Genomic DNA, 239,249 nt, shown 5'->3' with positions numbered 1-239,249 from the left:
CAAGTTGTGCCACAAACTTCTCTTCTCCCCAATCCTATTCAATACCTCCTCATTAGTTACATGATCTACCCACCTTATCTTCAGCATTCTTCTGTAGCACCACATTTCGAAAGCTTCTATTCTCTTCTTGTCCAAACTAGTTATCGTCCATGTCTCACTTCCATATATGGCTACACTCCATACAAATACTTTCAGAAACGACTTCCTGACACCTAAATCTATATTCGATGTTAACAAATTTCTCTTCTTGAGAAACGCTTTCCTTGCCATTGCCAGTCTACATTTTATATCCTCTCTACTTCGACCATCATCAGTTATTTTACTCCCTAAATAGCAAAACTCCTTTACTACTTTAAGTGTCTCATTTCCTAATCTAATTCCCTCAGCATCACCCGACTTAATTCCACTACATTCCATTATCCTCGTTTTGCTTTTGTTGATGTTCATCTTATATCCTCCTTTCAAGACACTGTCCATTCCGTTCAACTGCTCTTCCAAGTCCTTTGCTGTCTCTGACAGAATTACAATGTCATCGGCGAACCTCAACGTTTTTATTTCTTCTCCATGGATTTTAATACCTACTCCGAATTTTTCTTTTGTTTCCTTTACTGCTTGCTCAATATACAGATTGAATAACATCGGGGAGAGGCTACAACCCTGTCTTACTCCCTTCCCAACCACTGCTTCCCTTTCATGTCCCTCAACTCTTATAACTGCCATCTGGTTTCTGTACAAATTGTAAATAGCCTTTCGCTCCCTGTATTTTACCCCTGCCACCTTCAGAATTTGAAAGAGAGTATTCCAGTCAACATTGTCAAAAGCTTTCTCTAAGTCTACAAATGCTAGAAACGTAGGTTTGCCTTTTCTTAATCTTTCTTCCAAGATAAGTCGTAAGGTCAGTATCGCCTCCCGTGTTCCAACATTTCTACGGAATCCAAACTGATCTTCCCCGAGGTCGGCTTCTACCAGTTTTTCCATTCGTCTGTAAAGAATTCGCGTTAGTATTTTGCAGCTGTGACTTATTAAACTGATAGTTCGGTAACTTTCACATCTGTCAACACCTGCTTTCTTTGTGATTGGAATTATTATATTCTTCTTAAAGTCTGAGGGTATTTCGCCTGTCTCATACATCGTGCTCACCAGATGGTAGAGTTTTGTCATGACTGGCTCTCCTGAGGCCATCAGTAGTTCTAATGGAATGTTGTCTACTCCCGGGGCCTTGTTTTGACTCAGGTCTTTCAGTGCTCTGTCAAACTCTTCACGCAGTATCTTATCTCCCATTTCATCTTCATCTACATCCTCTTCCATTCCCATAATATTGTCCTCAAGTACATCGCCCTTGTATAAACCCTCTATATACTCCTTCCACCTTTCTGCTTTCCCTTCTTTGCTTAGAACTGGGTTGCCATCTGAGCTCTTGATATTCATACAAGTGGTTCTCTTCTCTCCAAAGGTCTCTTTAATTTTCCTGTAGGCAGTATCTATCTTACCCCTAGTGAGACAAGCCTCTACATCCTTACATTTGTCCTCTAGCCATCCCTGCTTAGCCATTTTGCACTTCCTGTCGATTTCATTTTTGAGACGTTTATATTCCTTTTTGCCTGCTTCATTTACTGCATTTTTATATTTTCTCCTTTCATCAATTAAATTCAATATTTCTTCTGTTACCCAAGGATTTCTATTAGCCCGCGTCTTTTTACCTACTGGATCGTCTGCTGCCTTCACCACTTCATCCCTCAGAGCTACCCATTCTTCTTCTACTGTATTTCTTTCCCCCATTCCTGTCAATTGTTCCCTAATGCTCTTCCTGAAACTCTCTACAACCTGTGGTTCTTTCAGTTTATCCAGGTCCCATCTTAAATTCCCACCTTTTTGCAGTTTCTTCAGTTTCAATCTGCAGTTCATAACCAATAGATTGTGGTCAGAATCTGCATCTGCCCCAGGAAATGTCTTACAATTTAATACCTGGTTCCTAAATCTCTGTCTTACCATTATATAATCTATCTGAAACCTGTCAGTATCTCCAGGCTTCTTCCATGTATACAGCCTCCTTTCATGATTCTTGACTAAAGACCTTTATATGGATGTATAGATTGCTATATTAGTCTTGCCAGTCTTATAGTTTGAAAATTAGTAATTGTTATTCAAGGGCTGTTCAGAAAGTAACTTAAGTTTTTCTGCTGTTCAATGAGAGAAGGTGCTAGTGTCCCCATCTTAGTTTCGGGGCATCTACTGAATCATTATGCATCATGTGATTGTTTGTGGTGCATGTTGCCTCTGCTTTGTTCACTGTAAATGTTTAAAATGTGTGCTGCAGTAGAAAATCCTGCAAGTTATGAAGTGCGATCAGTGATTAGTTTTTTATTTGCCAAAAAAAAAAAAGGATTGGAATTTATCAGGAACTTTGTACGATGTATGGAAATGATGTAATTAGTGAAGCCAGAGTGAGACAGTGGTGCATCATGTTTAACAGTGGCACACTAGTGTTTTCAGGGAAGCACGAAGTGATGAGCCAAGCATTGTCAAGGCTGAACTGGTGGAGAAAATCAGTGTAAAGATATGGAAAAAAATTGTGAAACATTAAAAAAATGGAGGAGAGTGATACAAAACAAGCATTGAGGAAAATTGCATTACAAGGTTTTTCTTTCCATCTGTGACAATGAATAACTATACACAACCATTTGGACTCAACAGATCTTGGATGGTTTTGTTATGGGAGCATGATGGTCATTCACAGTTCAGTTTGGACCTTCATCTGAGTGATTTTCACTTGTTTCCACACATGAGTACCTGGCTCGCAACACGGCATTTCAGCAATGATGAGAAACTGCATGCAACTGTGCATGCATGGTTGAACCCTCGGTAGGCAAGATTCTATGATGGAATTAACAACAAAGTGAATCGTTGTGATGTCTTACTGTATATGGAGATTACGTTGAAAAATAGCTGAATAGTTTGACTTTCAAATGTATATTATAATGTGTGTTTCATTTGATTTTTTTATTCTGAAAAGTAAGTTACTTTCTGAATAGCCTTCACATAATGTATGGACACATTACAAAAAGCTATTACATATTTTCTGATTTAAAATATTCCATTGAAGTGCGCAAAGATTATAACTTACTCAGCAGTAATATGGGCACCAAGCAGCAGAAGGATAAGCTGAATTGAGGTTGTAAGAGACAGAAATAAAATTATGAGGAAGGAAAGCCTACAAAGTGAACAGTCAGTATTAGAAAACAATGTAATTATGATTCTTGATTATTTCCGGTTTACTTGTGTCCACAGTCCTTTCAGTATCTTAGAAATTGTCAAAATGTTACACCTTGTTCTCATACAGTAATAAATATGAGTGCAGTATTGATGTGAATTTGATAGGAGTTATTATATTGAGTGCTATGCCCTTTTATATAGATGATTAGAAATCTTGTTTCCATTCATATGAAACGAAGGATGTAAGTATGATTGAGATGAGGATGATGCCCTCTTAGCAGGAATCAACAATCATTGACACACTCCATAGTGGACTGGTACTGGAGGAGGGCACAATAGCTAAAATCACAATCTCGCGCAGAAAATGTCATTTCTAAAACATTATGATTTTTCGGGCTTTCACTGCTCTAGTCATATTCTCATCACGTGCTGTAGTCTATGTCTTCAGATATTTGTCATTTCTGATAAAGAAAATTTGAGTGGTGTGTACAAATGAAGTATTCTGCCCAGAGCAAAATAATCGGTGTATTCTCCCCATGTTTTAGTGTTCCTACATAATACGCCTCAGCTCACTTCTCCCAGCAGATAGCAACAGGGTGGTGTGCTCTATATTGGGAACTCAGTATTTGATTCTGACTCTTTGTTGAATAATTAATATATCTGGAAACTTAGAAGTTCTCACTTGTTTGTTCAATGGCAAAATGATGCCACTGGCTGACATGTCACGTGGTACACTTAATGCTACTACTGAATACTTTTCCTTCCAGCAGGTTTTGTGTATTGCCATCACTGAAGGGTAGCTACTGAAATATTTGCATAAAAAATAGAATTGACAACATGACTGGATATCCATCTTGGGTAAGTGACACAATAAAGAAAGAGGTGAAATGCATAGTTAAAATATGGAAGTGGGAAACAGTTGATTGATAGAAGGGGATATGAATAATTACAATTTATCATAAATTGCTGGTGAAAAATAAGATAATCGGAAGCAGCAGTTGTAAAATTATGTGCTCACTATAAATGGGTAGTAATATATAGGTGTTTCCACACAAACCGATCTGTGTCCAGTATGGCGCAGGATCCGATACCAGGGAGGCAAGCTCTGATTGATACAACGTGTTCTTGCACATTCCTTATAGTTTGGTAGGTGGCATATCAGCTTTAGTTGAACTAGTTGAGTTAGGGGTGGCCTTGGGAAGTCCACCAATGAGATGGTAGCATATTGCACTACAGACCGCTCTGTCAGTAGCATCTGTTCACAGAGCCATGCACAAACTAGCTGAAATGTTACAGAGTAATGGTAATGCATTAACTGGCCAGTTCAAATATTGTTACTCATCATCCTGAAATGATGCCCCCCTCCCCTTTTTTTAAGCATGTCTGTATTTATCGGGGTAGAGGAACTCGCAGAACAATTGACACTGGAATTGTGGAAATCCTCATCAATTACATGAAAAGTCACTGCATGACAAAAATCGGAACTGATGCATCATTTTCCGCCAGACGACAACTTCTAATAGGCATGTGAGTAATATAGAGTAACCCTTTATCATAACATTAACCACTATCGAAGAAACTAGTTATTTTGTGTGGGACAATGCAAGAACACGCACTGCTAACACATCTATGACAGTATTATGATGTGTTTTTTGATGGTAGAAACTAGCTTACAACTTCAGTTCTGACATCAAGAAACTGCATTGACTGACCAATTCAAATACTCTGAGATTACTTTGCAAGATATCATTAGAGTTTTTGCACAGCTTTGTGAAAAGATGTTCCGAACGTACCAGGCTGAAGTGCTAAATAGTGCAGACTTCTTTCTGAGATACCTCTAGGAGAAAATAGATATGCCACCTGCCAAAGACCAAGGATCAAGTCATAGATTGTGTGTCAATCAGAGCATACCTTTCTAGTATCAGTTCTCAAGCAGTGCCAGACACAGTGTTTTGTGTCATACATGGAACACCCAGTAGTTCAGTTGCTTGCTATAAAACATGACTACAGTGCAAAACTGCAGTTTGTTTTTCTAATAAGAATCTGTTACATAAATACCGTACATAATGAAGATAAGGACTTTATGGCCATATAATGTTGACATTCTGCGACCCTTCGTGTGTAAGAGAGATCAGTTTGTAAAGTTTATGTGGAACAAATTTCATTAAACATTAATATTCATTATTATTGAGTATTTAATACAGCTATATTTTATTTATTTGTTTCTGGCAGAAATCAATCTTTCAACAATGCAATTATTGGGAAGAGAATGGTAAAAAAGAAATCTACTAAAGAAGCCTCTTGAAATCCTCAATACATTGTGCAGAACTGGTGTCATAAGTGGAAGCAGTATTTTTATTTCTGATACTGGCTTTGTGATCATTCATGACTTCTTGTTCGAAGGGAGTTCTTTGAATTTTGCGTCACGTTTCCTAAACTAACTCCATGTTTAACTAACAGAGAAGGCACTTTGGTAAATTAAAGTTTGACATTCGTCACCTTCAACTACATTCTTCTCAACCTTGTAGCAGTTACACTTTTCTTTCACCCATATTGTTCTCATTTCATTATTACCTCTGCATAAAGAAACCTCAGGTTCCAAAAGCCCATTGTTAATAACATGCAACTGTTTTAGTTTAGCAGCATTTTGTCTATCATAGTTGGCCTTATTTTTAGTGCCATCTATAAATTCATCATCCAAAGGTTGCATTGTCTTGATATGACACAAACTACATGATATTGCCACATTGAATTCATAACAGAGTACCATTTAAGGGAGTTGGGTCCAAGGAACTAACAGTCCGTACTACAAGCACATTTACTGAGTAAACACAAGAGTATAAATGAAGCTGAACAGCCTGCCTCAGCAGTGTGTGTTCCTTTTTATCCATATATAAAATGTTCAAGCATATTACAATAGTCATTAAGAAGTAAGCCCCAGGCACAACAATAGCCAGAAATTGTAATCATTACATCATGGTGAATGATTTGTAGCATGTAGGATTGCTACCCTGCTTCACAAAATATTGACCTGCTGTTAGGCAGTGGACTGCAAATGCAAATGCTGTTCACTGTCCTTTGTAAAGGGGGGGGGGGGGGGGGTTCTAGTGTATCATCACATTCTGGTGATGATGTCATATCCTCATGGTCACTGCGATCATTCAAATGGAGTTGCTTCCGTTGTTGCATCAGGAACTTCAGACAGGCAGTTTTATCATGTTTATTTGAATTCCAAATAGCTGTAAGCTGCAGTGACAGAAATCAGTCTGCTCAAAATTGGAGAACTCACCAGTTTACTGCAAGTCTGCTTAATCTCTCCTAAAACTGATTTTGAATTGCTCATACTCAAAAGCACTATTAAGTGTTCAACATTGTATAACTGAATTGAGTGGCAAATGTTTTGGTAAAATATTCTATGTTTGAAACTAGCTGCCTTATCACCAGTCGTGCCACTGTATATCACTTACCACCACAGAGATCCAGCTGTTGTCATTATGCTGTTCTCTCATAGGCTAAAGTGTTCCCCCAATACTAGGGTAATTGTTTAAATAATAAATTTGCAATGAGCAAAGTGCACTTAAAATATGGGGGCAGGGAAAATAATATCACAGCACATGACTCCAAAACTATCCTCCACATGCTGTTGCTTGCTTGTATGATGATATACAGATTGCATACCATAGCTGTTTATACTAAATAAGTCTAATCTTTGGCATGTGGAATCTGTGTGAATGTATTTTGTAACCACTACATAGGGTAGACATTATTCAGGCTTTTCTAATATTGTATCACTTCAAAGAGCTATAAGAGCATATGACATTGTTACCTGATTTCATAGATGAATTAAAATATGAACACATTTTTTTATTATTAAAAAAGGATTGTATCATATGAGCAGGTCCATGTGACACAACCACAGAACTAAATAGTACATGCTGTGTTGGACTGTGGGTAGTGAGATTTAAATTGCAATTCAGGTGAAGAACAGATTATTATTGTTATTATTATCTGGTTACATAGAGGACTTAAAATAGGAACACTTTTTTTAGAAGAGGGTAAATCATATGAGCAAGTCCATGAAGATCAGATAAGTGGAATCACGTAACACATATTATATAAGCTCAGGACTTATTACTTGCCTTAATAAATGTCACAAGTAGATGCAAATATGGATTCTTGTAGTGAAACATACATAAGTATGCACCTGTGTCATACCCTCTACTTGTATACTACACGGAATGTTATAAAGACAGTTGAAGGACCGTAAACTAAGTACAGCAGAGTCCCGGTAATCTGAACGTCGGGTTAATTCGAATGTGAAAAATTTTAGTCTAAGTATGGAAAACTGTGCAGTAAACTGCTGTACATCCACACTATTTTAATTTACACAGTACAGTAAACGTGTATTAGAAAGATTGGCAAGAAAACATTAGATTTAAACAATGCGTAACAATGCAAAAAAGCTGTCAAACTACTAAAATACAGCAGACATTTTATCCGGACTTTTTAGATGACAAAAACTCAATCATTGTTTTTTGGTGTAATGAAGACAGTCTGTTATATGACTCACAGTTGCGCCATCATCTCATAAACATCAAATCAACGCATGTAGCAGTGGGCTGTTGCTCCAAATAATATAGCGCGATGTCAAGTGCTTCTGCTGCACCACTGTGTGGCACCAGCTCTCCTTTGTCACCTTCAGGCTTCACAGCAGTCTACTTCTTCTTGGTCTTGAGTTACAGCAGCAACTAAATCAAGGTTCTCCACACATACCCCATCTGCTGCCATCCACTCATTTACAGTTCCTTCACTACCTTCTTCACATCCAGGGAGTGTGTGTATCATTTGTAATAGATTTTCCTCTTCATTTTCAACTACGTTGTCCTGAAATTCAAGAGATGTCCACAGTTTTCTCCACAATTTTCTCAGAGTATTTTCCAAAATATTCTGCCATGCCTCAGCGGCTCAATAAACAACATCCTTCACATTGGTCTTTTTCATTTTGTCCATTAAAGGAAAGCTACATCTTGGATCAGCATTCTTAAAACTTGTTTTCTGTAAATCAGTTTTAATGTTTGCAGTACACACTGGTCCATCGGCTGTAGAAGTGGTGTAACATTTGGTGGCAAAAACTTTGCCACAATTTCTCCACCACATAATTCCTCAGTGCTGGGCTGAGATGGTGCGTTATCAATCAAAAGGATTGCACAGGGAGACAAATGATTTTTCTTAGAAGACCGTCGAAGAGAGGGAACAAATGGACCATGAAACCATTCTTTGTACAGCTGCGATAATACACAGGCAGGGACTTAATGTTGCAGTTTTTAAAAGCTCTGGTCCTAGCAGATTTGAGAATCAGCATTAAAGGCAGCTTGTGATTACCAGCAGCATTGCTGCACACTAATAAAGTCACAAAATCTTTGCAAATTTTAAAACCAGGAGCATGGTCTTCTGCTTTTGATGCCAGGCTTTTTGTTGGGAATGCCCAAAAATTAAGGCCAGTCTTGTCAGCATTATAAATTTGTTGGGGAGAATACTTTCCCTCTCTTATCATTTTTTCAAACTCACTCAAGTATTCCTTCGCTGCATCACGGTCAGAAGAAAGGATCTCTCCAGTAATTGTTAGCTGACAGATTCCATGTTGTTCTTTGAATCTGTCCAACCAACCCGTACTCGCACTAAAAGATTCATCACCATTCATTAACTTGTTCAGGTAAAAGCCTTCTCCTGAACCAGTGCTCCACTAAAAGGAGTTCCCCTTTCTCTTTCCTGTGTAAACCAAAGGAAAAGAGCTTCATCCACTTTATCATATTTGGGACTGTTTCAAAGTTTGCTGAATTTCGAGTGTTTTTCCCAAAGACGTTGCACTGGTCTGCTCAAGCTTCACTCAGTTCTTCTTCCAATCACAAATGGTTGTTTTACAAACACTCAGTTCCGTTGCCAGTTCAGATACATTCTCACCAATGTCCATCCGCTTCAAAGCATTCACTTTTTCTTTGAGAGTTAACATTGTATGTTTCCGTTTACTCATGATGAAAATATGTACACCACTACACCTGAACGCATACAATACAACTGTTATGTGTGCCAGCGATCGATAACTAACATAACCCAGCGCTTTGCAAGCCAACTGGCAGTGCACTGACCTTGGACACTACAAAGGTCACAACAACATGGGCAGGGAATGAGAGTGAGCCATTGTTCCCACTCTTGTTCCCATTTGTTACAATGGTGTACCTATTTATCTGCTTGGTATACTTCATTCTAGAAACTCTTCACCGTAATTCCAGCTAATCCGAACAAGGTCCGGTCCCAGTTAGTTAGGATTAACAGGACTCTACTGTATATCATCATGAGTGATGGAATATTACCAAAAATTTCTTCTCTCATATTCTGTTCTAGTTACCATATGTAAAAGCATGAAAAATATGTGGATCCACTGTATCACTGATAGTGTAGGAGGATGAGGCAAGAAAGTAAGGATCATACTGCATTTGTTAACAGATTACATTGGAGAACAAAATAAGAGTAAAGTTTAAAGAAGTGGGGAAACCACATGAAAAGATCCACATGATGTAACCATAAGTGTAAAAGACATACTGTGGTAGAATGTGGACAAAACTCAAGTTACCATACAAATGAAGATCACATACATTGGAACCCTGCACCACGTCATAAGTACAAGAGATACTACTCTGGACATATATATGCTGTACCGTGCCTCTGTGGATGTAGCATTGTAACTGTGACATTAGATACATTTTACTAAAAATTATGTGGGAATAAACTTAAGTCATACTCTGTTTGTATATCCTGTGGAATATGTCAGAAATGAAAAGTGCCATAAACATATTATTTCATAAGAACTGGCACATTTCTAGAAATTCACATGTCACCGTCTGTTCAGGATGTCATGTATGAACAGAAATATCTAAAAATAATGTATGTATACACTGTATCACCAGTGGTGTAACAGTATGTGAGAAAAAGTATAAGCATACTTTTTAATTACAAAATATTCAGAGTTCTTATTATACGGTGATGTAAAATACAGTAGTTAATATTCATTCTCAAATAATAATCATGTAGATTGGTCCATATGAAGTAAAAATAAAAATGTGCTCTGAGTGCCAAATATATGTATTCAGTGATACACTGAAGAGCCAAAGAAACAGGTACACCTGCCTAATATCATGTAGGGCTCCCGAGAGCATGCATGCACACGTGCTGCAACACGACGGGCATGGACTTAACTAATGTCTGAATTGGTGCTGGAGGGCACGGACACCAGGAATCCTGCAGGGCTGCCCAGAAACTGTAAGAGAATGACAGGGTGGAGATCTCTTCTGAACAGCACATTGCAAGGCATCCCAGATATGCTCAATAACGTTCGTGTCTGGGGAGTTTGGTGGCCAGCAGAAGTGTTTAAACTCAAAAGAGTGTTCCTGGAGCCACTCTGTAGCAATTCTGGATCTGTGGGGTGTCGTATTATCTTGTTGGAACTGCCCAAGTCTGTTGGAATGCACAGTGGACGTGAATGGATGCAGGTGATCCGGTAAGATGCTTACGTACATGTCGCCTGTCAGTCATATCTAGATGTATCAGGGGTCCTGTATCACTCCAACTGCACATGCCCCACACCATTACAAATCCTCCATCAGCTTGAACAGTCCCCTGCTGACATATGAGGTCTATGATTCGTGAGATTGTCTCTACACCCAAACACATCCAACCTCTCGATACAATCTGAAATGAGACTTGTCTGACAAGGCAACATGTTTCCAGTCATCAACAGTCTAATGTCAATGTTGACGGGCCCAGGCGAGACGTAAAGCTTTGTGTCGTGCAGTCATCAAAGGTACACGAGCGGGCCTTCAGCCCCAAAACCCATATCGATGACGTTCCATTGAATGGTTTGCATGCTGACACTTGTTGATGGCCCAGCATTGAAATCTGCAGTAATTTGTGGAAGGGTTGCACCTCTGTCACGTTGAATGGGGGGAGAAAAAAAATTAAGTTGAAGTCAGCAGATTTGTCACCTGTGGCTGTTTTATTGAATTTTGTTCGACAAATGTTCCATACTGCTGTATGTTTCCTTCAATATAGTGACAAACTATGGCAACATGAGGATATACATTGCTATGGTGAAGGAGTACCGCTTTGAAGCTAGTTTTGGGGCCATCAATGAATAATCGCCATTCTGATGAGACATGTTTCATTCTCATAGCATTAAACAGACCATTCACATCACTGTAGTAATAGTGTGAGTCTTCCATGTCAAAGAATGGTGTGAAGGCAGCCCGATGATATTGAAAGAAAGAGATCCTAACATCTTTATCTTGTAAATTCCACTGTTTCAGACATGAACCCAAATGTTCAGCTTGTGCCTTAGAAAGATTCAGGTCCCTAACAAGGTCATTCAAATCATTTCGTGTCGGTAGAGGTGGCCTCATTTCTTTGTAATCAAAATCAGAGCTTGCATTCTCCACATCTGTACTAGATCCAACAAGGGATTCAACTTCCAATGACCATATGTCTGGAGGAATGGGTACAGGTAAAGAAGAACTGTGCAGTACAGGTTGAATAGCTGACTTGATGGTGGAATACTTGATCATCTTCCTATCCTTGCACTTCATCCCTCTTATTTTAACCAAACAGAAATAGGAATCATCTATGTGATTGGTCGGGTCCTGCCATATCATTGGAAGAGCAAAAGGCATTGCAACCTTATCTTTTTTCTTCACTGAACCATTAAGACGAGACAAACAGTTCACACAGACAATGTGTGGTGTCCATTTTAGATTCTGATAACCTAACTTGCACTCGAAATAAAGATCATACAATTTTTTCACTAAGGGTGTCACCTGTTGTCTGCACAATTTAATAGTGTACTCCCCACATGGGTAGCAAAGGTTATTTGAGTGATTTAAACATACCTCTGACATTGTACAAACACTAACACAAATGAAACTTCCTGGCAGATTAAAACTGTGTGCTGGACCGAGACTCTAACTCGGAACCTTTGCCTTTCATGGGCAAGTGCTCTACCATCTGAGCTACCCAAGCACGACTCACGCCCCGTCCTAACAGCTTTACTTCTACCAGTACCTCTTTTCCTACCTTCCAAACTTTACAGAAGCTCTCCAGTAAACCTTGCAGAACTGGCACTCCTGAAAGAAAGGATATTGCGGAGACTTGGCTTAGCCACAGCCTGGGGGATGTTTCCAGAATGAGATTTTCACTCAGCAGCGGAGTGTGCGCTGATATGAAACTTCCTGGCAGTTTAAAACTGTGTGCCAGACCGAGACTCGAACTTGGGACCTTTGCCTGTCGCGGGGCGTGAGTCATGCTTGGGTAGCTCAGATGGTAGAGCACTTGCCCACGAAAGGCAAAGGTCCCGAGTTCGAGTCTCGGTCCGGCACACAGTTTTAATCTGCCAGGAAGTTTCATATCAGCGCACACTCCACTGCAGAGTGAAAATCTCATTCTACTAACACAAATGCACGACTAAAAGAAAATGAGCACTCAGCGCAAGATTTATTTAGATTGCACTACTCACACTTGTGAATTCACAGCCAAAAAAAGGAAGCATTTCCTCAAGACTGAGAACAACATGGTGCTCAGGAGCAACAGACAATGAGAAAGATTACTTATAAGAAAACTATCCTGTAATCATGTCATGAGGATGGCCTTAATATGTCGCATTTCTATCTGTTTCCTTTTTTTTGGTACCATTCTTATGTAATGAAGTATTTTTAAAACTGAGGATGGTAAAAAAAAATTCACTGTTGACCAGTATTAATTATCTTTACATCAGTTCCACTCAGTCGCACTACGTATTTCAAGCGAGAAGGTTCCAAGATGTGCTTAACTCGTCATGTAAATGTAGACATTGGCATAAATGAGCACTTTTATTATATAATGTGAATTTTAACAACTGAAAAGCATCAAAGGAATGCTACATATGTGGACATACCAAATTCAACAATATGCATTTTAGCTGTATGTATTATTACTTGTGACAAACCTGTGTGGAATGTGCAACAGACTCTTCCCTAAAATGTTAACATGGCATGAGTAATGAATGCATCATGGAACATAATGTACAACCAAAAAGTTTTTAAATGTATAATTGCCATTTCCTCACTTGTGATGTATAACAAAGTAATAATAGTAGATGAAGTAAATGTAAATGCATAATGTTGCAGATCTGAAGATGGCAGTCTTGTACGTGTCAAAACCAGTCAATATAAACAGTTTTGAATGCTATGTTTGCTATAAAAATTTCTTCAAAATTATATCGTTGCCAAGAAACCTGGCAATTTCCAGAGCTTCGGCATGTGCTTCCTTCTTGGTGATAGTATTGTGTGTAGTGTAGTCAGTGCATGCTATAACCTATTTATGTGCTTTTAAACCCTCCCCAAGAAGTCAATTTCAGTATAGCAACATTGATCAACTGCAGGAGGTATTGTTATCAAATAGTCTGGGGGCAATCAAGCATATGCTACTATCATTGGCGTTCTCTACAATTGCCTACATAATGTTTGAAAGATCTGTAGAGACTTGTCCAATGATACCTGCTTCTCATACAATCAAGGGTCTTTGCGAATCCCAGATGATCTCATGTCACTGGGTCATGAAAATATTTCAGTATGGCCAGCTGTTAATGAGATTTATGCTAAGCAACCATTTCTGTCCAGTTGGCTCTTAATTCCTTATATACAACATTCAATCTAGTAATATGAACTCTCCTCTGATGGCTTCTACAGTCTTCCATAATGCAGAATTATCTTGTTCATCTGGGATGTTATTGCTGCTGTGTTTCTCTAAAGATTCCGCAAAATTCTTCCAGCATCCATGTGTTTGTGTCCATTTTGAATACTACTGTGAAGTTTTATTCCTTCAGGTGACTGCGACAGCATCGATATATTTGAAGAAATGCATGGTAAACACTGTGCTGTCTTACAATATATTTATTCACAACTGGTTTCGACCATTGATCATCTTCACAGTTGAAAAATATGACAGCTTCACATCTTATACATGCTGTTTACCCAGAAAAATTGCCATAGTTGACTTTCAAACATCAGAAAAAGATACTTCACCTCAAAATACCAGCTTAAGCAAATGGAAAACATTGAAAAATGAAGCCATATGTCAGCAGTAAGTGCACTGTGAAGGTGAACAATGATTGAAATCAGTTGTGAATAAATATATTGTAAGACAGCACAGTGTTTACCCTGTATTCCGGAAGCTACAGTGTTTAGCCTGCCAACTGTACTGATGGATTCTTCAGGCTTGCCAGGCAATATAAAATTGGAGGATGCAACAGTGAATAGGTTGCCATAGAAATAGGGTCAGGAATTACTCTTGTCCAAACATCTGCAAGGTACTTCCTATCTTCTTGGACTTTGAGAGTACTCTGAAGGTGTAAGGTATCACACTGGCAGTGCCTTCTTCTATTTGCACTGAAACAGCACCTAACCTGTAACCACCACCAGTGTGTAGTTCCATCTCTGCTTTCTCATTAAAAATGGCAGAACTGACAAAGGTGTAAATGCCTCCTTAAGGATATTGAAAGGCTTTTCTTTCTCCATACTAAAAAAGGCATCTTCCTGCAGTATTTATTGTATTGGCTGTCTCTTGCAACTGAAATCATTTATGAGGCTTCTGCAGTAGGAACACATTTTGAGGTACAAAACACATTACAGATGTGCCAAAAAGTTTTAATATGGTTCTTACTTTTTATGGATCAGAAAAGACTGTTTCTATTAATGAGGTGCCCCATGATTTTTATATTCAGTTGACAAAGAGGAACTGTATAAAATTTAGGTGAAGAATTGTCTCTTGGCATACTTCAGTGCAGCTGTCAGGCACCTTACATGATCTTCCAACTCCTTGAAAACATGAAGTCATCCAGGTAATAAAGACATGGTGTCAATTTAAATTATGGAAGCAGCTTGCCCATCATAGACAAAGGTGGCTTGAGGACTGCAGAGACCAATCTCAGAGGCCATCAAGTGTAACAAAAGCAATCTTTTCCCAGTGAATGCCAGTATCTGGCCTACAGATCCATATAGGAGAAATACTTTGTTTCCATCCTACAGTCCAAGCTGTCACCTATTTGTGACAATGAGTGTACATCTTGTTTGGTGATCTTGTTTAGTTGCCTGTAATAGATGCAGAAATGCCATCTTTCTTCTTTGTGAGGACCACAGGTGAGATACAAGAACTCTTATGCTGAATGGTCTCTCTCAGCTTCCTTCTGAAATGTGTGTGGTTCAGCTGGAGCTATCATATGAGCAGTGACAGAAGGAAGATGATCTCCAGTGTAAAAACTGACACAAAATGACCAACACAAAATGAGGTTCCTTGATCAAGTCAGGACCTTTTGGCAGCTTGGTTATATATTCCTCTGGTGGGTAATCAACGATGGTAGTGTAGCACTGATTCTCCATTGATGGCATTGAGCTCACCTCCCTAGATGGGTTTGACTGACCCTGTGTGCCTCACCTCAGGGATGAGTTGTGGCTGTTCACAGGAACTGGTGACCCACAGGTTATGACTGTCATTGGCATGTAGATTTCTATTGAGAGTCTGAGTACCTTTCTGCACTCAACTAGAGTTTCACAGTTTAACTGAGCACACAAACTGTTGACATAAACTTGTCTCGTTGATCACAGTGGGATAAGTGTGTCTTGAGTGGTACACAATCACCCAGAGCCACTGTTGCATGAACACAGAGTAACTTCATCAATGGGTAGGCACAGTCTACGAGTGTTTGTGATGCCTGCAAGAATTCCCATCTAAAAATTTAATTATGGCTGCATTCTGGTAAAACTAAAATTTCTGAGGGCTGTTTTCTATCATTGATAGTTATTTTTACAACAAAAGATCTTATTAGCTGGATGAATTTTCCATTTGCAACCTTCAGTAGAATGGTCTTTCAATCTATAAACATAACCTTCTTCAGCTGGTGACAAGCACCTGATTTCACAGAAAATGACACCCCAGAATAGACCAGCAGCTGGACAGGTTGACGGTTGTTGATGCCAACAGTGTGACATATGTATCATTCATGGTGGATTTTTATCTTTGGTGGCCTCACTCATTTAGTTTTCCTGATTTCTGCAGCTGGAGATCTGGCTGAAAGCTCTTTATGGCAAATGAAAACCATTGCGCCCAGTTAAAGAGTGACCGCAAATATCATTAGGGCACAGTGATGGGCTTTGAGGTCACCTATTGTGATCTACATTTATTTGGCATGGATAATATTGGCCTGTTTGATGTCTTGTAGCATAATACTCATTGAACACACTTATTCTTTCTTGATTCTAGCATATGATGTGTGATCCACAACTGGAATTTACCAGCATCACAGCAAACATGCAATGAGGTGACAAAAGTAATGGGATAGCACTTAAAATCATTGGACCTCCCCTTGCCTGGCTTAGGGCAGCAGCTCGATATGGCATGGACTCAACAAGGTGTTGGAAGTACCATGCAGAAATATAGAGCCATGCTGCCTCTATAGCCATCCATAGTTGCGAAAGTGTTGCTGGTGCATGATTTTGTGCACAAACTGACCTCTCAATTATGTCCCATAAATGTTTGACAGGATTCATATCGGGCAATCCAGATGGCCAAACCATTTGCTTGAACTGTCCAGAATGTTCTTCAAACCAATCTCAAATGAATGTGGCCTGGTGACATGGCACCCTGTCATCCATAAAAATTCCATCACAATTTGGGAACATGATGTCCCTGAGTGACAGCAAACAGTCTCCATAGAGCCAAAAATCCAGAGGACCTTGTCCATTACACATAAACACAGCCCACGCCATTGTGGACTCACCACCAGTTTGCACAGTGCCTTGTTGTTGACTTGCGTCCCATGCTGTGGTTTTCTTATTGTCTAGAGTCCAACCAATATGGCCCGGGAGAGGCGCTGCAGGTGATGTGCTGTTAGCAAAGGCCCTCGCATTGGTCGTCTGCTGCCGTAGACTATTAATGCCGAATTTCACAGCACTGTTCTAATGAATATGTTTGTTGCATGTCCCACATTTATTTCTGCAGCTATTTCACACAGTGTTGCTTGTTTGATAGCACTGACAACTCTATGCAAACTCCGCTGCTCTAGGTTGTTAAGTGAAGGCCGACGGCCACTGTGTTGTATAATGAGATATGCCTGAAATGTGGTATTCTCTGTACGTTCTTGACTTTGTGGATTGCGGAATATTGGATTCCTTAACAATTTCTGAAATGTAATGTCCCATGTGTAACTCCAGCTACCAATCCAAGTTGAAAGTCTGTTTATTCCCACAGTGTGGCCATAATCATATCAGAAACTTTTTCACATGAATCACCTGCATACAAATGACAGCTCCACCAATGTACTGTCCTTTTATAGCTCGTGTACGTGACACTACTGCCATATGTTTATGTAATTGTAAGACCGTCAGTGGACAAAGCAAGGAAGATTATTATCAGCATTTTTTAAAAATTTATCTTTATATTCTTTCTGTGCAGTAGAAATAAGACATAAAATTCAAATGGACGTACTGAACAAGAAATAATAGTTCTTGTGGCCCTTTTGGATAAGAAGTGCTAAATGAAAGTTCTCCAGCTCCTATCTTGTTAGAGGCAGCCTCAAATGCTGCAGATGTACAAAAAAGATCTCAGTGAAAGTTGTCCTAAAAACTGAGTGGGACTTAAGTTATTTGAATGGATACGTTTGTCAGTACATCAGCAGCTGTTATGTAAAGCTTCTAACACGGGTCCTAAATAGCATGCCAGCCATTGCCAACCTGTTCTTCAAAAGACTGAGGATCTGACATACTAGAGGCATTCTCTATGGCTTCACCTTGGAATGTATGATAAATTGTTGCCTAGTCTGGATCCTAGAGACCAGAAAGCTTCTTAGCTGATTTCAGTGCGAATTTGAGGATGTATTGATATGTCACCTTGCTGGAGTTGGCTACACAATGTACTTTCTTATGTAGACAGCATCTAAAAGGCAAATTTTTGGCATACAAAAAGAGTACAATAGTGTTTAGAGGCACAATATTCTTAGACAGCTCCATCTTACATGGAAACCTGCCTGTACTCATATGGTCCTTCACATCTCAGTTTTTGTTCAATACAGAGTTAACAACATAGACACTAAAATACAGCTAATAAAATCAATTACCTGACTACTACATACATCCTTCTGGCAGCTGAGGTGAGATTAAGTCATCATCCTTCAACTAAAATTAGGGCTCAATCTGATGACACATAGCTTCCTGCTCCAGTAAGATGACCTTATGAGATTTAGTGCTTATGGCTAAATTACCCTCTGATCTGTTTTAACCGATGGTGGGATGAATGTGACATGACCTAAGATTTTGTCAAGTATATATCTTTCTGCGTAAATTATTAGGAACGTTGCTTTAATGTGTTATCTGGGCAAGTGGCTCTTTCTGGGTTTTCTATAAGTAATCAGCCAGCCACACTACAGACCAACCAGGATTTTAACTGCACATTTTAACATTGGCAATATTGCAATTTTACATTCTGCATTGTTAAGTATGTGTGTAGCTAAATGCAAGTGAAAATGAGGGGAGGGGGGGGGGGGAGGTGTAACTTTAAGTGAATTTTTATTTTATGTTCTTTTGTTTTTCACCTATTTTAACAACATGTACGGATGATAAGGGTAGACCTCACTATGGGTAGTTTCCTTTCATTGTGAGGTTTGAGTAACCTGAACCCTCTCATCCTAGAGAAATGAACTTGTATTTCAAACAGCTAGGACAGTATCATCACTCCTATGTTTGTCTACTGGCGATACTAATGATGTTGCTTCCTGAAGTTACATACTGGTCACTAATTCCATCTCTGAGCTAACAATATTTCTGTTCAAATCTCAAGGTAGTCACAACCAGAAAACATATGAACTTGGGTTTCAACAGACTCTTCCTTGATCTGTGATTATCATATGGACAATCTCAAATGTTTTGGCTATTGCAGTAACAGGTCTTTATCAGGATGATATTACATACTACTGATTTGCTAACAGTACAGCAATATTTTGTTCATTCAGTTACTGGCGAAGGTGATTTTCATACTATTAGTGATTTTAATTCTCCATTTTCTTGTGTGTTTTCTGTTCATTTTCATGATATACAGTCATTTAGATTGGTGAGGTTTCTTACAGGATTAGGACAGAGTACATGAGCATATTTTGGAAGGGCAACACTAATTCAATTAAAGAGAGGAGAGCACTTGTAAAAATTACAGATGTTTATATAAATTTTACACAAAGACTAGTTTGTGGCTATATACAAAATATGATACTCGCTTGTAGACAGTGTACTACTACAATTGCTCAAAATTGTCAACAGAACAAAATGATTATACAATATTCACAAAATATTTAGCACCAAATGTTTCAAAGAATTCAGAAATGTTATAGGTGTCTAAATACAGTTTGCATTTGTAACATGTGTGTACGTAGACTTAAAACCACTGGAATCTGTACACTCCAACGCCACATATGGTTTCCTGAAAAAAATGAAAACGGTAGTGTAATAGTCTTTGAACACTATCATCATACCCCTACAACTACAAATATTATCACAAAGACTGAACATCCACATAAGTTTTGAAACTGAATGCAACAGCAGTGCTAATAGCATACAAAATGTTTTTTGTTTTCAATGTATACACAGATCATCATCATCATCATCATCATCATCATCATCATCAATGGGTGTACTAGGAAATCTCTGGTAAATCTCAATTACTTGACTGCCTTTATGAATGCAGCCAGATAGTATATGTTATGAAAAGGATAGCTTGCTACTCACCATATGGTGGAGATGCTAAGTCACAGACAGGCACAACAAAAATACTGCTAAACAAGCAAGCTTTCGGCCAAAAGGCCTGCGCTTGCACGTGTAATTCAGAAGAAGACCTTTTGGCCGAAAGCTTACATGTTTAGCAGTGTTTGTCGTACCTATCTGTGACTCAGCATCTCCACTATATGGAGAGTACAACAGCTTGGTGGCACTTTGACCATACATAGAAAAAACTGTTGCAGTACTGAAGGTAGCTGAAAGAAATACACAATGTGATGAACAGAAATGACACTTCAAAGACAACAATTACATTGAAATCACCATGATTTATTATGGTCCCCTGGACTTATCAAAAGCTGATATATGGTTCTGTACTATGGTGTATGATCACAACTGACAGCAGTGTGTTCTCTGCAACATACTCCCATGCTCTCCACAAGGTTGGTAAGAAGTTCTTGTGGTGGGACATTCCCTTCCACCACCAGTGTGGTTGACAACTGCTGGATGGTCGTTGGTGCATGTGGATCTGCTGCAATAAGCCTCCCCAACACATCCCACACGTGATCAATGAGATTTAAGTGTGGGGAATGGGAGGCCAGTCCATTTGCTGAACATCCTCTCATTTCAAGAGCTCCTCCACTTGCACAGTTAGATGAGGTTGTGCATTGCCATCCATATAAAAGAAGCCACATCCAAGTGCACTCCTGGAAAGATGCACATGGGGAAGTGTCACCATGTTTCAAACAATTGGAGGTCAGTATGCCCGTGCACAATTATGCCTCCCCAAACCATAATACCTAGACCATCAAAATGATCATGTTTAACAATGTTCCCATGGGTGCAACATGTACCATCATATGGTGACAGGTGGGAAGAAGTAATGCACCCAGAAATATTGTTGAACATGATCATTTTGATGGCCCAGATGTTACGGTATGGGGACACACACATTACTTGGGTGTACTGACCTTCAAATCTTTGAATATGGTACACTTACTGGTCAACGTTATTGTAACAGTGTACTCCTTCCCCAGGGCTGTCTTTGTAGGGTTAGATTTGTACTCTACTTCATTTTTATGGATGATAATGTGCAACCGCATCAAACAGTGAATGGACTGGACAAGGACATAGTCCTGAATGTTGTTCCAAAAAACAGGGTTAAAAAACCACCGGACAGACAGATGAGATGCCAGGCATAAGAGTAACTGAGCCAGACAATGCTTTGTCGAGTCATTTTTAGTCACTACGTGTGGGATAGAGAGCCAGAAGTTGTTTGTGTATAAGCATGGCAAGAGGCCTAGCAGTGAAACAAGTTTCATAATATTTCAGATAACGAGCAGGGCAAGGGACCCTTCAAAGATGATGTCAGATTAAGCTAGACAAGGAGAGATTCACATGTGAAAATAGCTGTCTTAAGTGCATGAGGAATATACAGATTAAATGTCAGAGGAAAACAAATTTGTAGAGCTTAATGAAGATGGGAGGCAGCCATAAAATTTAATGTAGTAAATGTATAGTGTTAAATATGCCAGTCTGGTATCATCTTGAGAGGGTGGAAGTGATCACAGTGGAGAACTGGTCCTGAGTAAGACCCAAGGGGCTGGGTCTTTCTCGTGGAATGGGGCAGTAGTGTCACTACCTAGTTTTTCATGGAACTTTTAAGAATTTGTAAGGAAGCCACTGCAAAGTGTTGCAGTAGCAACCACAGGCTGGTAATCATAGTGTGGCAACATAGGTCAGAATAACACATACACGGAAGGGTTGCGACATGGGCCAGCTGTGCTTGGAAAAACCTGCACAGCCCAGTGATAATAGCCAGAGCAGATAGGATGATGTCACCACACTAGGGACCCACATTGTGAACTACATGACTGGGGAGGAGGGGGGGGGGGGTGGCTGTGTAACAGTGCAACAAAAGTACCTCACGGCCATGTAAATAGGAGTGAATTTGAGGCAGATTCATTCGGAGTTCAGCACTATGGCCACACCACCAGTTCCATGCTAGACGATGAGATGAGCACCGCCAGCTGCAGTCATGGGTTCGAGACCGTGTCGCGCCCCCCCCCCTCCCCCCTCCCTTCGCACCAAGTCCCCTCATGGAGCTTTGTGCCACATTGGCGCTGCTCTGCCATCTGCACCTGCCATTACCAGAATCCTACCAGGTTGGTCTTGTCCGGTGCACAGCGTTCTTCAGCTGACTCCACAGTGGATGCAAGCAGGGCCCCGAGTTTCTGGGTGCAGCCATTCTGCAGTAGAATGCATTTGCTGCAAGAAATGTGGTGCTGACGATGGGGCCATGGCCCATGGACACACTGCCCGGCACTGCCCAGTCTGAAGTCAGCAACGTAGGGCACCTACATGTGCAACTCCTCGACAGGTTGGAAGCCAGCCAGGTGCGAGCCAATGCCAGCCAAATTTGCTGGAGTTGTGTGTATGCCATCAATTACTAATGACACAATGTGTATTTGAAGTCTAATAAAATACTTCTCTCGAACACCCGTGTGTCACTGGCCCCTCTGTCCCATAACACTGCCACTCACCCTACCAAGTGCTGTCAACACTCTGTCGTATGAAATGGAGAAAGTGTGTGGTTATTAGAGCACATACTAGTTAGGGCAGGGGACAGAACATCCTGAATGATGCAAGTATTCTGTAATATTCAACTGAAATTATTTAGGGACACTGCGGAGAATCAAAATCAAGACAGCGCAAGAGATGTTTGAAATTCATTTTACTAAAATGCTTTTTATTACCTCTGGCAACAACATATCCTGTCAACAAAATCACTGAGGGATGATAATGTTGTTGATAATGACTCATTTTGAATTGCTGAAACAGCTTCATCTCTTCCAGAAGAAACAAATATCTGAAGGTCATTTTTTGGAAATCCTGTCTTGTAGTACAGCTGAAATAAAATAAAACTGTTTTATTGTATTATGAAAGAAACATAACAATGCAGTTTTCCAAACTAATATTACACAAAAATCTTTCTATGTGCAATGCCTCAGAATAAAAGGTTGAAAGTTGCTATTTTCAACTTCTCTATTGTATCAGAAGTAATGCTAATCAATCAATTACTAATACTGTTCTTGTTGGGGATGTTCTGGTTACAATAAGAAACTGCAATGACTCCCTCTAATGTCTGTGGTAACAAAAACTATAATGTCCCAAATTTGGTACTTATGGGATGGAGGTAGAAAAGGGAAATTTACAATATACTATGAAAAATGAGCTCATGAGAGTGAGCATAAATGCACATTGGACAACAATGATTATCAGCCAATGCAATCCCAGCATTGTCATTTAGTGATTTAGAGGCAGGTGGAATATCTAAACCAGAATGGCCAGACCTCGATTTGAACCTCCTATTCCAGAATAAAAGTCCAGTGCTTTGACTAGCATGTCACTTTGTATAGTAATAAGAAAGGACTTCATTTTTTTATGAGACTGAAAGAAACAGGAAAGGAAAGCTGGTATGAAGGAAAGTAACATAAAAAGAACATGATCAGTATAAGGAAAAGTATGAAGTTAGAGTAACGCAAATATTGTAAGTAACATCACTTAATCACATAATACACATATAATGACCAAAGCATTACAGGTTTAACATTGTCAGTGCCACATATGCAGAACTTTTCTACCCCGTGCCTTTAGTTGCATGCAAAATCACATTGCAATTTATTATAATTAAGGTCCAAAATTTTAATTATAGTAATCCTAATATTTATATACTGAGTACCCACAAAGCTGAGAATAATCTATAATGTTGTGAAACTTTCATACACACACTGCGTACATTCGAATTAGTACCAAATGATGAGTTAATTTTACTGTCCTTACTATCCTGAAAACTAGAAGCTGTAGTAAATCAACTCACTCGACTTTTTGAACGGCACAGCAATGAGCCTAATTAAATATGCTGTTTAGGTGTTATTAATTAACTGGAACATAGGTCCAATGTAATTATTCATGGACACAGAACAAACTGTCAATGATTAGTACCTCATAAACTTTGAGATTTCCCCAAGATACTGCCATGCTTGACCGAGGAACTTTATATGAGAAAACAGCACTGCAATCTGAGTTAAGATTCCCTTCATGAATAGCTGGCTGAATTTACACACATGCAACAAACTTCAACAGATGGTGTAATTAATATTCCAGCAGTTCAGCCTGTTGCTTAAAGATAGTTTGGTGAACTAGACAAACCAGAAATTTCACAATAATAAGGAGGTTCCTTCCAACAGGTCGCTTATAAAAGAATTTTATGTAAAAGCATAATGTATGTGGGACACCATACTGTAATAATCCTGATGAAGATAAATGTGTTATATCTGAAGTTGTCGAAATGCAACATTAAAAATGAACAGTACTTACCTTTATTGTTTCATATGCATCCATTATTACTGATATGAAGAGGCTGAGAATAACATATATATACAGGCTAATGAAGCCATATAGATAAATTCGGCTGTACCACCATAACATTGGTGATTTTAAAGACATTATGGAGAAAGTTGCAAACATGTCATCACCATTAATCAGGGCAAACAAACACTCAGATGTGCTTGCTAGGGATCGGAACTGCAACAAGAAGGAAATCTATTAAAATTTTTAACTGTTTGTATCACCAACAAAAATTTAACTGAATTTTCATAATCATATGTAATAAGAATAGATAATAAAAGATAATTAAAGATAGCTAAGAGGCAAGAAGACTGGCTAAAGATGGGTTGTATGTGATGCCACAACATGATACCAGCTTCATGTTTCATCATTTTCTACGAAAGTAGTTTGCAGCCAGAGGTTGGAATGCACCACGAAATTACACACTCAACAACAAACTGTTTACATTAAGAATAATGATGTAATGGGACATAACTTCAATTGTGAAAAGGAGGCTGTTGATTGAATGTGAACAGGAACAGTCTTCAGGTAGTCAAGGAAGAGTCTGTAAAGGAACTTACTTACAATGACACATAGCTGTTGGAGAGCAAAGCAGAAATGCATTATTTAAATAATAAAACACTGTACCAGTTAGGTATTTTTTCATGCATAGAACAATGTGTTTTGATAGTTTATTTTCATTATCTAGTAAAGTGAGTACATCATCAAAATGCACCATGCTATGCATGAAAAAATACATAACTGGTCAGTGAATGACTCAGTTGCAGACTTTCTAAAAACAACATCGATTATGATGAATGAAATTAGTAAATACATTAGCTGGAGGACAGAACCAACAATGATAAAATTGCCAGAATATTGAAGTTTGTATATCTTAGGGATGGGAATAAAAGGTAAGAATATACAATTTGTTGGTGTGAAGGGGTAAACATATCCAGAAGTTACCCTTTAAATGCCTTCTTAAACTGACCTGAACAACAAGTCCAGAGTTATGAGAACAGATTTGTGTTGTCAACAAGAGTTAAGGCCACCTGTTAACAGGGAAAAATAATCATAATGAGTAGCTGTGACAATAAATTGAAAATGATTTTGTATATGGTGAAATTCGAAGGTATTTGTGAAGATGTGAGAAATAATGCAAAGTCAGGCAGGAGAGAACGATGTCATAAAAGACTGTTCAGGGACAGTTATGCAGAAGTTACACTGTATTTTAGGTGAAGGAAAGAAAATTTTCCTATTGAGGCGGTGCTGGATTCTGCATGGATGAAAGGGACAACGTTTCTGTACAGGATCATTAATGGGTTGTTTGCTACTAGGAGGCAAAATAATACATGTGGTAATCTTCAGCTGAAGTACATGAGAACCTTTACAAGACTTATCTGATTAAACATAGGGGTACAGTTGAAGTGGGAACATGTGGGTATCGCTGCTTATACGTCAGTCATACAGTGAGCCAACTTTCCCGACACACCCGTGCACTTTGTTTAGGACCTACCAAATGAGTGAGTGAACAGGTGACAAAAATGAAATTGGATCACAGTTTCCATTAACCGGTGATCACAACAATAATTGCATTTGCATAACAGTTCCACTCTAACACCGATCCCAGAGGGCATACACTACTCGGTGACGAGTGTGTTGTACGATCATGTGATTGCGGGAGAACAGTGGACGCATGTCTGGAATGAAACAAACCTTTTTCTCATGACTGCGTGGCACCATGTATTTCACGGAAGTGATGAAGTGAAGATGAATATAAATGCAAAGCACCAAACAAACTTCCGTATGTGTCTGTGGGGAGTTCGCATTAAGCTTGACCCCAGTGGTTTGCAGATTGAAGTTACAGACTCTCGAAAAATGCATGTACTGTACAGCAGCTCAGTTCACACTGCCACTGCTTTTTCTGCTGATCTGCATCCATGTGCACCACACATTGCCACACTTTTGTCTATCGGCAGGTATGCACGCCGACAGATATCTGATGCATCCAAGTTGGGTCGGCTGTGAGCAGCTCTGGTCTGTTCCTGCATTTTTGTGGTGCGGCTGCCACAGAGTTAAAGGCGAGACTAACATGGAGACCTAACAGCAAGGCAGTCTTTGAGATAAAGCCAATAACTTTATTGGAATTGTCATTCAGTTTCTCGTGTTCTTAGGTTTCATGTTGCAGTGAATTGAGGAGGTTGGCTAGGTTGTTTCTACACAAGGACTGAAGTTTACTAAGAGGACTGTACAGAGTATATATACAAAATGAGCTCTATATACTTGCTTTTAACTTGCCAGCATGTCCTATCAAGTTATCTCCGAACTTGTTGTCTCCGTATGTGCGGGCACTCTGCTGATCAGTCTCCACTGTTACCCATTTAAATGGAAACTCACCACATTAATCAGTTGAGGTACAAGTGGACTTTACCAGTACAAAACAGAAAGGAAGTAAACGAATTTTGGCTTCAAAGACTGCTGTTAGCGATTCTGTGATGACAGTACAATAAAACAGGGCATGGCAAATTGCATCCTCTAGTTTTTGATGAGTTATTAAAATAAATCTAAAACAATCTTCAAAAAAGTTACACAAGTGAATGATAAGCTACACAACTTGCTATTCGGCTACAAACCCAAGTGGCTATGACTAAAAGAATACATGAATTGTGCGCATTATGTTCACAGGGACAACCAGTGATGTTTGTCTATATCCTGTTTTCACATGATAGAGCACGTTTTCTCATGGCGGGTGTGGAATAAAAAAGAATACAACGATTTTGTTTGATTTGGATGAACTTTGTTTGTTTCTCGTCTGAAGGGTGGACTACGGCATCAAATTTTTTCAGACTCCACTAACTGCAATGTAGCACATTAGCAATTTTATACATTGCATCGCTTAATTTTTCTCTTGTGCCCTCCACAGTCTCAAAATCACAGCCTTGTTAGAGGCCACCTGATCCCAACAACCTGTCATTTTGGTCATGTTAGAGCTACTTAACAACAGCAAGATTGTACAGCCAACTTCCACATTGTGACAACTAGCTTCACATTCCTGCATGCTTCAATAAGAAGGAACAAGTTGACAAGTAGGAAGCAGCCACAGCACCACCATTCTCAGTGTCTTGATACTCACTGAACACTAGTGGGAAGGATGGAATCCATATAGCACTGGTTTAAAAGTGGCACCTTGATTTCTAATGTAAGAAACTGTCAACATTAGACAGCTCCTTTTCTTATCTCTAGACAGACGGATCAGGGCAATAATCAGACATGTATTTGCTGATGTGATGTTTGTTTTGTCAAGCTTGCTATTAGCTTCAAGAGCAATACTGTGTAGTGTCATTGGTAAATTGAAAAACAATTAAGACTACTCATAATGACCAAGACACCAGGCTGGGGCAGAATTCTTATTATAATTGCACTGATTCTACATCTACATCTACATCCATACTCCGCAAGCCACCTGACGGTGTGTGGCGGAGGGTACCTTCAGTACCTCTATCGGTTCTCCCTTCTATTCCAGTCTCGTATTGTTCGTGGAAAGAAGGATTGTCGGTATGCCTCTGTGTGGGCTCTAATCTCTCTGATTTTATCCTCATGGTCTCTTCGCGAGATATACGTAGGAGGGAGCAATATACTGCTTGACTCTTCGGTGAAGGTATGTTCTCGAAACTTTGACAAAAGCCCGTACCGAGCTACTGAGCGTCTCTCCTGCAGAGTCTTCCACTGGAGTTTATCTATCATCTCCGTAACGCTTTCGCGATTACTAAATGATCCTGTAACGAAGCGCGCTGCTCTCCGTTGGATCTTCTCTATGTCTTGTATCAAACCTATCTGGTACGGATCCCACACTGCTGAGCAGTATTCAAGCAGTGGGCGAACAAGCGTACTGTAACCTACTTCCTTTGTTTTCAGATTGCATTTCCTTAGGATTCTTCCAATGAATCTCAGTCTGGCATCTGCTTTACCGACGATCAACATTATATGATCATTCCATTTTAAATCACTCCTAATGTGTACTCCCAGATAATTTATGGTATTAACTGCTTCCAGTTGCTGACCTGCTATTTTGTAGCTAAATGATAAAGGATCTATCTTTCTGTGTATTCGCAGCACATTACACTTGTCTACATTGAGATTCAGTTGCCATTCCCTGCACCATGCATCAATTCGCTGCAGATCCTCCTGCATTTCAGTACAATTTTCCATTGTTACAACCTCTCGATACACCACAGCATCATCTGCAAAAAGCCTCAGTGAACTTCCGATGTCATCCACCAGGTCATTTATGTATATTGTGAATAGCAACGGTCCTATGACACTCCCCTGCGGCACACCTGAAATTACTCTTACTTCGGAAGACTTCTCTCCATTGAGAATAACATGCTGCGTTTTGTTATCTAGGAACTCCTCAATCCAATCACACAACTGGTCTGATAGTCCATATGCTCTTACTTTGTTCAATAAACGACTGTGGGGAACTGTATCTAACGCCTTGCGGAAGTCAAGAAACACGGCATCTACCTGTGAACCCGTGTCTATGGCCCTCTGAGTCTCGTGGACGAATAGCGCGAGCTGGGTTGTTTCACATGACCGTCTTTTTCGAAACCCATGCTGATTCCTACGGAGTAGATTTCTAGTCTCCAGAAAAGTCATTATACTCGAACACAATACGTGTTCCAAAATTCTACAACTGATCGACGTTAGAGATATAGGTCTATAGTTCTGCACATCTGTTCGACGTCCCTTCTTGAAAACGGGGATGACCTGTGCCCTTTTCCAATCCTTTGGAACGCTACGCTCTTCTAGAGACCTACGGTACACCGCTGCAAGAAGGGGGGCAAGTTCCTTCGCGTACTCTGTGTAAAATTGAACTGGTATCCAATCAGGTCCAGAGGCCTTTCCTCTTTTGAGCGATTTTAATTGTTTCTCTATCCCTCTGTCGTCTATTTCGATATCTACCATTTTGTCATCTGTGCGACAATCTAGAGAAGGAACTACAGTGCAATCTTCCTCTGTGAAAGCAGCAGAATTATCCTGTTCTGTAACTCATATTTATTGAGAATCTTTTTAGCAGCAGACAGCTTCACATAAAGTGTGAGCCCCTCCTGTTTCTAAAAAGAATAATAAAAATGCATAAACTTACAAATCAATATCCCTAATCACTCTGTCCAAACAGGCCTTGGAAGGCCCAATGGTACCGACTGGCCGTCATGTCATCCTCAGTCCACAGCCATCACTGGACGTGGATATGGAGGGGCATGTGGTCAGCACACTGCTCTCCTGGCCGTATGTCAGTTTACAAGACCAGAGTGGGTACTTCTCAGTCCGGTAGCTCCTCAGTTTGCCTCACACAAGTGCTGAGTGCACCCTGCTTGCCAAGAGCACTCAGCAGACCAATCCAAGTGGTATCCCAACCTGACAGCACTTAACTTCGGTGGCCTGATGGGGCAAGGCTGTTGGCAAACAATACCCCTAATGCCCACCTATTATGGGATCCCAGGGCACTTTCTAACCTGCATCAACATGATATTCTGGATGAAATGCAACTTCTTTTGAAGAACCAGCACAGGTTCAGCAAAAACTATTTATCAGAAAAATGGCTCTTTTTCTGACATAGTACATTTGCAAATAGTAGACATATACGTGGCTGGGTAAATGTCACTCTTCCAAAATTTTTAGATGGTATTTTACATTGTACCACAATGACTACCAATAATACTCTGCCTATAGCTTCTGGTTGAAAGGTTATAGCAATCTCCTGGGAGCTATTACATTCTGTAAATATCTAAGAATAATACTAAGAAGCAAACAAGCATTTGTAATCAGTGGTAGAGAACACAAGCATTTGTTCCAGTGTTTACTGTCCTTATCAAGTAAACCTGATGGACAATGTATGGATTCAGAGATGCAATGCTAATATCATAACTGGTTGGTACGGCTCCTAATAAAGGGGAATGGAGATTCTCAGACTACCAGAATGGAAATGTTTGGATTGAAAGAAATACTGCTTTTTGGGAAAACCTACTGGGTAAATTTAGGGAACTGGTATTTGTGGTAGACTTTCTAATAATTCTGCTGCTTTCACTGTACCTCTTACTTAGGGACCATGAGAATGAGTTAAGAGAAACTAGGAATATACAAAAGGCATTCAATCATTTCCCCCCCTCACCACATGTGTGAATGGAATAGAACAGTAAGTGGTTAACTGGCAACAAGTAGCCACTGTCAAGCACTATGGAACAGTTTGCAGGGCATATACATGGATGTAGAATTGATGACCAGAGGGCATAGATGGGGGATAACTCAGAAAACTTTGCATAAAAATTGCAAACGTGTCAAAGACACAAAGGAAAAGAAAGTAGCACACATTTTAAAAAATCAGTTTGTGTCATTAAATTTAAAGTTTCCATTTTAGTACCTTGTTGTTTCTGGTACTCTGATTTTCTTTTGACCAAGTCTGTGCTTTTGATAAAAGCAGTTAATAGTTTTTTTTGTTTACTAGTAACTCCATACACAGTTGTGAAATTTTAGCCTTGTGAACTATTTTTATCCCTGAAGGGCATCCATTATTGCCATGTTCCACATTTTTTCTAAATCTTAAAATTATATTGTTGTGGAGTGTTTGTTAGCAGTAAGGTAAGACAGTGTTGGGCTGCAGATAACCAAAAATTCAGTAAAAGAAACTATGTCTGTTTAAACCTTCAGTTTTATAATTATTCAGCATAATATAATGCACCTTTCCATTCATTTTTGAAGCCACCATCACTGTCAGTCACGCATGACATTAGACCAGTAGTCAACACACCTTAACTTCTCTCAGATAAAGGCTATCCAGAATACTAATTTCTGAAGTACATTTTGAAGATTTTATTTTTTAGCTGTTGAACCCTATTACCACAGGGTGACAATATTATGTGAATAAATTAATAATTTGGCTGCTCTTGTTTTGCTCTGTGTATTTAGTCACTGCTTTGTAGCTGTATGTGTTATTTGTGGACAAACTTATTGCTGTTTGGTTATTCATTTACTAATTTTTCGCCAACTGAACTGCATGTCTCTGTCTCATAAACCTGCAATTAATAGTAGATAAGCTGAGTGTAAAGTGGGTGAAACAATACAGTTAACAACATAATACTTTTCAGTGTACAAATAAGCTATAATGATAAAAATAGTTACAGAAATAACAGTCACCTTCATGTGATATGGTCCCAAGATGAGCCATCCACAAAATGTAAAGCCTGCATAGATAAGAAGTGCACATAAAAGAAATCTCAAAACATGGGGTGTTGCTTTCTTGAGTGTAAGAATAACCACCTGAAAGAGAGAGAGGTTTCACTTTTAATGTAATTTAAAAATCATGATTCGAACAGTTTTGGTTCAAAACATGCACACAATAATAATCTCAACAGATGACTGATCCAATTAGGAGATCATGATGACTTGGTGATAGGATGCTCAGTGATAAGTTTATCACTGCTCTTCCTACAATAAACAGAAAGATGTGTTATAAATGGGATAAATTCATATACTAACATTTCAAAAACCTTGTCTGAATCTCACTGGTCTTGCCCATTTGCACTCAAATTCAAATGTATTCACAGGTATTCTTAAAATACTAACCCATACTGCCTGTTTAAAATATACTGTTAAAATGCTTGGGGATAACAGTTGGTGAATCCATTTAGTCTCCAGTGGCATGCCTCCTTTTTGTTATTGAAATGAGATGTAGTTTCAGCCAACCTAAGTACAGGAAATAGCTATTTGAAACATGGGTGGATACGTTAACACACAGTTTTTACAAAAAGGTGTATTATATAATGATGAACTTCTTGTCCCTCAGCCCAATACTCTCTTTCTCCAACTGAAAATTTTTAAAAATACAGTTTCAAGTAAACAAAATCATGTATCAAATCAATCACGAAATATGTTGGGCCTCTGATGTTTCTGAGGCAACAGTTTATTCTATCCACAGATTATTACTTACACACTCAAAATGGAATGAAAGAAGATTAAGGTTTAATACCCTGTATAGGATGTCATTCAAGATGCATTGCTCACACTTTGATTCAAGAATGGTGAAGAGGAAATTAGACAGGTCAATTTTTATATAACCATCCTGGCATTTGCCTACACATCTTACGGAAACTGCAATTGATGTAAATCAGGATGACCAGTAAAGTTTCATGGATTTCACAGAAGCACATCCACATGTTTGTGCTTTTATTAATAAAGATTCAAAAAGGCTTTGAAACAGCCATCATTTGGATGTTCTAGCTCTTCTTACCTTCTGTCATTGCAAAGAAAAATCAGATAATTTCCATCTTCAAGACAAAGATTGTTTATTTTTGTTTTTCCAGTAGAGATTTCTACACTTCGTGCTACCTTCAGTAGGTTTTGATTTATCATTCTGACATGCATAACAGTATCATTTATTTTGTGCTGCTATAGTCTATGTACCATACTTTATGCAGTTTATGATTTTTCTGGTGCCGCTGTGCAGAAACGTTTTGTTTTAGTAATAAAATAAATCATGTGTGTAATTGTTAAAACAGTGATAGTGAACAAAATAAGTTATTCAAACAATTAACATAATGATAAAAAGACACTAGCACTAGAAGCCATAAGAAGCTGTATGGGACATTTAACACTAGCAACGAAAAAAGCTGATAGCATTATGCGAGACAGAATAATAAACAACAACAAAGACACAAAGAGTTAAAATGTGTTCGAGTGAAACAAAAACAAACACTGTGTCCTGCAGAAGGTAGAAATTATCTCCAATTTTTGAGAAGTATTGATTGCATATGCTTGAGTTTTAAACATATGCTCAAAGTTTGGATTGCCAGCCACACTAAATACCTGTGATTGTGGCAGTTCTAGTACTCTGAGGACTGCTTTCACCGTAATGAGGTGCCCATCATATTTGGAGTGATGCTTCATTACCCTCTTCACATAGACCCAGAATCTGGGTGGTTGGTGAAAAACAACCAGTGTCTTGAAATATCAAGCAATGATGATCCATAAATAGCAATGCCACAACCAATTCATGACCGTCTGGATGTTTCACAAAACAGTGCCCTATGTTTGTCTGTCAAGGCATTTAAGATGTTAGTGATTTTATGCATTTTATTCTAGGTCTTTAAGGTATGGTAACCAGGTTACTTTTTTGTCTAAGATTAGAGTAGAAATCATACACATTCGTTAAATGTTAAACAAGTGTCTCCATTTTGTGTTACGTTTGGTTAAGCATGTGATATGAATAGTTTAAAATTTACACAAATAGTTTTCTGAGTGGAAAACTTTAAAGCAGTCGTTTCTGTCCATTAAGTCAACTCTGTAATGGTCAGAAAATTATCCACGAATATTGAACACTTAACAGGACTCCTTAATGGGATTAGAATGGACCTAGTAAGACTGTTGTATCTTCCATGTTAAGAAACATACCAAACAAATGGTTTCAACATAAAGAAGTTTTTTGTGTGGTTACATTCAGGTGAAGTGCAGCCATCTTAATCTACCCTGGAAGCAGCTCAGTATGTTTTGTTGTCAAATGTTTGCTGTGAATGGGTGTGTTGGGAGGGCCACCAAAAGTTGTGTACCAAATGTGTCAAAGATACTTTAAGTACTTTCCTCTCCTGTGGACACTGTCTCTCCTGTAGGAGATACATATCCATCATCACATGTCCACATGACTGTGGGTGGCATGTCAATGGCGTGTTTAGGTGTCCTGTAAAGGGTAAATAGGGACCAGGGAGGATTCAGTGTTATGCTAATTCCTCTGACAAACAAGTTCAAGGTGCCATCTTTCACTGAAACTGAAACTGTGTCTGTGGGATTCACTTCTCCTGTTCTGGGGAAAATTACTTCGTCCTGTGTCAAGAGGAGGCAAACACAAAATGGTAGGGGTCTATTAGTCATTAGCAGCTCAAATGTATGGTGAATAATGGTACCCTTTAGGGAAATGGCAGCAAGGAATGGGAAGGTACACCAGGTATATTCAGTGTGTGAGACTGGAGGCTTCATTCAGCATGTTGAAGAGGCTATTCTGGCAGCCACTGAGGAAGCAAGGTGCAACCAACTACATACTGTAGCGCACATTGGAACAAATGATGCCAGTCGCCTAAGCTCCGAAGTCATACTTTGATCATTCCAGCGACTAGCAGAGAGGGTTGAGAATGCCAGCCTTAACCATGGAGTTTCAATGAAGCTCACAATCTGTAGCATTGTCCCCAAATCAGATAGTGGCCTATGGTTCTTAGCTGAGTAGAAGGCTTGAATCAAAGACTGAGGGTTCTGTGACAAGCTAAGCTGTGACTTTTTAGACTTGCACCAGAGGGTCGAGAGTTTTAGGGTCTCCTAAATGGGTCTGGTATGAACTTCACATCAGAAGCAGCTACCGAAGATGATGATTGTGTGTTCACCCCACACAAAGGTGTTTTTTTAGATTAGGTGAACCTCCATCCAATACACACAAAATACCTGTGAAAAGCTCAGACGTACCAGTGTAAGATCTAAAGCAATGCCTCCCACAGATTGGAGTGCCAAAATCGTAGTAGTAAACTGCCAAAGCATTTGCAATGAAGTGCTCCTAAAAAGCACTGAAGCTCACGTAAGATTAGGCACAGAAAGCTGGTGAAAACCTGAAGTCTACAGTAGTGACACACACACACGCGCGCACGCGCACCCGACCCGCTTGCACACACACCCGACCCGCCTGCACACGCCAGAGGGAGGACTCTAACCTCCCATGGGCGGGGGAGGGGGGGGGCGAACAATGGGAGATATCTGTCAACATATACAGTCACTGTGAAGAAATATCTAAAGAAAAAGAAATTACCATACAATAGGTATAAAACAAAGCACCGAGAGAGAGAGAGAGAGAGAGAGAGAGAGAGAGAGAGAGAGAGAGAGAGAGAGAGATACTGAGTGAAACACATTTAGCAGTCAAGAGAGCAGTGTGCGAAGCCTTCAATGACTGTCATAGAATACTGTCAATGACCATAATAAAAATTCTGGTCATGTGTAAAAGCTATTAGTGTCACCCAAGTGAAGTGTCCAGTCACACATGGATGAGACTGGAACTGGAATTGAGAGTAGCAAAGCAAAAGCAGAAATGCTTAACTCTGTTATCAAATATTCCTTTACAAAGGAAAACCAAGAACTATTGCCCCCTCTAATTCTCGTACCACTGAAAAGATGAGTGAGATAGGTATTGGTGTCAGTGGCGTTGGTAAACAGCTAAAATTGAAGAAAGCCCCAGGGCCTGATGGAATCCCCATCAGATTCTATACAGAATTTGCGGATGAGTAAGCCCCTTAGTTAATTATAATCTACTGTGGATCCATTGAGCAAAAAAGTGTGCTCAGTAGTTGGAAGAAAAAGATCACACCTGTCTACAAGAAGCAGAGCAGAAATGATTCACAACACTACTGTCCAAATCCTTTATAGCTTTCTGTTGTAGAATCTTGGAACATATTCTGAGATCAAACAGAATGAGGCACCTCCAACAGAACAACCTCCTCCATGCCAACCAACATGGATTTCTAATACAAAGATCATGTAAAAATTAACTCACTTTTCTCACAACATCCTGAAAGCCGTGGATCAAGAAAGGCAGGTAGGTGCAGTATTTCTCAATTTCTGAAAAGCATTTGAGTCAGGACCACACCTATGCTTATTATCAAAAGTATGATCATATTGGGTATCAGATGAAATATAAGACTGTACTCAGTACGCAACATGTTATCTTCATTGGAGAGTCCTGAACAGATGTAGAAGCAACTTTGGGTATACCCTGGGAAGAGTGTTGGATCCCTTGCTATTTATGTTGTATATTAATGATCTTGTAGACAACATTAATAGTAATCTCACATTTTTTGCAGATGATGCAGTTTTCTACAATGAAGTAGTCTGAAAAAAGGATACATTTCAGTAAGCTGCCAATTATTACACCACTTTGAAATCTTATCAAGTTGTGCCTGAATAATTGTACACCAATGAATATAATATCAGTGAGTCACAGTTGGAATCTGCAAACTCATGCAAATACTTGAGTGTAACACTTAGTAGGGAGATGAAGTGGAACAAACCCACAGGCTCAGTCGTGGGTAAAGCAGGTAGCAGACTTTGATTTACTGGTAGAATACTGTGGAAATGCAATCAGTCTTCAAAGGAAATTGGTTACAAATCACATGGGTGACCAATCCTTAAACATTGCTTAAGTATGTGGGACATGTACCAAATAGGCCTAGCATGAGATATTGAACATATACAGGGAAGGGCAGCACAAATGGTCACAGGTTTGTTTGACTTGCCGGAGAGTCACTGAGATGTTGAAAGAACTGAACTGGCAGCCTCTAAGATAGACAGAAACCAGCCCAAGAAAGTCTACTGACAAAGTTTAAAGAACTGGCATTAAAATGATGACAAAGTATATTAGACAACACCCTACAACATATCACTTCCATAGGGATCTTGAAGATATGACTGTATTAATTACACCACTCAAAGTGGCATTTGAATGCTCATTTTTCCCACACTCCATAGGTGTATGGAACAAGAGAAAGCTCTAATAACTGGGACAGTGGGTTGTAACCTCTGCCATGCTCTTAACAGAGATTCATAGAGTATAAATGTAGATGGTTCTGCAGATGATCTGGAACACGGGAGTTTGTCCTTCAGAAGCAGTGACATTTTTTCTTCAAAAAAACAAACTGTGGCTCTGTCAGCACCTAAGTTCTACTTAGCTATGCTCACTAAGATGCCATTTGTCAATATGGTTGTAAGGAATGGTGTACTGCCATTTCCCAAAATGTCCTTCTTTGACTCTCAAAGTTGTGCAGTTGCTGTGGAATGGTTAATTGAATTCGTGGATTTTTTCCTGCAAGACCTTCCCCCCTCTATATGAAACATTGAGCTTTTGCTCTTCCAGTTCGAAAGGCAGCAATATTTTCTAATGAAGGGCTACATTTAAACTTATGCAGATTCACACTGCCCCCAATTGCTGAGTGGCTTTTCCCACTCCCCACAGGATAGAGAAAGTTTCAGAGTTTATGTCTATTACTGTTATACAATGGCATATTTAAAGACCACTGACATTTTAAGTGACACACATTCTGATAAACTGCTTGTAATTCAGTGTGCAGTTTGAGCTGGCTGTAACCACTTAGCATAGGTATATGTCAGTATTTCTTAAATGAATCTCATGGAAGCACAAGCATAGGAGTCTTTCCTGTGAAAGAACTTCAAATCCTTTGCAAATGTCCTGAGTCCATTTCCATTTCACTGAATAATGGGAGCAATACTATTTGAACAGTTTAGCTTATCCTTCTATCTTGGTAATGAGTACAAGAAATTGAAACATTGACCTTCATTTGGAGAACTTTACATCTGTTGCAACAGGTATCTCATCATGTTTTGTGTGTTGTTCTTGTCTGCGTCGATAACTGAGTGGTCAGCACGATGGAATGCCATGCAACGGGACCTGGGTTCGATTTTCAGCTGGGTCAGAGATTTTCTCCACTTAGGGACTGGGTGTTGTGTTATCTTCACCACCACCACCACCACCACCACCACCACCACCACCAATACACACAAGTCGCCAAAGTGGCGTCACTTAAAGAGACTTGCACCAGGAGACCAGTCTACCCGACAGGAGACCCTAGCCACACGACATTTCATTTCATTTGTGTTCTTTCTCAGTGCTTGTTTTACACTGCCTTCAATCTTTTCTTTTATTGGAGAAGCTATAGGTGTCATCACAATTCTGGCATCTGTAACCGCCTAAAATGTTATGTCCATTGATGCTGAAATTTAGTCTGACAGCAAAGTTATCTAGTTGTGAGCAACTAGCCTAGGTGATCTCAAATTAATCACTAGAAGTTTTTACAGTCCACCAAAGACCACTGTAACAGGTGTAGAATCACTCAAAGAGTCTTCACTCAGTACTGCTGAAGGACCCTGATCATGCAAAGAAAATATTTTTTTTGCTTTGTAGTTGCAAACAGGCCTGACCCTACCGAGTGTGTCAGTATAAGGGCAGGGATTAGAGGTCATTATGATGTAGCCACACTGCTTACTGAAGTTAATAAATATATCACGAAGGCAAGGGGAGATATCTGGGAAGAGCAGATAAGCAGTTGTTAGGATGCTACTTAGACAATGAATAGACATCATTTAGTAGAAACGTGATGGGCATAGAGGAATTGTAGGCAAAGTTTAAACTGACTTTATCTCTAAAGAAATATGTGAAAAATGGACTAAGGATGGAAAAGGCCCACTATTGTTTAATAACAAAAACTGGAAAGTGCTGAGAAAACAAATTGTTGCCCCCTCAGTTCAAAAAAGAACACGAAAATATATACAGGCCAAAATTGGTAAAAGTTTGTGAGAGTGTAAAAAGATCAATGCCCAAAGCATACAACTTCCGACATCATATGTTAGTGATAAATCTTGCTGAGAATCCTAGAAAATTCTGGTCATTACATAAAATCACTAGTTTCTATTCAGTCATGTGCAGACCAGTCTGGAGAAGTAATACAAGACACCATGCAGAAAGTTAAAGTTTTAAATTTTGCACACACACACACACACACACACAGATTATATATATATATCGCACACAAGAGGATTGTATGGATATAGCATTGAGTGCTGCACAAATTCCTGAATGGACGACATAGAAATGGGCATCTCTAGTGTTAAGAAGAAGCTGAAATAGTTGAAAACAAATAAGTTACCAGGTCATGAAGGAATCCTGATTCTGTTTAACAGTGAGTATTCCTTGGCATTGACCACATAATCAACACTTGTTTATCACAAACCTTTTTCTCAGTGATACGCCCTAAGTAGAAAGAAAAAAAAAAAAAAAAAAAAAAAAAAAAAAAAAAAAAAAAAAAAAAAGCACAAAGTGACTTGTATACAAGAAGGTAAAAGAATGGCACCACAAAATCATAGACCAATATCCTTAGCATCGATCTGCTACAGAATACTTGAGCACACACTGAGTTCGAATATAAAAAATTTCCTTCAGAGGAGAAAAGCTTCTATGCACAAATAAACAAACAAGTAGAAAGTATTGTTCATTCTAAACCTTTCTCACATGCGAACCATGAACAGGAAGGTTCCATATTTACAGATTTCCAAAAAAACATTTGACACATTGCCACACTGCAAACACTTCACTAATGTCTAAGCATACACTATACAGGGTGATTCAAAAAGAATACCACAACTTTAGGAATTTAAAACTCTGCAACGACAAAAGGCAGAGCTAAGCACTATCTGTCGGCGAATTAAGGGAGCTATAAAGTTTCATTTAGTTGTACATTTGTTCACTTGAGGCGCTGTTGACTAGGCGTCAGCATCAGTTGATGCTAAGATGGCGACCGCTCAACAGAAAGCTTTTTGTGTTATTGAGTACGGCAGAAGTGAATCGACGACAGTTGTTCAGCGTGCATTTCGAACGAAGTATGGTGTTAAACCTCCTGATAGGTGGTGTATTAAACGTTGGTATAAACAGTTTACAGAGAATGGGTGTTTGTGCAAAGGGAAAATTTCTGGACGGCCGAGAACGAGTGATGAAAATGTAGCACGCATCCAGCAAGCATTTGTTCGCAGCCCAGGAAAATTGACTCGCAGAGCTAGCAAAGAGCTGCAAATTCCACAATCAACTGTATGGAGAGTCCTACGAAAAAGGTTAGTTATGAAACCTGAACGTCAACTACCCGAGGCGATGGATCGGCCGCCAGGCGGCACGTGACAGAGCACTTCATCACTGGCCTCCAAGAAGCCCTGATCTTACCCCCTGCGATTTTTTCTTATGGGGGTATGTTAAGGATATGGTGTTTCGGCCACCTCTCCCAGCCACCATTGATGATTTGAAATGAGAAATAACAGCAGCTATCCAAACTGTTACGCCTGATATGCCACAGAGAGTGTGGAACGAGTTGGAGTATCGGGTTGATATTGCTCGATTGTCTGGAGGGGGCCATATTGAACATCTCTGAACTTGTTTTTGAGTGAAAAAAAAAAACCTTTTTAAATACTCTTTGTAATTATGTATAACAGAAGGTTATATTATGTTTCTTTCATTAAATACACATTTTTAAAGTTGTGGTATTCTTTTTGAATCACCCTGTATATTAAGAGGTATGAGAATGGCTAAAGTCTAAGTACGATGACATGCTGAAAAGTAATGCCTACAGATTTTTTTTACATGAAAATTATTAAAACTTTTTAAATAAAGCGAATGTCATTAACATTCTACATCTTTAGTCTTCACGTTTACATATTTTATATAAGTTTGACTTTGTTGATGGGACCACCACCACAGCACTGCTTGCAATACTACTACTACTACTACTACTACTACTACTACTACTACTACTACTACACTCTCAAACTGAAGTCTTCTAAGGTGTTATTTAAGATTTGGAAACAGATCAAAAAATGGATGTGGCCAAGTCAGGACTGTACGGATGATGATCGAAGACAGTGGACCCAAGGTGTTCAATTGTTGCAGCACCCTATGGTCTAGCACTGTTATACTGAAGGAGAGAGAGTACCTCATGTGTGGACAAACTCATCAAATTCGAAACTTGATTACAGCATGCTGTTTCTCATGTACCGACACAGTTACATTACACATCACCGTGTTACACACACAACTGATAGCCCCACAGTCGCCTGGGGCTTCACATACAGAGACGTGGAAAATAAAGATATAAAGTGCTAATAATGTTTGTTTCATTTAAAAAACTTCAAGAGTTCTCATTTTTTAGTGTGTCCTCATTATAAAACCAAATACATTGCACTGGATGGTGAGTGTTCTTTAGAGGCAAATGGTCCATCAGGAGTGCCACGGGAAGTGTGACACGACTGTACATAAATGATTCTGCCTAATGGGTAACCAGCAATCAGCAACTATTTGCTGATGACACTGTAGTTTATGGAGAAGTTTCACCTTTGAATGACTAGGATGAAACAGGATAACTTGGATAGAATTTCTATTTGGTGTAATGAGTGGCAGCCTGACCTACATCTGAGAAAATTTAAATGAATGAAGATAAGTATGAAAAGCAATCATGTAATCTTCAAATGGAGTATTGGTGGTGTGCTGACTGAAACAGTTGTGTCGATTAAATATCTACATGTAACATTGGAAAGTAACATGAAATGGAATGAGCAAAAATATTGGAAGTAGGGAATGCGAATAGTGGACTTTAGTTTATTCGGATAATACTAGAAAATGTAGCTAATCTACAAAGGAGACAATGTACAGGTGACTAGTGCAACCCATTCTTGAGCACAGTTTGGGTGTTTAGGATCCCACAAACTGAGATTAAAGAAAGACACTGAAGCAACTCGGAGGCAGGCTGCTAGATTTGTTACCAGTAGGTCTGAAAAATGAGTGAGTATTACAGGAATGTTCTATGAACTCAAATAGAAATCCCTGGAAGGAAAAAGGCATTCCTTTTGCAAAACACTATTGAGAAGTTTTAGAGAACCAGCATATGATCATGTTGTGTAAGTACCGAAAAGACAAGATGTGACATCAAGGCTTGTATGGAAGCATATCAACAATCTTTTTTTCCTCGCTCCATTTGTGAGTAGAATAGGAAAGAGAATGACTTTCTACCATCCACTGTATGGTGATTTGCAGAATATGTACATAAATGTAGATTTAATGGATGCTCCACGCACAACGCTATTTCACTTTATGCTGCCATTTTCTGCTTCTTCATCCCTCACAAATGGTGGTGTCAGATACTCCTATCCTTTGTGCCTTTCTTAATTTAGTGCAAGATATTTGTTTGGGGACCTTCAGTTAAATTTTTCTCCACAGCAAATGCAGAACAGTGTGTGTTCATACAGTATGATCATTACAGAAACTGAAGCAATATAGAAGCAAGGTATATGCTGTTCCCAGCTCATATGCATCTGATCGACAGTATCTACAGGTTGTTTTGCCTTAACATATACTCATTGTGTCTTCACACTTTTAAAAACTGGAGCAGCACACATCACAGTGGGTCAAATTTAATATACTTATTCAATGTTTGACTGCCAAACCTAAGAACAGAAGCCACTGTTTTTGCAACACAAATGATTTCATGATGCTCATAGTCTGACATTGCTACTTGTTCCCATATCTTCTTTAGTTTTGATGTTGAGATGTGCACAAAACTTTTGCATGTTGCTACACCTTTGGGAAAACTGAGGGCACTGTGCAGTTCTATTTTAATGGGATATGTCCTTTTAAGAGAGGATGGTAACCTGTTGAGGCATAGTTGTTTCAACTAAAAGTAGTTCAATTTCATAGTCTCTTCAATGACTTAAAAATTCCAAGAGAGATCTTCTAGACCTTTCTGGATGTAAAATGAAGAAGTGCCCAAGTTGCCACCCATGTGGCATACATAGCTTATGGAGTGCTGAGAAGAAAATGAGCCTACAATATAGAGCTAAATAAACAGGCTCAGTTTATTGCAAAGAATATTTTCTATTTAATAAGTTCATGAAAAATGAAGTAATGTTTATAGAAGGATATGTAAAACAGTGGTGCTACTTGCTCCATATACTGTTACATTGTGACTGAGCCAGATGACTAGGCAAATTGATTATGACCTTATCCAATGAACTGTACTTGAAATCACCTATAGTGATTTTCCTAAATCATAAAAACCTACATCAGAATGACTTTATGGGATCTGAACCCTGTTGCAGCAGAACAGCAGCAAGTTTATGATCACTGTTCAACAAGAAATTTATACTTAATATGAAAAAAGTTAAGGAATGTGAACAAATAATAGAACTAGTTTTCGGAAAAAAATAATGAATAGTGAATACTCACATTGTAAGTCTTAAAAAATCCCAAATACCTCAGTACTCCAAACCACACTAGGAGATTTCCAGTCCCCAAAAGTACACTGCAAATGTTCCACTGATCTCCAGCAACTTGCTGCAATAACAAAAATGCGAAATTTAAAACACAAGTAGCTGTTATAACCAAAAAAAGTTTAAATATGCCTTTAAGGGGTTTCTTTAAGATCTTACATTCAGTAGTGCAAACTGATCTGTGGGTGAAGGATAAAGATGTAGTATCTATAACTATATCATACACCGCAAGCCACCTAATGGTGTGTGGCGGAGGGTACTTTTAGTACCACTATCTCATCCCCCCAACCCTGTTCCACTCGCGAATAGTGCGTGGGAAGAATGATTGTCAGTAAGCCTCTGATTTGGCTCTAAATTAGCAAATTTTCTCCTCATGGTCAATACGCTAGATGTATTTGTGGGGAAGTAATATGTTATCTGACTCCTCCTGAAAAGTGCTGTCCCGAAACTTCAATTGTAAATCTCTTCATGACGCACAACACCTCTCTTGTAACATCTGCCACTGGACTTTATTTGGCATCTCCATAATGTTCCCTCACCAGTTAAACGACCTCGTGTCGAAATGCGCTGCTTTTCATTGGATCTTCTCTATCTCCTCTATCAGTCCTACCTGATAGAGATCCCAGATAAATGAACAATGCTCAAGAACCGGGTGAACAAGTGCCTTGTAAGTTTCTTTTGTGGATGAGTTACATTTCCTTAAGGTTCTTATAATGAATCTGAGTCTGGTGTATGCTTTTCCCACTATCTGTTTTATATGGTAATTCCACATAAGGTCACTCTGGATAGTTACACCTAGATATTTTACAGCAGATGCTGTCTCCAGCTTTTTGTCATCAATAGTGTAGCTGTACAATAGTGGACTTATTTTCCTATGTACGCACAATATGTTACATTTATTTACATTCAGGGTCAACTGCAAGAGTCTACATCATTCATTAATTCTCTGCAGGTCGTTTTGCAAATTCTTACTATCTTCTGGCGTTGCTACTTTGGTGTAAACAATTGCATCATCTGTGAATAGCCTTAAAGAGCATCTGACACTTTCTACTATATCATTTATATACAGGGTGGTCCATTGATAGCGACCGGGCCAAATCTCTCACGAAATAACCATCAAACGAAAAAACTACAAAGAACGAAACTTGTCTAGCTTGAAGGGGGAAACCAGATGATGCTATGGTTGGCCTGCTAGATGGCACTGTCATGGGTCAAACGGAAATCAACTGTGTTTTTTTAAAAATAGGAACCCCCATTTTTTATTACATATTTGTGTAGTACGTAAGGAAATATGAATGTTTTAGTTGGACCACTTTTCGCTTTGCGATAGATGGTGCTCTAATAGTCACAAATGTATAAGTACGTGGTATCTCACAACATTCCGCCAGTGCGGTCGATATTTGCTTCATGATACATTACCCGTGTTAAAAATGGACCGTTTACCAATTGCGGTAAATGTCGATATTGTGTTTATGTATGGCTATGATCAAAATGCCCAATGGGTGTGTGCTATGTATGCTGCTTGGTATCCTGGACATCATCATCCAAGTGTCTGGACCGTTCGTCGGATAGTTACGTTATTTACAGAAACAGGAAGTGTTCAGCTCCATGTGAAACATCAACCACAGCCTGCAACAAATGATGACACCCAAGTAGGTGTTTTAGCTGCTGTCGTGGCTAATCTGCAGATAAGTAGCAGACAAATTGCACAAGAATCGGGAATCTCAAAAATGTTGGTGTTGAGAATGCTACATCAACTTCGACTGCACCCGTACCATATTTCTATGCACCAGGAATTGCATGGCGACGACTTTGAACGTAGTGTACAGTTGTGCCACTGGGCACAAGAGAAATTACGGGACGATGACAGATTTTCTGCATGCGTTCTATTTAGCGATGAAGTGTCATTCACTGACAGCGGAACATAAACTGGCATAATATGTACTATTGGGCAACGGAAAATCCACGATGGCTGTGACAAGTGGAACATCAGCGACCTTGACTGGTTAATGTATGGTGCGGCATTATGGCAGGAAGGATAATTGGCCCTCAGTTTATCGATGACAATCTAAATGGTACAATGTATGCTGATTTCCTACATAATGTTCTACCGATGTTACTACAAGATATTTCACTGCATGACAGAATGGCGATGTGCTTCCAACATGATGGATGTTCAGCACATAGCTCACGTGCAGTTAAAGCGGTATTGAATAGCCTATTTCATGACAGGTGGACTGGTCATCTAAGCACGTTCACTGGATCTGAGGGCCCCAGATTTCTTTCTGTGGGGAAAGTTTAAGGATATTTGCTATCATGATCCACTGACAACACCTGACAACATGCATCAGAGCATTGTCAATGTATGTGCGAACATTACGGAAGGCAAACTACTCGCTATTTAAAGGAATATCTTTACACGTATTGCCAAATGCATTGAGGTTGACTGACATCATTTTGAGCATTTATTGCATTAATGTGGTACTTACAGGTAATCACGCTGTAACAGCATGCGTTCTCAGAAATGATAAGTTCAGATAGGTACATGTATCACATTGGAGCAACCAAAATAAAATGTTCAAACATACCTCCGTTCTGTATTTTAATTTTAAAAAACTACCTGTTACCAACTGTTTGTCTAAAATTGTGAGCCATATGTTTGTGACTACTACAGCACCATCCATCACAAAGCGAAAACATAGTCCAACTAAAACATTAATATTTCTTTATTTACTACACGAATATGTAATAAAAAATGGGGTTTCCTATTTTAAAAAATGCAGTTGATATCTGTTTGACCTATGGCAACGCCATCTAGCGGGCCAACTCTAGCACCGTCTGGTTTCCCCCTTCAAGCTAGCCAAGTTTTTTCATTTGACGCTTATTTTGTGAGATATTTGGCCCAGTCACAATCAACTGACCACCCTGTATATTGTAAATAGCTACGGTCCTACCACAATTCCCTGTGGTACTCCAGATATTACCTTTACATCCGTCAATTTGGTTGTGTAAAAAGTGACATGTTGAGTTCTATCTGCAAGAAAGTCTTGAATCCAATTGCAAGTCTGCTCTGATACTCCATAAGCTCATATTTTTTTCATTAAATGGCAATGTGGTACAGTGTCGAATGTCTTCCTGAAATCAAGGAACATGGCATCAACCTGAGCACTGTTGTCCACTGTGCTGTGGATGTCATGCAGGAACAGAGCGAGTTGAGTTTTGCAGGATCTCTGTTTATGAAATCCATGTCGATTTTTGTAGAGGAGATGTTCATTTTCCAAGAACATCATAATTCTTGACCATAAAACGTGTTCCATAATTCTACAACAGATTTACCTCAAGGATACAGGTCTATACTTGTGTGGATCTGTCTTATGGCCTTCCTTAAAAACGGGAATGACCTGCACTTTTTTCCAGTCATTAGGTACCTTTCATCGCTCAAGAGATCTATGATGAATTACTACTAGAAGGGGAGCAAGTTCTTTCACATAATCTTTATAGAATCTTATAGGTATCTCATCTTGTCCTGAAGCCTTTCCACTACTAAGCGATTGTAGGTGCTTTTCAATTCCGCGATTGGTTATCTCAGTTTCTGCCGTTTTGACGTTTGCATGATGATTGAAAGGACGGACAGTGTTATGATCTGCAGTGACACAACTTCTGAAGACCAAATTCAGTATTTCGGCCTTCTCTCTGTTATCTTCCGTCTCAGTGCCAGTGTGGTTGCTGAGAGAATGAATAGATGATTTTGACCCACTTACTGATTTTACACATGACCAAAATCTCTTAGGGTTTTTACTCAGGTCAGTTAATGTCTTACTTTCAAAATCATGTTAACAACATTATTTTATTTTTAAAGCTTTAAGAGTTTTCACATAAAAAATTTGGAGGCATATTTTTTCAGTACACCCTCATTTCGCTGTGCTTGATTATGTCGATACTATTGTAAGTCACTAAAATACAGGGTAATTATAGCTAAAGTTCCAGATTCAAAGCACTTTAAAAAACAAATCACTTCACAGAATGACATCAAATTTAACGGAATATTATAGAATATGGGGGAAATGTTATGGATACCAAAAATTTGGCAACTAGATGGTGCTGTAACGAGTATAATATACAAAATAAAAGACGCAGGGTACGCTGCTATTCTTCAGCTTGTACCCGAGATACTCAGCAAGACTGTCTCAATGCAGAGCCATGTGATGCTGGTAAATCTTTTTTATAAGAACCCTAGCTCTGCAGAAGTTCCAGACACGTAAGTGTATGAGAATAGGTGTTGGTTTGTCTGCAAGGGTCTAGACAAAATAGTTATGAAATTCAAAAAGACAGGTTCTTTTGATGTGCAATGTGGCATAAGGAGGAAACAATTGATTCAATGTCAGTAGAAATGGCCATGGGAATGCAAGAGTAGAGTGGTTATGAGCAAACATGCAGAGCACAGGGAACGGCCTGAACTTTGGACATGCCTGTGAGCATGAGGCACAAAAATTCTATGAAACACCTAGCACTGCTATCCATGCAAAATTATCGACAATCAGGAATTGCTTCATGCTGACCTGCCAGTATGACAAACATCTGCTCTAGAATTTCTTGCTTTCATTGAAGTGGACAATGAATGGCCATGGGACATTTTGTAGACAGATGAAGCCCATTTCCATCTCCAAGGATACGTCAATACACAGAATTGCAGAATATCGGCAACAGAAAATCTGCTCGCACATCAGCTGGTACTGCTTCATCTTGCAAAGGTAACTGTGTGGTGTGGGTTGGTGGCGTCAATTGTCATAGGGCCATATTTTTTGTGCAAGAGATGGGTCCTGTGGGTCCCAATACATGTACCATCACTGGTTAACCTCTATGAGAGTCTTTTGTGCATACAAGATGGTGCTCCTCCACACATTGCATAAGCAGTGAGGTAATGCTACAGAGGCATTTTGGAAATTCTAGAATTATCAGCCATCATTTTCCTACAGCCTGGCCATACAGATCACCTAAATAAAGATAAATATGGAACCTGTACACCAATAAATGTGTTATAATATCTTTTTCTATATTAATAAAGAAAGATTAAATAATATAATAAATATATTATGAAGAATTATCTAATCTATTATAATATGTTATTAATCTAAGATTAATCATTTGAGGTAGAGAGCCAGATAAAAGCAGAGGGAAGGACAGAGAACACCAAAAAGTAAGGAACTGCAATGAGGTAGAAGTATGCTGGTCTGAGACAAATGAGAGATTTCCCAGGTCTAGTCCATGGTAGGAGATCAACTTTCACACCTAGCTGACAAATGACTCTCTCCTCCTCCTCCTCCTCCTCCTCCTCCTCCCCCTCCCCTTAATCTGTGTGACTTCTGATTGTGGGCTTATCTGTAAGATGCTGTGTTCAGTGCCCTGACTACAAATGTAGCTGAACTGAAGGCATGCATTACGCAATGAATTCTGAACACAACTCCTCAGGCATCCCAATCTGTTGTGGAACATGCTGTTTATCGATTTCAACCTGTGAGAGAAAACAGTAGACAGCATATTGAACAGGGCTTGGACTAGTCTTGTGACAGTTAAAAACTGATTCTTCCCATCTGATGTGGTATGCCCTTGCCATAGTGGACAGATTTACCTAACAGTGTCACAACTACTGAACTCCAAACTTGGGTGGTCACACACATTGCATAGTACGGTTGGTTCAATGTGCAACTTGTGCCACAACCATCATATTACAATTCACCTGCCATTTGTAGCTGAAACCATTTATGTTATGATGCTTACAGCATAACCTAGTGAGAAAATTTGATAAATTTTTCCACCCTATAGCATTCTTCTTCCCCCCATCCGCCCCCCCCCCCCCCCCTTATGTAACTGCATTTTGAAACTGGAACTTTAATTATAATAACCCTATACATCTGTACATAAGGAAGTATGACAGCTGTTCAAGTACAGAAAATTCAGGTTCGTTTTCCTGATTACGCCATCCCAACTTTGAGAAACCAAAGTTGTCAGAAATCATTCCAGCCAAAAATCACTATTAATACGCGATGTCATACACCTTTCCATTCCCATGCCTGTTAAGATTTGTAATATTAAGTAAATTACTATACATCAGGTTCCATTATAATACAATTACTATTTTCAGTATTTTTCCATCATCTTACAATTGTAGTTCCATGTTTTATCATTATTTTTGTTTTCTTTTATTAACCTTTGTGTATGTTATCACATAATAGATGGCATTGTGACGTGTCATTATAAATTTTCAAAGCCAGGCTGAAATTATGTACAACAATAATACCATCAGAAAGACCCACACAAAGTGAGATAATCAGTTAAGAATGATGAAATATGTCATAAAAGCAATTGAAATGTAAGAAGTACAGTTGAAGACTGCCTGATTAATCTTACACACAGAACATGTTTCAAGTAACCACAGAAGCATGAGAGTCCTGTCATGTGCCCAATGGCTATTCTCTATGTTTTTCTGTGGCAATTTCTACTACTTTTTGAAGGGTGCTGTGTGTAAAATGTTAATCACACTGATACAAAATTATACCATTAGTTCCACATATGGAGAAATCTAATTGGCAAAAATCCTTGGTACCATGCAGTAGACATGGGTATGATTAATGAAGAGGAAAATCAGTCAAGTCTGTTGATAATACATTTCATTAGCAAACCACTGATAATGAATAACTACATTTTACACATTCAAATTAGTTGAAAATATTACCTGTTTTTCTATCTGCTCTTTAATAGCTGACCCCAAAATGATAAGCACATCATTTACAATAATCATCAAATACCACAGGTTTAAGAACTCTAGACGGCCATCAACACTTAGGGTCTTTCCATAAGCTGCTTTAAAGAAGTTAATGGTCTCCTGTAACAAAAGACATACAATAAAAACTTCTACCTCAGAGTCTTTCACAAATGTCACTTGTATCATAAAATCTGTGAGAATGAAAGAGGCCAGTGGATGATGAGGGGAGTTATTTAACTCACATTTCTGGAAAGTAGCGTAAAGTTTAAGTAGTTGTTTCAGAAACTTTACGCTGTTGTTTTTGTTTACACACAGTCGCGTGTAGGTCAAATTTGTGGAACCATATTTTCATGTTTATCTGTAATTTAACTGACTTATTCTTAATAAAGTATTACATTTATAATGAGTGAAAAGTGCTAGACTTGCCGTAGAATTGTTAGGTCGGTGCTTTGGTGTGATGGGTGCTGCAGTTTTTTTCCATGTGGGTGACTGTAGTGGCATGGGAATAGGGGAAGTAAATGAAACTCATCAGTGGTTTTGTAGGATATGTAGTAGAGATAGGAAGATACTAGAACTGGAGGGGAAAATTGCCACCCTTCAGGCTGAGTCAGACAAGGCCAGGGGAAATCTTGACAGGTTAAGGAGGGAGAAGGGTAAAGAGAGGTGGGAAGTGGCAACAGGCCTAGAACTCTGTCTGACAGCTTTGTGGTGAATGTAGAAAATAGATTTGACTTGCTGCTTCAGTTAGAAGCTGGTGAGCCTCAAGCACTTGCAGGTGTAGACAGGGCACAACAAACTTTCAGCAGCAAGTTGAAAAGTAAGGATATAGGGAAATCGGTAAAGAGAAAGAAAGTGTTGTTGTTAGGTAGTTCCCATGGAAGAGGTGTTGGCCAACTTTTGCAGGATGAACTAGGATCAGAATACCAGGTCACCAATTTTTTTAAACCTAGTGCTGGTCTGGAGCAGGTGACAGAGGATTTAGGATCACTTTGCAAAGATTTCACTAAGGAAGACACCGTGGTTATAGTGGGTGGGGCAGATAATAGTATTGACAGACATCCTGGGTACAGTATAGAGTGTGATCTTGCAAAGATTGCATCAGCATCGAAGCATACTAGTGTTGAGTTTGTATCTGTTCTTGGGTGCCATGACCGACCTCATTTGAAGTCTTCTGTCAAGAGAATTTATGTCAGGTGCAGGGTCACACATTTCTGTGGTTCCTGTTGATTCTCTCAATAGGTGGGATTATACTAGGCATGGCCATCACTTCAACAGGAAAGGGAAGGGTAAACTGGCTGGGAAAATAACAGGAAAGGGAAGGGTAAACTGGCTGGGAAAATAACAGGAAAGTCAAAGGGTGGAGGCACTGTCATGAGCGATAAAATATCAGTGGTTAAAGGGTTGAGAAAAGACCATTTTTTAGGGTAGTGAGGACTGAAAGAAACCAAATTTTAAGAGAGGTTATAACCGAGACAAAAGTTCAGTTTGAGAAAGAAACCAAAAAGCATAATTCTAGCTTATTATATCAGCATAAACAGCTATTGGTTAAGAATTTTCAATAGTCAGCAGATATTTCAACTCTACCCAATTTCAACTCAGTCAATGTGAAATGTCAGATATCTTTATTGCATCAAAATATTCGAGGACAGAGAAATAAAATTAATGACTTAATTATCTTCAAACCCAGCTGACATAATCTGCCTCTCTGAACATCATGTGACCAATGGTATAGAACTTTTAAGTGTTACAGGGTTTAGGTTAGCATCTCACTTTTGTAGATCAGAAATGGAGAAAGGAGGAGTTGCCACATTCATCAGGAACTGTCATAAATTTAAGAACATAGACATTCATAAATTTTGCCTAGAACAGCATATGGAAGCATGTGCAACATAAGTAGAATTTCACAAAAAATCCTTCATGATATTAAGTGTATATCTAGCACCTGCAGGCAAATTTAATCTGTTCATAAACCACCTTGAAGCTGTACTGGCCCATTTAACAACCAAAAACAAAGAAATAGTGGTTGCTGGTGATTTCAATGTAGATTTCTTTAAAGACTCTCCCAATAAGGACTTATTTGAGTTACTAACACTATCATTCAACTTAATTCCCACTGTAAAGTTCCCCACTAGGGTAGCCAATTGCTCAGAAACAGCCATTGATAATATATGTATAGAAAAGTCCAATGAACAAAATTATATTACAAATAATAGTCAATGGCCTCTCAGACAATGACATGCAGTTCCTTCTGTTAAATGTTAATACTGAACAGGATATAAAATTTGTTACATCTCAGCTGAAGAGTGTAATCAATAAGACAAAAATTGATTATTTTAGGACACTCCTCAGAGATATTCACTGTAATGATGTGTACAGTTGTCATGGCATGAATGAAAAATATAACACTTTTGCTAATAAAGTGCTTACCTTATTTGAACACTGTTTTCCCTCAAAACTAACCAAGGTTAGAGCAAAGTCTACAAAGAAGTTGTGGATTACTCAAGGAATAGGGGTATCTTGTAGAAGAAAAAGAAAACTGTATCTCAGTCCTAAACAGTTCTAATGATGGTGCTATAGCACATTACAAGAAATACTGCAAAATATTTAAGACTGTAATACAGACATCAAAGCAAATATATTACAAGGAAAAGATAGTCATATCAGATAACAAAATGAAGACAATATGAGATATAGTGAAGGAGGAGACTGGTTGTACCAGACATGAAGAGGGACAAATAGCATTAAGAGTAAATGATACATTGGTGACATATGTATAGTGTTGCATAACTTTTTAACAAACATTTTATAACTGTTACTGAAAAGATGGCGTTGTCAGGTTCTGTAGATGCTGCTATGGAATACTTCAGACCAGACATTTCATTTCAAGTAACTTCCATAACATGAATTTGACCCTCACCACCCTAGCGGAAATAATTTCCATCATAAAATCTTTAAAATCAAAAACATCTAGTTGGTATGATGAAATATCAACAAAGTTAGTTAAAGAATGTGATTCTGAGTTAAGTAACATATTAAGCTATCTGTGTAACCAGTCATTTATCAGTGGAATATTTCCCAAATGGTTTAAATATGCTGAAGTTAAGCCACTGTTTAAGAAGGGAGACAAAGAAATAGCATCAAATTTCCATGCAATTTCACTTTTGCCAGCATTCTCAAAAGTTTTATAAAAAGCAATGTACAATCGGCTTTATAACCATCTAAGCTCAAATAACATACTGTCAAAGTTGCAGTTCGGATTTCTAAGGGGTTCTGATATTGAGAAGGCTCTCTACACTTACAGTGAAAATGTGCTTAATTCATTAGACAAAAAATTGCAGGCAACTGGTACATTTTGTGATCTGTCAAAGGCATTTGACTGTGTAAATCACAATATCCTTTTAAGTAAATTAAAATATTATGGTGCAACAGGAAATGCTGCAAAATGGTTCAAATCTTATATCTCTGGCAGGAAACAAAGGGTGTTATTAGGAAAGAGACATGTATTAAGCTATCGGGCATCATCCAACTGGGAATTAATTACATGTGTGGTCCCACAAGGTTCCATTTTAGGGCCCTTACTTTTTCTTGTGTAGATCAATGACCTTTCATCAGTAACATTACCAGATGCCAAGTTCGTTTTGTTTACCGATGATACAAACATTGCAATAAATAGAAAATCAAGTGTAGTCTTAGAAAGATCAGCCAATAAAATATTTGTGGACATTAATCACTGGTTCCTAGCCAATTCTTTGTCACTAAACTTTGAAAAAACACTCTGCATGCAGTTCAGAACTTGTATATGCCTAACATACAATGACAAGCAGATAGAAGAAGTGGACAGTGTTAAATTCTTGGGATTACAGCTTGATGATAAATTCAACAGGGAGGAGCACACGACAGAACTTTGGAAGCATCTTAACAAATCTCTATTTGCAATGCGAATTGTGTCAGACGTAGGGGATATAAAAATGAAAAAGCTGGCATACTGTGCTTACTTTCATTCCATAATGTCACACAGGATTATTTTTTGGGGTAGTTCACCAAGCCAAGCTAAAGTTTTCCAGGCACAAAAACGTGCAGTAAGAGTTATATGTTGTGTGAACTGAAGAACATCCTGCAGAAGCCTGTTTAGGGAACTAGGGATACTATCTACTGCTTCCCAATATATTTATTCCTTAATGAAATTTGTCATTAAAAATATATTACTTTTTCAGACCAACAGCTCACTTCATGGAATCAGTACTAGAAATAAGAATAATCTTCACAAGGATTTAAAATCACTTACTCTTGTACAAAAAGGTGTGCATTATTCAGGAACACACATTTTCAATAACTTGCCAGCAGCCATCAAAAGCTTAACAATCAATGAAATTCAGTTTAAGAGAAGCCTAAAAGATATTTTGTGTGTGTGTGTGTGTGTGTGTGTGTGTGTGTGTGTGTGTGTGTGTGTGTGTTTGTGCGCGTGCGTGCGCGAGCACAATCTAACTTCTGCACCATTTCAGTGCAGTAATGTGTTCATTGTAAATGAGTATTGCAATTAAAAAAAAACCTACTTTGTTTTATTTGAAATTCAGCGCATTAATGTTTGTAAAATGATTCTTTCATATAGTGTTCATTAAAAAATGTGATGATCATTCCACCTGTGGAAGGTACATTAGCTTATTTGCTTCAGTTGTAAATATTTGTCATGTATTATTGTTTTTCTGACATGTTCTACATCCTGGAGGACCTCCTCACTTTGGATCAATTGGAATGAAAGTAAATCTAATCTACATGAAGTACACATGGTTACTGTGGGACTGGGTTACATCATTAGATCAAAATGAACAATTTTTTAGGGAGGTTGAAAGGGACTAAACTTCAAGGTCATTAGTTCCTCTTTTCTTTAATAACTGAAGCATAAAGGTTTCCAGGAGAAGAAAATGATGTCACTTTACAAAATGGTAAAAAATATGGATGTAAGACCACACTGACAATCTTTAAATGAGTGTACACAAACCACTACCTCGAATAAAACTAGATCCACTGCTTGGCCATTGTCATCTAACAGCAGAGAAATAGTTGTAGAGTTACACTACGTACTACAAATCTGTGCAGTTAGGGCACAAGAAAATGGACTACCAGCAGAGGGGTATCACAACTGTTGCGGTTGACAAGAGAGCCAATACCGTGTTACTAGAGGAAGCCAAAGGGCACGCGTTTTAGCTCACGCAAGCTGGCGTGAGGTCTGGAACAGGACAAGGAAATTAGAATTTAGAAAAAACGGACGTAGCTGGTGGAATACTTAACTTTAATCCATTAATGGTGACCATCGCTCTTGACGTTACATGATTCACAGTATCAATAGTAACTTGTAATGGCGCCTTGCTAGGTCGTAGCAAATGACGTACCTGAAGGCTATGCTAACTATCGTCTCGGCAAATGAGAGCGTATTTTGTCAGTGAACCATCGCTACAAAGTCGGTTGTACAACTGGGGCGAGTGCTAGAAAGTGTCTCTAGACCTGCCGTGTGGCGGCGCTCAGTCTGCAATCACTGATAGTGGCGACACGTGGGTCCGACGTATACTAACGGACCGCGGCCGATTTAAATGCTACCACCAAGCAAGTGTGGTGTCTGGCGGTGACACCACAACAACAACGTGGTGGATCCTCTTACCTGCGGATGTGATCATGATACAACCAGATATGGCCAATATGTAGTCAGCAAGAATACTAGATTCTCTTGAGAAGGGCAAAGGGAAATGGACCACTTTATGGTATATAGATCACTTGTAGAGGTCACGGTGAGACATTCCTTATTTAAAGCCTCCAAATGCTGAAGACAGTGTTGACCACTTATTGGATACTGGCTTTCTCATTTTCAACGTTTCCAGCTCACTAGCTTCCTTTGCTAACCAGTCTGGAAGATCATCTCACATAATCCCTATGTGACTTGGAGGGTCCTGAGCAATACAATGAAACTCCCAGAGTAGTGCACGTGAGGAAGATTGTGTATGGTCAAAGCCAACGCGTTTTGAGGATGGCTTTGGCTTATGGCCCGCAGGCTGCTTAAAGAACCACTAGAGACTAGGAAATTTTCAAGATAACATTTATGGAATAATCCACCAGCACTAGGAGGAACACAGAGATATTAAAACTGAAACACACAGTATTAAAGTTCCACAATATTTATTTTATATTTAATTATTAACTGGCTTTCATCTACAAGCCATCATCAGATAACTTAAAACTAAACAGAATCTGCACAACACTAGATCCAGGTTCAATCTGTACAAAGGTCGTTAGTTCCGAAGATACATTACCATTTTATGACTATATATGAAAAACACAAATTACAATGTTTCAATTTTAAATATGTGGAAAACAAGAAATATTCTGTATTGATGTGTGGAATGTTTTAAACTCTACAGATATGAGTTTAAATCCTCAAATCTACCAGTTAAGTGACAAATATATTGTACTAAACATGTTATACAGATACAGGTCAATGTCTCTCAGTTATATACAGCTTATAAAATGTCATTAAGCATATTGAAATAGACACAAAGAAGGTATGAAGAAATAAGCCTTATATTACATTCAAAGATTAGAAGTAGGCCTATATGGGCATATTAATGTGAACCTGCACAGTGTATAGCAGCAGCAGCGACTGCAGACAAGCACAGGATGTTGTCACTGTAACAATTCAACAAGGTCAATGGAGTGTTGCGAGGCAGGTTAGTTTTCTAAAACAGTTAGCATAGTAGTACTGCATAGACTAGTGCAGCAAGAGGCAAGGCAGATCTGCACACTGACAGTGGCAGTGGTGTTTTAGGATACGCGATTGGTAGTGTTGCATATGGACAACAGGTGCACTGCTGCAGACTATAAGTATAGGTCATTTTTGTAACAGATTTATTCAGAGTCTCAGAGCCCAACCAGGATGATGTGGCCTTGTCAGACCAGGATGCCACACAGATCTTGCCAGCAGAAGTCACCAGTTTGAGGGCACAACAGGGGCAAAAGCTCTATAAACTAAACCCCTCCCTGGACTTAGGCGTCACAGTATAATAGGGAAACATCAGGTCATCTCCAGCAGAACAGTTGACCCCTACCCAAGGGGAAACAGGTTGTTCTCTGTGCATTACCAGCTGCTGTATCTTATTGCAAGATGGCATCTCTACATGGTGGGTGTTCCCTGTCGTCACACAGCTGGGTGTTAATAGGGATCACTCTGCCGGCATGAAAACCAAACAGCTGGCTTATGTAAATAGGCTGCCAGTGCAGTGAAGTAGTGTGTCAGCATCACAGAGCATGTAGGCAAGTACACCAGTAGAATTTGGTGGCCAGCCAGCCAATGACCCAGAGTATTGAGCAGTGCAGATGCTTCGATTTACATTGTTACATTTGCAGCAGCTTTTCTCTGGAGCCTCCTGGGTTCCCAACTCACCCCCACCAACCGCTCCACCTTCTTGGCTCATAGCCACACCCCCCTGCACCAGGGGGCACTGTAATTAGGTTAAAACAGCACACCAAGAGAGTACTGGCACAGACTTATGTTATATAGAGAAAATTACTTGTGGAAGTGACGAACAGGCAAAACGTGGAATGGCAAGAGCGAGGAAGGAGTCGATGCATTGTGAGGAATGGGAAAGAGTTTTACTACACTGCATGAAGGGGAGAAAAAAAAGCACACAAAAAGGAAGAAACGAAATGAAACTTCACAGGTTGAGAAAGCATGTGATTTTATTTCGGTAACTACAAAGCAGAGTCAAAATCGCAAAGAACTTGGCTGTATGATCCCACTTATCAGTTCGATGTTACATCCACTCTTTCCTTGACACAGGAACTGATACAATTGGGCAGGGTGTCATAAGACCACTGTATTCTCTCCTGAGGCAAGCTGATCCACAAATGTTGTACTGGTAATTGATTTCTCTGTTGGTGGCACTGGGATAGAGTTGACACCCAAATTGGTCCCACATATGGACTATCAGGAACAGATCTTAGAAACTTACTGGTCACAAGTGCATTTCAACATCATGCAGACAGTTCAGAGATACATGTGCCATGGGTTAACGAGCATTGTCCTGTTGAAAAGTAGCACCACGATACTGTCATGTCAGAGGTAACACATGAGAAGGCAAAAGATGTCTGTGGCATACTGTCATGCAGACAGAGTTCCCTCTATCACTTCCAGCTGTGACGTGAAATCATATCGATGGCTCTCCACAGAATGACACCACTGTCCCTCTCCAAAATATTAGATGAATGGAACCCCTCCCCAAGTTTGGTTTCTTTTTATTTTTTAGGGCGCAAAAGCAACTAGGGTCATATGCGCCCATGTAAGAACTGTAGAACACAAAGACAAAAAAGGAGTTAAAAACAACTACACATCAATTCCAATTGATGCTAGAGAAGACAGCCAAAAACAGGGATGTGGAGTAAGGTCTATAAAATAGGTCCTGAACTAAATATTAAATATCCTTCGCCATATCACTATGACAGGTAAAAAGTGAAACATGGTCAACAGCCCGTGTGTCGTTTGCCAAAAAGGCCAATAACTCAGACAGCAAACACAAACAAAAACTTAAGTGGTTAAAAAGAAAAAGGCATTCCGCCAGGAAATGGCGGACTGTCTAAGGTTGAGGGCAATGAGCACAAAGTGGTGGGGGGGCCACCACTTAACCAAAGGCAATGGCTAAAAAGACAGTGCTCAGTACACAACCTAGCTAAAATGATCTACTCACAGCAAGAGGGCTGAGAGGAGGTCGTCCAAGCCACTGGGAGACCTTAATATCCAGGACCTCATTCCCATGAAGGGAGGACCAGTGGTGATGCCAAAGTGACAGCACCTGCTGACAGACGGCAACACAGACCTCATCGGAGGGAATGTACAAACTAGCGAGTTGAGGTACAAGAACTGCAGCCTTGGCAGCAGTGTCAGTGGCCTCGTTTCCTGTCAGACTGATGTGACCAGGAACCCGCACGAACATAACAGTGGCTCCATCAAGAGTGAGCAAGTGACAGCTTTCCTGGACTCCTTGCACTAAGGGATGGACAGTGTACCACACACAGAGACTTTGAAGGGCACAGAAAGTCAGAGCAGATGATGCAATTGAAAAGCCCGTGTTGCCGGACGTATTGCATGGCCTGATACAGGGCTCACAGCTCTGTGGTAAATACTGAGCAGTGTTTCGGATGCCGATACTGAAACACATTGGTGCCAATGACGAAGGCACACCCCGGTACCACGATCAGACCGAGAGCCATCAGTATACACAAAGGTACTATCGCGAAGTTCCGTGTGAAGTTTGTGAAACTGAAGGCGATACAGAGAGGCTGGAGTAGTGCCCTTCGGGAAAGTGGCAGGTAGAGTGAAGTTAAGCAGTTGGAGCAAGAGCTGAAAGTGAACTCCAGGAGGTAACAGATAAGAGGGATACGCCCCATACTAGCTATCAAAGGAGTCATCAAATAAGTAGGCATAGGATGGGTGGTCATGCATGGAAGACAAACAGCCCGCATATCTGCTGAGGAGAAAGTCACGGCGGTTGGGCAGTGGTATTTTGGCAGCTTCTGCACACAGACTCTCAACTGGGCTAGTGTAAAAGGTGCCAGGGGCCGAATGGTTGGTTGGTTTGTAGGCAGGAGAAGGGACCAAACTACGAGGTCATCTGTCCCTTGTTCCTAATAAAACAATGCCACAAGTGTGAGAATAAAAAGGACGAAACATATAACACAAATGGAACAAAAGGAAAAGGCACAAGAACAATCGGAAGGCAACGAACACTAAAAGGAACAAAAGAGGACAAGAAAACAACAGATGTGGCTAAAAGTGGGCAGTCCAGCAAGTGGTGGACAACTGTCATTTGGGAGCCACAGAGAGACTGAGGAGGGTCCTCGCGACAGAGTAGGTAACCATTCATTAGCCCTGTATGGCCAATGTGGAGCCAGCAGAGGGCAACGGATTCCCTGCAAGAGGCCTGCATGGAAGACTTCCACACATTCATAGTCTCCTTAATGACACACAGTTTGTTGTGTGTGCTGTTATGCGATTCCATCTCCCAAAGCCAGAAAACCCTGCTGTGCAAGACAGAACGCAGGTCAGCTTCGGATATGCTTATCTCCAGAAGTGGTTTCCATGTTGCCTGTTTGGCCAGCCTGTCTGCAAGTTCATTGGCAGGGATTCCGATGTGTTCTGGGGTCCACACAAACACCACAGAATCGCAGGACTGTTACAGGGCATCCTGAATGGATGCTACCAGAGGGTGGCGAGGGTAACACTGGTCAATAGCTTGTAGGCTGCTCAATGAGTCAGTACACAGGAGAAATGACTTGCCAGGGTATGAGCGGATGTACTCAAGAGCACGAAATATGGCCACCAGCTCTGCAGTGAAAACACTGCAGCCAACTGGCAAGGAGTCCTGCTCAATATGTCCTCCATGAACATATGTGAAGCCTACGTGACCATCAGCCATTGAGCTGTCGGCGTAAACCACTTTAGAGTGCCGGAACACGTCAAGAATCAAGAGGAAGTGACAGCAGAGAGAGGCGGGGTTGACGGAGTCCTTAGGGCCATGCAAAAGGTCCAGACGAAGCTGCAGCCGAGGCTTACACCAAGGAGGTGTACATGAATGTACCACAAGTAGAGGTGGTAAAGGGAAGGACTCCAGTTCGGAGAGAACAGGACCGCATGCGAACCGCAATCGTTAGCCCCGATCTGGGACGCCGATGCATGAGGTGGACTCCCACGGGCGGGAAAAGGAGACAGTAATTCGGATGCTCAAGGGAACTATGAATGTGCGCTGCATAACTGGAGAGCAGTTGCGCACGTCTGAGCTGCAGTGGAGGGACATCAGCTTCCACCAGTACGCTGGTCACTGGACTCGTCCTAAAAGCTCCTGCTGCTAATTGAAGCCCATAGTGGTGCACAGGGTCGAGTAAATGCAATGCTGAAGGCGTTGCTGAACCATAAACCACACTCCCATAATCAGTTCTGGATTGGACAAGGGCTCTGTAGAGCTGCAGCAGCGTACAGCGATCTGCACCCCAATTGGTGTTGTTCAGGCAATGGAGGGTATTGAGGTGCTGCCAGCACTTCTGCTTAAGCTGACGAAGATGAGGAAGCCAAGTCAACTGAGTGTTGAAAACCAGTCCTAGGAATTGATATGTCTCCACTACAGTGAGTGGATCGTCATTAAGGTAAAGTGCAGGTTCCGTATGAACGGTACGACGCTGACACAAGTGCATGACACACGACTTTGCAGCTGACAACTGGAAGCCGTGGGCTAGAGCCCGTGACTGCACCTTGTGGATGGCTCCCTGGAGGTGCAATTCAGCAACAACAGTACTGGAGCAGCAGTACGAAAATGCAGAAGTCGTCTGCATACAGAGAAGGTGAGACGGAGGGGCCGACAGCTGCTGCTAAACAGTGAATGGCCACTAAAAATAGACACACACACAGTACAGAGCCCTGCAGGACTCCATTCTCCTGGATATGGATGGAACTATTGGAGTCACCAACTTGGACATGGAAAGTATGGAGCGACAGGAAGTTTTGGATAAAAATTGGGAGTGGTCCCCAGAGACCTCACTCATACAATGTGGCAAGGATATGATGTCGCCAAGTCATGTTGTATGCTTCAAGTAAGTCAAAAAAGACAGCAATCAGGTGTTGCCATCTGGCAAAGGCTGTTCGGATGGCAGACTCGATAGACAAAAGATTATCTGTGGTAGAGTCACCCTAGCGGAAGCCACCCTGACATGGAACCAGCAAGCACCGTGACTCCAGGACCCAACCAAACCACCAACATACCATATGTTCCAGCAGCTTACAAAGAACATTGGTGAGGCTGATGGGCCGATAGCTATCCACATCAAGCAGGATTTTACTGGGTTTGATCTCCGGAATGATGGTGCTCTCCCGCCATTGCAATGGAAAGACGCCATCGCACTAGAGCTGGTTGAAGATGACGAGAAGACGTCACTTGTAGTCAGATGAGAGATGTTTAATCATCTGGCTGTGGATGCGATCAGGCCCAGGAGCTGTGTCTGAGCAATGTGTAAGGGCACTAAGGAGCTCCCACTACGTAAATGGGGCGTTATAGGATTCACTGCCACGGTTTGAGTGCGCGAAAGGCTGGGGGTAATTCTCTGATGCAGAGGCTCATGCTAAGTGCCCAGCAAAGTGCTTGGCAATCGCATCTGCGTCAGTACATAACTTGCCATTTATGTAACACCAGGGAGAGCTGTTTGGGTCTGGTACCCAAAAAGATGTTTCATCTTTGCCCAGTCTTGGGAAGGTGACGTGTGGCACCCAATGGTCGAGATGCATCTCTCCCAACACACCTTCTTCCGTTGTTTGATAAGGTAACGAACACGGCTACGGAGCCGTTTAAAGGCTATGAGGTGCTCCAGGGAAGGGTGCTGCTTATGCTGCTGTAGAGTTCACCAACACTCCTTAATTGCTTCAGCAGCTTCTGGCGACCACCGGACTGCTTTATGCCTCGGGCACCCTAAAGAGCGAGGGATCTAGTTTTCTGCCGCAGAAACAATTGTGCTAGTCACCTGCTCAACCATCACATCAATGTTACCGTGTGGGGGAGATTCAGCGGTGACAGCAGCAGTTGAAGTTCCCCAGTCTGCCTTGTTCAAAGCCCATCTGGGCAGGTGTCCATGTGCCTGACACTGGGGACAGTGACAGGAAGATGGGGAAGTGGTCACTACCACACACGTCGTCATGTGCTCACTAGTGGATAGATGGGAGAAGTCCTAGGCTGCAAATTGATAAATCAATGGCCGAGTAACTACCATGAGCTACACTGAAATGTGTGGTGGCCCCAATATTTAAGAGGCAGAGGTCGAATAGCGACAGTAAAGGTTCGACACCTCTGCCTCGGCCAGTAAGCATGGTACCACACCACATAGGTTTATGGGCATTAAAATCTCCCAGAAGTAGGAAAGGTTTAGGGAGTTGATCAATCAGTGCAGCTAATACATTCAGGGATACTGCACCATCTGGAGGAAGATATACATTGCGTCGTCGTCATTCTGACAGCCATAGCTTCAAGAGGGGTTTAAAGGGGCACTTGTTCACTACAGACCAAGTTTAGGACATAAACGCAAACTCCACCTGACACTATTATAGTCACTATGGTTCCTGGAATATCCCTTATAGCCATGGAGAGCAGGGTCCACATTGACAGGAACCAGGTTTTCTGGAGGGCAATGCAGATAGCAGGTGTAAAGGTTAAGTTGCCGTAGCTCAGCCAGGCGGTGGAAAAAACCACCGCAATTCCACTGGAGGATGACATCGTGAGACTGGGAAGGCATGGAACATTCAATGAGGCAGTTTACGCCTCAGAGTCACCTGCTGCCACCAATTTATTGCCAGCGCAGTCTATATCCATTCTGTCCGAGGGTCTGGAAAGATCTAGGTCCTCAGCAGACACCAAAATCTCCACCCTATCCTCAGCTAGAGCTTGTAGGTAGCAGTGGTGTGGGTGCCAACACAATTTCCTTTGTTTTAGAGGGTTTTCTTTTTGGATATCTCTTGCTGCTCCTTTTGTTTCCCTGGCTGGGAGGACTTCACTGGCTCAGTCTTCGGGACTGAGGATGAGCATGAAGCCCTCCAACCAGCTGCTTTTGGGCTCTTCAGACACTGGTGGGTGTCGTCTTTCCCACTAGAGGAAACCTGGGAAGGGAGTGATTCAAAGGACCCCTTCCTAGCGAGAGAAGCTGAAGAAGACTTATGCTTCTCTGGCTTAGAAGTGGGGACAGATGTCACTGATGGTTGGAGGGTGTTGCTCCTGAAGCACGTGGTGCAGGAGCAACAGGGAGGGTAATGCCCCCCACCATCAGGGGGGCAGGTGTAGTCTTCCGGTTCTGAGGGGTGACCTCGGTTGGCGGAGCTGATGGTGCCAGAACTGTTGTAGCAGCGGTGTAAAACAATGTCATACACACAGGATGCTGGTGTTCAAATTTTCTCTTAGCCTCAGTGTAGGTCAGTTGGTCCTGGGTCTTGTACTCCACGATTTTCCTTTCTTTATAGAGAATCCTGCAGTCAGGTGAGCAAGGTGAATGATTCTCTCCACAGTTGACACAGATGGGAGGCGGGGCACATGGAGTATTGGGATGTGATCGGCACCTGCAATCTTGGCATGTGATGCTGGAAGTACTGTGGGAAGACATATTGCTGAACTTCCAGCACTTAAAGCACTGCATTGGGGGAGGGATATAGGGCTTTACATCACACTGGTAGACCATCATCTTGACCTAATCAGGCAATGTATCACCTTCAAAGGCCAAGACGAAGGCACCGGTGGCAACCTGATTATCCTTTGGACCCCGGTGGACATGCCAGATGAAATGTACACCTCGCTGCTCTGAATTGGCGCGCAGCTCATCGTCAGACTGCAAAAGAAGGTCTCTGAAATATGATACCCTGGACCATATTTAAGCTCTTATGGGCTGTGATGGTTACAGAAACATCCCCCAGCTTGTCACAAGCTAGTAACTCCCATGACTGGGCAGAGGATGCTGTTTTGATCATGACTGACCCAGATCTAATTTTGGACAAGTCCTCCACCTCCCCGAACTTGTCCTCTAAATGCTCAACAAAAAACTGAGGCTTCATCGTCAGGAAAGATTCCCCATCAGCTCTCTAACACAAAAGGTACCAGGGCGAATAAGATCCGCTGCCATCCTTGGCGTGACGTTCCTCCCATGGTGTGACCAGGGAGGGGAACGATTTGGAGTCGTACTTCTGTGCGTTGAACTGCACTCGTGATCACTTAGAGACTGCTGGTGTTTCACCACCAGCAAGAGATGATGGATTACGCTTCATCCACCCTGATGCCACCCACTCCAACCAGGAGCCCTCCCCACGGGCGCCACCCAGTGGCAGCAAACGCCACCTGGCAGGATGGCCATTGCCAGGAGTCCCGATGCCCCAGGGGGATAGGCATCTACCCCTTGGCATACGTGGGGAGTTAACAGTGCAGTCATCAGCAGAGCGATCCCTGTGTGGTCAGGGGGCTACAACCAACAGGGTACATGGTGGCCCCACCACCAAGGACTGACTACTGTGCTGGATATCAGGTGCAAAGAAGTCCATGGTCATCATCGACGCAGAAATTGACACTGCATAGTGCATGGTGGAAAACCCACCCAGGAAGGTGTCTTCGCCCAAGAGATGGAGAATGGGCAGGACTGCAATGCGACGATGAGAAAGTGGGCAAAAGATCTCAATGCACGATGGACATGATGCACCTTGTAAGGTGCCCTTCCCCAATTGGCTTGCTCTTCGGGAAAATTTTGAAGAATGGAGGTCAAACCCTACAAGGGACTATCACCTAAAGGCCGAAATGTGTGAAACTCCTTTTAGTTGTCTCCTACAACAGGCAGGAATACCTTAGGCCTATCCTAACCCCCAGACCCACATGGGGGGGGGGGGGGGGGGGAGGAGGAGAATGGATGCCACGATGGTGGACAGTATCGAGACAGTGTAAGAGGGACAGCCGTGCAGGTGCATAAACTATACACCCATAGTTTCAAACAGACAAGGGACTGGTACAAACAGAAGAGGGTGGTTTGATCTCCTCCCCAGGAAGTACCACAGGTGACATGTAGGTCATTGAGGCATTGCATAGAGCAAGCAGCCGTCACTTGCGATGAGTTACCATTTCTGTTATAAACAGTGTAGCAGTTTCCCATTTCCCATATCCATTGAATCATATCTCCCTTATGCCCCTCCTCCTTTTGCCTCCTCTTCACTTTCACCAATAATTTTGTCCATATAACATAGCAGTCCATTCCAGTACTCACTTGGCATACTGTTTTAAACTAACCTTCTTGTATGCCTTCTTTTCATCTTTGAATATCAAATTAGCATTTACTTGTTCATACCTTCATTGTGTGTATTTCAATATATGGAACAACAGTTTATCAGTTTATGTACAGTTAAGAGACCTTAACCAATACCTGTGCATCTTTTTTAGTACAATATGTTTATGTCAATAAGTGCGTTTACAATTTATAATCCTGTATTTAGAGTTCAAAACATTCAATATGTCATTACAGAATATTTCTTGTTTTGCACCCATATAAAAAATGGGGCATTGTAAAGAGTGTTTTTCATATGCATCGACATAAAATGGTCACTTATCTTTGGAAATAACCATCTTTGTACAGATAGAAGCTGTTTCTGATGTGTGGACACACTATCCAGTCTTAAATTGTCTGATGGTGGCCTAAAAAGCTGGAAGCCAGTTCACAATGAAATATAAAATACAATGGAGGACTTCAATAATGACAACTAATTCTGCTATAAAAACTCCATACCCAGATAGGAGTGAGTTTTGATCATTGCCCCCAGAATCTGAAGGCATAGCTGATGTAGCATCTGCCTTCAAGTTATCAGCATATATAAGTGTCGAAATTTGCCACGAACTGAGAAAAACAAATACCAAAATGCAAATGGGCCTATATTTCCTTTGGGCCAATGGAAAGATGCAGCCAGATCTATCTATGAGGTAGGCACTTGGGGGAGGGAGGGGGATGCAAAGATAACCTAATGGGAAGTGGGAGGGTTTTAATTGAGCAAAGGGACTCCAGATGAACTGCTATTGGAAGGCACCAGACCTAGATCGCTCTTGTGGGAGTTGCATTCCCCCATCAGGGAAGAGGATATAGTGAGTTGGGTGTTCAGGGTAATTGTGAAAACACAGTGCATAATTCAGTGGTAATTACTGATGTCTGATCTGTAGAGGAGGAAGTCCTGCCTCTGCCAGGAGTCCATTCACAGGGCTCAACCAAAAAGTGCAAGTCACAGTCAGATCCTGCGGTGGTAAACTGGGACTAGTAGCTGGAATGCCAAAGAGGTCTGCTTACCCATAAGCCGGACATCAACAATCTAGCCAGAATGGGATTAGTGCTTTGTACACAGGTAAATGAATGGAGCAGTCTGTACACCAGGATGTGTGACTGAGGTAGTGGTAGTGGAGTGTGTTGAGTTTCACATGGAGCTTTTTTTTTAAGCTCGCAAATTTATGATGGCTATGTCCACTGAGAATAAAAAATAAATAAATAAAAAATAATTTTAAAAATCCCGAAAACACCTTATGACCATGCCACATTGAGCAGGTCATTATAAACAAAGTTCTGGATGTGGATGAATGGTTCTACAACAGCAAAAGTGTATAACACATGTCTTTGCAGCGAAAAACTAGAAACCATGGGTGAGAGCCTAGGACTGTGCTTTCCTGGTGATGCCTTGGAGCTGGTGTTCAGTAACATTCATGGTTGAAGACCTGTAATAAATACAAAAGTTGTCCACATACAGGGACAGTGAGACTATAGTCTAGAACAAGATCACTCTCAGCACAGACCTCTGTGTTCCTCCTTTCTCCTGCATATGGAGGGTACTGTAGGATGATCCAACTCAGACACGAAAGAGCTGGAGAAATAGAAAATTCTGCATAATAATCTGGAGAGGGGAGAGGGGGGGGGGGCTTCTATAACCCCACTCGTACTGTATGGTATGGATGTGGTAATTTCGTGAGGTGTCCTGACCTTCCAGATGTCAAAGCACACAGCAGTGAGGTGTACATAATAGGGAAATATGGTGTTATAGCAAACTCCAGTCACATTGAGGAGTCAGTAACAGGTCGGCCTTCCCTAGATCCACATTGTCTGTTGGACCAAAAGCCCATCGTCTCTGGAGTCCATCATAGCCACTGGTTTACCATTCATTTAAACAACATACACAAAACATCTGACAGCTTGACTGGTCTATAACTTTCCATTTCATGTGTGGTTTTACCCAGTTTCAAAACTGGAAGTATAGTGTTTTCCCTCCACTGGGTTGGAAACATACCAGATACGATTAAAGCATGGCAATATGTAGTTTCTTAATCCACAGTTAAATCAATTTAACATTAGACTGGGATTCCATCGGGTTCAGACACCGTGTCATGGCCAAGGAGCAGAGTGCTGAGAAGTTCCCCTTCCCTAAAAGGAACATTACATAGTCCCCGATGCTGTAGCGGGGGACCGAGGGTAAAGTATAGTGTTCCTGCACCCCTCCCCCCCTCCCCCCATATCCACATCCATCAACATACAGATGAATTGGGGTAGCAATCAAGCGGTTGACATTAAGGGAAAGAAAGATGCCTTCATCCTTGTTATAGATGGGGCTTAGTTAATGTGTTTGCAAAACTTGTGATCATTTGAACTAGATGTAGGTGTTGACATATTTAATTTGCCTCAGAACACAAAAGGCAGTTGAAGGTTTTGTATTCCTGTAGCTTTTTTTCCTATTTTTGGTAGACAAAGAGCAGAGTCCTCAAGTTGCTACAAGAATATCATGGGGTAGGTAAAGATGCCTAACCACATTTCGGTTCTACATAATCTTTCAACAGCGACATTCCTTCTACATGAAAGCTGAATACAGATATTAATAAAACAGGAATTAAATCTGGATTAAATAAAAGAATGAAATTTTATTGAAATGACCACAATGTTAAAATAGTTACACATTTTTCTCCTTGCTTTTTGTTTTGGAAACATATTAGCTACATCACCATAATCAGTAATTGAAGCAAACTTTATATATACAAAAACAATTGTCAAGTTGGAGCTTACGGTGGGCTCACCGTTAAGAAAAGAAGTGAAGCTGCTGGAGGATGGTGACTGCTTCATAAAATAATTTCTCTGGGGGTTTCTAGCCTTTTACATGTTGGGATTCCGTATTTCCTTCAACCAGTTTTTGTTTGAAGTTACAGCAAGTTATAGTTTAGTCATTTTCATGCCCAGTATTTATTTATTTATTTATTTATTTTAAGTTGGCACATCAAATATTAGTGATTATTCCAACTACAGCAAAGATTTACAGTTTTATCAACAATTCTTTAAGCTATAATATCTGAAAGCACCTGTAAATTCCTTTTTTGCTGCTGTCTGACAATTTGTGCCATGCTGTGTCAGTGTGCAATAACCCTAAGTACACCAGATATCATCATCACAGGAACATACTTTGACCTATTGTCACTGGAATGTAGTACAAGTAGATTTTAATCACAACAATGCATTGTGACTCAAATCACACTCTGTTTACACTGGTCATTTTTTATTTTAAGCATGACACTGAAAGAAGGTTGGTTAAATAGTACTTTTCATTGACAAGTACTTTGTGCATAACACATGTCTTTGCAGTGAAAAACTAGAAAACATGGGAGATAGCCTAGGACTGTGCTTTTCTGATGATACCTCGAAGATGTTTTTCTATTATCATCATCATCATCATCATCATCATCTTTCCTTTCTCAGACCTTAGGTCTGGTTAAAAATGGAAAGTGACGCGGACCTTGATCAAGCGCGACTTCCTTTTAACTGCACGGTATATGTTATATTGCATTTAGGAACTTTCGGGTGATTGAACATGTATCAATAATTATGGATTTCTGTAGTTGTATATACAGGGTTATTACAAATGATTGAAGCGATTTCACACCTCTACAATAACTTTATTATCTGAGATATTTTCACAATGCTTTGCACACACATACAAAAACTCAAAAAGTTTTTTTAGGCATTCACAAACGTTCGATATGTGCCCCTTTAGTGATTCGGCAGACATCAAGCCGACAATCAAGTTCCTCCCACACTCGGCGCAACATGTCCTCATCAATGAGTTCGAAAGCATCGTTGATGCGAGCTCGCAATTCTGGCACGTTTCTTGATAGAGCAGGTTTAAACACTGACTCTTTCACAAACCCCACAGAAAGAAATCGCATGGGGTTAAGTCGGGAGAGTGTGGAGGCCATGACATGAATTGCTGATCATGATCTCCACCACGACCGATCCATCGGTTTTCCAATCTCCTGATTAAGAAATGACGAACATCATGATGGAAGTGCGGTGGAGCACCATCCTGTGGTACATTTAGCTCCCTGCTTGCTTTATTCGTCGACTTCCGCGGGCTACGCATGAAACTTGGCCGCACGCGTTCAACCGTTTCTTTGCTCACTGCAGGCCGACCCGTTGAGTTCCCCTTACAGAGGCATCCAGAAGCTTTAAACTGCGCATACCATCGCCGAATGGAGTTAGCAGTTGGTGGATCTTTGTTGAACTTTGTCCTGAAGTGTCGTTGCACTGTTATGACTGACTGATGTGAGTGCATTTCAAGCACGACATACGCTTTCTCGGCTCCTGTCGCCATTTTGTCTCACTGCGCTCTCTAGCCCTCTGGCGGCAGAAACCTGAAGTGCGGCTTCAGCCAAACAAAACTTTATGAGTTTTTCTACGTATCTGTAGTGTGTCGTGACCATATGTCAATGAATGGAGCTACAGTGAATTTATGAAATCGCTTCAATCATTTGTAATAGCCCTGTATAAGTTTGGATGTAGCTGTATTGCATTGATGTACTGGTGGATATTGTGTGGTATGACTCCTGTTGTTGATAGTATAATTGGTATAATGTCAACTTTATCCTGATGCCACATGTCTGACTTCCTCAGCCAGTTGGATGTATTTTTCAATTTTTTCTCCTGTTTTATTTCGTATATTTGTTGTATTGGGTATGGATATTTCGATTAGTTGTGTTAATTTCTTCTTTTTATTGGTGAGTATGATGTCAGGTTTGTTATGTGGTGGTGTTTTATCTGTTATAATCGTTCTGTTCCAGTATAATTTGTATTCATCATTCTCCAGTACATTTTGTGGTGCATACTTGTATGTGGGAACGTGTTGTTTTATAAGTTTATGTTGTAAGGCAAGCTGTTGACGTATTATTTTTGCTACATTGTCATGTCTTCTGGGGTATTCTATATTTGCTAGTATTGCACATCCGCTTGTTATGTGATCTACTGTTTCTATTTGTTGTTTGCAAAGTCTGCATTTATCTATTGTGGTATTGGGATCTTTAATAATATGCTTGCTGTAATATCTGGTGTTTATTGTTTGATCCTGTATTGCAATCATGAATCCTTCCGTCTCACTGTATATATTGCCTTTTCTTAGCCATGTGTTGGATGCGTCTTGATCGATGTGTGGCTGTGTTAGATGATACGGGTGCTTGCCATGTAGTGTTTTCTTTTTTCCAATTTACTTTCTTCGTATCTGTTGATGTTATGTGATCTAAAGGGTTGAAGTGGTTATGAAATTGCAGTGGTGTAGCTGATGTATTTATATGAGTGATTGCTTTGTGTATTTTGCTAGTTTCTGCTTGTTCTATAAAGAATTTTCTTAAATTGTCTACCTGTCCATAATGTAGGTTTTTTATGTCGATAAATCCCCTTCCTCCTTCCTTTCTGCTTAATGTGAATCTTTCTGTTGCTGAATGTATGCGATGTATTCTATATTTGTGGCATTGTGATCGTGTAAGTGTATTGAGTGCTTCTAGGTCTGTGTTACTCCATTTCACTACTCCAAATGAGTAGGTCAATATTGGTATAGCATAAGTATTTATAGCTTTTGTCTTGTTTCTTGCTGTCAATTCTGTTTTCAGTATTTTTGTTAGTCTTTGTCTATATTTTTCTTTTAGTTCTTCTTTAATATTTGTATTATCTATTCCTATTTTTGTCTGTATCCTAGATATTTATAGGCATCTGTTTTTTCCATCGCTTCTATGCAGTCACTGTCGTTATCCAGTATGTAATCTTCCCGTTTAGCGTGTTTTCCCTTGACTATGCTATTTTTCTTACATTTGTCTGTTCCAAAAGCCATATTTATATCATTGCTGAATACTTCTGTTATCTTTAGTAATTGGTTGAGTTGTCGATTTGTTGCTGCCAGTAGTTTTAGATCATCCATGTATAGCAAATGTGTGATTTTGTGTGGGTATGTTCTAGTAATATTGTATCCATAATTTGTATTATTTAGCATGTTCGATAGTGGGTTCAGAACAAGGCAGAACCAGAAAGGACTTAATGAGTCTCCTTGGTATATTCCACGATTAATCTGTATTGGCTGTGATGTGATATTTGAATTTGTTAGGATATTAAGTGTGGTTTTCCAGTTTTTCACTGCTATGTTTAGGAAATGTATCAATTTAGGATCTACTTTGTATATTTCCAATATTTGTAGTAACCATGAGTGGGGTACACTATCAAAAGCTTTTTGGTAATCAATGTATGCGTAGTGTAGCGACCTTTGTTTAGTTTTAGCTTAATATGTCACCTCTGCATCTACACTCCTGGAAATTGAAATAAGAACACCGTGAATTCATTGTCCCAGGAAGTGGAAACTTTATTGACACATTCCTGGGGTCAGATACATCACATGATCACACTGACAGAACCACAGGCACATAGACACAGGCAACAGAGCATGCACAATGTCGGCACTAGTACAGTGTATATCCACCTTTCGCAGCAATGCAGGCTGCTATTCTCCCATGGAGACGATCGTAGAGATGCTGGATGTAGTCCTGTGGAACGGCTTGCCATGCCATTTCCACCTGGCGCCTCAGTTGGACCAGTGTTCGTGCTGGACGTGCAGACCGCGTGAGACGACGCTTCATCCAGTCCCAAACATGCTCAATGGGGGACAGATCCGGAGATCTTGCTGGCCAGGGTAGTTGACTTACACCTTCTAGAGCACGTTGGGTGGCACGGGATACATGCGGACGTGCATTGTCCTGTTGGAACAGCAAGTTCCCTTGCCGGTCTAGGAATGGTAGAACGATGGGTTCGATGACGGTTTGGATGTACCGTGCACTATTCAGTGTCCCCTCGACGATCACCAGTGGTGTACGGCCAGTGTAGGAGATCGCTCCCCACACCACGATGCCGGATGTTGGCCCTGTGTGCCTCAGTCGTATGCAGTCCTGATTGTGGCGCTCACCTGCACGGCGCCAAACACGCATACGACCATCATTGGCACCAAGGCAGAAGCGACTCTCATCGCTGAAGACGACACGTCTCCATTCGTCCCTCCATTCACGCCTGTCGCGACGCCACTGGAGGCGGGCTGCACGATGTTGGGGCATGAGCGGAAGACGGCCTAACGGTGTGCGGGACCGTAGCCCAGCTTCATGGAGACGGTTGCGAATGGTCCTCGCCGATACCCCAGGAGCAACAGTGTCCCTAATTTGCTGGGAAGTGGCGGTGCGGTCCCCTACGGCACTGCGTAGGATCCTACGGTCTTGGCGTGCATCCGTGCGTCGCTGCGGTCCGGTCCCAGGTCGACGGGCACGTGCACCTTCCGCCGACCACTGGCGACAACATCGATGTACTGTGGAGACCTCACGCCCCACGTGTTGAGCAATTCGGCGGTACGTCCACCCGGCCTCCCGCATGCCCACTATACGCCCTCGCTCAAAGTCCGTCAACTGCACATACGGTTCACGTCCACGCTGTCGCGGCATGCTACCAGTGTTAAAGACTGCGATGGAGCTCCGTATGCCACGGCAAACTGGCTGACACTGACGGCGGCGGTGCACAAATGCTGCGCAGCTAGCGCCATTCGACGGCCAACACCGCGGTTCCTGGTGTGTCCGCTGTGCCGTGCGTGTGATCATTGCTTGTACAGCCCTCTCGCAGTGTCCGGAGCAAGTATGGTGGGTCTGACACACCGGTGTCAATGTGTTCTTTTTTCCATTTCCAGGAGTGTATTATCAGTTGCTCTTTACATCCTTGTGCTCCTTTGCAACAGCCTTTTTGTTCTTCATTTATAATTTTGTTCTGTGTTGTATGTGTCATTAATTTCTGTGTAATGACTGAAGTTAATATTTTGTATATTGTTGGTAGGCATGTTATGGGGCGATATTTAGCTGGATTTGCTGTGTCTGCTTGATCTTTAGGTTTCAGGTAAGTTATTCCATGTGTAAGTGTATCAGGGAATGTGTATGGGTCTGCAATGTAACTGTTAAATAATTTAGTTAGATGTGAATGTGTTGAGTGAACTTCTTTAGCCAGAAATTTGCTATTTTATCTTTTCCAGGGGCTTTCCAACTGTGAGTAGAATTAATTGCTTGGGTGACTTCATGTTGCAAAATTATCACTTCAGGTATTTGTGGTATCATCTTGTATGTGTGTTTCTGCTTGTATCCACCGTGCATGCCTGTTATGTTGTACCAGGTTTGACCGTATGTTGCTCCGGAAGTGTTCCATGTCTGTTATGTTTGGTGGATTGTCTATTTTAATGTGTGTGTTATCTATTGTCTGGTAAAATTTCTTTTGGTTTGTGTTGAATGTTTGGTTTTGTTTCCTTCTATTTTCACTTTTTTTGTATCTTCTAAGTCGTTTGGCCAATGCTTGTAATTTCTGCTTCTTTTCATCTAATTGCTCTAACACTTCTTGTTGTGAGATTTTACCTAACCTTTTTCGTTTTTTTTCTGACATTTCATTTCTTATAAATTGTGTTAGCTGTCCAATGTCTTTTCTCAGTTTTTCTATTCTGATCTGTAGCCTGTGTTGCCATGCTGGTTTTGTGGGTTTCTTCTGTGTGTTGGTTGGTTCTGATCTCTGCCTAGTGTGTATATTTAGTGTAGTGAGTGCTCCTACATAAACCAGTAATTGTAACTCTTCCATAGTTATGTTTTCATTTATTTTGTTGTGTATGATTGTGTTGATAGTTTTTATTGTTGTTTCGACTTGTGGGTTATTTGGCAGTCTATGCAAGAATGGTCTAATGTCTGTATTTGTGTCTTTGTATTCTATATATGTCAACTGAAATTTCTCTTCTATATCTAACATGTGTGTCACTTCGTGTTCTATTTGTGCTTGTTCTGGTGGCTGTCTTAAGATTTCATTTTCCTTTGATTGTTTAATTGATGCGTGTTGGTCTTTGTTTGCTCTGGGATGTTTGAGTCCATTACTGTATTTTCTTCTTCTTCTTCTGATTGCACATTATTTTGTTCCAGTATTTGTTGTACTTGTTGTTTGATGTCTTCTAATTCTGACTGGGGTATCCTGTTATTTTTGATTATTACACGGATCTGATCAGCTAGTCGTCGTTCCATTAAAAATTTTAATTCTTGGTATCTGGTAATAAATGTTGTGTATACTTGTGATCTGTATCCAGTTATGTTGGTTCCTAGGTTTGTTGCTTGGTAATAACAGAACATGAGGTGTCGATTAACTTCATCTGACCATCTCATCCTCTGTCTGTTTTTCTTCTAGGGTGGTTGCAGGAAGCATATCCTGCGAAACACCTCTATTTGGATTTAAATCATTTTCCAGTTGGCTAGCAGTGTCATTACCATTGTGGGCGGGCATAGGGTTTAAGCGTCGTCCCCGAGGCTTCTTTAGTTCTGTCCTGAACCAAGTAATCACACTAAAGGGGGGGGGGGGGGGGGTAGCCCTATTAGTGGTTTGTTCTTTTCGTCGCCTTTTACGACTGGCAGAACATACCAGAGGCCTATTCTTTTCCCGGGCCTCCATGGGGCTTATTATTATTATTATTGACTTTTTTTCTCAGACTTAAGTCTGGATAAAAATGGAACGTGACGCGGACCACGGTCAAGCGTGACTTCCTTGTAACTGTATGGTATATGTTATATTGCATTTAGGAACTTTCGGGTAATTGAACATGTATCAATAATTACAGATTTTTGTAGTTGTATATATATGTTTGGATGTAGCTGTATTGCATTGATGTACTGGTGAATATTGTGAGGTATGACTCCTGTAGTTGATAGTATAATTGGGATAATGTCGACTTTATCCTGATGCCACATGTCCTTGACTTCCTCAGCCAGTTGGATGTATTTTTCAATTTTTTCTCCTGTTTTCTTCTGTATATTTGTTGTGTTGGGTATGGATATTTCAATTAGTTGTGTTAATTTCTTCTTTTTATTGGTGAGTATGATGTCAGGTTTGTTATGTGGTGGTGTTTTATCTGTTATAATCTTTCTGTTCCAGTATAATTTGTATTCATCATTCTCCAGTACATTTTGTGGTGCATACTTGTATGTGGGAACGTGTTGTTTTATTAGTTTATGTTTTATGGCAAGTTGTTGATGTATTATTTTTGCTACATTGTCATGTCTTCTGGGGTATTCTGTATTTGCTAGTATTGTACATCCGCTTGTTATGTGATCTACTGTTTCTATTTGTTGTTTGCAAAGTCTGCATTTATCTGTTGTGGTATTGGGATCTTTAATAATATGCTTGCTGTAATATCTGGTGTTTATTGTTTGATCCTGTATTGCGATCATGAATCCTTCCGTCTCACTGTATATATTGTCGTTTCTTAGCCATGTGTTGGATGCGTCTTGATCTATGTGTGGCTGTGTTAGATGATACGGGTGCTTGCCGTGTAGTGTTTTCTTTTTCCAATTTACTTTCTTTGTATCTGTTGATGTTATGTGATCTAAAGGGTTGTAGAAGTGGTTATGAAATTGCAATGGTGTAGCTGATGTATTTATATGAGTGATTGCTTTGTGTATTTTGCTAGTTTCTGCTCGTTCTAGAAAGAATTTTCTTAAATTGTCTACCTGTCCATAATGTAGGTTTTTTATATCTATAAATCCCCTTCCACCTTCCTTTCTGCTTAATGTGAATCTTTCTGTTGCTGAATGTATGTGATGTATTCTATATTTGTGGCATTGTGATCGTGTAAGTGTATTGAGTGCTTCTAGGTCTGTGTCACTCCATTTCACTACTCCAAATGAGTAGGTCAATACTGGTATAGCATAAGTATTTATAGCTTTTGTCTTGTTTCTTGCTGTCAATTCTGTTTTCAGTATTTTTGTTAGTCTTTGTCTATATTTTTCTTTTAGTTCTTCTTTAATATTTGTATTACCTATTCTGTTTAGTGTGTTTGCCCTTGACTATGCTATTTTTCTTACATTTGTCTGTTCCAAAAGCCATATTTATATCATTGCTGATTACTTCTGTTATCTTTAGTAATTGGTTGAGTTGTTGATTTGTTGCTGCCAGTAGTTTTAGATCATCCATGTATAGCAAATGTGTGATTTTGTGTGGGTATGTTCCAGTAATATTGTATCCATAATTTGTATTATTTAGTATGTTGGATAGTGGGTTCAGAGCAAGACAGAACCAGAAAGGACTTAATGAGTCTCCTTGGTATATTCCACGCTTAATCTGTATTGGCTGTGATGTGATGTTATCTGAATTTGTTTGGATATTAAGTGTGGTTTTCCAATTTTTCATTACTGTGTTTAGAAACTGTATCAATTTAGGATCTACTTTGTATATTTCCAAAATCTGTAGTAACCATGAGTGGGGTACACTATCAAAGGCTTTTTGGTAATCAATGTATGCGTAGTGTAGGGACCTTTGTTTAGTTTTAGCTTGATATGTCACCTCTGTATCTATTATCAGTTGCTCTTTACATCCTCGTGCTCCTTTGCAGCAGCCTTTTTGTTCTTCATTTATAATTTTGTTCTGTGTTGTATGTGTCATTAATTTCTGTGTGATGACTGAAGTTAATATTTTGTATATTGTTGGTAGGCATGTTATGGGGCGATATTTAGCTGGGTTTGCTGTGTCTGCTTGATCTTTAGGTTTCAGATAGGTTATTCCATGTGCAAGTGTATCAGGGAATGTGTATGGGTCTGCAATGTAACTGTTAAATAATTTAGTTAGATGTGAATGCGTTGAGGTGAACTTCTTTAGCCAGTAATTTGCTATTTTATCATTTCCAGGGGCTTTCCAATTGTGTGAAGAATTAATTGCTCGGGTGACTTCATGTTGCAAAATTATCACTTCAGGCATTTGTGGTATCATCTTGTATGTGTCTGTTTCTGCTTGTATCCACCGTGCATGCCTGTTATGTTGTACCGGGTTTGACCATATGCTGCTCCAGAAGTGTTCCATGTCTGTTATGTTTGGTGGATTGTCTATTTTAATGTGTGTGTTATCCATTGTTTGGTAAAATCTCTTTTGGTTTGTGTTGAATGTTTGGTTTTGTTTCCTTCTATTTTCACTTTTTTTGTATCTTCTGAGTCGTTTGGCCAATGCTTGCAATTTCTGCTTTTTTTCATCTAATTGCTCTATTGCTTCTTGTTGTGAGATTTTACCTAACCTTTTTCGTTTTTTGTCTGATATTTCATTTCTTATAAATTGTGTTAACTGTCCGATGTCTTTTCTCAGTTTTTCTATTCTGATCTGTAACCTGTGTTGCCATGCTGGTTTTGTGGGTTTCTTCTGTGTGTTGGTTTGTTCTGATCTCTGCCTGGTGTGTATATTTAGTGTAGTGAGTGCTCCTATATAAACCAGTAGTTGTAACTCTTCCATAGTTGTGTTTTCATTTATTTTGTTGTGTATGATTGTGTTGATAGTTTTTATTGTTGTTTCGACTTGTGGGTTATTTGGCGGTCTATGCAAGAATGGTCTAATGTCTGTATTTGTGTCTTTGTATTCTATATATGTCAGCTGAAATTTCTCTTCTATATCTAACACGTGTCTCTCTTCGTGTTCTATTTGTGCTTGTTCTGGTGGCTGTCTTAAGATTTCGTTTTCCTCTGATTGTTTAATTGATGCGTGTTGGTCTTTGTTTGTTTGCTCTGGGATGTTTGAGTCCATTACTGTATTTTCTTCTTCCTCTTCTGATTGCACATTATTTTGTTCCAGTATTTGTTGTACTTGTTGTTTGATGTTTTCTAATTCTGACTGGGGTATCCTGTTATTTTTGATTATTACACGGATCTGATCAGCTAGTCGTTGTTCTGTTAAAAATTTTAATTCTGGGTATCTGGTAATAAATGTTGTGTATACTTGTGATCTGTACCCAGTTGTGTTGGTTCCTAGGTTTGTTGCTTGGTAATAACAGAACATGAGGTGTCGATTAACTTCATCTGACCATCTCATCCTCTGTCTTTGTTTTCCTTCTAGGGTGGTTGCAGGAAGCATATCCCGCAAAACACCTCTATTCGGATTTAAATCCTTTTCCAGTTGGCTAGCAGTGTCGTTACCATTGTGGGCGGGCATAGGGTTCAAGCGTTGTCCCCGACCATGACGACACTTGTCCGAGGCTTCTTTAGTTCTGTCCTGAACCAAGTAATCACACTAAAAGGGGGGTTAGCCCATTATTATTATTATTATTATTATTATTATTATTATTATTATTATTATTATTATTATTATTATTATTATTTCTATTTTTCTCAGACCCGTGAAAAATAGAAATAATAATAATAAGCCCCGTGGAGGCCCGGGAAAAGAATAGGCCTCCGGTATGTTCTGCCAGTCGTAAAAGGCGACGAAAAGAACAAACCACTAAAAGGGCTAACCCCCCCCCCTTTTAGTGTGATTACTTGGTTCAGGACAGAACTAAAGAAGCCTCGGACAAGCGCCGTCATGGTCGGGGATGACGCTTGAACCCTATGCCCGCCCACAATGGTAACGACACTGCTAGCCGACTGGAAAATGATTTAAATCCAAATAGAGGTATTATTATTATTATTATTATTATTATTATTATTATTATTATTATTATTAATTATTATCATCATTATTATGGTGTGATGCCTTTCATCTACCCTCACATGACTCCATAAATATCAACACCTATGGAATGGCTGCCAGTACTAGGCCACATTCCACCCCCTCAACTTCGACACCTTATGAACAAATAACAAAAGATCGTGGACAACAAAAATCTACTTATACATCAAGACATCGATGATGCAAACCATAACTGACTCCACTCTGGATGACCACCAACGGTAACAGTTGGGCTGCTGTGGAAGAAGAGTTCCGACTTATTAATGCATGGACTCAAGAATGGACTGGACAACAAAATAATAAAATGCCATGTATTACCAAAAAACTTCTGGGATTTGGCCTGCCACAGAAAACATGGTCAATGATAAAGAGAATTAGTATCCCAACATGGTAGGTATTTTTACACAAATGAGGTAAGCAACCATCCTCACTTTGTGACTATCAAGAACCACAGACCATCACGCACATCACAGAAGGATGCCCCACAATACAATAGCAGACTGGAAGACTTACAGCTGGCAACGTCAAAGTTGACTGAGTATATAAATGCTATAGATATAGCAATTCCTTCATGAAGAGTACATGAGGCTCTGCAAAACTTAGAGGTAAATTGAGATACTGCTCTGTGTAGTTGTTACAGAGTAGAAAACCTTCATCGTTATGAGGCCAGATACTTTCAGTATTCATGAAATTGCCGTCAAACCAGAGGAGTTGCGCATTTTGAACAGTTAACAAGCATCTGTTGTTTGTAAGTCTATAGTCAGATACCTACCTTTCCAAACCTGGATAATAACACACAAAACTTGGACACTTGCCTCTTTATGATGTCATATTTAAATTAGCATTTAGAATAGATTACTGAACTTGAGTAAATTCATCTATTTTGCTACAGTGGAGGAAGCTCAAAACCAACGGTACCAACCTATGCAACAACCTTCGAGATAAACTTCTTTCTTCAAAAAGATTGTGTAAAGATGATCTTTTACTTTTTGATAGTGACTGTGTTCCTATTTATGTATCTTTCTTTTTTTCTTTCAAAATAAGTCATCCTTTTTGTCTAGGTCCACTTATCCTTTCCAACACACTATACGTACATACACATTAGGATACAGTATCCTGTTGACAGCATTTACAAATCTACGTTATACCTCGAGGTAGCCTACTCTTGCCATAGCTGTTATTCATACCTGGTTTTTAATTTGTTTTATGAACTGTATTTATTTTACTTCTCTGTACATAATCACTCACAACAGAATGTAAATTTATCTGAAGCATGTTTCATATGAAACACATTTTTTGATCATGTTTGTTTTGTAGATACCTTTTTCTTTTTCATCTGCAGGGTCTATTAAGAAAACAGCCTTGGATGTGGAATGCCTATAATTTTGTATGGACCTTCATGATAATGGGAAAACTTGCTTGCTTCTGTCTTTAATTGTGAACTGGGTGAAAACCTTTTACAGGCATCATGTCACTCAGTTTAAAAATGGAGACACTTTGTTTCAAATTCTGTTCTTGCACTCAACATAGTGTATGTAATTTAAAATTCGTTTCTACCTTTTCTTGTAAATTGCTAGTTATTAGCTCTTCTATTTCAAGCCAAGAAAAATTTTAACAATGATTCTTCTATGAAATTATTATTCAGCACTACTTTTGGTGAAAGTTCAGTTGAAAAGTGACATAATTGACCAAGGATAACATGAGACTTCAGGACCAGCTGTATCCAGGTCGTGTGTTTCATAGAACAAAAGAAATGACAATCTTCCTATATCATTTATAGTTCTTTAAAGGGATTGGATTGTGGGTGGTATTTTGAAATGAGTACATGTTTTACACCCTACCACTCTAAAAATTCCTTGAAAGTATTGCTTATAAATTCAGTTCCATCATCAGTAAGTGATTTGGTTTACCTACATCCATACCCAATGCTTTGTCTACGGTCTGTATGAAAACCACTACCTGAATTTAAACCAGTGGGAAGTACGCTAAAAGATAAGGCTTTCAATTGAACAAAAATGCAGTGCAGGGTCTAGAATCCTTATATAGGGGAACTTGCCAGTATCCATCTGTCAAACTGGGGAGGGGGGGAACTTGTTTGTTCAAACTTAGATAGCAATTCTTCCACACTAACATGTCTGTCTCTTTCAGTTTCAGTATGCTTATTCAAAGTCCTACCATCTAATACCAATCAAACACATCCATTTCATTTTCTCACAACTAATAAGTGATTAATATATGTACTCAGACTATGTTCTATAATACCATTTTCAATCATTTTCTGTATTTCTTATTGTATTGCTATGTGAACACTCATATGTATAGCACATGATCCGCAAAAAAGGCAAGCTTATCTTTTATGTTAAACATGTAATCAACAGTCACTCCAGGGTTATCCAAACATACAGCTCAATACTTAAATAATATTTCCTGTACTTCATTTTTCTGTTTCTGGTTTAGTATGTTTGATTCCCCTGACTTAACAGAAAAGTAAATCTAGGGATACAGTTCAATTTTGATCGGCTTTGAATATGTTTTAGTATAGGGCAAACTAAGAGATGCAATTTTTTTTTATACACGCTCATATGGCTGTTAAGGGGTTAAACACTACCTTGGGGGGGGGGGGGGGGGGGGGAATAAAACAACAATAACAATAACAATAGTAATAGTAAAATAATAATAATAAAATGTAATATTTCTGAATGAATACCACTTGACAGTAACATATCAAAACTTCCAATGAAAGTTCTACGGTTTTCAATGTACAGTACAGCAGAGTAACCTGATCAGTTGAAATAGTCCTCCCCCATTATTTTGTTTTCCATTTCAAAACTTTAATAGCAAAACATATAGCATCATTAACACAAAATTCAATCATACACTACTGGCCATTAAAATTGCTACACCAAGAAGAAAAGCAGATGATAAACAGGTATTCATTGGACAAATATATTATACTAGAATTGACATGTGATTACATTTTCACGCAATTTTGGTACATAGATCCTGAGAAATCAGTACCCAGAACAACCACCTCTGGTAATAATAACAGACTTGATACATCTGGGCATTGAGTCAAACAGAGCTTGGATGGAGTGTACAGGTACAGCTGGCCACGCAGCTTCAACACGATACCACAGTTCATCAAGAGTAGTGACTGGCGTATTGTGATTAGCCAGTTGTTCAGCTACCACTGACCAGACGTTTTCAATTGGTGAGAAATCTGGAGAATGTGCTGCCCAGAGCAGCAGTCTAACATTTTCTGTATCCAGAAAGGCTCTTACAGGATCTGCAACATGCAGTCGTGCATTATCCTGGTGAAATGTAGGGTTTCACAGGGATCGAATGAAGGGTAGAGCCATGGGTCGTAACACATCTGTAATGTAACGTCCACTGGTCAAAGTGCCGTCTGTGCGAACAAGAAGTGACCGAGACGTGTAACGAATGGCACCCCGTACCATCACGCCGGGTGATATGCCCGTATGGCGATGATGAATACACGCTTCCAATGTGTGTTCACCACGATGTCGCCAAACATGGATGCGACCATCATGATGCTATAACAGAACCTGGATTCATCCAGAAAAATGTCGTTTTGCCATTAGAGCACCCAGGTTCAATGTTGAGTATACCATCACAGACGCTCCTGACTGCGATGCAGTGTCAAGGGTAACCGCAGCCATGGTCTCTGAACTGATAGTCCATGCTGCTGCAAACGTCGTCGAACTGTTCGTGCAGATGATTGCCGTCTTGCAAACGTCCCCATCTGTTGACTCAGGGATCGAGACGTGGCTGCACGATCTGTTACAGCCATGCAGGTAAGATGCCTGCCATCTCAACTGCTAGTGATACCAGGCCATTGGGATCCAGCATGGCATTCCGTATTACCTTCCTGAACCCACCGATTCCATATTCTGCTAACAGTCATTGGATCTCTACCAACGCGAGCAGCAATGTCGCAGTACGATAAACCGCAATCGCTATAGGCTACAATCCGACCTTTATCAAAGTCGGAAACATGATGGTACGCATTTCTCCTCCTTACACGAGGCATGACAACAACGTTTCACCACGCAACGCCGGTCACGTGCTGTTTGAGTATGAGAAATCAGTTGGAAACGTTCCTCATGTCAGCACGTTTTAGGTGTGGCCACTGGCGCCAACCTTGTGTGAATGCTCTGAAAAGCTGATCATTTGCATATCATAGCATATTCTTCCTGTCGGTTAAATTTCGCGTCTGTAGCACGTGATCTTCGTGGTGTAGCAATTTTAATTGCCAGTAGTGTATATGATTAAGTGGTATTCCAAAGACACATTTGTTGGATATAAGCTATAACTAACTTTGTATTACTGTAGATACGCCCAATGGGTGTGTGCGTGTCCCAAGGCCAATTGGGCTATACATTTTGATATTAGTCAAATGTTGAAATGTAAACAAGGGGTGTGTGTGTGTGTGTGTGTGTGTGTGTGTGTGTGTGTGTGTGTGTGTGTGTGTGTCTTATGGGTGCACAACATCAAGGTAATCAGCACCATTACACTTATCTACACAAATGAATGTGGAGAAACTCAAATTGTTTCACACTCGTGCACTGAAAATGACCACAAAGTTACCGTATTAACTCTAATCTAAGCCACACTTTTTTCCGGTTTTTGTAAGACCGCCTGCAGCTTAGAATTGAGTGCAAAGTAAGCAGAAGTTCTGAAAAATGTTGGTAGGTGCTGCCGCAACTAACTTCTGCCGTCGAATATATGTAGCGCTACACACGTATGCTTTGCATGCACAAAGATAAATACTGGTGCCAAAACCTCTGCATCAGTAAATAAATTAAAAGAAAAGGTAGAAGAATGTAAACATTATGCCATGTATTCTTTCGTGTTTGCTACTATCTCATTTAAATCCTGTCTGCCTAATAAACAACAAAACTAGAGTGACAACAGCAAACGCAGAAGAATATACATATCATGTCATGTTTATATTCGTATTATTCTTATGCTGAATAGTGATACAATCGGAAATGAAGCACTGCAACTGACTAGATTTTTAAATCTAAGATGACTAATTTCTGTGCAGAATGTAATGTACTAAAGAGGCGTCTGCAAAGATTTTCAAACTGAGAAAAATGTTTGCTCAACTCTCGTTCAGAACATCATCTATCTTACGCAGTCTATTATTTGGTTCTTGTTTATCATTATCAAAGAAAGCAGCAGTGTAAGTAACAACAAATAGCAGTATCTTGCCATTGTTTCGCTTATGAGACAATTCCTCTCTTTTTTTATTGTAAGCCGCGGTAGCACGCACAAAAGCAAGCCATGCTGTGAGCGGCAACAGGTCGTAAACACTCATTATCAGAATGCGACAAACAATGTATTACACAGTACAATAATGCATTTTCAGCTTAGAGTGACAAACACCTATAACAAAGAGAACGACACTTATCGGATCAAAGCAAAATAAGCAATCGATTCAAACCAGACGAAGCACGTGAAAAAGGAAAGGTACCCGTATAAATACGGGCGGAGCACCTGACACACAGCAATGGCTACTTGGTAAAGCTTAACTGTTAAGCTTACGACTCAAACCAAACTACTGTAGCTGTATCTTCATCTATTCGACCTCAATTGTATTTCACTTTACAATGGACCAACTTTGTTTCGATTTGGACAGGCGGTTTAAAACTTTTCTCTCGCCTTGAATTTCGAGTCTCAAATTTCAGGAGTGGCTTAGATTCGAGAAAATTTTTTTTTCCTTGATTTCGAATTTCATTTTTCAGGTGCGGCTTAGATTCAAGTGAGGCTTAGATTCGAGCGAATACGGTAATATCTCATGTGCACTACGCAAAATGAGAAAAAGAGGGAAAGTAGCTAGGCATTAAATTAAAACACAGAGAAAACAAAACACAGAAGAACTAAAAGGAAAGGAAGGGAAATGTGACTAGCTAATCAATTCAAAAATTTCGGTAAGATAGTCACCTTGGTTTTTGTTTTAATGTTTTAAAATCTTGTTAAAAATGTTGGATAATTCACAAAACTTAAAAACTCTAACCATATTTGCTTGAACATTACCTAAAATAGTGGGCAGATCCTTCGGCAAATCCGTCACAGCCCACTGGTTGGAAATTATAATGTAGTCCAATAAGATGTGGTGCACAGTTACATGTACACCACAAGCACCACACATTGGAGCGTCCTCTTGCTGGAGTAAGAAGCTATGCGTCATAAGGATGTAAGCTATGCAAAGACGAGTAAGGACCACCTCATTACTTCTACGTGACCGGAAGGAAGAATGCCACAGCCAAGTTGTGTGCTTTACTACACAGAGCTTATTGTCAGTTACTTCCAGCCACTTGTCTTCCCATTAATGCACGACACTGTACTTCTACAGTGAGGTAACAGCATGCAGGGGGATAGCACACTGGAAGAACTGAGAATCTTAACATCTCCTTGGCTGCTAGATGCACCCTTTCATTACCCGCAATATGTATGTGCCCTGGCCTATGCAGCAGAAGAAAGGTACCCCAAGATTGCATATAATTCTGCATCAAAGCCAGTAAATTCTTGAGGCATTCTGATCTTGAGGACACGATCTGGGAAAATGACAGAGTGAACAACAGTGTCCCCCTGCTTATGCCCATTCATAAAGACAGTTACATAGTTGTGGTTCTCAGATAAAATGTCAAAAAGTGTCACATTAAATACAGCGACAGATGTACAATCCCTTCTGTACTGCATTAAATCAAAAATTACTCTGAACCTCTGCAGCAGCCAGGGTGGCAGATGGTTAAAACCTGGATTTGGGGTGTTCTTGCTCCACATGTTGAAGCATGCAGTACCAGATTTGGTTGTGATCGGGTGCAGTATCACGAGTCTCAGACAGAGCAGAGTCAAGATCGGACAAGAAGAAAGGGTAGCTGTAAGTCTCAGAAATGTTGGATCTGAAGTCAAATTGTCCCCTTTCTACAGTTGTACAGTAGCGGCAAAATGTTGGATCCTGGCTGGCATTGGCAAGAGTTCGTGCAAAATTCTCTGCCAGTGTCTCAGTGATATCTCTGGGCACTGCTTGGAGACATTGCTATTTCATCTGCTACTATTGGTAGATGACTGTTTACTGGAAATCCTCCTGATGGCTTCTCATACTTTTGTAGAACAAGTGGAATGATTTATGGAGTCCAGGAAGGCTTGCCATGATGTTTTCTTGCTCTCCTGAATTACATGTCGAGCCTTGGCTCTTGCGACACTAAATGCTGTGAGGTTCCCTGCTGTCAGACGGTACTTGAACTGCTGAAGTGCTGCATGCCTGGCCTGGATTGCTAAGTGGCAATCACCGGTCCACCAACGTACAGGTTGTCTCCAAAGATGACCTGAGGACTTCGGGCTGGGTAAGTCAGTGACATGATGGATCACATGTGAAATGTGGTCCACCCATTCCTGGACACGGTTGTCGTGTTCAAACACAGTAAACTGTGTAAACAGTGTTCAGTTAGCCCTGTTAACCATCCAGTGTGGTGGCTGCTTGTCATGTAATTCTCCATTCAGTAGGTGAATACAGAGTTGGAAGTGGTCATTTGAATGAAGGTTGTCAATGACTTCTCACTGAACAGAGTCTACAAGGGCATGAGAGGACGAGGAGAGGTCAATGGCGGTGAATGACCCGGTGGATGTACCTATGTTGAGGATGCACAACTCGTGGGATGTCATTAGGCCCTCCAAATCCCGATCGTGAAGGAAAGTAGAGATCAAGCCCCCAAAAAACATGATGGCCATTGAAGTCACCCAGTAGGAGAAATCATCGGTGCAATTGGTCTATGAGATCTGTGAGAGCCTCAGAGTCTACTGCATTTTGCGGAGGCAGATAAAGGGCGCAAACAATGATCCTCTGACGCGCGCGAATTTCAATGGAAATGGCTTGCAGGTCAGTAGCCAGTTGGAGAACAGCCCTTTCCTCAGTCATGTCATCCTTGCAATAGAGCATATAGCCACAGAGTAAAGGGGCATCAGATGTTTTAAAATATGTTTCCAGCAAACATGCATTGCTGTGCTAGGAATTTCAGTTCCTCCATGTGTGTCCAGAACCCATTAATGTTCCATTGTATAATGGGAGCCACCTATCTTGGGTTAATACTTTGAGCTTGGCTTTCTGCCAGGAAGGAGAGACCACAATGGGTGGAGGCTCAGTCTTGAGGTAAGATGATTGCCGCAGTCCGACATCAAGTTCCATCGCTTCTGAAGGACATTGAAGAGACACGTCAGATAGGATGATGTCAATATTATTGGACTGCATACCTCCTGTCACCTTCAGTGGGCGTTTACTCGCCTTAGAGTGGTTTTTTGGGTTAAGGTTGTAGCAGCACGGGGTGGTGCAAAAGACTTTACCTGTGGAACGGCAGGAAGTTCCATCATGGGGGGGTTTCACGACATTTCACAAAAGTGGCTTCTCAATTACAACCAAGAGTAGTGTACCCAAAGTTCTGGCATTCAAAACACCACATTGGATTTGGGAAATAAGGCCATACACTTAGGCGTAGGGAACCTGCCATGACACACACTGGTAGTTTTTTGCAGTTAAAAGTAAGGATAAAAAGAGTGATTTCACAAGATCGTCATCCAACCATTTCATAGCATTTTGCATGCCTTCCTGGGACCACTTAGCTTTCAGTTCTTCTTGGGGAATGCCAACTAGATCCCTGCAAGCCACAACACCATTGCTGTAGTTCGAGATGTTGTGCAATTCAGTATCTATCACATACTCCCCGAAGCACTGAGCTTTCCGAGGGTTCTTTACTTGTGAGCTAGATGTTTCAACCAACTGAGCCCCATTGCACAAGTGCTTAACAGATTTTAAGGTGCCAGCAATGCTTTCTAAGCCTTTCTGTATGAAAATCAAGAAACTTTCTCAAAACTATCCTTTTTGCTTTTAACTATAAGAAACACATTCTGCAAAACAACATGCAGTCTGTTACTATGGACTGAATCAGGATGACTCGCTACACAAGCCCTGTTGTTAGCTTGTGTGGTGGTACCTCCCTGCAGTCCACCCTTTCTGCTGGGAGGAGGAAAAGAAATATTTCAGAGGATCCATTACAGTCCCATGAGCAGCTATGGAAGTAAAGGTTCACTCTGACAGAGTCCCATGTGCCCGAGTAAGCCTTATACAACTGAGGTGCGGCAGGCTCCCCTGAGGTTGCCCGCTAATGAATATTCCAACTCAACAGCCATGCATCTCATCAATGTGTAGCACACCTTGAAATTGAAAGGTTTTTTATAGATGTTCATTGCATCCTCGTGATCCGAGCTGTCAATCCCTGAGACACACAATGTTCCACCACTGTGCCACATGGTGGTCACTGAAGCATGCCCAGAGATTACCAATACAGAGGACTGGTGGCGATTACCAGCCCCCAGTTCAGGAATCCTGAGGTCGCCAAGCCTGTACTCAGCAAACGAATGCTGAGCCCTGAGGGCAAAATGTAAACAAAGTAGAGGGGGGAGAGTACCGGATTTTGAAAAAAATGGCTTTTTTGACAAACCTGGGTGTACCGTTGTAACAAACATTAGACACCATAGAACATTTATTAGACATTCATTTTTTTTATATCTATTACCATTTCAACAGTATTCACTGATAAATATTACTTAATTGTTTTCAAGGGTGTGTTTCACCCCCTTAAAGGTTATATAGGCATATGTAAGAAATGTATCTTTTTGCTCTACACTACAACATATAGGACAAGATGTTTTCTATTATGGCCACCTCTGTTGTGAGAGGTCTAGCCATTGTTATTGTACTGGCCGTAGCTATCAAGTTGTGACAGTACAGAGAAAATGTTGCACTGTAAATTAAATACGATGACACTCATTGTCTTCATTGTGGATGATAAATTTAGCTCCGGCAGATGTCAGGCGGAGTCAGCCAACGGTTGGATAGATGACGTTACAGTTACATGTAGTCTGCTTAAACCAATAGTTGGCCACTGATGCACCATATATATGGATCTTTATAACCCCTTCAGCATCAACTAACGCCTGAAGATGGTAGCTGCACAATAAATGATGACAAATATGTCTGTAGGTCTTCCATTTCCTTGCAATAATTTTCTGTTTTGTGATATCTTTACACACACTTATCTTTAAATTTGAATGATAGAAATTATAAATGTGTGTGTGTGTGTGTGTGTGTGTGTGTGTGTGTGTGTGTGTGTGTGACTTGGGTTCAGTAGTGTGCGACATCACAGGTGTCAGATGCATGGTCTATAAGGTGAGCACTGATCTATTCTCACATAAATATTTGTTTCTTCACGTTATTAAGACTACTTGGACATGATGAAAGCTAGACTAAAAACAATCAACTATTTATTATATTAGAGTCAATATTTACCCACTTCAGTTCTTGAGCTCGATAAATTGCTCTGCTGCACAGAACCAAGGATGCACTGCATATGATGATCACGAATGAATTTAGTATGGTCCTGAGAATCGAATCAAGCTTATTATCCGCTGTGAAGAAAAAGGAAACAGCCCATCATAATGTGCACAGTAATTTTTTACAGTATATACATGTAACTCTACAAACCCCCCCCCCCCTCTCTCACACACACACACACACACACACACACACACACACACACACACACACACACACACACACCGAACCCATGTGCGTCTTCTCAAACTTTCACGGTACAAAATTAAGAAATTAAGTGACAACAGATGAAAAAATGATGTTTCAATCTTGAGCATCTGTACTCAGTCAGTTGGGATGAACAATAAATATTTGGGATGTTTCAGTGAGAACAATTTGTTGGTGTGTCCAGTTTTAATAGATCATGTTGAATCTCTAACACCAAAAGAATGCTTTACGAAGCTGAAAAGAAAACAACTTTTGGCAGACGTTTTGATTAAGAAAACTTTTCCTTTTTTCAAAATTGTCACTTCCTGCTTTATAGTTTTCATAGTATTCTTTGCAATAACACCCTCATTCTTTTGGGGTATGTTGGTATCTGTTTGCGAGGGTAGTAATGCCCAAAACAGGAGATGTGCACAAGTAGATCTATTTCTCTCTCAAATTCTAACTTGTAATTTACATTTTATAAATTCCATCCACATTATCTTCTTCCACTTACATCAACTGAACTAATAGTGTGGGCCTCGGTGACCAATGAACTTCACTGTCAAAAGCTCATCTGTGGTTGAGATAATGCTGGCTTTTACTGGATCATTACCTCAAGGCTAGTGTGTGCACAGTATTTGTCACATAGAAAGACCATTCAGATTATCAGCATCTCACAATAGGAGGGGTAGGTCAATTTCCACAATTCCTTTAGGACAGTTTGAAACAAACAACAACAACAACAACAACAACAACAACGATCACCACCACCACCACCACCACCACCACCACCACCACCACCACCACCACCCCCCCCCCACAGTACGATAAAATCACAATGTTTAAAGATATTAGTAAAAAGGGAGAATATTAAAAATGAAGTAGTGGACTGAAATTAGTCCAATTTATTTGTAAGTGCTTGTGGTCTGCACACCACTTCTGCAAAAATAGGAAACAGCCAGGTTATCCGATGCCGGTTAAAATACATCTCCTAATATTTTAGAAATTAGTCTTATTGCCTCACAAAACAAACTCCTTGCTACACTTGTCAAATATCTCAAATAGAGAGCAGCTCCATAGGCAGTTGAAGGCCTGCTTCCTTGTCAGCAAATAAAATACTATCAACTAAAATGTGTTCTACTGTTAGTGGTATACTACTGAGTCCATTTGCTGTAGGAGAAAGTCCTGTGTCAGGGTAATTTGTCCAACACACTTCTTTCTGCCTCATGGGGGCTCCAGGTCATGTACCTAATGTCGTCCTCCTCCCCCCCCCCCCCCCACCCCCTCTTCCCATCTACTTCCTCTTGTCCCAAGTCACCAAAATACGAATCTGCAGGAAAGTCTATTATATTAGAAAAATTCAAATAATGTGCTGTTTCATTTTCTATTGAAAGCACCACCAAACCACGTAACTGTTATTGACTCATAATGAAAAATCAAGCCTTTTTAAAAATGATTTTCAGTCCAGAAAAAGAAGCTCAGCTTTTTCAAGGGTCACAGATACTGATAGATGCTTCAGAATTGCTGTAAAAATATTAGGGTAACAATACCAATTACCTACATTTCACTAATAACATACTTGCTGTCTTTTACACCAATGAGTATCAAAATTTGCACTTTAAATGATGTTTTTATCAAAATAAGGTATGCTGGCAGGAGAGAAGAAATGCCATTAGAAAATATCCTTGTATACTTAAATGCTTCATTTGTAAGATTTTTGTTTCAGATGGTTGATATGAACAAGAGTTTTATTACTCTGTATGTGTACCTTCCTTTATTCCTTGATATAATTTATGTAACTGAGAATAAAGGGTGTTAATCTTTGGGTAAAAAATAAATAAATAAATAAATAAATAAATCACTGCAAATATAATTACTGTATGATAAGATATATATGGATGAGCGACTGACAGTTTTTTTATTTGTTTGTCAAGGAACTTACACTACATGCTGCATCTTTCACAAATCACAAATGTTGAGAGCTTTGTCACACAAGTTATGTGACAATCCTTTGTTGCTGTTTCTGACGATGCAGTTACTAAGGGGTCATATTCAGCTTGTTTCTATACTCTTTGACTGCAAGGCCTTTGATGGAATGCCAATTTTTCTTAGTCTTATACAATGAATAACAAAAAGTGTAACAATGAATAACAAAAAGTGTAACAAAGCTTTAAGACTGAATTTCCTATTTAAGAATTATTGTTACAACTTGTTCATTACATTTCTTTGCCATAAGAATTATGTTGGTCAAAGTGTTAAAAAACAAACAAATCTTTCTTTTGCAAGTTTATATATGGCAATGTATTTTGCAACACAATGCATAGCATTTAATGACTTTAGCTTTACCTTTGAAGTACTCATGGAATAAGTTTTTACATCCTGCCACCATTGCATACTGTGTCCAAACATTTGCAGATGTCAATTCTTTTAAAAATGGGGACCATTTCTTGATTAGCCTCTGCAGCATTGTTAAGGTACAGCATGTGAGTTTTTGTGTTCTCATAAAGGTAAGTTATTTAGATTGGAATCTCTCTCCAGGTGGCACCTCTTTCTCTAAGCATTGGCCATGCGGGCAGAGGCGCTTGTATATTTGCGTAAAGCCGAGGACTATGCTGGCTGTAGGGCAGCTACTGGTAGGGTCTCCCATTCTAGACAGGCCTCAGTGGGTGAACCAGACAGTGTCTCAAAATGCCTCACCTTTCCCATATCCATTCCCAAAGTTCACCTTTCCCATATTCACTCCCAAAGTCCTTCCTTAAATGCTCAGATACCCAGTCCAAGGAGTGACATGATCTGTGTTGAGGGGTGTGTGACATTAATGAAGCCTCACAGATACAAGCAATCTTCCTGAGTAATTAGCCTTGGACCACATGGTGCTGTGTAGTGTCAACCAAATAAATTCCTAATTCTTGTGAGAACAAAATGGAGAACACAGAACAAAATAAAACAAAAACTGAGGAACTTGGTGAGACCTCAAACACCCACAAATTGGGGCTGGAAGTGATGGGAGCTGTTTCCACAGCTATATCGAGTGATGAACCAGTCCTATATGTGGAAATTGTCACAGAGAAGTTGGAACGGGTCAAGATTAAACCCTTTTCTAATGCTCAAAAGTGAAAACTACTTCTAGAACAAAATGGAAAGGATGGAAAGACTGGGTACCTAAACATAAATGGATGGAATAAAAAGGTCTTGAGCCTAAGACTTTAAAAAAAAACTTTCAGAGTGAAGGGGGTAAACAGACCCCTTCTTCCCCTGAGACACAGAACAAGAGAACACAGTAGGAGTCTAATTCTCCCACTTCTCAGGATAATTGGATCCAGAAAAAAAAGCAAGGCAAGAAAAAGGGAAACAGACATATGGTACTACAGTCTCAGTTTTCAGAAGGGCAGTTACCCAATATGGATATCCACTGGCCAGCATAACCAAGCAGCAGGTGGAGCTGCTTCTCTTTGAGAAGATTGGGGAGACTAAGTCCACATACCAAACTCAGGAGGGTCTGTCTGGACAAACATGGTTTTATCTTTATTTGTGATAAGATGGAAACAGTGGATTGGTTTTGAGCTCTTCAGGCCCGCAAAGGTATCAATATGGATACCAAAACTGCTTAAGGGTACTCCTCTATAGACTGTTTGAGAAAGTATGTGTACAGAACTAGGTCATGACAGAGGACCAGAGGGTAATTAAGAGTAATAAAGATTGTATCTGACGGCCAAACACTTGTGGTGGAAGTTGGTGAAAACTCCCTGAGGGCAATGCAAAAACAGGACCTGGAACTATACTAAGGGTTCTCACACATTACAGTCGTGATAATTAAAGACGTCTGAAACAACCATGGTGGCAAGTTGGAGGCTGCAAGTGTTGCACATAAAAGTACAACAAAGTAAAGCGGCAACTGACACCCTGAGTCATCATCAGATAAGACATGAGGTGGACATGGCCGTGATCTAGGAACCATATCTATACAGTGTGTTTAAAAAGGAATAGACATATTAAAAAGTATTGTGCTGTCAAAATACTGATCAGCGTGCTGCAGCTTTGTTACTGGGGGAATGGATACACTGTCTGGTTTACATGCATTGACAATAGATGTCAGTTGTCTTCTCTTTGCTTGGTTGTCATCCTATGTTGGCAAATAGCAACTCCGTAGCAGAAATCGTTTCGCATTCTCGAGTTTTTGAAGTGTAATTGTGTGATTACAATGCAAAGACATTTCTGATTGAGGTACCAAATTGATCCTCCAAACAGATGGAACATTCACAGATGGTATCAACAGTTTGTAGGCACAGGACGTAAAGGACAGAGTCCTGACCACCCTGATGTTGCTGCCAAAAATGTCGCATGAATTCAAACTGCTTTCCAACATATTTCTACAGAATTAATTCCTCAAGCCATTTGGGATTTAAAACTGCCTATAACAACAATTTGGTATGTCCTGAGGTCTCAATTGGTTCTGAGGCTATACAAGTAAGAACTATTACAGGCTCTATGTCACAACGACAAATGCAAACATGTGACATTATCTGACAACCTTCAGAATGCTATTGACAATGATAACAATTTTGCCTAATGCATTGTGTTCAGTGATGAAGCAACTTCCCACATTACTGGGAAAGTAAACAAACACAATATTTGGATTTGGGGCCTATAGAACCAACATTCCGACACTGAACATGTATAAGATTCACCATCAAAAGTCAATGTGTTTTGTGTGATATCCCACTCATCTGTTTAGGCTCATTCTCCTTTTATGGAAATGCAGTTAATCATCAGCAGTATCTTGCTATGTTACTAAACTGGTTGTTTCTGATGTTGAATAAGGACAACTTCCTTTTTCAACAAGATCTGACACCCCCTCACTGGTGTCACCAAGTGTGTGAATATCTGAATGAAACTTTACTGAGCCATTGGCTTGGTCTTCAAATTGCCAGCAATTTACAACTTCTCAGCTGCCCTCAGTGGTAGCTGGATATGATGCCCTGTGACAACTTATAGCATGGTTTGATTAATGACAATGTTTATGCACCAACACTATCCCAAAGCTAGAAGATTTGAAGAACGAGATCCGTACTGCCCTAACATCAGTGACAATGGACACACATTAGTATGGAAGGAATTGAGTATCGACATGATATTGGTCATGTCCCTGATGGAGGACATAATGAACTTGAGAGATTTGTAAATGTGTGCCATGAAACTTTTACGGCTTACAGTTTAATAAATGTGTGTGTTCAAAATACGTTTATTCTTTTTGAAACACCGTGTATAAAGGAAATGCTTCAGGATTCTGGGGAAATGGAGAAGTTGATTTCTATGTTGAAATCTAAATAAATCCAGAACATGCATTTATGTAAAGAATGGAACGTCATTCAAACCAAAGGTGTACTTTTGTTCCAGGGACTTAGTGTTCATTGGGATGAAAGAGGGTGATGAAGGAAGCACGGGGGGAAATTTTATTGGCCTCAGCTTACCTTCCTTACAAGGATAGTACTCCCCTTTCCCAGAAAGTGGGGAGATTGGCTGACAACTGCTCACGGCAGAATGAATAACTGTTGGTTGGTTGTGATGCCAATGCCCACAACTTGATGTGAGGAAGCAACACCTTACCTCCAGGAGAACATTTGTAGGTGCTCAAGGATCATAGTATCCACATTCATTCCTGAAAACACATCTAAGATCACTACAGAATGCTACAATGCCCTTGTGAGACTAGGGAAGAAACAGCATAAGCCTGTTGTGCATCTCTGGTCATTCAGGAATTTGGCAATGAACAAGCTGATAGGCTGGCCAGGACAGGAGAGAGAAATCCATTAACTGGACTGGAATCTGTCATAACCATCACCAAGGCAATGGTAAAACCAAAACTACATGCTGGATCAGGAGGGACCATGTAGAATATTGCACTAGGACCCAAAACAAAAATCATGTCAAGCTAACAATGTCAGAGCCATGTTCTTAGACAAGTTCTGTAATCCTGGACTTGAACAGGAGGGATTAAACTCATGGTAAGACTAATGGCTGTCCATGGGATCATTAAGAAACACCTAAACATGATGGGTATAGAGAAGGTAAGGGGGGGGGGGGGATGAAACTAAATCACAGCTAATATTCCAATGCAAAGCATTGGAGGTCAGACAACACAGTATATCCAGGTCATTAAGTCCTTCAGAAATTGTGTATACTAAGGAACTAGTTAAGTGTACTTGTTGGCTTAACTAGAATCGTATGGAGTGAAATGCACGATGAACTCAGATTTGGTGCAGGCAATAATGGGTTAAGACCACTTGTTTTTGTCTCCCTGTGCAAATGAAATCAGACTGTAATAACAGTGTAGGAAAAGACAGATTGCTACTTACCATAAAGAAGACACATCAAGTTGCAGACAGGCACAATTAAGAGACACTCACATATAGCTATCAGCCACAGCCTTTTGTCACACACACACACACACACACACACACACACACACACACACACACACACACACACACACACGCACACACACATACCGCTTCACCACCCGAAAGACAGAAAGAAACCAAATTTTGAGAGAGATTAGGATTGCAACAACCCTCCAGTTCGAGAAAGAAACCAAACAACAAAATGTTGGCCTATCGCATCAGCACAAAACACTGTTGCTTAAAATGTTTCAGCAATCAGCAGAAATTTATTTCCACCCAGTTTTATCTCAGTCAAAGTGAATGAAATTAAGTTTATTGCAAGAAAATATTAAAGCACTACGAAGTAAAATTAATGAAGTACTTACTTGCATTGATGAGCTTCGTAATTACTCAGTTGACATAATCTGCCTCTGTCTCTATATGTGTTAAGGGGTACAGGATTTAGGTTAGCATCTCACCTTCGTAGAGTAAAAATTGCGAAAGAAGAAGTTGCCACATTCATCAGGAATCATCATGGACACTCCCTAAATTTTGTTTAGTGCAGCACATAGAAGAATGTATGACAGAAGCAGAATTTCTTAATACATCCTTCATAATAGCAAGTGTATACCATGCATCTCTAGGTAACTTTAACCTGTTCATAAATCACCTTGAAGCTCCACTGGCCCATTTAACAGCCGAAAACAAAGAAATATTTGGTACTGGTGATTGTAATGCAGATTTTCTTAAAAACTCTTCCAATAAGAATTTATTAGTCAGTTATACTACCATTCACTGTAGCTCCTACAGTAAATTTCCGAACTAGGGTTGCTAGTCCCTCACAAACAGCTCCTGATTAAGATCTTTTTTGAAATGCCCAATGAACAAAATTTACTGCAAAACTAATAGTCAGTGGCCTCGGACAGAAACACGCAGTTCCTTTTTTTAAATCTTAATAATGAGCAGGACACAAAATCTACTACATATGAATTAGACAGTAGTCAGTAACCCAAAAATTTATTATTTTAGGACACTCCTCAGAAACATGAACTGGTGTGAAATATACAGTGTTCACAATATGAATGAAATGTGTGACGCTTATATTAACAAAGTCCTTACATTATTTGAACACTGTTTTGCCCCAACACTAACCCAGATTAGACCAATGTATATAAGGAAGTCCTGTATTACTCAAGGAACACACATATTGTGTCAAACACAAAGGAAACTATCTGTTATTCAAACGGCTCTGATGTTAATGCTACAACTTATTACCAGACTTACTGCAAAATATTAAAAATATTATTAGGGACATCAAAGCAAATGCATTACGAGAAAAAGATAATCACGTTAGATAACAAAATAAAGGTAATATGGGATATAGTGAAGGAGGATACTGATAGAACCAGACACGAAGAGGTGCAGACAGCATTAAGAGTAAAGATACATTGGTAACAGATGTGTGCAGTGTTGCAAAACTTTTTAAGAAGAATCACCCACAAAATTGTTTGAAGTCCAATGAAAAGTACATAATTAAACTCTTGAGGCTGATCAGTTGTGCATCACTTGCTCTTGACTCGCCAACAATGACCAACCAATGCACAAAAACCACCAACAAAAGACCACGTGCACTCTGACACTCACCCTTAATAATACTCTGTGATGTCACACACTACTGAACCCAAGTCCATAATGACCACCACTCAAATTTAAAGCTAATTGCACATACATATAAGATACCGGAAAACAGAAAAATATTGCAGTCATTTTGCGACTTCTTGTTAAAATAAGAACACATTATACACATTATTCACATTCATGGCTGCTATCTACTGTTCACTTGTGTCAACAGTTCTGGTTGCCATAAAATGCTGTATCTTTTCTCTCAATACCTGAAATACGAGAGGAGCAATGTCACGATCATAGTGGTCTTCCACAACTGCCATACAAACCATATTCAGGAGTCATTCATACTTGTTTCTTCCAATGTTTTCTGTTGCATTTTCCCACAATGCTGGCACCGTCTGATGATTAACTTTATGACGATGACATCCTTTACCAGAAGATATTAGTACATGTCTTCTGTGATTCCTTTCGTCAGGGGTGATATTTTGTCAGCTTCTGTCATATTCGGATTAGAGAAAACTGTGGCAAGGGCTAAAACATTCTGTATGCACGACTGTGTCATTAACCCATTATGTTCAGTGCAGTTCTTCAACTGTTGCTCTGGTAAGCAGATTTTCTGCTGGTTTTTGGCAAATGTTTTCTTCAGTTCAGCCTGGGATTTATCTCAGTTACTGGGCTTTTCTTCATTGTTCTCTAATCATTGATGGGCTATGCCATCTAAGCACACATTTGCCACACACATCATGTCACCCCATTTGTTGTATTTGATGACTTGGCTGAATCCATTACATCATTTCACATGCTCCTGGCCAGTATCTTTGGAAAACACTAATGGATGCCTAATGTGCAGCTGACTTACTGCTCTTTTGGAATCCATCTTTCTCTTGAATATGTGTATCTTAGGAATGATGTACTGCTTGCATTCTAGTTCTTGTCAGTGTAGGTGACAGCTTTTATGCTGTCCAATTCGAGCCATGATGATGTAGGTGTTTCAAATTGCCCTTCATCTCCACAAACTGTAACAGCCGAACCACCATCAAGTCCAAATCTGAAAGTCAGGTCATCCATGAAGTACAACTCTTCAGGCAGTTTATTATGAACCAACAGAACAGGACTGACCTCCTGGATAGAGTCTACAGCTATTTATACAGAGTATAGAAATGCTGGTGAACCCGGAAATGCTTTGCAACAGCTAAATATGTATTGGAATTGGCTATACCTCCTAATCACCTCCTAATCTCCTCCTCCTCCACCTCCCCCTTCTCTCTCCCTCACCCCTCCCTCTGTCCATCTCCTATCTCGTCCCCTCTATCCCCCCTCCCTCTACATCCATGAGCCTTGTTTACTGTTACTGCAAGGAAAACATTGAATGGGAATTCACGTCACTTAATGTGAGTGGGGTAAATCAGTTGGGATCACTGGTATGTGAGGTATGAGAGAGCCCTTTTCCAGTTGCTCGAGCTGCAAGAATAGAAGCTTCAATGACAGTATTTCATCATGTTTTAATCTGTGAACAGGTAGGATTATGCAGTCATGAGTGATTCAGGTTCTGCAGTATTGTTTTAATTATAAGTCAGTAAATACAACTTTCCTGCTTTCTGGTAAAACAGACTGCAAGGAAGAAGAAGAAACAGCATAGTGTCGCATACACAGTTTTTGTTTAAAATTATATACAAGGGTAAAGAATATAATTATAGGGAAGAAAAAAATTTGTCTAATGGTTTAAATGTCCTACGACTGTAGTTAAAACTGATGGTGATAAAGAAAACTTAACTACATATTTTCACAACACAGTACAGCATTTTCTTTCTCACACTTGGTTTTAACAGAAAACCTGTAAATTATTTAAAAGAATATACAGTCTATGTCTGTCTAAATATTTCTCAGAGTACTGTGTAAAAAATTTGAAGTAAATTGTTCAAGAACTTTGGGATTTTTGGTAATAGGTTAAATGTCGTCTTGTCTTTATATAGTAGTAGAGGTTACCAACATAAGAATTTTTGAGAAACTTCCAGAACTGATAAATACTAAATAAAAAATACGTCAGGGTGGTAAAATTTGAGCCAGTGACCTGCAGCACAGAAAAAACAGTAAATATTTGCAATACTGTAAGTAGGGATGTGATCTTGGCACATTTACCTTAATCACCAAAAGCAAGCTGTACAGTTTTCCATTAGTATCACCTAGGTTATCCCATCACTAAATAAAACTCAAAGAACCATAATGGAATTAAGATGATGTAACCTGCACTTATATTAAAGTGTATCCCACTGAGATTATTATCTGTACCATTCCACTGGCTGTCCAGCAATAGTGCTGAACCTACATGCTGCTTCATGTCTGGAAGCCATCAAATGAAGATGTGCTGAAAAGTAATGCATCTGACTTTATTATGTGAAAACTGTTAAAACTTCTTAAATAAACCAAAAATTTTTAACATTCTACATCTTTATTCTTTATGTCTACATATTTTCAGCCATCTTCCACTAGATGGCACCAAATCGTATTGTGTAACAGGGTGATTGTAATGCAAGTACGCCAGGGCACGAGAATCAGTGTGCTGTAATCAAGTTTCGAATGCAAAGAGTTTGTAGAGACATAGAGCACCCTTTCCTTCAGCACAACAATGCCGGACCATGCACAAGTGCTGCGACATCTGTAACACTGTTAGTTTCTTTGTTTTGTTTTAGGGCGCAAAAACAGCTAGGGTCATATGCGCTCATTTCAAAGACAAAGAGAGGAGTTAAAAACAATTATATGTCAATCCCAATCGATGGAAGAGAAGACAACTAAAAACAGGGATGTGGAGAAAAGTCCATAAAATATGCAGTAGAGAAACGGAGGTCCAGAACTAAAAAATTAATCACCTTCGCCATATTGCTATGATAGATAAAAAGTAAAATGCGGTCAACAGACTGCGCGTCATTCTTTAAAATGGCCAGTAAGCCAGAAGGAAAAAACAAACGAGAACTTAAGTGGTTAAAAAGAAGGGCATTTTGTCAGGAAATGGCGGACAGTCACAAGTTGAGAGTAATGTGCACAAAGTGATGGGGGAGCACCACATAATACATGGTGATGGCTAAAAAGGCAGTGCCCAGTATACAACCAAGTTAAAATTATCTCCTCACAGTGAGAGGGCCAAGAGGAGGTCATCCAAGCTGCTGGGAGATGTTTAATAGCCCAGAGCTTATTCCCATGAAGGGAGGACCAGTGGTGATGACAAAGTGACACCACCTGCTGACACACAGCAATACAGAGATCATCGGAGGGAATTTAAGAACTAGTGGGTTGAGGTACGAGGACTGCAGCCATGGCAGCAACATCAGCAGCCTCTTTCCCTGTCAGAGCAACATGACCAGGAACCCACATAAACATCAGTGGCTCCATCAAGAGAGAAAAGTGACAGCTTTCCTGGACCTGTTGCACTAAGGGATGGGTGGTGTACAGCACACAGAGGCTTTGAAGGGCACTAAGAGAGTTGAGTAGATGATGCAATTGAAAAGCCTGTGTCACTGGATGTACCGCATGGCATGATAAGGGGCTCAGAGCTCTGCTGTAAATACTGAGCAGTGTTGTGGAAGTCAACATCGAAAAACATCAGTGCCAACGATGAAGGCACACCTGCCGCCACGGTCAGTCCGAGAGCCGCCAATGTACACAAAGGTACTGTAGCAAAGTTCCACGCGAATGTCGTGAAACTGAAGGCGATAGAGCGAGGCTGGAGTAGTGTTCTTAGGAAGCGAATGAAGGTCAAGCCGAACACAGGCCGCCAAACGAAGCGAAGGTGGTGATGGGTTCACACCGATCGGGAAAGTTGCAGGTTGCTTGAAGTTAAGCAGCTGGAGCAAGAGCTGAAAGCGAACTCCAGAAGGTAACAGAAGAAGAACACGCCCTGTACTAGCGATCAAAGGAGTCATTGAAGGAGGCAGCATAAGATGGGCACCCACGCATGACAAACGGCATCTTCTGAGGAGAAAGTCACAGTGGTAGGATAGCGGTAGTTCGGCAGCTTCTGTGAACGGACTCTCAATTGGGCTAGTGTAAAAGGAACCAATGGCCAAATGGATGCCATGATGGTGGATAATATTGAGACAGCATAAGAGGGACAGATGTGTGAACGAAACAACCAGTCTAGTTTTGAATGGACAAGGGACAGATACAAAAAGAGGAGGGTGGTCCTATCCGCTCCCCGGGAAGAATCACTGAGGACACTGTATAGCAGGCAGCCACATAAGACACATGGGAGGACCAAGAAAGCTTCCTATCAAGCATGAACCCCAGGAAATTCATAGCTTTAAGGAATTGAAGAGCAACAGGCCCAAATGTAAACACGGTGCAAGAGACTAATTGCACTGCCAGAAATTCATACAAACGGTTTTTTCACTGAAAAAACAAAAGCCATTGTCAATGCACCATGAGTAAAGATGATCGAGACATCGCCGAAGATGCCGCTCAAGGAGACAAGTCCATGGAATCGTCAACGAAAAGGCAGCCGGATATGCCAGGCAGGAGATAGGCCATTATAAGGTTAATGACGATACCAAAGAGGATGACGCTCAGGACGCAACCATGAGGCACACCGCTTTCCTAGAGAAAAGTGTCTGACAAGGCAGAACCCACATGTAACTTGAAAACTTGGTCTTTTAAAAATTCCTGAAGAAAATGGGGCAGGCGGCCATGGAAGCCACACACAGAGTGTACGGAGGATACCAGTCCTCCAGCAGGTGTCATAGGCTTTCTCCAAATTGAGAAAAACAGCTACAGTCTGGGATTTCCACAGAAAATCATTCATGACACGGGTGGACAAAGTGATGAGATGGTTAACTGCAAAATGGGGTGCTTGAAATCCTCACTGTGCTGTGGTCAGTAAATTACAAGGCTTGAGCCACCGTACCAGCCAGGCACGAATCATACATTCCATCACCTTGCAAACACAGCTGGTGAGAAATGGGGCAATAGCTAAAAAGGTTTTTGTCCTTACCTGGCTTACGTATGAGTATAACAGTGGCCTAAATCTGGGAAATAAGCCCTCTGCCCAAATGCGGTTGTAGATATTTAGCAAAACATGCTTGCCTGCAATGTGCTGCAACATCTGAATATGAACAGTGGCTGGCCCTGGGGCAGAGGATCGGAATGAAGTGAGAGCATGGTCTAGCTCCCTCATAGTGTAGATGGCCTTGTCACACTCATTATTCTGAGAAGATAAATGTATCACCAGAGCCTCCTGCACTCACTTCCGATGGAGGAAGGCAGGGCGATAGTGGGAGGAGCTCAAAATCTCCGCAAAATGGCAGCCCAAGGTGTTGGAGATAGCAATAGGGTCCACAATGACATCATACGCTACTGTCAGGCAGGAAATTGGGGAATGGATCTTCATACCAGAGAGCTGTCGCAAGTTGGCCCACACAACGGAAGAAGGAGTGGAACTGTTAAAAGAACTAGTGAATAAAATACAGCTAGCTTCTTTGCTATCCCAAAGAATGCGATGAGACTGCGTACGCAACTGTTTATGATGAATGCAGTTTGCCATTGAAGGATGACAGGTAAGAAAGTGGAGAGTGTGTCTCCGCGTGCAAATTGCACCATGGCAAAACCTCAGTTGACTATGGGACCGGGGCATGGCGTGGTAAAGGAGTAGTGTGACGAATGAAACATTCTCTGGTGGTAATGATACAGTTCGTAAGATATTCTACCTGGTCATCACAACTAGAGAAATGATGTTCATCGAAGGATGCCAGAGAGGAGTAAAGCCTCTGGCAGTCGGCCTTAGAAAGCTGCCATTTGAGTATGCACGTATGTGGAGTAGGAGTCAGAAAATGGAGAGCACATGGGAAATGGTCACTTGGGTATGTGTCAGAGAGACTGGACCACTTGATGCTATGGGCAACCTAGGCAGTGTAGAAGGATAGGTTCAAATGGGGAAAGGCGTGAGTGCAGTCTGAAAAGAATGTGGGAGCTCCCATGTTAAGGCAGATGAGGTCAAGGTGAATGTGGTCAAGGTGATTGAGGTCAGCCAGACAGGTTCTGGGAGAACCCCAAAGGGGATGGTGAGCATTAAAGTCACCAAGTAGTAGAAAGGCGTGAGGTAGCTGCCCAATAACTTGGAGGAAGTCTGCCCTGCTTACACTGAATGACAGAGGGATGTAAAGACTACAAAGGGAAAAGGTCAAGTGAGGAAGGAAAAGGAAAATTGCAACAGCTTGAAGGTGGGTAGTCAGGGAGGTGGGTTGAGCATGAACATCATCCCGTATGAGCAGATGGAATTCCATCCTCGAGGGGGAGGATCTCAAAATGAACCGGGAAGAGATGCAAGAGCTCAAAGCAGTCATAAGGAAACTATTTTGTTTCCTGAAGGCAGAGAACAAGTGGATGCTGCAATTGTAAGAGCAGCTGTAAATCCTCTTTGTTGGATCAATGGCTGCAAACATTCCATTGGAGGAGAGTCATGATGAGGAAAAAATGATGGGCTGTCACCTTGGCAGCTGCCAAGTGCCAGCCTTTGAAGACTCGCTGCTAGAGGGCACAGAGGCAGGAGGATCCTGCTCCGTGAGGTCTACAGAAGCGTCGGCATTCATCAGCTATTGGCCTGCAAAGTCCAGGCTGAAAAGCAGTTGGTGGTGTGCACCGGTGACACAAAGGTCGGACAGGTGAGGGTATCATGTGGCGACAGCATCAAAAAGGATCTCCAAGTTGGAAAAGGGGATGACCATTTGCCTTCATTTGACTTCTTCAAGCCTTTTTGGTTCACATAGGAAGACTCTGATGTTGGTTGGCTGGAGGGACATACTATCTTTTCCCGCCTGCCAATTGTGTAGCTGGTGATATTGCCCCTTAAGGCGAAAGTCTGGTGGCTTGTTGCACAGCTGGAGGAGGAGACGGTGATGCTACCATGACACTGGGCAATTTCACAACTGCAGTGCTGGATTTGGGGTCGCATGTCTGCGTGGTCCTGTCCTTCATGGAGTGAGATGTAGCAAGAACAGTACTGTATGTGCCAAATGGTAGAATGTACAGCTTCCGACTGGCAAACAACTTGCGAGTGACAGGGTAAGGCACTTTTTCTTTCACCCGGATCTCCTGGACAACCTCATGATTGAGACACATGGGACAATTGTGGGAGGAGGTGGCATGGTCACCATTGCAGTTGATTCAGCACAGAGAAGGAGGCGGACTACTGCCCTTGTGAGCATCCCTACCACAGGGTTACACATTTGGCTGGGTGTCGACAGGACTCGACAGTGTGGTTGTAACAATGACACTGGTAGCAGTGCATTGGGATGGAATATATGGTTGGACTGTGATAACTTCATAACCTACTTTAATCTTTGATGGAAGAACCACTCTATCACAAGTGAGAAAGAGAGACTGTGTGGTTGCTAAGGAGCCATCTACACTACTGGCCATTACAATTGCTACACCAAGAAGAAATGCAGATGATACACCGGTATTCATTGGACAAATATATTATACTAGAACTGACAAGTGATTACATTTTCCACAATTTGGGTGCATAGATCCTGAGAAATCAGTACCCAGAACAACCACCTCTGGCCGTAATAACGGCCTTGATATGCCTGGGCATTGAGTCAAACAGAGCTTGGATGGCGAGTACAGGTACAGCTGCCCATGCAGCTTCAACACGATACCACAGTTCCTCAAGAGTAGTGACTGGCGTATTGTGACAAGCCAGTTGCTCGGTCACCATTGACCAGACGTTTTCAATTGGTGAGAGATCTGGAGGATGTGCTGGCCAGGGCAGCAGTCGAACATTTTCTGTATCCAGAAAGGCCCATTCAGGACCTGCAACATGCAGTCGTGCATTATCCTGCTGAAATGTAGGGTTTCACAGGGATCTAATGAAGGGTAGAGTGACGGGTCATAACACATCTGAAATGTAACATCCACTGTTCAAAGTGCTGCCAACGCGAACAAGAGGTGGCCGAGACGTGTAACCAATGGCACCCCATACCATCACGCCGGGTGATATGCCAGTATGGCGATGACGAATACACGCTTCCAATGTGCATTCACCGTGATGTCGCCAAACACGGACGCGACCATCATGGTGCTATAAACAGAACCTGGATTCATGCGAAAAAATAATGTTTTGCCATTCGTGCACCCAGGTTCATCGTTGAGTACACCATCGCAGGCGCTCCTGTCTGATGCAGCGTCAAGGGTAACCGCATCCATGGTCTCCGAGCTGATAGTCCATGCTGCTGCAAACGTCGTTGAACTGTTCGTGCAGATGGTTGTTGTCTTGCAAACGTCCCCATCTGTTGACTCAGGGATCGAGACGTAGCTGCACGATCCGTTACAGCCATGCGGATAAGATGCCTGTCATCTCGATTGCTAGTGATACGAGGCTGTTAGGATCCAGCACGGCGTTCCGTATTACCCTCCTGAACCCACCGATTCCATATTCTGCTAACAGTCATTGGAATCTGACCAACGCAAGCAGCTATGTCGCGATCCGATAAACCGCAATTGCAATAGGCTACAATCCGACCTTTATCAATTTCACCAGGCAACGCCAGTCAGCTGCTGTTTGTGTATGAGAAATAAGTTGGAAACTTTCCTCATGTCAGCACGTTGTAGGTGTTGCCACTGGCGCCAACCTTGTGTGAATGCTGTGGAAAGCTAATCATTTGCATATCACAGTATCTTCTTCCTGTCAGTTAAATTTCACATCTGCAGCATGTCATCTTTGTGGTGTAGCAATTTTAATGGCCAGTAGTGTACTTTTTCTTCACCCGATGGATGGCAATGACACCCTGATCAGAGAGGTATGTTTGGATTTCTGCCTCAGTCAGACCATCAAGCAGCCTACTGTAAATGAAACCACAGGAAGAATTCAGCATTCGAAGGGCCTTGACACGAATAGGACAGCCACGGAGGAGTGAACCTGCAAACAGTTGTGCTTGAGAATCAGAAGTAATCTCCAAAAGCACAGTGCCATTGCATGAAAGAAAGCAGGATTTCACAGAGCCAGCAATTGCATCAACACCTTTCTGAATAATAAACGGATTTACCATAGCATAGGACTGACTGTCTTCAGTACTTGAAACCACGAGGAACCTTGGTGCAGCAGCAAGGGTCTTTGAAATGTTAGCCTCATTCCATTTATGTTTCATAGCTACTGACTGTGAAGATGACTGGCACATTGTGAGAAAATCCCTCACGATTGTCAGCGTCTCTGACGGTGCACTCCTAACTGGGGTCCCCCTTCAGAAAGGGGCTCACTTGCTTTAGGTGATTGTTCACACATCAGGTCACAACTCCCAAACACATGACAGAGGTACCAATTAGCAATTTGGGAAGGTAGCAGCTCAGGTAATCACTCCTCCCTGGGCCTCGCCTGTACCAGGGGGTGCGTGTGAACACCACCTGTTGACATGGGGCTGGGAACTATGTGATACCCCATCACCTGTTATGCATCACATGTATGGGCCGACCTTCAGGAGTGCACAGGGAGGAAGAAGAGAAAGAGGATGCCAAAGTGGAGGAAGGATAGGAGAAGGTGAATAAGAAATAAAGAAGGAATGAAAAACAGTAGAAAGTATTCTGATACTGACTACCGGAAATGCAGAATACATTTACAAAAATTGTCCAAACATTTTCCCCAAGGGAGGGGAGGAAGAACTGCAAGAGGATAGACATGCAGCATGGAAGGGAAAAGATGCTGCAATGGCTGGGGCCCCGTGGTAGCCAAGCACAAGTCTGCTGAAGAGCGGTGAGCCCCCCTGGGGGTAATACTGTTGTATTCACTATTATTCATCACCCTTCATACAGTCTTGACTTGGCCCATCCTATTTTCAGCTGTTTCCAAAACTTAAATAACACTTCACTTTCAATAGTGATGGAGCAGTGCAATTAGAGGTGAGGTTGTGACTCCACCAACATAGACAAACATTCAACAGTAATGGTATCAACTAAGTGGTTTCTCACTGGGAGAAATGTATACATCTCCAGCGTGACTGTATTGAGAAATAAATATGTAGGCGTTTAAAATAAAGATGCGGAATGTTGGTAATGTTCGTTTTATTTAAAAATCTAAGTTTTTACATACATAATTTGGATGGATTACTTTTCAGCATGCCCTCATATAATCAAAATATTACGTAGCAATCTCACTTTATAATGAATTAGTGTATTTACACTACTATGCCCCCCCCCCCCTTCTCCCCCAAAATAAACTTTATTTCTTGAAGTTTGTAAGATGGGTGGTTACGACTTGACATCAATTGCTATGTGCTCTGTATGCTCTTGACATAACGATTTTCTTTATCATTGAATTTACTATTTTATAAGGTGCTCACATAGTGCCTGGCTCCTATATTCTATACCAGGACTAAGCGAGCTCAGAGCTATATGATTTCTTTCTGGTTCTCTGATTTTTTCTTGTCATTGATGTGATCATTATTGTACACTTAACCTATACTAAATACAGTCACATGACACTTTTTCCAGAAAGTAAATCAGATGGACGCACAATCCAAATTCTTCCATAATCATCCCTTTATGTCTGCCTTCTTGTCCTTACCATACAACTACAGGATGTTACCATAAAAACATAGCTGTTCATTTTTACCACAGCCACTGCCCTTCTACCATCCTATGCAAGAAACCAGGGTTTGATTTCATGAGCAGAAATCAAGTGTACAAACTTCATACCTGTTTCAAACTTAATTGAAGGTTTTCTAATACATCAGGGATAAACAAAAGTCATTTTCTAACATGTAACATTTCCGCTTCTACCACATTTCTCCAAATGTTCTGTTGTCAGTCTCTACAGAGGCTGTAATTTCTTAGATCAAACAATATTCTTTTCCTTGTTTGTAAAAGATAAATGCACAATAATTTAGACAAAATGTCAGTAAGGATCACATTCAAGGCTGCAGTAGAACATAATATTCTTCTTCGTTGTTTTCTGTTTACTACAGAATGTGAATTTATCTACATGCAGCCTGTGCCTTTTGAAATGCTCACAAACACCATCTTGACAGTACACATACGTAATAAGTTTGGGTAACAATTATTGTTGGACATGTCAATACCTTCCAAACAATCACCAGATTTGTCTTAAGAATTTTCTTGTGAATAAAGTTATTAATTCTTTGCTTTTCTTAATTCTAAGGTTAATAAAACAGGCACACTGTTATCCAAAAGCATAGTAACAATAGGAGCTTACTGGAAAGTGAAGTAACGCATGAAGTGTAAAAACCGAAATAATCAAAGGTGTGATGAAGTAATGGAGACTCTTCTGCTCTCTCAAACCTATCATTGTTAAGAGGGGAAAAAAAAAAAGGCACTGCGTACTTTCAAAACTATGAATTATGGAAGTTTAAATCTTGACTCACCTATATATTCCACATCGCCCTTGCATGATAATCTGACAGCATCAGCATCCAGTGACAAAAGCATTTGACCATCATGATCTCGATTATCGAAGTCTATCTACAACATCAAGAAAAAGCAGAAAACAAACTCTGAAGGAGAACTATATTGTGAGAAAAAACCATGATACTTCATAACATGTATTATGCACAAACTTTTTCAGTGGAGGAAACAGTTTCTTAAAAGAACATTAAACTATAATTTAAATGACAATCACTTTCACCAGCAACTGTACTAGACAATATACTTCCCACAATTGCAATTTTGACTTTTAATTCATTTTAAAATAGTTAAGTTATACCCAATAACAAAACACTGAAGTTAAACATTTCACAAAAAGCTTACGCCATTTCATAACACTTCCATGAAATAATCTGGATTCATAAAAAATTTGTAAATTTATGGTAAGATCTTATGGGACCAAACTGCTTAGGTCATCGGTCCCTAGACTTACATACTACTTAAACTAACTTACACTGTGGACAAAACACACACGCACATGGCCAAGGAAGGACTTGAACCTCCGATGGCGTGAGCCGTGTGGACCGTGACAAGACACCTCAGACCGCGTGGCTGCCCTGCGCAGTCTGGATTGACAACTGAGAAAAAATACTGACATACTGAAAACACAGCAGTCGTTCACCTGTATAAAGCATCAGCATACAATACCTCATTACAAGAACATACCATAAAACAAATAGAAAAATAAAGCATTCCCACTTTCCCAGTTATCCAGTTCTACAAGATTTACTTTCCTACTAATGTTTACATCAGCTATGGGCACATAAGCAATATTGTCAATTATCACTACAGATTGTTTCATAGAAGTGGTGTAAAATGTGTGTGCTTTTTACATATGGAATGATTAATTTTACTGTTTAAAATCGGTTGCATTTTAATCACGTGCAAACGACTTAAAAGTTGAAATTGCAATTGTGAAAATTATAACCAATAATACACAATGGTGAATGCGTCATTTAAAAAATTCAACAAGACTAATCCTGAAACAATAAATTTGTTATTAAATAACAAATCATGTAAATGGACACAACAGAAAAATTTACATTTCAACCATTAAAATCTAATTAAATAAAAAAATAACCACCGCTTAACTTACAGATAAGTCAGGTTATAATGACACATCATCAATAATTTCCAAATACAGTGTACTACTTAACATGAGTTTTACATATACTTTTGATGTTTAATGAATCTTACCTAAAGGTGTCAATTTTATTAAAATGTTCATCAGTAACTCTTGGAACTGGCCATCATCATAAACCCAGTTCCGTCACCTTTCAGGAAATGAATGAATACTTTAACAATACTTTAACAATAATTCATATGTTGAAGACTTTCTGCTTTTATTTTAAACTCTACTATAACTTACCATGATATTTTCCTCATTTGAATGGTTAATCAACACCATCTCTCAGTGATGATGCAGCAAGATAATGATGGAAAGGATTAGCTACAGCTTGTTCAAGAGATAGTTCTGTTATTTGCATGAATCAATTAAGAACTATATGTGATTGTGGACTTTCTGGTATATTCAAATGATAAAATCTTCTCAGGCCATCAGCCAAGTGTTGGTGTCATCTTGTTACAATGCTGTAGTGAGTTTCTAATCTCATTATCTTCAGGCGACATGTTGGATGGAATGTTCTGCATATCTACACAGCTGCTGGACCACTGATCTCTTCCAAGGGTGGGTCCATCACATCTCCTGAAGCAAAGGCCATGGCAATGGTGATGGTGAGGGAATGCAGCACCACATAATATGTAGAACACAGCATCCCAACACTTCGCCTGAAGCTGGGGGGCACAAAAATCATTGAAATATTTGGACAATACAACGTTACCACTTGGCTGATCAGCTGCAAAGATTTTATGATTAAGAATTACATTGGAAAACTACAAGAGCTGCATTTAAAGCTAGTTTTTGCTGACACAAACTTCATTCTGCCATAAATAATATGCTCAAAGACACTGGTGGTAAAACTAGTTTTTGAAGTTACATCTACATTTATACTCCGCAAGCCCACCAAACGGTTTGTGGCGGAGGGCACTTTACATGCCACTGTCATTACCTCTTTTCTGTTCCAGTCGCGTATGGTTCGCGGAAAGAACGACAGCCAACTTGCCAGGGCATGAGCAGATGCGCTCAAGATCACAAGATACGGCCACCAGCTCTGCAGTGAAAACATTGCACCAATCTGACACGGAGTGGTGTTCAATATGTCCTCCATGGACATATGCAAATCCTACGTGACTATCAGCCATCAAGCGGTGGTGTGAACCACTTCATGGGCCCAGTACATGTCAAGAATCAAAAGGGAGTGATAGCGGAGAGCAGCACTGTTAACGGAGTCCTCAGGGCCATGTGAATGGTCCAAAAGAATCTGCGGCCTAGGTGTACACCCATGGACGTGTACGTGGTTAGTTGGTTGATTGATTTAAAACGGAGGGGGGGGGGGGGGGGGGGCAACTGAGAGGATATAGGTCCCTTGTTCGCAGTAAAACAATTACACAAGGCACAAGGGAAGAAGGAAAGAAAAGGAGATGCACAGCCCTGACTTGGGCTGCCGAAGCAGAAGATGAACCGCTGTGGGTGGCAAAAGGAGACTATGATTCGGATGCACAGGAGAACTAAGAACATGTGCAACGTAACTGGCCAGCACTTTTACACGCCTAACCTGCAATGGAGGGACTCCGGTCGCAACAAGGACACTGGTCACCGGACTAGTCCTAAAAGCCCCTGTTGCTAGGAAAATGCCACAGTGGTGCACTGGGTCAAGTAAATGCAACACTGTGGTATCACTGAATCATAAGCCAGACTCCCAGAGTCGAGACAGGATTGAACAAGGGCTCTGTAGAGCTGCAGCAGTGTAGAGCAATCTGCACCCCAGTTGGTGTTACTCAGGTAGTGGAGGGGCATTGAGGTGCTGCCAGTACTTCTGCTTAAGTTGACGAAGGCGAGGAAGCCAAGTCGATCGAGCCTCGAAAACCAATTCCCAAGAATCGAAATGTCTCCACTACAGTGAGTGGATCATCATTAAGGTACAGCTCTGGTTCTGTATGAATGGTGTGATGCTGACAGAAATGCATGACACCTGGAAGCCGTGGGATAGAGCCCATGACTGCACCTTGTGAATGGCTGCCTCTAGGCACTGCCTAACAACACCAGTACTGGAGTAGCAACAGAAAATGGCAGAATATCGGGGGGGGGGGGGGGGGGGGGGGCAGCGGTGAGTGGGAGGGTGGGGTGGCAGGGGTGAGTGGGGTGGCAGGGGTGAGTGGGGGGTGGGCAGGGGTGAGTGTGGGGGGGGGGGGGGGGGGGGAATCTATGGGGAGGCACAGACTTGGACACAGAAAGTACGGAGCGACAGGAAGTTTTGGATAAAAATTGAGAGCGGGTCCAGAGACCCCACTCATACAAATGTGGCAAGGCTATGATGTTACCAAGTCTAGTCGTATTTTTTTTACTTAAGTCAAAGACGACGGCAACCAGATGTTGGTGTCTGGAAAAGGCTATTTGGATGGCAGAATCGAGTAACACAAGATTATCAGTGGTAAAGCGACCCTGGTGGAAGCCACCCTGACATCGAGCCAGTAGGCCATGTGACTCCAGGACCCAACCCAACCGCCAACACACCATACGTTTCAGCAGCTTACAAAGGAAGTTTGTGAGGCTGATGGGCCGGTAACTATACACATCAAGCCTGTTTTGACCAGGTTTGAGCACCGGAATGATGGTGCTCTCCCGCCATTGTGATGGAAAGACGCCATCGCACCATTAAAACAAGATAGAAGCTATCCTTTCACTTCAGAGCACAAGTAACAGGACATGGCATAATGAATCTCATCAGGTGCTGGAGCAGTGTGTCTAGCCACAGAGCTTATTCCCCATACCACATGAGAATGGAAGGTTGTACACTTCCTCACCTTGTCTGGATGACTCAGTGACACCAAAAAACTGTTCAGCTAAAATCTGAGCCATGTCTTTAGGCGCATCCACCAAGACCCCATTTCTTGACAAGGCCATATGGGGACATGTACTGCTCTAGCTTGAAATACATGGTACTGATTCCTGAACTTGAGCAGTGGAAGTGGATTTATTAATGGAAGCCGTGAATTTCTACCAGGAAGCCCTCTCCCATTCTTTTATCACTCGCCTCTTATGTGCGCTCGCAGTTCTGAAGACATGAAGGTTTTTCTGTAGTTGGATGGTGTTTGAAGTTCCACAGAGTGGTTCGCCTGGCTCTGATTACCAAGCAACAGTTGCCATTCCATCTAGGTACAGGTCGTTGTTTGAGGTGGTTGGTAGACCGGTGTATGGCAGCCTGTTGGATCTCAAGTGATACAGGCCTCCACTTCCTGTGCACAATCCTTTTGCTCAAAAATAGCCTGTGAACTGTACAGCAACAAATTTGCCCTTTGAATCACCCAACTTCATGATCTGCTATTGACCACGGTCTGAGTTGGCAGATAGATCGAAGCAGGTAACCGTGCCTTTACAGATATTAATGGTGTTATGCAACTCAGCCTCGACTGGATAATCACCTCAGTCTTTATATCCCAGAAGCTTAGATACTTGGTCTGAATTAGAAGTGTTTCATTACAAAGTCGTTGAACAGTTTTTAAGGATCCAGCAATACCCTCCAATGCATTGTGAATATAGCACGGGGAGACCTTCTCGAAGGTTCCTCCCATTCTCTTAATTACAATGAAAGTGTTATGGCACATTTGTGTCCTGTTACTATTATTCTGAGATTACTGCTCAGGAAGACTGACCGATCGACCTCTCTTTGATGAGTAGGTGTAGACACTACCTGACGATAGAATTGTCCCGTCACGAGTAGTTGTTTGACGAGACCTTCTACAGGGATCCCACGAGATGCTAGAGAAACAAACGTCGAACCAGGCAGAGCTCTGGATGCCTAAGCAAGCCTTATACAACTGGGGAGGGGGGCAGGTGCCCCAGAGGTTGCCCACTAGAGACTGTTTTACCTCAACAGCCATTCACCTCATCAGCCCGTAGCACATTTTGAGGTTGAGGGGCTTTTTGTAGAGGTGTGTACCTTCCTCGCAATACAGGTGGTGAAGCCAAGGACCCCGTTCTCCGAAACTAAAGATACACCACTGCAGGACAGCATGGTGGTTGCTGAAGCATGCCTGGAGCTTACAGTAACAGAGGACTGGCAGTGCTTACCAGTCCCCAGCTCAGGAACCTGGGGTCGTCAAGCCTGTACACAGGAAATAAATACTGAGCCCCTAGATTCTTCACACAACCCGTACCATCTGGATGCTTCCCCCCAGCACCAGTTTTTTCTGTACCACACAAATGGGAGTTATCTTGCAATACAACCTTCATTACCAGAATTGTCACGGCCTCAGTCTCTGCTAACACACTGCTTCTACAGCCATTAGTGAACAATCCACCCCCCCCCCCCCCCTCCTGTCACCACCACCCAATGAACATCTTCACATCATCGTCATTGTGATCACATAACTCACCAGCTCCAGTGCCTGTGTGACATTCCTACATTCCCATCCCATACACGTGCTGCCTCCCCATCCTGCATTCCTATCCCACACATCAGCTGCCTCCCACACCACCAGCTACCCTTTCCATACCCCTCTTCCTGCTTCCCACCTATCACATAACACCACCACCACCACCACCACCACCACCACCACCACCACCACCACCACCACCACCCCTCTACCCACCCTACCCAACACCACCTCAGCCAAACCTACTTGCCCAACTGCAATCCCAGCATTGTGTATTCAGCCAGTACAATGTAGCTATCTGAATGCTAACAAGTTTTCATTCTTTTTGATGTGGCTGTCAATGACTCAATACTTCTATTATACAATGAGGTCTCCTTTACTCCATAATACTCTCCATTTTTCTGTTAAGATGACTGTTAGCACAGTGTTGATACTCCTAATGACATGTTTCCATTAGGAGTTTGAAATTAAACAATGAAAAACATTTTGTTGCTACAAGGAACTACCGAAATAAACGTCCACCCAGACAGAGCCCTTCTTGGCTGGTAATCCTCATACAACTGGAGCCAGCAGATACCACCGAGGTTGCCCAGTAGCCATCCACACTACAGCATGTAGCACACCTTCATGTGCAGACTTTTTTCAAGTTGAGGTTTGAACAATTCTCATAGTTCAGACAACTGAGCCAGTACCCTTACTCTCCATAACACACAATCTCCCACTGTCAACCCCAACAGTGGTCACTGAAGTATGTTCAGAGTTTACAATAACTGAGGACCAGTGGCACTGTAATTGGTGCAACTGGAAAAAATAAGACCAAATGAAAATAGTTGTCAGGTTATTAATTCATGTGCAAAAACCCAGGACTTCATTACTCAACACCAGGAAGTTAAATACTTTAATTAATTCCTTTCTCTGATGCTATTCAATTGGTTTTTTTTAAATTTTGCTTTAGGTTGTAAAAACAACTAGGGTCATACGCACCCTTGTCAGAACTGTAGAACACTACGGAAAAAAGTTAAAAACGACTACATGTTAAGCCCAATCAGTGGAAGGAAAGACAGCTAAAACGGGGACTTGGAGAAAGGTCCATAAAATACACCATCAAGAAACAGGTCTTGAACTAAAGATTAAATGTTATTCACCATATTGCTATGACAGATAAAACATAAAATGCGGTTGACAGCCCGCACATCATTTGCTAAAACGGCCAATAACTCTGATGGCAAATGTAATTGAGAAAGTAAGTGGTTAAAAAAGGGCATTCCATTAGGAAATGGTGAACCGTCAGAGGTTGAGGGCAATGAGCACATAATGGAGGGGGAGCACAACTTACCAAATGGCAATGGCTAAAAAGACAGTGCCCAAATGCAACCTAGTTAAAATGATCTCCTCATGGTGAGTGGGCCGAGAGGAGGTCGTCCATGCCAATGGGAGAGGCTTAATTCCCTGGAGCTTGTTCTCATGAAGGCAGGACCAGTGGTGATGCCAAAGTGACACCACCTGCAGACAGACGGCAACACAGAGATAATCAGAGGGAATGTAAGAACTAGCTTGCCAAGGTACGAGGACTGCAGCCTTAGCAGCAGTGTCAGCAATCACATTTCCTGTCAGACCGGTGTGACCAGAAACCCACAAACATCACAGTGGCTCCATCAAGAGTGAGCAAGTGACCGCTCTACTGGACCTATTGCACTATGGTATGGAAGATGTACAGCACACTGAGTCGCTGAAGAGCACTTTGAGAGTCAGAGCAGATGACGCAATTGAAAAGCCTGTGTTGTTGGATGTAGTGCGTCTGATACAGGATTCAGAGCTCTGCTATAAATACTGAGCAGCGGTCTGGAAGCAGATACCGAAAAACGTCAGTGCCAATAACAAAGGCACACCCGACACCACGGTCAGTCAGAGCCATCAGTGCACATGAAGGTACTATCGCGAAGCTCCATGTGAAGGTTGTTAAACTTAAAGTGATGAGTGAGGCTGGAGTAGGGACTTTACGAAGCGAATGAAGGTCAAGGTGAGTGTGGGCCACTGCACGAAGCCAAGGTGGTGAAGGGTTCACACCAATTGGGAAAGTGGCAGGTAGCATGAAGTTAAGCTCCAGCAGGTAACAGAGAAGAGGGACATGCCCCATATTGGCAGTCAGAGGAGTCATCAAAGCAGAAGGCATAGGATGGGTGGCCAGGCAAGGCAGACAAACAGCATGCATATCTGCCGAACAGAAAGTCACAGTGGTATGACAGCAGTAGTTCGGCAGCTTCGGCATGCAGACTCATAACAGGCTAGAGTAAAAGGTGCCGGTGGCCAAACGAATGCCAAAATTCTGGATAATATTGAGACACCGCAAGAGGGATTATTGTGCAGATGCATAAACAAAACACCTGTAGTCTAGTTTTGAATGGACAAGGGACAGATACAGACAGAGGAGGGTGGTCTTATCCACTCCCCCGGAAGTATCGCTGAGGTCACATAGGACATTGGCGGACAGCAGACAGCATACAGCGAGCAGCCAGGTAGTACATTTTGGTGGACCAAGGAAGTTTTCTACCAAGCCTGAGCCCCAATAATTTTGTAGTTTCAATGAACGGAAGAGCAACAGGCCCAAGATGTAAAGACAGTGGAAAAACCCAATTGTGCCACCAGAAATTAATACAAACAGTTTTGTCAGTGGAAAAGCAAAAGCCATTGTCGATGCTCCATAATTAAAGACGGTCAAGACATCGCTCAAGGAGGCAAGTCTGCGATACTATTTGATGAAAATGTGTCTCTGAGACATTCAGCAGCTTGCTGTTCCCATTAAATCGTCTGCAAATCAAGAACTTAATTTTTGATATTTCAGCTAATAATTATTGTTACTTAGAACAATAGGTGTTAGAACATGCAGCACTAAATGGAATGTAGCACTGCAAAGGTTTGGGGGCTAATGTTCAACTATCATGTACTTACAGAGGAATTGAGTATTGTCTGGGAAGACACTCATTATTATGCCAAAAACTGATGTGCCAATTTAACAGAGAGATACAGAAAGTTGATCACACAAACTACTGGATCATACTGAAAAATGCAGGAAACAGATTGCCATGATTCAGAAGTTATATAAAATGTACAACAGCCATTTCAATGGGAATGTATGAGACTGGAATCATGGTTAAGTGCCTCACACAAACCTTTTGAACTGTAAATTTATAATGTTGTCACTATTATTAATAATAGTTACTGACAAACTACACTGTAAAGAAATAGAACACTGTCACAAACCTCAATGTCAAATTTGTAGCAGTCAGGAGGAGTAATTGGTCCAGCAGCTTTGAAGTTTATCGTCTTCACAGAAAATTTCAATGTTGCCTTCACCAAAGCAGAAAAATTGATATTTACTTTTTTCTCTCTAAGATATTCCTCACTTGAATAAGGTTTTGTTGTATTTTTCATGTTTATACACACTGCAAGTAAGCAAAAATATATATACATATACACATATGGGATTCAAGTTTGAACATAATTCCTTTTAAATTATCAAAACATGAATAGAAGCATCAAAAATCTTCAATTGAGCAGTTCAGATACCAGTAAAATAATGAGATGATAGTATTACAATCATAAATTTAAATTTAAAATATGTCAGTGTCACCTACAGCTATTTCCTGCTTTTGAAAATACTTTGCCTATGGGACAGTAGTCTGAACAAGCAAAAAGTTGAATGAACATGACTGATAAAATCAAATATTTGCTTGAGATGGTTCCAATATGATTAATTTCTATTCTGTGCGAATAATTACGACACAGTGCCTAGGAAACTATACTACACGGAAGAATTAAAGAGTCACTTCTTAGGAACTCCATTATTTTCCCTCATTGTGACGCAGAGGTTTCAAATTTGGCACATAAGTACCTACAGCCTTCCTCTATGATGTTACAAAAGCATGGTGCACTGGGACATCATCATCGGGCACAGTGATGCTTCAAACAATTTGTTGAGGAGCGTTAATGATGTCATATTGACACCAAATTTCACAAAAATTCTGCCAAACTCCGTGTGGACGTGTCGTATGATGGGAAGGTCATCATACTCTCCCTCCTTACACACAACTCACCATTTCTGTTGACACCTCTGCGATAGAAGCCAGAACCATGATGCCTAATGCTGAATCACATGGTTTTCTTACAGGTGGCCGAGGGAAACATTTCAGACATACCGTCACTCAGAATTGACATGAAAGGCCTCAAGAGGTGGTAGAAATAGCATCAATAAAACCACCCCTTCCCTTGGGGCATTCATTTACATATACACTCCTGGAAATGGAAAAAAGAACACATTGACACCGGTGTGTCAGACCCACCATACTTGCTCCGGACACTGCGAGACGGCTGTACAAGCAATGATCACACGCACGGCACAGCGGACACACCAGGAACCGCGGTGTTGGCCGTCGAATGGCGCTAGCTGCGCAGCATTTGTGCACCGTCGCCGTCAGTGTCAGCCAGTTTGCCGTGGCATACGGAGCTCCATCGCAGTCTTTAACACTGGTAGCACGCCGCGACAGCGTGGACGTGAACCGTATGTGCAGTTGACGGACTTTGAGCGAGGGCGTATAGTGGGCATGCGGGAGGCCAGGTGGACGTACTGCCGAATTGCTCAACACGTGGGGCGTGAGGTCTCCACAGTACATCGATGTTGTCGCCAGTGGTCGGCGGAAGGTGCACGTGACCGTCGACCTGGGACCGGACCGCAGCGACGCACGGATGCACGCCAAGACCGTAGGATTCTACACAGTGCCGTAGGGGACCGCACTGCCACTTCCCAGCAAATTAGGGACACTGTTGCTCCTGGGGTATCGGCGAGGACCACTCGCAACCGTCTCCATGAAGCTGGGCTACGGTCCCGCACACCGTTAGGCCGTCTTCCGCTCACGCCCCAACATCGTGCAGCCCGCCTCCAGTGGTGTCGCGACAGGCGTGAATGGAGGGACGAATGGAGACGTGTCGTCTTCAGCGATGAGAGTCGCTTCTGCCTTGGTGCCAATGATGGTCGTATGCGTGTTTGGCGCCGTGCAGGTGAGCGCCACAATCAGGACTGCATACGACCGAGGCACACAGGGCCAATACCCGGCATCATGGTGTGGGGAGCGATCTCCTACACTGGCCGTACACCACTGGTGATCGTCAAGGGGACACTGAATAGTGCACAGTACATCCAAACCGTCATCGAACCCATCGTTCTACCATTCCTAGACCGGCAAGGGAACTTGTTGTTCCAACAGGACAATGCACGTCCGCATGTATCCCGTGCCACCCAACGTGCTCTAGAAGGTGTAAGTCAACTACCTTGGCCAGCAAGATCTCCGGATCTGTCCCCCATTGAGCATGTTTGGGACTGGATGAAGCGTCGTCTCACGCGGTCTGCACGTCCAGCACGAACGCTGGTCCAACTGAGGCGCCAGGTGGAAATGGCATGGAAAGCCGTTCCTCAGGACTACATCCAGCATCTCTACGATCGTCTCCATGGGAGAATAGCAGCCTGCATTGCTGCGAAAGGTGGATATACACTGTACTAGTGCCAACATTGTGCATGCTCTGTTGCCTGTGTCTATGTACCTGTGGTTCTGTCAGTGTGATAATGTGATGTATCTGACCCCAGGAATGTGTCAATAAAGTTTCCTCTTCCTGGGACAATGAATTCACGGTGTTCTTATTTCAATTTCCAGGAGTGTGTTACACAGTGAAAATGGTATTTTACAGGGTGACGTGCAACAGAATGATTTTCTCAAAACCTTTAATGCTGCTGACACACACACACACACACACACACACACACACAATCCAACCATTCTCTAAGGACATTGTGGGGCTTTAGCCCATTCATGGAGGGATGGATGTGTTAATATGGTTAAAGGGACCAAACTACAAGGTCACTGGTCCTTTAATCCTTAGTGTGTCATGATGGGATAATCCCCAGGGAGTAAACACACAAAAGACAAATTCCAATGGACTTGACTGTATCAGAGAACCAAGAAAACCAAGAAATAGAAGCCAGTAGAAATGAAAGAGGGTAGGAGAGGGATGGTGGGAGAGTTGCCCTTTCCAGAAAGCAGCTGGATGACCCAGACACATTATGTGACTGGAGACATACTATCTGCATTTGTCTGGTGCTTCCATATCCTCCATTACTGCAAGAAAACTAGCTACATCAACAAGATAAAATTTCAGGACAGAGAACAACGACTACGAGTCTGTCAAGCAATGGTAGATAGAAAAGAATTAAGAGAATTAAAAAGGTTGCATGGGCCGCAGCCAGGCCAGACCACTGAGCAAGTGCAACCGTGCCCTTTTTGGGAGTGATCATCACATCCACAAGAAAACCTAAATCGGGCAAGGTAGAAGAATCTTTTTACCCATTCGCCCAGTGTAAAAGTTAGGTGGTTTGACAACATATTCCTGTCATGTGACGCATATGCTGTCACCGGTGTCGTATAGAATATATCAGACGTGTTTTCCTGTGGAGGAATCGGTTGACCTATGACCTCGCGATGAAATGTTTTCTGTTCCCATTGGAGAGGCACGTCCTTTCGTCTACTAATCGCACAGTTTTTCGGTCCGGTCGCAAAACACAGACACTAAACTTATTACAGTGAACAGAGACATCAATGAACGAACGGACTGATCATAACTTTGCGAAAATAAAGAAAACTTTTCACTCGAGGGAAGACTTGAACCAAGGACCTCCCGTACTGCAGCTGCTCACACTAACCACGGGACCACGGCGCTCCTGAGTTCATATTTTCCTTGATGTTGCCTACCTTGCGCATGGACTACTCAGTTTGTATATTTTGCTTATTTTTTTCATAGTTCCACACAACTTCTTCCTGTTTTCTCGATTGATGTGTGTTTAATTTTTCAAGGCCTATCCACTGAGCCAACTTATAACTAAATCTGAGGGGGGTGCGATGGGGAGGTTCCCTTGTGAGGATGGGATACACACCATGAGGGAGCACGTCATTTCTCCCCAAAAAGAGGCGGCAGTGGGAAAATATGGATTTCACAGCACAGACTCTGTATCTGAACTGTGATTGTGAGTTCTAACCTTGGCCTCTGTTGTGGGACGCGGATCTCCCTACCAGGAAAAAGGGGACAGTAGTTTGGCTATCAGGGTAGTAGCAAATGTGTATTGCACAGCTAAGCAGCAGTTATTGGTACCTGGTATGTAGGGGAGGGATGCCAGCCTCTGTGAGTAGGCTGTTAACAAGGCTGATCTCAAAGGCACCTGTTGCAAGACAGACCCCATTATGGTGTATCAGATACAGGATCTGCAATGCTGAAGGTGGTGCTGAGCCATACTCCAGGCTGCCACAGTCAACACATGACAGGATCAGAGCTTTTGGCACAACCACAAAAGTGTAGAGCGGTCTGCACCCCAGATGGTATTACTGAGACAACGAAGAGAATTAAGGTGTGATCAGCATGATTGCTTAAGCTGGCAAAGATGGGGAAGACACATTAAGCAGGCATTGAAGATCAATCCCAAAAAATGGTACGACTCCACTACACTGTGCATTCAATCATCGAGGTAGAGTTCAGGTTGAAGATGGACAGTATGATGGTGACAGAAGTGCATGACATGTCTTGGTGGCAGAAAACCTGATGCCACAGGTGAGAGACCAGGACTGTGCCTTTTGTATGTCAACCTGCAGTCAGCAACACCCACAGCTGAGGAGCAATAGTGATGCAAAAGTCACCAGCATACATGGAGGCTAACACCGTAGACCCCACAGCTGCAGCTGGACTGTTGATAGCTACCAGAGAAAGAAGCAAATGCAATACAGAGCTCTGTGGGGCCCCATTCTCTTCTATATGAGGAATACTGAGGGAAGCACCAAACTGAACCTGGAAAGCTTGGCAAGACAAGAAGTTCCAGACAAAATTCAGGAGTTGGCCCCAGAGAGCCCACACATGGGGGATAATGAGGATGTGGTGTCATAAACCCTATGCAAGTAGAAGACAGGGCAGCCCGTTGTACATTATCTGATCCCTTTTGAGTGTAACGATTACAATTTTTGCTCTGGTATACAGGGTGGAATCACTTGGGACCATACAAAACCATTTACTGAAATATGAACATGATCTGAAGCAGCAAAGGGTGTTTATACTTTTTCAACCTTTCCGTTTCTTGCTGTCCTGTGACATGATAATCTAAGAGGGAGTGCAACACTTGCACATGCATGAATGAAATTGCAAACGGTCCCTTCAAGACCCCTTCCCTTCCCCCATAGTTTGGCAATATTATCAGTGACATCCAGGCAACTTTGTTGAGCACACCACCTCTATATCCTTCAGTTGTGTGGTGCTAATCTGCTGCAATGGTACATTCTTGCGGACATGCAGAACCTGAGGGTTGTTGAAAGAAGCCATCAAGGGTTGCCTCTGTACAGGTACATTTTTAAAGTGTTCAACAAAGGCACGCAGGTAGGACTGAGGATGTTGCCAAACTGGGGTCTTAGAGGGAGCCTTCGCTGTAATTCACACACGTGTCAGTGTCGCAACCCCCTGTGATTAACCTCACTGGGCAGTCGGAAACACTAGGACTGAAGAAGCATGGACACTGTTTGCTCCTTAAGATCATGTTCAAATGTCATAGAATAGCTTTGTACAGTCCACAGTGCTCCTGCACTGTATACAACAACAAGAATTGTGGTCGCACTACACTCCAAAGGGAAAGGAGTAGGATCATATTCAATGGGGTTGCAGCCCAACAATATCCTTAGAGAAGGGTTGAATCATCCGGGGTTGTCAAAGGTTGTTATGGCAATTATTCTGTTGCACATTCAAACCGTCTTTTTCAAAATGTCTAAATGAATGCCCCAATGGAACATGTGGTTTCACTGATGCCCTTTACGCCACCTGCTGTGACCTTTTCATGTCAATTATGAACAGTGGTGTGTCTCAAGTGTTTTCCCCAACCATAATAAAACCACATGATTTCAACACTGGGCATCACAGTTCTGACCTATATCAGTAAGACATCGAGAGAAAGGGTGAGACGTGGGTAAGTTAGACCGTCAGCAGGAACAAACTGCTAGTTCCTGCTACTAATAAGGCGAGTACACTGTTCCCTTGTTACATATTTTTATGAGCTTCAAACAGGAGAGACTGCAGTAATGGATAGGAACTGTGATTGTTGTGTACAGATGCGAGATGAGTTGGCAAACCTTTGCTCACAGCATCAGGCTGCATTGGCTTCCATCACACAGCTTGAGACTTCTGCCAAGGGGCGTCACTGTGGAGGATCGAACGCGGGGATGTGGGGACGTTGAACAAGTCCCACGTGTCCTCCGATTGGTCCACTGCTGTGACCTACCTGGGTACTACCTGCACTGAGGCTGACCCCTCACCCATGGTCGAGTGGGAGATCATTCCAAAGTTTTGCACGCGGTGAAAAACTTTCTAAGGGGCCGATCGTAGGACCTCCCTGGTTTGTTTGACGAACAGGTTTCGGGCGTTATCTGTGGCTCACAATGTCTCTCAGCCAGATGGAGTCGTCCACCCTGTTCCAGAGGAAGCTTATTGGCCCGCAAGGTCTGGGCATTCACAGAGGGTGGGTCTGCTGGTAGTTGGGAGCTCCAACATTAGGCGCGTAATGAGGCCCCTTAGGAACTTGGCTGCCAATGAGGGGAAGGAAGCCAGTGTGCACTACGTGTGCATTCCGGGGGAGTCATTCCAGATGTGGAAAGGATGCTTCCGGATGCCATGAAGAGTACAGGTTGCAGCCAACTGCAGGTGGTGGCTTATGTCAGTACCAGTGACATGTGTCGCTTTGGATCGAAGCAGATTCTGTCTGGTTTCGGGAGGCTTGCGGAAATGGTAAAGACTGACAGTCTTGCTTACAAGATTAAGGCGGAGCTCACTATCTGCAGCATCGTCGATAGAACTGACTGTGGTCCTTTGGTACATAGCCGAATGGAGGGTCTGAATCAGAGGCTCAGGCTGTTCTGTGACTGTGTAGACTGCAGATTCCTTGACTTGGGCCATCCGGTGGTGGGTTTCTGAGTTTCGCTTAATAGTCCACTACACACAGGAGGTTGCTACATGGGTAGCGGGTGCTGTGTGGAAGGGACTGGGCAGTTTTTTAGGATAGAGGGTCTCAGGGAACCACAGAAAGGCCATCCGTCTAAAAAGTGGGCAGGTGCAACAGAGCAAGGTAGTTGTAGAAACAATTGGTATTGTAGTTGTAAATTGTCATAGCTGTGTTGGGAAAGAACCAGAGCTCCAGGCCCTAATAGAAAACACTGAAGCTCAAATAGTTGTAGGTACAGAGAGCTGGCTAAAGCCGGAAATAAGTTCAATGAAATTTTTTCAAACGATCTAACAGTGTTCAGAATGGATAGATTAAATACAGTTGGTGGTGGAGTATTTATTGCTGTCAGAGGTAGTTTGCCTTTTAGCGAAATTGAAGTAGATAGTTCATGTGAAATAGTATGGGTAGAGGTTATACCTGACAATCTGACTAAACTATTAACTGGATCGTTTTACCGAGCCCCGACTCAGAAGACATAGTTGCTGAACAGTTCAAAGAAAAGTTGAGCCTCATTTCAAATAAGTACCCTGCTCATACAATTATAGTTGGTGGTGACTTCAATCTACCCTCGATATGCTGGAAAAATTATATGTTTAAAGCCGGCGGAGGCATAAAACATCATCCGAAACTTTATTGAATGGTTTCTCAGAAAATTATTTAGAACAATTAGTTCATGAGCCCACTCAAAGCGTAAATGGTTGCAAATGCAAAACTGACCTTTTAGCAACAAATAATCCTGGACAAATAGTGAGTGTTGTGATGAATACAGGGATTAGCGACCACAAGGCAGTTGCTGCTAGGCTGAATACCGCAACACCTACGACCATAAAAAAGAAATGCAAAGTATATCTATTTAAAAAAGCTGATATAAATGCTCTTAAAGCCTTTTTAAGAGACAGTCTTCATTCCTTCCGATCTGATCATGTAAGTGTAGAAAAGTTGTTGAATGTTTTCAAAGAGATAGTATCAACAGCAATTGAGAGGTATATACCACATAAATTAATAAGTGATGGTACTGATCCCCCATGGTACACAAAATGGATCAGATCGTTGTTGCAGAAGCAATGAAAAAAGCATGCCAAATTTAAAAGAATGCAAAATCCCCAAGATTAGCAAAGTTTTACAGAAGTTCAAAATATAGTGCGTACTTCAATGCGAGATGCTTATAATAATTTCCACAATGAAATTCTGCCTCGAAATCTGGCAGAAAACCCAAAGAGATTCTGGTCATACATAAAGCACACCAGTGGCAAGACGCAATGAATACCCTCACTGTGATGACAACGGTGAAGCCACTGATGACAGTGCCACTAAAGCAGAGTTATTAAACACGGTTTTCCGAAACTCCTTCACCAAAGAAGATGGAGTAAATATTCCTGCATTCCAATCACGAACAACTGCCAAGATGAGAAACATAGAAATAGATATCCTCGGTGTAAAAGCAGCATAAATCACTTAATAAAGGCAAGGCCTCCGGTCCAGATTGTATACCAGTCAAGTTCCTTTTAGAGTAAGCTGATAGAATAGCTCCATATTTAGCAATTATATACAACCACTTGCTCACAGAAATATACGTACCTAAAGACTGGAAAATTGCTCAAGTCACACCAATACCCAAAAAGGGAAGTAGGAGTAACCCGCAGAGTTACAGGCCTATATCGCTAACATCAATTTGCAGTAGGGTTTTAGAACATATACTGTATTCGAACATTATGAATTATGTTCAAAGCTTTCCCGGCGTACTGATTGTTCCATAAAAACACGGGAGAACTGCCGGATATCAGTAACTTCCTGCCACGATATTTCGGCGCAGAGTCTTCTGGCCATCTTCAGGTGAATGCCACTGTAGTACTACTACAGTGGCATTCACCTGAAGATGGCCAGAAGACTCTGCGCCGAAATATCGTGGCAGGAAGTTACTGATATCCGGCAGTTCTCCCGTGTTTTTATGGAACATTATGAATTACCTTGAAGAAAACAATTTATTGACATATAGTCAGCACGGATTCAGAAAATATTGTTCTTGTGAAACACAACTAGCTCTTTATACTCATGAAGTAGTAAGTGCTATCGACAGGGAACGTCAAATTGATTCCTTATTTTTAGATTTCCAGAAGGCTTTCGATACAGTTACTCACAAGCATCTTCTAACCAAACTGCGTGCCTATGGAGTATCACCTCAGTTGTGCGACTGGATTAGTGATTTCCCGTCAGAAAGGTCACAGTTCATAGTAATAGACGGAAAATCATCAAGTAAAACAGAAGTAATATCCGGCATTCCCCAAGGAAGCGTTATAAGCCCTCTATTGTTCCTGATCTGTATTAACAACATAGGAGACAATCTGAGTAGCCATCTTAAATTGTTTGCAGATGATGCTGTCATTTACCATCTTGAAAAGTAATCAGATGTTCAAAATGACTTGCAAAATTATTTAGATAAGGCATCTGTATGGTACGAAAAGTGGCAATTGACCCTGAATAAAGAAAAGTGTGAAGTTATTCACATGAGTACTAAAAGAAATCAGCTGAATTTCGATTACGAGATAAGTCACACAAATCGGAGGGCTGTAAATTCAACTAAATACTTAGTGATTACAATTACAAATAACCTAAATTGGAACGATCACATAGATAATATTGTGGGTAGAGCAAACCAAAGACTGCGATTCATTGGCAGGACACTTAGAAGGTGCAACAGGTCTACCAAAGAGACTCCTTACATTACGCTCGTCCGCCCTATTCTGGAGTATTGCTGCGAGGTGTGGGATCCGCATCAGATGGGACTGACGGAACACATAGAAAAAGTACAAAGAAGGCCAGCTCGTTTTGTATTATTGTGAAATAGGGGAGATAGTGTCACAGACATGATACGTGAATTGGAGTGGCAATCATTAAAACAAAGGCGTTTTTCGTTGCGATGGGATCTTCTCATGAAATTTCAATCACCAGTTTTCTCCTCAGATTGTGAAAACATTCTGTTGCCACCTACCTACATAGGGAGAAATGTTCATCACAATAAAATAAGAGAAATCAGGGCTCGTACAGAAAAATTTAAGTTCTTGTTTTTCCCGCGTGTCGTTCGAGAGTGGAACGGAGAGAGAGCATGAAGGTGGTTCATTGAACCCTCTGCCAGGCACTTTATTGTGACTAGCAGAGTAATCATGTAGATGTAGATAAGGGAGGGGATGTGACAAAGTTTCCATCTGTGATATGTTCACTGTGGTGTTATGCAGAATTGTAGAATTTGCTGTCAATTTGACACCATTAACCCACCTTACACATCACCTTGAGCTGTTACCTTTCTGTCTGAAGCATCCCCAGGCCACAGAATGATGTCACAGGGCACTGTGCTGTAGCACCATTAAGGAAGTATGTTGTGGGCAACTGTGCTGTATTTCAAACTTCTGTATTGCAATGGGGAAAAATGATAGGTTTTCAATAAAGTGACCTGTTAATTGTTTCTGCAGTGTATTTGACATGAGTACTGAATAGAATTAAGATCAGACAACACTTACTCACCTTCTTCAATTTCAGAGTTAAAAACATAGCTCTCATTGAAACCAAATATTGTGCCTTCTTTATAATGACAGATGCATAACACTGGTGGTGGCATGGAATTATCCTCCTCTGTGTAAGAATAAGGTCCAATAGCATTTGAGAGATTTGTGTACTGTAAAAAGAAACATAGTAACAATAATGATATAAAGCTGAATAAATTGACGATGCCAGAAGTCATCATTAGAGGACTTGGGCACTGTAGACGCAGAGAGAGAGAGAGAGAGAGAGAGAGAGAGAGAGAGAGAGAGAGAGAGAGAGAGAGAGAGAGCGCCATAGATGTGGAAAGGAAGGGGGTGGGGTGGGTGGAGTGTGCAGTTAGTGAGAGGGAAGGGGTGTCAGAGGGTTGCCAAGAACGTCGTTCTGTTGCACATCACACTGCAAAAAAATTGTTTGCAAATGCAAAATGTTTGTAAATGAATGTTCCAAGGGAAGGGGTGGTGTCATTGATATCCTTTACACCATCTCACAATGCCTTCATATTAGGCATATGTATTAGAAGGGTAAAAGAACTAATCCAAAAAAATTACAGAGCAATATCCTTAACATTGGCTGGTTGCAGAATTCTTGAACATATTCTCAGTTCGAATATAATATATTTCCTCGAGATACAGAAACTTCTGTTCACAAATCAGTATGGATTCAGAAAGCATCCCTCAAGCAAAACTCAGCTTGCCCTCTTTTCACATGATATCCTGTGAATAACAATGAAATTCCTAGATTTCCAGAGAGTGTTGTACACAGTGCCCCACTACTGATTTAAGAAAGGTCTGAGAATATGGAACAAGTTCCCAGATGTCAGTAGTGTCCTAGGAAAGTGTGAAAGGACTGAAGTTATTTCGAACAGTAGTGTGTAAAAGTAGGATGAAGTAAACAGCTTGGTGGAATGACACAGTCAAGGCAGCCTGTAAAAGGAAAAAGAAGGCGTATCAAAAATGGCTACATACTAGAACTCAGGTAGACAGAGAAAGTTATGTTGAAGAAAGAAACAAAGCCAAACAGATAATTGCAGCATCCAAGAAGAAATCTTGGGAAGACTTTGGAAACAGGTTGGAGACTATGGGCCAAGCTACTGGAAAACCATTCTGGAGTGTAATTAGCAGTCTTCGAAAGGGAGGTAAGAAGGAAATGACAAGTATTTTGGACAGGTCAGGAAAACTGCTGGTGAATCCTGTGGATGCCTTGGGCAAATGGAGGGAATATTTTGAAGAGTTGCTCAATGTAGGTGAAAATACGATCAGTAATGTTTCAGATTTCGAGGTAGAATGGGATAGGAACGATGATGGAAGTAGGATCACATTTGAGAAGTGGAGAAAATGGTCAATAGATTGCAGTGCAATAAAGCAGCTGGGGTAGATGAAATTAAGTCAGAACTCATCAAATACAGTGGAATGTCAGGTCTTAAATGGCTACACAGGATAATTGAAATTGCCTGGGAGTCGGGACAGGTTCCATCAGACTGGACAAAATCAGTAATCACACCAATCTTTAAACATGGAAACAGAAAAGATTGTAACTACAGAGGTATCTCTTTAATCAGCGTTGTGAGTAAAATCTTGTCAGGTATTGTTGAAAGGAAAGTGCGAGTATTAGTTGAGGACCAATTGGATGAAAATCAGTGTGGGTTTAGGGCTATTAGAGGTTGTCAGGACCAGATCTTTAGCTTACGGCAAATTGTATCTATGCTTTATAGGTCTAGAAAAGGCATATGAATGGGTTCCTAGGAGGAAGTTATTGTCTGCTCTACGAGATTATGGAATAGGAGGCAAACTTTTGCAAGCAATTAAAGGCCTTTACATGGATAGTCAGGCAGCAGTTAGAGTTGACGGTAAATTGAGTTCATGGTTCAGAGTAGTTTCAGAAGGCTGCAACCTGTCTCCACTGTTGTTCATATTATTTATGGATCATATGTTGAAAACAATACACTGGCTGAGTGAGATAAAGATATGTGAACACAAAATAAGCAGTCTTGCATATGCGGATGACTTAGTTGTGATGGCAGATTCGATTGAAAGTTTGCAAAGTAATATTTCAGAGCTAGATCAGAAATGTAAGGACTATGGTATGAAGATTAGCATCTCCAAAACGAAAGTAATGTCAGTGGGAAAGAAATATAAATGGATTGAGTGCCAAATAGGAGGAACAAAGTTAGAACAGGTGGACGGTTTCAAGTGCTTAGGATGCATATTCTCACAGGATGGCAACATAGTGAAAGAACTGGAAGCGAGGTGTAGCAAAGCTAATTCAGTGAGCGCTCAGCTACGATCTACTCTCTTCTGCAAGAAGGAAGTCAGTACCAAGACTAAGTTATCTGTGCACCGTGCAATCTTTCGACCAACTTTGTTGTATGGGAGCGAAAGCTGGGTGGATTCAGGCTACCTTATCAACAAGGTTGAGGTTACGGATACGAAAGTAGCTAGGATGATTGCAGGTACTAGTAGATGGGAACAATGGCAGGAGGGTGTCCACAATGAGGAAATCAAAGAAAAACTGTGAATGAACTCTATAGATGTAGCAGTCAGGGCGAACAGGCTTAGATGGTGGGGTCATGTTACACGCATGGGAGAAGCAAGGTTACCCAAGAGACTCATGGGTTCAGCAGTAGAGGGTAGGAGGAGTCTGGGCAGACCAAGGAGAAGGTACCTGGATTCGGTTAAGAATGATTTTGAAGTAATATGTTTAACATCAGAAGAGGCACCAATGTTAGCACTGAATAGGGGATCATGGAGGAATTTTATAAGGGGGCTATGCTCCAGACTGAACACTGAAAGGCATAATCAGTCTTAAATGATGATGATGATAATATATGATCTGACGGACCCTGTGAGCAGCAATCCGCAACTGTTTGGTAATGATGCAGTGGTGTATGCTAAGGTGGCGGTGTTCAGTCACTGCAGGATGATACAAAATGACTTGGACAAAATTTGTAGTTCGTGTGAAGAATGGCAGCTAGCTATGAACACCGAAAAATGTAAATTAATGCAGATGAGTAGAACACACATAGAACACTAGAGGGACCCATTCTCGAGTACTGCTCAAGTGTTTGGGATCCCCACCAGGTTGGATTACAGAAAGAAATGAAGCAATTCATAAGGGGGCTGCTAGATTTGTTACTAGTATGTCCGATCAATACAGAAGTATTATGAAGATGCCTCAAGCACTCAAATAGGAATCCCTGGAGGGAAGCAGACATTTCTTTTGAGGAATGCTATTGGGAAAATTTGGTGAACTGGCATCTGAAGCTGACTGCACAATGATAATATTTCCAACAATGTACATTTTGTGTAAGGACCACAAAGATACGAGAAATGAGGGCTCATATGGAGGCATATAGCCAGTCATATTTCTCTTGTTCTATTTGCGAGTGGAACAAAAGGGGAAATGACTAGTAGTGGTACAATGTACCCTCCACCTTACAGTGGCTTGTGGAGTAGATATGTAGGTGTAGATATGGATGGGCCACTAAATGAGGGCACTACTCTGTAGGAAAAGGAGAGAGGGGGAGGGGGGGTGGCAATAAGTTAAATTAGAGAAGAGAAATTGATTTTACATGTGTGTTGGGGGAAAATGTTATTTATTATTATTATTATTATTATTATTATTATCATCTTTTTGACTTTTTTCCCTCAGACTTAAGTCTGGTTAAAAATGGAACGTGACGCGGACCTCGGTCAAGCGTGACTTCCTTGTAACTGTATGGTATATGTTATATTGCATTTAGGAACTTTCGGGTAATTGAACATGTATCAATAATTACAGATTTTTGTAGTTGTATATATATGTTTGGATGTAGCTGTATTGCATTGATGTACTGGTGAATATTGTGAGGTATGACTCCTGTAGTTGATAGTATAATTGGTATAATGTCAACTTTATCCTGATGCCACATGTCCTTGACTTCCTCAGCCAGTTGGATGTATTTTTCAATTTTTTCTCCTGTTTTCTTTTGTATATTTGTTGTATTGGGTATGGATATTTCAATTAGTTGTGTTAATTTCTTCTTTTTATTGGTGAGTATGATGTCAGGTTTGTTATGTGGCGCTGTTTTATCTGTTATAATCGTTCTGTTCCAGTATAATTTGTATTCATCATTCTCCAGTACATTTTGTGGTGCATACTTGTATGTGGGAACGTGTTGTTTTATTAGTTTATGTTTTATGGCAAGTTGTTGATGTATTATTTTTGCTACATTGTCATGTCTTCTGGGGTATTCTGTATTTGCTAGTATTGTACATCCGCTTGTTATGTGATCTACTGTTTCTATTTGTTGTTTGCAAAGTCTGCATTTATCTGTTGTGGTATTGGGATCTTTAATAATATGCTTGCTGTAATATCTGGTGTTTATTGTTTGATCCTGTATTGCAATCATGAATCCTTCCGTCTCACTGTATATATTGCCGTTTCTTAGCCATGTGTTGGATGCGTCTTGATCTATGTGTGGCTGTGTTAGATGATACGGGTGCTTGCCGTGTAGTGTTTTCTTTTTCCAATTTACTTTCTTTGTATCTGTTGATGTTATGTGATCTAAAGGGTTGTAGAAGTGGTTATGAAATTGCAATGGTGTAGCTGATGTATTTATATGAGTGATTGCTTTGTGTATTTTGCTAGTTTCTGCTCGTTCTAGAAAGAATTTTCTTAAATTGTCTACCTGTCCATAATGTAGGTTTTTTATATCTATAAATCCCCTTCCACCTTCCTTTCTGCTTAATGTGAATCTTTCTGTTGCTGAATGTATGTGATGTATTCTATATTTGTGGCATTGTGATCGTGTAAGTGTATTGAGTGCTTCTAGGTCTGTGTCACTCCATTTCACTACTCCAAATGAGTAGGTCAATACTGGTATAGCATAAGTATTTATAGCTTTTGTCTTGTTTCTTGCTGTCAATTCTGTTTTCAGTATTTTTGTTAGTCTTTGTCTATATTTTTCTTTTGGTTCTTCTTTAATATTTGTATTATCTATTCCTATTTTTTGTCTGTATCCTAGGTATTTATAGGCATCTGTTTTTTCCATCGCTTCTATGCAGTCGCTGTGGTTATCCAATATGTAATCTTCTTGTTTAGTGTGTTTGCCCTTGACTATGCTATTTTTCTTACATTTGTCTGTTCCAAAAGCCATATTTATATCATTGCTGAATACTTCTGTTATCTTATTATTATTATTATTATTATTATACAAATTTGGCCGTTAAAGACCGTGAAAACAGTTATTTCTTGCGCTTCTGGGAAGTCTTCTTTCTCTCAGTCCACACTTCTTTCATTCTTGCGCTGAAGGCGGCTTTTCTCTCTTCAGACCATTTAGTTCCACAAGTCGTCTTAATTTTCGCACCGAAACCCGTGAATGAATTCAGTTTTTTTCTACAAAGGTTTCTGTTAAATATTGTTTCCTGATCTATGGCCATTTCTTTTAGATCTCTTTCTGTGTTGATAAACCATAAATTTTTATTTTTTTAGATTTGCGATGTACGAAAATATTTGTTTTGTAAGCCTATTCAGGTTCATCCTCATGATGTGAGCATAAAAGGAGCATCTTCTTTTTCTAATTTCGTCTGTAATTTTGCCGCACTTCGTATACACTTCTTTGTTGCTTTTTAGTCTGTATACAGGCTTGCCTTGATAATCTGTTATTTTCCTGTGTCCAAGAATTGTCCTGACAATTCTTATTTCACGATTTTCTATCTGTTCTGCGTATGTAAAATTTGCCAGTGTTTCTGATGCATATAGTATCTGCGGTCTAATGACAGTCTGGTAGTGTCTGAGTTTAATGTTTTTGGATATACATTTTTTTGAATACATCTGTCTGCAGTAGTGAGTTGCTGTCTCTAGTTTTTGTATTCTAGCCCTGCAGGCTGGATGACCTTTTGCCACAGGCTGAATTAGTTCACCAAGATATTTAGAATGTTTAGATACCTGTATTTTCCCGTATTTTGTAGTTATTTTCTTTGGTGGATTTTTTGATATTTGTAATGATTTCTGTCTTTTCAAATGAAATTTGCAAGCCTGCTTTTTCAGCAGTTTCTTTAAGTAATTCTATTTGTTTTATTGTGTCTTTTTGTGTGTAAGCTAAACAGGCGAGATCGTCAGCGAAGGCAAAACAGTTGGTTTCAATGGCTTTGTAGCACTTCCCTCCAATTTGGACTTTCTCAACTCCATGTTTTTGCGCGAGTTTTCTCCATTCCGCTATGACTTTATCCAGAACACAGTTGAAGAGTTCCGGGGACAGCGCATCTCCTTGTCTGACGCCGGTTTTGACCTCGAAATGCCGTGAAATTTCTCCTTGGAATTTCACTTTTGATGTTGTATTTGTTAATGTTTCTTTGATTATGGTGATTGTTGTTTCATCTATTTCATATTCTCGAAGTGTTTTGATGAGTGTGTCCCTATCGATTGAGTCATAAGTTTTTTTGAAATCAATGAATGTTATGAAATATTTCTTGCTCCTTGTAGATAAATAGTTCATTGTTGTTTTGAGGTTAAAAATTTGTTCGGCGCAGGATCTTCCTGGTCTGAAGCCAGCTTGATATTCTCCAAGTTTTCCCTCTATAATTGGTGATACACGATTGAGCAGGGCTTTTGATAGAATTTTGTACGGGACTGGGAGAAGCGATATTCCACGATAGTTGTTAACATCCCTTTTGTCACCTTTTTTAAACAAAGGGTGAATTAGGGCAGGTTTCCAGCGACTTGGGATTTTCTTGGTTTCCCATACTTGTTCAAGTTCTTTGTGTAGTGCTTCTGCTGATGTTTCTCTCCCAAGCTTGAGCATTTCTGCTGTAATTGTGTCTTCTCCACATGCTTTCCTGTTTTTGAGATTTTTGATTATGTTTGTGATTTCCTCTCGTGTCGGAGGTGTTGAATGTGTTGGTAATGTTTCTGGTTGCGTAAAACAGAGTCTGAATGGGTGTTTGGCAGTTTAGGAGTGTCTCAAAATATTCAGCCAGGATTTCACAGTTTTCAGTATTGTTGGTGGCGAGAGTTATTATTTCTCATAAGGTTTAGGCAAGGGGACTGTTTCTGGTTGAATGTTTTGTACCAAGCTGCCGTGTTGCATTTCTTGAAATTCTCTTCGATTGAGTCCAGTTGTTGTTTTTCATATTGTCTCTTGGTGTTGCGAATAGTTTTCGAGGCATTCTTTCTGGCTTGCTTAAATTCATCAAGGTTGTTTTCAGTTTTATGTGAGTTCCACTTTTTCCAGGCTTTAAGTCTTTCATGCAGAACTTCATTACAGTTGCTGTCCCACCACGGGTGTCTCAGTTTGCTCTTTTTTGGAAAGGTTGTTTCTGTTGCCTCAATCAAGTTGTTCTGAAATTCTTGGAGGTTTTGTGAAGGGGAGAATGTCTTTAGTTTTTTCTGAAAATCCTTGAGGTTAGAGTTGGACTTAAGGTTGTAATTTCTCAGGGTTGTAAGATCAAAATTTATTTTATTTCTGTTTTTATATTCACCATTTCTCCTTTTCTGTTTGTTTTGTGGGATCAGTTTAGTTTTTATTTTCATGAGATAGTGATCGGAGTCGAGGTTTAGAGATTTTCGGACACGTGTGTTCAATATTTCTTTTTCACATTTGGAGGAGATGGCAACGTGATCTATTTGAAATTCTCCGATACTCTTTATCGGAGATACCCAGGTTTTTTGTTTTCTGGGAAGATGTTTAAAACGTGTTGACATTAGCTTGAGTTTAAACTGCTTACAGAGCATAATCAACCTTTCTCCATTTTTGTTGGTTCGCTTGTGTGCGGGAAAGTTGCCGACAATATCGCGGAATTTCTTTTCTTTTCCAATCTGAGCGTTAAAATCTCCTAGAAGTATTTTTGCATTGTTTTCTGGGATTTCTGATATATGATCCTTAAGGTTTATTATATATATATCCTTTCCACATATGTTTCTCCTAAAATTATCACTGTTGCAAAAATTAAAAATTGTTGAATTGTTTGTATAAAAAACATTACAAATTAGAAGTAATAGAAGAAAGGAAGACTTATGTACTTACCCCTGCAATGGCATAATCTATTGTTAAGTAAAATTCAAAAATCTGGTATACTGCTAATGGACCGACTCCTGGAGGATATGCATTAACCTCCCTTGTGGAATCCCAGCCCTTCAAGAACAGATGAGAAAATGCAATGCGATTATCCCACGTGTAATTAATATGATTATACCGACTGTGAGCAAATAAACAGAGCTGGAAAAGAAGTTTGGTGACATTAATTCTACGTTGCAATTAACTGTGACAAGAAGAGAGACTTCTATTGTTGTATTTTCTTTGTAACCTACACTACAAAAAGTACAAATTATGATCATTATACCTGCAGGGTTACTAAAATTATTTTGATAACTTGCACAATAAATTTGTATGGAAATCTCCTTTTAGCTTGCCACTTTTCTATAGGATTCATAAAGAAAAATTGCAGTTTCTGCCTCATCTTTTCTTCAGAATGTCGATAAGAGGAGGATCTCAGAACAAATGCATTAGGACGGCAGTTACTTTGTGTGGCATTTCTCTCCATGCTTCCATCTGGAACAAGTGCACACAATCAAAAAAGTGTTTAGCAACATGAATACTCAGAATTCTTTATCAGTATTTAGTCAGTACTTCTGCTTTAATGAATTCATTAGCAAATAAGGTTCAATAATGTTATTGCAATTTGAGCTTAAAGATATCACTATAGCATATTAATTGCTGCTTTGCAGAACATTTAAATTATTTTGTAGTGTTATAAGGTGTACTGTGATTTGTATGGTGCTGGGTGATTGGTTGGAACTTTGTTAGAGCCAAGTTATTTCCAGCAGCAGATACTTCTTCACGAAAAGATTGTAGAAGCCTTCTGGAAGGCTATAAAAGAATTAATACACACAATGAGAAAGCAGTATATCACAGTTATTCGTCAGTTGCAGTAGGAGTGCAATGGATTATTAAGTTATATGCTAATTTGTTGAACATTGACATAGTGAAACTGTGTGTGAAAATACAGGTTAATTCTTGCAATAAAGAACAGCAACCAACCACTGTTAATAATGCTGCTTCTTTAGAAGAAATAGTGCCATTACCTGTTTCGAACTGACAGGTTCGTCAGATGCCTGTTAATCATGAGCTATATGGAATTTTAAACGTGAAGAGCAGTCTACTGATGAACCTCTTGGTTCAAAACTGCCAACAGCGCCTTCTTTTCTAAACTGACAGCATTATTAAAACTGGCTGGTTGCTGTTTTTATTTTATTGAAAGGATTAACCTGTATACAAGTTATTAATAAAACACAGACATGACCAAGACAGGGCGAGATGAACACATGTAGGGGAAAGACGACCACCAAGACATACAAATGGAAAGAAAGTGCGACAGAGTTAAAATGGAGGGAGGGTGGCAACCTCAGAGAGAAGGCTAAATGCCCACCCTTAGATGGTATGGATACCTACCCCTCCACCCCCCCCCCCCACCCCCACAAATAAAACATAAAACTAAATCTGCTGTTGAGGTATTGTCACCCAACATTGAAGGTAGGGTGCTGGGAAGGTTAAAAGCCCGCAACAGAGCGACTAAAAGTGGGCAGTCCAGCAAGATGTGGACGACAGTCATATGTGAGCCACAGTGACACTGAGGTGGGTCCTCGCGACAGAGGAGGTAGCCATGTACGGCCAATGCAGAGCCAGCAGAGAACCAAAGACTCCCTGCAAGGCACCCATATGGGGGTCTTCCACACATTCTTAGTCTCCTTAAGGGCACGCAGTTTGTTGTGAGTACTGAGATTATGCCATTCCGTCTCTCAAAGCTGAAAAACCTTTGAGTGTAATAATGATTGCAGGTCAGTTACAGGGATGTCGATCTTCAGAAGTGGTTTCCATGTAGCCTGTTTGGCCAGCCTGTTGGCAAGTTCATTTCCTAGGATTCCGACATGGCCTGGGGTCCACACAAACACCACGGAATGACTGGACCGTTCCAGGGCATAGTTGGTTGGTTTGGGGGATGAAAGGGACCAGACTGCTACGGTCATCGGTCCCTTTTTCCAAATACAAAGAACACCCACAGAGAATAAAAACGAGGAACAGAATAGATCACAGACGATACAGAACAAGAGAAACGGAGACAAGGACAAGACAAAACGAACTAAAACCACACAGAGTGTGACAGTGGTTGGCCGACCATAGAAATAAAAAAGGAAAAGCCAACCACTTAGAAACACATTAAAAGATCAGTTTAAAATCATAGGCCAAAGGCCAGAATCAACACAAAAAATAAAATAAAACAGAAACACTCAGATGAAAGAATAAAAACTCCCTGCCCTAATAAAACGTAAAACTAAGGCAGCCATAACAGGGTCATCAGATAAAACGGCAGGGAGCGTATCAGGCAGCGCAAATGTCTGCCTGACCACAGCTAAAAGGGGGCAGGCCAACAGAATGTGGGCCACCGTCAAAGCCGCCCCGCAGCAACATACAGGAGGGTCCTCCCGGCGCAGTAAATAACTGTTAGCCGGGAGTGGCCAATGCGGAGCCGACAAAGGACGACTGAGTCCCTGCGGTTGGCTCGCATGGAGGACCGCCACACGGTCGTCGTCTCCTTAATGGCACGGAGTTTATTGGGTGTAATCCGATCGCGCCATTCAGCGTCCCAAAGCGCAAAAACTTTTCGGCGGAGGACTGCCTGCAAATCAGCCTCTGGGAGGCCAACATCCAGAGATGGTTTACTCGTGGCCTCTTTCGCCAGGCGGTCAACATGTTCATTGCCTGGAATTCCGACATGACCAGGGGTCCACACAAAGACCACAGAGCGGCCGCAACGCGTAAGAGTATGCAGGGACTCATGGATAGCCATCACCAGACGAGAACGAGGAAAACACTGGTCGAGAGCTCGTAAACCGCTCAGGGAATCGCTACAGATAACGAAGGACTCACCTGAGCAGTAGCGGATATACTCTAGGGCTCGAAAGATGGCGACTAGCTCAGCAGTGTAAACGCTGCAGCCAGCCGCCAAGGACCGTTGTTCGGAATGGTCCCCTAGAGTTAGCGCATACCCGACACGACCAGCAACCATCGAACCGTCGGTGTAAACAATTCCAGAGCCCTGATACGTGGCCAGGATGGAATAAAAGCGGCGGCGGAAGGCCTCTGGAGGGACCGAGTCCTTCGAGCCCTGTGCCAAGTCGAACCGAAGGCAAGGGCGAGGAACACACCACGGGGGTGTACGCAGAGGCGCCCGGAAAGGAGGTGGAACTGGTAAAAACCCAAGCCCGCAAAGAAGCTCCTTGATGCGTACGGCGATCGGACAACCCGACCGGGGCCGACGGTCTGGCAGATGGACGACTGACTGCGGGAACAGGACACGATAATTTGGATGCCCGGGCAAGCTTAGAACATGGGCAGCATAAGCGGCCAGCAAACGTTGGCGCCGGAACCGCAGTGGAGGTACACCTGCCTCCAATAGTACGCTGTCCACAGGGCTGGTGCGGAAAGCACCAGTGGCAAGGCATATCCCGCTGTGGAGAATTGGGTCCAGCACCCGTAACGCAGATGGGGATGCTGAGCCATAAGCCAGGCTCCCATAATCCAGACGGGACTGGATTAACGCCTGGTAGAGCCGCAACAGGGTAGAGCGGTCGGCGCCCCAGCGGGTGTGGCTCAAGCATCTCAGAGCGTTTAGATGCCGCCAACACGTCTGTTTAAGCTGCTGGATATGAGGCAGCCAAGTCAACCGGGCATCGAAAACCACCCCCAAAAACCTGTGGGTCTCCACCACAGCAAGGAGTTCGTCGGCAAGATAAAGCCGCGGCTCAGGATGGACTGTTCGGCGCCGGCAGAAATGCATAACGCGGGTCTTGGCTGCCGAAAACTGAAACCCATGCGCTACAGCCCAAGACTGCGCCTTATGGATAGCGCCCTGTAGCTGACGTTCAACAGCTGCAATGCCAGTAGAGCTGTAATAAAGGCAGAAGTCGTCAGCATACAGGGAAGCAGAGACAGAATTTCCCACGGCCGCAGCGAGCCCGTTAATGGCTATTAAAAACAGGCAGACACTTAAAACAGAACCCTGTGGCACACCATTCTCCTGGACTTGGGTGGACCTATAGGAGGCTGCGACTTGCACGCGGAAGGTACGATACGACAGGAAATTGCGGATAAAGATCGGCAAAGGGCCCCGAAGACCCCATCCATGAAGCGTAGAAAGGATGTGATGACGCCATGTCGTATCGTACGCCTTCCGCATGTCGAAAAAGACAGCGACCAGGTGCTGACGGCGGGCAAAGGCAGTACGGATGGCCGACACCAGGCTCACCAGATTGTCGGCGGCGGAGCGGCCTTTCCGGAACCCACCCTGAGACGGAGCCAGAAGGCCCCGAGACTCCAGTACCCAATTTAAGCGCCTGCTCACCATCCGTTCGAGAAGCTTACAAAGAACGTTGGTGAGGCTAATGGGGCGGTAGCTGTCCACCTCCAGAGGGGTCTTTCCAGGTTTCAAAACGGGGATGACAACGCCTTCCCGCCATTGCGACGGAAACACCCCCTCGACCCAAAGACGGTTGTAAAGATCGAGAAGGCGCCGCTGGCAGTCCACTGAAAGGTGTTTCAGCATCTGACAGTGGATGCCATCTGGCCCAGGAGCGGTATCAGGGCAAGCAGCTAGGGCACTGCGAAATTCCCACTCACTGAATGGAGCATTGTAAGATTCTGGGTGGTTGGTGTGAAACGAAAGGCTCCGACGTTCCATCCGCTCTTTAATGGAGCGGAAGGCCTGGGGGTAATTTGCAGAAGCGGAACTCATAGCAAAATGCTCTGCTAAGCAATTGGCAATGACGTCGGAGTCAGTACAAACTGCTCCATTCAGTGAGAGCGCAGGGACGCTGGCAGGGGTCCGATACCCGTAGACGCGTCGAATCTTGGCCCAGACCTGCGAAGGAGTGACATGGAGGCCAATGGTGGACACATACCGCTCCCAGCACTCCTTCTTGCCTTGGCGGATAAGGAGGCGGGCCCGCGCACGCAGCAGTTTGAAGGCGATAAGGTGGTCTAAGGAGGGATGTCGCTTGTGACGCTGGAGCGCCCGCCGGCGATCTTTAATCGCTTCAGCGATCTCAGGCGACCACCAAGGCACAGCCTTCCGCCGAGGGGACCCAGAAGAACGGGGAATGGCAGATTCGGCGGCAGTAACGATGCCGGTGGTGACCGATTGAACCACCCCATCAATGTCGTCATTAGAGAGAGACTCAAGAGCGGCAGTGGAGGAGAACAAGTCCCAGTCAGCCTTATTCATAGCCCATCTGCTAGGGCGCCCAGAAGAGTGACGCTGTGGTAGTGACAGAAAGATCGGAAAGTGGTCACTACCACACAGGTCGTCATGCACACTCCATTGGACAGACGGTAAGAGGCTAGGGCTACATATTGAAAGGTCAATGGTGGAGTATGTGCCATGCGCCACACTGAAGTGTGTGAAGGCACCATCATTTAAAATCGAGAGATCGAGCTGCGACAATAAATGCTCAACGATGGCGCCTCGACCTGTTGTCACTGACCCACCCCACAGAGGGTTATGGGCGTTGAAGTTGCCCAATAGCAAGAAAGGTGGCGGCAATTGGGCTATCAGCGCAGCCAGGACATGCTGCGAGACATCACCATCCAGTGGAAGGTAAAGACTGCAGACGGTAACAGCCTGTGGCGTCCACACCCGAACAGCGACAGCCTCTAAAGGTGTGTGGAGAGGGACAGACTCGCTGTGCAGAGTGTGAAGGACATAGAGGCAGACGCCACCCGACACCCTTTCATATGCTGCCCGGTTCTTATAATAACCCCGATAGCCACGGAGGGCGGGGGTTCGCATTGCCGGAAACCAAGTTTCCTGAAGAGCAATGCAGAAGAAAGGGTGAAGGCTGATAAGTTGTTGGAGCTCAGCTAGATGGTGGAAAAAACCGCCGCAGTTCCACTGGAGGATGATATTGTCCATGGCTGAGAAAGGCGTGAAAGGACTGGGAAGGCAATTTACGCCGCTTGTTCACGCACTGCCACCGATTCAGTACCCGTACGAGAGGCATCCATGGCGTCTGAGGGACCAGCGAGATCAAGGTCCTCAGCGGACGCTAGAATCTCGACTGCATCCTCAGACGCAGAGCGCGAAAGGTGCGGTGGGGTTGGTGCCACCGCAAGTTCTTTGGCCTTAGAGGTCTTTCTCTTGGACTTCTCTCGCTGAACCTTGGGTTGCACCGGCTGGGAAGGCTTCACCGATTCAGTCTCCGGGACAGAGGAGGATCGTGAAGCCCTACGCCCGGCCGCTGGTGAGGACTTATGCCACTGGCGGCCGTCATCCTTCCTGCTGGTGGAACCCAGGGAAGGGAGGGTCCCAAGGGAACTCTTACGGGCGAGAGTAGCCGAAGAAGTTAGACGCTTCTCCGGCTGAGAAGCGGGGATGGACGTCCCCGACGGGTGGGAGGAGGTTGCTCCTGAGGTAGGTGGTGCAGGAGCAACCGGTTGGGTAGAGCCCCCCCACAGGCAAGGGGGCAGGAGGAGTCTTACTGCTTATCGAGCTGGCTGGAAGTCTCGAAACTGATAGGGCTAGCACAGTTGTCGTAGCAGCTGCATAAGAAGATGTCATTCTCACAGGATGGAATCTGTCATATTTCCTTTTGGCCTCAGTATAGGTCAGCCGGTCCAGGGTCTTATATTCCATGATTTTGCGCTCTTTCTGAAAGACTTTGCAGTCAGGCGAGCAAGGTGAATGGTGCTCCCCGCAGTTGACACAGATGGGAGGCGGGGCACATGGAGTATCGGGATGAGACGGGCATCCGCAATCTCGACATGTGAGGCTGGAAGTGCAGCGGGAAGACATATGGCCGAACTTCCAGCACTTCAAGCACCGCATCGGGGGAGGAATATAGGGCCCGACGTCACATCGGTAGACCATCACCTTGACCTTTTCCGGTAACGTATCACCCTCGAAGGCCAAGATGAAGGCACCGGTAGCTATCTGATTTTCCTTCGGACCCCGATGAACGCGCCGGACGAAATGTACAACCCTGAGCTCTAAGTTGGCGCGCAGCTCGTCATCAGACTGCAAAAGAAGGTCCTTATGGTAAATAACTCCCTGAACCATATTTAAACTCTTATGCGGCGTGATCGTAACAGCAACATCCCCCAACTTGTCACAAGCAAGCAACCGTCGTGACTGGGCAGAGGATGCCGTTTGGATCAGGACCGATCCAGAGCGCATTTTTGACAAGCCCTCCACCTCCCCAAACTTGTCCTCTAAATGCTCGACGAAGAACTGAGGCTTTGTGGAGAGAAAAGACTCCCATCAGCTCTCGTACAAACTAAGAATCGGGACGAATAACTATTACCTCCATCCTGAGACTTACGCTCTTCCCACGGCGTGGCCAGAGAGGGGAATGTTTTCGGATTGTACTTTTCAGCATTAAATTGAGCCCGAGAACGCTTAGAGACTGCTGGCGGCTGGCCGCCAGCGAGAGATGATGTACCACGCTTCATTGAGGGTCATCTGCCCTGATGCCACCTACTCCGACCAAGGGCCCTCCCCACGGGCGCCACCCAGCCACAGCAATAGCCACCTGGCAGGATGGCCATTGCCGGGAGTCCTGATGCCCCAGGGAGACGGGCATCTACTCCTTGGCATACGTGGGGAGTTAACGGCGCAGGCATCAGTAGAGCGATCCCTGTGTTGTCAGGGGGCTACAACCAAGAGGGTACATGGCGGCCCCACCACAACGGACTGGCTACCGTGCTGGATCTTAGGTGCAAAACTGTCCAAGGTCGTCGTCGCAGTTAAAAGAAACACTGCAGAGTGCAGCGTGGGAATCGCACCCAGGGACGTATCCTCGCCCAAGAGATGGAAAACGAGCGGGACATCATTGCAACGACGAAAAAACCGGCTAAAGGTCTCAATGCATGACGGATACAGTGCACCACGTAAGGCGCCCTTCCCCAATTGGCTCGCTCTTCGGAATAATTTAGAAAGATGGAGGTCAAACCCGAGAGAGGACCATCACATAAGGCCGAAACATGCGAGACTCCTTTTAGTCGCCTCTTACGACAGGCAGGAATACCGCGGGCCTATTCTAACCCCCGAACCCGCAGGGGGAGTTCCAGGGCATAGATGGACTCCTTGATTGTCACTACCAAAGGATGGTGGGGGTAGCAGTGCTCAATAGCTTGAAAGCTGTTCAAGGAGTCAGTACAGAGAAGAAACGATTTGCCAGGGCATGAGCGGATGCACTCAAGAGCACGAGAAATGGCTGCCAGCTCTGCAGTGAAAACATTGCAGCCATCTGGCAAGGAGTGCTGTTCAATAAGTCCTCCATGAACATACATGAAACCAATGTGATCATCAGCCATCAAACCATAAGTGTAAAGCACTTCATGGTTCCGGTACACGTTAAGAATCAAGAGGAAGTGACAGCAGAGAGTTGCAGGGTTAACTGAGTCCTTAGGACCATGTGAAAGGTCCAGGCGAAGCTCTGGCGTACATGTACACCATGGAGGTGTATATGAATGGCCCTTGAGTATAGGTGGTAGAGGCAAGGACTCCACTTCAGACAGAACAGATCGGACGCGAACTGCAATCTTAAGCCCTGACCTGTGCCTCCGATGCTGGAGATGAACCGCCGTGGATGGGAAAAGGAGACAGTAATTCGGATCCTCAGGAGAACTATGAATGTGTGCAACATAACTAGCGAGCAGTTTTCCACATCTAACCTTCAATGGAGGGACTCCAGCCTCCACCAGGACGCTGGTCACCGGACTCATCCTAAAAGCTCTTGTTGCCAGTCCAATGCCACAGTGGTGCACTGGGTCGAGTAAATGCAAAGTTGAGGGCACCACCGAACCATAACCCAGACAACCATAGTCAAGGCGGGATTGAAAAAGGGCTCTGTAGAGCTGCAGCAGCATAGAGCAATCTGCACCTCATTTGGTGTTGTTCAGGCAGCAGAGGGCATTGAGGTGCTGCCAGCACTTCCACTTCAGCTGACGAAGATGAGGAAATCACAACAATCAGGTGTCGAAAACCAGTCCTAAGAACCAGTATGTCTCCACTACAGCGAGTGGATCGTCACTAAGGTAAAGTTCAGGTTCCGCATGAAGAGTACGACGCCGACAGAAGTGCATGACACATGACTTCATGGCTGAAAACTGGAAGTCGTAGGCTAGAGCCCGTGACTGCGCCTTGTGGATGGCAGCGCCAGTACTGGTGGAGCAGTACAAAATGCGGAAGTCATCTGCATACAGAGAAGGTGAGACCAATAGCCTGACAACTGCTGCTGAACCATTAATGGCCACTTAAAATAGAGATACACTAAATACAGAGCCCTGCAGGACCCCATCCACCTGCATAAGGGGGCAACTATGGGAGGCACCAACTTGGATACGGAAAGGACGGAGTGACAGGAATGAACAAGGGATCGTGTTTTCCACTGCAGGAATTATCGTTCTAGTGACCTGCTCAACTACCAAATCAATGTTACCATGTGGGGTAGATTCAACGGTGACAGCAGAGGTGAGAGCTTCCCAGTCTGCCTTGTTTAAAGCCCATCTTGGTAGATGTCCAGGGGAATGGTGCTGGGGAAGTAACAGGAAGATGAGAAATCTGTCACTACCACACAAGTCATCATGGGCTCTCCAGTGGACAGATGGGAGAAGTCCTGGGCTGGAGAGGGATAAATCAATGGCTGAGTAAGTGCCATCAGGCATGCTGAAATGTGTGGGGGGCCCAGTATTTAAGATGCAGAGGTCGAGTTGAGACAGGAAAATTTCGACATCTCTACCTCGACCAGTAAGCACAGTCCCACCCCACAAGGGTTGATGGGCGTTAAAATCTCCCGAAAGAAGGAAAGGTTTAGGGAATTGATGAATCAGTGCAGCCAATGCGTTCAGGGGTACTGCAGTATCTGGAGGAAGATATACACTGTAGGCAGCATTTCCAGCGTCATCCTTATCCTGACAGCAACAGCTACAAGAGAGATCTGAAGGGGCACAGGTTCACTGCCTACTGAGCTCAGGACAGACACGAACTCTACCTGACACACTATTATGGTCTCTATAGTTCTTTTAATATCCCCTATAGCCGTGGATGGCAGGGGCCCGCATTGCCGGGAACCAGGTTTCCTGGAGGGCAATGCAGAAAGCAGGTGTAAAGCTTAACAGTAGCCGTAGCTCTGCAAGGCGGTGGAAAAAACTGCTGCAATTCTACTGGAGGATGATGTTATCGTGAGGCTGGGAAGGCATGAAGCATGCAAGGAGGCAGGTTTCGCCTCAGGGCCACCTGCTGCCACCAATTGAGTATTTGTATCCATTCCTATTGTGGACAAGGCATCAGTGAGATCTAGGTTCTCAGAAGACACTGAGATCTCCACCTCATCCACAGGTGCAGAATTGGTATGGAGTGGTGGTGTTGGGGCCACCTGAGGGTCCTTTTTCTTAGCAGACTTCTTTGTCTGCTTGCCCTCTCACTTCCCTTTAGGGGCTTGCTGGGATGACTTCTCTGAATTAGCTTCAGGCAAGGAAGAAGGGAAGAAGACCGTGAAACTCTTTGTCCAGCACCTTTTGGCTCCTTTAGCCACTGGCGAGTGTCCTCTGTGGCATTAGTGGAGACTATGGGAGTGAGGGTCCCAAGGGAACCCTTCCACACAAGAGGAGCTGGAGGAGGCTGTTGCTTCTCTGGTTGGGTGGGTGGGTGGAGCAGGGGAGGGGGGGGGGGGAGGGACTGATGTGCCCTGGTTTGGGAGGGGCCTTGCTGCCGAAGTAGGTACTTTGGGAGCAATGGAAGGAGATTTTCCCCCTACCACCAAGGGGGCAGATATATTCTGGAGGTCTGGAGGGCCTACTGTTTGTGGCACGGAGTGTGGTATGACTGGTGATGGTACTGTAGCTCCATGTATGCAGCATATGTGCACGCCAACCCAACGGGTTGTAATCGTTCAAATTTACGTTTAGCCTCTTGGTAAGTCAATTGGTCCAAGGTCTTGTAACCCATGATTTTCTGCTCCTTTTGGAGTACTGTGAAGTCTGGCAAGCAGGGTGAGTGCTGCTCTCCGCAGCTGATACAAGTGGGAGGAGGTGCACAGGGAGTGTCTGGATGCAGTGGATGTCCACAGTCCTGGCATGTGGTGTTGGAAGTGGAGCGGGAAGACATGTGCCTGAATTTCCAGCACTTAAAGCACTGCATAGGGGGGAGCGATGTACGGTTTAACAGCTCAGCAGTAAACAATCACCTTTAACTTTTCAGACAATGAATCACCTTAAAATGCCAAGATGAAGATATCAGTAGGAACCCTGTTGTCTTTGGGTCCCCTGTAACCACACTGGATGAACTGAACACCCCACTAGTCATCAGATTGCAAGAGGTGGTCATGATGGAAAATAATCCCCTGGACCATGTTGAGGCTTTTATGGGGAGTGATGTAAATGGGGTATCACCCAACCGGTTACAAGCGAGTGACGCTCGGGACTGGGCTGGGGATGCTGTCTGAATCAAGACTGCACTGCTTCTCATCTTGGACAGCGCTGTCACTTCCCCAAACTTATCCTCAAGATGTTCAACTAAAAATTGAGGCTTCATAGGTAGAAACGCATCCCCATCCATTCTGCTACAGACTAAATACTGAGGCGAATGTGGCTCTCTTCTTTCTGTAGCCCTACGTTCCTCCCATGGGGGAGTGAAGGAGGGAAACTATTTAGGGTATTATCTGTCAGCATTGTACTTGATCTTGTCCTTCTTAGAGACTGCTTGCACTGTACGGTCACCAGTAGGAGATCACTTAGTCTGCTTCACTGCGGGTCATCTGCCCTGATGCCAACCACTCCATTCAGGGACTCTCCCCATGGGCGCCACCCAGCCACAGCTAAGGTCACCTGGCATGATGGCTGTTGCCCGGAGTCCTGATGCCCCAGGAAGACAGGCATCTACTCCTTGGCGTATGTGGGGAGTTCACAGCTCAGGCATCAGCAGTGTGATCCCTGTGTTGCCACGGGGCTACCACCAAATGGGTACATGACAGTCCCACCACAACAGACTGGCTTCTGTGCTGGATATTGGGCGCAGAGAATGTGTTATGTACATAAGAGCCTTACTAGAAAACCTGGAATTATAGAAATCATACCACGTGCAGCTACAGTCACAACCAAATTAATACTCCTTCAGAAACATTTTGACACGATTGCTGACAGAGAATGTTTATACTGCAGCCTTGCTGTGTTGACATCACTGCTCACTAGAAGCCTTATTACATTTATGCACCAGCCTCACTGCCTGCACTTCACTGGCCATGCAGGACTATTGCTTCCTGCTGGAAGCCTTTATGCAGCACATTTTCATGTCACTAGTTGACTGGATTACTAGCAGTGTGTGCAGGGTAAATAATATTCTCCAGACCATCAGATGATGACTAGTGCTTTGTTCATGTTAAACACGTTATCAACCAGGAGAAAGAAGAAGTAGGGATGCACCCTTTGAATGTATACTGTCCACATTGCAAATACTTTCACCAGTTCCAACAGCAACTCAAAAGTTATCCAGTACACTTTTTCAGACAGTTACGAATGTCACAATGTATTTCCAAGTTTGTTTTAGATATTTTTAACTTCGAATTGTTAAAGATATGAGGGTTTTATTCAACATTCTCCACATAATTTCTGTCTATGAGCAATTCATAAGCCTACTCACTATGTGGTAATATTTTGTCAGCCTTTACCCACATTTACTTCACACACTATATCTGCCACATAAATTTTCATCTTGATATTCCATGTAAGAAGGGAAAATGATAAATTACATGAAACTGAGAAACTAATTTCAAAACTTACACCTAATATTATTCATCATGATGTAGTTGTGAAGATCTGTATGCCTCTAATCCCCATACAGCTTTGTGTACACAAATGGCACAAATAAACGCCTATTTAAAACCATCACTTGGAGTTTTTACTCTTTAAATTCTCATAAGCTCTTGACAAACATTGCTGCTTGCATATTGTAGTTTCACTGGTAGGATACTGGGCGGAGGCAGCCAGTCTACAAAGGAGATTTCTTACAAAACTCCTCTGTGACCTGTCCTAGAATATTGCTTAAGTGTGTGGGGTCCTATTGGCAGATGCTGAATGTATAAAAAGAAGAGCAGCATGCAATGGTCACATGTATGTTTGATCCATGGGAATACATCACAGAAATACAGAAAAACCAGAGCTGGTTGGTACTTGAAGACAGAAGCAAAATATCTTGCAAAGGACTTCATACAAGTTTTTTTTCTTGTATTTGTATGGGGTCTACAGCCTTCAGATGCTTCATAAATGTATACATGGTCCATAGTAGGCTGTAATGTGATTTTTATTTACTCTAGTGATTAGCCAATTTCAACTACTTGTCATTGTCAAGCACGTGTAAAGCCAACATGGAAAAGCACTACATTGTCTGCATACATCGCCGTGTATAAATAACACTTAACAACTGATGTGATACTACATATTAAGTTATGACGGCAGTCGCACTTGAAACACTACCTTGAAGGACACCATTCTCCTGCTCAAAGTGATCAAAGAGGACATCACCAAGTTTGTATCTAAAATAGTGTGGTGAGAGAGAAGGTGGGAAGACATGCTCAAAGGTCCCATTCATGGAAATGTCCAAGGATAATATGCCCCAAGTAGTATCACATACTTTCTCAATGTCAAAAAATATTCCAATTAAGTGATGCCAGTGCAGGAAAGCATATTGTGTAGCCATTTCCAGGAGGACCAGGTTATAATAGGTGGCATGATGTCTTATGAAACCACACTGAAAGTTACTAATGAGCTGCCTGGATTCTAAGATCCAGACAAAGCAGCAGTTGACTATCTGCTCCAAGGTCTTTCCCAAGCAGCTAGTGAGGGCAACATAATGATAACTACTCAGCTATGTGAGACTCTTCACAGATTTTAAAAGTGGAATTAAAACTGCCTCTCACCATCAGTTGGGGAAGTGTCCTCACTCTCAAAAAAAAAAAAAGGGGCAAGGAGGATTTATTTGCTCTGTCCTGTGAGATGCTGTAACATACTGTAATGGACCCCACTGAGAGCAGGTGACATGTCAAAAATGGTAGACAAGGCAGAATCTAGCCTCCACATGTAAGGGCAGTTGTATTCTTCTTCTGTGACAGAATGCTAACCCTCTTGACAACCACTACTTAGTGTCGATAAGTCGAATCTCAACTGATAGTAGCAATAACAGTGGCAAAATAGACTGCTGTTGTCTATGCATTGTCTCATGGGTTGGTCTGGAGATTTCCATTTCCCATTAGAGCAACCACTGGGCACATCCCTCCTCTCCTACAAATCCTCCTGTTAGTCTACCATACGACTGTACTTTTAGTGGTGCAGATTATGGTGGTGAGAAACTGTTGTCACAATCTCTCTTTGCTGTCTGATAATTCAACAACATTTTACTCTGGCTACCCAAAAGGCTGCACAGTTCTCTGTGGTTGGCTGGCACTTGGACCTACACAGAGCCGCCCACCTGGTCTTTATTTCAGCAAGCAATGTGGAGGTTCCCTGCTGTTTAGGGGTGTCAGTAAGTGGGACCGACATACGCCGCTGGTGGTCACGGAAGGCGGCATAACTGCTGTACAATATGTGAATGCCATCCTCCTACCAATAGTGCAACCATATTAGCAGGATACTGGCGAGGCATTCGTTTTCATGGACGACAATTCGCAGCCCCATGGTGCACATCTTGTGAATGACTTCTTTCAGGATAACAACATCGCATGACTAGAGTGGCCAGCATGTTCTCCAGACATTAACCCTATTGAACATGCCTGGGATGGATTGAAAAGGACTGTTTATGGACGACTTGAACCACCAACCACTCGGGGATCTACACCGAATCGCCATTGAGGAGTGGGACAATCTGGACCAACAGCACCTTGATGAACTTGTGGATAGTATGCCATGACAAATACAGGCTTGCATCAATGCAAGAGGACGTGCTACTGGCTATTAGAGGTACTGGGTGTACAGCAATCTGGACCACCACCTCTGAATGTCTCACTGTATGGTGGTACAACATGCAATATGTGGTTTTCATGAGCAATAAAAAGGGCCAAAATGATGTTTAATTTGATCTCTATTCCAATTTTCTGTACAGGTTCCGGAACTCTCGGAACTGAGGTGACGCAAAACTTTTTTTTATGTGTGTAGAAGGAACATGTTGTCAACCTATGATGCACACGCACAGATACAACAACTGCTTGTAAGCTGGTTGTGAGGGAGAAGTGAGGAGCAGTAGATGTTGCTAATGAAAACAGTCCGCAGTTCGTGGTCTATTGCCTAGTGTTGCTGCCTCTGGATCACGGGGTACTGGGTTCGATTCCCGACCGGGTTGGGGGTTTTCTCTGCCTGGGGACTGGGTGCTTGTGTTGGTCTCATTATTTCGTTATCATCATTAGTGACGGGGGCTACATTGGACAGTGTAAGAACTGGGACTTTGTACGGTACTGATGACCACGTAATTGAGTGCCCTACAAACCAAACACCACCATCACTAACAAAAACAGTAACTTCTCCATTAGCTTTCTCTGCAGTAAGGTTGTTCTTTTTGTGCAGAATGTAGGCACATAGCACAGTGATGTCAGATAACTTAAAATGAGTCACCTGAAGACATATACACATTAGTCTACTCTCAGCTAATAGACAGTTCCACCATGTGTGTCCTGAATCCACTGAAGTTCCACTGGAGCATAGAAATCATTTTAACAAAGAGGCTTTCTTCTGTCTTTCCTCCCATTGTTCCTCCTTGGTAGGAAGATTGCGGTGGGCTAGTATGGTCATAGCCTGATCCATCAGACACGACTGAGGTCACATGGTCTGAATCCTTTGAACCAGATCGTTTGGGCCTACTAGGTTTCATCCCTAGCTTGGATTTTGGGGACAGTGGTAAGGTCAGTTTAACAGAAAAATGGTTTTGATTTTCTTTTCTGTCTACTGTGAGGGTCTGTTATTCTTTCAGATATAAGATTCTGCTGCCAGGTGTCAACATCTGGGTACCACCACTAGTTTTCTGTACAAGTTGCTAGACCTTAACCATTATCTTCATGTTAGATGTGTTGTGTCACTTTGATCTCTTAGTTTTATTCTCCCCTGCAAGTACAGAACATTCTTTGCTTCAGATTGAACAGGTTTGGGAACAATTAACACACATGGGTGGGGCAGTACATTAATTTGTAGGCAGTGGAGCCACATCTTCCACACATAGAATGACTGTGGTATAATGAAACCAATGACACCTGTAGCAACCCACTGGATTACAGATGTAGTGCCTAACTTGAAAGTGGAGAAAGCCTGCACAATATATTCACTTAAGTTTGGTAAATTGAACAAGATAAAAGATGCCGACTTCTGCAGTTCATCATTCCTTTCACAAAAATCTGAACTTCAGTGACCCTTTCACTTTCCCATTCTACAGCTATGTACGAGGGTAATCCCAAAAGTAAGGTCTCTTATTTTGTTTATAAGTACGTAGACCTGTTTATTTCTACAATGGTTTACATCAGTTTAAAGCTTGAACATTTAGCTATTTTTCGACATAATAACTTTGTTGATGCATTTTTGTAGACACTGTGGCAGTCTTTTTACGTCATACCAGCTCGCCATCATGCTGTTCAGAAAGTTATGAACCTCTTCTTTCACCTCGTCATCTAAGCTGAATCACTGGGACCACAATTAACGCCTACAGGTACTGTGAGACTCTGAAAAAACTCAAACGGGCAATTCAGAACCAGAGAAGAGGAATGGTGAGCAAGGGCGTACACATTCTCCATGACAATGCTCGCCCACACATCGCTCGGTAAACCATTGCTCTGCTCCAGCAGTTTCAGTGGAACATAATCACCTACACACCCTATAGTCCTGACTTGGCACACAGTGACTATTACCTGTTCCCTAGGTTAAAAGAACATTTGACTGGAAAGTGATTCAGCTCTGACGATGAGGTGAAAAAGAGGTTCATAACTTTCTGAACAGCATGGCGGCAAGCTGATATGACATGGGTATACAAAAACTGCCACAGCATCTACAGAAATGCATCAACAGAAATGGTGATTATGTTGAAAAATAGCTAAATGTTCAAGCTGTGAACTGATGTAAACCATTATAGAAATAAACAGGTCTATGTACTTATAAAAAAATAGGAGACTTTACTTTTGGGATTACCCTCATAGATACTCTGCAAGCCATGATTCATGGACATAAGCATCTCAGTCTCAAGAAAGTTTATTATATTCGAACTGAGAGCATGTTCAAGGATTCTGCAGCAAACAGACGTTAGGTATATTGTTCTGTAATTATGCAGATCTGTTCTTTTACCCTTCTTATGTACTGGTGTCACCTGCACTTTTTTCCAGTCTCTTGGGGCTTTGTACTGGGCGAGATATTCACAATAAATACACACTAGGTAAGGGGCCAATGCCATGGAGTACTCTCTGTAGAATCAAACTGGGATTCCATTGGAACCTAGTGATGTATCTGCTTTCAAATCCTTCAGTTGTTTCTCTGCATCAGGTATGCTTATTACTGTCGTCCATATGGGAGTTGGTACAATGGTCAAGTGATAGTATTTCTGTGTGATTCACCTGTATGAACGATTTCTTGAATGTGAAATTTAAAACTTCGGCTTTCATTTCGCTATCTTCAACTACTACACGAGACTGGTCAATGAGGGATTGAATGGAAGCCTTAGACCCACTTAGCAATTTTACATAAGACCACAATTTTCACGGGTTGTCTGCCAGATATTTTGCTAAGGTGCGAGGATGGTAGTAGTTGTATTCTTTGTGCGAAGATCTTTCCACAGATGCACGAATCTCTACTAACCTACACTTGTCATCATTTGTGCATTCCCTTTCGAACCAATAGTGCAACGGCTTCTGCTTCCTCAGCATCTGCCGAATTTCGCTATTAAACCATGGCAGGTCTTTTCTGTCCTTTATCCACTTACTACGCACATAACTCTCCAGACAACAATTTACACACTGCTTAAACTTCATCCATAATTCCTCTACATCCATATTACTGGAAATAAGTGATGCCAATTCACGGTCTAAGTGCGGTGCGAATAACTGCTTGTGTGTTCCATCTAGCAGAAACACTCTCCTAGCCTTCTTGACTGATTTATTAACTTTTATAATCATAGTTGTTATAATGACATCATGAGTGCCAATCCCCATTTCTATACTGACATTGTTGATAAGGTCCAGCCAATAGGCTACAAAAGCTAAGATCGACTTTCTTTGAATGACTCTATAACTGTCTACGTCTACATCTATATCTATACTCCGCAAGCCACCTGACGGTTTATGGCGGAGGGTACCCTGAGTACCTCTATTGGTTCTCCCTTCTATTCCAGTCTCCTATTGTTCATGGAAAGAAAGACTGTCAGTGTGCCTCTGTGTCGGCCCTAATCTCTCTGATTTTATCCTCATGGTCTCTTCGTGAGATATACGTAGGAGGGAGCAATATATTGCTTGACTCCTCGGTGGAGGTATGTTCTCGAAACTTCAACAAAAGCCCGTACCGAGCTACTGAGCGTCTCTCTTGCAGAGTCTTCCACTGGAGTTTATCTATCATCTCCGTAACGCTTTCGTGATTACTAAATGATCCTGTAACAAAGCGTGCTGCTCTCCGTTGGATCTTCTCTATCTCTTCTATCAACCCTATCTGGTACGGACCCCACACCGGTGAGCAGTATTCAAGCAGTGGGCAAACAAGTGTACTGTAACCGCCTTCCTTTGTTTTCGGACTGCATTTCCTTTGGATTCTTCCAGTGAATCTCAGTATGGCATCTGAATTACCGACGATTAATTTTATATGGTCATTCCATTTTAGATCACTCCTAATGCCTACTCCCAGATAATTTATGGAATTAACTGCCTCCAGTTGCTAACCTGCTATATTGTAGGTAAATGATAAAGAATCTTTCTTTCTATGTATTCGCAGCAAATTACACTTGTCTGCATTGAGATTCAATTGCCATTCCCTGCACCATGCGTCCATTTGCTGCAGATCCTCCTGCATTTCAGTACAATTTTCCATTGTTACAACCTCTCGGTATACTACAGCGTAATCCGCAAAAAGCCTCGTGAACTTCTGATGTTATCCACAAGGTCATTCATATATATTGTGAATAGCAACAGTCCTACGACACTCCCCTGCAGCACACCTGCAGTCACTCTTACTTCAGAAGACTTCTCTCCATTGAGAATGATGTGCTGCATTCTGTCATCTAGGAACTCTTCAATCCAATCACACAATTGGTTTGATAGTCCATATGCCTTTACTTTGTTCATTAAATGACTGTGGGGAACTGTATCAAATGCTCTGCGGAAGTCAAGAAACATGGCATCTACCTGGGAACCTGTATCTATGGCCCTCCGAGTCTCGTTGACTAATAGCGCAAGCTGGGTTTCACACGATCGTCTTTTTCGAAACCCATGCTGATTCCTACAGAGTAGATTTCTAGTCTCCAGAAAAGTCATTAGGCTATACTCAAACATAATACGTGTTCCAAAATTCTACAATTGATCAATGTTAGAGATATACATCTATAGTTCTGCACATCTGTTCAACGTACCTTATTGAAAATGGGGATGACGTGTGCCCTTTTCCAATCCTTTGGAACGCTACACTCTTCTAGAGACCTACAGTACACTGCTGCAAGAAGGGGGGCAAGTTCCTTTGCGTACTCTGTGTAAAACCGAACTGGTATCCCATCAGGTCCAGCGGCCTTTCCTCTTTTGAGCAGTTTTAATTGTTTCTCTGTCCCTCTGTCATCTATTTCGATACCTACCATTTTGTCATCTGTGCAAAAATCTAGAGAAGGAACTACCATGCAGTCTTCCTCTGGGAAACAGCTTTGGAAAAAGACATTTAGTATTTTGGCCTTTAGTCTGTCACCCTCTGTTTCAGTACCATTTTGGTCACAGAGTGTCTGGACATTTTGTTTTGATCCACCTACCGCTTTGACATAAGACCAAGATTTCTTAGGATTTTCTGCTGACTCAGTACATAGAACATTACTTTCGAATTCATTGAATGCCTCTTGTATAGCCCTCCTCACACTACATTTCGCTTCATGTAATTTTTGTTTGTCTGCAAGGCTTTGGCTATGTTTATGTTTGCTGTGAAGTTCCCTTTGCTTCCACAGTAGTTTCCTAACTCTGTTGTTGTACCATGGTGGCTCTTTTCCATCTCTTACAATCTTGCTTGGCACATACTCATCTAATGCATATGTACAATGGTTTTGAGCTTTGTCCACTGATCCTCAACACTATCTGTACTTGAGATGAAACTTTTGTGTTGAGCCATCAAGTACTCTGAAATCTGCTTTTTGTCACTTTTGCTAAACAGTGAAATCTTCCTACGTTTTTTTATATTTCTATTCACGGTTGAAATCATCGATGCTGTATCCGCTTTATGATCACTGATTCCCTCTTCTGCGTTAACTGTTTCAAATAGTTCGGGTCTGTTTGTCACCAGAAGGTCTAATATGTTATCACATCGAGTCGGTTCTCTGTTTAACTGCTCAAGATAGTTTACAGATAACACACTTAAAAAAATTGCACTGGATTCTTTGTCCCTGCCACCCATTATGAACGTTTGAGTCTCCCAGTCTATATGAAGCAAATTAAAATCTCCACCCAGAACTATAACATGGTCGGGAAACCTACTCTAAATATTTTCCAAATTTTCCTTCAAGTGTTCTGCCACAACAGCTACTGAGCCAGGGGGCCTATAGACACACCCAACTACCATGTTTGAGCCTGCTTTAACCATGACCTTCACCCAAATTATTTCACATTTCGGATCTCCATCAATTTCCTTCGATACTATTGCACTTATTATCACTATAAACACGCCTCCCCCTTCACTGTCCAGCCTGTCTCTGCAGTATACATTCCAATCCGAGTTTAGAATTTCATTACTGTTTACATCTGGTTTCAGCCAACTTTACATCCCTAGTACTATGTGGGCATTGTGAACATTTATTAATGAGAGCAGTTCTGGGACCTCACTATAGACGCTCCTGCAGTTTACTATTACCACATTAATATTGTTATTCCTTGTTGCACTATGCTTACTGCTTGTCGCGTCTCAGGAGGTGTTTTGTCGGGCCTAGGGAGGGAATTCTCTAACCTAAAAAACCCACATGTGCACTCCACACGTACCCTGCTATCCTTGTAGCCACTTCCTGCATCTAGTGCTCGCCTGACCTATTCAAGGAGACCCTACATTTCTCCACCCGATAACGGAGGTAGAGAAATTTGCACCCCAGATCTCCACAGAATCATCTGAGCCTCTGGTTTAAGCCTTACACTCAGCTCCAAACCAGAGGACTGCAATCAGTTCTTGGAATGACACTACAAATAGTTAGCTCAGATTCCACCCTGCGAGCGAGGCTTTCTGCCTTCACCAACTCCGTCAACCACCTGTATGAACTGAGGATGACCTCTGAACCCAGATGGCAGGAGTCATTGGTGCCGACATGAGCAACAATTTGCAGTCGGGTGCACCCAGCACTCTCTATCGCCGCCGGCAGGGCCTCCTCCACATCTCAGATGAGACCCCCAGCAAGCAGACAGAGTGAACACTAGCGTTCTTCCCCGACCTTTCCGCTATTTCCCTAAGGGGCTCCATCACCCGCCTAACATTGGAGCTCCTAATCACTAATGAACCCCTCCCCCCATGTGCCTACTCGGACCTTGCTGGAGGAGCGGCCACATGTCCACTCACAGGCAGAGCGGGCGATGCCACATGACCAGCCCCCACATTGACCCTCCGCCTCGTGCAGTGCGAAAGCCGTTGAACCCTCCACTCCCCTTGGGGAGAGAGTGGCCCAACCGCACCCAGTACCCGCGAAGATGTCTCGACAGCAGAGACCGTGGGTGAAGCATGTAACACCTGGGGTGTACCATGTGACGCACCAGATTCCCAACTGCCCCTACACTCTGAGGCAGTAGCCTGAAGACAGCTGACCGCGGCCATCAGCATGTTCAGCTGTTCGCGAACAGTGGCCAGCTCCTCCTGCGTCCATACACAGCAGTCGCACATCCTATCCATCCTAAGAAATCAACAATTTACCATAGAGAGTTAAGTAATCAACTTAACTAAACTGCTAATTTACTAAAGGCGACTGATAGCTGACTAAACTGTGGTTACTGGACACCTCTTGTTGGAAACAATGAAAAGAAGCACTACCTGTCTCTGGGCTGTATTCAAAACAAACACGACATCTACAGAATACTATTAGTAGTACTCAAAAATTAAAGCTTCCTAAAAGCAAAAACACAGAAAAAGAAGTGACAAGTAAGAAAAACACAGTTAATACTTAAATTTACGTAGCTTTCTGCACAGCAGATGTGAAGCAGACGGCAGTTACGACAACACTAGCACTGCCACAGCAGAATCTGGTGGCTGGTTAAAAACACCCAATAATTAACTTTGTTTCACCTATGCCTGTTACATTTGACCAGATGACTTCAGTGTCACACTTAACTTCGATCTCAATGGAGATATTTTTGTCAACTGCAATGATCACTCCCCCACCTATGGCCTCTAATCTCTTCCTCCAATATACACAATGTGATCAAAAGTATCCAGACACCTGGCTGAAAATGATGTACAAGTTTGTAGTGCCCTCCATCAGTAATGCTGGAATTCAATATGTTGTTGGTCCACCCTTAGCCTTTGTGACAGCTTCCACTCTCACAGGTATACATTCAATCAGGTGCTGGAAGGTTTCTTGGGGAATGGAAGCCCATTCTTCAGGGGCGCTGCACTGAGGAGAGGTATCAATGTTGGTCGGTGAGGCCTGGCATGAAGTCGACATTCCAAAACATCCCAAAGGTATTCAATAGGATTCAGGTCAGGACTCTGTGCAGGCCAGACCATTACAGGGATGTTATTGCAGTGCAACCACTCTGCCACAGGCCATGCATTATGAACAGGTACTCAATCGTGTTGGAAGATGCAATAGCCATCCCCGAATTGCTCTTCAACAGTGGGAAGCAACAAGGAGCTTAAAACAACAATGTAGGCCTGTGCTGTGATAGTGCCATGCAAAACAACAAGGGGTGCAAGTCCTCTCCATGAAAAAACATGACCACACCATAACACAACCACCTCCGAATCTTACTGTTGGCACTACAAATGCTGGCAGATAATGTTCACAGGGCATTCGCCATACCAACACCCTGCCATCGGATCGCCACATTGTGTACCATGATTCATCACTCCACACAACGTTTTTCCACTGTTCAATCATCCAATATTTGTGCTCCTTACACCAAGCAAGGCGTCGTTTGGCATTTAGCGGCATGATGTGTGGCTTATAAGCAGCTACTCGACCATGAAATCCAAGCTTTCTCACCTCCCTCCTAACTGTCATAGTCCTTGCAGTGGATCCTGATATAGTCTGTAATTCCTGGGTGATGGTATGGCTAGATGTCTGTCTATTATACATTATGACCCTCTTCAACTGTTGGCGGTATCTCTCAGTCAACAAACGAGGTCGGCTTGTATGCTTTTGTGCTGTCTGTGTCCCTTCATGTTTCCACTTTACTATCACATCAGAAATGGTGGACCAAGGGATGTTTAGGAGTGCGGAAATCTCGTGTACAGACATATGAGACAAGTGACTCCCAATCACTTGACCATGTTCGAAGTCCGAGTTCCACGGAGTGACCCAGTCTGCTCTTTCAAGGTGTCTACCTGGCAGTAGGTGGCAGCAAAATGCACCCAATATGAAAAACATATGTTTTTGGGGCTTTCCGGATACTTTTGTCCACATAGTATATGTTCCATGACTTGCTACATATCTCAGAGCTTTCCACTTCAGGTTACAGCCACCTCTTCGTCCCAAGAACAATGTGTGCATGAAAACTTTCCTGGAGAGCAGTAAATTCAGGAACTTTACTACGAATACTTTGACAGTTTACTGATGAACTGTGACAGTCTTTATTTCAAATGTCATTTGACTTCCCTTGCTGCCTATCAACTGGTGAGTGTTCAGCAGCCTAGCTAAAAAAAAACTCGTGCTCTCCAAAAGTACTCTGCCACCCGAGTAGCTGCTTCCTTTGTGTAGTGTATCCCTGAACTATCAAAAGGAGAGTCCTAAAAATCCCCACATGATAATGCAGGTCTAGAAATTTCCAGTCAAGACAGTCAGAGTTGACGAAGCCTTTGGTTGAGACCCTCCACTTGGCTCCAAACCAAAGAACCCCGATCAACTCTCAGAACGATGCTGCAAATTGTGACCTCTGCTTGTATCCCGCACGTGACACCAGCAGTTTTCACCACCTCCACCAGCCTCCTGTATGAACTCAGAATCATCTCACAACCCATTGGACAGGCATCATCAGTGCTGATGTGAGCCACAACATGCAGATGACTGCACCCTGCATGCTCGATAGCCACAGGCAAGGCCACCTCCACATATCAAATGAGGCCCCCCAGCAGACATACCGACTGCACATTGGCTTTCTTTCCAGTCCTGAACTTCACCCGTCTAAGGAACTCCATAACATGCCTAACATTGGAGCTCCTAGTAACTAGTAAACCCCTCCTCCCATGTGCCTGCTTGGACCCTACTGAAGGAGCAGCCATCTGTCCACTGTGAATGAGTAAGGTCAAGCAGCCAGTCTCCACATTTTTCCTCAGTCTAGAGTGATGTGAACTTGTTACCACCCACCTCTCACACTGCTGTGAGGACGGATCCACCAAGTCAAGTGCACTAAGAGGTGCCTCAGAAGCAGAGTCCATTGGCAAAACAAGCAACACATGAGGTGTCCCATGTGACGTGCCAGATTCTTCGCCACCCATACATCCCGAGGCAGCAGCCCGAAGATGACTGACCGTAGCCAAAAGCACATTCAGCTGTTCACAAATTGCGGCCAGCACTTCCTGCATCCATCCTAGCTATCCTAGCAAGACTAAATGAAAAGGGGAACAGCACACAACTCTAGATATGCAACTTGCTACCCTCCTAATGCATCACCAATGGATGCTGATGCGTTAATGAGCTATGTAGCTGGATGTACAGTGATCAACTATTGTGCTACAGACTGAATGAATTTACACTTACAAATATGTGAGATGAAACGCATTAAACAGAGAAACATGCATGAAGTTCAATAAACATACTATGAGGAAAACAGAGAAAAAGAAACACTTAACTTGCCACTCTGTAGATGTACTCATATCAGCTGAGAGCTGGAGCCTGGCTGGCTTACTAAACTCTAGGTATGCTTATTACTATGTCAATCCATACAGGAGTCTGTCCCATGGTCAAGTGATGGTATGCATGTACAATTCTCCTGTATGATTGATTTATTGAATGTCAAATTCAAAACTTTGTCTTGTTTTTTTATTTTTTATTTATTTATTTATTTATTGTACCGTGGGACCAAATTAAGGAGAAGTCTCCATGGTCATGGAACGAGTCAATACATGAAATTATAACACAATATTAGAAACAGATAAAATGAAATATAAAAAAAAACATATTCAAGTGACAAGTCGTAAATTTAAATAAAGAAAATCAACAATGTAACACTGGAATTTGCTTAATTTTTTAGCTCTTCCAGGAGCTCCTCAACAGAATAGAAGGAGTGAGCCATGAGGAAACTCTTCAGTTTAGACTTAAAAGAGTTTGGGCTACTGCTAAGATTTTTGAGTTCTTGTGGTAGCTTATTGAAAATGGATGCAGCAGAATACTGCACTCCTTTCTGCACAAGAGTCAAGGAAGTGCATTCCACATGCAGATTGGATTTCTGCCTAGTATTAACTGAGTGAAAGCTGCTAACTCTTTGGAATAGGCTAATATTGCTAACAGCAAACGACATTAAAGAAAATATATACTGTGAGGGCAATGTCAGAATTCCCAGACTATTGAATAGCGGTCGACAAGAGGTTCTCGAACTTACACCACATATAGCTCGAACAGCCCGTTTTTGAGCCAAAAATACCCTTTTTGAATCAGAAGAATTACCCCAAAAAATAATACCATACGACATAAGCGTATGGAAATATGCGAAGTAGACTACTTTTCGTGTTGAAGTGTCACTTATTTCAGATACTGTTCTAATGGTAAATAAAGCAGCATTTAGTTTCTGAACAAGATCCTGAACATGGGCTTTCCACAACAGCTTACTATCTATCCGAACGCCTAGGAACTTGAACTGTTCCGTCTCACTTATAATATGCCCATTCTGTCTGATCAAAATATAGGTTCTTGTTGAATTATGAGTTAGAAACTGTAAAAACTGAGTCTTACTGTGATTTAGCATCAAATTATTTTCCACAAGCCACGAACTTATTTCATGAACTACGTTATTTGATACTGTTTCAATATTACACACAAGATTCTTCACTATCAAGCTGGTGTCATCAGCAAACAAATATTTTTGAATCACCTGTAATATTAGAAGGCATATCATTTATATAAATAAGAAACAGCAGTGGCCCCAGCACCGACCCTTGGGGATCGCCCCACTTAACAGTGCCCCATTGGGACTGAACATCACTACCACTCTCAATATTGCGGAGTCTTACCTTCTGCTTTCTATTCTTAAGGTAAGAGGCGAACCAATTGTAAGCGACTCCCCTTACTCCATAATGGTCCAACTTCTGCAGTAATATTTTGTGGTCAACACAGTTAAAAGCCTTCGTTAAATCAAAGAAAACACCTAGCGTTCGCAACCTTTTATTTAATCCATCCAAAACCTCACAGAGAAAAGAGAATATAGCATTTTCAGTTGTTAAAACATTTCTAAAACCAAACTGAAAATTTGACAGCAAATTATGTGAATTTAAATGCTCCAGTAACCTTGCATATACAACCTTCTCGATAACTTTAGCAAACACCGATGGCATAGAAATAGGTCTATAATTGTCAACATTATCCCTGTCTCCCTTTTTATAAAGTGGCTTCACTACCGAGTACTTTAATTGGTCAGGAAACCGACCACTCCTAAAGGAAAAGTTACATATATGGCTAAGTACTGGGCTAACATACATAGAACAATACTTCAGTATTCTGCTAGATACCCCGTCATATCCATGAGAGTTCTTGGTCTTTAGTGATTTAATTATTAACTCAATTTCCCTCTTGTCAGTATCATGGAGGAGCATTTCAGGTAACAGTCTCGGAACACTTTTTTCTAAGAGCGCTATATGATTCCCTGTTGGGACTAGGTTTCTATTTAGTTCACCTGCTATATTCAGAAAGTGATTATTAAATACTGTACATATATGCAACTTATCAGTAACACGGACATTCCCACTACGCACTGATTCTATATCCTCGACCTGTCTCTGCAGACCAGCAACTTCCTTTACGACTTACCATATGGTTTTAATTTTATCCTGAGACTTAGCTATTCTATCTGCATACCACATACTTGTTTTGCTATCTTCAACTGCCACACCAGACTGGTCAACAAGGGACGGAATGGAAGCCTTCACTCTCAAAACAAAACAGATGAGCAACTACTGCCTACAGATAGATGCTGAAGGTCTTTGGTACCCTTATCCATGATGTCCAAGCACATTATAACTCCTCCAACAATGTAACCCAGCATGCAGTCCACTGCCGATAGCATTGTCACGAAATAGTTTGGCATTTAACAACTTTGTTAGCTTTCCGAGTCTAAATCAGGGGTGTACCATTTTACACACCCTTGATACATTTAAATTACTATGCAAGTTCCTCTAGAGCTCTATCGATGTAGAGAGGTGACAATTTTTCAGACAAACCTTCTATATGTTCATCAACAATAAACATATTATTTACCACAGGAGGTGGTCCATTACTATTACTGCTTTCACCCATATTCAGACGTGTCTCACGCAGACTAACCCCACATGGTTGCTTTGGGTTTTCTGTGTCCAACAGACCACTCAAATCGCTGGGAGTGTAAGAAGGTGATTTAAGTTTATTGAAAGTCCCATAGGCAGCTAAGAAGGGAAGTGTCTACCAGGACACAGCCCCACTTGCCTAGGAAAGCTCAATACAATTGAAGTGCACCAGGTTTCCCAGAGATTTCCCACTAATGACTGTCCCACCTCAAGAGCCATGCGTCTCATTGGCATGCAGCACATCTTGAGATTGATTCACTTTTTTTACAGAGCTCTTCATCATCCTTGTGACACTGGCAATTGAGCCAAGAAACCTGTTCCCTGTGACATACAGTTGGTTAGTTTAAAAGAGGGGGAGGGGAGGGGGGGACCAAACTGCTAGGTCATCAGTCCCTTGTTCCGATTAAAATAATTCCACAAAGGTGGGAGTAAAATAATCGAGACATACAAGACACAGCTGGAAGAAAGAAGAAAACCACAAGAATGACAGATGAGCAACAAACACTACAATAGACAAATTTGGATAACGAAACCACAGAGAGACGCAAGAAACATGTTGAAGAGATCAAAACAAGAGAGCAGATTACCATGGATGGCTGACCATGAGAATAATAAGGAGAAGCCAGCCACTCTGCAACACATTAAAACCTCCACCCTAAATGCACTAGGGTGGAGGACACAGAGGGACGAATGACATGGCCTAACACTTAGATCAAATGATAAAACCCACCCTCACAAATAAAACGTGAAACTAAATCAGCCGATGAGGCGTTGTCAGATAAAATTAGTGGCAACGAGTCCAGTAACCACAAGATTTCGTCGCAGGGCAGTCAAAGTGGGACAGTGCACCAGAATATAGGCCACTGTCGACTGGGTGCCACACCAACACTGAGGCGGGTCTTCACAGCACAAGATAGCTGTGGGTCGCTCAAGTGTGGCTAATGCAGAGCTGGCAGAGAACCACAGAGTCCCTGTGAGAGGCCGTGTGGAGGACTTCCACACATTTGTAGCCTCCTTAATGACACACAGTTTGTTGTGCGTACTGTTAGCCATTCCATCTCCTACAGCCGAAATACCCTGTGGTGTAAGACAGATCGCAGCTCAGTTTCCGAGATGCCCATCTCTGGAAGCGGTTTACATGTAGCCCGTTTGGTCAGCCTGTCAGCAAGTTCATTGCCTGGGATTCCTGTGTTCCTGGGGTCCACACAAACACCACTAAATGACTGGAGCGCTCCAGGACATAGATGGACTCCTGAATGGACGCTACCGAAGGATGGCACTGGTCAATAGCTAGTAGGCTGCTCAATGAGTCTTACACAGAGGAAATGACTCGCCAGGCCATGAGCGGATGTGCTCAAGAGCATGAGATAAGGTCACCAGCTCTGCAGTTTGTTTTGTTTTAGGGTGCAAAAAACAACTGAGGTCATATGCACCCAAATCAAAACTATAGAACACAAACACAGAGACGAGGGAAAGGACTATATGTCAGTCCCAATGGACAGAATAGGAGACAGCTAAAAAAGGCACATGGAAAAAGGGCTATAGAACACCATACAAAAATGGAGGTCCAAAACTAAAAATTAAATGGCATTCGCCATATTGCTTCGGCAGATAAAAAGTAGAATGCTGTCGACAGCCCGCACGTCATTCGCTAAAATGTCTGATAAATCAGATGGTAAACCCAAGCTCGAACATTGCTGTTTTAGTCTTCAGTCGAGAGACTGGTTTGATGCAGCTCTCCATGTTACTCAATCCTGTGCAAGCTTCTACATCTCCCAGTACCTACTGCAACCTACATCCTTCTGAATCTGCTTAGTGTATTCATCTCTTGGTCTCCCTCTATGATTTTTACCCTCCACAATGCCCTCCAATACTAAATTGGTGATCCCTTGATGTCTCAGAATATGTCCTACCAAGCGATCCTTTCTTCTAGGAAAATTGTACCACAAATTTCTCTTCTCCACAATTCTATTCAATACCTCCTCATTAGTTATGTGATCTACCCATCTAATCTTCAGCATTCTTCTGTAGCACCACATTTCGAAAGCTTCTATTCTCTTCTTGTCTAAACTATTTATTGTCCACATTTCACTTCCATACATGGCTACACTCCATACAAATACTTTCAGAAACCACTTCCCGACAATCAAATCTATACTCTATGTTAACAAATTTCTCTTCTTCAGAAACGCTTTCCTTCCCATTGCCAGTCTACATTTTATATCCTCTCTACTTCGACCATCATCAGTTATTTTGCTCCCCAAATAGCAAAAGTCCTTTACTACTTTAAGGGTCTCATTTCCTAACCTAATTCCCTCAGCATCACCCGACTTACTTCGACTACATTCCATTATCCTCGTTTTGCTTTTGTTGATGTTCATCTTATCTCCTCCTTTCAAGACACTATCCACTCCATTCAACTGCTCTTCCAGGTCCTTTGCTGTCTCTGACAGAATTATGATGTCATTGGTGAACCTCAAAGTTTTTATTTCTTCTCCCTGGATTTTAATTCCTACTCCAAATTTTTCTTTTGTTTCCTTTACTGCTTGCTCAATATACAGATTGAATAACATCGGGGAGAGGCTACAACCCTGTCTCACTCCCTTCCCAACCACTGCTTCCCTTTCATGCCCCTCGACTTGTATAACTGCCATCTGGTTTCCGTACAAATTGTAAATAGCCTTTCACTCCCTGTATTTTACCCCTGCTACCTTCAGAATTTGAAAGAGTATTCCAATCAACATTGTCAACAGCCTTCTCTAAGTCTACAAATGCTAGAAACGTAGGTTTACCTTTCCTTAATCTATTTTCTAAGATAAGTCGTAGGGTCAATATTGCCTCATGTGTTCCAACATTTCTACGGAATCCAATCTGATCTTCCCCGAGGTCAGCTTCTACCAGCTTTTCTATTCGTCTGTAACGAATTCGCATTAGTATTTTGCAGCCATGGCTTATTAAACTGATAGTTCGGTAATTTTCACATCTGTCAACACCTGCTTTCTTTGTGATTGGAATTATTATATTCTTCTTGAAATCTGAGGGTATTTCACCTGTCTCATACATCTTGCTCACCAGATGGTAGAGTTTTGTCAGGACTGGCTCTCCCAAGGCCATCAGTAGTTCTAATGGAATGTTGTCTAGTCCCGGGGCCTTGTTTCGACTTACGTCTTTCAGTGCTCTGTCAAACTCTTCATGCAGTATCGTATCTCCCATTTCATCTTCATCTACATCCTCTTCCATTTCCATAATATTGTCCTCAAGGACATCGGCCTTGTATAGACCCTCTATATACTCCTTCCACCTTTCTGCTTTCCCTTCTTTGCTTAGAACTGGGTTTCCATCTGAGCTCTTGATATTCATGCAAGTGGTTCTCCTTTCTCCAAAGATGTCTTTAATTTTCCTGTAGGCAGTATCTATCTTACTCCTAGTGATATACGCCTCTACACGCTTACATTTGTCATCTAGCCATCCCTGCTTAGCTAATTTGCACTTCCTGTCGATCTCATTTTTGAGACATTTGTATTCATTTTTGCCAGCTTCATTTACTGCATTTTATTTCATCTCTCAAAGCTACCCATTCTTCTTCCACTGTATTTCATTTTGCCATTCTTGTCAATCGTACCCCAATGCTCTCCCTGAAACTGTCTACCACCTCTGGTTCTGTCAGTTTATCCAGGTCCCATCTCCTTAAGTCCCTTTTTGCAGTTTCTTCAGTTTTAATCTACAGTTCATAACCAATAGATTGTGGTCAGAGTCCACAGCTGCCCCTGGAAATGTCTTACAATTTAAAACCTGGTTCCTAAATCTCTGTCTTACCATTCTATAATCTATCTGAAACCTTCCAGTATCTCCAGGCCTCTTCCATGTATACAACCTTCTTTTATTATTCTTGAACCAAGTGTTAGCTATGATTAAGTTATGCTCTGTGCAAAATTCTACCAGGTGGCTTCCTCTTCCATTCCTTACCCCCATTCCATGTTCACCTACTACGTTTCCTTCTCTTCCTTTTCCTACTATCAAATTCCAGTCACCCATGACTATTAAATTTTCGTCTCTCTTCACTACCTGAATAATTTCTTTTATTGCATCATATACTTCATCAATTTCTTCATCGTCTGCGGAGCTAGTTGGCATATAAACTTTTACTACTGTGGTAAGCATGGGATTCGTATCTATCTTGGCCACAATAATGCGTTCATTACGCTGTTTGTAGTAGTTTACCCACATTCCTATTTTTTTAAATTCATTATTAAAACTACTCCTGCATTACCCCTATTTGATTTTGTATTTATAACCTGTATTCACCTAACCAGAAGTCTTGTTCCTCCTGCCACCAAACATCACTAATTCCCACTATATCTAACTTTAACCTAATCTTTTCCACTTTTAAATTTTCTAACCTACCTGCCCGATTAAGGGATCGGGCATTCCACGCTCCAACCTGTAGAATGCCAGTTTTCTTTCTCCTGATAGCAACGTCCTCCTGAGTAGTCCCCGCCCGGAAATCCGAATGGGGGACTATTTTACCTCTGGAATATTTTACCCAAGAGGACGCCATCATTTAACCATACGGTAAAGCTGCATGCCCTTGGGAAAAATCGCGGCTGTAGTTTCCCCTTGCTTCCAGCCATTCGCAGTACCAGCATGGCAAGGACGTTTTGGTTAGTGTTACAAGGCCAGATGCCAGATCAGTCAATCATCCAGACTGTTGCCCCTGCAACTACCGAAAAGGCTGCTGCCCCTCTTCAGGAACTACACATTTGTCTGGCCTCTCAACAGATACCCCTCTGTTTTGGTTGCACCTATGGTACGGCTATCTGTATCACTGAGGCATGCAAGCCTCCCCACCAATGGCGAGGTCCATGGTTCATGTGGGGGAGCTCGAACGTAAAAAAAAAGGGCATTCCAGCAGGAAGTGGCGGACAGTTAAAATTTGGGCGAAATGCATACAAAGTGGTGGGGCAGTGCCACTGAGCAAATGACGGTGGCTAAAAAGGCAGTGCCCAATACGCAGCTGAGTTAAAATAATCTCCTCCTGGCGGGAAGCCCGAGAGGGGGTCGTCAAAGGTGCTGGGAGAGGCTTAATAAGCCAAAGCTTATTCCCATGAAGGGAGGACCATTGGCAATGGCAAACGGACACCACCTCCAGACAGAGGGCAACACAGGGGTCATCGGACAGAATATAGGTACTTGGACTGAGGTACCATGTCTGCAGCCTTGCTTCCTGGCAGATCGACATGACCAGGGACACACAGAAACATGACATTGTCTCCAGCAAGGGTGAGCAAGTGACAGTTTTCCTGGACCTGCTGCACCAAGAGATGAGCAGTGTACAGCACAGAGAGACTTTGGAGGGCACTGAGTGAGTCTGAGCAGAGAACAAGTGGGAAGGCTGTGTTGCCGGATGTACTCTGTGGCCTGATACAAGATGAAAAGCTCGACTGTAAATACTGAGGAGTGTGCCGGATCCAAAACCGAAAGATACGGGTGCCAATGATGAAGGCACACCCGACCCCATGGTCAGTCAGAGAGCCATCAGTGTGTACGAAGGTACTATCTCTAAGTTCCATGTGAAGGTCTTGAAACTGAAGGTGATAGACCGAGGCTGGAGTAGTGTCCTCAGGAAGCGAATGAAGGCCTAGGGGGAACATGGGCTGCTTCAAGCCAAGGTGGTGAAGTGTTCACACCCATTGGGAAAGCTGCAGGTAGTGTGAAGTTAAGCTGCCGTATCAAGTGGCGAAAGCGGATTCCAGGAGGTAACAGAAGAGGGATGAGCCCCCTACTGACAATCAAAGGAATCATCAAAGAAAGAGGATCAGGAGGGGAGGCCACATATGGCAGATGGCAGACAAACGGCGTGCATACCTGCTGAGGAGAAGGTCATGGCGGTAGGACAGTGGTAGTTCAGCAGCTTCCACATACAGACTCTCAACTGGACTGGTGTAAAAGGTGCCTATGGCCAAATGGATGCCATGATGATGGATAGTGTTGAGATGGTGTAAAAGGGATAGGTGTGCAGATGCATAAACAAAGCACCCATATCAGAGTTTCAAACGGACAAGGGACCAGCACGAACCAAGGAGGGTGGTTCGATCAGCACCCCAGGCAGTACCACTGAGGACATGTAGGACATTGAGCGACTGTGTACAGTGGGCTTCCAGTTAAGAGACATGGAGTCAATCATGATTTTGACTCTCTCTGGAAGTGACTCCCCCTCAAAAGCGAGGATGAATGCCCTGGTATCAATCTTGTTGTCTGGCGAGCCTCGTCCTATCTGATGTATGAAGGAGCTTTATTTCCCCACAAGATAAATATTTTAGTGAGAAATCTTAATATTAAAAGGCATCTCCATGGAGGCAAAATAGATAATGTTAGGCCACCAATTGTGTATCAGAAAAATCATAGGCTTGGAGAAGTAAAGTTTTGAAGCTTCAGACACAATACCACCTATTTACAATGCAATGGTGATTTGGAAAGAATGTGATTCTTCATTAGCTGTTTCTGGTTTTGGGATTTGTTAGTAATGTGATACCTCACTGACAGACCAATGATGTTATTAACATGGAAGATACAATACTCAAGACATCATCAAGATGAAAACATTAGAAAACAGAAACAGAGAAACTAACAGGTCCTCCACAAGAGTAGATTTTTTAGGACTATTATTGTTATTAATATTCTCAAACATAGTATGAACTTGAAAGTATCAGGCCACAATGGAGAAATAGGGGATTTCATCAAACACTTGAGTGCAGCTTTGGAATGCACAACTTACATAAAAAGGACTGTCAAGACACATTCTTTGGCTTTGCCAATTCACAATCAAATTGTCACCTTCCATCCTAGACCTCAGTCTACACTACAGTTTGGTGCATATAGCTGAATGGTCCAATTCCACTCATCTGCTTTGACCTGTGACATAACTTGTGTGACATTAAGTGCAGCACATTTGAAATGGACTGTATAGACGTCACGTTGGAGCAAGAGATGGCACATACTAGTGTGGGACATTTATGTTTCTAAACTGTTTGTGAGTGTAGTGCAGCACTGGCCAGAGAGAGAGAGAGAGAGAGAGAGAGAGAGAGAGAGAGAGAGAGAGAGAGAGAGAGAGAGAGTTTTGTTTGAGCTATATAGGTCAAATGAAATAATTGATTCCAGATGTCTCTTTTATTCAGTTTATTTTTGAGGATTTTACAGTTTTGTTTGTTTTGGAATTGTGATGTTATTCTTATTGTTGTACATTTAGCATGTCCCCACCATAAACCACCTAGTTTCCATGGTTGTCCTGTTAGTTTCATTTTATCGCTGGAGTGAAATATTTAATAACATTTACAGCTTTGTTTGCATGTGTATTTAGTGACGTTATGGTTACCACATACATGGAAACAGGAGCATCTGCCAACTTCATTGTGTCACAGCTCAAAGCAGACAGGCAGAATCTGAATTTTCGGTATTGCCATCCAGTGTTACTGCATCATCATAAAAACCTATACAGATGTAGTATACAACACAATACAAAACAAAACAAAACATTGTTCCTCTCAATGGATCACTATCTCCACTAGATCCATAGAAGTCTAGTAAAGATCATAATCAGAGCTACTACTCACAAGCATTAAACCACATGTTATAAATAAAATACACAACCAAGATGTACAACTGCAACATATCAACAAAAAGATCCTGAAGGCTAGCTATGTAACATATGATTTCACACGTCAAAGAATATATCATAAGTCTTGCTGTCCACTAGCCCTAAAATCCGCTTGTAATTGCATTAAGCCTTGATTCACTGATCACACTGCTATGCACAGGTGTATGGTAATTTGGACTGTCATGTACCATCGAAAAAATACATGCCACAGAACTAATGGAAAATTGACTGGCAGTGTTTTCTTAAGCTGCAGAAATGAATGTAACTTGCAGAAAACTAAAAAATCAACTTGTTAGGCATTTGGAGCAATCCAAGGAAAGTTAATACAAATACAAATCCAGGATGTTTTAGTCTATATTAGTGACTAAAATGGTGTCCCATTTGCAGTATTCAAACTTAACTTTAAAGTTTTCATTTATGCTATAACGTCATCTTAAAACTAAACAAGACTACAAACACAATAATTTGTGTGACACAGTTTCTTTGGATTTAACGTACTGTTGTGGAGTAATTCAACAAAGTACACAGCCTGCAAACTACTTCTCAACTGTTCTGTTCCCTCCTCCTGAGGTTGGAGAAGTCAAGATTTCAGGCAACTAGTGTCACATGCTAATTTACTCGCAACCTTAATAGTGAAAAATGAAAGTATAGAACTGTACCATTGTTAAATGCCATGATTTATTTCACTGTGCTGTTTTCAAGTTAAAAGGTATGTACAGCAATTCCTGGTCCATTACAGGAGCTCTGACTCCATGGCAAAGAAAGTACACTCAATACTAAGTTATCGCTACCAAATGTTGGCTTCATCCCATAATGTAATACTGATAGGCCTATGCTTGTGATGTCATACATACACAAAGAGAAAGAGAGCAAAACAATGACAATATTTCTTTTGGCTTTAGGTAAGTTTATGGCATGGAGGTTGCAGTGACTGACTGACTGGTAACAGAGCCCAAGGTACAGGTTATGCTGAAAGGTGACAATCTGATTATGAGTTGGCAAAAACAATCAACATCGATACAACAATCCAGTTGTTAGATACTGATCTGGAGCATAGCTCAAGGTCTAGGTTAGGTCGGAATGTGACTGTTTGATAGTGATTTTGCAAAGTGGTACTGGAACTTCAGTTAATCCAAAAGCAAGCTCACTATGCACAGTGTTTCATATCTCAGGAGGTTGATTCAATCTACCATTATTGGATGTAGGTTTTCAGCCATGATGGAATGTTGTAGAATGTGAAATGCGGCCACAAAAATGAGAAAGCAAAACACTTGCCCTATTTATTTTCCCTACATATTTTTTTCGGAGTGAAAGTTTTACTAACAGACTAATCTGTAGGGTAGCGGGAGGTCTAGATTAGGTTGGAAGGCAAATCCAGTGAATGTCATGCGACTTATTTTTGTGTGTGTATGAGAAGGGTAGGAAACGGGGAAGAGGTGGGGGATATAATCAGAGAACGTTAATTCCCCAGTACTTCACTTTAAATACTGAAGAATTCGAGATATTACTTATCACTTAGTTAGCCTATACACAATAGCAAACAAATACGATTCGTCGATGTTTACGTCAGGTGAGACATGTCTGCTATTTACGGTATTACGAAAATATTGTGTAAATGGTTTTGTGTTCCATAGGTTTGTTTCCTGAGGCTGGAAATTCGTCTACATACTGCACATGAGATACAGAAGTCCTATTGACACTTCACGAAGTTGAGGATCATGTAACACATATTCACATGTGATGACACGAATGACACTTCTAATATTCCATTTCTAAATGTAGTGGCAACACAGTAACGTACAATGAGATTAAGAACAAGTATCAACAATCAACCGATAGAAGCTAAAGTTCTCTCGAGCACCACTCAAATTCTAGAAAGGCTAATTACCCCAATTTTTTACAGTAATCACTTACGTATCCTGTTAACCTCCACAGTAGGGCTTTCACTACGCACACAGTTCCCTTCATTGCGGTGTGAACATTCACTCGCTGTCACTTCAGCGGACAGCATTCTTACCACTGCATTTGTAGTATCAACACTACATTTGACAATTGCGGTTCTGGGTCAAAGATCCACATTTGCGAAGATATGATCATTATCAGCTGAAACCTTCGACCATAAATCTATGGTCGAAGGCTGAAACAGACTATACGGGGAAAAAACAATCGAAGGTTGATATACAGCAAATAGTTCAGAATTAAGATCGGCTACAGCAAATTCAGCCGTGCGCAAGAACTGTAGGACGTCATGGGTAGAGGCAACCGATTAGAAAATTAGCTAAATATTCGCACATATGAAACAAAAAACGTAACTGTTTAAGGCTCTTTTAGTTTACGACAAAACTGGAAAAATGAGTTTTTATTTAGCACATTCACTTTAAGATCAGTTCATACTGGCAGTCACGTCACTTCATGTCGCGTCAAAACATTTCACAAAGGGTTTCAAATGGCGGCATTTACACAAGCCGTCAACGGACCGTCACCTCAAGTCAGGGTTTCTCGGGAAATAAGTTTTGACTGTTTCGTCATATGCTGCCATCTGAAGTTAACCCATTTACACCGCCCTCATGCATGTTTTAGTAGTGGAGGTTGTACTTCTTTCTATTTTTAATCTTAATTTTACCATTGTGCTTTGCTGTTGTGGCAAATTGCAAATGTTACATGACGACTTGGATATTTTCTTCACTGAGCGTCATTCCGCAGGTGAGATCAGGTATGTGAAACGAAAAATTATTTAGAGTTTACAATAACTTAACAGAGCTGACATCCACACTGTATGTAAATGACAATTTGATGGAACAGTTTTCATTAAATAATTTTTATGTGAAAAAATTAGTGTGGTGGTGTAAGCTGTCGCCAGGACACCGGTCGGCAAAGATGCAGCAAGAAGATTGATAGTAGGTGCTGGATCATGTGCGCCTATCAGGAGAGAAGCCAAAGACAGACTCGCAAGCAACATGCTGGCAACGCCCTCTCGACCGTAAGTATTTAGATCGCCGCCGCGGACCGGAGGGCTTATCGCTGTATCCCTCCCTCTCTCCACCTCCACACCCTCCAACCCCTTCATCAGGGAAATTTCCAGCACTTCCCCTTCCCGGATGTTGAACTTCACTGTGACATCTACCCTTCCTACCACCTGTAGCCTGGCCTTGTCCCCCATCCTATCCCCCTTTCTCTCCCCTCCTCCCTTTCCCTTCTCCCTTGCCCCCCCTCCCCCCTGCGAATCCTCACATTTTTTATTCATTATCAAGTGTGCTGCATTAGTGTTGTGTTTGGTGGCGTTATACAGTGTCATTTAGTGATGTGGTTTTAATTGTGTGCTCGACCTGTATATAGTCCATGATCGTTCGCGTGCTTGTTATACTGTGGCCGACTTTGAACTTATTTTTACCTCCAGTGCTTTTTAAGTGTTCTTCAAATTGCCAGCTGTGCTCTTTTAACTTTATGTCGACTTTTTAACTGCCCCCAGCGAATGTCCCCATACTAGTGTGTATTTTACCTTCCATCATCTCCATTTACAGTGTTTTATGTCCCCCTTTTTATCCCCCTTTGATATAACAGTTCACCTTTCTGTATTTTTTTTTTTTTTTTTTTTTTTTGTAAAGACCTTTAGCTGAAAAGCGGTGGACTGTGCCATTGCCAGCCATCCCCTGCCCTTCTACATCTACATATATACTCCGCTAGCCACCAAGCGGTGTGTGGCGGAGGGCACAATTCGCACCAAAATCATATTTCCCCCCCCCCCCCCCCCTCTGTTCCACTCGCGGATCGTGCGAGGGAAAAACGACTGTCTGAACGCCTCAGTATGAGCTCTAATTTCCCTTATCTTTGAATGGTGATCACTGCGCGATTTGAAAGTTTGTGCCCTTGTGGGACACGGGAATGACATTACAATAAAGGAAAAAAAAAACAGAGGGCTCAGTCTCAGTCAGTAGCTCAGTCTCAGTCTCTCAGACACTTGCTTAGTCACTAGCTCAGTCACTATTCTAGTTGGCTTCTATCAGTACATTGCTACCAGATTAGTGTACATAGCAGGACTTGTACTTTACCCATAGTGATACTAAAGTTTGTTATGGCTAGAATACCTATCCAGTCTGTAAGAGGACTATCACAGAAGAGCTTGGACTCTCTTAAAGATAAGTAGCTTCATGTTTATGTAAATAAACAACCCTGTTAATGTGTTGTGCAGTTGTACTGTAGAAAGAGCTCAATGGCCACCATACAACATCCGCTCCCTTTTTTCCTATGGTACAAGACTCTGCAGTTAGTTCTAAAGGAGGATAAAAAATACAGTTGTTTGTCATGTTGTAAGAACACTACCACTTACATATAAAACACATACAAAAATTATCGAAATGATAATTTTCATTTTATTATACACAACCAACAAATCAACATTCAAACACATTAGCAATATCACCTATCGATTATTCGATTATGTCACTCCCACAGTATTCTCATTTATAAGAAAAAAACAATAAGGTAAACAGGCCCTATTAATAAAGCTCACCTCTAATTCAAACACATAGAAATACCTTAGACACATCTCCCATTTTGATCTAGTCACTACTCTGCCTATATCATTAGCTTCAATACCCTCAAATCTCTGTTTTCTCTGGATGTTTTTCTTCCTCTTCCATCCTCCCTCTACACCATGTATCTTGCCGCTTATAGCCCTCGAGATCTTAATCCCTTGTGAGCTGTCTGTACTCCTGCTGTTGTCCCATCGTTGTAATTACGGCCATCTTCAATTTATATCAGCATCACGTCACTAACACCATCAGCAACACCAGGAATGAAGTATCACAGCACCATCATCTCCACCAGCAATAGCTCAAGTATCACCATCTTCTGACAACATATATCCCCATTTACAGCACTTGCAAATTGTAAAATTAATGAACATGACGTGAGTTAAAGTACTAAATCACGTAACAGCCAGTTTTATGAACTAACAAATTTTGCGACTTTCTCCATATGCACTGTCTGACAAAAGAAGTTAAGTACTCAGAAGACATTGTTGAATCTCAATTTAACTTCATATATGAACACATCATTGGCAGGTATGTAAATGATTAGAGTTACAATTCTCTATGACAGCTTGAACAGCCATCAGAATGCATTAGTCTTGTTTGTGTTTAGTGTTGTTAATAGAGCTGGTAGGGTATGCACTGAGGCGACAGAAGTCATGGGATAGACATATACACATATACAGACGGCGGTAATATGGCGTATACAATATATAAAAGGGCAGTGCACTGGTAGAGCTGTGATGACGATGTTTGGTGCCCGTATTAAGTCTTAATTTTTTCAGAGTCCAATGTTTTGCACAGTCCAATCGAGCCACTGTCGCGAATGATGATGATGGTGAAATGATGAGAACAACACAAACACCCAGTCCCCAGGCAGATAAAATCCCCAACCCAGCTGGGAATCGAACCTGGGACCCTGTAATCCAGAGGCAGAAATCGTTAAGGAATTCAATGTTCTGAGATTCACACCGTCCAGAATGCATCAAGAATACCAAATTTCAGGCTTTACCTCTAGCCACAGACAACGTAGTGGTCACTGGCCTTTACTTGACGACCGAAGGCAGCAGCGTTAGCGTAGAGTTGCCAGTGGTAACAGACAAACAACACTGCACTGAAAAATCGCAGAAATCCATGTGGGATGTACAACGAATGTATCCATTAATAGAGTGTGGCAAAATTTGGCGTTAATGGACACCATAAAAACTAAAACAGTTTCAATTGGTAAGAGATGATGGTAGGTTTCGAATGTCGCGTAGACCCTACGAAACCATGGACCCAAGTTATCAACAAGGCACAGTGCAGTCTGGTGATGATTCCATAATGGTGTGGGCGGTATTTACATAGATTGGACTGTGTCCTTTGGTCGAACTGAACCCATTATTGACTGGAAATGGTCATGTTCAGTTACATGGAGTCCATTTGCAGCCATTCATGGATTTCATGTTCCCAAACAACGACGGAATTTTTATGTATGACAATGCATCCTGTCGTTGGGCCATCGAGCAAGCGATTTTGCCACCTGGATTGCCTGACATGGGCCATAATAGAGAGGTCAGTTTGGGCAAAAATTCCAGCACTGGCAACACTTCCGCAATATTACACCACGCAAAAGAAGGTCCGATACGATATTACGACATATCCCATGACTTTTGTTAGTGTATGAGGCGTGTAAATAGCGTCAGGTATTGAGTGATCACTGTGAAAGACACGAAGATACGGTGTACTCTTGTGAGACAGGGTTATCAGCAATTAACAGAGTTTATAATGGGCCTCATTGTCGGTCTCCATTATGCTGGTTGGTTGAATTGTGCTATATCCAGGTTTGTTGGGCACTCAGATGTGACAGTGGCCTAATGTTGGACTGCATAGGAACATGAAGGCAGACATACTCATTGTAAAGTTACAGCTGACCAAGTCTGATCACCACACGGGAGGATCACCGTATTCTACACCAAACAATCTTAATCCCTTTACATCTGCACCTGCCATTGGAGAAATGTGATGGACTCCCTGCAAGATTCTGTGTCTTCCACACTATTGCTCAGATCTGTTATGTAGTATCTGGACTAGAGAATTACCGACCCATGCATTATTTGCCATTTACACTACACCACAAAGGGCTGGATTTGGTGTAGTGTAGTAGTATAACTACAGCTTCATCGACCGCAGTTGGCGTGCCGTGCGCCACTCACAGCTTCGTGGGAGACAGCACATTTAAGTCTCCCACCAACACACAGCTGGACGGGCTCGCTTTTTCATCACTTTCTGTCTCCAATGAGGGGCAGCATGCATACACATCACTAAGGGACACTAAATTCACATGACCCACTGCTGGCGACTCTGGCTGACTGGGGCGTCTTTTTAAGCACCCACACACAGAGATTTGCCCCAGACTCAGTGAATCGACAGACTTATCAACCTTGGGATGGAAGACAGCTGTGAAGAAAATTACATCAACATTGCACAACGCTACTAAGCATTACTACTGTCAGTGACATTCAAGACTATTTGTTTTTGTCAAGAACATTACTCTGATGTAATATAAGTCAACACCACAGAAGGACCCTACAGCACAGCATATGTACACTTATTAGTTGTATATATTGTAAATAAAATTATAAATATGTTACCTTTTTTTATAGATGTTTGATTGTGTTTGTTGGCCACCTGAACTACCAATGCATTAGGTGTTTTAAATGGGAAGCATGGACTGTTGATGAATGGCATCACACTGTGTTCAGAATGAATTGCACTTCTGAACTACACTGGATGACTATCACCAGTGAGTGTGGTGGCGACCTGATAAGATATCCCATTCTTGCAATGTTTTGGAGAGGCACAGTAGTGTTACTCTTAGCATCATGGTGTGTGGGAAATATCAGGTATGACTTCAGGTCACAGCTAGTAGTGACTGTGGAAACTCTGCCAGCACAACATTATGTCACAGATATCCTGTGTCCTCATGTGTTACCTCTCATGCATCAGTATACATTATGATGATGTTTTGATTGTGGGGTGCACAACTGCGTGATTATCAGCGCCTGTACAAATTCCCAACCTTTACTCAGTCCCATCTCCCCACTTTCAGGAATGATGATGAAATGATGAGGACAACAGAAACATCCAATCACCTTGAGCCAGGTGAAAATCCCTGACCCCACTGGGAATCGAACCTGGGACCCTGTGGCATCAGTATAGAGGTAATTTCAACAGGACAGTCCTTGCCCACACATGAAATGTGTCTCTATGAACTTTCAGTATGATGGTAAGCTACTCATGTGGCCAGCAAGGTCCTCATATCTGTTCCCAGTGGAACATGTGTGGAACTAGCTTGGATGTCAATTCTCTCCCAGAACCAGCATCCAGGATATCAATGAACTGTTACAACAATTCTGGACCAGCTTGCTCAGGAGAGGATACAATGGCTTAATGACATCGTTCCCAACCAAATCAGTAAATGCTTCCAGTCCAGAGTGGGTGCAACGTCATACTGATATGTGTGCTCATATTGCCAAGTTATTTATAAATCTGACTCCATATCGTAATCACTGATATAACATCACATACCCTCATTTCGTTTCCTCCTCTCTTTCTGAGTGCTCCACTTCTTTTGTCAGATATGTAGCAATGTGTTGCAAATAAATTTTATATAGCAGAGACAGCAGCTACCAGTCTGTCTCCAAAGGGGAATGAAATTACAATAAAGAAATAAAGAAAGACAATGCTTTTAAATATTTGGTTGGGGCTACTTGTAGACGACATTGTGGTATACATAGTGTTCAGATTGTTATAAAACTGATGGAAAATGCAGGAATATTTGAACGAAGTCAGCGCTTGGTACAAGGAGAAGCAGCTGATCCTCAGCACAAATGGTTCAAATGGTTCTAAGCACTAAGGGACTTAGCATCTGAGGTCATCAGTCCCGTAGACTTAGAACTACTTAAACCTAACTAACCTAAGGACATCACACACACACCCATGCCCAATGCATGATTGGAACCTGCGACCGTAGCAGCAGCGCAGTTCCGGACTGAAGCGCCTAGAACCACTCGGCCACAACGGCCGACCCCTCAGCACAAATACGTGTGTTGTAATGTGCATAAATAGACGAAAATCTCCAGCATCTTTTGACAACATGCTTGATTAACATCACTGAAATCAGCCAAAAACCATTAATTAACTGGGTCGTCTCTTCAGAGTGAACTAAGTTCCAGCCATGAGTAAGCAGATGACATACTGATATTTATTAGAAGAATCCTAAGGAAACGTAATTCATACACAGATGAACACTCACAAAACCCACGTTTGACCAATTTTCGAATGTTGTTTATCAGTCAGCAATCGTTGGCGAATATGATCAACTACATCTACATCCATACTCCGCAAGTCACCTTAAGATGTATGGCTGTGGGTACTTACGGTACCACAAACCTTGTTCCCCATCCCCCCCGCCAACTTTCCTATTCTACTCATGAATGGCGCGTGGAAAGAACGATTGTTGCAAAGTTCCATATGACATCTAATTTCTCTGATTTTCTCGTTGCGATCGCTGCTCGAGGAATACGTGGGAAGGAAAAATGGGAAAAAAGATTAGTGTTTAACATCCTGCCGATACAAGGGTGTAAGGTCGGATTGGGGAAGGGTGGGTAGGGAAAGCGGCCATGCCGTTTCAAAGTAACTGTTGTGCTTAATGAAAATACGCTTGCTGGTAAAACAGTGCGTTCTTTACTCCGGGAGGAGACCGAGTGGATGTCATAACACATGAAATATTAGTTCACTTTATTATACATAGGTAACCAGAATTACCTGAACACTGCGCAATCCATTTCCACAGGAATGTCGTGAGTATTTACAAATGTCTCTAAATGTTGAAGTATTGCTTGATAAAACAAAATACAAATCTCTCATTCAATGTACATTTTACAATAACTTTCATGTAGGATTCTGTCTTACAAACTGATCACGCAGATGACCTGCCTGAAGACGATGCTGTTATCTTAGTCAATGATTGCAGACTGTGCTGAGCAGTACTGTGCACGGTCGTAAGTAGATGACCAGCTGGGGCAGTGTAAAGAAACATTTTTGGGCTCATTCATCAATGCGGCTTGCAGCGACTTAAAGACCCTTGTGGTTGCATTAGTATTGGGGCTAGGCCGTTTCTGCCCCAAAGTACCATTATCCAAGATAGCGGCACTGACGACATCCAAGATGGCGGCTGTGATGTCAATCAAGATGGCGGATTTTGGCGGGAAGTATGATTTTGACGGGAAAGTGCCACACCCCCCTTCGTCCAGAAAAATGGCGGGAAGTTCAAATTCCAACATGATAATCCATCACACCCCTGTTATCTCTACTAAGCGAAGAAAATGGTGGGAAAAGTACTTGTCTTTATTATTTAACCAATTTCAAACAGAGATGTTCTCCACTGGGTCTGTACTCCAACCGGCATAGTTCATATCGGTGCCACCAGAGGGCGCTCTACTTATGTCAGGTGACGACGCAAGTACTGTCATTCAAGACAGCTGCACCTGATGTATCCGCCACAAGCTCCAGAGCCCAACTGGCTTAGTTAATATTGTTGCCACCAGAGGACGCCACCGTGACGTCGGGAGACGACGCAAGTACTGGTATTCTAGATGGCCACATACAGTGTGTTCACCATGAGCTCCAGAGTAAAACTGGCGCATTTCATATCGTCACCACCAGAGGGTGCTACCATGACGTCGGTTGATGACACAAGATCCTCTGCTCTCTCTCGCACCAAGCCACCAGCCCACGGGCGTCCGACTGCTTACGTCACACACCCTCAGCCGCCACCTCCATACTTGTGCTGGAGATAGTCTTCTGTAAATATGCTAACTAAAATAACACCCACATCACTCATCTAACCTGTCAATTACCTAAGTACTTAAGTCCATTTCAGTTTTAATCATATTCAATAAGTCAATTTACAATTCCAATATTCAATGATCAAATGAGAAGTTCCACATTTTCCCACTATCAGCGTGGTGTTCATTCATGACCTAGCACACCCCACCCCTAGAATGCTGCACTGCTATTGGCTACTGCATTAGTCATGTGATACGACTTCATAGAACATAGAACTTGGAATCAATTTTCACCAATGCCACACCCACCTGGACTTGGGATCAAATAGTTAGTCTCCACCATGATCCTCAACCCAGCACCACGCCCCCTTACCGACCCATGTTGGTGGGCTAACGTGCACTAATGGACACTAACCTGTACTAACCTGCACTAACGTTCACTAACCTGTACTAATGTGTACTAATGTGCACACTGCATGACGTCATCAAAGATGGTTGGGCGAAATGATGGGAAAACAGATCTCAACACAAGTCTTTATTTTGCAGGTGGTGTCTCCACCACGAGGTTTACTGTCCAACTGACATAGTACAAATTACTGCCATCAGATGGTACTGTCATCCCTCCTATGACCTAATCCCAGATGGTGGTCTGTAGGGGCCAGAATTATGCTAAAATTACTCAGGCTGCACTAGGCTGCTGGGGAGAGTAAGGAAGGAGTTCACTCTGTTTACTTTCGAACATTTTATTTAGAGGTCGAATATATTTATCTTACTGAGGCAAAACACTCTCCATCTTATGCTTACGCTCACAATACACAGTCTGCACACATGCAAACAACTCCTAATTTACGCAAATAATTTAATTACAGACATTCATACTGCTCCTAAATAATTCAGCATAGGTATGTCTAGACACGCTCAGTACTCGTAAACTGTCCAAATAACTCTTAGCACAGCCTCCACACTTCCTTGCAAAATAAATCAATCAACGCCCGCAAGCACCCTCCGCCAACCCCTGTCCAGTAGAGGGCATAGACGTGGCCAACAACATGGCGGGGCCGTCAGCTGTCAAACCACACACAGGCACCTGCACGGTTCCCGCAAGCGGCCACATCTCATTCATACTTCATTTCTGAGAAATTCCTATCCAAATACGTGTTCACCTAGACGCCTATGATGAAGTGATCGGGCGGGAGCGATGACATATTTACAGAGCGCAAACGCTAGAATCTCGTTCGCGGGCATTTGCAGTGGACGCGGCCGTCAGCTGTCAATGTACGCACAGACGTCCATTTCGGGCCGTGCGAAGTGAAGCGGCCGCTGCCCGGGTCCCGCACGCTCCATAACAGTCCCCGAGCCGGCGTCGTCGAACACTGGTAGAAGTTGCATGCCCCTATACAGTCACGATTATACTGACGTCATAGCATTCCAAAGCATATTCACGCCAGTCTCATATTCGAGGCATCTCCAGCGCCACTTGTCTTTACCACTGAAGGCAAAATAGCACAGAGCGTGTTGACACACACGGTCAGCCACGCGTACCCGCCCCCAGCGTGGCTGACACCTCGCCATCTAAAACATCTCAATGTTATTCTTACGTCAGAGGACTTTGTGAAAAAAAAAATCAACCAAGTCCAGCTCTTCGTAATGTTATAGTGCGCCAGAAATAATAAACGCTCGCTTTCTTGTTGTCTCAGCTTGTATGCGCGAAAATTCCTATCCTTACAGAACCTGTTTACGAAAAATCGCCAAATCCTGTCTTCTTCACGGACATAACGTGATAGCCTTCCTGATCTCAACATATGCACATGATCTCACCGCTCCTATATCCCACCACAATCAATCTAGCATTCTGATTTGCTCTTATCGAATTTACCAGTCGAATTACATTCGCCGCTGGTATCAAAGCACCATCCACCTTTTCTTTCTGGGGCTTTCTATGGTTATTTTGCACAGATTGCTAAATTGCGCCGACAGTTCCCTCAATCTATACGCCCCCAAACTGTTCTTTCTTTCTACAGACGCTACAATCAGCGGTAATAAACTATTTTACATTGATCACCATTTTGCACGACAGTTAAACCCGCAAAGTTGTCTACAGATCATAAAATAAGTACAAGACTCACAAGAATATTCGAAGCCAGGAAGATATTTGTCAGGATAACTACAATTAACTATTACAATTGCTGCTACAGTCTGACACCGACAGGGAAGCACCGTCAGCCTTTTCTGTCGTTCTACAGACACGACATTCAGCGGTAATAAACTATTTTACACTGATCACCATATTGCACTGGCAACTAAACCTACACGTCATCAAGTACATACGAGACTCGCAAAGATATTGGACCAAGAAACCGATCTCCATCCCGTCAATATATCACCGAGTACCGTCTCGATCTAGTAAATATGTAATTTATATCATCCACCATGTAAAATCAACCCTTTTACATTAGCGAACCGAAGTCACTCTCAGAACTGGTGAACAAAGACAGGCTCCTTTCCTCGTCGGTACAAACGCCCTAGTGTTTCTAGTCCGGACATGTCGGCTTGCTTGCCTTTCTACACCCATCTCCAGTCTCGTCGATTACAAGAACATACTTATTTTCACGATAATATTACTTCATTATCGCCGAACTTCTCGATATCAAGCAGACGGCAGTAGCCTCCCGATCGCTCACGCAACATAATTCCTAAGATATAGACTCGAAATTATTTCTCTACGAAGCCGAAACTTTAGCTATGTGGGGCGTCCTATAGACCACTGAGTAACTAGAATAAAATAAAGTAAATTGATATTTGCACTCTCGAATACCGAAGTCGGTGATGTAACAGATTCGAGATGATCAATATTGTTTACAAGTCAACCAAGGTGTTTACCATGTCTAGAGAACAGTCAAATGTGTGTCCCGCACACCACAATCGATCTTCCCTCAACTAAATAAAGACGCCAAATGTCCAGAAGCAGTCGACCGAACTATTCACATGAGTGGGAATAACGGTCCACTGCAAACGCACCATCTTCTCGAAGTTACACTTTATCACGAAAGCTTGAAAGGGTACAGTACCGCCCGACATTGAATATAGGTACAACATACTTCAGTATTTTTGTCAGAACAACACATTTTTTTTGTAAAATAACTCAATTTCAATTAATACAGCGAAGCCGGATACCAGTGTAGGAAAGAATGACAATTTATTTATTTAATTTATCATATGTGCACTCCCACAAACAATTTATTTATTTAATTTATCATATGTGCACTCCCACAAAATAAATCCCTACATCCAGTTTGGTGAGATCTTTTGAAATGAATGAATGTATGGTCGTCTGCTAACCGCAGATAGTGAATGTGGATATATGATCATCTTTGAGTCGATCCTTTGGCCACCTTTGGTGGGACCAAAGACATGAAATTTACCAGAGCTTTGAGCGCCTGAAATGTAGCTGGCCAATAGGGCAGTAAGGTGCTCCCCCACTTCAGCAGAGGTGGAGAGGACCTCGAAAACGGCCATGTTTTAGGCACTCTGCCGCTGGATCCTGTGCTGTTAACACCTGTTTTAGTTGTGCTACGTAATGATGAAAGAGTGGAGGCATGGTATGCACGTGGAATATTTAAGAGTAGTTTGAAATAATAATTTCTCTATTTCAGGAACTTTTGTGGGGAGAATTAAATGTCAGGCAGGTAATATTAATGGGATTGTAGTAATCTTCGGAAGTGACCAACGGTCACAAAGAAACCACGTGTAGCAATAAGTTGAAATACTTCCGTGTGCTTAAGCTAAGCTGAATTACTAGCGTGTGTACAATAAGTTGAAATATTTAAGAAATAGCGTGTGTACCATAAGTTGAAATATTGAAGAAATGGCGTGTGCAGGACTTGAAATTAGAGACGAGTACTTCCACGTGGTGAGCACTGTGTGAGTCTCAATCTGTGTATGAGACAAAGGATAAGGAGAAGTACTCGCCCATGGAATCAGTTGAGGACTCGCGTGTGTGATGAATACATTAATATTACCTAGCGTGTGACGCTAGATTCAAACTCTGAGAGAGAGCAAGGTGAGTCGGCCGTCTATCCAGCAACGCCACGTGGCTTGCATTGCACAGGAAGACGTGCACTTATCTCCAGAGTTCACAGTAGGAAAGTAGAATTACAAAGTGGGGCAGTGTCGTGTGAAACTGGGATCAATATTAATTGAAGTGGGAAAGCTGAAAGTGATAATGTTGTAACCATTCTCTGTGTAGTATTTCATATTGTTGTGTGGTGTATGTCATGTAATTTGGGTATGTGTGGTTTCCATGGGTGTGTAGCGAAGTAGTTTCAAAAGATTAGTGGGTTATGCTTGTTCCTTCTGTACCGCTCGGTCTGGAGGAAAGTTTCGTGATGATGATTGTGAGAGTCGAAGTGTGAGAGATAATAAAAGATCCACCATCCTATCCAGAAAGTGCACTGTAGCGTTAATTAAATTACGAGACCATAATATAGAGATTCACTAATGTAAAGCCATGCCCACTGGGCGGAATTTCTCATATGTTATTGTTGTAGGTTATAGAATTTGTGTGTTTAGGTTAGGGAATTTATCAGAATAAATCAGTTAGTGAAAAGAAAGAGATTGGTAGACTATTCCTTCAAATTGTATGTTGTCATAATGTCCCGAATTTATAATGTGTGCGCCATTCATATTCAGTGGGATGGCCACGTGTTAATAAAAGCCGTCAAATAAAAGACAAAAAGAAAATGTGGTACTGCCAGTGCGTAGTGTACAGTCAGAGTTCTGTAAATCACTGATAGTCAGATATGCGTTTCCGTTGCGTAGTAATCATATAGGAGGATAACTTGTAACGAAGTGTGAGTACTAGAGCTAATATTACTCGTTAGATTAAGAATGAATCCACTCGCTTGGCAGACCACTCATCTTGCAGGCCTGACTGCTTGATGCCACAGTATGAGCAAGGCATGTGGGTGCCTCTCATAATTTCGACCCTGCCAGGATATTTTGCTGTTAGAATTTCCTGTTAAGATTTTTTTTTATTTTTTGGTGGAATATATTGTGATAGCGCTAAGAAGTAAATTTTTTTTCTGTTTGCGATTTCTTTCTGGATTGGTGAGGATCTTTTATTTTTTTATGTAATTAATTGCTATATCGTCCTAGGCTGGAAGATCGTGGTATAATTTTTTTTGCGTAATGTCCGTAGTAACTAGGTCGCAGTCGAAAAGTGTAGCCACCATGGAGAATAGCGATTCTGGGGTGGACGTAGCAGTGCAGCAGGAAGTAGCGGTTGACCATCTGTTAATGAGCGGGGACGGCAAACGCTCGGAAGGGGCTGAATTGTTCAGTGGACCGCTGCAAGGTGATCCTTTGAGCGGCGGGCTTTGTTCACAATCGGGGGCTTTTCCCGACGACGCGGGCGAGCCGGGACTAGGTCAGGTATGCAGTGAAAGTGCAGCTACCCTTAGCGAAGCTATGGTTTCTCAGACGAACGAGGTGAGCTCACCGAAAGTAGCAAATGACAGTGTGCTACTGCAGTTGTTACAGCAGATGAATAGAGACAATAAGGAGAGAGATAGGGAGAATAAGGAAAGATTTGAAGCAACTAAGGAAAGATTGGAAGCAAATAAGGAAAGATTGGAGGCAATGGATAAGGGGAATAAAGAGGCAATGAGGAAGCTACACACAGTTATCGATGAGCGTCTGTCCGCAGTTAATAATCGGTTAGATGAGGGGGAGAAGAATCTGGGTGCGTTGAGGCAAGTATGTGATGGCGTGAAAGAAAAAGCCAATAATTTGGAGGTACGAATAAGTGCAATAGAGAGCGATATTACAGAACATAGGGGCGTGTGGCCGGATGAGCGAATCAAAGAGATAGTGGAGGAATTACTTGCAGATAAACAAGGGGCATTAGACAGCGTGGAAGCTCAAGTCACACGGCAGGAAGTGGCGCTAAATAAACACAGGGATAAAGTTGCGGAGGTAGTGGTCAGAATGAATGCGATTAGCGCAGATGTGGAAAAGATCAGTATGAGAGGGGAAACAGGCTCTGACAGTACGCAGCGAGAGGTTTGTGCCGACCAGGAGGAGATACAGTCACTATTACAGTTTAGAGAGGCACAATTAGAAACAAATAGGAAACATAGGGAAGAACTAGCACAGTTGCAATTAGCGTGCAGAAGTGAAGGAGAAACACCACCAGGTAGACTGCAGAGGGAGAGTGAGATAAATTCAAAAAACGAAAATAGACAGAAAGAGGAAGACGAACTCAGAGATTTAGAAGAACGGTTGTGTCGGATAAAACAGGTGGCAAACCCGACTGGGTATGGTCCAAGGTCGGAAAACATAAGTGCGGAAGAAGAATGTAGGAGGCACTTCGTGTCGGTACAAACGTACACTTGTTTTCCGGATCCTGATAATTACCAACATCCATGCCTGTGGCTGTCTCAGTTTCAAGATTCATTACCTTCATCGTGGGGACCGCTCCTCAAAATGAAGTTTGTGTGTAACCATTTGAGGGACGAGGCTAGAGCGAAAATGCAGGAAGTTATTAAAGATTGTAGTAGCTACAAGATATTTTGTGACAAGTTTTTAAAGGAATTCTGGTCGAAAAGTAAGCAGGACCAGGTTAAGCAAAGCATATTGATGATGCCAAATTGTAACGAAGGTAGTATAAGAGATCCAGTGGCGTGCTATCAGGAAATGCTGAGACGAAATAGATATTTGGATGTGCCATACGAACCTGGGGAGCTCATTAGGATCTGTATAACGAAGTTGCCAGTGAGATTGCGCAGAGATATAGCAATAGCAGGCAGAGGCTTAGACGATTCTGCGTCATTTCAGCACTTGTTACAGGAACTGGGTAATGAGAGCAACATTGTGAACGGCGACACGACTCATAGGTCAGACAGAGTCGAGGATAGGAACGGCAGAAACTATCAGAATGGCAGGAGAGCATGGAATCAGAGGAATGACGGGAATGGAAGATGGCGAGGAAATAGGGGGCAGAATTCATGGGAATATCGACCGTCAAACCGGGAAAATAGAAGATGGGACAGAGATGGAAGAAGAAGGGAAAATCAAAATGATGGGCGAAGAGAGGATAGGCAGTCATTGCGTTCACGACAGGACAATCATTGTCACAATTCAGACGATCAAAGGAAAACAATCGTGTGGGCTTCGTCACATTTCTAACATCAAATTGTGGAAAAGTTAAGGATAGATCTAAAGTAGGCAATTTATGGTAGATAGTCAGTGTATTTATTTCTGGTGTGTAACGTTGTGCAGGGTCAAATCGAACATAACAATTTTCAGGCGGGATGTCAGGAAGTATGACGGAATAGACTGGTCGAATGAGTCATGAACAGGAGTCGACAGAGCGGTGTATGTACGTATTTTTTGTCATATGAATAAGGATCAAGCAGAAACGACGTGATGATTAATGAGTGGATAAAGATGGTAGATAGAGAAGCGACGTGATAAATAGTAGTGGATAAAGGTGATATTTAAGGAAAGAAGCGACGTGAAGCAGTGTGATTAATAAAAAGAGATTCGACGTGATGAAAGAATGGTAAATAAAGGTGAGTAGAATTAATAATGTCGAGATGTCTTAGATGTATGTTACAGAGAGGCCTGTGTATGCTGCAATAGAGATTGATGCCAATGGCGAAGGAAGACCAGGAAATGATGGAGTAATGGACGGGCGGAGAGCCGAAATACGAATGAAGAGATGAGGACAACTGCACAATGTGAAGGGACATGAAGGGAGTATGAGATTCAGATGGTGAACGTTGTGGAATACTGACGTAAGATGTAATATAAGTGTAGATCTAATTCTTACCATAAGATTTGCAATTTGGCGAAAATAATAATTTTTGTTGTGGTTGAAGCCTGGTACCAGTATAACTAATTAAAACGGTACCAAGAATGTGTACAGTTATTTTGCAGGATGAGTAATTTGTGTATTTTTTGTTCTTAGATGAAATGTCGCAATTCTAAGTGATATTTAGCAGGAGGAATGCAGAGGTAAGCCGATGGAGAGAGGTGCCAGAGTGAAAGGACGAATTTGGAGACTGGAAAGCTATCTCCGAAACAGCTTCATGTGTTATGTGGTTGAGTATAAGGGAGCGAAGGTATGGTATGTTGTCGTGAGAGTGGTGGTGTTATGAGTATAAGGGAGCGAAGGTATGGTATGTTGTCGTGAGTGTGGTGGTGTTAAGGTTAGCTGACTTCTAGACCTATTCTGTTAGTGTATTAATGGACTGAATGAGAAGGAAAATGTGATGTCTGGTGAGTGAGAGTCGTAGAGTAGTGTGACCAATGCGCACACTGCGGTAAAGGGGATGCTACCGATCTGTAACTAAAACATTATTGTGTATTGTTTGATTTGGATGAACCTCGACGGCAGGTCAGGATCTGACATCATGTGGATGGTTCATACGTGTCCTAGAAATGTTGTTATATATAATAAAGTGTAAAATAGATAAAGAGATACTTATTTCAGTGTGTCACAAGCACAAAGGTGCATTGTATGTTGTAGATTTAGAGTCATCAGTTTCTAAAATGTTTATTGTGTTAGGATGTTAAAGTAGTTTACTACTTAATAACATGTGATAGGTAATTTTGAGCTGTGTAGATGATTTCTTATTTTTTGTTGGAACACTTTCAAGGGGTATTAATTTCAGCCTGTCACAAGCACAAAGGTGCGATGTATATTGTAGTATTTAGAATCAACAGTTTCTCATATTTTCACTGTGATAGGATGTTAAAGTAGTGTACGATTAGATATTGTAATTATGAGCAGTATAGATTGCTTATTATTCCTTTTGTTTTTTATTTTACGCTTTCATGTTTTGTATGAGGGACGAGATAAATGTTGATGTTGTATGTGTAGAAAACTAGGGTGTATAATTTTATGTTTTTTAGAACAAAGATTCTTTTATTACCAATGTATCTAATAGGTCATACATGTAATCAATGAGAATTTAAATACTGTAAGAATATCCTTTTGTCGGTAATGTTGCGAGATGCACGGAAGAGTCTGACTGATGGGGTGTCGTAGCGCTGAGGGCTACACCGAACACGCCCGTACCACATAAGCCAAGCAGACGGCGGCAACAGAACCGCGGCACTCCCCACTCCATTGCCGGTCGGGGTACGCTCCACGCGCCCGCTACAGCAGGTCAACGGCCTGGGGCGACACGCACGTACCACTGGCCATTCATAAGTTCCGCCACCCTTACGACTGGGGAAAGTATCCCGCAGAAGCAACAGCGGGTGGTTTCTTCTGCTCAACGGGGCGCGCGTGGCGGCGCCACGGCAGAATGGACGACGCGCGGCAGAGCCCGGCGGGCATTTTTTACCAGCAACTATTAACTGGTACTGGACTGTGGAGCCGTGAAACAAGATGACTGCTCGTATGTCTCCATAAGGTGGAAAGTGAAGGACTGGTGTTTCCACGTTGTGAGTGGTGGAAAAGATTTTGTCTTTAGCAGACAGGACGATTGTTTTGTTTTGTCTTGACCACTGGACGGTGGGATCCATAAACTTTTGGCAGTGACTTGTTCAGTGTGCTTTGTGAATTGCATGTGGGACGCTTGGTATTCTTGAAGAGGACAGTTGTCGTTTGGTGACTAATTATTGTATGAACGCAAGAAACTAGAGTGGGACATTGACATTTGCGTTTGTAGTGGGAGACATTTCCTTAATTGGTGCGGGAATAAGTGCTGTTTGTTGGAACTTACGACTTTTAATTACACCATGAACTGAAAGGACAGAACCGTGGGTAATAGTAGTTGTAGGGCCATTTTTGGACGACCAGATTCGTGTGGATGGTACGCTGAGAGTGACTATGACATTTGTGTTTAATGTGAGATACAGTTTACTGTTCAGTGCGTGTTCAAAATGCCGATTTGAGTGACTTAAAGACTTTCGTCCGGGTAACCATGGGAGAGCTTTGACACCGAGACAGTGTTTCTAGGGAACCTGTCAGCAACTTTTTCGACCCCAAGAAAATCACAGAATGAAATGATTCCGTGTGACTCGCAAGAAAGGGAATAATGTATTTGTACTTGTAATTGTGTAAATTTTTTTTATATGTTTCATTCCTGAAGGGACAGCAAGTGTAATTGTATTTCATTAACATTTGTGTTTAGAATAGTTAGTGTTTGTTTTTTGTTTGTTCTGGGTTATCAAGTTCACGTAGCATTTTCATTAGAAATGGCGTAATATTAACGTAGCGGCTCTTGTTGCATAGGTCAGTAAGGTTGTCACAGGGGACAAGAATTTGCATTGCACAACAAATATCGGAATTAATTGATGCATTTTGATTTCGTGGACAGTGATGATCTTGTTGGTGTGTTGACTGAAGCCACTCATTTTCATTATCACAGTGGTGATATTTCACATTAAAGGGTAACGAAGGCTAGACGAAATGCAAGTTCTTGTCGTCTAAATGTGTAACAACAGAGAAATGAGCAGCAGAGTAAGATACGAGAGCTACTGGTGGATTCAAGTACTTATTGCTAACTATTTATTGCGTGTATTGATCAAAGTGATGGACTGACTGGCTCAGCAGCAGGTATTTGTACTGGTGGATAAGGATAAGATTAAACTCACTGTCGAGTAGTTGTGGCATTTGCTTAAGTGATGAAAGTTAACGTGGTATGACATGATGTCTTAGGTTGACTATATTACGTAACCAGTATGTAACTTGTGGTATATTTCATTGTTTTTCTTCTCAGTTTTATTTCTCTGTAGGTTTGATGTATATTTTAGAATAATGGTATGGAGCCTGACATTCTACATGTAACTAGTGTACGAAATTTTTTCTTCTGTTGATTTTGTTTTGTATTTAGACTTTGCTGTGTAAAGTTTTTTACCCCGCAATTTATGAATGTCAGATTACTTGCTCTGTGTTTGGACGGTGAGCTATTTAAAATTTCATGAGTACAATTAGTATTTTTTTTATTTGTCATAGAATTAGTGAAGTTTGGATTACTCATAAAAATAACGAAGATCCCAGTAACTAAGCCAATTTTTATCTCACCATTATTTATTTTATTTGTATGATGTGATGTTTTATTTGTCATTTGGATTGTTGTAACTATGTATGTGTACGTTACTCCGGATTGTGGAGAGTACAATAATGCAACAACTGTGTCAAAAATTTGCTAAAGTAACAATATTTGGTCGTCAATTTGAGGTCACCAGGGGCTAAGGTCTCCTCCTGGTTACTTTGATGACTTGTTATGTTTGTTCTAATACAGTTTTCTTAAAAAAAAAAAATGTTCGGAACTACCCTCGCATTGCAAGGATAGTACCGTGCCATTTTTTTCTGCATGGGTAGCCGGTGGTGAAAGGGTACAGTACCGCCCGACATTGAATATAGGTACAACATACTTCAGTATTTTTGTCAGAACAACACATTTTTTTTGTAAAATAACTCAATTTCAATTAATACAGCGAAGCCGGATACCAGTGTAGGAAAGAATGACAATTTATTTATTTAATTTATCATATGTGCACTCCCACAAAATAAATCCCTACATCCAGTTTGGTGAGATCTTTTGAAATGAATGAATGTATGGTCGTCTGCTAACCGCAGATAGTGAATGTGGATATATGATCATCTTTGAGTCGATCCTTTGGCCACCTTTGGTGGGACCAAAGACATGAAATTTACCAGAGCTTTGAGCGCCTGAAATGTAGCTGGCCAATAGGGCAGTAAGGTGCTCCCCCACTTCAGCAGAGGTGGAGAGGACCTCGAAAACGGCCATGTTTTAGGCACTCTGCCGCTGGATCCTGTGCTGTTAACACCTGTTTTAGTTGTGCTACGTAATGATGAAAGAGTGGAGGCATGGTATGCACGTGGAATATTTAAGAGTAGTTTGAAATAATAATTTCTCTATTTCAGGAACTTTTGTGGGGAGAATTAAATGTCAGGCAGGTAATATTAATGGGATTGTAGTAATCTTCGGAAGTGACCAACGGTCACAAAGAAACCACGTGTAGCAATAAGTTGAAATACTTCCGTGTGCTTAAGCTAAGCTGAATTACTAGCGTGTGTACAATAAGTTGAAATATTTAAGAAATAGCGTGTGTACCATAAGTTGAAATATTGAAGAAATGGCGTGTGCAGGACTTGAAATTAGAGACGAGTACTTCCACGTGGTGAGCACTGTGTGAGTCTCAATCTGTGTATGAGACAAAGGATAAGGAGAAGTACTCGCCCATGGAATCAGTTGAGGACTCGCGTGTGTGATGAATACATTAATATTACCTAGCGTGTGACGCTAGATTCAAACTCTGAGAGAGAGCAAGGTGAGTCGGCCGTCTATCCAGCAACGCCACGTGGCTTGCATTGCACAGGAAGACGTGCACTTATCTCCAGAGTTCACAGTAGGAAAGTAGAATTACAAAGTGGGGCAGTGTCGTGTGAAACTGGGATCAATATTAATTGAAGTGGGAAAGCTGAAAGTGATAATGTTGTAACCATTCTCTGTGTAGTATTTCATATTGTTGTGTGGTGTATGTCATGTAATTTGGGTATGTGTGGTTTCCATGGGTGTGTAGCGAAGTAGTTTCAAAAGATTAGTGGGTTATGCTTGTTCCTTCTGTACCGCTCGGTCTGGAGGAAAGTTTCGTGATGATGATTGTGAGAGTCGAAGTGTGAGAGATAATAAAAGATCCACCATCCTATCCAGAAAGTGCACTGTAGCGTTAATTAAATTACGAGACCATAATATAGAGATTCACTAATGTAAAGCCATGCCCACTGGGCGGAATTTCTCATATGTTATTGTTGTAGGTTATAGAATTTGTGTGTTTAGGTTAGGGAATTTATCAGAATAAATCAGTTAGTGAAAAGAAAGAGATTGGTAGACTATTCCTTCAAATTGTATGTTGTCATAATGTCCCGAATTTATAATGTGTGCGCCATTCATATTCAGTGGGATGGCCACGTGTTAATAAAAGCCGTCAAATAAAAGACAAAAAGAAAATGTGGTACTGCCAGTGCGTAGTGTACAGTCAGAGTTCTGTAAATCACTGATAGTCAGATATGCGTTTCCGTTGCGTAGTAATCATATAGGAGGATAACTTGTAACGAAGTGTGAGTACTAGAGCTAATATTACTCGTTAGATTAAGAATGAATCCACTCGCTTGGCAGACCACTCATCTTGCAGGCCTGACTGCTTGATGCCACAGTATGAGCAAGGCATGTGGGTGCCTCTCAAGCTGCCCAACGTATTTCAAGTATTTGTTCTGTATCCGGTTGTCTAGAGGATGGTAAAGTTACCTATGATACATCCCTACACTCCAACAGGCCTCTGCATTCGAAAGACTGCTACCGTTAACGTGGGTACGAGAATCAATACCACCACAGACTTTGCATACACGGACACATTCTAGAAAGCCCCTCACATATATCTTCTACCATTATACTTACAATTAAATGTTACGATCGCGGTATTCGGCAATGAGCGAAGTATCGGAAATACACTCTGTTGACGGCTGTAGCTCTGGAAATACCTGTACCTTCCTCACGACTAGACATACTCTTCCCTTCGCTATCACAGTACTCCAAGTCAAATCCATGCCCTCCCTCCATCAGCACATAGACATTTCCTTTACACAAACACATATACTTTATAAACCTGATGCTCAAATGCGAACATATCACACACCCAGCACTAATACTAATTATAATATTACCTCGTCAATAACTGGATGCATACGATAACACTGACCGAAAATCAACGATGGGTGCGCATGTCTCTTACGTTCTTCTTGCGAGTCATACCACCGTGTCATAGACGTAATCGCGCAGATGTTAAAGAAAAAATCCCCATTCCAACAACTACTGCATGTTACTCTCACAAGCGCTCTTCGTTCTACAGGTGCACTCAAGTATCTCTGTTAAAACCTATAACGGCTTCACGAATCGAGGTACGACATTACCTCTGAATGAGGTGGTGTTTTCCGGACAAATACCGTGACGGTGATCGTAGAAATGTGTGTATTAAAAGCCAGTGATGCAACCGCAGGATAAACTCAATGAACTTTGAAAGTGATTCGGCTAAGGAACGTGGTATGGCAGCGCTATTTGCGACTCCATCACACTGCACCCTACTACATAATTCATCAGTTTTTGCAACTCATTTTGTCTCGAGACAATATCAGAGGTTCCGTGATATATCTGCTGAGTTACAGGCGATGGCAGACAGTAGTAGTAGATGATGTGCTGATTGAAGTCGTAAGAAGTAAAATATACACTAACTTCTCAGATCTCTAGCGTTGCGCTATATGTTAGAAATTACGTCCATTCAAACGCATATTTGCATAGGCTCACACCCACCAGTTAATCATATTTCACGCACTCTCATATCTCTAAACGAGTCACCTTCCTCAAACCTGTCTGGTACAGTAAAATTACAACCTGGTTTTAATCACACCCTACACATCTTGCAGTCACACCCATTTCTACAGCTTCCCACAAGTGCTAGTTCCAATTTAAGTCGGAGAAAGAAATATCCAACACTGTCTACAACCCATGTAGAAAAAGATCGAGCTGAGTTACTGCAACGGGACCGTGTTTCGAGCATTCGGTGGAAATGCGCGCAATGTGGTACGTCCCCAAACTCGATGCAAGTACTACACATCCCCAACATGCTATCTTCGTTATTCTATACCCACCCCAACATAGAAAAATTACGAACTATAAAAGCTCATCCTATTTACAAGTCACCAAGGCGTCGATGCGGGCGCAGTGACGTATAGCTACGGTGGGCCTCCAGCACGAAGAGTCCGCAGCTCGTGGTCGTGCGGTAGTGTTCTCGCTTCCCGGCGCCCGGGTTCCCGGGTTCGATTCCCGGCGGGGTCATGGATTTTCTCTGCCTCGTGATGACTGGGTGTTGTGTGATTTCCTTAGGTTAGTTAGGTTTAAGTAGTTCTAGGGGACTGATGACCATAGCTGTTAAGTCCCATAGTGCTCAGAGCCATTTGAACCATTTTTTGAACCAGCACGAAGAAAAAGATTTAACAATACTTCCCCAGAATAGTGTAGCGTGCAGCCATCCAGACATTCCTAATGGTTCACCAAGTCCGACACCTCAAACTGCAGCTGGCTATGTGGACACGATCATATTAAATATACAGACACCGCAGAGACCACTTTAAAGTTTGATCACCTATAGTCTAAAGCCGTCGGCACACGGACCGTGCTGTCGAACGTCAACGTTGAGCGTGCCGACTTCAACGTGCTGCAGAACGCTCAGGAACGACGCGACTCGTGCATACGGTACGTGGGCCCCAACGTGGTATACGCGATCACAACGCACTCCAGCGGCAGTTGCGGTATGTTTCTAGCTCGTAAATCACACTGTTTACTTAAACAGGTGCGCGTAAAATTCCCGCATTAGCGCTGTTAAAACGCATATTTCCACCATTACCCATAGGCCAGTCGCGTTGTTCTATATGTAATATACACAAATAAAAACTTCAATATCCATGTAAATGTTTTAAGACGAAAAGGGAAGTACCATGTCTAATAAATAAGAACACAGTGTGATACAAATTGGCAATAGTTCTCCACATAAGAAAAGCATTATTTCAGCATTCCCACATTTTAGTAAAACCCTAAGGTCATTCTTACTTGATCACTGTTCGTACCCAGGAGCAGAATTTTTACAACATGTGAATTACAAGACGTAGAAGAAAAAGGAGCAAAATATCGTTATACAAGTAGCGCAAGCTGTCCTGTAGATTAAGCCAATCGAACAAACTCACTCCTCAAAAGAAGGTGCACTTACATTTACATCACATCAAACACTATAGTATAAATTTATATTAAACTAATAACAATGCGTCAGAACCTATTACACGAAAGGGGGGGGAAAAAATTAGACAGTGCGAGACTCGAACCAAAGTTATTTCTTGCAGGTAGGTAGAAGTTGGTAATGCTACTCACTACGCTACGCTGACAACGTTGGAGCCTCGTTGTGTCGTTGCATTCAAATCACATACTCTCATAACGCGGAAGTTACAATAATACTTTTGCCACGAATAAGATGTTTCTCGTTATGTTTTTTTGCAACGAAACACACAGTTAACAACAGGTTTTCGAGTAATTCTCAATTTCCTGATGCTCATAAACGGCATATCTACGTATAGGCTTGAAATGAGTGCCAATATGGCGCCTCACAACTCTGTACTGAAGAGAGAGACGGCGTGCGTGTGACGTAGGTGGCGTTATGCCATCTCATTGGTCAACGCTCAGCCGCACGCTCAGAATATCTGACCTGCTAGATATTGCCCTGCACGTTCGGGAAGACTCCCGAACGTGCCATTCCACGCTATGACGTCAGAAAGTCGGCACGCTCAACGCTCAACGTTCGGATGCACGGTCCGTGTGCCGACGGCTTAAGGGAATTATCGTATGAGACGCTCCCTCTGGTCCTGATTCAAACACTGTTTTCTAACACGCTTTTGTACATGGCCAAACATTTTCTTTTCTGCCACGACTTCGAGGTCTGTGTCAGACTCTAAACTGACATTAAGACGCTCTGATCCACGACCTCTCACAGAAAACTAGACATTACACGGTGTAAATCATATTCTTACGGCAGATAGCATAACACTGGATGATTTTTAAATAAAACACAGTTACAACATAAGGAAACTAGAAGAGTTTGACAGCGTTGTGGAGAGTTTCCAAACTACCGTCCGAAAGTGATTGACGACCTCTACATTTAAACTCATATGTCACAGTGACAGAATAGATGATAGCTCTGCGTTCCATTTCGAGTTATTCCTAATTTTGCACTCATGTACGTGATCGCTGTTTAGCTAGTAGCAACCCCCAGAATTTGTCACCCATCCACAAAACTTCTTCCCCAACTCAAAAAAGCGATGTCACTCAATCATTATGTGGTAGCCAATGCACGGATGTGATGGAAAAGACGCTGCCGATGTACTGTAATATTAAGCAACAGACTTGATAGCGCGAAGCATTTTACACTAAGTTCAGCACCGGCCAATGATGTGACAGCATGTTTCCCCAGTTTCAGTATCAGAGCTAAACCATGTCCTCTCCACGTTTCGAGTATCATTGCCAGCATGGATAGATGACTGAGCAGTACATCCATTAAGTCGTAATTCTCGAACACATAAATCATCAAAGTATACGAGACAGCGCTCTACATATTTCTATTACTTCGAGCATATTGTTTAATTTACGATCTATCTCTCTTCGTATGGGAGTCACAGAGCATTCTCGCTGTCGTAGGGTAAAAGACCATCCTCACACTGTGATTGACCAACCAGCCCTGCAGCACAGTTAGCGAATTAATCTGCAACCGACCAGAAGAAGACCTCTACACTCCACGTCTTGTGAATGAATTGAGCTATCCGAGTCCTAACCTGTCCAAGTGCACGAGATTTCTCGAGATGCGACCATGTCGAGGAGCTTAGCACCCCTTATCGATGTATCTACATCTACATCTACATTTATACTCCGCAAGCCACCCAACGGTGTGTGGCGGAGGGCACTTTACGTTCCACTGTCATTACCTCCCTTTTCTGTTCCAGTCGCGTATGGTTCGCGGGAAGAACGACTGTCTGAAAGCCTCCGTGCGCGCTCGAATCTCTCTAATTTTACATTCGTGATCTCCTCGGGAGGTATAAGTAGGGGGAAGCAATATATTCAATACCTCATCCAGAAACGCACCCTCTCGAAATCTGGACAGCAAGCTACACCGCGATGCAGAGCGCCTCTCTTGCAGAGTCTGCCACTTGAGTTTCGTAAAGACTTCTCTCCACTGAGAATGACATGCTGTGTTCTGTTGGCTAAAAACTCTTCAATCCAGCCACACAGCTGGTCTGATATTCCGTAGGCTCTTACTTTGTTTATCAGGCGGCAGTGCGGAACTGTATCGAACGCCTTCCGGAAGTCAAGGAAAATAGCATCTACCTGGGAGCCTGAATCTAATATTTTCTGGGTCTCATGAACAAATAAAGCGAGTTGGGTCTCACACGATCGCTGTTGATTCCTACAGAGTAGATTCTGGGTTTCCAAAAACGACATGGTACTCGAGCAAAAAACATGTTCTAAAATTCTACAACAGATCGACGTCAGAGATATAGGTCTATAGTTTTGCGCATCTGCTCGACGACCCTTCTTGAAGACTGGGACTACCTGTGCTCTTTTCCAATCATTTGGAACCTTCCGTTCCTCTAGAGACTTGCGGTACTCGGCTGTTGGAAGGGGGGCAAGTTCTTTCGCGTACTCTGTGTAGAATCGAATTGGTATCCCGTCAGGTCTAATGGACTTTCCTCTGTTGAGTGATTCCAGTTGCTTTTCTATTCCGTGGACACTTATTTCGATGTATAGTAACAGATTCCAAAGTGCAGTCATATAATAGCAGACAGTTAAGAAGAACAACAAAAGATTGATACGCGATGGAGCCCCAGACGGATGGAGCTCGACGCATTTTTACGTAAATCAACGAAGCTATCAACTCTAAAGTATTGTTCTAGAGTTTAGGATCTGCACCTGGAAGTTATTCCTAAGAGAGAGAACATAAACACACGCACTCCTAAGACTACAACGTTCTGCACTTAAAAACTGCCTATAATGTTAGATCGCATACGTTTCCGACCTATCAGACACATATCCTTCTTCCCGGTTTCTCTACGCTGAACTATCTTATCTAATCGTAAAACATTTACCTTGCATGATACGAGCACAATATAGCTTTGCGGAGACGTATAGTGTCTATTGTTCACATCCAATAACGATTCAGAAATTATACGATGCTTGCATCAGGCCTATATATATATATATATATATATAATGATAGTTAGTAGCGGGGGATACATCCTACATGGAAACAGATAAACGCATAGCAGCAGCGTCCGTCATGTGAAAATTACAAGTCATTCCGTCACTAACTCTGTAAACAGCACATCAGTCAGGCAAATGTGCTCACAGAGTTTGCAGCGTGCCACAAGCTCTTACCGCTAAGTTAGTTATGACTCTGAAGTCTCGATTTTACACCCAAGATGCGACAGGGGGATCGCATAAAATCAAAATTCGTTTAGAGGAATGTGTCAAGTTTCATCATACTTGAGATGGAAGTCCTCTGATGACCAAGAGGTTTCCGTTAACGATCGCAAGTAGACACTGCTTTAAACCACATATCGAACACGTAGCTGTATACGAGTAGAACGCAGGCTATGTTACGTGACTCCTGCATCCGGTTAGAACACTTGAAAAAAAAATTGACCTGCACCAACTTCTCCTCCTCTAGAATGAATTAGTCAACCTTTAAATCGTACCTCATTACAGCTTTTTCTTAATCGATCAACCCCTCCACTCTCTGTTATCCTATAATGCAGATGCAAGTAAGTTTAGAGGTGAATCGATCTCTATACTCCTCAAAAGCACCAAATACAGTAGTCAACTCGCGTGCATCACTGCTACCTCAATAGACATACAGTATAATACTGACTCAACGGGAGAAAATTGACTACCTCCCTGATTCCCCTTCGTTTCGATGTCAACGTTTTCTCGTATTCCTCTTGTTGGCGCATACTTGATCCCATGTACAAACTGTTTGGCGCGAACCAGAAGTAATTCCTCAATTTCCCCGAATTTCGGTATATATTCGATCAATTTATACCTATACCCTTGACATTTTTCGCAATTCTATCGATTTCATGTCAGATCTGTCCATGAGATCACGACGTATGAGCTTGTTCTGATTTCTAAAATTGCCTGTTAATGTAACACAGATGCCAACACCTAGCCCAAATGCACTAATCGGGAGGCGTAATATAGGACTGTACTCGACTCTACCCAGTCACCTCCACATTTGTGGAGCGCTTGCTATGTTTTCTGTATGTATGAGACAACAAGAAAGCGAGCATTAACTGTTTCTGGGGCACTATAAAATTACGAAGAGTAGGACTTGGTTGATTTTTTTTCACAAAGCCGTGTAACGTAAGAATAACATTGAGAATCAAAATATCCACGGGTATGCTGCCGGTCTATAGTGTCCAACGGGCACAATATTTCGGCGATCAAACATGTCGCCATCATCAGGTGAACTGACGGACTGAGCTCCTGTGAACGTGCCGGCACGGAGATCCGTACGCTATGGCTGCTCAGAGGGAACTGGGTTTGGTCGCGGCGGCGGCCGATTTAAATACCCTCCGCTCGCGGCGCGCTCCCTCCGCCGTCCGCGCCCAGCGCCACGGTCGCGCGGTGGAACAGATTGCGACGGCGTCTGGGATGACGTCGGTGTGATGGCTCTGTCCGCCGTGGTCGTCACAACTATACGTCTGCTCGATTTACTCTTGATTAACCCGATCGCTGGTTCCCAAGCCTTGCTAAGATTATAGCCACAGTCCCGGTTTATGAGGTCGTCATTGGTGCGAATTTCGATGGCCTCTCTAACAACGCTGTCCCAGTATCTCGACGTCTGTACCAGAATCCTCGTGCGGTCATACTCCATGGCGTGATTTTCCGACAAACAATGTTCAGCGACCGCCGACTTGCTCGGATACATCAGTCGAGTGTGCCTCTGGTGTTCACGGCATCGATCCTCGACGGTACGCATCGTCTGACCAATATACGACTTGCCACATTGACACGGAATCTGGTACACGCCGGCCTTCCTCAAACCGAGGTCATCTTTGGCGCTCCCCACCAGTGCACGAGTTTTATTTGGAGGACAAAACACAGTTCCGGCCCGGTGTTTCTTCAGAATGCGGGCGATTTTCCCCGAGAGTGCGCCTGTGTATGGAATAAATGCAATGCCTACCTCCTCCCTCGTGACTTCATCCATCTCAACAGGTTGTGCTGCAGTGGGTGGTCGGAGAGCACGTTGAATCTGCCACTCTGAGTACCCATTTTTTCGAAATACAGTTCTCAGATGTTCCAATTCCTGGGGTAGACTCTCTGCGTCAGAGATAGTGCGCGCCCTATGTACTAGAGTTTTAAGTACCCCATTCCTCTGTGAAGGGTGGTGGCAGCTGTCTGCATGCAAATACAGATCAGTGTGCGTAGCCTTCCGATACACCCCATGACCTAGGGTGCCGTCAGCCCTTCTCTTGACCAAGACGTCAAGGAAAGGTAATTTACCCTCCGTTTCAGTCTCCATAGTGAATTTGATGTTGGGGTGTATGGAGTTTAGATGTGTAAGGAAGTCAAGGAGTTTATCCATACCATGTGGCCAGATGACGAACGTGTCGTCCACGTAACGGAAAAAGCAAGTAGGTTTCCATACGGATGACGACAGGGCTTCCTCCTCGAAGTTCTCCATGTACAAATTCGCTACCACCGGTGAGAGTGGGCTACCCATGGCGACTCCCTCCGTTTATTCGTAGTATTCTCCATTAAAAAGAAAATACGTGGAAGTCAAGACATGCCTAAAAAGTTCAGTGGTCTTCTCATCAAACTTCTGACTAATCAATTCTAGTGACTCTCGCAGGGGTACCCTCGTAAACAAGGAAACGACATCAAAACTCACCATGATATCTGACTCATCCAACCTGAAGCTATCAAGGCGTTTAACAAAATCCACGGAATTACGGATGTGATGAGGGCATTTACCCACATAAGGACTTAATATTCCCGTCAGGTATTTGGCCAACAAATATGTAGGTGCCCTGAACAGGTTGAACAGGTTGCAGCTCGACTTCCGCCAGAATCAGGGGGTACCATTACGCCCCATTGTCAGCAACATCAGGGCACCTACATATTTGTTGGCCAAATACCTGACGGGAATATTAAGTCCTTATGTGGGTAAATGCCCTCATCACATCCGTAATTCCGTGGATTTTGTTAAACGCCTTGATAGCTTCAGGTTGGATGAGTCAGATATCATGGTGAGTTTTGATGTCGTTTCCTTGTTTACGAGGGTACCCCTGCGAGAGTCACTAGAATTGATTAGTCAGAAGTTTGATGAGAAGACCACTGAACTTTTTAGGCATGTCTTGACTTCCACGTATTTTCTTTTTAATGGAGAATACTACGAACAAACGGAGGGAGTCGCCATGGGTAGCCCACTCTCACCGGTGGTAGCGAATTTGTACATGGAGAACTTCGAGGAGGAAGCCCTGTCGTCATCCGTATGGAAACCTACTTGCTTTTTCCGTTACGTGGACGACACGTTCGTCATCTGGCCACATGGTATGGATAAACTCCTTGACTTCCTTACACATCTAAACTCCATACACCCCAACATCAAATTCACTATGGAGACTGAAACGGAGGGTAAATTACCTTTCCTTGACGTCTTGGTCAAGAGAAGGGCTGACGGCACCCTAGGTCATGGGGTGTATCGGAAGGCTACGCACACTGATCTGTATTTGCATGCAGACAGCTGCCACCACCCTTCACAGAGGAATGGGGTACTTAAAACTCTAGTACATAGGGCGCGCACTATCTCTGACGCAGAGAGTCTACCCCAGGAATTGGAACATCTGAGAACTGTATTTCGAAAAAATGGGTACTCAGAGTGGCAGATTCAACGTGCTCTCCGACCACCCACTGCAGCACAACCTGTTGAGATGGATGAAGTCACGAGGGAGGAGGTAGGCATTGCATTTATTCCATACACAGGCGCACTCTCGGGGAAAATCGCCCGCATTCTGAAGAAACACCGGGCCGGAACTGTGTTTTGTCCTCCAAATAAAACTCGTGCACTGGTGGGGAGCGCCAAAGATGACCTCGGTTTGAGGAAGGCCGGCGTGTACCAGATTCCGTGTCAATGTGGCAAGTCGTATATTGGTCAGACGATGCGTACCGTCGAGGATCGATGCCGTGAACACCAGAGGCACACTCGACTGATGTATCCGAGCAAGTCGGCGGTCGCTGAACATTGTTTGTCGGAAAATCACGCCATGGAGTATGACCGCACGAGGATTCTGGTACAGACGTCGAGATACTGGGACAGCGTTGTTAGAGAGGCCATCGAAATTCGCACCAATGACGACCTCATAAACCGGGACTGTGGCTATAATCTTAGCAAGGCTTGGGAACCAGCGATCGGGTTAATCAAGAGTAAATCGAGCAGACGTATAGTTGTGACGACCACGGCGGACAGAGCCATCACACCGACGTCATCCCAGACGCCGTCGCAATCTGTTCCACCGCGCGACCGTGGCGCTGGGCGCGGACGGCGGAGGGAGCGCGCCGCGGGCGGAGGGTATTTAAATCGGCCGCCGCCGCGACCAAACCCAGTTCCCTCTGAGCAGCCATAGCGTACGGATCTCCGTGCCGGCACGTTCACAGGAGCTCAGTCCGTCAGTTCAGCTGATGATGGCGACATGTTTGATCCCCGAAATATTGTGCCCGTTGGACACTATAGACCGGCAGCATACCCGTGGATATTTTGATTATCAAATACGCCGGGAGAAACTCAAGAATCACAACATTGAGAATGTTTTAGATGGCGAGGTGTCAGTCACGCTGAGTCGGGTTCGCGCGGCTGAACGCGTGTGTCAACATGCTCTGTGCTATTCTGCCTTCAATGGTAAAGACAAGTGGCGACTGGAGATGCCTCTAGTATGAGACTGGCGTGAACGCGCTTTGGAATGATATGACGTCAGTATAACCGTGACTGTATAGGGCATGCAACTTTCACCGGTATTCGACGACGCTGGCTCGGGGACTGTTGTGGAGGGGGCGGGAACCGAGCTGCGGCCGCCTCACTTCGCACGGACCTAAATGGACGTCTGTGTGTACATTGACAGCTGACGGCCGCGTCGACTGCAAACGCGTGCGAACGAGAATCTAGCGTTTGCGCTCTGTAAATATGTCTTCGCTCCCACCCAATCACTTCATCATAGGCGTCTAGGTGAACACGTATTTGGATATTAATTTCTCGGAAATGAAGTATGAATGAGATGTGGCCGTTTGTGGGACCTGGGCAGGTGCCTGTGTGTGGTTTGACAGCTGACGGCCGCGCCACGTCGTTGGACTTGTCTATGCCCTCTACTTGACAGGGGTTGGCGGAGGGTGCTTGCTGGCGTTGATTGAATTATTTTGCGAGGAGGTGTGTAGGCTGTGCCAAGAGTTATTTGGACAGTTTACTAGTACTGAGCATGTCTAGACATACCTATGCTGAATTATTTAGGAGGAGTATGAATGTTTGTAATTAAATAATTTGCGTAAATTAGGAGTTGCTTGCATGTCTGCAGACTGTGTATTGTGAGCGGAACCATAAGATGGAGAGTGTTTTGCCTCAGTAAGATAAATATATTCGATATCTAAGTAAAATGTTCGAAAGCAAACAGAGTGGACTCCTTCCTTCCTCTCCCCAGCAGCCTAGCGCAGCCTGAGTAATTTTTAGCATAATTCTGGCCCCTACAGACCACCATCTGGGATTAGGTCATAGGAGGGATGACAGTACCATATGATGGCAGTAATGTGTACTATGTCAGTTGGACAGTAAACCTCGTGGTGGAGACACCATCTGCAAAATAAAGACTTGTGTTGAGATCTGTTTGCTCATGATTTCGCCCAACCATCTTGGATGACTTCATGCACTGTGCACATTAGTACACATTAGTGCAGGTTAGTGAACGTTAGTGCAAGTTAGTACAGGTTAGCGTCCGTTAGTGCACGTTAGCCCGCTAACATGGGTCGGTTAGGGGGTGTGGTGCTGGGTAGAGGATCGTGGTGGAGGTGGGTGTGGCATTGCTGAAAACTGATTCCAAGTTCTAGGTTCTATGAAGTCGAATCACATGACTAATGCAGTAGCCAATAGGAGTGCAGCATTCTAGTGGTGGGGAGTGCTTGGTCATGAATGAACACCACGCTGATAGTGGGAAAATGTGGAACTTCTCATTTGATCATTGAATATTGAAACTGTAAATTGACTTATTGAATATGATTAAAATTGAAATGCACTTAAGTACTTAGGTAATTGATAGGTTAGATGTTTGAATTTGGTGTATCTTTAGTTAGCATATTTACAGAAGACTGTGTGACATAAGCGATCAGACGCCCAAGGGGCCGGTGGCTTGGTGCGAGAGAGAGCAGAGGATCTTGTCTCATCAACCGACGTCACAGTAGTGCGCTCTGGTGGTCACGATATGAACTAAGCCAGTTGGGCTCTGGAGCTCGCAATGAACACAGTGGGTGCCGTCATCTTGGATACCTGTACTTGTGTCATGATCTGTCGTCAGGGGAGCGGCCTCTGGTGGCACCGATATGAACTAAGCCAGTTGGGCTCTGGATCTCGTGGTAGATACACCGGGTGCAGCCATCTTGAATGACAGTACTTGCGTCATGACCTTACGTCACGGTGGCGCCCTCTATTGGCACCGATATGAACTAAGCCAGTTGGAGTACAGACCCAGTGAACGCATGTGCTTGAAATTGGTCAAATAATAAAGGCAAGTACGTTTTCCCGCCATTTTGTTTGCTTAGTAGAGATAACAGGGGTGTGATGCATTATCATGTTGGAATTTGAACTTCCCGCCACTTTTCTGGGCGAGGGGGGGCGAGGCCGTTTTCTGCTGAAATTCAAACTTCTCGCCACTTCTGCCATCTTGATTGACATCAGAGCCGCCATCTTGGATGACACCATCGCCGCCATCTTGAATAACGGTACTTTGTGGTAGAACAGACCTAGTCCCAATACTTGCATTGCGAGGCACCAACTTTGTTTTGTTTGGCACCTTACTCTTCGGACGACACCACAGGTACCATCCCGTCATTTGATCATGGGAAACCTAAATACAGATTGTTGGGAACGGATCTGAACTGCTATTCACCCCCAACATGAGTCCAGTATCTTAACCACTGCATCATCTCCTTCAGTGGTATGGGATAGAATTTCAACAATTAAGCACTCTGTGGTGCACAACACCTCTCTTGTAGCGTCTGCTGCTGGAGTTTACTGACTTTCTCCGTAATGCTCTTGTGGTGATCCCGTGACGAAAGGCGGCGCTCCTCGTTGGATCTCCCCTATCTCTCCTATTAATCCAACTTGCTGAGTGTTCCATACAGATGACCAGTATTCAAGAATCAGTAGAAGGACTGTTTTGTAAGCCACTACTTTCACGGATGAATTACATTTGCTTAAATTCACCCAGTGAATCTCTCAGTGTGCCGTCTGCTTCTGATACCACACTGACAGAAAAAATTGCAACAACTGGAAGGAGTTGTGCGACATAAGCAAAAGTTGATAGGCGTGTTTCTACATCTGAAAGATAAAGTCTATTGAAATTTCGCGCCAGTTGAATGAGAGTGACGCTAGTAGCGCCTCATGAGGATGCAAAAATGGTTCAAATGGCTCTGAGCACTATGGGACTTAACATCTGTGGTCATCAGTCCCCTAGAAATTAGAACTACTTAAACCTAACTAACCTAAGGACATCACACACATCCATGCCCGAGGCAGGATTCGAACCTTCGACCGTAGCGATTGCGCGGTTCCAGACTGAAGCGCCTAGAACCGCTCGGCCACACCGGCCGGCCATGAGGAGGCAAGTCACGTTTGCTTTGAACACACGCTGTTACGGTCGTGAGCGTTAGTTATCTTTGAGACTGGGCGTTGCGAGTTCATGTTTGTCAAGAATGCCTTTAAGGTGACAAAGACGCCATTACCAATACCTCACTAAGCATGAACAAAGTCGTGTAATAGGGTTACAAGAAACTGTGACACTGCAGAAGGACTTGGCAGGAATGTAGCCGCTGTATATGATTGCTGGCAGCGGTGGTCACGAGAATGCGTGGTAGCAAGAAGAGCGGGCTCAGGTGGCCACATGACACTATCGAGAGGGAAGATCATCGAGTACGGCGTATGTCTATGGCGCATCGAACTGCAGCTGCAGCAGCAATTTGAGCAGCAATTGGCACCACAGTGAGCCAATGAACTGTTACAAATAGGTTATTCCATGGACAGCTCCGAGCCAGAAGCCCTGCAGCGTGCATTCCACTGATTCCAAAACCACTGCCATTTGCGACTTCATTGGTGCTAAGCGAGAGCTCATCGGAGGCCAGGTCTATTATGTTTTCTGATGAAAGCTGGTTCTGCCTCGGCACCAGTGATGGCCGTGTGTTGGTAGGGAGGAGGCCAGTTGGGGCCTGCAACCAACCTGTCTGCACGCTAGACACCTGGAGTTATGGTCTGGGGTGAGGATTCGTATGACAGCAGGAGCTCTCTCGTGGTTATCCCGCACACACTAACTGCAAAATTGTATGTCAGTATGGTGATTCGACCTGGCGTGCTACCGTTCTTGAACAGCGTTCCTTTGGAGTGTTTTCCAACAGGATAACGCTCGCTCACATACCGCTGCTGTAACCCAACATGCTCTACAGAGTGTCGACTTGTTGCCTTGGCCTGGTCGATTATCAGATCTTTCTCCAATCGAACACATATGGGGCATCATTGGACGACAACCCCACTGTCATCTGCAAACAGCGTTAACCGCCCATGCATTGACTGACCAAGTGCCACAGGCATGAAACTCAATAATTCACATCCAGCACCTGTACAACACAATACAAGCACGTTTGTATGCTTGCATTCAACGTTCTAGCGCTTACACCGGTTATTGATGTATCAGCATTTCACATTTGCAAAGGCTTATCTCGTGCTTACATTAACCCGTGTTCCTGCATTGTTAATCACTTAAATATGTTACCTAGACAAATGTATTCCCGAAATTTCATTACTCAACACTAATTATTTTGCTAACAGTGTAATCGAACAGTAGTGGATGTTTTTGCCTGTTTTTATTTATATTTTTTTTAATGGTTCCAAGCGCTATGGGACTTAACATCTGAGGTCATCAGTACCCTAGACTTAGAACTACTTAAACCTAACTAACCTAAGGACATCACACACATCCATGCCCGAGGCAGGATTCGAACCTGCGACCGTAGCAGCAGAGCGGTTCCGGACTGAAGCGCCTAGAACCGCTCGGCCACAGTGCCGGCTTTTGCCAGTTTATGTGCAATATGTTTCATTTATTCTGTTCAGGGTCAACTACCAGTACCTCCACCAATCGTGGATCCTCTGCAGGTCTTCTTGCATTTGTTACAGTTTTCTCGTGTTGCAACCTTGCTATATACAATAGCATCGTCCACGAATAGTCTCACGAAGCATCCAACGCTATTCACTATATCGTTAATATAAATTGTAAGTAATCGTGGCTTTATAACACTCCCTTAGGATATTCTCAACATTATCTTTAACGTTTGTCGATTCTGTTGCGTTAAGAATGACGTATTGAGTTCTATCTGCAAAGAAATACTACGAGGACTTGCTGGAAAGTACTTCCTACAAACGTGAGAACTGTTAAAGCTTTTGAAATAAAACAAACGTTATTAAAATTCTTCATCTTGATTCTTTATGTCTACATATTTGCGGCCTTATGCAGCTAGGGGCTCCGAATTGGGGTGTAAGGTGGCGGTGTGTAACGTAACTATGTCTGTGCGTGAGAAGTAGCGTGCTGTAATCGAGTTTTGAATTCGATGAGTTCGCCCACACATGCAGTATTATCTCCTTCAGCATGGCAATGCCAGACCACACTCTAGCCCTGTGAGATCTGCAACAGGCCTACGCCTTGACTTCACTGTCATCGATCATCCCTCACACAGTCCTCCTTGATCCCACCCGATTTTCAGCTGTTTACAAAACTTAAAGAACACCTTCGAGGACTTCACTTCAATAATGACGAAGCGCTGCAAGCAGAGGTGAAGTTAAGGCCCGTCAATAAAGTCGAAAAATCTACAGTGACGATATCTACAAACTGGTTCATGTAAAATGATAGTAAAGTTTGTTTTATTTAAAAAGCGTTATGAGTTTTCGCATATAAGATTGGGAGGCACTACTTTTCAGCACGCTTTCGTATATCCAATCGCAAAACTGTTCCGACATTCGACAAGCTCGGATTTCTTTCAACAAACGTTAGTGCAGAAATATATGGGATGCCTTCCGGAAATCAAGAAACACGGCATCAATTTGAACGCCTTTGTCTAAGACGCTAATTAGACAGAGAATATTCAGTGTCTGGTCTCTTTGTCACATATTTATTTAGTCAGCACGAGAGCAACAGAAAAATACTTAACTAACAAATTAAAATGAGATACGCTACAAGAAAGGTGCTCTGCAACGCGGAGAGAATTACTTCGAGTTTCGAGGGACGAGGTCCCCGTACGAGTCAAGAAATACATTACTTCGTTCAATTTGCATCTCGCATAGCGACCACTAGCAAATACTTGGAGAATTCAAAGGTATGCGGAAGTGTACCGTCAATTTTGGTTTCTGCGAACCAGCCGCGCTCGGAAGAGGAAGGGTGGAAATCAATTCTGTACTGTATGGATTCTTGCAAGTACCAATGTCGATATGGTTGCAGATGGTCGAACCAACGGAACATACTGTACGGGCCTCCGAGAATACTATCTTGATAAAGTAGTTTCGCGGCAAACTTCGGTACCAAAACAGGTAGCAAGATGCAAGAATAGAGGACCTACTCGCTTTCATTAGATGGGCAGGGTCGATTGACATTCTGTACCTTTAGTACAACATATACGATTTCCATGATGCTCGGTCGGAGGTATTCTTAACTTTTCTGACTCGACCAACAATTCTTTCACAACACTGTTCAAAGGTCGGCTTCAGCGTCACCAAATCAGCTTTTTTAGAGATAATTCTGTCTTCTTTTTAATACCAATTTGCTGACAAACGAGCGATTTCGTTGGTGTCTCGACGTAGGGCCCTTTTTTCGCAATCATTTGGCCTCTTTTCTAGCTTTTCTTCTTGACAATAGGAAAGCATCGAAATCCATGTTGATTAAAGGAAAATTATTTTCATTGAACTAAGATTTCAAGTCTCGCTTCAGTCTTTCATGAAAATGTATTATTAGATTGAATTACAAAACCCAACAAAGGAAACTAAAGCTTTGTTAGAGTGTGTTCCGAGGTCGTCGGCATACATATACACAAGACAAAAAACGTAACTTCGAAACATAAACAGCCAAGAGCCTTACCGGAAATGCTGATGCAGCATAGTCGACATCAGCTAAGTACGGCAATTTCACAAAGCAGTTCTATACAGAGCAGACTTTGATTTACGAAGGATGAATCAGAAGTCATACGTTTCATAGCTGCAGTAAGCAATGTGCCAGTGACTTAAGTGTGGCAAGAAACGGTGAAGTTCTAGTCAGTGCAGTAGTTTGCTAAATGTATGAAACAGTAATATTACAGCGCAGATACTGCGAAGTTTGTTCTGTAATTACCTATCAGAAAGATTATTTATATTTTTATTGCAAGGAAAAGAAAGTTACGCAAAAGAAACCGCCATGAAGATGTTTATTTAAATACATTTTGGGTCAAAGTATCGAGGTTTTAAAATGGGCTGATACCTTATTTGAATATCACAGAAATTAAAAAAAGAAGCAGATTGTTACATCTACCTTCGAAGAACTAGTGCATCCAAAATTCACTTCTCTAATAAGATGCACAAGGTACACCTCTAAATTCCATTCTTTCGTGTTTTCCAGAAGCTTTACATTTTTTAATGTCTATACATTTTCTCTTAGGCTAGTAAAGCCATTAAAACGAAACGTCTACACGCATTTAAGGTATGATGCAAAATCGCGTGGAACAATTATTTCGTGAAGTCGTTTTAAACTCAATTACATACCAGTACCTAATATGAGAAATATGAGTAAATAATTTTTTAGGAACTTGATTCCAAAGTGAAAGATATTTCTATCAAAATAATATCAGTGTTGATTACATTTTAGCTTATCTGTGAATAAAATTTGATCAAACTGAATTTTCGGATATTCCTCCACCCCCTCCTTAAATAACTTACACATTATAATTATTAAATAACACTGCACAATAATACGCCTTGTTTTATTTCAGTTTTTCTTTCTAGATATATTTAGCTTATTTCGCTTTGGAGAGTTGGCAGCACTATTCGGATTGTAGCAGTATTTCAACAGGATTACTACAAAAAAACTATGTGCTTTCTTATATATAGAGAAAAGTATATAGTTTTTTATAGTAATCCTGTTGGAATGCTGTTACAAGCCGATTCAACTTTTCTTTGTAGACACATTTAGCTTATTTCGTTTTGGAGAGTTGGCAGCACTGTTCGGCTTGTAGCGGCATTCCAACAGGATTACTATAAAAAAACTATATACTATATAGACCTACTATGTATTATATATACTATATTACTTCGGTCGCCCCCTGTCGATTGACTGCAGCAAAATTACCCTGTTTGTTACTGGAGAGTAGATAACGACGTTGGTATTACAGTGGAAAAGAATGGTTTTATGCACAAACCCTGTTGCAGGCCAGAGACGGATTTGGAGTCCGCAGCTCGTGGTCGTGCGGTAGCGTTGTCGCTTCCCACGCCCGGGTTCCCGGGTTCGATTCCCGGCGGGGTCAGGGATTTTCTTTGCCTCGTTATGACTGGGTGTTGTGTGATGTCCTTAGGTTAGTTAGGTTTAAGTAGTTCTAAGTTCTAGGGGACTGATGACCATAGATGTTAAGTCCCATAGTGCTCAGAGCCATTTGAACGGATTTGGATATCCTGTTGTCCCTAGTAAATGTGAAGCAGTGTACTATTGTACACAGTTACATCTAAATGGGAGTAAGTGTAAAGAGGATAAGCCGGCCGGAGTGGCCGAGCGGTTCTAGGCGCTTCAGCCTGGAAACGCGCGACCGCTACGGTCGCAGGTTCGAATCCTGCCTCGGGCATGGATATGTGTGATGTCCTTAGGTTAGTTAGGTTTAAGTAGTTCTAAGTTCTAGGGGACTAATGACCTTAGTTGTTAAGTCCCATAGTGCTCAGAGCCATTTGAACCAAGCCATTTGTAAAGAGGATAAAGACATGTTAATGAAATGTACCCACATTTGGAGGGTTTACGGGAGTAAAACTAACAAGCTGTTCTGAAGAAATTTGATTAGCGGATGCCTTCGGTACAAAAGCTACATGTAATTTATTGTGCAATTAAATGTACCTCACAAGAAGATGATACAGGATGTTACATAATGACGTCTTAAAAATTTAGCGGATTATAGCATATGAAATTCGGAACATTTCGCAATAAGGGACCTACAGCAGGACTACGTTTTGTTTCAATGACTGTTCCTGGTGGTGCTGAGTACGCAAAGGACTCTACATAACCCCAGAGGAAGAGTCAAGAGCGGCGAGGTCATGGGAGTGTGCAGGCCAGGTATCTAGATACCCCCTTCCAATTACTGTCTGCCTGAAGTTGTCTTTGAGGTATGCCGTGGCCCGACAATCAAAGTACGCTGGAGCATCGTCGTGATGAAACAACATATTAGCGCGCAATTGCAAGGGAACGTCTTCCAGAAGTTCAATCAGTGCAAGGAGTCCTCCAGGAAGGTCAAATACCATGCACCATCCAAACGATCTGGTCAGTTTCGAAGCGTTATAGCCCAAATGTTTACTAACGGTCTCACCTGGTAACTTCTCGTATAGGTAGTGTGTATAAATTTTATTTCACATTTCCGGGTATAGGTTCCTTATTGAAAAGTGTTCCGAATTGCATTCTCTACAATCCCAAATTTTTAAATCGTCAGTCACACCCTGTGTCTATTAAACAGCTCGTTTCCGATTACAACTGTCAAAAATTATTTTATTTTTATTTAATTCCATTGCAATTCCAAGTATCACTCATCTCTAGGCAAAAATCTCAATCGCAAATATACACACAGGCCTAAATACAATCGCCACTCCAAACATCAAACGAACACGAAAGGCATCCAAGTCACACCATACGGGACCATAAGACTTGGGAAATACGTTACTGTTGTGGTTTTTATTTGGTTTCGTGTTTACTCTTGTACTTAATGACCTGGGTATCATTCGAACTCGCTTGATGTTTGTTGTATTTATGCGTGCGTGTGTCTTCGTATTTGAGATTTCAGTTTCAGATGTGTAATACTCAAAACTGAAACTGTGATAACTAAAAAACTGATATAATTTTTGACAGCAATAACTACTGTGTCGGGAATTTTATTGTGTGGTCGGTCTTGCACAGTGTGTGCTCCGCCATGACTAATTTCTCCACCTTCCGTGGCCTACAATGCCGTTTAAATTTGGTGATCCTGGTGTTGATGGATCGTCCGGCAAGAGGAGGACCACAGTGGAAATCAGCAGGTAAAAGCCCTCAGACGTTGGTGCGACAGGTACATATAATCTCCAGCTGGAGGGGGGAGGGGGGGGGAGAGAGACTCCAGTCCACATGGATGGTGAATCTTCGACAAAGACTGCTACTTGTGCTGGCAAAAGGTCAGAGAAATCATCAAACGTCGGCCAAAGAATCCAAGACAGAAGCCAACAGGCAATATGTCAACAAGTGGCCACGAAAGCCTCAATAGTTTTTGCATATATTTTTCATTCTCACGGCAGGGAAAAATTGGGTTCAACAATATGATAATCTGATCAGATTTTTTCTGTAGTCGGATTACTCTCACCAGGTAGGTCAAATGGGAATCCATGGAGGGAACACGATGTTCTTTTCGAGGAACACTATTGGGAAATGACATCTGAAGCTGACCCCAGAGGGATTCTACAGCTCACAACATACATTTCGCGTAAGGACTATGCTATTAAAAACACGACCGTCGCGACTAAGTTACCGTCACCATGCACAAAAAGCGGTCTTGAGTCTATAAGTACACACACGAGCGGCTGATAGTGTTACGCTTTCTGGTAGAAATGTTGTCAGCGATTTGGAATCAAGTCTATCCATTCAACCACTTACTTGCGTTGGATGCTGTAGAGACATCTTTTAATGATTACAGCCACTGGTGAATCATATTCGTGGCACTCTCATATCTCGAAATGAGTCACTTTTTGTCTCTCAGGGTGCATTCATGTCTATCACCCAAACATATGTGGCGATCCTATTAAATATACAGGTATTGGTACATTGGATCACGTGGTTTGTGATCGAAGTCACTTCCACAGACCGGTGTAAAGTTTCATCACATGTACTGCAGGCTGACCATATCCATCAGACTATCAATCACATGAGAGGGTTCCTGTATTGCTCCTTCGTAAGCAGTTTAATATGTTGTTTTTTTTCGGCCGTAACACAATCAATCAGTGTACACCACCATACACTTTGTTTTTTCAACCATGAATTAGAGACCCGTGTCAGCTGCTGCTAAACCGACATTAACACGCTTTGATCCTCTGGCTCTCACAGAAAACTGAACATCGCATGGCATAAACTGTACAGCTACCATACCACAGGCTGGTGGAAATAAAAAACAGATGCGATGTTTCTCATTGACAAAAATGTGGAAGATATCGCAATATATGGAAACTGGAAGAGTCTGCAGTGTTGTAGAGCGCTTCCAACAACTATTCAAAGGTGATTACCTGTACAGTTAATCTCATCTTCCCATCGAAAGGGTAGTGGATGTCTCAGTGCTCCATTTTGAGTAGCACTGTTCCTTCATTTTGCAGTCAGGTACATGATTACTGTTCCAGGGTTGAACATCGCCAGAAGGTGCTGTTCACAACACACATGAGGTAGCACAAATAAAAAGAGGAACTGCTATCTTACCGGTGAAAAGAAATAAAAATAAAAACATGTGTACAGTATCACAGCATATGTAAATAGGACGAGTCTATAAGAATGAGGAACACTTCCAAACATCTGTATTAAGGTGATGACCTCTATATTTAATCCCATGTTCCACAGCGACAAGTAGCAGATATCCAGTGTTCTGTCAAGGTTCCCTCCATCTCAACGAAGTGGTGTCAGTGGTAATCAGCAACGTACCCCGTGGACAGTCGGGATTGGAAAGACGACATTGATATGGAGCGATGTACTGTAAGGGAGATCAATTTTAGCAATTTTACCCAGAAGTCGGAGAGAGCAATATCCACCACATTCTGCAACCTGTTTAGGAACAGAGTGAGCTGAGTTAATGCTACAGGAGCGTGTTATGACCACTCAGTGGAAGTGGGAACATGTTCTCGTAGCTACACCACCTGTGTACGATGTGTAAAGTCAGCATCAAATGAAGCCTGCTCCAGCAACACGACAACAGTACGAACAGTTATGGTGTTGTTTCTTGCTGGGAAAATTAGGAAGACTCAACATCGAAGCAGATCCGCGTCCCTCAGAATCCACTCATGTCTATCACCAAACATTCCATCATTTTTATTCCGTACCATCCAGCAGAGAAAAATTACGAACTATCTGCGTGCCGGCATCAAGAACATGTAACGATCCTATTAAATATACAGGTATTGACCCATTGCACAGACCAGTGTAAATGGCTCTGAGCACTATGCGACTTAACTTCTGAGGTCTTCAGTCGCCTAGAACTTAGAACTAATTAAACCTAACTAACCTAAGGACATCACACACGTCCATGCACGAGGCAGGATTCGAACCTGCGACCGTAGCGGTCGCTCGGTTCCAGGCTGCAGCGCCTAGAACCGCACGGCCACTCCGGCCGGCAGACCAGTGTAAAGTTGCATCACCTGTACTGTAGGAGGATGACCGTATCTCGCAAACTATACAATAAGTCGCAAGAGATGCTTTCTATGACCATGTGTCATTGTTTGAAACATTGCTTTTTCCGCTGTAACACGTTTTGTACACTGCCATACATTTTGTTTTTTCCCACCACAACCTCGAGGTCTGTGTAAGTTTATAAACTGATATTAACACGTTATGATCCATTGCTTCTCGCAGAAAACTAGATGTCGCGTGGTATAAATCATGTTGCTACTACTGCTACCATAACACACCACACACACTGGATCATTTTAAACAAAAGACAGTTACAACATAAGGAAACTGGAAGAATTTGGCGGCACTGTGGAGAGTCTCCAAACTGCTGTCCAAAGGTGATTGACGACCTCTACATATAAACTCATCTGCCACAATGACGGAGTAGCTGATGGCTCTGCATTCCATTTCGACTGATTTCTCATATTGCAAATATGTATCCGATCACTGTTTTGATGCTAGTCATCCCCAGAAGGTGTTGCCCATCCACCGAAACACTTTCTCCATCTCAAAAAAGCGATGTCAGTCAGTCATTATGTGGTAATCAACAGCGTACCAGAGGACAGATGGGTGGAAAAGACACCGTTGATGTAGTGCAATAATAAGCATCACAGTTGATAGTGCGAACAATTATAGCAATTTTACAGTAATTTCAACACCGACCAATGATGCGACAGCATTTTCATATAATCGCTAAACCGTCACTTCTCTACTTTGCGAGTGTCATTGCGAATAGGAAACTACTGCGAAAGCAAAGAGATCTTCACTGCAAGTTTAAACGCAGCCAAAACCTCTCAGACAAACAGAAGCTAAAAGATGTCAAAGTTAGCGTAAGGAGGGCTATGTGTGAAGCGTTCAGTGAATTCGAAAGTAAAATTCAATGTACCGACTTCACAGAAAATCCTAGGAAGTTCTGGTCTTACGTTAAATCAGTAAGTGGCTCGAAACACCATATCCAGACACTCTGGGATGATGATGGCATTGAAACAGAGGATAACACGCGTAAAGCTGAAATACTAAACACCTTTTTCCAAAGCTGCTTCACAGAGGAAGACCGCACTGCAGTTCCTTCTCTAAATCCTCGCACAAACGAAAAAATGGCTGACATCGAAATAAGTGTCCAAGGAATAGAAAAGCAACTGGAAACACTCAACAGAGGAAAGTCCACTGGACCTGACGGGATACCAATTCGATTCTACACAGAGTACGCGAAAGAGCTTGGCCCCCTTCTAACAGCCGTGTACCGCAAGTCTCTAGAGGAACGGAAGGATCCAAATGATTGGAAAAGGGCACAGGTAGTCCCAGTCTTCAAGAAGGGTCGTCGAGCAGATGCGCAAAACTATAGACCTATATCTCTGACGTCGATCTGCTGTAGAATTTTAGAACATGTTTTTTGCTCGCGTATCATGTCGTTTCTGGAAACCCAGAATCTACTCTGTAGGAATCAACATGGATTCAGGAGACAGCGATCGTGTGAGATCCGACTCGATTTATTTGTTCATGAGACCCAGAAAATATTAGATACAGGCTCCTAGGTAGATGCCATTTTCCTTGATTTCTGGAAGGCGTTCGATACAGTTCCGCACTGTCGCCTGATAAACAAAGTAAGTAACCTACGGAATATCAGACCAGCTGTGTGGCTGGATTGAAGAGTTTTTAGCCAACAAAACACAGCATGTTGTTCTCAATGGAGATACGTCTACAGACGTTAAAGTAACCTCTGGCGTGTCACAGGGGAGTGTTATGGGACCATTGCTTTTTACAATATATATAAATGACCTAGTAGATAGTGTCGGAAGTTCCATGCGGCTTTTCGCGGATGATGCTGTAGTATACAGAGAAGTTGCAGCATTAGAAAATTGTAGCGAAATGCAGGAAGATCTGCAGCGGATAGGCACTTGGTGCAGGGAGTGGCAACTGACCCTTAACATAGACAAATGTAATGTACTGCGAATACATAGAAAGAAGGATCCTTTATTGTATGATTATATGATAGCGGAACAAACACTGGTAGCTGTTACTTCTGTAAAATATCTGGGGGGTATGCGTACGGAACGATTTGAAGTGCAATGATCATATAAAATTAATTGTTGGTAAGGCGGGTGCCAGGTTGAGATTCATTGGGAGAGTCCTTAGAAAATGTAGTCCATCAACAAAGGAGGTGGCTTACAAAACACTCTGCAAGAGAGGCGCTCTGCATCGCGGTGAAGCTTGCTGTCCAGGTTTCGAGAGGGTGCGTTTCTGGATGAGGTATCGAATATATTGCTTTCCCCTACTTATACCTCCCGAGGAGATCACGAATGTAAAATTAGAGAGATTCGAGCGCACGGAGGCTTTCCGGCAGTCGTTCTTCCCGCGAACCATACGCGACTGGAACAGGAAACGGAGGTAATGACAGTGGCACGTAAAGTTCCCTCCGCCACACACCGTTGGGTGGCTTGCGGAGTATAAATGTAGATGTAGATGTAGATGTAGATGTGGATAGATGACTGTGCAGTACATTCATTCATTGTTAATTCTTGAACACATACATCATCAAAGTATACCAGACAGCGCCTCGAGCATATTTCATAATTTATGATCTATCTCTATGCAGATGGGACTCACAGAGCAATCTCACAGTTTTAGGACAAAATTAGAGACCCCCTAGCACTGTCTTTGACCAATCCACCCTGCAGTACCACTATTGACTTAATCTGCAGCTGTCAAGAATTTTCCAAGAGAATAATGCATCATCATGCAAAAAGTCGGAAAAGGGGGTGCGGGTCTGCCAAGTGACCCATAGAAGCACTTAACTCAATTTCCCGCCAAAATTCAAACTTCCTGGCAGGGAGGCGTGGCGGGGGGCGTGGCACTATCCTGCCAAAAGCCGACAGCTTGGATAATGGTACTCGTGTCATCAGCTGACGTCATGGTTGCCATCTTGTATGACATCATGCTCTGTTGCCAAGTCTACAGGCAGCTATCTTGGATGACGTCATCGCCGCCATCTTGGATACATCTGGTTACAAAGCACTCTGCACCACAGCCCCACTACCCTACTGCTCGTGGTAACAGTGCGAGCACAACAGACTTTCTGCATCATCATGTATTACCTCTAAAACGACAGTATCGAAGTATTTTTCAACAGAAAATGTTCATCCATACATGACATGTGTCTCTGTGAAGAATCTGCCTGATGGTTAGGTCCTCTTGTGGCCAGCAAGTTCCCATATCTGTCCCTGACAGAAGATGTGTGGGAAAAGCTCACACCTCAGCTCCATGCCAGTACCAGTATCCAGGATATCAAGGACTAGTTGCAACAGTTGTGGGCCAGTTTGCCTCAGAAAAGGATACAATGGCTTTATTACATCCTTCCTAACTGAATCAGTGCATACATCCAAGAGAGAGGGGTGCTATGTCATACTGATACATGTGCTCATATTGCCAAATTATTTGTAAATTTGACTCTGTATTGCGCTCACTGATAGAACATCCATACCCTCTCAGTCCATAAAGTTTCATTTCGTTTCCACCTCCCCTTCTGGGTCCTTAACTTTTTTTTGTCAACCATTGCATTTATACTGGATAGTTATAATTAAAGTGCCTCCAGTGTGGGCTGTAATTATCTATCGCAATGAAAATTGGTAGATATACTACTATGTTAATGTGGACCCGATTTATGCTGGAAAAAAATTAGTTCCAGTTTTGGCCACCAGGTACAAATCTGTTGCTATACACTGCTTGGTTCAAATGGTTCAAATGGCTCTGAGCACTATGGGACTTAACATCTGAGGTCATCAGTCCCATAGAACTTAGAACTCCTTAAACCTAACTAACCTAAGGACATCACAAACATCCATGCCCGAGGCAGGATTCGAACCTACGACCGTAGCAGTCACGCGGTTCCGGACTGAAGCGCCTAGAAGCGCTCGGCCACCGCGGCCGGCTACACTGCTTGTATGATAGTATGACATCCTCGTTGTCATTGGACAAGCCGTAACGATTAACACTAATTTCAACACTATGCCTTTCTCACTTGTTTGAGCTTTCCTGCTTCCATCTTGTTCCTAATCCAATGTATATGGAAACATCTGTAAGTCTTTCTTGCATTCACAGCCCCAGATGTGCACCTTGTGGTCAAAATAGGAACTAATTTTTTTCCGGAATAAATCGGTTACACATTAATTCTTTAGGATATCCACCAAGTTTCGTAGCTATGTGGTAATTACAGTCTGTACTGGACCTCTATGAGTAGCTGCACTTCAGTTACAACCACCCAGTTTGTCTACCTCCATAGCTAAGTGGGGAGTGCAGATGGCTGCCATTCAGAAGATGTGCGTTCGATTCCTGGTAGCGCCAAGGGATTTCCCTTGGTGGGAGGACTGGCACAAGAGGGAGAGGGATGTGCTGACCATATGTTCCTCCACGCCACATTCGCATCACGCTGCGAGGCAGAGGATGGCACAGCAGCTGATAGACATTGTCTTAGGCCTTCATGATCTAGCGAGGAGCTCGTAAGTGTGTTTATTCACAAAACTGACCGGCAGCCTTTTCAAGAAATGCGATATTAATTCACATACAATCCAGTACATAACACTTTAATATGCCATAGAGATAGTTAAGATAAGATTAGACTAATTATAGCATGCACAGAGGCATTTAAAGTAACTTGCCCCTTAATGCTTGGAAAATACTAAGAATCTGCATAAAGTTTACACGGTTCTAACTGAAAAACGTGGGAGCCCAATAGGATGAAAATTGTTGGAGTGTTTCTTGCTGAACTTTTTGATATACAATTAAGCACATTAGTTCTCACGTTGACGTTATTATAGTTTTTTTGTGAAGACCAGTAATCTACATTTTTATATGTCAATCAATACTTGCAATCTATGCACTGACTAATTATCTCACTTTGATGCTTGAAACTTTAATTACTCATTAACAACATGTACACCAAAAAAAGTAGATTACAATCATGTCATTTCAACAACAGCGATTTTATTCTAGAAATATTTAATTAGGTAATCAAAATTAAGGTTTATTTTTATAATTAATCACTATGTATTCCCCTTTCTACATTAGTGTCTGTGGTCTAATTTTCCCCAAATAGTACGCTGAAAAATCCCAAAAATTCCAGACCTCTAGCTCTTATAGATTTTTTGTGCATGAAATAAACATGTCAAAAAATATAATTCTATGTAAATTCAGGTGAAAGTTATGTTTGATCTATGGCTCACCTCTGTTGTTCCTAATACATTCCAGTTGCATAATCGTCTTGGTTTACACGTTCCTCATCTTCTCTCTTCCATTTCTTGTTTCCCTTTGTCTTTCTGGCGTCTTTAGTTGCCTCAAAAACCTACTTTTCGTCTTCGCCCACTCTCTTGGAATCAACTGCCAACAGTGATTGTCTAATATTAAACCCAGAATATATACCTAGTAACTCTGGAACTTCACACCTGTTCCCTGTCCCATATTAAAACAAGGTACACGCATAATAATTTTCGATAAATACAAAGCCGGCCGCAGTGGCCGTGCGGTTAAAGGCGCTGCAGTCTGGAACCGCAAGACCGCTACGGTCGCAGGTTCGAATCCTGCCTCGGGCATGGATGTTTGTGATGTCCTTAGGTTAGTTAGGTTTAACTAGTTCTTAGTTCTAGGGGACTAATGACCTCAGCAGTTGAGTCCCATAGTGCTCAGAGCCATTTGAACCATTTTTTTTTGATAAATACAATTAAGCAACAAGATATATAAGGGAAACCCAAGAGCATTGCAAAGCGTATCTTTTAGCAGGACTATCAGCTTGAAAAACAATTGTATACTATATATATTTCTCGAACAGGTGTCTAATAACAACACTGACGTGCGAAAGCAGCAGAAACAATGGGGGTGGATGCACACCAACAGACATTTAAGTCGATTTTTAAATAACTTCCTGATGTCAAGTTCAGTTATTTAAACCACCATTTCGTTCAAAAAATTCTAAACGTCAATTTAAAATGGAAAACAAAAAATTAATTTTTTTGAAGCGGATTCACAGGCAAGTTACCTTAAAACAGTCAGTGTTCCCACACTTCACAGTAATAAATTGTACTGTAGTAGCCTTGTTGTCGCTGAATCCTGGCCCAACACGAAATGAATCGAGAAGTTCGAGCATTTCTGCTGCCAACAGATCTGATACATTCCAATCGCGATTGGAACACGCAGTGGTCGGCAAAACCGCAGCTCGCGAGTCACGTGCGGCTCTTTGGCCCGTTGAGTATGGCTCTTCTACAAAATATCAGGTGCGGGCGCTAACATACATTTCCGGTAAGATAAAATATCAGCTCATACCGCCAAGTCGTATCTTTGCACTGTGTTCTACAGTGCGTTACTGCCGAGCGCGTGTCCCCGCAGGAAAGACTAGAACTGTAGTTAAAATCTGCACCCTTGCGACTGGCAGTTCCACCTGCCTCTGTGCGAAGCGCTCTGCCTTCCCTCCACGGTGCCTTCGCCATCTGCACTTTCCCCTCCACTCATCGCAGCTCTGCGTATTTAGGGGCCAATCTGTTTCAATTGGCTCGTACGCGCTGGGGAATCTAGCATGATCCAAGAACCAACTGAGCGAATGAGTCAATCAGCAGTCTTATTGCTCAATGGTCAGTGGTAGCTGCGTTCGAAAATCAGTCGCGGCCGGCGAAAACACCTACTCGAAGCATAAAGCTACCTGTATTTTTTCAAACAGCTGCAAATCCTGCAGGTATTTTAGTCATCAATTTAAGAATTGTAGTTAGTTTGTGTTAGTGGTTTTTTACTGTAACATAAAACGGTTTTAGGTATCCTATTTGGCGTGGCTGCATACAAGAAGCAAAGAAAATCGGAAGTTGAATGCCGTGAATTGAAAGTTGAACGGATTGATACTTCCGCGTTTACTCAGAACTTAAATGGCCTTTCGACTTGTTTTATTTGTGAAGGAAAATTGGCTCGTAATAAGAAATAAAATTTCGAGAGACACTTTACAGCCCAACACGTTTCCTTTAGTACTCAGTATCTTGTCGGCGACGCAAGGAGGAACAGAATTGAGCAACTTCAGAAGAATCGAGAAAAATCTATTCTGTATTTAATTAACGGATCCAGTCTTCCAAGGGGCTGCTAAGAGAGGCAAACGGTACACGGCTGGTGTCTGTGCGTGTGTGCTTGCAGTGGATAGTATGTCAAGTCCAGAAGAATTAGAATTCCGGCAAATCACAATTCAAAGATTGGCAACTAATGCAAAATCCTGTAATTTTGGCAAAAAGTAGTTTTGGTGCTTACTGTATCAGTATAAATTGGTTTTCCATTTAAAAAGAAGTTTAGTCACTGATGTTCAGTGTTCAAGTTAGTAAGTCACTGATGTGCAACATTGAAGGTAGTGTATTTTAAAAATTGTGGACTTGATCTGTTGCACATCCATGAAATTCTTCATTCTAGATTTGAGCTTCGATGTTAACTTAGGGAAATGTGATTTTGCAGGGCTCTTATGAATGTTTAATAAATCAATAGATGAGGCGCAGGTATTCAGGAACTTAATCATTCATTCTATACAAATATTTGAAAACATACAGTGAACAAAATTATAGATATGTACAAAAAATTGCCACCTTGGTACCAACGGTTCCCGCCCGATATCTGAACCGATGTTTAGCAACGTTGGGTGCAGCTAGTACTTGGGTAGATGACCGTCTGAGGAAAACCGAATGCTGTTGGCTTTAAGGACGCGCAGGTCGCCCAAGTGTCTTCCAATAGAAAGACTTGCACTAGGCCATCGTGCCACACGAAATTTTTTTATTGTCTGTGCGAGGGTAACTATTCCCAGCATTGCTCTATGTTGGTAAATTTTGCTAAAATAATGGAACACTGGAGAACTAATAGGTAAGAGGTCCATCAAATCTTTCTTTTTCTCACGCGAAATGTTGCATGGTTCGGAATACTTCAGAAGAGGTCTCAATGTTCGTTGTTTTCCCCGCCTCCTGTAGCTCACAGTTTTAAGCGGTACTTCTTTTTCGAGTAATGTTTTGGAAGAATAATCCCTGGCTGGTCATTTTTGAAGTGAAGTCACTTGGCCTGCCTCCATTGGAATAGATTACCGTCGTTGTCTTTGGGGCAATTTTGTAATTTTTCAAGTAATTTTTGTAAGTTTTCAAGTGGGCAATGTAGTCAAGAAAAGCGTTCCTCTGTACCTCGGCCGCAGTGAAACATTTTTCTACAGTGTTTGTTTTATCAGTCGTGTGAGTTTATATGGTCTGTTGGAAGTTTTTCTCTTCCGCTCTATCGAATTGTGCGATGAATCACACTCCATGTGGGTGTGTCCAGGAATAAGAAATTTATAATCGGTTAATTACAAGTCTGGGGACTTCTTAAGATGAAACATGCACGTCACTGCAATAAGGCTGTTCTTCTTTTGGACTTGAGAGTTGTCAGAACACATTATCAATGTTTTCAGTTCTGGTTTGATATCGTGAATGAATTTTTACAAGCAGTATCCCAATCCATTAGCCCCTCTTGCAGCTTCAGCCTCATGCCGTATGTACAATCGTATTCGTATACTGTTAGATTGAACGTTCATAGAGTCAGTTTGTAAAATGATATTCAATTTTTGAGTAAATGATTTGGGAGACGCTGCTGCAAATCAAATGTAACGGTCTGCGTTTAGTTACTGTTGTTTGGAATTTCTTTATCGGTAGCCTTACTTTTGTAAGCTACATGAGCTGTCTCGTGATGCTCTTTCATAGCTGTCATTAACTCATGTTTTTCACTTTTGGGGCAAGTTTCAGTTGCATTTGCACTTTGTCACAGATCACACATGCGCCCACTTTCGTTTTTTGATACTGAGTTTCATCTTCCACAACTCCTCACAAAAATCCGTGCAGGACGCAGTGCCATTAGCCCTCATTTCTTTAGCATACTTTTCGGGTAAGTATGTAATCGTAAGGTGTGGGGCCAAAAACGTTTTAAAACAGTCTCTTCTTGAATACTGACTCTCGTGAATTGGAATTTTCCTGAGAAATTCCCTTACTCCGGCTCTAAAAGGTTAGCTTTTTCCACCCTTCAGTCGATCTGTAACTCGTGTGTCTGTTTGAATAACTACAGACGGAACTGCTCTTTTTTTAAATTTCTAACTCCACAGATTTCCTGCTTTCACTAAATAAACTACATCCAATAAACATGATTTGCACAACAGTATTATTTCATCACTAAACAATACATAGTGCGAGACAAAAACTGCCTTGCAGCTGATCTTGTTCTTCCTGGGCCTGTCAGTTCTATGAGGCACTACATGTACAATAATCGCTGCTTGAAGTCCTCCCTTCCCCAGTACTCCTTAAACAATATTTCACGTCTTTCATCTGTAAATTTTTTTATAACATTTGCTCCTGCGTGAGCGTAAACGTTTCAATTCTCTTTTGGGCTACGTTTTGTCTTTACCTCGCTTCATGTCATATTCCATCTCAAATTTCGAAGCATTTTACAAGAACTCCTTTTCTGCCGTGTTCCCCCCTTCAACCCACCCTTCCTGGCAGCCCCCTTTTTCCTGTTCGATGGCAAATCATCACCCACCTCATCATCAGATAAGTTGATTACTGGATGACATATTCGTCTCCTTTTCTTCGAAGTTATCGGGCTGCCACCATTAGAATCAAGGAATCAAGGAGTCGTATCGGCGTTTGGTCTGCTTCTGGTAGATAGTTGAATGTGATAGCAGCTGGGAAAAAAGACAAGAAATCATTTACTTGCGAGGAAATAAGAATTTTTGTTAATTTGTAGTAAATATTATTACAAACAGTATTATTCATATTGTTTGTTTAGAAAACAGATAATCAATGGTCCTCGGCACTTGAAACTTGAAGCATGGTGGCCACTCATTGGAAGTCTTCGTTTTTGGTTAACCTCAGCCGCCATAGTTGTGCCAAGGAATAAATGTTGGTAGGTAGTTATGTACTGAAAATACAACAGGTGCCAAACTAAGAGAAAAACAAAGTAGCCTTAGCTGGTTTTGCTTTTCAAGCGTGATTGTGAACGTGCTTTTCCACTCCCAACCGCGTTGAGATCAGGGAAGAATATGGCTTGACACGCTATTCACCGCACCAGGTCAACATTCACAGACATAATCCGCTATGCACTAATGCACTGCTCAGCGAGAGATGCCAACAGGACTTGACACAGTGCTCCCAGACAAGAAGTGAAGTACATAGGAAATATTTGTGGACTTAACTCGTTTTCACCACTTTTGGACTTGACACACTATCCACTGCAAGCACAAGTATGTAGGAAAGGACTTCAAAAAGTAAGTTACACAATGGAAATTCTGTAATTGTGTGCGTTGAAAATCATCATGTTCCACTCGAAAATGTGTGCGAATTCCTAAGGGACCAAACTGCTGAGATCATCGGTCCCTATACTTACACACTACTTAAACTAACTTAAACTAACTTATGCTAAGAACAACATACACACCAGACCCATGCCCGAGGGAGGACTCGAATCTCCGGCGGGAGGGGCCGCGCAATCCGTGAAATGGCGCCTCAATCCGTGACATGGCGCATCAAACCGAGCGGCCACTCCGCGCGACTCTTCCACTCGATAAAATCGTCTCAGTTTCAACCAACAGGGCGGGCAGTATGGCCGGTGTAAGAAGGGGTTTGTTGCTATTTTGAAAGAAAAATTAGCAGCGAATACTTACTTTCCATTGTATCATTTATTAAGAAGTGCTTTGTGCGCAGACCTTCCTAGAAGAAATTTGCAAAGATATGGAACTCGTAATTAAGCTTAGAAACTCTATTATAGATGAAGCTCTTAATCACAGCCATTTTAAAGAATCTTTAGTTGAAATGAAGAGTGACTACTAAGATATTGCCGGCCGCGGCGGTCTAGCGGTTCTAGGCGCTCAGTCCGGAACCGCGCGACTGCTACGGTCGCAGGTTCGAATCCTGCCTCGGGCATGGATGTGTGTGATGTCCTTAGGTTAGTTAGGTTTAAGTAGTTCTAAGTTCTAGGGGACTGATGACCACAGATGTTAAGTGCCATAGTGCTCAGAGCCATTTGAACCATTTTACTAAGATATTCTGCTGCATAACACCGTTCGTTGGTTATAAAGAGGAAACACTTTGAAAGGTTTTGCTTCATTATTAATAGAAATTAAACAATTTCTCCTGAAGAAGGGCGTTCCCTGTCCCGAAATAAAAAGCGATCAGTGTATTCAAAAGTTTTACGTCACGGTAAGTCAGCTTCACTGTAAACTACAGGGGAAAGGAAATAATTTCCTCTGCATCAAAAGAAGTTACTTCATTCGAAGACAGAAACTTTTATTGACTTTCCAAACCCGATGAAACATCACCAAGAAAATAATTCTGATATTGACATTTGTCGTTTCAAAACAACACTTTTAAGCATAGGCAAGATTTTCTCAACGAGTTTCAGGAATCCAGAAACAGCAATGCGACATTAGCCCTTGTAAAAAAGAAACCCGTTAATGCTATTGAAACAGAATTACACTTTCTCCCTTATACACTGTCACTGGCAGATGAAGTTGCTGGATTTAAAGTAATGTGGTGCTCGAACTTTGGACGTCTTTGTGCTGATATAGAAATATTGAAGGTAAACACATGGGAACTAGATTCGCTACATACATGGCATGCTTCCTGGAGGAGGAAGGTATATTGACTTTTAACACCTAGAAGAGTATTCCTGACTCATATAATCTGCTGGAAAAACTAGCGTTTGCTATTCTTTTCTTATTCGATTTACATATTCATGCGAACAATCATTTTCAAGCGTGAACCTTATCAGGAACAAACTGAGAAGTTGTCTTGCTGATGAGAAAGTGAAATCGTAGGTACAATTAAAAACAACATTGAATCTTCACTTGCCAGAACTTTCCAATGTGATGCAACGCCCTTGTTCGCATTAGTGTTTGTCACTCATTGCCATGATTTAATTTTATGAATACCTTTCAGTTTAATTTTATCAACAAATAATATCGTAATTAAATATGATATAAAGTTTTATTCAAAAGTACCTATAAGACTTAAACCTCTAAATAAAGTCTCCTACGTTAATATTAGGAGCGCTGTGCAGTGAATGAAGATGTAATGTCGAGTATTGAGAAAGGGATGTTGAGGTCGTTTACTCATGCAGAGAAGATGACCAAATGAAGTATATATCTATTTTATTTATTCATTCTTCACAATTACAGCCTATTATCTGAGAAAGTAACGTAAGTATACAAATCAAATTTTTGTGGGTGATAAAAGATGGATATATTAATTATTTATTCCTGCTACCTATAAGAAATGTGCACTTCCGTAGGTGAATGGTCAGCGCGGCTGAATGCAGTTTTGGGAACCCGGGTTCGATTCCTGGAAATGCCGGAGATTTTTCGTTTGTGGGAGGACTGGTGCGGGGTGCTCTCAGCCTCGTGAGACAAATTGAGGAGTTACTCGACCGGCTAATAGCGTTTCGAAAGTCAGGGAACCTGACAACTAGTGGGAGAGCGCTGTGCTGACTATATACCCCTCCATTCCGCATCTGATGACGCCATTGGCAGAGGATGACACGATGGTCGGTCGTGATCGATTGACTCGTCTAGGACAATAACGCGGTATTTTACCTTTACCTTACTTATGAGCATTACGGAAAAGAAACTAGTATACAAGAAGAGTGTGGATGGGAAGAGTGGAAGGGGCCGACCTTAGTGAACGTATCTTAATCAAATTGACGACGTTTTTGCCAAAGGCCAGCTTAGGAACATCCCAGTTAAGTTAATAACAATGAACCTACACATATAGTTTACATTTTAAAAATTTGGCTCTCAAAAGAAATTTCTGTCATTGCACTATTAATATTAGGCTCTTTTGTCTGAAGAGTTTACCGACAACTGATCTAACCAACCGCTCAAGATAATTTTCGGTAAATATGTATAGTACAATGTTACAAGAACCTCGTCCGTGTCTCTCGTTATAAACGCGCACGTGTCCTATATCGTAAATTAAATCGTTCCTTACTATTTTTCATCCACGTTTGACGCTTATCTACGTATACCAAAATATCTCGCATCCTGCCTCTGTACTTATGCCATTAAGGAAATTACAATACTCGGCGAGGCAGTGGGCATAAAAAAAGTTACCTTTCTCGTAACTACTACTACGTTTACATGCGACACATCGTCCAAAAGACGAAAACCGAATTTCGGAAACCGTTTACTGTTATCGTGTTTATATTTTAAGGTCTGAACTTCGACCATAAATATAATCGGCTGGCCCTGACGTCATTTTCGTGGCTCCAACATCTCTGGGCTGAAGTCACGTGAATGTTGGCAAAACATGGTTGATTCATGTTGCGCTTATGGCTGTACTCAGCGTTTTGTCGGGGGAAATGGCATTACATTTCACGTGTAAGTGTTTCTATGATAGTGCAGATGCGTTTATTGAAATCTGCTGAAGTGGCTTTTATACGTTTTTTACGCTTGAAATAGAGTATCACGTAAATTAAAGTGTTGAAAGTGATGCCTGTAAAGTCAGACTCATATTACATTTTGGAAAGTATATGTGGTAATTCGGTTACAGGAGTAAGTATAATTGTTTCTCGTTCCTACTCATAGGTTCCCTAAGGATGAAAACCGAAGGCAGCTTTGGATACAGGCCATGAAACGGAAAAAACTTTAAGCCATCTGCACATACGCGCCTTTTCTCGAAGCACTTCGCGGAGAAGTGTTTTGATAGGTTAGTTATTATTTACAATGTATATTTATAATTTGTATTTACAGTGTCTGTCATTTTTAAACCTAGGCTCCAAAACTGTTTTCTGAAACTTCAAAGTCTCACCTTTCATCTAAAATATAATTTTTTTTTAAACCGATACTTTAAACTTTTGTAAAAATAGTGGGAACTGAACCTTTGAAGTGCACCTAAAATTGATACTCTAAAATGGACCTGCTCCTAAAATCGACAATTTTGGCACCTATAGTTGACATAATTCCCATATCCCATTTTCTTTTATAAGTGACTACAGCTCAAAACGCGGCGAATCCAATGTTTAAAGTTTTGACACGAGCCCACTCTTACTGTTTAAAAGAATTTTAACGACATTTTACTTTAATTGATAGTTTATAGTAATTTCGTCCCGCTGTCCACCAGAGTGGCGTTAGATATATTTGTTAGGTTTTATAAATGGTACTATGAACAAATCCGGGTCAAATGTAGTTCTGGAATAATTTTTCGCAAATAAAAAAGTCATTTTTGTTGGAAGCGTTTGGTAGTCAATTGAGAAATGTGGGGAAAATACGATACAAACATAGGATGGCAGACCGCTGATTTGAAATCCCGCCACGTTTTGCCAACAGTCACGTGGTTTATGTTGGAGCCACACCAGCCCTATAGCTTCTGCACAGCAAGGCCAGTCTACTAGTATCTATGGTCGAAGGGTCTGAAGCGGATTTGCTAGCCCAGTTAAATATGGCGTCTGGAAAACAGCTGATGCAGTTTCTGATTCAGTCAACACAACGGTTATTTCTCTTCAGTTAAATGTTACTGGTAGACATCTTCATGCTCAGTCTAATATTTCTGCTTCTCCTTCACTGCACAAAAGTCCATATTCACCGAATATTCTGAATACAAGACGTAACTTGACAGCCAAAGCACGTTTCAAAACAGGTTGCGTTTACACGGGAGCGAAAAATCGATTGCGGATTGGGAAACAGGTAACTAGAAGCGGATTTCCAGAATCGATTTTGAACCGTATACGCGACCACCCAGAAGCGGTATTGGGAAATCGGTGTACGAAACCCGATTTTGGGAGCTCCATGTAAACGGAATGTATACTGCGTCTTAGTTTTTCAGAGTACGAGGCGGCTTTCAGTATGAGTTACTGCGATTATAAAATACGTACTATTTAGGATTGGCTGCTAGTATTCGGTAGCATTGCATGACTACGGAATCCGTCTACCCGAGTTACGCGCTGAGCGATGCAGAAACATGTGTAACACTTGCTTGTGATAAGCTGGACAGCTGCGAGCTGACGTGTGTAAGCCGCGTCTGCTGACGGGGCCGCACTATGTCACGCGGGCTGCAAGCAGGAAGGCAAGCGTCATGTCACGCGCTTCCAGCCGTGTATCATTCTTCCGCGAGCTGACTTTCTGGAGGGAATGTCTCAACGCTGAAGCGTCAAATAAGCCTCGTACTGACGGTGTCAATGTCTCGAAGCGATGAATGCTATAGACAAGGGATTTCAAATTGATTCTGTATTTCTGGGCCGGCCGGGGTGACCGAGCGGTTCTAGGCGCTACAGTCTAGTACAGCGCGACCGCTACGGTCGCAGGTTCGAATCCTGCCTCGGGCATGGATGAGTGTGATGTCCTTAGGTTAGTTAGGTTTAAGTAGTTCTAAGTTCTAGGGGACTGATGACCTCAGAAGTTAAGTCCCATAGTGCTCAGAGCCATTTGAACCATTTTTTTGTATTTATGGATTTCCGGAAGGCTTTTGACACTACCACACAAGCAGCTTGTAGTGAAATTGCGTGCTTATGGAATATCGTCTCAGTTATGTGACTGGATTCGTGATTTCCTGTCAGAGAGGTCACAGTTCGTAGCAACTGACGGAAAGTCATTGAGTAAAACAGAAGCGATTTCTGGCGTTCGCCGAGGTAGTGTTATAGGCCCTTTGCTGTTCCTTATCTATGTAAACGTCCATAAGCTGAGTGGTCAGCGCTACGTAATGCCATGTAAGGCGCTCGGGTTCGATTCCTAGCAGGGTTGGAGATTTTCTCTGCTCGGGAACTGGGTGTAGTGTTGTCTTCATCGTCATAATCTCATCCCCACCGCCGCGCAAGTCGCCGAAGTGGCATCAACTGAAAATACTTGAACCATGCGACCGGTCCACCAGGCGGAAGGCCCTAGCTACACAACATGTCATTTCATTTATATAAGCGATTTGGAAGAGAATCTGAGTAGCCATCTTAGGTTGTTTGCAGATGATGCCGTCGTTTATCGACTACTTAAATAATTAGAAGTTCAAAACAAATTGTAAGACTATTTAGAAAAGATATCTGTACGGTGTGAAAATTGGCAATTGTCCCTAAATAACGAAAAATGTGAGGTCATCCACATGAGTGCTAAAAGGAATCCGTTAAACTTCGGTTACGCAATAAATAAGTCAAATTTAAAGGCCGTAAATTCAACCAATTACCTAAGAATTACAATTATGAATAACTTAAATTGGAAGGAACACATAGAAAATATTGTGGGGAAGGCTAACCAAAGACTGTTTTATTGGCAGGACAGTTAGAAAATGAAATAGATCTACTAAAGGGATTGCCTACACTACGCATGTCCGTCCTCTTTTGGAATACTGCTGCGTGGTGTGGGGTCCTTACTAGATAGGATTGACGGAGTACATCGAAATATTTCAATGAAGGGCAGCACGTTTTGTGTTACCGCGAAATAGGGGAGAGAGTGTCACTGAAATGATACAGGATTTCGGGTGAACATTGTTTAAAAATAAAGGCATTTTTCGTTGCGACTGAATCTTCTCACGAAATTTCAATCACCACCATTCTCCTCCGAACGCGTAAATATTTTGATGACGCCGATCTACATAGAGAGAAACGATAACCATGCTAAAATAAGGGAAATCAGAGCTCGCATGGATAGGTGTTCGTTTCTTCCGCGCGCTGTACGAGATTGGAATAATAGAGAATTGTGAAGGTGGTTCGATGAACCCTCTACCAGGCACAGAAATGGGATTTGCAGAGTATCCATACAGATGTAGATGTAGATGAAAGAGGTAGAGCGTAACACATTCACGGCAGTGAACTATCCTCCACTGCATTTTATTTGGTCAAAACAAATGTGTATGTACTACGACAGTCAGTACTAGGTACACTACTGGCCATTAAAATTGCTACACCAAGAAGAAATGCAGATGATAAACGGGTATTCATTGGACAAATATATTATACTAGAACTGACAAGTGATTACATTTTCACGCAGTTTTGGTGCATAGATCCTGAGAAATCAGTACCCAGAACAACCACCTCTGACCGTAATAACTGACTTGATACGCCTGGGCATTGAGTCAAACAGAGCTTGGATGGCGTGTACAGGTACAGCTGCCCATGCAGCTTCAACGCGATACCACAGTTAATGAAGAGTAGTGACTGGCGTATTGTGACGAGCCAGTTGCCCGGCCACCATTGACCAGACGTTTTCAATTGGTCAGAGATCTGGAGAATGTGCTGGCCAGGGCAGCAGTCGAACATTTTCTGTGTCCAGAAAGGTCCGTACAGGACCTGCAACATGCGGTCGTGCATTATCCTGCTGAAATGTAGGGTTTCGCAGAGATCGAATGAAGGGTAGAGCCACGGGTCGTAACACATCTGAAATGTAACGTTCACTGTTCAAAGTACCGTCATTGCGAACAAAAGGTGACCGAGTAGTGTAATCAATGGCACCCCATATCATCACGCCGGGAGATACGCCAGTATGGCGATGACGAATACACGCTTCCGATGCGCGTTCACCGCGATATCGCCAAACACGGATGCGACCATCTTGATACTGAAAACAAAACCTGGATTCATCCGAAAAAAATGACGTTTTGCCATTCGTGCCCCCAGGTTCGTCGTTGAGTACACCATCGCAGGCGCTCCTGTCTGTGATGCAGCGTCAAGGGTAACCGCAGCCATGGTCTCCGAGCTGATAGTCCATGCTGCTGCAAACGTCGTCGAACTGTTCGTACAGATGGTTGTTGTCTTGCAAACGTCCCCATCTGTTGACTGAGGGATCGAGACGTGGCTGCACGATCCGTTACAGCTATGCGGATAAGATGCCTGTCATCTCGACTGCTAGTGATACGAGGCCGTTGGGTTCCAGCACGGCGTTCCGTGTTACCTTCCTGAACCCACTGATTCCATATTCTGCTAACAGTCATTGCATCTCGACCAACGCGGGCAGCAATGTCGTGATACGATAAACCGCAATCGCGATAGGCTACAATCCGACCTTTATCAAAGTCGGAAACGTGGTGGTGCGCATTTCTCCTCCTTACACGAGACGTCACAAAAACGTTTTACCAGGCAACGCCGGTCAACTGCTGTTTGTGTATGAGAAATCGGTCGGAAACTTTCCTCATGTCAGCACGTTGTAGGTGTCGCCACCGGTGCCAACCTTGTGTGAATGCTCTGAAAAGCTAATCATTTGCATACCATAGCATCTTCTTTTTGTCGGTTAAATTTCGCGTCTATAGCACGTCATTTTCGTGGTGTAGCAATTTTAATGGCCAGTAGTGTAATATATAACGATGAAATAACACTAAAGAGTTAATTTTCAGCAGTTACAATCGGAAATGAAATTATCCCTAATTATATGGGACGAATATTTATTATGCTTCATCTATCAGCAGTATACCCAATGTACACTGAAGGAGAAAAAAATCGCAGCACCAAAAAATAATTAATGTAGAGTAACGAAATTTCGGGAATACATTTGCCTAGGTAACATATTTAAGCGTTTAACATTGCAAGATTATGGGTTAGTGTAAGCACGAGATAAGCCATTTCAAATGTAAAATGCTGGTACATTAACAACCGATGAAACCGGCAGAATGTGTGCAAACGTGCACACATCGTGTTGTTCAAGTGCCGGGCGACAGTTTGTGGACTGCAGTTCCTTGCCCGTTGCACTTACTCGGTCGATACAGGAACGGTTAATGCGATTTGTGGATGACGCAGGAGTTGTCGTCCGTTGATGTCCCATATGTGCTCGATTGGAGACAGATCTGGTGATCGAGCAGGCCAATGCAGTTTGTCGACACTCTGTAGAGCGTGTTGGTTTACAACAGCGATATGTAAGCGAGCGTTATCCTGTTGGAAAACATTCCCTGGAATACTGAACATGAATGGCACCAAAAAAGGTCGAATCACCAGACTGACGTACAAATTTGCAGTCAGGGTCCGTGGGATAACCACGAGAGTGCACTTGCTGTCATACGAAATAGCTCTCCAGACCATAACTCCAGGTGTAGATCCAGTGTGTCTAGGACGCAGACAGGTTGGTTGCTGGCTCTCAGCTGGTCTCCTTCTAACCAACACATGGCCATCACTGGCGCCGAGGTGGAGCCAGCTTTCATTAGAAAACACAACAAACCTCCATCCTGCCCTCCAACGAGCTCTCGCCTGACACCTCTAAAGTCGCAAATGGCGGTGGTTTGCCGTCTGAGGAATGCACGCTAAAGGGCGTCTGGCTCGGAGCTGTCTTTAAAGTAGCCGATATGTAACAGTTTATTGTGTCACTTTCGTGCCAGATACTGATTAAATTGCTGCTGCAGATTCAGTACGATTCGCCACAGCCAAACACCGAACGCGATGGTCTTCCCTTTCGGGAGTGCCACGTGACCATAAGTAGCGACCGAACATTTTCATGAGCACTGCTGCCAGGAATCATGAACAGTGGCTACATTCCTGCCAACTATTCACATCCAACTTTTCGTATCCCTATTACACGACCTCGTTCAAACTCTGTGAGGCGTTTATAATGGCATCTTTGTTGCCTTAAAGGCATTCTTGACTAACAGCAACTCACCTCGTCGAATCTCAAAGGCAGATACCACTCACGACTGTTACAGCGTGTATTTAAAGCCAACCTGATTTACATCTTCATAGTGGCGCTACTACCTCCACTCTTATGGTACTGGCGCAAAAATTCGAATAGACATCATCTTTGTTCAAAATGTTCAAATGTGTGTGAAATCTTATGGGACTTAACTGCTAAGGTCATCAGTCCCCAAGCTTACACACTACTTAACCTAAATTATCCTAAGGACAAACACACACACCCATGCCCGAGGGAGGACTCGAACCTCCGCCGGGACCAGCCGCACAGTCTGTTACTACAGCGCCTGAGACCGCTCAGCTAATCTCGCGCGGCAGACGTCATCTTTCAGATGTAGAAACACTCCTACCAACTTACGTTCATGTCCCACAACTTCTTCTTGGTGTTGCGATTTTCTTTTCCGTCAGCGTATATAAAAATACTATACAAATACTGTAGCCACAGAGGATGCATGAGATGATCATTTAAAAAAGAATAAAAAAATTAAAAAACCAAGTAATGTGATGTTCAAAGGGAGAATATATGGTGTGCATAACTAATTTTTCCATCGTTCGTCATGTCTTATACCGGGTTTATACAATAAGGCTATTTCCAATACACACAAAAATACTGAATTGCGCAGGAGATATGCGTAATCCAGAATTTCATGAGGATGACAGAGAGAGAAAAAAACCAGCCGCGAATACTTTTAAAAAGCTTTACTTTAATATCATTATCGGTATCCGGCTATCAAGCCAATACCTCCGTCGTGTGTTAAGAAGTTTGCAATTTAACACACGGAAGTGACTCATAGAGTGCTGACCAGCCTCTTGAGAGATCTAGCGAAGCCAGTCTAAGCTCGAGTGGACTGAAGTGCCCCTCTGCTATAAACAGGTAACACATCCCACGCCACACATTTCATCTTCAACATTAAAAGGGGCTTGGTCATCGATTGGTAGGCACGTTTTCACCAGATTATTTTAATTCAAAGCCTTAAATTCTTTATGCATTTAACTGCACCGACGGAAATGCAAAGTGTTACATCATGAACACCTTGACCAAAGGCTGCCAAACGGATGTTGCAGAACTTCATACCTGTGGGATGTGTTGATTAAAATTTCATCCTTACGTGAGATTATTTTCAGCATTTTCAGTGCAGGACAAAACCATTACTACATTCTCTTAAGGAAGGCTGATTCTAATAGTTCGAATGGTTACATGAGAAGGTGGATTGACTCATACACTGATGACCCAAAACATTATGACCACCTGCTTAATAGCTTGTTCATCCGTGTTTGGAACGAAATATATAACTGATTCTGTGTACCAGAGAACCGGCAGTTCGTTGGTAGGTTTGTGGAGATATGTGGCATTAGATGTGTCCGCACAGGTCGTGTAATTCGCGTAAATAACTAGCCGCTGATTTGCGTACACGATGATGGCGCCCCATAGCGATCGAGATGGGTTGCATAGGATATGCATCAGGCGGATTTGGTCGCCAAGACACACCGTGAGTTCACTAACGCTCCTCAAACCGCTGTACCACGGTTCTGGCTCCGAGACACGGACAATTATAGTTCTGAAAGAGACATCGCCGTCGGGGAATACATCAAGCATGAAGGGAAGCAGG

General features: G+C 42.1%; 1 protein-coding gene across 2 annotated transcripts; it reads right to left on the bottom strand.

Annotated features, from left to right (window-relative positions):
- Positions 1-19,484: 19,484 nt before the first annotated feature.
- Positions 19,485-224,446, bottom strand: LOC126184831 (mucolipin-3-like). Of its 2 annotated transcripts, XM_049927420.1 has the most exons (14): positions 224,071-224,446; positions 223,262-223,415; positions 136,933-137,141; positions 136,617-136,808; positions 128,597-128,747; positions 118,270-118,451; positions 109,455-109,551; positions 89,858-89,976; positions 50,068-50,217; positions 43,291-43,398; positions 31,632-31,754; positions 24,429-24,635; positions 22,805-22,956; positions 19,485-19,755 (listed from the first exon to the last, which is right to left on the bottom strand). In XM_049927420.1, the coding sequence occupies exons 2-14, from the start codon at positions 223,290-223,292 to the stop codon at positions 19,671-19,673; spliced, it is 1,806 nt and encodes a 601-aa protein (XP_049783377.1). In that variant the 5' UTR covers positions 223,293-223,415; positions 224,071-224,446; the 3' UTR covers positions 19,485-19,670. The 2 variants fall into 2 exon arrangements, with proteins under 2 accessions (XP_049783377.1, XP_049783376.1); XM_049927419.1 differs by lacking the exons at positions 223,262-223,415; positions 224,071-224,446 and adding an exon at positions 174,064-174,221 and having other exon boundaries at positions 19,486-19,755.
- Between the last annotated feature and the right edge of the window lie 14,803 nt (positions 224,447-239,249).

This window comes from Schistocerca cancellata, chromosome 4 (assembly GCF_023864275.1).
Source record: "Schistocerca cancellata isolate TAMUIC-IGC-003103 chromosome 4, iqSchCanc2.1, whole genome shotgun sequence".
Lineage (NCBI taxonomy): Eukaryota > Metazoa > Arthropoda > Insecta > Orthoptera > Acrididae > Schistocerca > Schistocerca cancellata.
The sequence above is the reverse complement of the archived record's forward strand: the minus strand, read 5'-3'. Positions and strand labels throughout refer to the sequence as shown.

Excerpts from the sequence above, each read along its gene's own strand:
- LOC126184831 (XM_049927419.1), bottom strand. The coding sequence starts at position 174,160 with ATGCTGTCCGCTGAAGTGACAGCGAGTGAATGTTCACACCGCAATGAA. Across the intron at positions 50,218-89,857 it reads GAGCTCAAGAACTGAAGTGG|GAGACCATTAACTTCTTTAA; the intron begins GTAAATATTGAC and ends CTTTTGTTACAG. Across the intron at positions 19,756-22,804 it reads AGGATATGTTGTTGCCAGAG|GAAACCATATGTGGCGTTGG; the intron begins GTAATAAAAAGC and ends CATTTTTTTCAG.